The following is a 215,459-nucleotide window of genomic DNA, read 5'->3' as shown; positions in this document are numbered from 1 at the left end:
TTTGTAGATGTTTCAATGATTATGTCCTCGTTAATTACTTTTTGACTTTGCCCCCTTTTTGTATGATTGAGCTGTTGTGTTTGTTGCATGTTTGGCACATGTATGTCGCTGCACTCGTTGTACTATTTTTGTCTTTTTGTTGGTGTGTTCCTTACTATTTTTGTCTGACGGTTAGTTTAACCTTGCTTGGGTAAGGTCTATCCAGCAAAGGGTTTCTCACCAGAGTAGAAACCCACTACCATTGGCTGGGGGCTTGTCGTGCCGTAGTGGCTTTCCACCAACGCCAGCCACATAAATTATGAAGGTATTTTAATCCTGTTTCTATTTTTCAGAAGCTTCAGTAAAGTCAACAAGTTTTGTTTATTTTGTGTATATAAATCGTATTGTTGCAAATAAATTATCAAAGAACTTACTTTCTGCTTTATTGCTTAGTGTTATGACGTCAATATCTTGATACGTCACGCTATGACGTCAAGCAATGACGTCATAGCGTCGTTGTGTATTTAATTATAGTTATAAAGTTTATCATCCGCTATAGTTCATCTACAAAGTTAAAAATACCAGAATTTATTTCGCTCATCGCTCATAGAAATTAAAAGACCTACAACAATTTTTTTTTGTGTTATAATGACTGTCCTTTTCCTGCCACGCGAGGATAAAGTAAGTTTTATTCGTTCATATATAAGTATATTAGGGTGGGGGAAGATTGGATGTCCTGATCGTGTTTTAAACAATTAACAACGGTCTATGGGAGCCGTGAGGATAAACATAAAAAATCGTTGAATGTTTGTTTACTACCAAATTGGAGGAGAAAATAGAATAAAAAGGTGTCCCATCTTCTCCCACCCTACTATATCTAAATTTCCCTTTGTAATAAAGTTGTAGTACACGTGGCCTATTATTAAAGCTATGCTTTCTTGTTAATTTGATATTCCCTACTGCATTCGAAGACTAAAGTTTTATCTTATTTAAAGGTATTTATTTTTCATGGTTTTGAGTACAATACCCTGTTACGTTTGTAAATTTAAATTTCAACCCTTATTGGACTCCCCTATTTAAAAAAAAGTAGATTTGTTTTATACGGTTTCTATTCGGCGGTTTAAACTTAAAATGGATACCAGGAGAAATATTCATAAATAACAAAATTTTATCAATATTTATCGGAGTTTCCTTTTTCTTATTTATTTTTGCGAAATGCTAATAATAAAATAATCTAAGCGAATCTAAAATTTAGAAAAAGTGCTTATTCATAGCACGCATTCCTAAATATTTAAAATAGCAATAGACTGTTAATATCTACTTGTTAAAACATCTAAATAGGTCGTTATAAATTATTTAAATTTATGTAATTACCAAGCAACTAAAAATTTACGTGAACAAAGTTTGACATTTCTGAGGAGCAAGAAACTTTGTTGCTGAATCATGGACAACGTTTGTTGATGACGTCACATGTCGCGGCGCGCGCCACGAGATTCACTCAACGTTTCGTTTGTTTGGTAATAATGACAAACGTTTTGTGAGAGTTTACGCGTTTTACGTAGCTATGTTGAATTGATAGTAGTAGTAGTATAGATGTTTAGACAGCATGCAGTTTGATATTGAACAATTTAAATGAAAAACAGAATTGTTACATTAGAAACGATGCATAATTATGCTGCAAATTTATGTATATGGTTATGCAGCTTGTTGTACGTTAATTTTGTTTTCGTGGATTTTAGAGTTGCCTAATTATATGATTTCCCTTGTTGGTTAATTGTGTTTTAAGTAAATATAGTTTTCATGCAGTTTGGTTTCATGATTACATTTTCTTACATAGTGTGGTGCAATGCTTAAAAACGTTATCTGATGGGGTTTGAACAAAAAGTGGGTGCTAGTGAAGAATCTCCCCCCCCCACCATATTTGCTAACCACGAACCCCTTACCCCTATAACCACTAACTACTAACCCCTATAACCACTAACCCCCTAACCTAGGGGTTAGCAAATAAGGTGGGGGGAAGATTCTTCACTAGCCTCCAAAAGTGATGTTTAATATGGATTCTATAAGTGTATGTATTTTGACATTTTGTAAAGCTTTAGTTTTATACTGAGTAAATGGTGGTGTAAAGATGTTTTATTTTTTTAATAGCCACACTAAAGTTTGCTGAAATCCATTAATGATCTATTTACCTCCCAATATAAATAATATGAACAATTGGCAATTTTTAGCAATTAATATGAATGGCAATGGTTTTGAATTTGTCTGCTGCTACATTGAGGAAAAGTCCTACAATGTGGCACGCAATTGGACTGCAGATTTAGACCACACTATTCTATATGGGTGATGTCCTATAGTGAGGCATGCCATGGGCCCTAGGATTTAGGCCAGAGTTGGCCCATTACCCCAACATTGTATATGCACATTCTATTCTATATGGGTGAGGTCCTACAGTGAGGCACGCCATGGGACCTGGGATTTAGACCAGAGTTGGCCCATTACTCCAACATTGTATATGCACATTCTATTCTATATGGGTGAGGTCCTATAGTGAGGCACGCCATGGAAGCATGTTCCAATGAAGTTAATTGATTTGATATTTCCTGGTAACTTCCCTGGTTCCATTCTCTAACTTCAATTAATATGCGCGCCATAACTTCCCTGCTTTGCTGTGGTTTGTCTGCCTGTTTGTTGGAAAGCAAAAGTTAATTTGTTCAAAGTAACTGCCCCAAATTATGTAATGTACTCATGCGATTTTGTTAGAAAATGTCTACATATTGATAAAAGTTCAACCATTGTATGGTAGTAGTTTTTATAAACTATGATGACAAGCCTACCCTGGTGTTTTCTGCACTACATTAATCAGTTAACTATTAAACCAATAAACCAAATTTGTTTTATAGTACTTCACGTCTAGCTATGCCTTCCCTTTTGCAAAGTTTGCACAATTGTCAATTCGTACAATTGCTGTCACTTAAACCATATCCCATTAAATAGAACTCAACTTTATACTTTAAACAAGGCATACAGTGGTAAGGCCAGCTAACCAATTTCAATACTTTACTGATTTTCAGATGTATTAAGCATTAATATTATTAGATAGAGATAGGGCCTTGAGTTTCGTCTATTATTGCAGAAGAAAGTCTATTGTTTCCAAGTTCTGCTTGAGTGATTACGGATGTCATTTGCTTCGGAACATCAAACAAACATTTTACCTACTATGGACAATGATGATTATGATGCATTACCTGTTGAATGGCCCGTGGCCACTCATATGTTAGCTGGGGCAGCAGCAGGGGTGATGGAACATGCTGCTATGTATCCCATCGATTGCGTGAAGGTGCTCACTTATTTGGAGTATTTATATATGGATTCTATTCTATATGGGTGAAGCTATACAGTGAGCCACAACAGGGGCTTTGGATATAGGCCTATTTACTACAATATTGTACATGGATTCTATTCTTTATGTGTGAAGGGGCTTGGGATGTAAGCCGGAGTTGGTATATTCCCCAACATTGTTTGCACATCTTTATTGGTAAAGGCTTATAGCATAATTAGCCATGGTACCCAGGATTTAGACCAGAGTTGGCCCATTACCCCAACATTGTATGCGCATCTATAAGGGTAAAGGTTTACAGTGTGACACCCCATGTTTCTGGGATGTAGGCCAGTCTGTATGGATTATACTTGGCCAGTGTTTCTCAAGAGTAAAGTAAACTGAATAGGCCTCTACTGAGCAGTGGGTATGGGTACTATGTGATAAACTAATGGGTTTTACAGCTATGTAAATGCAGGTTAATGATAAATAGTAGGGTGGGGGTAGTTGGGACACCTTTTATTCTATTTTCTCGTACAATTTGGAAGCTAACAAAGAACTTTCAGAGAATTATAAAACCGTATCCTCACAACTTCTATAGACCGTTGTTAATCGTTAAAACACGATTGGGATATTTGGATATTATGTGCTGAAGGTGTCCCGTCTACCCCCACTCTACCATTGGAGCAAAACTTAGGCAATGCCTGATTTGTTATTGCTATAATATAATACTTTGCTTTCCCCTTATTATATCTGGTCAGGCTAAACATATTGAACAGAACCAACCTTGAAACTTGTGGTGAACTCACAAACTATAAATAAAACAATAAAACCGCGGTTTCTAAAAGCATTCCTAACTAATAGATAAGACTAATTATAAATAAACAGTTAGTTACTTCTCATCCCAATAAATGCGAACGTGTTTTAGAGTTTGATAAATGTTGTTGTTGTTGTACCAACTAAACAACATTCCATGGTTTGTGGTTTTAACAAAAAGTCCCTCGCTTATTTTTAGCATGACACCTAAATACAGTTATCTACAAATACCACGGGCAAAACTTTTATTTCTCTCTTTGAGTACAATAGCAAAGATCAGATTAATTAAAAAATGAAGGAAATTTTTAGTTTGCAACAAAACGACAGTAAAAAAAAAGCGCTACAGAAAAAACTGCTAAAGAAAAAATATTCTGCTGTAACAGAGCTCTAATTAGTAATTACATAAAATAACAAAAGGAAATTAGCAGCAAAATAAAGGTCATTAAAACACAAACAAGGAAAAAAATGCTAAAAGAAAACTGTCAATTAAAGAGCAAGGCTGCTAAACTCAAGAAATACAAATCGTTCACAAATCATTTCAATCTTCCATCATTCATGACTCGCCACACATAAGTTGTTTGTTTAGAGTTCCATTAATTATTTACAAATGATGCGTTTAAATGGGCCATGTTTAGTAGAAGGGTAATATATTTAAAGTTAGTTACTACAAAGCATTGGTCATGATGTAGATTATAATTTTAAACGGTATTACGTATAAAGTAGTAATAGATAGAAATAATACATATAAAGTATCATGTGTACTAAACATAATTCTGAATAAATGTTCGATGTCGTGATAAGCATAAAATGTTGGTATTGCTGTAACTTCTGTAATGTATCAGGAATTCCAAATGACCCAATTTTTATTGCAAGTTTACAACATAATAACTAGTTGTATGGTCTAAATCAGACCTTTTTAAACCGGGGTTTGTCTTCAATAATTTAACACCAATTTTACACAAACTGCATATGTTATAGTAGTTATACTATTAACTTTAAAAGGGGTTGTGTCAAAAAAGTGAGTAAAAAGTTTGGGGAGCTCTGGCAATGGTGGCAAGTTTCTTAAGGTAGAGGGGAAGCAAGGATAGTCAGACACACAATTCTACGTTATTGGTTGTAATGTTCACTGTTTCAATGCAACACAAATGTTCTAGGGTATTTTTGCCTACCTTGCCACCCCAGGTTTGGTGCCTATGAGTCCTGGTCTCAGTATATTAAGGGATCATGTGATTTAGTTGTAAAACTGATTCCACTTGTGCAAGTCATTGTTAGTTAGGTAAACTCAAGTGACTTCATTCATTCATTGTCAATGACTCATTCCCTTGCCTACAAATATAGAACTTTTTATGCTATTTTGCTAAAGGTATATCATGGTCTTTTAATTGTTATAAATTAGGAGTTAGAGCATTATTTAGAAAATTCTGTACCAAATCTCAAAGGATAAAAGTACGCCAAGTACCATAATGAATTTGTATTATACAGCCAACCGGGATTTTCATTTTATAAATTTTTGCTGCCAGGCATATTATACTTGTTTTGTAAAACAGTGCTCTCGCAATAATTTGCATACTGACGTTTAAACGTCCTATACAGTATCGACAATATGGAAACTACCTACGTTTATCTATAAGAATAAATTAATAAATAAATTTGTGGCAAAAATAGAAAATAAAAGAGTGCCAATGTTGGACCGTAATGTTTTAGTCTGTAGGCTACAACATGTAAGAGGAATTAGTTATCTGTATTCTGTATTGCCATTAAGTTTTTATGGAAAACCAATATACTTTTAACACAAGCATGATGGCCCATAAGCCCCATATGTATGATACAATTGTCTTTATGAAGCGGTTTAGTTTAATCTGTGTCATATGCATCTGAAAACAAATTGTGTTTTTTTTCTAGCAGTTACAACTTGTATTTTTAAAAAATAATCATCATAAAAAAACTTTAAAATGTTTTATCCAATAAAATACAATTTATTACAAAACTTTACTTTTATTCCAATATCTTCACAGACGCAGATGCAGAGCATACAGACCGTTCATTACAGCGGGCTACGGGACGCGTTTTTGACGATAACAAAGAAAGAAGGGGCTCATCGATTGCTACGTGGCATGAGTGCCATGGTAGTAGGCGCAGGGCCCGCACACGCAATGTACTTTGCTTGCTATGAGAAAGTCAAACACTCGCTTACCTTAAAAATTAACGGGAAAAAGTTTAAGAATTCAAGTATTGCAAATGGTAAGAATAGGAAGGAATGGTTATAGGTGGCAAACTTAAGCTAGAAACAGAATCCTATGAAACAAATCTAACTTATTGGTTGTTTTGTTCACTGATTAATGTAATGCAGAAAATTCTAGGGTAGGCCTACCCACCCTGCCACCCCAGGTTTGGCGCCTATGTATCATTTAAAGTATGGAGAAGTTTTGGTAAATGCGACAGTTAATCTTAAGCCACGTAACCTGTGTAAATAGTACAGCTTTATGGAATTACAGACTTTATAAAGTAGCTCTATACTATATATAAAAGAACTATAAATGATTCTATTTTATGTGGGTGAGGTCCCGCAGCATGGAATGCCATGTGTCCCAGGATTGAACCATTACCCCAACACCCAGGGTGCTACTACATGACTATAAACGTAGTATGAATGAAGCTACAATTGGTTACTTTTATTTATGGGTGAGGTCCGATGGCAAGGCACACTAGGGGGCATTTAGGCCAGAATTGGCCCATTACACCAATACATTACGTTTACTATTGTAATCATTAATATATAAACTAATTAGCAAAGTTTTAAACTGAACTTCAATAGTTACTAATGCACTTATTGTTATATAAACTATTTAAACCAAGTTTTTGGCTACATTTCAAGATACGATCTCACATTTAATATTCCCCCTACAGGAACAGCAGCAGCAGTGTCCACTCTGTTCCACGACATTGTAATGAACCCTGCGGATGGTAATAATTAAATAATTAATACTATATAATTACAGTATAAATAACAGACTTTATTCTGAAATTGTTTAATTGCACGAATAAGCTATAATTATTCAAAGTCCTTAATGGTGTATATGGTTATTACAATTAGTTAACTACCTTTATCTATTATAGCCTTGTCAGTTAGTTAAAATTGTTATGGTTAGGCAAAAAGGTTACAGCCCGCTTACCATTTACTACTTATACAACTTTGTGGGTGTTTGTTTTTGTATGGCTTACAATTTAAATTATAACACGGCTATTCATTTTTGAAATTAATACAAAAAATTCCGCTTACAATTATTACACCGGTCGGTATTCAACATATGACATTAATATATTATATGTTTCTCTTTTCCGCAGTTATAAAGCAACGAATGCAGATGTACGGTTCAACCTACCCCACCTGCCGAAGCTGTATGATAAACACTTACAAAACTGAAGGACTAAAAGCATTTTACCGCAGTTTCCCCACCCAGTTCATAATGAACGTTCCGTTCCAAATGGTTCATTTCATCGTATACGAACTTAGCCAAGAACATATTAACCAAGAGAGGGTGTATAACCCTTTGAGCCATATTTTAAGCGGTGGGGTGGCAGGCGGCGCGGCTGCGTTTGTTACGAATCCGCTTGACGTGTGTCGGACATTATTAAACACGCAGCAGCATAACAGCCAGGGCACCGTGCACGGACTGCGACAAGCTGTAGCAATGGTGTATAGAACTGACGGGTTACGAACATTTTTCCGCGGCGTTACAGCTAGAATGTTGTACCAGATGCCGTCCACTGCCATCTCCTGGAGCGTTTACGAATTTTTCAAGTATATTCTTTACGGGCAAAACTTAACGAAACAAAAACAGAATGACAAGAACTATAAATATAAGTCAAGCACCTGGGTAAACCCATCTTGCCCAGGAACTATTATCACTTCTCCTGCAAATGCTGAATCTCGTTAATTTTTCACAATAGCTTTTATTTTGCAATACTAACATACAAAACAAAGAGGTGTCATAATGGAGTAAGGATTATGATGTCATAATACTCTTTTAGTTCAAAAACTCATTAAAACTTGAGGCAAAAATTGCAAACTTATTATATAAAATATTGCACAAAACAACACAACAATGGCTGCAACGATTTATTGTACAATGAACTTTTGTTTTGTCAGAATTTAACAATTCTATTATTGTGTCATAATGGTCTTTATCAGCCGCATGAACAAAAAATTAACGCAAATATTTTGATAAATATGCAAGTAATGCAAAAGTTGCAAATTCTAATACCAACCTATTTAAAATTAATGTGATTGGCATAACGATAATGTTTTTTTGAAGAATTTTTTTTAAAGTTCATTTTGTAAAATATTTGAATTTCTGTTGTTTTTGTTTAAAAGTGATTATTCATTTCTTCATTAATAATGTGGTAGCAATTTCGAAAACCTTAGTTTTATGGAGTAGAAATAAGAACAATATTAGTTTTGACATCATAATTACAAATGTTTGTACGAATGTGACAATAATTTGAACTGTTACTTCTGTATAAGTAAGTGCAAAAATGTTTTGACACAAATTGATTTAATTAAATACTACGTAAGCTGATTAAATGCGTAAATGGTGGTTAGATGGCATAAAGGCGCCAAAGCTGGGGTGGCAGGGTGGGTAGGCCTACCCTAGAATTTTTCACACTGCAATAATCAAAACACATTGGGACCAAACTTGTTTCATTGTAATGAATGTTGAATGGGCGTCTAACTATCCCTGCCTCCCCTATATTTTGAAAGTTTGGCAACTATAAGTGGGCATGTTATAACTAACTCGTATAAAATATAAAAATGCCACAATTACTTAAAAGTTGTTGGTGTGTTGAAATTTTAGAATTTACAATAGATCAGAAAACTTTAAACAGTTTGTTTATATTCTATATGGGTGAGGTCCTATAGTGAGGCACACCTGGGATTTAGACCAGAGTTTTCTCAGTACCCTAGATTTTATAGACAATATAATACATTTTTGTAAAACCAGTAGTTTTATTCTATGTGGGTGAGGTTCTACAATGAGACCTGAGATTTAGCCAGAGTTTTCTCGTTACCCTAGCACCCAAATCAATAGATTTTTAAAGGCAAGTGTTGTATTGGCAGCTTTTGTCTAAATTGCATAGTATTTACTGAAGTTGGTGTGTTGCAGGGTTAGTATTAGGGTTTGCATTTGAAGTATGTGTGCGTTTAAATACTATATTCTGCGTGTACAAAGGTTTGGGTATTCGATAGGCCGGATAAGGTAACAGCAAAGCGTGCAGGTAATTCACGCACGAGTTCTTTTAGAATCGCGTACTGTCAAGTACCATAGTACTCCCATGCGCTATATGTATTACTCGGAATAAAGTTTGTGTAAGGCTATAAGCACTCATTGGTGTCTTTCGCTTTGGTACGACTCTAACACAGACTTACCGGTAGCTTTTATTTGAACAAGGTTAATTTTCAACTAGCATTTGTTTGCACGGTAAACCATTAAATGAAACGGCAAATCTAACTTAACCGCTTTGAACTATCTTATTTACTACTGGGTATAAAATGCTATTAATTTATACCATTTTTTATTAACGTGCGGCAAAATAATTTCGGAATTGTGTATGTATTATAATATTTCCAGATTTTGGTTTAAAACAGTACAATTTGTCGTGTAATGTATGGTAGTCGAAAACGAAACCTGAAACAACTGCAAATTAAGCGGTAACGTTGAACTCATAGTTTGTTAAAGACTTTAAAAGTATGTGCTGGTTAAATCATACAATCTATTATTCATTGAAGACATTACAAAGTTAAAGTGATTGACGTTTTTAATTTGCGCGAGACAACAATCTGCAATTCAATTAACTCTAGCGACATCTACTGATTTATATTTCAAGATAAAACCGCGCACTTGGTGGGGACATTTCCGCGTTACGTAAGTTTAAACTGATGGTTCTTGTTTAAAATAGTTTTAAAAGTGATAAGATTTTTTTAAATAACGGAGTTTAAAAAAATAAAAAAAAAACGTTTTGCGACATTTCATTAATTTATGTTAAAAACAAGAGAATTTGAGACAGGCATGAGAAAACAGACTGAAACTACTGTATTTGGGTGTAGGTAACATCGCCCGAACACGTTTAAATTGTTTAAACATTAGCCCGTACCCGATACTATACCCTGCGAAACCATAGGTATGTAGGTAGTGCCACAAAAAAATGCTCTGGCTATGCTGCAAAGCCTGCAAAATCTGATTCTGTATTACAATGTTCTCTGCGTGCCTGTATAAACAATCTACCTCAATCCGCACGTGCTACACGAAATATGCTTTTGTTTTGTTCTGCTAAATATGCATTTCGAACCACGTCGGCGGTAAGTTACCAAATGGAAAAAAGAAGAAAAGTACGCCATTCAACCAGTACCGAGGTCACGTAGACAAAATGCTAAGCAAGTATATCGCAAAATAACTTGTCGCTAGATGGCGCAAGAGATCCAATGTGTTCATGAGTTTTCATATACAAACATAGCATGAGGTATTTTTACCAATATAATGTGAAGTAGCTGCTTTCTGTAGGCATTCGAATTAGGTATTTAGATGTTGCTCTGATAAGTTTTAGTTAAAATTTCTATTTAATAAACAGCCAATATGCAAACGGTTGTTTTTGTAATTGATAACTCGGCGTCTATGAACCAGACATGTTATCTTGGGAAAAGCCTTTTGGACGTCGCTAAAGGGGCCGTTGAGACGTTTATTAAGCAACGAGCCAACCGTGGGGATAAATACATGTTAGTAACATTTGATGAGGCGCCCAATGGTATACGTGCCGGCTGGAGAGAATGCCAGAACCACGGTATGGTGTTAAACAGGCTGAAAAACCTCACTGCTGACGGTTTAACAACACTTGGGTATTCTTTGCGTCTTTCGTTTGACCTGCTCGGCGTTAACCGCCATTTAACCAACATAGACACTTACGGGATGGGTAGAAGTCCATTTTATCTTGACCCATCCATGATCATAGCTATCACTGATGGAGCCAAGTTAAGCAGCTCCTCAGCTGTGTATGATGAGCTGCATCTTCCTATGACGAACCCCCTACCTGGTAGCGAACTCACCAAAGAGCCTTTCAGGTGGGACCAGAGGTTGTTTTCTCTGGTTCTCAGACTCCCAGCTAACCCAACACAAGAGCCCGAACAACTTGGGAGCGTTCCAAGTGATTCGTCACCGATTAGTTTGATGTGTGAAGTGACCGGAGGTCGGTCCTACTGCATTAAAACTCAGAAAACATTAATGCAATGTCTTGACTCTCTGGTGCAGAAAAGCCAGAGTGGTGTTGTGATCCACTTTGAAAGATTCGATACTGATACCGCGGACAAACGTAACGGGAAACCAGAAGCAACAAACGGAATAAATAATGAAACCCCATCGTGGCATTCGCTCCACAGAATGATCTACGTACGTCCCAGCCCTAAGAGTGGTCTACCAGTTGGTCACTGGCCACTACCTGAAGCTTATTGTCCTGACCAAAAAGCACCCACTTTACCCCCAAGGACGGCTCACCCAATTTTGCGATTTATTTGCCAAAATGTTGAGCCAATACTTCTAACGAATTTTCCGTATGATAAATATGAGCTTGAGCCCTCTCCTCTTACTCAAGTTCTCCTGGAGAAAAAGAACCCGAACACTTGTTGGAAAGTGTTTGTTGATAATAGTGGCAAGCAAAGTGGTGTACGTCACCCTTGTGGCTACCTCAAATGTAGCAGCAATTTACAAGCTGTCAATTTATTTGTGATGCCGTACAATTACCCAGTTATTCTTCCCCTTATTGATCAACTTATCAAACAGAAGATGAAACCTTCGAATGACTGGAGACGCCAGTTTGATGATTATTTGAAAATGGTTCCACCATATTACATGAATTCGCTACGCAAGGCGTTAAAACAAGTTGCTGCCCCAAATAACTTGATATCAGACTCATACGGACCTGGTCTCAGTTACCCTGTGACTGTTTACTTCAAAAAATTAAAAGAACAAACCAAAGTTGCCGCTGATAGATTCTTTGCACCTCTTGCCAATGATGTTTCTAACAGAGGAGTCAGCATCACTCCTCGATCTGGTGCGCTATCCGTCACCCAGCAACCAAATTTCCATAGATTACTGGCCTCGGTTTCAGGAGAGGGCACGCCTTTCGCCCAAGTTGAGTTGATGCAATTTCCTGAGTTTCGGATCAGCCAGAAGCCATCCGGGCACCGACCTCACCCTAGGAAGTTCCATAACCCGTTCGATATTCCTCGGAATCAGTTATTGACGCAACTTCGAGAAATGAGAGTCAATTTTAATCATGTCGTGCGTTCTTCTATCGCAGAAGCTGTCGGCTCCACTGGCCAAATTGCTCAAAATAAGATGCGTGTTCGTTTACAAGACCGTGTTGAAATACACAACCAGCCAATGTCACAGATGGGAAACTATCAGGACTATATTAAAGGGCTTCCAGCTCCTTTAAGAGAAGCAAACCCAGATACTCCTAAACGCCTTCACACTTTTGGCAACCCTTTTAAACTGGCAAAGGAAAAAGGCATGATGATTGACGAGACAGAAGATTATGATGGACCTTCTGCAGCGGCAAGCCCGAAGAGGAAGTCCGGGCAAGAGCAAGGGGGTCCTCCACACAAAAGGAAGAGATTAGGATCATTCTCCAAGAAGTTCAACTTCAAATCCCCAGCTCATGAAGCTCAGAAGGACCAGAATGTAATTCAGAAGATTGAAGGGAACAAGTTGGGTCCATCAAATAAGCAGCAGAATGAAGGTGAAGAAATAAAGAAGAACTTACAAGATGGAGTTGAAATTCAAGACTCTGGTGTTGAGTCTTCATCTGACTCTTTAACAGCTGATGATGTAAAGTCGGAAGAAATGGACAAACCGGTCAATACTGGCCATACAAAGAAGCACAAGAGTGTAAAAACTGATAAAAAGAAACTGACATCGCCGCTATTGAATTCAAACAACACTGTAAAAGCTGAGGTCATAAAATTAATCCGAAAACCAGGTTTACATACAGTTAAAGTGGTTGAGGTGCTGAAGGACATTGTTGGTACATCTGATGTTAAGAACATTCTGCTTGAAGGTTTAATTACAGAGGCTGGAAGGTTTAAACGACATAAACTGATCCATGTCATGAAAGCAGCACAAAAATCACTACAAGATGATAATGCGTAATTCAAAAAAAAATTGAAAAAAAACTTGTTTCAAAATCTGCATATTGATTTCGTATTTCTATAAAAGTGTCATATTTGTTTTGTTCCCTTTTCACTTTCTTGTGTTGTGTTTGTGTATGTGTATGTCCCTAATTGTGCATTTCTCATTTAAAACTTAAAATCCTTTCATTTCTCATCATCAGTTTCAAATATTATACTTACAACTTTGGATAATTACGTTTTTGTGCATTAAATTTATTTATATATATAAATAACATTAAAACAAAAATGAGAATTGTGAAATAAATATGTCATGTTTTTAGCAATTTTCGTGAAAAAGATAAATTTCATTTAACTCAACTTAAAAAAATAACCCAAGGGGATTAGTTGGTTAATGGTTCAGCTACATCATCTCATTTGATTTTTAATAACACCGCTATTTTTTTCATCCTAGATAATTAAGAATGGCTTCTAAAGCAGATACTGAAACTGAGAATCCGCTCCAAAAGTTTCAGACCTCGGACCCTCAAACTCGACGCTCCGTTTTATTCGGTTGGTTGGACTTTGCCAAGACACCAATTGGAGTTTCCAGGTTAAAAGAAATTTTGCACCAAGTTTTAAAAGTTGATCATGAGAAGCCTTTTCTAACCATGATGTGGGCAGCTATGGCTGATGCCGGCTGTGCTGTGGATGTGGAGAAGCATATAACCTTCCAACCATGCAATCCTGAGCTGAATATGGCTGGCTTGTTTGACCCTACTATAAACAAGATAATTCTCTGCCAGAACGTGTTCCAGTCTATGTCCTCAGATGACATGAGAGCTTCACATATGAAACATGTGTTGACTCATGAACTTATTCACGCTTATGATACTTGCAGAGCTGATGTGGACTTTATGAATAACCATAAGCATAAGATGTGTGGGGAAGTCAGAGCTGCCGCGTTAAGCGGGGAATGCATGTTTAAATATCGCTCTGTGTCCTCAACACTAGCTGGATTCAAATCAGCGCACCAAAAATGCGTCCGCAGCCACGCTCTCGGATCTTTTATGGCAGAGCACCCAAGCATGAATAAAAGCGAGGCCAATAAAATAGCAGATGAAGTGTTCACTTCGTGTTATAACGACCATGAACCATTTGATCGACTTCCTTTATCAGATAAACACGCCCAGCTTTCATTCAAAGCCTATTTAACCAGGCATAGATATTCAATGGAATAAACACAAATGGGTTGTTTTTTTCATCAGTTTTTTTTGCTGTGCATTGCCCACAACTTAACTCTTTTCTTTTTGGCAAACATTAGTTAAGAGCAAATTGCTCTTTTCTTGTTGTTTTTTTAGGTTCAAATGTTAAAAATGAATTTTTATATCATTTTCTGTGTAAATTTACATAAATCTCTTCAGAATATTCAATAATTTAACGATATTTTCTGTTTAGGTATTTGTTTTTTATAAGTGATAAACATAGGAAGTATCAAGATGGGAAAAAGACAACACCAAGGTGACAAGATGTATATTACTAGTAAAGAATGGGCTGCGTTTTATGGCGGGCATAAGAAGACCGTTCAGAATTCTGACTTTCGGCGACTGCCTTTCTTTTGCTGCAGTATATCTTTACAGCCAGTCGAGAACCCGATGTGTACAAAGGAAGGGCACGTGTTTGATCTACTTAATATTGTGCCTTGGCTGCGAAAATATGGGACCAATCCAATTACTGGGGAAAAAATGGAAGCAAAGTCTTTGATAAAACTTACTTTTCATAAAAATGCTGACGGGAAGTATCACTGCCCCGTTGTGTTTAAAGTCTTTAACAAAAACACACACATTGTGGCAATTGCTACAACTGGTAACGTGTTTTCTTACGATGCAATTGACCAACTAAACATTAAACCTAAGAATTGGAAGGAACTTTTAACAGATGACAAATTCACCCGTGAGGATATTATCACCATACAAGATCCAACAAAACTTGACAAATTTAATCTTCAAACTTTTTATCATTTGAAACATAACCAGAAGCTGCCAGATGATGATTTAAAAGCAAGAGCAGATCCCAAGTATTACATGAAAACTACAAACGCTGAGACATCTCAAACTTTGCAACAGCTTTATAGTGAATATAAAGGGGATGAAATACTCAGAGAAAAAGCGACAGCTCCGAAAGCAAAGATCGATAAGTTTAACATGTCGAATCGCTCAACGGGACATGTGTCTGCTTCGTTCACTTCAACAGCAAGAGCCCCAGAGGTGGAGCACGTGACGGTTGCAAGAGATGAAGATGAGGTGAGGTATGAGTTTGTGAAGAAGAAGGGATACGTACGACTTACTACTAATATTGGTGAAATTAATCTCGAGCTACATTGTGACATTACACCCAAGACATGCGAGAACTTTATCAAGTTGTGCAAGAAGGGGTATTATGATGGAACTGTATTCCATCGTTTGATCAGGAATTTCATGATACAGGGCGGGGATCCAAGTGGGAATGGACGTGGCGGGGAATCTGCGTGGGGGGAGCCGTTTAAGGATGAGTTTCGATTTAATTTATCGCATTCTGAGCGTGGAATACTCAGCATGGCTAACTCTGGTCCAGATACGAATAAGTCGCAGTTTTTTATAACTTTCCGATCATGCAAACATTTGGATCGTAAACATACAGTGTTTGGGCGTGTGGTTGGGGGGTTGTCTACTCTTGTGAGGATGGAAGAGATCAAGACAGAGAAGAAGACCGATGTTCCTTTGGAGAGGATAGAGCTGCAAAAAGCGACGGTTTTTGTGGATCCGTATGAAGAGGCAGATGAGACGCTTGCTGAGCTGAGGAGGAAAGAGGAAGAGCAAAGAGAGAGAAAGGAAGAGAAAGAAGAGAGTGAGAAAAGAGCGAAAATAAAACCGAAAGTTTACAAAAGTGGGGTGGGGAAATATATTAACTTTAAATCCGCACAGAAGGTGGGGATAGAGGGTGAAAGTTCAACGAAAAAACGAAAAGTTAAAACTTTGATGAATGATTTTAGCTCATGGTGATCCATTTCTTGTTTTGTTAAAATTATTTTAAATTTTGACCACTGACAGCAAAGCAGTGGCGTTTATATTAAATTTGTGGCGTATTTTATAATGAAAATGAAGGTATGGTTATGTGTCTTTTTGAATGAATATTTTTTTCAATTTGCATCGTTGATTCATTGTAAATGGCGAATGCTGTTTCGATATATTTTCCATATACTTGTTATTGTAAGTTGTAATATCAGTTTATTGTATGCTTACAATAAGTTGTGTGAAGCGTAGTTTTTGGGAATTAGGCCACCAAAAGTTTAATAATTTGTGTTAAATATTTGGGGTTCTGCAAAAGGTTAGAAAGCTATATGTTAACTTTATGTCCCTTGCTTCCGCCACTTCTACTGTTAATATAAAACTTAACTTTTCTATCACTCAAACACAGGTGTTCGTAGCAAAATGTTTTAGTTTGTTTTTCAAAATAGAAATAACATGGAAGGGAAACATTATCTCGAGTTAGGGAAAAACCCTGTGAGGTTTGATCCTGTTGGCGTGGTAACCAATGTTTTCTTTGATGAATCAAATAAAATGGTTTGTAGTTTTATAAATTTTATTTTTTAACTGAGCAATTACAGACTACCGTGAATAAGCACAGGCGCCAAACCTGGGGTAGCAGGGTGGGCAGGCCAACCATGGATTTAATCTGTAAACATTACAACCAATAAGTTATATTTGTGTCATAGAAATGTGCGTCTAACTATTCCTGCCCTCTACATTCTTCCCATGCTATACTATGGAAAAAGCATTTTAATTTTACGGTTTTCTCCAAAAAAGCGTTTTAGGGTTTTCCTATAATATGTTATGCAGTATGGTGAATGGTGAAATCAATCAAGCAAATATTTTATATTTCCCACTGTTCAGGTATTTGTTGTTCGTTCTGGTGGTGAAACAGGGGTGATAGTAAAAGGTCCAACCGATAAAAAAAGTTTCACTTTTCGACTAAAGGACAAAGGAGCTCTCATTGCCATCAAGTTTTCATTGGAACAAAAAGTTCTTTCAATGCAGCGGAGCGAGAAATGTGTGGTGGGTAGTAATGTATGGAAAAAGGACAAGTTTGATGTTACAGAAGTTTGCCCATCTTGCCCCACCCTACTATATATAGGCTATTGTTTAAAATTTGTAAAAAATTACCTACATTGTTACATGCTGTTATAACAACGGTCCTTGCCCGCCATGTAAGGATATAAAAATTATATACATGGTAACTCGTAAGCTGGCATAGAATGTATCTAACAGAACACCCGTGTTATAACTACTGTCATTGCGCCGACAAGCAAGTATAAAAAAGTTACATAAGCGGTAACTTGTACGCAGGTAAGAGGTGTATGAAACAGAACACCCGTGTTATAACGACTGACGTTGCCCCGCCAAGCAAGTATGAATAAGTTACATTCATTTCTTAATGGTATGTTTTTGGTTCACGATTTATTCACTAAGTCTTTACAGGAGTTCGCAAACTTCAAGAATGGGGAACCCGATCGAATTGAATATTCACAAACTTGTAAAGTCGGTTTTATATTCGTCAATTGTTTAGTAAAGTAATCTGTATTTTATATATGGTGATGTCGTGTAGTGTGACACGCCATAGGACTTAATTTTATTGTTATGGGTACTGAGATTTACCCCAACATTGTAAATGCATACTCAGTGGCGCAGCCGGAAAAAAAAATAAGAGGGGGGGGTTTTAATCAAGAATTGAGGCACGTCATGGGACGTCAGATTTAGGCCAGAGTTGCCCATTACCCCAACACCCTGATGCTACAACCCATTAGTGACCACTGGGTTGAAGCAATGTCTGTTAAATGTCTTGCCCAAGGACACATACGTCTATCAGTATCGAGCATTGAACCCGGTATACCTTCAAGCTTGCGTCAACATAGGACCTCACCCATATATATTAAAAGACATATGATGTTTAAATACCTAAACCTATATTTTTAAAATAAATACATTCCTTACGATCCTCCAGGGTAAAAACAACAAAATCCTCACATTTCATTGGCTGTCACCAAATGAAGTTGTGTTTGTCACAATCATGGGTGTTGAGTTTTACCAGGTATTGTGATGTCATCATTACATCATAAACACAATGATAACCCCTATACACCATAGGTTAACATGGAGAAGAGATTGTTGAAACTGATCAAGGGACATTATCTGACTATTATATGGGCAACATATTCTGTAAGTTATCTATTATCTTAACAGTTACATTAATCTTCGGATAAAAGGATAAAACTATATCGCCAGACTGGGGCAGGGTGTATTTAGGGGTCTTGCGCCTTGGGCTACTTTTTAATGAAAAAATAAACATGAAATAATCATGGTTTGTTGCGTCACAAATCTGGTTTTCATGCATCAGGTAAAGTAAAATTAAGTTGCCCCCACTTTGTAAATCCTTGGACACAGCACTGGTTAGTGGTGACATGTCTCTTAACTTTTGGTTACGTAACATAGGTGTAGAAGTTCCCAGTGTAGGCCTTTCTATGCATATAAATGTGGTTGAATAAATATAATCTGTTTATCCTCGCATAGCGGGGCAACGACAGTCGTTATAACACAGGCGTTCTGTTTCCTACACCTCGTGCCCGCTTACAAGTTACTACATATGTCACTTATTTATCCTCGCGTGGCGGGACAACGACAGTTGTTATAACACAAGTGCTCTGTTTCATACACCTCGTACCCGCTTACAAGTTACCCTAATGTTTCTTCCTTCCAGCCTGAAACCTCAGTCTTACTTGTATCTTCCACGTCTAATCTACTCGTTCCATTTTACTTCAATGTAAGTTGTATTTTCTCTTTAACTACGTGTCAGAGTAATAGGCCAACTATAAAAAACAATAGGACCTCACCCATATAGAATAGAATGTGCGTATACAATGTTGAGGTAATGGACCAACTCTGGCCTAAATCCCAGGTCCCGTGGCATGCCTCACTGTAGGACCTCACCCATATAGAATAGAATGTGCATATACAATGTTGGGGTAATGGACCAACTCTGGCCTAAATCCCAGGTCTCATAGCATGCCTCACTGCACTGTAGAACCTCACCCATATAGAATAGAATGTGCGTATATAATGTTGAGGTAATGGACCAACTCTGTCCTAATTCCCAGGTCCCGTGGCATGCCTCACTGTAGAACCTCACCCATATAGAATAGAATGTGCATATACAATGTTGGGGTAATGGGCCAACTCTGGTCTAAATCCCAGGTCCCATGGCGTGCCTCACTGTAGGACCTCACCCATATAGAATAGAATGTGCATATACAATGTTGGGGTAATGGGCCAACTCTGGTCTAAACCCCAGGTCCCATGGCGTGCCTCACTGTAGGACCTCACCCATATAGAATAGAATGTACATATACAATGTTGGGGTAATGGACCAACTCTGGTCTAAATACCAGCTTCCATGGCATGCCTCACTGTAGGACCTCACCCATATAGAATAGAATGTACATATACAATGTTGAGGTAATGGACCAACTCTGGTCTAAATCCCAGCTTCCATGGCATGCCTCACTGTAGGACCTCACCCATATAGAATAGAATGTGCGTATATAATGTTGAGGTAATGGACCAACTCTGTCCTAATTCCCAGGTCCCGTGGCATGCCTCACTGTAGGACCTCACCCATATAGAATAGAATGTGCATATACAATGTTGGGGTAATGGGCCAACTCTGGTCTAAACCCCAGGTCCCATGGCGTGCCTCACTGTAGGACCTCACCCATATAGAATAGAATGTACATATACAATGTTGAGGTAATGGACCAACTCTGGTCTAAATCCCAGCTTCCATGGCATGCCTCACTGTAGGACCTCACCCATATAGAATAGAATGTGCATGTACAATGTTGGGGTAATGGGCCAACTCTGGTCAAAATCCCAGGTCCCATGGCATGCCTCACTGTAGGACCTCACCCATATAGAATAAAACTGAAATATAGTAGAATGGGGGAAGATGGGACACCTTTTCGTTCAGTTTTCCCTTTCCATATGGTAGTAAACAAAGAACATTCGAAGATTTATAAAACCGTATCCTCACGACTTCCATAGACCGTTGTTAATTGTTTAAAACACGATTAGTTTATGTATTAAAGGTGTCCTATCTTCCCCCACCCTACTATAATAACACAAGGTAGCTTCACCACAGCTTTACTTGAATAATTGTCAACCATTCCCACAGAACGGACAAGTAACTCGACTGCAGAAGTTTCAAGTTGAATTATCAAGGAGTGGTCAACCTAAATTAGAGTTGATGGAAAGAGATGTCACACTGCTCAACCTGTATGTTAAGTTATAAATGTTAGAATAGGGTCTATAAACTGGTAGCACCCTGGGTTTAGGGGTAATATAACTACATCCCAGGTCTCAGGTGTGCCTCACTGAAGACCTCACCCATATATAACACATATATAACCATCTTTACCAAACCCCTCAGATACAACACATTATATGTTGGTGTATTGAAGCGTCCCACCTCACCCACAACTCCTAACATGAACTGTACGCTTGATTTATTCCAACTAAGCAGGTAATGTTGTTTATCCCATATTCTAGTTATTTAAGCTTTTGAAATAGTGATTCTAAAGTTTGCATGGTTTTACCAAATTTTTGTTTCTTCCTAGCGATAACTATTCCCAAGTTAACCTTTTTTGATTCCCTATTTTTTGACGTATTTGTACAAATTTTTGCGCAACCAGCGGGTATAATGCAGCTTGTATTGCAGTTGTGTTTTAACATTTTTATCTTTACAAATTCTAAACAGTTCCTACAACACTAAAGAATTATAAAACAAATTTAAAAAAGGCAAATTTAAATGTTCACTTAAAATAATAAGACAAAAAAAGATCTTAAAAGATCTATTGGTGAGTTTCTTAGGTGTAAACATCTTCTTCTACAAGTAATGATGTTACATCGCAGGGAATCCCTATAGAGTTCATAGGGCCTTCTGTAGCCATGGGATTCATAGGGCTATTTGTGAAGACTTGAACAATATTCTTCTACAAGCAACCTTTTAATCCTACAGGGATTCCCATGTTAGGAAACCATATATCTTACAACTCGGGCTTAGTGGCCGGTTTGCGTTCAATGTTGTCGACAACCTTATTGTTGCTCATCATCAAGTTTCTAAGGTGAGTGGATTGATTTAAAGTGTTTCATATTATCTCCTATTCTGTATGGGTGAAGTCCTGTCGAGGGTTCGGAATTTAGACTATTTACTCTTTACCCCAATATATACACATTCTATTCTATATGGGTGAGGTATACCATAGGACCTGGGATTTAGGCCAGAGTTGGCCCATTACCCCACCATTGTATATGCACATTCTATTCTATATGAGTGAGGTCCTACAGTGAGGTACACCATGGGACCTGGGATTTAGGCCAGAGTTGGCCCATTACTCCAACATTGTACATGTACATTCTATTCTATATGGGTGAGGTCCTACAGTGAAACATGTCATGGGACTTGGGATTTAGACCAGAATTGGCCCATTACCCCAACATTGTATATGCGCATTCTATTCTATATGGGTGAGGTCCTACAGTGAGGCACGCCATGGGACCTGGGATTTAGGCCAGAGTTGGCCCATTACCCCAACATTGTATATGCACATTCTTTTCTATATGGGTGAGGTCCTACAGTGAGACACGCCATGGGACCTGGGATTTAGGCCACAGTTGGCCCATTACCCCAACATTGTATATGCACATTCTATTCTATATGGGTAAGGTCCTACAGTGAGACACGCCATGGGACCTGGGATTTAGGCCAGAGTTGGCCCATTACCCCAGCATTGTATATGCACATTCTATTCTATATGGGTAAGGTCCTACAGTGAGACACGCCATGGGACCTGGGATTTAGACCAGAGTTGGCCCATTACCCCAACATTGTATATGCACATTCTATTCTATATGGGTGAGGTCCCACAGTGAGGCATGCCATGGGACCTGGGATTTACCATATCACCTATGGTGTAATAAACCCAAAGTAACCTCATTCTTTGCAGACCTCTGTTGTGTTTGATATCAAGTTACCTGGTTTATCAAAATCTAATGTGTTATATCTTGAACCACTTATCGCACCTTTGCCAATTAAATCGTTCAAAATTGAGAAGGAAGGTAAGATGGCTTATCATATGATGTTTAGGCGTAAAGTTAGGGGTGTCTGGGGTGTCATGTCCCTCCGACTGAGGCAGAGGTGACATTGTATGTTTTAGCACCCCAATTTTAAGAGTAAACCAGATTTTACCCTTTCACTAGGTGTCTATACAAACAAGCAGTGCCAAAGTATATTGCATTCACCACATTAATCAATGAGGTTCCCTATGTTTGACAACTATGAGTGTAACTGTATTTTAACAATGTCACTCCAGATTTTACCCTGCTGTTAGGTGTCTATACAAACAAGCAGAACCAAAGTATATTGCATTCACCACATTAATCAATGAGGTTCCCTATGTTTGACAACTATGAGTGTAACTGTATTTTAACAATGTCACTTCAGTTTTGTTAAAAAGTTAAAAAACATGACACCTATGTTAAAATGGAGCCTTTAATGTGATGGTTAATGTCAATGTTGTTGTTTTAAACAGAGTTTGATCCTCAAATGAGAAGACTAAGTTTCACAGAAGTGGAATGTCAGATGTGTAAGTGTCGTGTGTGTTGTGTAAGACACTCATGTTATAACTTGACAGTGAGTATAAGGTGTATGAATACACCATGTGCGTCTGGTGTATAAGAAGACATCCATGTTATAACTTGACAGTGAGCATGAGGTGTATGAATACACCATGTGTGTCTGGTGTATAAGAAGACACCCATGTTATAACTTGACAGTGAGCACGAGGTGTATGAATACACCATGTGTGTCTGGTGTATAAGAAGACACTCATGTTATAACTCGACAGTAAGCATGAGGTGTATGAATACACCATGTGTGTCTGGTGTATAAGAAGACACTCATGTTATAACCCGACAGCGAGCATGAGGTGTATGAATACACCATGTATGCCTGGTGTATAAGAAGACACCCATGTTATAACTCAACAGCGAGCATGAGATGTATAACAATGACATCACAATCATATTATGATCATAACAATACCCATTATTACACACAGACCCTCCGACATGGATTGTTTTCCAACCAAACATAATCATCGATGCCTGCCTCGGTTGCATGTGGTATCTCAAAATAAACCTCAGCACAATTGTGGATATGTTTCCCGACAGGGTATGTTTGCTGTAGTGATGTAGTATCTGTTCAAACTGATTCGATGAAATAAGTTACATACATGGTAACTCTTAAGCTGGCACGAGGTCATTTTTCGGCCACACGAGGGTAAAGCAAATTACGTTCATTCATTCATTCATTCATATAAATTGATTATATGGGTAAAAATCCAAAACTACAGCTTCACCTCAGTCCCACTGGGAGTTTGGCTTGTTTTAAACTTAATCCGCAAATGCAACTTCACTGGCATGTTTTTAAATAACATTAACGTATTATGACATCAAACCAACCATTATGACATCACAGTGTCTTCTGTTGGACTTCCTTATCCTTCGCAAACAAAGCAAACCAACCATACTACATGTTTGTAAACAAGGTAAAAAATTTTGTTTACAAATTTTGAGTTTATATGAAACATGCAGTAACGACAGTTGACTTTTGTTTTTAAAGGTCATGCCTTTAAAGTGTAGAAAGATACCTTGTATAGCGTGCAACACCCATATTATAACTGGCTAAGTTGCCCCACCACATAATAATAAACAATATCCGCCCTCAGCCCTCACCCCACTACACCAACTGCCTCTACAACAAATATCAAGTTTACTTTCAAAGTTAAATCAAGTCGCGAGAGATTACATTGACATGGAGCTTTCTTATCTTCAGGTAATGTCTATATTTTGTTAAGGTGATGTCTATAATTTCTTAACTCTATAATGTCTATATTTAGGTAATTGAATTTTGTTTGTTTTGTATTTCGTAGCATTGGATGCTGACTGTTGTTATATTATGACATTTGTCCAACTTCACGAATACTAGTTCTTTTATTATTATTATAGATTTACTGAATTTATTAGTTATTTATAGTTTTTTAATATATTTATTAAATTTTTGGGCTTCTTAAGTATAAAAATAGTTTTATACAGTTTTTTACCAACAGACAGTGTTTTATTTTCTAAAATTTATTTTCTCCCCAGAAATTGGAAGCCCAACCTGACAACCCTGTTTTGCCGAGTCATCGTGACTGCGTCGTCATCGACCAGAATGATATGCTGACTCATGTTCTTACTCCGTTTGTTGGTGATTGTGATGTCATACATACGTTTAAAATAGCGGTTATGATGGAGTATTTAAAATCTCTCGAATTATTTCGAATTAAAACGAAGGTGAAAAATTGGTTTCCTATTTTTTTGTTCTAGATATTCAAATCATCGAAAAGTTTTTTTAAATATATTAAGTGTCTCAGCTGGGTCTGGATGGTAGCACCCTGGGTGTTGGGGTAATATACTTACATCCCAGGTCTCAGGTGTGCCTCACTGAAAACCTCACCCTTATAGAATAGAATCTCTATTATTGAGTGTCTATAAACTGCCTCAGTGGGGTCTAGATGGTAGCACCCTGGGTGCTGGGGTAATAGACCTACATCCCAGGTCTCAAGTGTACCTCACTGAAGACCTCACCCTTATAGAATAGAATCTCTATTATTGGGTGTCTATAAACTGCCTCAGTGGGGTCTAGATGGTAGCACCATGGGTGTTGGGGTAATAGACCTACATCCCAGGTCTCATGTGTGCCTCACTGAAGACCTCACCCTTATAGAATAGAATCTCTATTATTTAGTGTCTATAAACTGCTTCAGTGGGGTCTAGATGCTAGATGGTAGCACCCTGGGTGTTGGGTTAATAGACCTACATCCCAGGTCTCAGGTGTGCCTCACTGAAGACCTCACCCTTATAGAATAGAACCTCTATTATTGAGTGTCTATAAACTGCCTCAGTGGGGTCTAGATGGTAGCACCCTGGGTGTTGGGGTAATAGACCTACATCCCAGGTCTCAGGTGTGCCTCACTGAAGACCTCACCCTCATAGAATAGAATCTCTATTATTGAGTGTCTATAAACTGCCTCAGTGGGGTCTAGATGGTAGCACCCTGGGTGTTGGGGTAATATACCCTGGGTGTTGGGGTAATAGGTCTCAGGTGTGTCTCACTGAGGACCTCACCCTTATAGAACAAAAACCACTAAAATTTTCTTTTATTTTCACAGCCATTGGTGCATGAGCTTCTTATTGACACACTGGTTCAAGGTGGGGAGTTTCTTCAGCTCCAACAGCTGATACGCCATCGTGTGTTGGAAGATTCGAAGCGAGCTGCATGTAAACTTCTGTCACTAGAGAGCGCACACGCTCCATGCTCACAACTAGCGCTGGATATGCTTAAGGTATTTTAAAATATCGATTTTTATTCTATTAAACATTATGTGTATATAATATACTATTCTTAATTATTTGTTTTTATTTTGTATATATAATGTTGTATTCCAATTTATCTATTTTCTATTCTATATGGGTTGGGTTCTACAGTGAGGCATGCCATTGAACCTGGGATTTAAGCCAGAATTGGCACATTACCCCAACATTGTATATGCACATTCTATTCTATATGGGTGAGGGCCTACAGTGAGGCATGCCATGGGACCTGGGATTTAAGCCAGAGTTGTCCCATTACTCCAACATTGTATATGCACATTCTATTCTATGTGGGTGAGGTCCTACAGTGAGGCATGCCATTGAACCTGGGATTTAAGCCAGAATTGGCACATTACCCCAACATTGTATATGCACATTCTATTCTATATGGGTGAGGTCCTACATTGTAGTATGGGACCTGGAATTTAGACCAGAGTTGTCCCGACACCCAGGATGATACAACCCATTTGTGACCACGTGGTTTCAGCAATGTCCGTTAAGTGTCCTGCCCAAGGCCACATACTTGTATCAGTATCGAGCATTGAACCTGGTATCCTTTAGTTACAATGCAAGCACCTAGCTACTAAGCCATGTCACCCAATGTAAACATCCAATGCCTCCTGTAATGTTATTACTTAAGTTGTAAATCTTAAGACAAATGAATGTTACTTGTGATTTATTTTCACAGCGTTTGGCAACTTCAGATGATGAAGTTATTGAAGTTTTGCTTTCAAAGCAACAGGTATGTGTAAGAATAAGCTGCATTGGAATGCATTGAAAACTGGGTAGTCCATACTTTGTCCAAAATAAAGCAAAACGGTGACTTTCGCAAAATAACATATGTTTTCTACAATTTTGGACTTTTGAAATTATTTATAAAATTACTAAATAATATACATTTTCCTTATGCCATGTAATTGAGACAAACCATTAGTGACCACTGGGTTGGAACAATTGTTGTCAAGCGTTTTGCTCAAGGGCACACACATATAATATGTGTCCCAACACAGGTATTGCCAGCACTAAGGTTCATTCGTTCGGTGGGAATGCATGACTTGGTTCCCGCTCGTAAGTTTCTGGAAGCGTCCATGCACGACGACATGACGTTTTACTCCGTTTATAAATTCTTCGAAGCCAGAAACATCAGAATAAATAAAAGACCTGGATTTACCGACGGTTTGTTGAAATTTAGGGCAAATATTTAAACTCGTATATTTCTTCTTTATTTTCACGTAGCAGGCAACGACAGTCGTTATAACACGGGTGTTCTGTTTCATACACCTCGCGCCTGCTTACCAGTTACCACGTATGTAACTTATTTATTCTCGCATGGCAGGGCAACGACAGTCGTTATAACACGGGTGTTCTGTTTCATACACCTCGCGCCTGCTTACCAGTTACCACGTATGTAACTTATTTATTCTCGCATGGCAGGGCAACGACAGTCGTTATAACACGGGTGTTCTGTTTCATACACCTCGTGCCCGCTTACGAGTTACCATGTATGTAACATATTTATCCTCGCACGGCGGGCCAACGACAGTCGTTATAACACGGGTGTTCTGTTTCATACACCTCGTGCCTGCTTACGAGTTACCATGTATGTAACTTATTTATCCTCGCACGGCGGGCCAACGACAGTCGTTATAACACGGGTGTTCTGTTTCATACACCTCGTGCCTGCTTACGAGTTACCATGTATGTAACTTATTTATCCTCGCATGGTGGGCCAACGACAGTCGTTATAACACGGGTGTTCTGTTTTATACACCTCGTGCCAGCTTACAAGTTACCACGCATGTTACTTTGTGGGTGATTTTTTTAGTTCTTTATTTTGTTTTGTTTCATACACCTCGTGCCAGCTTACAAGTTATCGCGTATATTTAATTTATTTATCCCCGCATGGCAGGGCAACGGCAGTAGTTATAACACGGTGTTCTGTTGCATACACCTCGTGCCAGCTTACAAGTTATCGCGTATATTTAATTTATTTATCCCCGCATGGCAGGGCAACGACAGTCGTTATAACACGGGTGTTCTGTTTTATACACCTCGTGCCAGCTTACAAGTTATCGCGTATATTTAATTTATTTATCCCCGCATGGCAGGGCAACGACAGTCGTTATAACACGGGTGTTCTGTTTTATACACCTCGTGCCAGCTTACAAGTTATCGCGTATATTTAATTTATTTATCCCCGCATGGCAGGGCAACGGCAGTAGTTATAACACGGTGTTCTGTTGCATACACCTCGTGCCTACTAAGTTTTTCTATTTGTTTTATTTTTAGTGGGCAACATACCCAAATCAATGTAATAAATACCGTCTCTTTCATCATTATGAACGTATATGTGTCCTTGGGCAAGACACTTAACGGCAATTGTTCCAACCCAGTGGTCACTAATTGGTTGTCTAAATTCTAAATTGTCAGGTGCACATAAAAAATAAATAAAAATGATAATACTCACAAAGTAACATACTTGGTAACTCGTAAGCGAGCATGAGGTGTATGAAACAGAACACCCATGTTATAACGACTGTCGTTGGCCCGCCATGCGAGGGTAAATAAGTTACATATGTGGTAACTTGTAAGCGGACACGAGGTGTATGAAACAGAACACCCATGTTATAACGACTGTCATTGCCCCGCCATGCGAGGGTAAATAAGTTACATACGTGGTAACTTGTAAGCGAGCATGAGGTGTATGAAACAGAACACCCATGTTTAGTAACAAATGTTTTCTGGCCGCGCGAGGATAAAGTAAGTTACATTCATTCATTCATTCATCTTACCCACAGTTGAGAAGTGCCAACCATTCATGCTGCATTACCAAGCCAAGTTCACTAAAAGAGAGAAAAGAACTCGCGTATGACATCATAGTGATGTCGTATATGATCAGTGTGATGTCATAGTACTCCAAGACATATCTGTGCAATAAGTTAAATATATAAAATCCATTTTACGAATAAATTGCAGTAACTTATACTTGTAAGTGAGTTTTCTTAAATTGAGTCTTTTTTTTATTTTATATATTTATTTGTTTAATGTTATAACCCGACAGTGAGCATGAGGTGTATGAATACACCATGTGTGTCTGGTGTATAAGAAGACACCCATGTTATAACTCGACAGCGAGCATAAGATGTATGAATACACCATGTGTGTCTGGTGTATAAGAAGACACCCATGTTATAACTCGACAGTGAGCATGAGGTGTATATGAATACACCATGTGTGTCTGGTGTATAAGAAGACACCCATGTTATAACTCGACAGTGAGCATGAGGTGTATGAATACACTATGTGTGTCTAGTGTATAAGAAGACACCCATATTATAACTGGACAGTGAGCATGAGGTGTATGAATACACTATGTGTGTCTAGTGTATAAGAAGACACCCATGTTATAACTCGACAGTGAGCATGAGGTGTATATGAATACACCATGTGTGTCTGGTGTATAAGAAGACACCCATGTTATAACTCGACAGTGAGCATGAGGTGTATGAATACACTATGTGTGTCTAGTGTATAAGAAGACACCCATATTATAACTGGACAGTGAGCATGAGGTGTATGAATACACTATGTGTGTCTAGTGTATAAGAAGACACCCATGTTATAACTCGACAGTGAGCATGAGGTGTATGAATACACCATGTGTGTCTGGTGTATAAGAAGACACCCATGTTATAACTCGACAGCGAGCATAAGATGTATGAATACACCATGTGTGTCTGGTGTATAAGAAGACACCCATGTTATAACTGGACAGTGAGCATGAGGTGTATGGATACACCATGTGTGTCTGGTGTATAAGAAGACACCCATGTTATAACTCGACAGCGAGCATGAGATGTATGAATACACCATGTGTGTTAGGTGTATAAGAAGACACCCATGTTATAACTCGACAGTGAGCATGAGGTGTATGAATACACCATGTGTGTCTGGTGTATAAGAAGACACCCATGTTATAACTCGACAGCGAGCATGAGATGTATGAATACACCATGTGTGTTTGGTGTATAAGAAGACACCCATGTTATAACTCGAGAGTGAGCATGGGGTGTATGAATAAACCCATATGTTCCTTTACTTCTACAATACGTTACACATGTAGCCTTGATACAGTGTGTACACAACACAACAGTTTTAAGTATCGCCCCCACATTGTAACATTATATTGTTCGAATCAGACCTTTTGTGCTTGTTGTCCATCGTGTACCTTGTGTGAGAAACCAGATCTTTTTCACTCGTGGTTTGCCGTGGGATAATTCAGGCCAAAATAAGCCTCTCGTGTGTTTAGTGTGTAAGCGTCGTTTTTGGGGTATATAGTAAGGTGGGGGAAGATAGGACACCTTTAGTGCGTAATAGCGGAATATCCTGATTGTGTTTTAAACAATTAACAACGGTCTATGAGAATCGTGAGGATAGGGTTTTATAATTATTTGATCTTATTTGTTTACTACCAAATGGAAAAGACAAAGAGAATGGAAAGATGTCCCATCTTCCCCCACCTTACTACATATAGTGCGAGAAAAAGCTACAAATACAATAGCATAGAAAAATTAAGTAAAAGAACAAAGAGCAGGAAATTAGCATTAAAACGACAGTCGTTAAACACGCTAGGGGTAAAATTTAGATGGTAGAGTGGGGTAAGAATTAAGGGCACCGTGAACACATAATGTCCAATATTTCATATTCGTGTTTTAACAACACTAAATAAAACGATAAACGAGAATGAAAACATAAACCATCTCACCCTAGCCTATAGTATTAAATGAGGTCGTTAAAGACATTTGTAGGACGTTAAATTAAATAAAAAGCAAGAAAACATATGCGACTTCAGCGAAATAAAAACAAAACAAACTGGGCAGGTATAGACATGTATTGAGGTAATGTATTGAGTACACCATGGTATTGATTGGACTTCTTGACTTGGAATAAAATAAAGTGATCAAGTTACGGAATAAACAGCCACACTTTAAATCGAGTGTTTCACCTTTTATCCATAGTGTGTTTTAACGAAGGCCGTTTGTTGTTGATTCCCTTCTCTTCGTTGTTTAAAATATGATTTTCGTTTTCGAGAGATTAATAAAATATTAAATTACTTTATTTTGAGGTTTCTTCAATGCAAGTAGTTATGACGACACCGCAGCAATCGTCGTTTACTTTTAAAGAAGAATTTCGAAGCCGACTCGTTGCCTTTTCGTCTTGTTCGTGCGAGTCGTTCTACAAATTACAAGTAATTTAAAATACCTCATGCTCACCGTCAAGTTATAACATGGGTGTCTTCTTATACACCAGACGCACATGCTGTATCCATACACCTCATGCTTACTGTAAAGTTATAACTTGGGTGTCTTCTTATACACCAGACACACATGGTGTATTCATGCACCTCATGTTCTGAATTTTAACTTATAAGCGGGCACGAGGTGTATGAAACAGAACACCCGTGTTATAAAGACTGTCGTTGCCCCGCCAATACGCAAGGGTAAACAAGTTACATTCATTCATGCTTTATCCACAGTGGTTACAAGATGTTCGATACTTTTTCTTCTACCGAACGTTCACCATTCTTTACACATGGGCATGGTTGGTGGTCGACATTGTGCACAACACGGATCCACACTACTTGTCTTATCTTACCAACTGGTCACAGATAAATATGGTCGCCTATTTCAGTGAGTTTGTATTTTAATATTTGAAACAATTTTAGTAGGTTGGGGCTTGGCCTACTAGCGAAGAATCCTTTTCCTCCTTATTTGCTAACCACTAAACCCTAACTAATAACCCCTATAACCACTAACTACTATAACCACTAACCCCCTAACTATCAACCCCTAACCACCAACCTCTAACACTTTCCACCAGCCTATTCTGCTATGTACCCGAGGATCCTTTACTAGTACCTAAGATAGATATAGAACAGGATCCCATGTTTTCTAATCGTGTTTTAAACAATTAACAACGCTATTTTAAAGTAGCGAGGATACGGTTTTATAATTTTGTTATTTGGTGCAAAAAAAACAAAACGCTTACAACACCCGGTATTCCCAGGCGGTCACCCATCCAAGTACTAACCGGGCCCGACGTTGCTTAACTTCCCAGATCGGACGAGATGGGGTGTTCTCAACGTGGTATGGTCGTAGGCGACAGTTCGTCGCGAAACAGCGGTTATAACCGCGCGATGCGCTGTGACGTCATAGTTAATGTGTAGAACGAGGGTTTTAGCTTTATATATAGGGTTTAATTGTTAAAAAACAGATATGTAGGCTAATGCTTAGTGTGGTGGTAGAAGATGGGACACTTTTAAATTCTATTTTCCCGTTTTGGTAGTAAACAAAGAACATTCAAAGAATCATAAAACCGTATCCTTACGAATTACATAGACCGTTGTTAATTGTTTAAAACACGATAAGGATATTTGGATATTATATGCTAAAGGTGTCCCATCTTCCCCCACCCTACTACATAAAGTTCAAAGGTGTAAAACGTAAATATTTTTGATGTTTCTATTCTACTGCAGCATCGTCGTTTGTATTGCTGGTCGCTCACGTGACACGGAAGAAAACTACGTCACCCCAGAATGATTTAGAACAGAATCAAGTCGATACGGCTACTGTGGGCGGTGTAGAGGCCTCTACCAACTTTGATGGCAGCCCAAGTAAGAATTTAAGGTCCATTTAAAAAATAAATGAATAACTTCAATATTTATACTGTAACGAAATCCAAATACTGAAATTTAAATGAAGGACATATGACCGGAAAATACCAGTTGTTAAACCACGGGTGCTTTGTTTTATACACCTAGTGCCCGCTTACGAGTTACCACGTATATTACTTGTGGGTGATTGTAGTATGGCTGTATACCACGTTTGTATTCGTGGGGTTGCTACATATACAATAAAACATTTTTAAATAAACTTTTTGATAGATCATCGTCTTCGGTTTTATCACGTCATAGTGTGGGTTCTTCTTAATACTTACGTCACAATCGCTTTCGGGGTGACGCTTATATACTGGGTTGGTGCGTCTCAGAATTTAGTCGGTGGCACAACATCTATTATCAGCGTCAATCTGCACGTGCATGCAATAAATAGTGTCCTGGCGTGCATGGAACTCTTATCAACATGTCTACCTATTCGTATAATGCATTTTTACCAACCCGTGCTTTTCGGTGTCGCCTACACTATAACGAATTTGTCTCTCCATTGGTCTGACACTATCTCGGACGTGTATAGTATTCTAGACTGGGAAAATAACTCAGCAAACGCAATAGCGTTTACTATTGGTATTTTAGTAGTTGCTATACCATTGCTACACTTTATTTCGTATTGTTTTTACCGCATTCGACTCGTGTTATTTTTGTATTTTGTAAAACGTAAACCCAGTTTAGGAATACCATCTAACGCGGTTTAGTTTCTGCAAGAAACGTGATATACTTGCGTGGAGAAGACGGGACACCTTTGGCACATAATATTTAAATACTCTAATGGTGTTTTTAACAGTTAACAGCGATCTAAATAAGTAATGAGGAAACTGTTTTATAATTCTTTTAATGTTCTTTGTTTTAGTATAATAACTATACCAGATGGGACGAGAAAATATAATGAAAATGTGTCCCATCTTCCCCACCCTACTATTGCTAACATTCAAGTCGTCAATATGTTTGTATTTGATAAAGTTTCATTTTACCGAGCTGGTTCAAAAATAAAAAATAATGCTGTGAACGTAAAAAGCAAAACGCCTACAACACCCGGTATTCCCAGGCGGTCACCCATCCAAGTACTAACCGGGCCCGACGTTGCTTAACTTCCCAGATCGGACGAGATAGGGTGTTCTCAACGTGGTATGGTCGTAGGCGATAGTCAGTCGCGAAACAGCGCTTTTAGAAGCGATACGCTGTGACGTCATAGTAAATACAATGTTAGGCACATTATAAAGTTATAAACGCGGAAAATGCGCTTTACGGGCATGTATACAGTCTACCTATCAACATATAAGTATTGCAACAAAATTGTACACACACAGAATAACCAAAACACATAAATCCAAGATAAATCCATTTTTAGAAAACAAGCAAACAAGTTACTTCTGCAAAGTTGAACTGAATTAACCCCAGATTCCCCTGTGACGTCATAACCACAGGGGCAGCTAAGCAAAAGTAAACAAAATGTTAAGATTTTGAGACCAGAGCTGTGTATTCGTTGCATTTCAAGCCTGCTTACTGGTTAAACAAATATTTTGCGCCGCTGATTGCTAAGTGGTCTCGCCGGCTTAATTATTAAGGCGTTTGGGAGGCGTGTCGGGGGGAAAAAGGCGACTGTTGCGTTTTTGTATTAAAACGGCCAATTTTTTATTTTGTGGCAGTCGGTATTGAGGTATAGTTAGGATTGAAAGCGTTTTAAGCAAAATGTATGAATAAGAAGAGCAAGGATAACGCTACTGATAAACTATAAGTTATAATGGTAATGCAGCTACAGTATAAGAAAGATATTTAATTCACCCCCAAAATAAGCGAAATTTCCGAAAGCTTGAATGAATGTAACTTATTTATCCTCACATGGCGAGGCAACGTTATAACACGGAGGCTCGGTTTCATACACCCTGTACCCGCTTACGATTAACGTATATGTTTTATTGTAATGCATGGCTGGTAATTTGGTCATCCCCAAATTCCCCCAAAACGTTTTCTTAACGAATACGCGTCAGTATCATCTTACACGTACGCAGGCCACAGGTAATGGGCGTGTTAGGGGCATGGCGAGGGCATGTCAACGCTGAATCTTGTTGTACAAACCGAATCTAGCACTCTAGGGACGTTAAACAGCTGTCATGTAGCGGTAACTCATATAGGTACAAAGGTTGTACGTTTAATAACTTGGTATACAACATTTTAAGCTTTAAATACGAACTTTCAAGTAAATATGACGTGCTAACAATGTCAAAGACGTTGGGACGAGATATTACATATTTGCAAAGTAAACAGGCGTCTACATATGCCAGCCAATAAGTCTAGTATTACAGTCAGGCTTGAAAAACCATTGAGAAAAAAGGGACATCCGTTTGGTATGTATGCGTCGGCGTGGTAGACGCATGATAGCGGGTAACGGTCGTTGACTGACTATAGGACGTAAGAAGGAGAGTTACGCAATCTGATTTATACCGCATTTTCCAGAGTAGAACTTAGTTTGATACACTGCTAGAGTTTACTGCCGAGTTGCTTAGCTGTTCTTGCGCAATAATAAAGCTTGTTAAGTCACAATGGAGTCAACATTTATGCCAACAACGTCGTTTCAAGGTATTTATTTATTCAGTACTATCTAGGTTTAACTAACTAGTTCTAGGTCAAAAAAATGGCGAGAAAATGTCATTTTAAATCCCATACATTCTAGTTCGGTAATTTACCTACAGTATCTGTTACGTTTCAGTCACGACGGAGGCAGCATGGTCCAATGAATCGTTGTTGTGGATACTTATTACTGGATTCATAATAGCATTTGTTCTTGCGTTTGCCGTTGGCGCTAACGACGTTGCTAACAGCTTTGGGACAGCAGTAGGAGCCAAAGTACTCACCCTAAAACAGGTCAGAACTTAATATTAAAACCTAGCTGTCATGGGATTGAATATATTGGCGGGAGAATCATAATTTCGCGCCAATTTTTAAAGCCTTTGTTCGCTGTAAATGGCGATTGTGACGTTTCTTTTCACTTCCTTTCACGCGAAGCGTAGTAAAGCTTACTCTACCGCGACGGAATGTCTTTAGCTGACTTAAAATTTTTACTACGGCCCTGAAATACCTCTTATCTGTTACTATATCACAACTTAAACACAGCTGCATGCAAGCTTGTTTACTACGTTAACCGCCCAGTAGTTAATTATTGCCAAATCTAATAATACGGGCATGGCTACTATGTGTTGTTATGGATTAACTGCATTCAACCCACTAAAACAAACATTGACATGAGTTATGTAAACAGTTGGCAGAAAAACTTCCGCAACGCAACTGTGGGCATGGGAGTGGCAACCATAGATATGTCACTCAAGTTCCCACCCACAAAGATATAAATGACCAAACCAACCAAAAGTCATGCCTGCTTATCCACACACTGCAATAGCTTCAGCAACTCGACTGTGGGCATGGGAGTGGCAACCATGGATAAGTCACTCAAGTTCCCACCCACAGTTACCAAACCAACTAAATGTATATATTTAACCGATAACACCGTTTGTTGTGGCTGTTAACAACCATATACAATGAAAATATCCCACTGTTTAACTTTAAGCAATATGTTAATTTATTGCCCTACCAAGCCTTTATTGTGCTAGTTTATTGTATAGGGCCATAAAACACATAAGTTTGAAGTACAATACCCGGTCAAAGTCCAAAGTTTGCTTTCCATACAGGCATGCGTTCTTGCGACGATCTTTGAGACTGCTGGGGCTGTTTTGCTTGGGGCCAAAGTCGGCGAAACGATCCGGAAAGGCATCATTGACGTCACAGTATACGATGACGTCACTAATGGCGTCACAATCCTAATGTTGGGAGAACTGAGCGCAATGTTTGGTGAGTCATGGAAAACTTTGGGTAAATTTTTCGTAAAATAACAGCAACCGATTTCGACACAGGTTGTAAACAAATTGACAAAAAATCGATAAGTTGACGCAGCGTGGTGCAACGGCAGCTGAGTAGATATAATAATTGTGTAATGTTTGTGTGTCTATTCTGGTATATATGGGTGAGATCTCTACCTACAAACATAAGATCATAAAATGGTATTTATTAATCTCTTTGAAAACGAGAGCGATGATCATAATATTTGAAGAACAGAAATAAGGAAATCAACAGCAAAACGACAGTCGTTAAAATCACGTTGGTTAAAACCACGCTATAGACAAAAAGTGTGAAAAAAGTCATTTGAAACGCGTCGCTGTTGCACCCAACTAAATAAATAAGCGATCTGTCTAGAAAAGCAAACCAACCATTTAAAAATCAATTTCCCTTTGAAGGCTCCATGATAATTATTGATTTTTTTCAACAATTGATAAACTTTGAAAATTTCATTTTCTCGAAAGATCGTTACTTTCCAATTAATCCAAGGGCTGTTGCCTGTGTTTAGAAGCCCCATCCGCGCATACAAACTCAAAACCCATAAAAACTATTCATAAAAACGTTGTTTTTTTTCAATTTAAATGTAGTATAAGGTGGGGGAGGATCGAAAACATTTTCATTCTTTCTCTTCCCACTTAGTAGTAAACAAAAAAAAAACATTTAAAGAATTATGAAACCGTATCCTTACGACTACCATAGACCGTTGGTAACTGTTTAATAAAACACGATCAGGATATTTGAATAATATATGTGCTAACGGCGTCCATATTTCCCCACCCTACAATATGTTATTGTTATAATTTATGCAACGATTTCTATTTCAGGATCCGCAGTTTGGCAGTTGGTCGCTACCCGGTTCAGACTTCCCGTTTCCGGCACGCACAGCATTGTGGGATCGTGTATTGGATTCTCATTGGTCGCCGTGGGGTCAACCGGCGTCAACTGGCCGAAACTCGGTTTAATTGGTCAGTTTAAATGATTTTGAAAAATACATTTGCAGTATGAACTGATGAAACCTATTTATACGCACATGGCGGAGCAGCGACAGTCCTTTTAACTTTTAACACGGGTGTTCAGTTTCATACACCTCGTGCTCGCATAAGTTTTCATGTATTATAACTGTGAAAGTAATTATTTTGAGCGAAATTTTCTTTATTTATATGTTTGGCTATAATAAACGTTAGTATTTTTCTACTGGTTTAATGTATTCCATGTAAGCTGTACGTGACATTCAATCAATACAGTTTCCTAAAGTCAAATTAAAAATTCATTTTGCGGCTTTATTACCGTTTAAAGTTACATTTAATTGAGTAACTAATTAAGTAAATTGATATTTCGACACAGTGGCCAGTTGGTTCATATCCCCTGTGTTGTCGGGAGGTCTTACTGTTCTATTATTCCTCTTTGTTAACTACACGATACTAGCGAAGGTGGGTGTTTGTGGTTAATTGGTGTAGAATTACTAAGAGTGGTGTAATGGACAACAACAACTGGCTTAAATAAAAAACATGTCATAAGTTGTCACTGTAAAAATAGAAAAGGCTGCTATCGGTTGTTCTGTTCGGTTAAGTTACATTGGGTGCGACGATGGCCAACTCTGGCCTTAATAACAAGTTCCAAGCGTAGGATCTCACCCATATAGAATAGGGGTCACTATGTGTTATGCTGTTCAGTGAAAGGTTACCATCGGTCACTTAAAGTTTAGAGTTACAATTGTGTTGTAGTTTCATCGTAAACCTATTGTTTCTTTCAGGAGAACCCGCTTAAAAATGGCCTTCTTCTTCTGCCTTTCTTTTACGCCATCACAATCGGCATCAACACGTTTTCCATCGTGTACTCTGGCGCACCATGTGAGTAAAAATACTTTAAAACATGCGCGGTTGGGGTAAAATGATCCATGCTTTCATTCTATTTGATTGTCCCATTTGGTAGTAAACAATAAATGTTTACATTTATAGATTTATAAAACCAGATCTTCACGCCTCTAAAGTTGTTTGTTAAAAGTTGAAAAAAATGCCAAAGATGTCCCATCTCACCCAACAGTACTAAACCACCGACGGTTTCAACTTTGCCCTACTCATACCCTTGCTTTACTTTGCCCTACATTAAACCCTGTTATATAAATCGCAGTATTAGGATTGGATCACCTTCCAGTCTGGGCATCCGTGCTAATTTCCCTCGGCTTCGCTTTGCTAACGGGTGTGTTGGTTGTACTGCTGGCAGTTCCAAGAATTAGAAGTCGCGCCAAAACAGCGCTAACAGGTTTGTATTCCAAACAAGATTACTTCCATATTAAGACAGTGACGTAATCTATGTTCCATGACGTCATACATGTTCTAAGGCGTCATATATATAACATGACACTACACATGTTTAACTACTTGGGGTTTGCATACACACACGTCCACAACTATTTCTAACAATGTTTATTGAAATTCCACGTGCTAGGAATTTTTCCCGCCCTTTTTTTGATAGCGAATGTTACGTCACAAACATGACTCATGGCAGGGATTGCGTGACAAACATTCCTATCACGCATATGAATGTATACCTTCAACATGTTTTACAACATGAGGTTCTATGTTCTCGTTTTACTAACGAGTAAGAACAGGGTTTGGCAATCTTTTATACTTTGCTTCAAAGAGTTTTTACACATAGCGTATTTTAACGACCGCTGTTTTGCCGCTTACTGCTTTCTCTTCTTTGGTTTTATTTTAGTTGTATCTTTGCTATTGTATTTAAAGAGAAAAATAAAAACGTATTTTGTGTAGGTTTGTACAAAATATATTTTTATGTTATACAGAATACGAGAAGTCGGAAGACAGCGTTCGGTTAAACGAGAAATTAGACAACAGATTTGATGACTCCGGATACCAAACACCGAACGATAAGAACCAAAATGTAAGTTACAACAACTATATATACGCGTGGGCGGGGTCCCGCTGCGTGGCTGGTCATGGGATGTGAGATTTTAGCCAGAGTTGCCCATTACCCCAGCATAGTATATATACATTCTATTATATATGGGTGAAATCATACAGGGAGGCACGTCGTGGACCATATGGAACCTATAAGATTAAAACTAGGGATGCACATTACAGAATTTCGAATCCGTGATTACGGGATTCGGTATTCTGTTTAATGACGTCATTACAGGTCATCTCATATACTATATTAACAATTTTTGAAACTTATTAATTTTGAAAAAAAATATTTTTGTGTTTGTGGGACTTTCGAGAGTAAACGTTTCGTAACGTCTTTTCATAGCCTGCTATACGTTTCATGACGCAAAAACTACTCAATAGTACAATTTTTGATCATTTTACAACTCAAGATCCAACAAGGCTGTTATGAAAGGGTCAATAAACTGACTTTTGTGGGTAAAATTTTTTTTTCCTATAAATATAAAAAGATTCGAAATTCTAGATTCGGAATTCTAGATTCGAATTAAAGTATTCTAGGATATCCTAGAATACCTAATTATTCTGTAATGTGCATCCCTAATTAAAACCAAAGATTGCTCATTGATCGCTAACTGCCTTGCTTAAGAACACGTTTGCCTATCAGTAATCGATCATTAAACCTAATTATGATGCATAAATGGCCAGAAAAACAATGCCCAATTGTTATAAACGAATTTTTAACATATTTGAGGCCAGAGTAAAGGGCTTTGTGAGCCGAATTTACCCAAGCCTGATTTAGACCTTGCGTTGTAACAGTCGGAAAGTTTGTATTAATGTCAAGCTTAAGTTCCTGTTGAATCATTTACTGGGCAAATATTTTCCGTTTTCTGAATGTGGACTTTAAACGTGGGGAGTTTTTGTTTGGCAGGTAGGCTATAATTTAGTTTGCAAATAGCTTATACTAGGACGTTCAAATGACACTGTTCATCGAATATTTAATTAATAGGGTAATGGCCAGTTTACGAGTTACCACGTATGTAACTTTGTGGGTGAAAAAATCAATATAATATTCAGCAAAATCAACAAAAAATAATAATTAAAATGTTAAATCCAGAATAATCAACAAAATGTTAATCCATGTTGCAGAAACCTCAAAATAACCAATGAAATGTTAATTTCAGACCCCAGAGTCCAGTAGCCTGATAGAGAAAGTGTGTACCCTGCCTGAAGAAACGGAGTTCAGGCTTCAACTGGATAGTAATGGTTCTATGTTTTCACGAGGTAAGTATGTATGTAAAACACAGGCTAGGTCATTCTTAAAGGGCATGCCAATGAGAAATCAAAACGTGTGTTTTGATAAAAATGCTCAATACACAACGGTACAACCAATGTTTCACCAACGGGGCAGCTAATATAGAACATATATAACACAGGCCAATGTTATTCTGGTACGTGCCATAATAGGTTTATTTATTTTTGAAAACGATGGCGAAGATAAAATTTTAAAACAACGAAATGGAAGACAATTAGCAACTAAACGACAGTATAGTTAAAACACGGCATGTGTAAAAACTGCTGGAGAAAGGCGTCGTTGGAAGGTTGGCTGCTAAACTTATGCCGTAAAAATTTAAACCAAGAAACAACTTCTAGAAATATCTTCGCTAGGTCATATACGGTTATAATAGCACGTTTTTATGCATCTTTTTGAAAATAATAGTTAAGGTATAATTTTAAATTATTTGAAATAACGAAAGGAAGAGAAATAGAAGCAAAAGTACAGTGGTTTAAAGACTTAACGAATGTCCAAGTAGTGAACAAAATAAGCGTAAAACTTATTCGGAATAATGTGTAATCGTTACACCATGTAGAAACGGTATAAATATGAAGTCGGATTCGTAAGGCCAAGTGTTACATCGTTGGAAAACTCGTTGGGTTTCTGTCGAATGTAGGTTTATATCACATATCTCTTATAGTAGTACTGTGGTAACGAAAACCATTTTACCCAACAGTATTAAACTTCAAGATTAACTTGTAGCCAAAGCTTCCACGAAACACTTATCGATCAATACTGATTAAATAAACCGGCATTGGTTTATACAAAGGTACAACTCCAACCTTATCAACACTGTGGTATACACATATATGCAGAGTGGGCGTTTCCAACTTATATCGTTTTAGAGTTCGGATAAACTCAAGTTTAGTTGTTGACACATAACTTGCAAGCCAAACCCACCGTGGTGGTCGGTTTTGCAAATATTTAAAGCGACGGGTAAACAATTCTAAATGTACAAACGAGACTGTAGCGGTTTTTATCAAGTAAACAAACTTATTCTCTAAAACAGCTCTTTTGAGACTTGTTTGCTCGCCGACGTTTCGACGCTCGTCTTCATCAGGATATATGGAATGACAACATCGCAAATTACTTAAAAAGCTTCTATAATACGCCGGGCTGCAACAGTTTATATGAACCAGAGTTTATATACGGTCTTAGTTTATATAAACAAAAGAATGTTTTGCGTTTTTCTGCGAACAGTTCAATGCGGTCAGTGACGTCATCGTGAAACAACGTGATCGTGACGTCACGGTTTAAACTGAGAGGATTTCCGCAAGTTCTCTGTTTTTCTTTTTCAATAACCAGCTGATGTTACAGGCTCCCAACCTGGTATGAGTGGCACAGAATGCACAAAACGCCCCAATGGACCTGAGGCTGGAAATGTGCCAAATACGGTGAGATGCGACATCACGCGGCCGCTTTTCTCGCCAAATTGCACCACCAGTGGGCGGTATCGGTCGCCTCATCCACCCATCGCATATTTAATCATAAAAATAAACTAAAATTATCCACATTTGGATAAAAAGCGCATTTTAACCGCCATTTCTATTTTTAGGAGATTTGGACAAACTCTGAAGCGAACAACAACACCAACAAAGACGTTGAAATTGAAAGTACAGAAGTAAGAGCATAACCTGAATTATATTTACCCATTCGAATCCTTACATAACAAAGATCAAATTAGTAAAAACAACGAAGAAAAGCAAGTAGCAACAAAACGAAAGGGGGGTTAAACGCCCCATGAGTAAAAAAATCTATAAGAAATATTATAACAAGATCAGCTTCGGTGGGATTCGATTCCAGTACCTTAAATGTTTCAATATTCCCGCAGGAGAACGAAGTTGACGACGGCCCTGCGGTTCGTGAGTTGTTTTCGTCACTTCAAGTTCTCACCGCTTGCTTTGCTAGCTTTGCTCACGGTGGTAACGACGTCAGGTGAATGAAAGAAACTTATTTATTCTCGCGTAGCATGCAACGACAGTCGTTATAACACGGGTATTCTGTTTCATACATCTTGTGCCCGCTTACAAGTTACCACGTATGTAACTTATTTATTCTCGCATGGTGGGGCAACGTCAGTCGTTATAACACTGGTGTTCTGTTTCATACATCTTGTGCCCGCTTATAAGTTACCACGTGTTTTATCACGTATACTACTCAAATCATTTTACTTCCTGACACCACTTGAATTGTTTTATGTTTTAAACCAAAACGTTTAAAGAAAAATCGTATCTCACATATGAACTGCCATGTTTGTATAAAAACTGACCACAATAACTTTTCTATAAAATTAATTTCCCAACCCTTTTCCAGCAACGCTATCGGACCCCTTATAGCTTTATGGATTGTGTTTTGGTCTGGTGAGGTCGTCCAAAAAGCGTTCACACCATGGTACCTTCTTATGTATGGGGGATTCGGTATCTGTATCGGCTTATGGTTGTTGGGGCGTCGTGTTATCGAAACTATTGGTAGCAATCTTACTAAAGTTACTCCTTCAAGGTAATAATTATGCTTATGACGTCATAGACGCGATTATTTTGCATAACCTCTACAATACTATCCTTTTTTTGTTATAGTATCGTTGTTGATTTTTGAATTTCGTATTTATATTAACTTGAATGTATTTATTGCAAATTTAGAGGGTTCTGCATTGAACTGATGACCGCATTGACAGTGCTGGTCGCATCCAACGTCGGTCTGCCTGTTTCCACCACGCATTGTAAGGTAAGGTAATACACATTGTAATCGGGGGGGGGGGGGGGTGACAACCGTGGATAAGCAATAAATAACCTTTTCTTTAACCTATTATATATTTTAACTTTTTAAACTCCAAACATGACCAAACCAAAATTCAAGTTAACGTTAGCAACATTTAAAGGTCGGATCCGTCGTTTCTATTGGCTGGTTCAGATCTCGTTCGGCCGTTGATTGGTCATTAGTTGGCAACATAGCTGTCGCGTGGTTTGTAACTGTTCCTGTATCTGGATTGCTGAGTGCTGGTGTAATGTGGGTGCTAATGCAAGTTGCGTTGTAGACAACAATTTAACTTCAACTGTCTTAATAGGGATTTATAATATGTTGGGGTAAGATGGTTTTCATTCTCTTTTTTTCGTCCCATTTGGTACTGGACGAAGAATATTTACAGAACTATATAACCGTATCTTCAAGACTCTATAAGCCCGGTGTTATGTGTTACAAACATGATTATGAAATATAGGATATTACGTGGTAACGGTATCCATCTTACCCCACAGTACCACGCTTAGTATGTACTATTACACACAGTACTATGTTTACTACCTTACTGTGCTGCTCGTTTAAAATTTAAACACAGTATATCAGAGTAATAATTTGTCGCATTACAGATTAAGCTCGTTTTAAACAGAGAACTAACTATTTTTAAGAGGGTAATAGTAAACGATAGGTATTTTGTTTTATTTTTACATAAACTCAACTCTTTTGTTTCATTTGTAAAAAAAACGACGACGACGCTGTTACGAAAGTTATTGTGTCAAAAAAACATTTATTTTTAACTGCATTGTGTTATTCGCACTATTATTATACTGTCACGTTAAAAATACAAAAAATAATGAAATTGAAATTACGAAGAATGAACTTTAAAGAAATCCTTCAATTGTAGATGTTGTTTAATCGTCCGATATATGGTAGGGTGGCGAAGGTAGGGCACCTTTTTATTCTGTTTTCGCGTTCCATTTGGTAGTAACAAAACACGATTAAAGAATTAGAAAAACGTATCGTTACGACTCCAAAGACCGTTTTAAGTGTTTTAAACAAGACAAAATGTTAATGTGCTGACTGAATTATCCTACAAAAAAAGCCTGAAGAAAGTTGTCGGCAAAACTCCCAGGAAAAGGGTGCGAGAAAAAAGTTTTCGGAAAAATAACCGTCATGAAAACGGTCGTCAAAAAAAGTAATACCCGTGGCCTATTATTAGAGCTGTGCTCTCTTATCTGCTCCATACACAAACGCTGTTGTCGCGTAATAACATCGACGATTCTTTTGTATTTTGGCGGGAAGAGGCACCGCTAATCCCCGCCAACTTTACAAATCGGAAAGCCCCAATAGGAATCAAATGGTACAAATCCTACAAATAAGAATAGTATTACAACCACCAATGTAAGGACTATCTATGAATCAGTTATATTTTGATGTATGTTTGCCAATGGTAAGTTTCCTGTACGTAATTGACGAATGTTTCTTCTTGTGTAACCGTGTACGCATGTTTTGTCAACAAAGCAATTTGCAACAGCCAACATGTAAGCCGGTTTGCATAAAACTGAATACGCAGAAAACAATGTGCATTTTACGCAATGTTCATAAAATATAATAGATAAGTGTGTATAAAATTAAAGCCAGGGTGATTTATTTTAGGATACCATATTAGAAGATTATTGTCCTTGGTTTAACTTAACATAGTCATGGACCCCTTTAAGAAATCAGGAATGTATTGCATATCAGGAATGTATTGCATAGACCCCCTTTAAGAAATCAGGAATGTATTGCTTTATCCGGTAAAAAGTAGTGAAACTGTTTAAATGTTATAGTTAGCAGCACTAGTGAAGAATCCTCCGGTACATAGCAGAATAGGCTGGTGAAAAGTGTTAGAGGTTGGTAGTTAGGGGTTGATGGTTAGGGGTTATTAGTAGTTAGGGGTTATCAGTTAGCAACTAATTTTTCATTAGCACCGTCAAGAGAGACAATATACAATATTGTTTATTACCAAGTTGTGTTTGTTTATTGTAAATATAATTTGTAGACAAGACATTAGTAAGTTTTAAATGTTATGTTTGTTGCAGAAATGGAGTCAACGAAAAGAAATGAAGATATAAGTTTAGCCGAGTCATGCAGTGACTCTGATGTCATAAACCACAATGAGAAGCATAAATCAGCAAAACCGAAGCCGCCATTTATGGGTTTTGGAATGCTTTGCTGTATTTTAACAAGCGTTGCGTTTGCTGTCAGTTCTCTAATGGTGAAGATGGTCAAATCTATCGGTCCAATTGAGGTTTTAGGTGCAAGATGTTGGGTTCAATTCTTTATGTTGCTTCCATTTATTACCTACAACTAGATGCACAATAAAGTTGATTCCCTTGGGCCAAGAAACGCTCTAAAGTTTCTCTGTCTTCGTAGTCTCACAGGCTCAACTGCATCCATTTTATATTATCAGAGTTTACAGCGGTTACCACTTGGTGATGCTGTAACAATCTTATTCTTAAGTCTCGTTTTTACTATGTTGTTCGCGGCAGTTTTTCTCAACGAACGTCCAACTGTACTTGACATTATCTTCAGCATTGTAATAATAGCAGGAGTTGTTCTTATTGCCCAACCACCCTTCTTATTCGACTCTTCACTAACTTATGACACAGAGAGACTTTACGGCACGATATTTGGAATATTTGCCTCCGCAATGCAAGGTGTTACTTTTGTAATTGTCCGAAAGTTGGGCATTGCCACCAATGCAACATTGAATGTTTTTTATTATTCCCTTGTTGGTTCCATTACTTCATTGATCTTTACGCCTTCAATTGAAACATTCAAGCTGCCATGTTTATCTGAAGTAGGGTATCTGTTCCTTGTTGGTGTAACTGGATTTGGAGGCCAAATCTTTATGTCTTTTGCCCTTCAATATGAGCGGACTGGAACCTTTTCAATGCTCAAGTCCTTACAGATTATTCTCAGTTTTGGTTTTCAGGTGATTTTGAAATTTGTAAACTGTTGCAATGTCTGTATGTTATATGCGTTACACTATTTCATGGGTATTACTTTTCTTTATCATTATCGGGTCTAAAACTTTGATTTGTCATGAATTAATGTATGTAACTTATTTATCCTCACATGGTGGGTAACGACGGTCATTATAACACGGGTGTTCTGTTTCATACACCTCGAGCCCACTTACGAGTTACCACGTATGTAACTTATTTACCCTCACATGGCAGGGCAACGACAGTCGTTGTAACACGGGTGCTCTGTTTCATACACCTCGTGCTCGCTTTCGAATCATATGTAACTCTGTGGTTGATTGGTTATTTAAATTTTTTATTATTTTCTATTCTAACTTTCAGGTTATAATTCTACAAGACATCCCATCAAGTTTAAGCTTAGGAGGTGCTGCCCTAGTGTTCGTCAGCATATTTGGAATCGCCGTTAGAAAAATCTACAACGAGTATTTCAAAGGACAAAAACTTGTCAGTAAAAAATAGATTTATGACTATATTATTTTATTTTTATATTCAGTGCTGTTTCATCTTTAGAAATCTTTATATTAGCGCTTCATTACGTAATGGTGTTGTTTATTTAATATTATGTAATTCAATTATCTCTATGGTTCGCAACCTTTTCTTTTTTTTATAATGTTTTTGTTGATGAGCTCAGAGCTTAGTTTAAAACGTTTTATAAAGTTCATTTTCCGTTAAGTTAAGCTTTTTGCCGAAATGGCATAGATATCTGTTATTCTATATAAAATAGAATATTCCTTTATAACAGTTCAAAACTATTCTGTGGATATTGCAATATTCTATATTCTATGCTAAAACTTTAAGTTCCTACTACTACCTATATAACCAAATCTACCATGGCAGTCCATTAGGTAAAAGTTTATTTTATTTCTTATGCAAATACTTATACACAGTTTTTGACTATCTTTTTAGAATTGTTTTAACTTGTGTATTAAAACTGTTTAAACTTATGTATTAAAACTGTTTTAACTTATGTATTAAAAAGTCTATAGATTTAAACTTTGTATTGATTTTTTTAAAGAATGAATGAATGAATGTAACTTACTTTATCCTCGCGTGGCCGGAAAATGACAGTCGTTATCACACGGGTTTAACACCTCGTGCCAGCTTACAAGTTACCATGTATGTTACTTTGTGGGTGATACTTTTTTTGGATTTTTTCATTTTTTTATGTATGGCTGATAATTTGGACAACCCATTAGTAACCACTGGGTTGGAGCAATTGCCGTTAAGTGTCTTGCCCAAGGACACATACGCCCACAATGGTAGCAGCGACGAGCCTTGAACCCAAGAAAGAGTGATAACAGACGTCTCTAGACCAGAGTGTATGGGCTCAAAGCTCAACGATCCTACTAATATAAACAAATGTGACTTATTTATCCTCGTATGCATTTAGCAACGAAACTCGTCGTTCCATACACCTCGTGCCCGCTTACAAGCTACCACGTATATCGAACTTGTTCATTCTCACATGGTGGGGCAACGACAGTCGTTATAACACGGGTGTTCTGTTTTATACACCTCATGCCCGTTTATAGGAGTTACCACGTATCTAACTTTGGGGGTGCGGTCAAGTCTTACCCAAGACCACATAATATATCAGTATCGAGCACCCAACCTTTGACCCTTTACTAACAATATCAATGCTTAAGTACTAAACAACGTCGCCGCACAAGAAGCGTGCTTTGAGCAATCAATGCTACTGATCGCAATTATGTAACTGAATGAATGTAACTTATCAACGGCAGTCGTTATCACACTGGTTTAACACCCCGTGTCAGCTTACGAGTTACCATGTATGTTACTTTGTGGGAGATTAATTTTTTTTTTTATATGGTTGATAATTTGAACAACCCGTTAGTGACCACTGGGCTGGAGCAATTGCCGTTAAGTGTCTTGCTTAAGGATACATACGCCCACAATGGTAGCAGCGTCGACCCTTGAACCCATTACCCTCTGTCTCGTTTAGCGGAAGTCACACGCAGCTGTATGACAGGAGAGTGGGCTCGTCTATAAAGTATGGGCTGGAGACTAAAATTCCTGTTTATTTTGTAGTATTCCTGAGCCTTTATATAGTTGGGTGGGGGAAGATGGGACACCTTTCACACATAACAACCAAATATCCTGATCGTGTTTTAAACAATTAACAATGATCTGTGGGAGCCGTGAAGATGAAGTTTTATAAAAAAGTCGTTGAATGTTTGTTTACTACCAAATTGGAGGATAAAATAGATTGAAAAGGTGTCCCATCTTCTCCCACCCTATAGCTATCAGAATGCGAAGGTATTTTGTAACATGTTGGTTTATTGGCAATAAACGCATACGTTACGTTTGCATATCCTGTTTGATCAAGCGCTACTTACAACGCAGCAAACAAAAGTCCAACTTATGTTGTACCCAAGGTATATTGAACGAATACCCGTCATACGGCAGTAGTTGGACTTGGTTCTGTTTGCTGATTGTTTAGTAGTACTTGGTGTATTTTGTTATAAAGCAGCGGAAATCGCCCAACAGTATAAGTATATGGTTGTGAAGTATAGGGTTGTGAATGCATGTAGTCAATATAAGACGCTGAGTGGATATATTGGTCGATGGTCATAACTTTGACGCTGCAGTGTATGTTTTAATGTTTACGATACATTCGTCGGTGTAACACAAAAGGTAAGGTAATGTTTTTAAAGTATGGTGGGGGGAGATGGGACACCTTTTCATTCTGTTTTCTCATCCCATTTTGTAGTAAACAAAGAACATTATAAAACTATATTTTCACAACTTGTATAGAACGTTGTAATTGTTTAAAACACATCCGAATATTTCTATATTATGTTCTAAAGGCTTCCTATAATCGGGTTTCTAACAAATAACAACATGGTTATTTTAAAGGCGTGATTATAATTCTGTAAATATCCTTTATTTGCTAACAAATGGGACGATAAAAGTGAGTAAAACATGTCCCAACTTACCCCGCCTAAATTTATTAACGGAAACATCGAGTAAGACACATAAGTTATTAAGATGTTTTACCCGCCCACAAAGATACCTACGTAATAGCATACCTCTTACCCGTTGCGTTGTTTTTGAAATATGACACCTGTGTTATTTATAACTCTTTAAGTTCGTCCCCGCCACAGGGGGATAAATAAGTTACATTCATTCATTTACCGATTCCCTATTTTTAACATTTTGATATTTCGGTCCAAAACCATGAAAAACTTTTACTTTTTCTTGTAAGTGACTTGTTTATTACATAAGTTAAATTCTTTTTAAACTGAAAGAGTTTGTACAATTATTGAGTGGAATTAAAAAATGTTTATCAAAAGAATGACCCCCACAGCATTGACACAGAAACCAAAACATACAAAATATGTTTAAAAATGCACTTTCAGGTGGAAATTCAATGATAATTTGACACAGTACATAAATAATAGAAACCTTATTTAAAATTGGCTAATTATAATTATAAAATAGAAGAAATATTGCAATAATATTAAAGCTGTAAGAATTTCACATTGGTAAGTGCTTTATGCTGTTTGCTAATAGCTGAGTTTGAAGAAGAAGGAACTCTATAGGATTTATTAACTTCTCAAAGTTTAACCATGTAATTCATTACGAAAATATGAAACACCGAAAAAGATATATTTACAAAGTAGCACAGAAAAGTTACAGCACTGGGTAAAAGATTCATTTTTTGCACCCAAGTTTTGGCCCTTTAAAATATTCGTTGTAGATTTTTCGAACAGCAATTCCAAATATACTGGCGAACACAAGAGCAGCACCTCCTAAGCTTAAACTTGATGGGATGTCTTGTAGAATTATAACCTGAAGGATAGAATAGGAAAAATATGAGTTAATGAAATAATTAGGTTAATGGAAATAATCCAACTAATTGGGTTATTGGAAATAATCTATGTTTTTTCTAAGGTTGACACTTTAGATTAGTTGACACTTTAGATTAGTGACCACTGGATTACAGAAATTGCTGTTAAGTCTTGCCCAAGGATACACAAGCACACAATAATAGCAGCATTGTTGTTTAAACCCAGTATACAAGCACACTAACCACTGAGCAATTGCTTTGGTTAAAAGTTTAAAAAAAAAAAAGTTTAAATTCATTACAGATATCAAAGTTGTTAAATATTTTTCTGTCTCACCTGAAATGCAAAACTGAGAATGATCTGAAAAGACTTGAGCATTGAAAATGTTCCAGCACGCTCATATTGAAGGGCCAGTGCCATGAAGATTTGAGCACCACATCCAGCTATGCCAGCAAAAATAATATATTGGATTTCAGAAGAGCAAGGAAACTTGAATGTTTCAATTGTAGTCGTAAAGATCAATGAAGTAATGGAACCAGCAAAGGAATAATAAAAGACATTTAATGTTGCATGGGTGGCAATGCCTAATTTTCGGACGATTACAAAAGTAACACCGGCCATGGCAGAGCACAATATTCCAAATATTGTCCCGTAAAGTCTCTCTGTGTCATAAGTTACCGAAGAGTCGAATAAGAAGGGTGGTTGGGCAACAAGAACAACTCCTGCTATTATTACAATGCTGAAGACTATGTCAAGTACAGTTGGACGTTCGTTGAGAAAAACTGCGGCGAACAACATAGTAAAAACGAGACTCAAGAATGAGATTGTTACAGCATCACCAAGTGGTAATCGGGCCAAACTTTGATACAGAAACATAGCGGCAGTTGAACCTGTAAGACTACGAAGGCAGAGCAATTTAAAAGTGTTTCTTGGCCCAAGGAAATCAACTTTATTGTGCATCCAGTTGTAGGTAATAAATGGAAGCAACATGAAGAATTGAACCCAACATCTTGCACCTAAAACTTCAATTGGGCCGATAGATTTGACCATCTTCACCATTAGAGCATTGACAGCAAACAGAACGCTTGTTAAAATACAGCAAAGCATTCCAAAACCCATAAATGGCGGCTTCGGTTTTGCTGATTTATGCTTCTCATTGTGGTTTATGACATCAGAGTCACTGCATGACTCGGCTAAACTTATATCTTCACTTCTTTTCGTTGACTCCATTTCTGCAACAAACATAACATTTAAAACTTACTAATATCTTGTCTACAAATGATATTTACAATAAACAAACACAACTTGGTAATAAACAAAATTGTATAATTGTCTCTTGACATTTAAAAAGCTGTTAATTGGTAAAAACACAATCAGGAAATATGGGATATCATTTGCTAACAGTATCCATCTTACCCCACAGTACAATACGCTTAAACACTATAATAATAAATTACTTACTTTAGATATAATATTTGGTGTTTTATTCTTCTTTATAAGCGAAATACTTCTTATATTCATGTTTCTTACAGCTTCCCGTATGTTAACAATGATTCTAGATCGCATAAAAATGACTGATTATCTTTTTCCTTTGTTGTCTGTTTCGTAATAGAACGTTCATTCCAGATTAGAAAAACGAAATGCGGTCAGAATTTTCCACCTCTTGCTTTGACCATGTGTTAGTGTAGGTTAATGACGTATTAGTTGCGAAATAAAAAGGAATGACACGATTACGTCATTTGTAATGATGTCATAGTTGCGTTGTTATTGCATCATACATGTCATGGGAATAGATTGCACCTAGCTAAGTTATTGTTTACACAAAGCGCCCTTTAAACGTTATGTAAACGTATTAATTATTACTACATAGCAAAACCGCTAGTAAACTAACGAAGCTTATATGTTCAAATAAATTGTTATTTACCCACACCCACATTATTGAACTTCGTTATGAGGGAAATACCCCGTGGGAAACTTGACAGAAAGTTTACATAAAAATGCGATACAAAGTAAAACTTGCTAAATTCGGTCTAAATAAAATGTAAATTTCGCAGGTTTTACATTTCTTGTAACTGCTAACATTATAAGTTTAGTTTTAATAAAATCGCCTAATATTCTGTAACAAAAATCCTTTATCCGTGAATTTGCTAACACACAAATAGACATACAACACCGCATACATTTATCTTCCGTATATTTGCGGGTTTCTTGCACCACAAGTCGCGTAATTACTTCCCTTTTCTGGTTAATTATTTCTAAGATTTCCGGAATGTTTAACATTGTGACGTCATAACAAAACTGCCGCGTCATGTCTTACTTAAGCAGGGAAATACCCACCGTAAAGTTGTGCTTAGTTTAAGAAATCGCACGCAATTTCCATTTCCGAGAACAATAGTTAATGTTATGCCAGTATTCGATCACGTATGTTTTATCAAATCATACATACCGTACCAAATTGCATATCTCAACAAAATTACATATATGTATAAAATACATCTTTATAAAGCTACATATCCATAAAATTCAGGAACTGCTGGTATACCCGCCGCCAATCAAAACAAAGCTAAATAAAAAAGTTCTTTATTACGAAAAGGTTTGCAAATACACATTTAGCGCAACAATACTGGGTTATGGGCTGGATGTTGCTACTATTATGGGCAAGATACCCTACCACCATTGCTCCAACTCATAAGTCACTAATGGGTTGTATGAAGTGTCAAAAAAACAATCTCCCGCAAAAACATTAACTTAAAAGCGTGCACGAGGGCTGTGAAACTGAACACCCATGTTACAACGACTGTTCCCACCATTCTGTGAATAAATGGTTAACAGTCATTCATGTAATCTTTTATTGTTAGTCTTTCTATTTAAATTATTCTTAGTCTTTCTATTTGTATATTCATTAAATAATTTCTTGACAGCAATCCCAATAATACTGATAAACACAAGGCAGGACCCTGCTATGCTTAACGTTGATGGAAAGTCTGCAAGGATGGTCACCTGAGAAACAATGTAAGTTCAGTATTTCTTTTATTCTATATGGGTGAAGTGGAAATCTTTACAAGAGAACAAAGTAACAAACATGGTAACTCTTAAGCTGGCACAAGGTGTTAAGTCCGTGTGATAACGACTGTCATTTTCCAGCAACACGAGGATTAAGCAAGCTACATTCATTCATTTATTTATTCAAGAGAATGTTTGGTTATAAGACACTGTGTCAGAAATGTTAAATTTGCATATCTTATCTTTTATAGTGTTCAATAAAAAATGACAAGTATAAAATGGTGGTCTTTTATAGTTAATTTAATGGAAATTTCTTTAACAAAACAGCAATACAACTACCATTTAATCTCTAACTTATTAGGCAATATGCTATTGTTATTAATTTCTATGAAGGACACAGTGATGGCAGCAAGCCATGAACCCATAATCCTCTAGTTACGAGGTGGGCGCTTTAACCCCTAAGCCACCAATTAGCGGAAGATGTTTTTTTTACACATCATGATCAAACTATGAAGTAGTCAGCATTATAAACTAAAGTATATATTAATATTAGTTAGCTCACCTGAAATATGAATCCCAAAACAATCTGGACCGATTTGATCATCATAATAGTTCCAGTCTTTTCATACTTAAGTGCATTAGATACTAAAATCTGTCCTGACATAGCCAAAAGTCCAACAAACAAAAGGTAGATGACATCATGCATGCATGGTAACTTAAAGTTGCCAAGAAGTGGAGTCAATATTAATGATCCAATCGTACCGGCAAAAGAGAAATAGAAAACATTCATAGTAGGGTGGGTTCTGTTTCCAAGTTTTCTAATGAATACGTAAACCAAGCCCAAAGCACAGGCACCTAGCACTCCAAAGAGAGTCCCGTAAAGTCTCTCTGTGTCATAAGTTAGTGAAGAGTCGAATAAGAAGGGTGGTTGGGCAATAAGAACAACTCCTGCTATTATTACAATGCTGAAGACTATGTCAAGTACAGTTGGACGCTCTTTTAGAATTATAAAGGCAAAGAAATAGGAAAATATAATTGAGGAAAACAACATAGTCACAGCATCTCCTAATGGCAATCGTTCAACGCTTAAATAAAACATAACAGACGCAATAATGCCTAAGAATCCTCGAGCCCAAAGCAACAAAAATGTTTTCTTACAGTGCATAATATCTACACCATGGCGAAACCAGTTGTAAGTAATGTAAGGTAAAAGAAATACAAACTGCACCAAACACCTTGCGCCACTTAGTTCAATTGCTCCAACTGATGTGACCATCTTAGCCAATAAATGAGAAGAAGTAAACATAATAGTGGAAGTGAAGGAGCAGATCAAGCCAAAGCCAAAAAAAGGCTGGTTTGGTTTTGTCTTTTCTTCAACATTTTCGCTTCTTGAGTGCGATTGAATTGGTTCTTGCGTTGAAGCAAAAACAATGTTCTCTTCTGGTGAGTTCATCTAATAACTTATTTCCATTCTATATTTGCCTGTTTGCAGTATGTACTGCAACCAAATTTGTATAAGTTCTATTAAGTAAAATGGTTCTTACGTTCTTAACCCTTTAAACATACTGATTATGCAAGCAGAATATACGTCATTGAGCTATCTGCATACAGTATAACTGAAACAATTATTTCTCTGCCCCTCGAAGAAAACATATTTATTTACACAACATTGCTTCAGACTTCCTCTTAAGTCTTGCATGCAGCTTACTAATTGTTTGTATACGTAAACTAACATCTAAACTAAACAGGAAACGCATGTTGTGATGAAGTAACAGCCTGTTAATGCAACATCATGATCACTTAAAATCTTAAACTAAAACGTACACCTTCATTTAAGCTGCCTATTAATCCCAGTGGGCATTTCTTTATGCAACATTCAACTCTATTTTAAGTTGTATTTAGCTCTAGGCAGATTAAACCCAAATCCTTAACCAATAGATAAAACAGCAAACCCTTTAAAAGCGTTTTAATTTTATTTACGAAATGATAGAAAAGAAAATGTGAAAATAACATTAAACATCTTGCGAGATCGCTTCTTGCTGAGCTGTTTCCACTTCTTTTGAAACCAAACCTTCAACTGTTTGTATTCGAACCAGGCCAGAGTTGGTAGCTGTAGCAATGCTAGTGTACGAGGTAATGTTCGGATTCCATCTCATTTTTAAGATGGCTGGATAATTGGGCTTGAAATTGTCATCCTTGAAGCAATCATATGTCCTGAAGATATCATGCAATGTATATGTTGTTAAGTGTTAACACATAGTATATATATAAGTAAGATCTTTTCGCAAATAAGGTCCCTTTATCTATTTTTTATTGAATTTTAGACTCTAAGATTTAAGCCAGAAGACACTCCCAGCTACTAGTTTGGAACAATTTCCAAGTATTAGGCCAAGGACACAATACCTATTATAGCACCTGCGTGGCTTTTTTAATTTTCCACTACCTATCCGTATAGAGCGTTGAACCCAGTATGAATGAATGAATGTAACTTACTTTATCCTCGCATGGCCGGAAAACAACAGTCGTTATAATGCAGGTTTAACACCTCGTGCCAGCTTACGAGTTACCTATGGCCGTTAATTGTCTTTTCCAAGGACACATGCACCCACAATGGTAGCAGCGTTGAGTCCTGAACCCATTACCTCTGGGTTACAGGCAGGCACGCTAACTGACTAACAAAGTACCCTACAATTACTATGCAAGCACCTAACCACTACAATGACCAAAAGTCCCACCCAATAATCTCTACACACCTCAATCTCTTGTACGATTCAAGCTTGTTAGCTTTGCTAAGGTCAGTGTTTGTGTCTGCATCGCGGAAAACAAGTTTGTAATCTTCACCATCCTTGCTTTCATTATCTGTGGCCTGGATGATAGTGATAGATAAGGAGTCTATTATACAATGAAGGATATATCAATTATGCATAAAGTGTATGACGGCACAACCATACAATAAAACAATCACCCTAAAGTTACGTACATGGTAACTTGTAAGCGACATGAGGTGTATGAAACAGAACACCCATGTTATAACGACTAATGTTGCACTGTCATTTAAGGATAAATAAGCTACTTTTAAAGTTCCCACCTACGAGGATATAAATGACCAAACCAACTAAAAGCCATGCCTGCTTATCCACACACTACAATAGCTTTAGCAACTCGACTGTGGGCATGGGAGTGGCAACCATAGATAAATCATTCAAGTTCCCACCCACAAGGATATAAATGACCAAACCAACCAAAAGTCATGTCTGCTTATCCACACACTGCAATAGCTTCAGCAACTCGACTGTGGGCATGGGAGTGGCAACCATGGATAAGTCACTCAAGTTTCCACCCACAAGGATATAAATGACCAAATCAACCAAAAGTCATGTCTGCTTATCAACACACTGTAATAGCTTCAACAACTCGACTGTGGGCATGGGAGTGGCAACCATGAATAAGTCACTCAAGTTCCCACCCACGAGGATATAAATGACCAAACCAACCAAAAGTCATGTCTGCTTATCCACACACTGCAATAGCTTCAGCAACTCGACTGTGGGCATGGGAGTGGTAACATTATTACAACACAACCCCCTTTATGATCTCACCTCCTGTGATGTCACTTCATCATCTATGACATCACATTGGAACAACAACATCCTTGAAACCTTCTTAACATATATGTTACCGCGGTTCCAGTTATTACTGATATGAATCATGGCCAACCCCGTCACGTCCCCTCCCCCAACACAGTTTAACCAGTCACTAGATGTCACTGTCCACGAGGTGGCCTAAAAAAGTTCAAAGTATTGTAATTTTCTAAAAGTTTTAGGTACTTTGGTAACACAGCAAAAGTGGAAAACAGTTTTATTTAAAAGTTGCTGTTTTTATGAATGTAACTTATTTATTCTTGCATGGCAGGACGGCTTCAGTCGTTATAACTCAGGTGTTCTGTTTTAAACACCTCATGCCCAGATATGTAAAAGTTACTACATATGTAAATTGGTGAGTGATACCTTTAAATTTTAAAAACCCTGTATCGAGTTTTATCCGATGTGTTTTTATTGCTCAGTAAACCAACCTTATTTGGGAACACATTGTTGATTGGGGGCAGAGCATCTGACTGAACGTTCAACTTAACATACAAACAACTGTGGAAATGAGGAATAGAGAATGCATTGTTGGTAGCAGTGTAGATACCATTGTAATTTATTGGCCATTCCATTTCAGACGTGAAACTGCATTTAGTTACATTGTTTTCCTGCAAGAAATATAATTATTTTAGGTTTATATATACATACCTAAAACAGTATAGTAGGGTGGGGGAAGATGGGACACCTTTTCAATCTATTTTCTTCTCCAATTTGGTAGTAAGCAAACATTCAACGATTTTTTATAAAACTTTATCCTCACGACTCCCATAGATCGTTGTTAATTGTTTAAAATACAATCAGGATATTTGGTTGTTATGTGTGAAAGGTGTCCCATCTTCCCCCACCCTACTATATAATAGTCAGGCATATTATTATGTTTTAAACAATTAAAAAGATTCTATTAAAACAAAATGTATAGGTTGTAGCACCCTAAGTGTTGGGGTAATGGACCAATCCTAACCTAAATCTCAGGTCACATGGCGTGCCTCACTGTAGGACCTTACCCATGTAGAATAGAATATGCATATACAATGTTGGGGTAATGGGCAAACTCTGGCCTAAATCCCAGGTCCCATGGCATGCCTCACTGTAGGACCTCACCAAAATAGAACAGAATGTACATGTACAATGTTGGGGTAATGGGCCGATTCTGGCCTAAATCTCAGGTCACATGGCGTGCCTCACTGTAGGACCTCACCCATATAGAATAGAATATGCATATACAATGTTGGGTAATGAGCCAACTCTGGCCTAAATCCCAGGTCCCATGGCATGCCTCACTGTAGGACCTCACCAAAATAGAACAGAATGTACATGTACAATGTTGGGGTAATGGGCCGATTCTGGCCTAAATCTCAGGTCACATGGCGTGCCTTACAGTAAAACCTCACCCATACAGAATAGAATGTACATATACAATGTTGGGGTAATGGGCCGATTCTGGCCTAATTCTTAGGTTTTCTGTCACGCCTCATTGTAGGACCTCACCCATGTAGAATAGAATATGCATATACAATGTTTGGGTAATGGGCCAACTCTGGCCTACATTTCAGGTCCCATGGAGTGCCTCACAGTACAACTTCACCCATATAGAATAACAAAATATACAAACATGCAAAGGAGCATCCGTTCTTCTTCTATCCCACAACTTCAACATCCGATCGTTTCCCCCGGTAACAAGGATATTGGAATCGAATGGACACCACACAATGCCTCGAAGTGGTTTGTTGTGCGCGCGGAACGAGTGACATGCGTATAACACCTTTGTATCTGTAAGGTTTTAAAAAATAAAATAATCACATTTCAAGTAACGTACTTGGTAACTTTTAAGGCGGCACAAGGTGTATGAAACAGAAAACCTGTTTTATAACGTCTACCCTACGTCGAGTCAGATTTTACCCAAAACAAAACAAACACACACCTTCAAGATTTTGTTATAAGCTAAAACGTAGTGCCTTGACCTATATTCAACCAACTTACATTCATCCACCTCAAGAGTTTATCAAAAGATCAAAAACCAGCCAAGCCACCTACATTTTAGTTAGCCCACATTAACAACACTAACTTACATTCATCCACCTCCCCCAGCAGAAGAGATGAAGCCGACTTTAAATCCCACACGGCTACGTGTCCCGATGCAAACCCAGCAGCAACGAATCCACACCCATCGTTAGTCGACCACGTGAGGGAAAATGTTTGTCCGAACGGCCGAGATTCGCCTCGTACCGGACATAACTTGATAACAGGTCGTGTTCTGTAGGTTTTAAACACAGGAGGTGATTAAGCAATATGTGGAAAGCTGTAATGAACTAATGGATGCCCAATATCTAAAATACAAGCTGGTTCCCAGCAGATAACATATTGTGGTAGATAGAACATTAAATACTGGCTACCTCTACTCACTGTTTCCTGGCCAGCTAACCTAACAGGTTTATTTAATGTTTAAAATTGGAGATGACTTTGTACATGTCTGTATTTTTAATTTTACATATTTTACAACTAACTTATAAAATATATATATGCAGAAATACTCTTAAAGTTTAACAAAAAGAAACAAGATATACTGTTTTCCACTAGACGTATTGCTTAGTTACAAACATCTTATAAGGTGTGTAAATTACCTATACTAAGTGTATGTAGCGTGTAGGTAGGTTATGTGTTGATTAATTTATCCATGAAGGGAACAGGAAACACTAAACCCACTTAAATATTGGATGCTTTCCAGTGTTCCCATTCACAGTGTTGCCGTTCAATATTTGATCTCGTCCTTGCAGGTGAGGGATAGAAATAATATAAACATCTCCAGAAGCGCACGCCACTGCTAATAAACCCAATCTACCACCTGTTAGAGTAGATGACACGTGGCCACCATAAGGACACCATTTCATGTCCCATATTGGCCCCACATCCAGTGTCAATCCAAGGGAAAAACATGGCTAAAATAATTGGAAAAAATGATTAAGAATGTAGGTTTTTAAGTTAAACAATACATCTAGAATTAAACGTTCAGATTAAAACTAATCCTAAACAAGTGCTCATGTTTTAAAAACATTTAATTGTAAGATGTCTCTAATTAGGTGTTCCTCAACCTTTTATGGTTCATGGTCCCTTCCAGAGACACCCAACACCAGTGGCCCCCTGCTCCATTAATAAAATAACCTACATTTGTTTTAACATATTTACATCTGTTATTTTATTCACCACTTTGTAGCAATCAGCCTCCATAATACACCAGACATGCTTATGGTCATAATACTATGTGGCACCTAAGGGGGTTGACTGACTGTGGTAAAGAAACCCCTTTATCTAAATCCTCCAATAAAATCAAGAATATGAGCAGAGTACTGGGGGTCTTTTGGGCAACTGGCTATATATTGGGAAAGCCTGGTTTAGATTACTCACATGTGTCATGGAAGTCTTCTTTTTCAATTTCAATGGCATTTCTCCACAGTCCCAAATCTGAATCATAGCTCTATCTTTGTATGTGAACTTTGGGTCCATATAATGTTCACCAATGTTTGTGCTCAAGGCAAGGTACTGATGGGATGTGACATCACATGGGAAAGGACACCAAGCCATGCTCCATACTGGACCACCAGTGAACATTGTGGCACTTTGTATTCCGTCATTCACCACAGACGCAAAACAGTTTAGTTTTTTAAATTCTAAACTTGAATCGTTAGAATTTTTTGGAGCGGAAATTTTGTTTAAAGTATTTCGGTCGATTGCAAATGCAGGTGAAGTCTTACGCAACCCAAAGTTGCTTATATCTTCAGTCGTGTCCAAATCCCCCAAAGTAAATTGTGCTGTCCAGTTGGGAAACACATGTGGGAACTTTTTTTCAAGCATCCGTCGTTTTGAATACGTCCAACCGAACGCGTTACTCAAAGGTTTACCAAGCGTTGTGTACGTCAATCTGCTAATCTTTGGCGTGACTTTTCTCCTTGATTTCCTTGGAGTTCTTGTGGACTTTGTTGCTGTCTAATGGAAGAATGGATTTTAAGTTGGTTATTGGGTTTATAGTTTGATGCTGCCAACAATGTGTGCATATGCGTTCTTGGGCAAGACACATAACAGTAATTATTCCAACCCAGTTGTCACTAATAGGTTGTCTAAATTGTCAACCATACAGAAGAAAATCCCCTCCAAAGTAACTTACTCAAGTTCTTACAAAGTTACATATTTAAGTCCTGGTATCAAAGGTTGAATTCAACATCATCTATGACGCTGCTACCATTGTGGGCGTATGTGTCCTTAGGCAACACGTTTAACGGCAATTACTCCAACCCAGCGGTCACTAAGTCAGCCATACAGAAAAAACTGTGTTATATTGACAATCGCTTGCCATGTCACACAAGGAATAAGTTACACTCATTCTTTCATTTATTTAGTTCATTTAAATCATTTATCTGTGGATTTTCATTAAGTTAATTATTAGCATTTACAAACAGGTTCCCTTTATTCAAATATATTACTTCCACCACCAATACCTTGACCTTGATATTACTCAAGATCCCGTCTTCCTCTTCCCCCTCAAATTCCTCTACTGTCTCCTCTTCCACAGTCTCCTCCTCTTCGTACTCAGATCCCGCCTCCTTATCGATGACGTCAGCTGCCGAGCTGCTCTCCTCGTACAGGAGGACCTTCATCCGACCAAGTTTTGAAGCTCGACGCTGATATTTCTCGTCGTTTTTTGGTGGAAGGTATTTTTCAACATGATGTTCTGTAAACATTACAAGTTAGGTCTTATGCAGTAACTCTGAGTATGTGTTGTATCAATAAAAATAAATTTAGTAATAAATGTTGTTAATACAAGTTATTTATGAAAATAAATAATGATTTTTTATGTGACAATGTCCAATGTAATTTTTAGATAGATTAGAGATTGACATACAATATAATATGGTTATATTGGGGATTAAACTGCAAGCCTTTACATAAATCCTCTATTTAATCCAAAAAAACGAAAAAAATGGAATAAGCAGCAAAACAACAGTCTTTAAATGCATAGCATGAGTAAAACCACTTGAGTAAAAGTGTCAAATAAAAGCATGGCAGCTAAATACTGCAGTATAGATTAAGTTAACCCATATTGAATTTAATTTGACTAAATCAAAACAGGTTGCAAACTGTTTCTCCATCTCTTACCTTGTATATGATATTCAATATTCCTTTCTTCCTGATGTTGAAAGGTGCATAACAAACAAGTATAAGCTCTCCTTGGTACTTGGTCACAACTTTGCTGCACGTGGTACCTTAAACCACTTAAAGTTTTATACTTCTTATTATTACAAGCTTTGCAATGGTATATCTCAATGCCTTCCTCTTTTGAGGTCTTTTTAGCATCCTGCAGCTGCTCCATGAAAAACTTGGGCAAAGATGGGGCAGAGTAAAACTCGGTAAGCGGGTGCTCTGTTATGTATTGTGCAAGAAGGGCGGGGTCAGTCGGCCACGCCTCTTCAATTTCCTCATCTTGTAATGCTGGCAATCTTTGAGGAGCGGTATTCTTCCTTCTAGATGGCATCTGTATTATAATTAATTTGGTTAAGTTTGGTTTTATTATGTGGTAAGATTGACATGTTAAAACCAACATGTAAAAATTGTTGTTTAAAAAAATGTAATGTTAGAATTGTTATGTTAAAACTCTTATGAAATAAGTTGTAATGTTTTGTTATAACTTAGTTAAAGTTGTCATAATAAAGTGTATGTTCTTGTACATGTTTGTTTGAATCGTTACTAAAGATTGCAATAAAATAAAAAGGAAACCTGGTATTAGTTTGGAATATTGCAGTCTCTAAGAAATGCAGAAAGAAATGTGCATTTATTAAATAGAATATAGACAGTATATAACTTGAAATAGTTGCATAAATATAATATGATCTTGCATAAATCGAAACATAAAGCCATAAAGGCGCATCTATATAGACAAACAGACTGGTGTGTATAACGCTATAATACAATGCCTACCCTATTAAATGCATACAAATTGTACAATATATAGCCAGAACAAATAAATTGCATGCAAAAATTACAAAACTAAACAACTACGTTTACCTTGAACTTAACAAAATGCTAAAAATCACAGATAAAAATATCGGTACAGGTTCGGGTCCCGCCGCGTGTGATACTTCAACCGTTGACCTACGGTTCACAAAAACAAGATGGCTGACATTTTGGGCGGTTTCGCGGTCAAACCCTCAAGACCTAAATGCAATAGAATCTTAGCAAAGCAAAAGAACCAATATTTTCTTGTATCGAGTTTATAAGAAATTAGGGATTTTCCGTAGCCATAAAATTCCCTTTGGGTGGATTACCGGTTTAATCCTGCTATAAGTTCCCGCCATTTTCTATTGCCGAAAGGACCGCTTAATCTAAGCTTAGGCGAAGCTTAAAAATTCCGAAATGACTGAATCCAACTTTAAGCATAGGTTTAAGATTGGCGCTTAAAATTGAGTTTCCTATAGCAAAATGGACATATTTAATAAACCATATGAATTGGAAAACCAATTTCTTTTACGTTTACCAGTGGTGAGTTTTGTTTTTATATTTTGCAAATATAAAACGTCGCAAACCGTTCATTTAGCAAAACTGTTTTAAAGCTCATTCAATTTAACGTAACTTTACGTATAATGATTTTTGTTGTTGTTTTTATCACCCACAATATACAACCTTGCAGTTTATAGTCGTGTCTATTTTGATGAAAGAAAATATAACTTTACTTTATTCAGGAGCACGCTGAGAAGCTAAAAGAAATATTGTTGGCGGGAAATCTAAAGGATAGATTGGCCATTCAAGTACAAGGTAAAAAAATCATTAAAACATAAATATAAACCTTAGTGTAAAATATAACGCTGTCCTCTTTGCAATGTTTATTATGATGTCATATGTTTATTATGATGTCATTAACAGATGACAATCGCCATGGCACAGTGAAGCTCGATGGAGAAGTTTTAACTTCAAAGATTTTCGACCTTCCATGTGTTATTGAAAGCCTTAAAACCCTTGATATGAAAACCTTCTATAAAACTGCCGATCTTTCACAGGTTTATGTTATTTTCATGTTTCATTTCTTCTATCATCTATTACAGCTTATGAATCCATATCTGTAATGTAACACATGCAGTGTATCAATATTCATTCTACCAGTTTATTCAGTGTTGAAAATATAATATGAAAAAAGACATATTTATAACAGATTGCATATGTCGCCCAACGCACCCAGTAAACCACAAATAGTTTATGTACTTTACTAATTAATGTATAGAATGTTTTTCACCCCTTAAGTGTATCATCTATAAATTATATGTATATATATATATATAGGGTTAGGGTACTTTACTGCTTAATGTTTTCTATTTGAAGTTTAACTTAATTAAAATAAATAGCTTGTTTGTCCGCTAGGTGTAGCGACCACGCTTACTTTTTTCCAACTAAATGTAAATATGTTTTTAACTGTAAACGTGTTTTACCAACTGTTGTTTTGTTGCTATATCCTGTCTTTTCGTTTAAAATATTTCTAAATCATCGCTACCGTATGTCCGTATTCCAAGAGACAAATAAAAGTTATTATATATATGCAATATTATTATAATGTATAAATTGTTTTTTACCTTTAAAGTGACCTAAATATTAACTAAGCCTACAGATCATATATAAATACTTTATCAATTGGTGATATAAAATGGTTTCACATCCCCCACAATATAGTACTTATGTTTCTAATTAATTCCCTGTTGCCCAGATAATGATATGCACACCTCCTGAGGAAAATACTGAACAACAAGCGCTGGATAAATATGGTGGACCTAAAGATAAGAAGTTTCTGTGGGCCCATGGGAGTAAGTGCTTGTTTCTGCTTTATATAATTTCACATTTCCACTTTGTACAGTAGCATCCTGAGTGTTGGGCTTTTTATTTTCTTTTCCACTTTATATTAGTTTTTTAAAATAGTTAATGCATATTTTTGCTTTATATAATTTAATTGTAATGCGCATTAACTTTTATATGCACTTTTGTGTAGTGTTTTAAGGCTTGCCAAATTTTGTGGTAATAAACCTATTAACCTAATGAAGAGTTGCTGAGATTATCCCAATTTTACAAAAAGTATTTCATATGTTATATACTATTACCCTTAAAGGTCGCGGAAAATTTTAAGAGACTAAGATGGTTGTGAGAAAAAGATTGGGAAACACTGATCCAATAATTCTATTTTCTTATCTAATAATAACGCACTTTTATAAATTGAACTAATCTAATAATATATATATATAACAGTAACACCTCCATTGAAAAATGTTCGCAAAAGAAGATTCAGGAAAACTGCAAGAAAGAAGGTAAATAACCATAAAGTCAAGGAGGAGGCAATTTTTTAGATGTACAATTCTGCTAAATGTATTTCTCCTTGTTGTTAATAATGTTAAAGATTGCAGTGTAGACAAATTTGGGGACTGTTCCCCGCACAAAAAAACTGTGATTCAGCATCGAAAGGTTAACAAACAGCACTCGTCAACTAATATTTATGTCCAGTGTTCCCCATAAGTTTTCTACTCCACCAAAAAGTATCTGGCTTTTTCTACTTTATCGAAAAATGTCATGCAACACTGGTCTACCATTAAACCCTTCTTTCTTCAGTATATAGATTCCCCTGATATTGAGAAGGAAGTTAAAAGGTTGTTAAAAGCCGACATGGAAGCTGTCAGTGTTCGTATCCTTATTTGCTTGTGGTGAATTTGGTTTCCATTTATATACTTAACCATGTTTAAAGGGCCAAACTTAAATGCAGAGCAGGTAGGGATAGTTAAACTCACAAGCCTATGAAATAAGTCTGAAGCTAACATAGTGAAACTCTTCCAGTTACTCTGGATCATTTACACCTACTAGTAATTCACATTACCCTATGATTATAGGCCAAACTTAAATGTAGCGGAGGCAGGGATACATAAACTCATATTCCTATGGAATAAGTCGGACTTAATGGTTGTAATGTTTACTCATCAATGTAATGCAGAAATCCCAGGGTCGGTCTGCCAACCCTGCATCCCCAGGCTTAGTGCCTATGTCTTTGTTAGTGTTATGTATCTATAAACTGCCTTGGTGGGCTGTATATGTTAGCAAGTAGTAGGTTTATTTTCCTGAATAAGCAACTTAGATTACGAGGTAATAAACGAAGAAGAAAAACCATCTGGGAAAACCAAAACCGAAGTTCCACAATCATCTAAAGATATTGATGTCACAGGTGTGTATGATGTCATATTCTACTTTATATATTATGTTCTGGAATAATTTTCAACACATTGAAACGTAAGCAAACCCCTGTAAATTGTGTCTTGTTAAATTGCACTAAATGTTTGAATAAAATTAAAGTTTTTATACCGGATGAGCTAAAAAATAAAATGCGACTTTACATTGTGCCTGGTAGCAGAAGCAACAAACATCCTTAAAGGGTTAAAACTTATTTAAAAACAAATTGAACATAAAACTGAAAAACAACCTTAACATTACCCACCATGCATACCATGAAGAGCCCAAAATCTAAAAGTTTACAAAAACACAAACAAATGCAACCCACCCACCTACCCTACCCTGAAGATAAACTGTTGCACAAATTCAATACATCCTAACTTACTTTCATGCAGACCAAGAGGAGCTCCATCGAATCTTCCAGGATATTTCGAGTTCCGACAGCGACGAGGATAAAGATGATGTAAACGTGGAAGATGTTGATGATAAGGTGCAGGTTTAAGTGCTTTATTATGGGGATGCAGGTTTAAGTGCTTTGTTTGGGGGTGCGGGTTTAAGTGCTTTGTTTGGGGGTGCGGGTTTAAGTGCTTTATTTGGGGGTGCTGGTTTAAGTGCTTTATTTGGGGGTGCGGGTTTAAGTGCTTTGTTTGGGGGTGCGGGGTCAAAGGGGCATACCAACGAAAAATGAAATATTGTGTATGGATAGAGATGCTCAAATGTAACCTAAAAGTACCTACCAAAGTTTTCCAAAATAATACGACTTCTAAAAATATCACGTGACAAAAACCCGCTGTAGTAAAATAGGTTTCCTTGGGCAAGACACATAACGGATATTACTCTAATCCAGTGGTCACTAATGAGTTGTGGCATTCTGGGTTTTGGGATAATGGCCAATAGAGCAACTTTGGCCTAAATTTTTGGTCCCATGAGTCGCTGTAGGACCTCACCCATATATAATACTTTAGCCCACACTTACCAATACATACAACCTTATCAATCCAGGAGATCGATCCAAGCGAAATACCAAAGGGAATCACAGTTATCACTGACAAGCAAGAACGGGGTTAGAGTTTTAATATTACTTTTAGTTTAAAAAAAAGATTATACCGCCAGAATCTGATGTATCATCTCTTTGACATAACTTATTCATCGGTTGTATATATGTACAGAATAGAGTCCCATATACCGTCTTGAAACTGTGTCTCCTCATGTTAACAGCGCGCTTAGAAACTCGGTTGGAGCAACTATCATCCGAGTTGAGTGAATTAAGGAAGAGACGACAACGTAAAGAACATTTGATCAAAGGGGAAAATATTAAAAATGAAATGCTGAAGGTAGAGTTAGATTATGTTTGTGGGTAATACAACTTTGTGCTTAAAGTGTGTGGCTCGGTGCCATGGCTTAGTGGTCTGGTGCCGTGGCTTAATGATTAGGTGCCGTAATTCCATGTCTTGTGCCACGAAGTGGTTAAGTGCTAACACCATAACCAAAGATTACACCCCACAAATACTAATTGGCCTAATTTTCAGGTCTGAACTTTTTTATAAATACTGTTCTTTGTTTATATTATGATGTCATATTTTTATTATGATGTCACAGATGAGGTTCCAAGGTGAATTGGAAGAACTAACGGTTCGAATCGGGGAAACAAGACAAGAGTATTTACTTACGCTGGCTATGCTGGGGAGGGTGAAGTGATGTCATAATCAACATGATGATGTCATAATTAACATGATGATGTCATAAAGCAACAAGTGTTTGTTAAAAGGAGAGAAATTATTTCACAATACGACCAAAAACTTTGTTATTTTTATTTGATATTGCTGCCATAAATATCATATAATACTGTCCTGCATTATTTACGACGCAAATATATGATATCTATGTTTAAAATGTGATTTCTATTGACTATATTGTTTATTATTGTGCGTGAATAATGTTTATTCTTTGTTTAGGTTGTGAGGTGATAGTAGGTATTGTGATGTAATAATGGTGGCACAGGATAACAATGATACAAGTGGATTGTTGCATTTATTAAAGGTTTGTTTCATATTATATGTTCATGTTTTCTATATGAGTGAAGTCCTATGGCATGCATGTCATCGGACCTGAGATTTAGACCAGAGTTGGCCCATTACCCCAACATTGTATATGCACATTCTATTCTATATGAGTGAGGTCCTACAGCGTGGCACGCCAAGGGACCTGGGGGCAAGAGTTGCATCTTTACGCAAAGCCATGTTTTATATTGTCCAACTTTTTATTGTTAGCTAAATAACTGTTTTATAAAATAACTGCAAAACATGATTAAATCTAAATGAACAGCCAGGAGCAATTTAACTAAATAATGAAATGTGATACAGTTGTAAACATTGTTAAAATTTTTAAACTGTATTAATTTTTATATAAATATATTGTTTCTATGTAGGCCTTGTCAAAGCAGTCCGTAGCTCAATGCTGCCACCATGTGTTGGGTTTAATTGAAGGTTCAAACACACGTTCGGCAACGATTGATACAATTTGTAAGGAAGTTAACATTGGTGTAGAGGAGGGTAGGGAGTTGTGTGGGGCGTTGGAAGCGTTGGTAGGGAAAGTGGTTTATAAAGGTGAGGTGGTTAGTTCTATGTAGGTTGCTCAAAGTGGTGGTTTTACTGGTTTGTGGACTTTTCAGTTGTGGTGTCTATGACGTCACATTCATCTGCAGAAAAATAACAATAAAGATACATCTTATATTAGGCACACAATCACAGAGCTTTTAACTTACCAAGGTGGGAATTGGGATTGTTTGTAAGTTATAGGTGTAATGCTATGGTGATGTGATATTATGTGGTTATGTATCCTATATGGGTGAGGTCTCAAACTGGCACGCTAGGAGACCTGAAATTTGGATGAAGCATTTTAAATTTAAATTATTCATCCTAGTTCTTGCGTACACAGTAGGTTAGTGGGGTAGTAGACCAACATCCCAGGTCTCAGCTTCATCATTTATGATCAAACACCATCTTCATCTCACAGGAACTGCATCGTGCATAAAGGATCTTCTTCCTGACGACTTTCATCCCAACCTCCGTGATCTTCTAACTAAAGTCATCTCTTCCAACTTGGATGAATGGAAGACGAGGATGCTGCAATATCAAGGTGGGAGCTTAAGTGATTTATCCATTGTTGATACTTTCAGTATATTGTATATGGGTGAGGTACTGCAGTAAGGCACGCCATGAGAATTGGGATTTAAGCCAGAGTTGGCCCATTACCCCAACATTGTATATGCACATTCTATTCTATATAGGTGAGGTCCTACATGAAGACACGCCATGGACCTGAGATTATTATTACCCCAATACACAGGGTGCTACAACCCCTTAGTGACCACTGGGTTGGAGAAATGACTGTTTACTGTTGCCCAAGGACACATACGTCTATCAGTAGCAGTATTGAGCATTGAACCCGGTATCTTTTGGTTACAATGCAACTCATTTATGCAAGTGCTTGAGGTGAACTACTGAGCTGTCTTGTGTCAAAATGTTCGACGATAAAGGATCTATATGGTCACTACGTGCCCAATTATATCATATATAAATGCAAAATGCTATAATGTTTGTATTAAATTTTTAGTGAGTTTTCCAAAGTTGCTCAACTTTGATTGGAGACTTGAAAAAGACAATCCCTCAAGAGCCCCATCGTGTGTCGTTAACTTTGAAGTGAGTTTTCATTTATATGATATTTATGGTATTGTAATGCCTTCACAAAAAGTAATAAAAAAAGTTAAAATCCTTTTGGTTTTTAAACCCTATTTAAATGTTTTTTTTTAAATTATAAATAGTTAAAATATATATTTTTTTGGTTTTTGAGTTTATAAATTTCTGCAACATTTTTGTTTATGTTATTTTCATGTTTTACCATAGACATCAGATAAAACAATGGAAGTGGATATGAGTCGGGAAACATTGGACACAATGTTGGGTTCACTATCTAAAATAAGGGACCAGATTTCGTCTATTGCTAAATAACCTGAGATTTAAGCCAGAATTTACCAAAGTTTAGTAGTTTTCTTAATTAACTGTTTCTGGCTTGAAAAATGTAATTATCTAAAAGCATTCTTGATTCTTCTATCAAATTGATATGAGTATAAATTTTGACGTTTTTTAGTAAAAACTTTTCATTTGTTCTTTTAATTTTCATTTGTGCAATAAATACTTTTGTTGATGTAATATTTGCTTTTCATGAAACCACAGCTGCAGAGAACACAAATTTATTGAAAAGTTTTGAACGCAACTGCAAAATATTTTTAAGTTGACAGTGATTAATACTTGTGTTCATCTTATTTCACATGATTTAAAAAGCTGACATTCTTTTAGAAATTCTGCTACTGTTGTTATCAGGCATAATGTAGTGAAGATTGCTTTTCTGGTTAATATGTTACTTTATTACACCAACGTTTTGTTCAAAAAACATCATCAGGGTATGACAATTTGGACAACACATTACTTAACGTTGATGCAATTAAGTTTCATACCAGAAAATAAATTTTTAAACATTCTATTTTGAATAAATGAAAGTTACTTGTTTATCCTCCCATGGGCGAAAAAAGACGGTCGTTATAACACGTATGTTCTGTTTCATGCACTTCGTGCCAGCTTACGAGTTACCAAGTATGTTACTTTGTGGGTGATTTTTAAAGTAATTTAGTTGCAGAAAGCCTTTATAAACACAGTACAGACAAATACACTTTTGTCAAAACACTGTCTATGTTTTAGCTTATCAATTTAAAATGCAATACTTTTCCTATAGTACCTTCAACTTAGAACCTGGTTTAAAACCATTCATATGATAAACAATGACCTGGGGGATATAAGTATTATTATAAAGTCAGATTTAGTTGCTCCATCATATATGTATTATCATAACTATACTCTATAGCACATGCATCATACAAAAAATAATTCCCTATTATGACATCATTAATATTGTTCTGACATCATAAGCACCACAAGTGCAGACCACCCAGTGAATGGATGAGTTCCTTGTCCTTTTCCTGTCATGTCGTTATAACTCTCCCATACATAACCAGACCTTGCGTACTCATTGTAAATATTATTCACTAAATTCGAGCGTAGTTCTTGGTACAGTTTCGCCGCTTTTTTAGAATTCCTGCTTCCAGGTTGGGAATATCGTTTGAGAGCTCGCACAGCAAGGTAATTCATGTTTATCCAAACGGCTCCTCTCCAATATGGCGGGTCGTGCTCCGTGTTCCTCTTCATATACAGTGGGTCACGCTTGGATAACGATCGTAGTCCGTACTCTGTCCACAAGAGGTCTCTAGCGCTTAGGTCTTCGAGGATTTGTGTTAGTTGTTGAGAATCGGGTTTCAGAATCTGAGAATATTTAGAACTTATAGAATAGAGTCATGTAGAATACAGTTATATGGGAAATGAAGGGATCCTAGAAAACATTTAAACTAAAACTATTTATTATAAGATTATAAGGGTTAGTCAAGCCATGTAGAATAGAGTTATGTGATTTATGCCAGAGTTGTTCCATTATCCCAACAAACAGGGTGCTACAACCCATTAGTGACTGTTGGGTTGGAACAATTTCTGTTAAGTGTCTTGCCCGTGGACGTATGTGTCCTTGGGCAAGACACTTAACGGCAATTTCTCCAACCCAGTGGTCACTAATGGGTTGTCCAAATTATCAGTCATACATAAAAAAATCCCCCAAAAAGTAACATACTTAGACACCTGTATCATATAATACAGATATTTTAAATTCTATCTTTTAACTATTATGTTACACCAAAGGGTTTCACCCGCAGCAGAAGGAAATGAATCTCACAGATTCAATATTCTGTATTGTGCAACTCTAAAATGTTTGGGGTAATGAGCCAATCCTGGCCTAAATCCTAGGGCCCATAGCGAGCCACGCTGCGGGACCTCACCCACATATAATAGAAACATCTCTAAAAAACCTGAATTTTGTTGAAATTGTGACGCTTATGGTTAAAGCCATTTATATTCCCTCTTGTATTCAAACATTACACCAGTAACACCGTTATTTAAACTAGAACTTTTTCATTTAATATTTTACACCAAAGCTATTCACCTGTAGTAGGAATGGAAACAGACTGACGTATCCGAATGTGTCCGTGAACCTCAGCTTTGGTTTTTGCTTCTCAATTCTCACCATTTTAGTATAAGGTCGTTGGTTTGGTTGCGCCGGTTGGAATGTTTTCCTCGTTAAATAAACACGGTCGCTATGGTTACCGTAGTCTGAGAACAGCCCCATCTCCACTGACCAATGAAGTTCGTTCATAATTCGATGGTTGGTAAGTAGTTTGTGGGTGGCTTCGTATTTTGGTGCGCTGTCTGTTGGTGGGTTGTGTGTTTATAATTACACGGAACCTCATTGATTAATGTGGTGAATGAAACATACTAATATACAAATATCCTGATCAGGTTTTAAACAATAACCAACGATTTATGGGAGTCGCGAGGATACGGTTATAAAATTCTTTGAATGTTCTTTGTTTATTTTTAAATGGGACGAGAAAAAAAATGAAACGTTGTCTCATATTCCCCCACCCTACTATATAACCATCCATAAAATATTAACAAAATAACAAGGGGGATGTGACTGCATTTTAAGTCAACTAGAAACACCCTTTACCTGGATCAACAACTTTCGCTATCTTCGCCATTGTTCCGGAAGCGACGGCCATCCAACACCTCAGGTCAATATGCCTCTCATCCTCCGATGGATGGGAGGAACGAGGGTAATCATCTAATCCTGATGTAAGTGTCTTTGGGTTCAATTCATCGTCTGTTCCTTCCTTTCTTCCACGCCAACGATAACTGAACGGGGCCGTCCCAACTTGTGTGGTGTTGAACCACTTGTACCAAACCTGTTGTTGAGATAACAAACATAATTGTAACTTTCTGTATCCTCGTGTGGCCAGAACACGACAGTGGACGTGCAAGTTATGACGTATGCAACTTTGTGGGTGATATATCGCAACCATGCACGAGGTGTATAAAACAGAACACCCGTGTTATAACGACTGTCGCTGCCCCACCATGCGAGGATAAATAACTTACATACGTGGTAACTCGTAAGCGGGCACGGGTGTATGAACATCCATGTTATAACGAATGTCGTTATCACATCTCAGTGAGGATCGTTATTCAAAGAACAAAGAAAAGGGAATTACAGCATATATAACAATGTAACACACCTGTTGTGTGGGTTTTGGTGCTTATTTGTTTCACGACCTAATAGAAATACGACCGGATAGTTCAATTTTAAATGTAAAATGTGAATTATCAAGTTATATCTATTGTGGGTTGGTTTATTTGTAGAAATTCGTTTGTTATGAATGCTATAGAATGTCTGTACTCAAAATACAGATAAATTCCTAATTTATAGCAGTTTATTTGGAATTTAAACACGACTTGCAACCCAGTGGTTACTAATGGGTTGTTCAAATTATCAGCCAAACAGAAAAACAGATAATTGGCTTGTTGCCACCATTGTGAGCGTATGTATATTTTATGTATATTTTTTTTTACTTCAACGCAGCTGTCACTAATCACTTATCCACAAAATACTAAGCATATTTACCTCTAATCTAGGGAAGATTTTCCTCAAGAACCTCGTGTCATGCTCGTTTATCTCGTCTTTGTTGAATCCTTTCAATATTGATTCGATGGCAAGGAACAAAGTGGGAGGGTTCGCGTTCTTGTTTTGTTGGACCACAAACTCAGCAGGGACCTGTTAATATAATGTTATAACTTAATAGAGCTGTATGCTGCATGCAACTTAAACATTTGCTTTCTTGCTTGAATGTAACTTATTATCCGCGCATGGCGGGGCAACGGCAGTCGTTATAACACGGGTGTTCTGTTACATTCACCTTGTGCCCTCTTACAAGGTACCAACTTACCACGTATGTAACTTATTTATTCTCGCATGACGGGCAACGACAGTCGTTATAACACAGGTGTTCTGTTTCAAACACCTCTACCCACTTACAAGTTACTACGTATATAACTTTGCGTGGGATAATTTTTCTACATGGCAGCAGTCACTGGTAAATGGAAACATACGCCAGGGTAGGTAGCAGCATTAAACCTTGAACCTATAACCTCTGGTATGAAATATACATACATACCCACACATACATTCCACATTCCACCCACCTTACTCCTAGCTTCCTCCCCAAGTATTTGCTCCCTTGGTATCCAACCATCTTTATTCAACAGATTCAACCAATGTTCGATAATTTCCTCACTAATCGTGCGATCCCATTTGCTTATCAAAAGTTGATGGAAACCTGGATATTAGGGAACTAAAGCTACGGCCAAGGGGAATAAGGAGCCAACTATACTCCATGGACAGTCAAGGGGTCTAACAGGAATACTATGCTCCATGAATGTCACTATAGGATCTCACTTATATAGAGCAGAGGGTTCACATATTATTGTTTTACAACCAAGGGGTCAGTTTTAACTCCCTATATTCAAGTCCAGGGAATATTTTATACGATTTCTATGTCAGCTAAATCTACCAAACTTAATACTGTATTGTAGAGATCAAAGCTCAACACCACTGACATTGTATGTGTGTATACTAGGCAAGACATTTACCAGCAATTGTTGCAACCCAGCGGTCACTACTAGGTTTTAGCACCCTGAGTGTTGGGGTAATGAGCCAACTCTGGTCTAAATCCCCAAGTCCAACGACGTGCCTCACTGTAGGACCTCACCCATATAGAATAGAATGTGCATATACAATGTTGGGGTAATGGCTAAACTCTGGCCTAAATCCCAAGTCCAACGACGTTCCTCGCTGTAAGACCTTACCCATATAGAATAGAAATATTATATCACCTTCATCCCATAGAAATCCTCTAGGAAAGAACGACCTTGATGGTACAGCAGTCAACAACCCTGCGTCCCAATATTTGACCGGGGTTTTCTGGTTTTCAGATTGAACGAGGGAATGACCATAGAAATAACCTATCCCTCCCACCATATTACTCAGTGTCGCTTTTGCAAAGGCGATTTTCGCTGAATCATACCCCTTGTCTTTAAGCGGGAACCTGTAATGGGTAGATTAGATATATTACTGGGGGTAAAACACGGGCCATCTTACCCCAACCTATTATAAAACAAAAGAATGAAGTTTTGAGGGGTTAGATGGATACTGTTAGCACATAATATCCCATATAGATATGGTAGATGTAGAATAATATTTATTAAAAAGTATAGTACTGTGTATAAAATGAAACCTTTTTATGTAAATCTTTGATGTTTTACAGGCCATCAAATAGTGTTTACCTAAATACTAATTATAAAACATACTTTGGGTTGTATGGTTCAATTTTATACAACCTATTTGTTGGTTTGATTGTCACAAATATTTGTCAAAAAAAACATAATATTCGTAAAAAAAAACAATTTTTCAAAACCTTTCTTCAAAGTTTTGGTCAAACTTTTCTTTCCAATGCGCGAGTTCTTGGGTGAAAGTTTCACCAGAAAGCTGAGATTTACGAGAAGAAGTTTCGCTTTCAAAGATTATGTCGATCTCAAACGGGAGTTTAAGTGTCACCTGTTGGGGAAAATTCAATTTGTTTTTAATCCTGGTAGTATGGTTATACTTATGCATAAAGACAAATCAGTGGTCACTAATGGGTTGTTTAAATTGGTAGCCTACAGACCATCAATCACCTACAAAGTTACATTTATCTATGAATCCTATGATGTTTAGTCCTGGTATATGCAAATGCTGCATCATCTAAGGTGTTGAACTTTCCCTTTATTTGACGGCAACCTTTTACTTCAAAACATAGAAAACATATAAAGTCATTACCTGGTGAAAAACGACATCGGATTTAGCTCCAGGTGGATTTCTATGGCTCGCGGAATCCCCGAGAAAATAAAGAACTTTGTCTTTATTGTTTCCTGACTTTTCGATTGTAGCTTGCATTTTACGGAGCGCGGCTTCTTTCAGTTTGTGCAAACCTTCAGCTTTGGTAGACACCGTGTGGTAACGAGTGTCTACTCCAGTGTTCTCGGCCGGAAAGATTATTTTAAACTTCCCGAGCTCTTCTGTTTCACCTGGAAGGTTTTGTTTTAAATAACTTTGTTTATGATCAGCAAAAACTAAACCACTGTTTTTGAAAATACCAATTTTAGATTTGAATGTAACTCTAAAACAGTTGCAACAGCCAACAGTGATTAATTGTTGTACCACAATTTTTTTACATGATTTACAAAGTCGATATACTTTTAAAGATTCTGCTACTGTTGCTACTAGGCATAATGTTAAGAAAATTTCTCATCTGGTAAAAATGTGATTTTATTACAACAACGTTTCATCTGTCATCCAGCAAGCTATCAGGATATCCATTGGCAGATAAAAAGTCAACGTAAAGTAATCTGCCACTGTTGGTACCGGCATAATAAAATAAAAATATTGAAGTTCCGACACTCGAAGATACAAACAACTAACCATTAATCTGCGTAAGGTATCGCCCATTCTTTGTATCTTTAACAACCGAGATCAACTTTCCTTGGCCGTCAGTTGCAGCATAGAAGAATAAAGATATTGTAACAGGTGATGCTCCCGTCTAAAAACAAAACATTTCGGTTACAAGTCGCACTTATTTTAATACTTTGCTAAATGATCAAAATAATGAACTTTGTTACAAGTTTTTAATGAAAAATTCACATGAAAAACACTGTTTTAAGGCTAAGCGGTAAATCCTAAAAGGTAAAACTTTTCATTATAAAGTAACGTCACTTTTATCTCTGCCTCAACAAAATATTTTATTACAACTTAAACCTCTAAAGTACATTGACACCATCCAAACTTTAACACCACCCTTTGCCCCCCACAAACTTTACACACCCACCTGGGTACCAGTGACCCTCCACGTCCATTCCCCCCCATGTCTACCACCAGGAACTTTCACAAAGGAAGTCTGAAGGGAATATCCTTGCTCCACAACATCCTGGATGCCAAAGTTGACTCCATCGTGAGCCAGCCATCCATATTTCAGTAACTTATCTCCTGTTTGTAGTATTATGTTAAGAGGTGTTTGAATTAATGTGATTTATTTATCCTCGAATGGTGGGGCAACGACAGTCGTTATAACACGGGTGTTCTGTTTTAAACACCTCGTGCCAGCTTACAAGTTACCACATAAAACTTATTAATCCTCAGGTAGCTAAAACGACATCCGTTATAACACGGGTGTTCTGTTTCATACACTTTGTGCCCGCTTAGGGGTTACCACTTATGTAACTTTGTGGGTGATTGTTTTATTTAATGTTTAAACAACCCATTTGTGAGTAGTGCCACTGGGCAAAAGCTTTATTAACCTTTCTTGTATATTTTTATCTATGGCATGAAAACAAACAGTTAAAAACCTCACCACAAAATCTTGCAGTAATTTAAAGTTAGCACTAAAGTAAATATTAACAATACCATGTTCACATGTGTGCCGTAGTGGTAATTCACTTTGATACCTCTCATGTTGTCTTAGCCACATCAAACCAGTGACCAAGGATTGCGGGGATTTCGTTTTCATTCCCATGTAAACCTGTGTGTTTAAATATTGTAATACTTCGTATTAACATGATTTATCATAAATGTAAACACCATTTATCGCCAATGTTTAAATGATTATTGATGCTGTGATAAAATATTATATACGATAAAGTCCTACATTGAGGCACAACAGGGCCCTGGGACTTAGTCTAGAGTTGTCACAGTAGACTCCCCCCTTTTAAAATGGGGGGTCGACAACTTTTTAAAGGCAAAAGTGGGGTTTTAATTAAATGAGATTGAGAACCCCACGCCTCCAGAGTTCTATTCTATATGGGTGATGTCCACACAACACTCAAAATCATAGATATGAAAGGTTTAAAGAACGAAACTTCAATGTTAAATTCTATTCAATAGAGGTGGACCTAACTGCAAGGCATTCCTTGGGACCAGAAAGTTAGACCAGCACTCACACCCTAACACATATAAAATATATAGTTTTAACATTTAAGTTTTTCTCTTGGATGTTTACCTGGGGTCTGTACGTTCCCCAAAACTTTGCATCGTCTTGTTCGATGTTGTCAACCACTGAGTAAGGAGTGAAGAGTCGTCGCGATCTTAACCACCAATCCACAGTCGATGCCACCAATAACCCACTGACTGTGAGGTCACAAGGTTAAGTAAGGGTAGGAGGGGACCAATGGGAAAGGTGTAAATGACATAAATGGAATTAATTCATTTATTCTGGTGTAGCAACGACAGTCGTTACACGAGTGTTACCATGTATGTATGTAACTTTGTGGGTGATAATTTTCCCATTTTTGCAACTACTATACATGTAGGGAGATTGTAAATTAAAACAGGTGGTTTTCTAAACCAAATATATATAGATTGACTTAAATGAAGTTATTTATTTTTGCAGCAACAGTTGTTATAACATAGATGTACTATTTTACTTCTGAGTTACCATGTATGTTATATGGCAGGGAATTTTTGTTAAGTAGACTGCGGCTGACAATTTAGACAACTCATCAGTTACCATTTACAGCATAGAAACACAGTAAAATCTAGCACTGAAACACACATAAAAATAAGTTTGACTTACTTATACCAATACACAAATATATAAACAACTGTCTTGTAAAAACTGATTTCTTTTTTGGTCCTTTTTTAGTTGAAGAAGGTGGCATTGAGCTTTGCTCTCTTGCTGCATTCCTTTTTCTTACACCAGCCATTTTAACAAACACAGTGGCACACAATAAACTATGATACCCAAATTCTATTATGTCCACATTCCAGTCTGGGTTTGTACAAAATTATTAAATGAAATAACCTTTAAATTTCCAAGGTTGGTAAAAGTATTAATGACTTGACAAAAAAAGAGTGGATTTTTTCTATATTTTTGTCTGCATACACTACAATGGTTACTTGAAGTAGCCTGTACAATTTTAAGTTAATACGCACCTTTATTTTATAAGCAAATTAATACCAAAGATTGTAGGCCTACATATTTATAAAACTAAAAAAACACCAATCCAAACGTAACCAAACTAGTATGTATCAAATAAAACTTCACAAAAACTTGTCTTTATTTATAAAAGGTACTCAAAGCTGGGAAAAACTGCATTGATAAACTATTTCACTGCTACCACGTCAGTGTTAAGTTTCTCTGCAACACTTGTACATAATACTGATACACTTCGACGAGTCATTTTATTGCTTCTCGTACAACGTCGTACTGCTAAGTAAATATAAGTAACCTATATAAGCCGTTTGTGTTATAAATTGAAGATCTAAATTTGTCCAAGTACAAACGTTTGTAAAGCTGTGGTTCTTCAGTTTTATTATAATTTGCTTGTTACGTACATTTCTGTGTGTATAAACTACATCGTACAATTTGTTGCTATTTCTTTTTCGTTTTGGCAATTGAACCAGCAACGTTAAATTTAAAGTTTGCATTGCATTTTAGAAAAGATTTACCAATATGCAGCTCCTATGGAAACTAATATCGCTTATTTATCTACAAAAGCGAGCACATTACGTCTAAACTGTTAAGTTGTGTACATGTTTATGTTATGTTCGCGCTTAACAATGTAAATTCACGTGGCGATTTCGCGCTCTGTTGCGATCACGTGTACAAATAAAGGAATCTCATTGGCTAAGATTGTTGGTGTTTGTTTTAATATTTCTAAGGTAAATTCCCAAAGGAAAAACCCCTGTTTGGCGCTAAAACTTACCAAAAAAATTAAAATTAGAAAAATGTCACATAAGTTAAAACACAAAGAGGTTTATTTATCTCATGAGCTAATGGCCGTGCAGTCTTGCGGTACTAAAGCGAAGAAAGTGTTTTGTTAAAAATTAGAACAAGATATGGAAGAATTAAAGTAGCTAAAAATTGTTAACCGTTTTATAAAGTTATAGATTAAACTTACAACAAAAATCAAAATTTTTTTGATTTTTTTAATATATTTAAAATTTGTCCCTAAACAAAAACCAAAAAACTTTTTTTGGGGAAAATATTAAAATTCCAACACTGAGTGCGGTAGTGAGCAATCGGGAGATCATACGTCATATTTCGCGGTCGTCGCGACTCGAACGATGGAATGTCGAGAAGTTATTGGTGCGTGCGGGTCGACACGGCGCTATGTTAGTACTACAGTGGGTTTATTTGATCGCTTATGGTGGTATAATGTGCATACAAATATATTGATTACTTAATATTTGTCGTTTTATGAAGCCGCAAATTCAAACACGATAAATCAAGCGCTCCTGGTCGCGCTATTTACGTTTTGTTTCTGAACATGAACGAAGAAGAGACAGCTGCGAGACAGACAACCGTAATTATGGCGAACTTCGAGTGCTCGCAGAACAGGATGTGTTACTTCGAGAGTGCTAAATGCAGCGGACCCATCGGAATGTTATGGCCCAGTTCGCTTTATTGAAAGTCGCGCAATAGTTTCATCAATATTTTTCAGCTATGTTTGTAAATACTACAGCCGACTATCATAACAAAGTTTGGGTAACTTTATTATAACAGCCTTTTTGTATGTGTAAGGGACATAGTGCATATTTTTAATGTATAAAAGCTGTAAGGAGGTATTAGTTAGTCTAAAGTTATTGGATTTTCTGTAGTTACAACTACTAATAAGGGGAATGGAAAGGCCTTTTTTGCTCATCTTTGTCACTATATTTTTACAACTATAATATATTTTTAGTGTGTTGAAAAAAAATATACATATCGAACATTATTTTACAAATAAAAGATAACAATTAGGTAACATTCCTACCCTACTGCATTTTTTATATGGTTTAGTTTAAACAAAAAGCCAGATATCAAGCAAATTTAATATTTATATTAAACTGCATCTAATATTTTATGTTTCTCGTTACAGTTAGCTTTGTTAAGTATTAATATAGAAGCCAAACTTATGCCAACTGTACATTTGATTCCAACCAAGCTTGAAGTAGACATGAGGTGGGCCAACCTAACATTGGGAATATGAATCAAAACAATGACGTTGATTTGAACGGAACTTTCAAACATTCGCTGTCCGTGCCAGCAGCTGTGCGACGGAAAAACAACAAAACTATGCTCACTTGCACCCCTGGTGGTGGGAATGTGGTGAACGGAAACGCTCGACTGAATCGAATTTGCGACCGCCATGTTGTTTCAGGGAAAAAGGTTAGAAATGGAATATAGTAGCATAATATCCAAATATTCTGGTCGTGTTTCAAACAATTAACGTCGGTTTATAGGAGTATTACGATCTTAAAATTCGTTTAATGTCCTTTGTTTACGTCCGAATATTATTGCTGGTCCTATTAAGTAGTGAAGTTATGGTTAAGAAACATTGGCGTCCATTTTTGGACACCAATACAAAATCACTGTTTTTTTCCTGTTACTGTATGAAGCCATATCGTTTAGTTGGGTATCATAAACCATACGTACCATGACTAGCCTTGTTGTAGGATCTTACCCATGTATAATAAAAAAGAATGATAATTAATCTCAATTATATTGTCACAGCGAGACATTCGAGTTAGCCGGTTCGATCCCGCCGGCATTGATCTTCCTTTTGAACTTCTAAAGAAGATAAACGATGCGGGAAGTCATTCTGAGGTGGGGAAGAGTAACATCCGGAACGGATCTGCTCACGATCCCTTGAAACCGATGACCTCCAATGATAAAGTGGAGCGAAGGAAAGAGACGAGGATCGTACGGAAGTTGATAAGTGTCCGGAGGATGGCGAGCTTCACAAACCGCAGTCCCAAAAACTGTTGCATTAAAACTGTCGAGATCAAGAAAGAGCAAAGCGAAACACTCGGTATTTTTATTAAAAAACGGAAAATTTCAAGAGGGACAGATTTGTCTGTGCTTCCTGATGGTACTCGATGCAAAGAGGGAATATTTATCAGTAGATTGGAACCCAAATGTAAAGCTGCAGTGCTGGGTCTAGTTAACCCTGGTGATCAACTGTTGGCTATTAACACAGTTGAAGTCAGCCATCTAAGTGTGCAGATGGTTGCTGCAATAATGGCCATTGTTCAGCACATGTCACTCACAATTAGAACGCCGCATTCGAACGAAAACGGTCGCACCAGCTCTAACCATGTTGCTGTTACGCCTGTCGAGAATTCTGTTAAAAGTACAAACAAACCAAGGATGGATGTTTTACCTGAGGACATAGTGGTGGAAAGCAACGGCATTAAAATCGATCGCAATAGTAATTTGAGTCGCGTTAAGGTAAATAACTCAGCGGTAAAAAGTGTTTATGACAACACAGTGCAAAATACAACTATGAACGAAACACATACAGAAGCGCCGAAAATTCCACCAAAAGAATCAAAAAGAACAGCTTCCCCAAAAGTTAACAGCGAGTCGAAATTGAATGAAAAATTCGACGAATCCTTTCAGATTTTACTTGAGGCAATAGCTTGCCTTGATAAACCAAATAATACAAACAACAACAGCAGCTTAAAGACACCGCCCCTACCACCAAAGTTGAATCCTAAAACTAAACCACAAGAAACAACGAATGAAAACGGGCAGCGTAGTTTACTGGAAGAAATATTATCGACAGTTAAGAGCAATAGTGAGGAGGGAAAACAATGGACTTCCTATGTTTCCTCTCAAAATGAGGAAGACCACGCTCTTGATTTGGTGATGGCAGATACAGTTTCGTTGCACGAACCAGATTATGACGAAGTAGCAGATTCTGATGATGAGTCATCTTTATCCTCCAGTGGTGTGGAAGAAGAAGTTAGCGTGGATGCTTATTCCCAACCTCTACGGGATGCATCGGGCTCTTCGTCATCTTCCGTGAACTCATCCCTAAATGCCGAGTCAGCAGAAATATTGCTGAATCATCAAAACACAGCTCGACGATCGCATTCGATCGACGGCGCAAATCTCTCTGAGTTGAATCATAGAAATAATATTAACCACCAAGACCCAGCCTCAGGGAAATATAACATCCCACCTTTCCCCACTCCTAACTTTGATAGAACCAGCGACACTCAACCAAAGAACACACCCAGTGTTACTGTGGATAAGAGAAGGGAATGGCTGAATAGAGGAACCAAAGTCTCGCAAGAATTACAAAGCAGGTTAGACGGAACATCCCAACCAACTAACAATTTAACGAAGAGAAAAAACAGTTTGGATTTAAACTTGGAAAACCAAAAGCCATCAAATCAGGTTTGGATTTGAACATTTATTTTATAGAAAATTGATATCCTTAAAAAATGGTGTCATTTTACTTAAAACCGAACAAATTCCTCTATTTTTTGGATATTTTGACTCGAAGATTGCTTTTCATCTGTTACTGATATATTATGTCCATTAACATTACAAATATATTCATTAAAAGCTACCTTTCTAATTTCTATATAATATGCTACATATTGGGCGACTTGGAATAACAGTACACATATATTATATACATGATTTAACATTTATACAAATTACAAATTGACTAGTTTTATATATATATATTTTAACAATACTTTTTATTTTATATATAGTATGTTACATATATTGTATTGGCAACTTTATATAACTATTATTATCATGCTTTCATGTTACTTTCAAGTATGCTTCAGTTAATAGCTCAGAAAGTTTTATAAAAGGCTAGCCTTTGATGTTGGTTACGCCATCTTGAAACATCAAATAACTTTGGCAAACTTTCTTCCGTAGTTGCGCGAGTATGTTTAAGTGCACTAGAGAAATTAAAATGACCATTTTAACTCTTTAAAATACCTTGAAATATCATTACAATTTGCCTTTAAGAATATTACCTGTTATAGGTTTATAGCCTATATATAATAATGTATAGGAGTTTTTAATGTTTTTTTTGTATTTTTCTTAGTCTTAAAACTTTTTTTTACTATTTTATAACAATTTGTTTAAACTCTTGATTTTCAGGCGAACTTCTTCACTTAAGATCATGTAGTTTTTTCAGTTTTTTTTTCATGTATGGACTTACGAAACTATAATTTTTTTCAGAAATGGTTTCCCCGAAGCACGAGCAAGCGAACGACCTCCGAATCCTCGAGTGGAAGCAATAGTAATGCATCAAACTCGCCCAACACAAATAGAACGGACCGTAAAAACTCTCTTAAAGGAATTTTAAAAGGGAGCTCGGAAAAGAACGAAAGTTTAACAAAGATGCAAAAAAGTCCAAGTGAAAAATCTGCAAAACGACTTCTGTCAGTTAATTCACCATCTAGCCCACTTCATAGCAAAACCAAGTTTTTTCCAACTCCTGAGCAAAGTTCTGACGTGAAAGAGAGTAAGGATATGAAGGAATTATCGACTGATACCACAAGCAAGGAATTAAGCCCTGAATGGAAGGATAAAAAAGGCAAGTTTAAATTAATAGCCAATATTTGTGTTTGGATATTTTATTGAATTTAAACCAAAATAATAAGACTTTAAATTATAAAAAAGGTATATAATTTAATATTGTATGACAAGTACCAAACTTTTAAAAATACAGGCATTTTTGTAAAACTAATTTAACTTATTGGTTGTTATGTTTACTAATTAATGCAGTGCGGAAAATTCCCCCTTAGAATGTTTTATTCTTACGTTATTAAAACATATTTTAAACCACCCCAAATAAATTAATTGAAAGTTTGAAATAGTTAGTTTTGTCACAGTATTGTCCATGAATAGTCGGTCAAACAATTCCATTGTCCGCATCACAATGTACTTAAAATAGAAAGTGAAATGTCAGCTTTATACATCACGCATGGCACACCGTGCGTTATACAATCATTGGATAAAAATGTAATTTAGGGTGAAATGAAATGTAAAGAATGTGTATAGTAGGGTGGGGAAGATGGAACACCTTTTCATTTTATTTTTTCGTACTATTTGGTAGTGAACAAAGAATATTCAAAGAATTATAAAACCTTATCCTCACGACTCTAATAGACCGTTGTTAATGTTCAAAACACGATTGGGATGTTTGGTTATTATGTGCTAAAAGTGTCCTGTCTTCCCCCACCTTACTATTATGTTAATGTTGTATATCTGTTACAATATATAGGTTGTTAAACTGGATTTTGTGTCTGTTAAATATTTCGTAGCACCAGAGCATCGCACTAAACCTGTCTGTTAAATTAAGCAAGATAAAATGATTAAATTGATTTTTTAGCTTTAAATATAGTGGGGTGGGAGAAGATGGAACACCTTTAGCACAAAATATATAAATATCCTGGTCGTGTTTCAAACAATTAACAACGGTCTATGAAAGTTGCGAGGACAAGGTTTTATAATTCTTTGAATTTTTTTTTGTTTACTAAAGGTACGAGAAAATAGAATAAAAAGGTGTCCCATCTTCCCCCATCCTACTATATCTTTTATGTCATATACATGGACTTTTATATCTACAACATAACAATTTCCAAAGGTAGAGACTAGAGATGCTTATAGTTAATGCCGTATACACAGTACATAGAAAACAGACTGCTTTTATCCCCTACTTGTTTAATCTGTTAGAATACACTGTTCAAATAAATGGATAATGTGCGTCATCATACAGGAATGTATGGTATTCCACATCTTACACAATATTTAATATTCATTACATTACCTACACATGTGCACACTTCCAATACATACAAGGATACAACCACATATGGTGTAGGTGTCTACTTATTATTATACCCCCTAGATCTATTATACCACTTAAAGTTAACTCTTTGAAGTTACCCTCACACTTATTTAAACAATCCAACCAAATGATTAAACCAAATGGCACCAGTGTATTCCTCATAAAGCAAGCATTTGCAATTTCTTGAATTTGTATATTTTTTTTTTAAAATTTGTCTCTTAAAATTTGTTATTAAAATTTCAACCATTTGCAAACAATATTTTCCCGTAACTTCTATTGTATTGCTGCTAATTTCGTTTTCTTTATTATGTTTTAATTAATCCAACTTTCGTTATTATATTCAAAGAGATTAATATATAACTATAAGATCAATAACATCCCAAAAAATATACCAATTCATAAATACACCAATATTTGAATTGTTTTGCCACTAATTACAGTATATTATATGCTAGATTCCTTTTTTGTTATTATGCATCAATTTTGATTGATGGTCATCAATATACCATTATCAAAAAGACAAATACAAGTTGTTTTGTCTCTTATAACTTAACCTATATGGTGATTTTCTATCAAAATAACAACCACAAAATTACACCTCATGAATTCAGTCCAATACAATTTAATTTCAATGGAAATCCCCGATAAATATCCTTTGTTGCCCCCATTATACCTGCAGTATAGTATACTCACCAACAATAACTCTGTTGTTATCTTTACCCCATAAGCAATAGGAATGTGTTGATACAGCTGATTCTTTACCCTCAGCCATTACCCATAATGTATTGATTAGATTGGTTTTATATTATTTGATCTTTGTTAGTACCTGTACTTTAGTTTGAGTTGACATTTATATTTTGTTTGTTTTTTAAGGAAAAGTAACACTTTGTTTGGAATGAAGAAAAAATTTAAAATTTAATAATATATTTATATAACTAAGCACCAGAAATCAACATTATTTTTATGCCCTATTATATTTATAAGATAGTTTTACTTCAGTAAATCATTCCTTTTTTGTTTAATTTTTAAAAAAAGGAACATGAATTTTAAATGTTATAAGTTTTAACCTTAAGTTTCATTCTTTTAAGTGAAAGCAAACAATTATATTAAACGATAATGACATTTAATAGGCCTGATGAATAAAATGAAGTATATACATACACAAGTCACATGAGTTAACATATTAAAGCACACATTTTGTTTTTAAAAACCGTTTTTAAATTTGTTCCCTATAACCCAAAACTACCCGAGTAGAAACTTCTGTATTGTTTTGTATTGATGACATCATAATGAAATTCCAGAGTCGGTAAATCATAACAAAAACGAGGCGAGTGGAAGTAAAGTGACGTCGCCCGGCCGGATGAGGAAGATCAACTGGGGGATGAAGATAATGAAGCAGTTAAAGATGATTCGAAGGTTCGTTCATGCATATGCAGCACATTTTTTAATTTTCGACAAAATTTGGGGTTGTGTATAGCTATATAGGGTTTAGTTTATCTATTATCCTTTTTAGGTTTTTTAAATCGCTATTTTGGGTTTTAAAACATATATCAACCCAACTAAAAAATGCAGTTCCCCTAAGTTATTATATTTGATACATATGTTTGTTAGATTATCTTCTGGATCCATTAGTATTTGCAATCCTGGAGCGCAGCTAACCCAGTGGTTGGTTTAAGTTGTTATCGGGTAATGGATTGTAATGTGACTATGTGTTGTTTTTTGTGGTAGGAAGCTAATTAAGTTAACTATGCAGTAATTCAACAGTTATTTTAAACACATACACACGCTGCTATGTAGTACTCTAAAGATTAAACCATGGACCAATGTTGTATTTTATAAGTACTGTTAGTTCAGCTCCCATTTTACACTGATGATGTAAGAGACACATGCAGATGTTCAGTGTAAAGAGAGCTGGGTAGTCCACACTTACAACTTTATAAGTACTGCCAGTTCAGCTCTCATTTTACACTGATGATATAAAGAGACACAGTATCCTTAGATTACTTTATTACTTAAGATCTAACTGGTTATGTTTATGACATGGGGTTAAATTACAGAGTATTATGACATCACAATTGATATTCGTGAATGATGCTTGTTTAACATTGTTTATGTAACATTACCCCATATTCATAAAGCGAGTGATTTAAAAAATACTCCAGTAAGGAGTTACCTTATATATAAAAATAGAATAACCATGTCATCACTTGTCTTCTGTTTATTCGTATCAATTTCTGTTTTAAAATGACTGTGTTCCGTTTTGTCGAATATCAAACAATTCAATTTTTTTTTAATGTTAATTTTTTTATACTCAAGTTCCCCAACAAAAATAATAAAAACGTAGCCTTGACAAAGCATGGGTTACTTTTTTATACTTTTCTTTTTAACTTCTGCAAACATGATTCATTTTTCTAGCTTTAAAAAAGGTATATGGCTATATTATAATATATATTACATGCATGGGCGCCAAACTTTATATATTCCAGGGGAGGCAGTAATCCTTGTGCCCCATGACCTGTAAAACATATTGTATTATAAGTTGTTTACTGAATAATATAGATAATTTCAGGGGTGACCTGCCTACCCTGCCACCCCAGGTTTGGCGCCTATGATTACATTTACATAGATATATTGTATCTGGTTCAAGTTCAATTACTGATATGATTATTATGTAGAAACATGCTTGCATAGCAACCTCAGTAATACATTGGTAAACAAAGCTGATATGAATCTTGGTTAGTTGAAGGCCATACCTCAAGTAGCTTATCTGTGGTATGTGACATCACAGTGATACTTATGTCAAAACAACTCTGATGTATTATAATGTTAATGTATACTATGATGTCATTGCGGGTTGTTGTGGGGAAAGTTAAAATGCGGCAATGAAACTAATTTGCTATTTTATTTGATTTGTTTTTATATATATATTTTTTATTTTTATTTTATACCAAAATTTGCGGTACCCCATAGTTCTGGACACACAAAGTAAAAGACCCAAATCTGGGCAATGCAAGTCATGACTAAAAATGCATTTGTTTAGTTTGTACCTAAACTGTTAAACTAGATTTATTATAATTTCATTTCTGTAAATATTTTTCAGGGATTTTTGTTTGGTTTATTTATTTAGTAAATTGAATTTTCCTGTTTCCCACATTGTAAGGTTGGGGTTAAGGAAGAAATATTGTATAATATAAATAGTGATGTCATAATTATAATTAGAATTTCCATTGTATTTTTTTTATATCAACATAGTAGTTTACAGGACGCTGTTGTTTTGGTTCATCTTATAAAAGTTGTCGTATTTGTAATTATAGACTAATAAGTCGAATCCCAGGTCCCCTGGGCCTGCCATAGGACCTCACCCTTATAGTATAAAATAGAATTATACATGTTATGCTATTCATGTTCCATTGGCTCTATATTAATATATATATTTAGTTATTTAAAATAAATAGTTAAAATGTATTGATATAGATGCAATGGAAATTATAAAAATCGGAAAAAATTATTAAATCTATCGTTCAAAATAACAGAGTTTTAAATACTGTCTATTTTGTGCTGTATCAAAAGTTAAGAAACTGGGATTAAGTTGATAATTCTCTGCCCACAAGTTAAGCTTCAAACGTCCCATATTTCCCAACCTTATTTGCCGAGGCTTCTCATGTTTGTTTGCATCATCTTTGTGTAAAACACGACCAAGCAAACATAACCGACAGCGGTCTCTTATCTCAAGACATTTGTAGGAACATGCCACGCTCGCTCCACTTATAAGATTTAACTCTGGTGTCTCTTGGTCATGTTTTTAAGTTGGGAGCATGTTTTTCCTTCTTAAACTGTGTTGTGTGCTTTTATTAATGTAGAAACTTCTACATGTAGTTGACCCTATTACACCCTTCATTTTTTCTTTCATATATATATAATATGTATGGGGCTTGGTTTACTTATAAGAGTTAACACTTGTGTTTTGGACCAATTATTCAGTAAACAGTACAGCCAATAAGCTGGATTTGTTTTAAATGATTGTGTCTAACTTTCCCTCCACCCTCCCAACTCAGAAAGTTTGGGCAGCGCATACATCATTATGGCTGAGTTACTGAGTACAGTTATAAGCATTTATATAATGGTTTAAATAGTTACTTTTAGAATTTGTTGATAGCTATAAGTCTGGCACCTCTGTGCAGCACATACTTCATTATGGTGGAGACCGTGGAGTTACTGCGTACAGTTGTTGGCATTTGTACAATAGTTCACATAGTTTTCAAATCCCCACATATACTGCCCCACCCATAAAGCAAATCTTTCCTGTGTAAAAAGGGGGTGTTCAAACCCTTGGGATTAGTCACCCCATATATAACTGGCATGTTGTAAATAAGAGGTTTGTTTTTTATTCAAATCTTGTCCTTGCGTTTAAATCTTGTACAGCTATGGATTATATTTAAGTGGCGAGGTTTATTCACATTACTCTTAAACCCTTGTTATAACTTGTTTTGAAATGAATTGCGTATTAGGCATTACTACTAGCTATAATTATGTATGAAATATTTGAGATATAATCTTATCATAAATATGGGGCTATGGGCAGTATTAAAACAAACTTTATCTTGGCTTTTTAAACACAATTTTCCGGTCAATTTTAATACAAACATGGCAGTTCATATATACAATACGATTTTTTCTAATGAAGTTTATTCTCACAGTTTTTTAAACACAAGTTTTTCCTGTCAATTTTAGAACAATCACAGCAGCCCATATATATGATACTATTTCCCAACCATTTAATTCTCACAGCAGTTCAGACAACGCGAGTGAATACCGTTGTTGGGTTGGTGACGAACAATTTGACGAACAGTTTGGTCGTGGAGTAAACCCACTCACCCGTAACATGACTCAGCATAATATACATAAGAATATTGACAGCAATGACTCAGCGATTCTTAACAGATATCATCTCGACATAAGCATAGTAGGTGTTAGTGTGTGTTGTGATGTGTTTGTTTTCCGAGTGTTTCATTTTCTGTACATAATGTTATACTACTTGTACACTATTCCATTCTATATGGGTGAGGTCCTACAGCAAATTATGGGACCTCAGGTTTAGGCCACAGTTGGCTCATTTCCCCGACACCCAGGGTGCTACAACAACCAATTAGTGACCACTTGGTTAAAGCAATGTTAAGTGTCTTGCCCACATCGAGCATTGAACCCGGTATCCTTCAGTTACAATTTAAACTATACAATACACCACTACTATAGTTTAATGTATTTGCTCTACCACACCATAGTAACATGGGTGCTTCCCCTAAACAGGCACAACAGCGCCGCTTAAGTCGGCAACTCCTACTCGACAACACCAACACAGACCCGTCAATCAAACCTCTAAATTTATCGCAGTTCCAAAAATACAAACCACTGCCCATGGTTAACACTCAGTTATCTACTGCAGTTGACGGTATGTGTATGTTAACCTAAGCTTATAGTATATACTAAACTTATCTATACTAAACTTGCTCCAAAAACTGTTTGTGTATGTTAACTTATAATAAACTTAACTTATACAAAAAAATATGTTGTGTTAGTGTGTGGTAACTTACAATAAACTTAGCCAAATAAACTGTTGTGTAATTTAACTTAATTTTCCTATTAATAGCATTTACCCCACTGTAGTTTGTGGTGTTTATTGGCGCCAATCTGTCTAAACACAGGGGGAGGCAATAATAATTTTTGTTGCAGTGGTTGTAATGTTTACTGATTAATCCAAATTTCAATGGGTATTCTGCCTACCCTGCTACCCAGGTTTGTTCTTATGTACCAAAGTTTTTATTCCATATAGCATGGATATCAAAAATTATTAAATTTCAAAAAGTATTTTTGCTGCAGCGATTGTAAATTGTAATGTTAACTGATTAATCCAAAATGCAATGGTTAGCCACCCCAGGTTTTGCTTCTGTTAATTTTATATTTAATTTCCCATAATTTTTATTCCATATAACATGACTTATAAAAATTAATATATTTAGGTTAATATTTCCCACTTTCAGGTTGTCTAGTATTAACATTGTACGGTGTGCGGGAGTTAAAGAAGACATTATGTGAAGCTTACTGTTTGGTGCAAGTAGATGATGCAAAGACTAAACGGATCGGAACAACCATGCAAACTTGCAGGGGGGCTGTGGCGTGGAATCAATGTTTTGAGGTTTGTGGGGCTTTCACACCTTATGCTTGAGTTGTAACATGAGTTTATTATGTATCACTGTTGGGCTATAATATGGGTGTCTTCTTATACACCAGACACACATGGTGTATTCATACACCTCATGCTCACTGTCAAGTTATAACATGGGTGTCTTCTTATACACCAGACACACATGGTGTATTCATACACCTCATGCTCACTGCAGAACCAAATCTTGTTCAACTTCTTGTGTATAGACCTTGAAAAACTATTTTATCCTTCTATAAAGTTCATTGTTAAGCAACAATCAAGTTATTATTGACACACAACCACTATACACACTTAGTTGTGTGTGAGACTCATTGTTGATTAATTACATCACAATGCTTTCATTCATGACTAGCAATGCTATTTGTTAAAGCATACTTAGTGTTAAAGGTCATACAGGCTGCTAGGTATTACAAATTTTTTTTGCCATAATTGTTAGGTGTAAGACTGGTGTATATAGATGTAAATATTGGCAAAATAGACAAGTACTTCAGAGGTTGGGGATGCTGGAAGCTCTTTCAGTGTGTGGGGTGAACCTGCATTTGTGGGTTAACTTTAAAACAAGCCAAATTTACTTTTTCGTTCTTATATCAATTCAACCACACCTCAATATAATATTTCAGTTATATATCTTGTAAAAGTTATAACAAAACACACTGTCAGCACTCACGTAATATAAAATGTCGTTGACATATGCATTTGTATGGGATTACATTTGTCATAATGTATTAGCCTTTGTGTTGAGTGATATACTTTACATTAAGTGCTTTACAATGTAAGTTGTCAGCACTTATGATGTCATCATCATGTATTTTGATGTCATACAACTTGTATTATGACAGGGTGTCAAACAATATCACCACCTTTGTAACTTAAACCCAAAAGAATGGAACTCTATCAGAATTTAGTTCAGTTTTAGCACTTATTATTCAAAACTGATCACTTTGTTTTTTAGCACAAAGCTGCAATAAAATAGCTCTTTAGAATTTTGTTTTGACTAGTGTCCAGTGCGGTAAATGCCAATAATTTGTAGTTTTTAAGGCTAACAATGTACTTTGTTTTTGTCCTATGTGAATAAAGTAATTTAAAGTTTTTATTAAATTTAACAATTTCCTTTGGGTCCTGTTCACTCTTCGCCGTTCTAAGTGTTTATTAACCTCCCTGGAGATTTACGAGGGTTTGAAAGTTAACTTTACAGGCTGTGACATCATAAAGACTTATTACTTTTGTAGATTTATGACATCACAATGGTTAATTGTTACAAGGAATGCGGGTCACAATGAATGACCTGGTTCTAGTTTACTTGCTAAAATTCACACTTAACTTAAACGTGTTAAGTTATTTGGATGTGACTGCTTAGCCAGTGGTGACCACATTATTTTGTCAAAATGATGCCAGTGTTGACCATCTAGTTTTCCCAGTGTTGACAGCATTATTTATCAAATTATGTTGTAATTTTTACTTAGTCCTTACCAAATAAAAAAACTACTTACAAAATACAACAATTAATATAATGTTTACCATTTTTTAAATTTTGGAAAAAATCTGGCAACACTTTAAAAGCAATTTAATTCTCATTTGTGATTGGCCGGTTTAAACTCAACTGCAAGGTTAGAAATGTTTTCTTCAAAAACACGCAAAGATAAACTTAACATTCCATTAGCGCGATGTAACCTCGGGCTATCCATGTTATGTGCCATGTATAGCGTTATTACAACGCCTGTGTAAAGACCTTCTAATTACTCTGTAGTTAAACTAACTTGTTTAAAGTTAAGCCCTATTTAAGTTAAACACTATTTAAAGTTAAGCCCTATTTAAGTTTAAGCAGTTTAAGCAATACAGTTAACCCTATTTAAATTAAACACCATTTAAAGTTAGGTCCTATTTAAGTTTTGGCAATATTTAAGTTAGGTGTTTAAATCTTCAAAGCCAAATATAATGCATCTTAATTCTAAGTAACTTTGGTCAAATACAAGTAAAACAACATTAAATATTAAAGCGCGCCCGTAGTTGCTGATTAACCAAGAATATATCTCATGTTTTATTTAATCTAATGGACCCTGCAAAGAAACAATTGCCGCAAACAGCGTTTATTGCAATTTACTTAATTTGATCATTAATTTTAAATATAAATAACATATGTTGCTATACATTTGTGTACAAAGCATTTTTACCCTTAAAAACAAGTATTTTGTCTTATTTAAAATAATATTAAATTTTGTATAAAAGAATGCTTTAGAGAAATTGTATAGACACATGTTAGAAATCACTGCAACAAATTGAGTTTCAAGTTTCACACCTATTCAGTCACATTTGTATAAATTCTAATGCTTTTACACCAATCAGTGTGAGCTTTATAAACCCCTATCATTGAAAGGTTGTTTTGCATCCAAACAACCACATTCATTCATTTCCTGTGTAATAATATCTATTATGACATCACAGACTCCCAATAGTAGGGGTGCATTGACACATAACAGAACGCTTTGTTACATCACATTCAACCAAGTGTAGACGTTAAGTTTTTAGATATTAAGCAAAATCTGGGGTGACAATGTCAAAACTCAGTTACATTCATCAAAAATAGGGAACCTTATTGATTAATGTGGTGAATGCAATATACTTTGACTCTGCTTGTTTGTATAGACACCTAACTGCAGGGTTGAAGCTGTTTTAGGATTAAAACTAAGGTGATAAAGCATCTTATGTTCTGTTTCAAATATTCTTGAAACCCAACATTTTTCTAATTTTGTATTTTCCAAATTAGAAATAGTATTTTATTTTTAGATTTTTATATAGATCTTATATTGCACATTATCTTGTGTTACTTTTATAAGGTTTTCTTCGAATTATTTCTTTCTCCTTTTTATATAAATCTTATATTCCAGATGACGGTGAACCAAGCTCGTGAGCTCCACCTAGTGTTATACACATGGGAGATGAGAGGAGGCAAACAGAAGGTGTGTTCACACGCCACGTTGAACCTGGCACACCTCATGCACGGCAAGCGACCGAGAGACATGTTCTCCGAGAGGCTCGCAGTGAGGCTGGAGCCGAGGGGAACGCTTTATATTAAGGTGGGCAATCGCTTATTTCAGTCCATATGAGATACTTTTTACAAACTTTTTTATACAAAGGGTGAGGTCTTCAGTGAGGCACACCTTAGACCTGGGATGTAGGTTTATTACCCCAACACCCAGGGTGCTACCATCTAGACCCCACTAAGGCAGTTTGTAAACACTCAATAACAGAGATTCTATTATATTATTAATTAATTAACTAACATTTTATTTTTTTCCGTTTTATAAATTAATCAATTAATTACCGTCATTAGATTGGGTTGGAACACAACTCATCTAGCACTGGCCCTCTAGTGTTCGGAGCCGATCTCCAAAGCATCGTTGATCGAGAAAATAAAAGTCTTGGAATTCCTTCGTTGGTGAACTCGTGTATTCATGAGGTGGAAGAACGTGGGATGCAGGTAGTTATGATGTCATAGTGGTTGTGATGTCATAGTGGTTGTGATGTCATAGAAACATATTATATTAAAACATAACTTACTTAATCAAAAGTTCTAAATATTGTATGGACGGATAATTACGGGCATGGTGGCCCCAAACTGGGTTATTCAGCACGCATACCGACAAAAAATTGTATTTATTAGTTGTAATGTTTACTGATTAAGGTAGTGCAAATACCCGTGACATTATTTAGCACTTGGTGTATTTTGTTATAATGCAACGAGAATCTTCCAACGAAAGGAGTGCTAGATCAGGGCCAGGTTCAAGTAAAATATCACCGTTATATAATATGTGGTTATTATTATAATTTGTTTGGAATGTTTGAAACTTGGACAGACAAACGTCTTTGTGATGTCATAATGATATTGGGTGGCATCATAATGGGCAGTGTGACACGGGTAGAAAATAGTTTTTTTGGGGGAAATTTAAACTATTTGTAAGGGAGTGATAATTCTATGTCGGAACAGCCAATTGCTGTTCCTTAAATTTTTTCACTCCCTTATCTATAATTCGATCACACACGATGATAATGAAATGTTGAAATATTTATGCGGAGCACGGTTATACAATGTAGTATTACACTACTACCAGTATACTGCTTGGGTGTTTTCTTTTATTTAATATTTATGTGAAACTTATTATTTCTTGATCGAAAACCAAAAGTGCATTCTGTAAATGCACGGTTGGTTGGTTTGTGTAACATGTCTGTCGTTGTAGCAAATAAAAGCTAAAGCACATTTTCAAATCTTCCCTAAACAGTTAACCAACTAAAAAGTTTAAATTACTGCTAAAATTATAATATTTAACATTCATTATACAGAAATGCTACTTTTTCCGTTAAATTTAATTAATTTTATTGAATTTATGGCAAAACAAACAAGTTTGATTCACATTCCTAACAAGCTTAGTCATTCAGAGACATCTAATGCCACATATTTACAATGGTATGCACAGTGTACGGCTATCAATGGTGTTAGAAATTTATAATATAATAGGGGTTATAACATTTCAAACTAACCCCACTTGTCATGCGCCACTGGTTTAACATTGTCTCATAATACAGTTGCAATTCAGTGGTTGGTTAGCACACGATATCCCACTCGAGTAAAATACTTGGTTTGTAACCGCAGTATAGGTTCGTTGTTTGTGGGGTAAACAAACCCCATATCTCGTCTATTTACCCTCCCTTCTTCGCCACAAAGTAAATAACATGTTTGCCCACCAATAGTTTGGTTGAATTGAATATAGGTCGTAGGTATTAATCAAAATGCGGCATTCCGTTTCTTGCATTTAAATTTTAATCAAAAAAACTTGAGTTTTCATGCTTGGTTGACTTTGTCACGCATGATTAACGATGCGCGACATTCCTGTGGTTAAGGTTGAGCAAGCCTCAAGCTATTTGCTTCACATTATGACAGAACAATGTTGTCTGTGACATCATACTCCATCTTACATTGTTAGGAAACAAATGTCATTCACCTCATATATGACATGATATATCACCCATACATTAGAAACCCCCCCATGTATAAAAACGCTTCGTAAATATTGTGTAAACCTTTACAATGGTTACGACATTAATTTAAATATTTATTATTGAAATATGCAAATTAAATCAAACTTCCTTATTTAAAAATTAATAAAATTTTAAATAATAAAGAATATGAATTAAAACTTTTTAAAAATGATAAAAATATAAAATTTAAAAAAAATCGTACATGGACCAGAAAAACTATGTTTAAAATTTTTGTATATGGACCACAAAATGTATACTTGCATACACCCTGGTTATTTCTAATATAATTAATATAATTCACAGGTGGTTGGTGTATACAGACTGTGTGGATCAGCCATTGTGAAGAAGAATCTACGAAGCGAACTCGAGGCCTCCAAGAATGAAGTGAAACTCACTGCTGAACAATATCCTGATGTTAACGTTATAACTGGTAAGTTGTGAACAAGGGTAAGGTCTTCAATAAGGAACATAATTCGTCGGGGTAAAACCAAAGTAGCTTATGTCACATTTCTTTGAGTTTTGCTCAAACATTGCCAAAATGTGTCTTTTGTCCAACAGAATGCAAAGTTGTAGAAAAGACACTTATAAAAAAATTTGACATGAGCTACTTTGGTTTAACCTCGATGATATAAGACCTGGGATGTAGGTGCGTAGGTGCCAAACCTGAGATAACAAGATAGACAGGCTACCCTGAAATTTTCTGCACTGCTTTAATTAGTAAACAGTGAAATCAAATTGTTGTATAGGGTTGCAGGTGTAACTAATTTTGCCAACCCTGCATTAAAAAAGTTAGGCACCTATGTGTAGGTTTATTACCCCAACACCCATGGTGCTACCATTTAAAACCACTGGGACAGTTTATAGACACTCAATTATAGAGATTCTGGTCTATAAGGGTGAGGTCTTCAGTAAGGCACACCTGAGACCTGGGATGTAGGTATATTACCCCAACACCCAGGGTGCTACCATCTAGACCCCACTGAGGCAGTTTATAGACACTCAATAATAGAGATTCTATTCAATAAGGGTGAGGTCTTCAGTGAGGCACACCTGAGACCTGGAATGAAGGTCTATTACCCCAACACCCAGGGTGCTACCATCTAGACCCCACTGAGGCAGTTTATAGACACTCAATAATAGAGATTCTATTCTATAAGGGTGAGGTCTTCAGTGAGACACACCTGAGACCTGGGATGTAGGTCTATTACCCCAACACCCAGGGTGCTACCATCTAGACCCCACTGAGGCAGTTTATAGACACTCAATAATAGAGATTCTATTCAATAAGGGTGAGGTCTTCAGTGCGGCACACCTGAGACCTGGAATGAAGGTCTATTACCCCAACACCCAGGGTGCTGCCATTTAGACCCCACCGAGGCAGTTTATAAACACTCACTAATAGAGATTCTATTCAATAAGGTTTTTTTACGATATAGCAGTATTCACCTAGTATGTTATACAATGTAAAAATTGTAACAAATGCATTATACAAAAATTACAAAATTATAGTCTATATAAAAAGCATGTATGATATTTAATTGACATACGCATCAAAAAGGTTAAACCTTTCTCTAAAATCACATGTCAAGTTCGTGAAATAATCGCTGATATAATCCACTTATGTGCATGTTAATATGTAAACAATCTATAAATGGTATTGTGATGAGACAATCAGTTGATAAGCTGTCTGGCAAGTAACACATGACCTTATATAGCAATGTACATGGGGCTTAAATAATTTTAGAATTTAAAAAAGTTTTAAAAATTAGAATTTATAAAAAAGTGAAAATAATTATAAAATGTTTTATGCCAACTTCCAAGGTTTAGGAATTATTTTTTTTGCTAAAAACACACAATTTTAAGGTTAAACAGTTTTTTTATTCTGGATTTCTTACACTTTGTGTTTTCATTCATTAAACCTGGATTTCATTAACAAGTTTGAGAACTGCTTGTATATTTCATATATAGCGGATGAGTTGGTTGTGTAGTATAGTAGGGTGGGGTAAGACGGGACACCTTTATCACATAATATCTAAATATCCTGGTCATGTTTTAAATAATTAACAACGGTCTATGGGAGCTGTGAGGACGCAGAATTATAATTCATTGAGTGTTGTTTGTTTACTACCAAATGGAACAAGAAAATAAAGGGAAAAGGTGTCCCATTTTGCCTCACCCTACTATACCTTAGTGTATAGCATACAATAAATATACATTCAGTAATAGAATGTTGTATAAACAGTAAAAGTTTTTTGTGGTGATTTCAGTTTATAGTTTTACTAGGAAACCAGTTCAAATTACCCTGCTGTTAAAGTTGTTGGCAGGTCAAGTTATTTATGACGTGTTTACTGCAAATAGTTAAAATTGTGATGTCATAAAGTAGATAGAGGTCATTAAGTTAAGTGTAAGTTTGTTAAAATAACATTAAATGACAAGTTTAAATTACTTCTCTGAAAAGTTGTATCAAATATATGGGTGCCCACTGTCATGTTTGAAACAAACATTGGAAAACTAAAAATTTATTTTAAAAAAAATGAGAATATTAAATAGGCTTTTAGTTTTTTAACGGAAACGTTTGAAATAAAATTGTATCTTGGTATCTTAAATATGTGCTGTTATGTTTGTATTAAACTGACCCAAAAACTGTGTTTAAATATTTCGGTTTAAAAATGAAACCATCTTTAGTGATGTTGGAAGTTTTTAAACCAAAAAAATTCAGATAAATATTTGAAAATATGAACATACATTGGAAAAATAAAATAATATTACACATTGGTTGTAATTAGTCTAAAGATGGTTTTAGTTTTTTACCCGAAACTTTTGAAATTGAAATTAAAAAATCCTATTATTCATATGAGTTAAAAGTGACAATTGCCGCAGGTATATTAAAGGACTTCTTGCGCGAATTGCCACAACCCCTTTTCCCACCTGAGTTACTGGAAGCGGTGACAACAGCCATGGAGAATAATCCAGGTGTGTGTTTTATTTTCTTGTTTTTACTTTGTTTTGTTACTTTATTTTGTTATTAAAAAGCTAAGTAATAAAACTGTTAGGTTGTGTGTATTATAACCTATAGTCTAGACTGTGACAATTTTATAAACCAGTTCATGAACTGTATATACCTTTAAAACTTATGTGTATTTTAACATATTCGCATATATGTTTTTAATCCATAATTGCTTCATACTTTCATTGACCGTACATCCATAACCCCCAGGTCCAACTCCTGTATAAATATATATATGTGTAAATCTAAACTGCCTCATAATTTCATAGATCGTCTACATGTGTTTTTCCCAATTATACATAAATATCTAACCTGTCCCTTTACTCCCAGGTCCCACACCCGTCCCAGCAGTCAAGGAACCGTTCGCCCCGAACCCTTCGTTAATTTCGGGTGTAGAGCTCCCTCTCATGGTAGAAGAAGCGAGCGAGGAACAAAAGCTTCGGACAGACGCGCTACTCAAACATATACATGGTCTCTCTACTGCCCCCGCTGAGCAAGCGACGTTATACGCGCTGTTGAATCACCTCAAACGAGTTTCAATGCACGCGCACCAGAATAAAATGACGTGTCAGAACCTCGCCGTTTGTTTTGGCCCTGTGTTGCTTGGCCCCGTCAATGTGGGACCTACTAAAGGGTAAGTTTGGATAATGTGGGTTGTTGGTGTAGTAATACAGTGGTTACTAATGTAATCGTGTAAAATATTATGTAATCATGCATAGGCATCCATTTTTTGATGTTTTAGTAAAATTATGTTAGAATACAGTATGATTATGGGTGTAACTGCGTTTTAATGATGTCACCTACATTGCAGTTTAACAATAAATTTCCTTATGTTTCAGGACCATATGTGTAACTTCTGCTTGTCTGTATAGACATCTAACAGCGTGGTAAAATTTGGGATGACATTGTTAAAATACAGTTACACTTATAATCATTTTAACTAATGAGGTTTTTTATGTTAGACAACTATGAGTGTAACTGTATTTTACCAATGTCATCCCAGATTTTACCCTGCAGTTAGGTGTCTATACAAACAAGCAGAGCCAAAGTATATTGCATTCACCGCATTAATCAATGAGGTTCCCTATGTTTGACAACTATGAGTGTAACTTTATTTTAACAAAGTTCTTTTGGTAAAAAAACATTTGGTATAAATTCCCAAAACCATTACCTCCATACATAGAAACATAATATCTTACACGATTATATCATTAACCACTGTATCCTAACATCTAGGTGTAACTTCTACTTGTGTGTTTTAACGATGTCATCTACGTTGCATATTAACGATAAGCTTCCTTATGTTTGATGACCGTAGGTGTAACTTCAACTCATAAAAACACCTATCTAACCCCAGATACCTCAACAGTATTGACTTATCAGCAGCCATTGGTTTCAAACGTCACATACAAGTGTTGAACTATATGCTGTCTAACTGGCCTGACACCCCTGTACTGCCACCAAGTGATATTAATGCAGGTAATTTATTTTTTGGATCTTTTTTATATTTCTATTGTGTGTTTGAAGTGTTTTAATGATTTTTACAAAAATTTAACTTAAAATATTTGTACGAGTTTTATTTGAGCGATATTTCATTATTTTTAACAGGTAGTTTTACAAAATGTCAAAAAAAACCTTTAACTGGTTTTACCAAGTTTTTTCTATCATTTAATGCTAAGTTGTTTTTCAAATACATATATGCCCCCTCTCATGGCAGTTTCGTAACTTAGTTTCGGACATACTTTGCGTGAAAACAAAATACCTTTAGTTCTAAACCTGGTTTCCCTTGATAATAGTTGTATGTGTGCGGCCACATTACCTGACACTTCATCTTAATTAAATTAACTTGTTGAACATCAGCTGTTTCTACTCTATGTGTGGTTATTCACATTGATTCTAATGACATTTTGCGAATAAATGACATTCAGTTATCCTCGTGTGGCGTGTGAACGACAGTTGTTATAACACGGGTGTTCCATTTTATACATCTTATGCCCACTTACGAGTTACCAAGTATGTAACTTATTTATCCTTGCACGGCGGGCCAACAGTCATTACAACACAGGTGTTCTGTTTCATACACCTCGTACCCACTTATGAGTTACCACGTGGTAACTAAAAATTGTGTCCCCGAATAATTTTCTACAATAAATAAACAAAAAATTAATTTCACATTATATTACACCACATTACCCTTTATGACATCACAGGTGACAACAAGCGTGCATCCCAGCGCATGAGTTGCGTTAGTTTAACTCGTAGATTGAGTAGGGTCTCGGTGATGGAGGAAGATGGGGGGGAAGATGAGACGATCAGAGCGTCAAATGATCGAGCTACACTCGTTAGTTTAGGAAGAAGTGAATCTTTGGTGAGTTGGGAGAATTATAATGATGTTAACTTATTTATCCATGCATGGCGGGCAACGACAGTCGTTATAACACGGGTGTTCTGTTTCCTACATCTCATGCCCTCTTACAAGTTACCACATATGTTACTTTGTTGGTGACTGTTTTCTTAGGTGGGTAAGGTTGTGCCAAGACCAAGGATTGGTCCCCATGGTGTATTACTCCAATACCTAGGCTTTATTTTTTTATAGAGGTAAATATGAGTAAATTTAAACGTTTATTTTTGCATGGCAAGGCAATTCAGCTATTCAGATTATGTATATATATATATACCTTTATTATTCTTATTATATTACAGAACAGCATACTTGAGACTGAGGACAACTTTACTGATCCAAACATGGATTATGCAAGTAATGCAAGTAATGGCTTTGCAGGTGAGCGTGTTTCTTGTGTATATTAAGTTGTATTATTGTGGGGTCTAGATGGTAGCACCCTGGGTGTTGGGGTAATATACCTACATCCCAGGTCTCAGGTGTGTCTCACTGAAGACCTCACCCTTATAGAATCTCTATTATTGAGTGTCTATAAACTGCCTCAGTGGGGTCTAGATGGTAGCACCCTGGGTGTTGGGGTAATAGACCTACATCCCAGGTCTCAGGTGTGTCTCACTGAAGACCTCACCCTTATAGAATAGAATCTATATTATTGAGTGTTTATAAACGGCCTCAGTGGGGTCTACATGGTAGTATTTTCCAAAATGTTGTGCCTATTGTTTTTAAACAATCACTATTCTTATCTAACAAAGAATTTTATTTTCCAGATTTTGCGGCAAGTTTGGTGTGAACTTCTATCTTTGTACAGATTACAGAACAACTTCACTTATTTCAAGTTATTTAGAAAATAGAGGCCTGGCGCTTCACGCAGCCCATAATTTATGTAGAACATCTTTTATTTTATTTGTTCCAGAAGTTTTCTTCATTAGATTTATTTGTTTTCTATGGTACATGGCACTTTGGCGCCCCCAATTGTACAATATCAGCATAGTGCCTAAGTCTGTTTTATTTGATTTCTATGGTGCTTTAATTTGAAATGTGTGCCGTTATCCCATCCCACCTTTTTATTATACACTGCATGCTCATCACTTTTACATTTTATCTTTTCATTATTTTTGGTGCAAACTTTATTCTTTTTCACTTTTCTGCCAATACGTTATTTTGCCAAGGTGTTTGGCGACATCAAGTTAATCACAATAAGGTTTCTATGTTTTCGGTACAGGATGAAATTGCAGAAACCTACTTTGCAAAAACCTTAGATCCCATCCTTCCAAGGTCACCTCAAAGCTGTTTATCTTGCCATTAAAGTAAGCAAGTGTCCCTGGTTGTATTGGATCTTACCTCAAAAAATAATCAAGAAATATTTTTCAATTTTTCAAAAATCAAACCAATTTTTGAATCACAGCAATTTTCGATTTTTGTAAAAATTTTGAAAAATTCTCGTAAATTCTACCTCATGTAAATAGAAGACCAAGACACAGTCATTATTACACAACAATACATATTGTGTTTGGTCGTAAACTGCCTGCTCAATAAATGCACGTTGTGATCACAGAATTGCTTTGTTGTTTTTTGCACTTTTTGAGTCAGTGACCTTGAGTTGGTTGCACCACTTTTCACAGATGTTTATGTAAATTAAGTTGATTTGACCGACACTTTAGTATTTTTGACACCTAGTTTTACAAAGTGTCAACAAAACAATAACCTTTAAATTGGTTGCACCACTTTTCACAGGTGATTATATAAGTTAAGTTGTATTTGACCGACACTTCAGTATTTTTGAAAGCTAGTTTTACAAAGTGTCAACAAAACAATAACTTTTAAATTGGTGAAGTTGTATTTGACCGACACTTTGGAATTTTTACAAGTTACAATATGGTAGTTATACAAGACTATGTAAGGCTCCAAGTAAAAGCTGAATATCTGTCTTCAGGTAGTATGACAAGCATATTGAAACATATGGTCCCCACGATATGTGTCTGTGGGTATAAAAATATTTGGTAATTTTCATAGAATGTTCTATGCTATCCAGTAAATATAGGGGTGTGGGGTAAGACGGTCCATGTTTCATTTACTTTTATCGTTTCATTTGGTAGTAACAAAAATATTTTGAAGAAATATAAAACCGTATCCTATAACTGCTTTACTAGATAATTGTAAAAGTTGTAAAACAACAATGGGTATTGGGAAGTTAAGACTATTTATTATAAGCAGGGTTTCAAACATATTTACATTCAATGCAGACTGTAGAGTGTGGGTGCTGGATCCTTCAGGTTGGTTAGGTTTACTCTATAAGCAATTTTAAAAAAGGGTGCGAGAATTGGTGGATGATTTGACCAGGGTGCAGCAAGGGAAAAGTTAAGACTTTTTGTTGTAGAAAAGCGATGAGCTTCATGAGTGAAGTTGCATTATCAGGTTGGTGTTTGTTCATTTAATATTTCGGTTTACGGAATTAAATTTGGTTTATTCACCACAAAGTTACATATGCGGAAATTCATAAGCAGACATGAGGTGTATAAAACAAAACATTCGTGTTATAACTACTGTCATTGCCCCACCACGCGATGAGTATGCTACATACGTGGTAACTCATAAGCAGACACGAGGTGTATGAAACAACACTGTTAAGTCATAACAACTGTCATACAAATTATATTCGTTTTTATTCCTTGGTACGTAAATATTGCTAGACAAAACATCACATAACATTGTTGCTGTATTCTACTTAATGGTTATTTTTATCAACCAATAGCAGAATTATTTTGTTGCTCACAAATTGATCAAAGGACAATAACTTAAATGCCACATTTCGTCCTTTTTAAATTCGGCAACTAAGGGTATTTAGTTACACAGTAAAAAATTTGAATTGTTAAATTGGAAATGGGCCAACTCTGGCACAAATCCCACCTCCCACTGTAGGTCCTCACCCATATGGAATATAATGTGCATATACAATGTTGGGGTAATGGGCCAACTGTGGCTTTAATCCCAGGTTCCATGGTGTGCTTACCCTAAGACTTCAACCATTCATAATTTTGTTAAATTGAGGTGCGACAAAACAGCTTTGAATAATTAACATATGATTCAGCGGTTAATAAGATATAAGAACCATAGGTGGTGCATGATAACCATATAAAACAATCAATATAAAACACTTATTGCCTGCTACATATAACTACAATCATAACACACATAGGCGCCAAACTTGGGGTGGTATTTTCTGCACTGCATTTACAAGAAACATTACAACCAATAAGTTAGATTTGTTTCACAGGATTGTGTGTCTAACTATCCCTGCCCCCCCACTTGCGTTTATGGTTGTATCAATACATTTGCCTAAGAATATAATGTTATTTAAAGTTTACTACAATTTTAAAACAGACATGGTGCATATGTGGCTGCAGCCTGCATGTTTTTTTTTTGATAACACAACACAATGCAATGCATTAATCAGCGAACCTTACAAGTTACAACCAATGAAAAGAAATCTAATAAAAGATTATGTTTCCAACTATCCCTTGCCTTCCTTGTGTTTAAGTTTGGTGTTCATGGTTATGGGGTGATATAGTTTACCAATGGGTGGAAATCCAACCACCCCTGCCTCCCCTGTGTTTATAATAGTTTGTCGCCTATGACACAACACTGCAATAACATCTATAATTTACGTCGCTACTGATTGAATTATTCCGTTTAAAGTCGTAGCAAACTTCTCGAATGCGAAGTTGTCTTTCACCCTTTGATGTCCCGCTGCTCCCATTTCTTTGGATAAGTCAGGCGATTTGATGAAACGAAGCCTTTGGTGGAAAAACAAACAATTAATACAAATTCAGTATCATAACCAAAACTAAAAGTCTAAAAAAAGAAATCAAATTTTTGTTTGTGGCCAACTGGTAAAGTGATTAAACTGGTCCGTAATGATTTTTTTTTCTAATAAGTGATATTAGAGAACGTTATGAATAAAAGGTTTCATTAAAACATGTTTTCAAAAGTTACAGAAGTTAAAATGTCCTTACATGGCGTCTGCGAAGTTTTCAGCCGAGCCCTCACATAGAAATCCTGTAACTCCATCGAGGATTGTTTCTTTGGGACCACCACTGTTCACCCCAATCACAGGTTTCTATGGAGGAAGGTTTGTAAAAATGTGTTGTTTTCTGGACATTAGGCATTTGAAATTGAACACTTAAAAGTTTGGACGATTAATCTTTTGTTTTTACAATGTTTGATTTTTGTTAAGACTGCTTTTATTCAAATGTTTTGTGAAATAGTACAACATCCTTTAATTGTACAAAGCAATAAATAACAATGAACCTACATCCTGGGTCCGACAAAATACTCCAAAACATATCATATTCAAACAACAACCACCTTCATATACATTGTCTCCACAGGAACGATACCAAAGTGTTCGTTACTTGGTGTGTACAACACTGCAGTGCATGAGCTCAACAGCGCCATCTTCTGATCAGTTTGAACTGAACGAAGCAATTTGATTTTGTTCTCCAGCTTCAACGAATCTGAGGTGAAAGAATTGGATTTTTATTTGCTAGTTTTGACCGACAGAACTCAATTATTAAGAGGGAGAACTAAACATATTGCTACTTGCAGAGTTTAATATTTTGCGCCGTTTTTTTACAAAGTTATAAATGAGAAACTGGTAAAGGGGCACGAGGTGTATGAAACGGAACGTTATAACCTCAAGCAAGGGTGAATAAGTAATCATCAATTTGTTAAACATAAAAACAAACAGGTTAAATTAAACTGGGGGCGCAGGTGTATGGAACAAAACACCCATATTTGTCCCATCATATGAGAAATTATGTTACAAAAACAAATCATGTTACACGTTTTACAAGCTGTATGAAACATCCATGTTATAACGACTTTTGCTGCCCCACCATGCGAGGATGAATAAATTTTGTTACACGTATTATGTGGAACAACCATATTGTATGTTATAACGACTTTTGCTGCCCCACCATGCAAAGATAAACAAATTTTGTTATACAAGCTATATGAAACAGCCGTGTTATAACAATGCCCCCAATATGATGATAAACTGCCCCACCAACCAACCCACCTATAAGACGAACCAACTCTTTATGATGTTGAACATTTTCTTGCACCCTCTCATCGTAACCACCGGCCATTAATAAGTGAACCTTCCCCCAATCTTCATGAGATACACGATCCCTTAACGCATCTGTAATATATGGTTATTTCACTGAGATGATATAGGGACATGTAAACCATATGCAACTTTACACGAAAATAAAAACACTATAATATATACCAATTACCAAGACACAACAATATAAACACTATACACCAACATAGAAACACTATACATTAAAACACAGTTCATCTGTAGACAGTATATGGTTATTTAACATGGCAACACTGGGAAGTTTATTGTCTGGAAACACTGTTTTTGATGAGGTATATTACATTAGAAGAGAAACAGGTGTAAATTCATTTTGAACACAAATAACAACGTGGTTTTAATCTTAAGCATTTCCCTAAGGTTCTGTAGCAATATAGAAACACTATATACCAACATAGAAACACTATATACCAACATAGAAACACTATATACCAACATAGAAACACTATATACCAACATAGAAACACTATATACCAAGAGCATCAATAGCAAGCCTCAAATTCTTTTTTCTCTCGTAACGATTGATTGAGAGGAAGACATGTTTAGCACTAGATGGCAGTATAGCATTGTTGAGTCGACGTGGATTGTTCATCGCTTTGTCGAACGCAGCGGAGTTTAACGTGGGGTGAACTACGTGGGTCTCTAGCTCCTTTAGTGACGGGAATGCGTTTCGGAACATACGAGCTGCATGAAGATTATGACATCACAATAAAGGTGATTGTTTCTATTCAGAATAGGCTCCGTGTTATAATGGGGACATTGTTTTGGACTAAGATAGCTATTATGTCATTTAATGCAGCATTCTTAATACAACAATACATGATAATGTGGTTTTATTCTATATGGGTGACTTGGCAAACTACATTTTACACATTACAAGATTTTTAATTGTAATAATCAATATGAAATCTTTTCCTTCGTTACAATCTTAAAACTCATTAAACACTATACACTTTTCGTAACATAGAAATAATTTCCCTATTAATGTCTTGCCTAATGGCAGACGAAAATCGGAAATACACCATGTTTTTATACCAGATAAGCTGCTAAAAGATTATTTACATTATGCCTGGTAGCAGAAGTAACAGAATAGAAATAATATATTACCCGTAAAATGGCTGTTAACGAGGACAAAATGAGCCAACCCTGTTGTACGTTCTTCTAACCAGTCTATCGGTTTACGATACAAAGATTTTAAAAAAGTTTCGCGTTTTGTCAATAATTTGTCAGGGAAATGGCAATAAAATACGACTTTTGCCCTGCTGAACAATCTGTGGGGAGTAAAAACATATATAATTGTAAAAATCATGGTTAAAGTTACAATTGTGAGTATTTTAAAATTACTTTGCTATTATTTTATTATTTTAAAGCTGATAAAACAAATTATCTTATCTGTTTGATATGGGTGGGGTCCTACATGGGGCCACTTTGGGACCTGGGATTTAGGCCAAAGTTGGCCCATTACCCTAACATTGTATATACACATTATATTCTATATGGGCAAAGTCTACAATGCAGTCAGGGGACAAAAAACTAAAATAACCAAACTTAAATTAGTTTTGACTTATATAAGCCTGATCTTTATTCATTTTTTATCATGTTTTCCTTACAATACTAGACAAAAACCCACACATTACAAGTTTCATATTTATGAATCACCTTAATACTGGAATGCACACAGATATCTGGTCACAGAATACAACGTCTGGTTTGAAACTTGAAGCAAATATGAGATAAAACGCGATATATATCATCCTAATATAAGCGCACAGTGCATAGAAGCCGCCCATGATCTTTCTTGGTAGCCAGTCACCCGCCACATTGACTGAGAAAGTTCCGTCTTTGGTTTCTGTCAAATAGAAAGTTTAGTTCCATGATTTATTAATGCCAAGAATATAAATGGACGAATGTTGTAGGTTGAAAATCAGAACAATTAAGAATGAATGTAATATGGAACTTCTTTATTATTGCGTGGCCGGGCACTGACAGTAGTTATAACATGAGTGTTCTGTTTCTTACACCTCGTGCCTCCTTTTTTAATCACATACGGTACGTTACTTGGTGGGTGATTGTTTCTCTGTATGGCCCACAATTTGGACAATTTGGATATTCCGACTGTTCATTGAGTGACAATGTTTTGGGATTTTTGTGTAAAATATTTTGTTATTTTTTGTTATGCACATTTTATGCATTTAACTGGTTATAGGGGTTAGTGGTTAGCAAATAAGGTGGGGGGGAAGAGTCTTTACTAGCACCGAAATATTTAATTTTTGTGCATTTCTTACCATCGAAACAGTGGTTTCTATCATGGTGGGCTGTGATGAAGCTGACACGGTGTCCTTTTGATTTTAATGCTAATGCTGCATCTACAACTAATCTTTCTGCCCCTCCAATGCCAAGGTCAGGGTGTAAGAAAACAACTTGCATGATTGGGACCGTGGGATCACGCTTTGGTGTCCTTACTGTACCACTATACACTTTGGATGATGGTGTTCGGTTTTTAGTGAAATCTTTATTGCAAGACATACAGAAACTTTTTAAACACTAAAAAAACAACATAAAAATAAATAAAAACTGCATAAAACTTATAAATAACACACTTATTATTACTCTTGAAAACGAAAACGACACACCAACCAAGCTAGTCCTAATAAATGCTCCCATTCTGGCTAAAAACACCCGAACATGTTTTAAAAACAACCCATTTTTAGCTTGCTTTTTAATTTCAACGAAACAGGTAATTTTCTGCTACAGTTCCTAGAATTTACGTGGCAAAATTCCCAACCATTGTTTACATTCTGTTCTGCAACGCTTAAATTGTTACGTCACAGGTGACGTCGTCAAGGCGAAATATTTTTCAGTGTTGACCGATTTTTTAATTTCTTAAGCTTAAGTTTAGGGGACTATTACTAAGCGATATATAATTGAATGAATGTTGTGTGCTAAAGGTCCATCTTACCCCACAGTACTATTTATATAGGCTCAAACTCTTGTAAAGGTATTTTTTTTATTTGAGACGCTATTATTGACCGAATGGCTGGGTTTTATAACGTATCCGCTATTGAGAAATTCTCTATCGTTTTTCACCCACAAAACAAACGCGTTAAATTTCACTTCGAAATAGCTTGCAAAGTAACTTTCTCCCACACGCATGACCAATTATATTTATATAGGTGTATCAAAGGGATTTTATCATAGCGCATACATTCTATGATTTTTAAATACTGTACACACCAACACACGTATAACAACAGATTTTAAACGTTAGAGAGTTATATGTTCTATTTTGAAATTTAAATATGAATAGGCCTAATCATGAAATTCGCAGCCACATATATAGTCACGTGAAATTGGCAGCTACAAGACTTTAAAAACTCGCTTCGTTTATCAAACTTGTTCCTGCCTCGGCCATTTTTATTATAAAAAATATATTACAGTAGGGTGGGGAAAGATGGGACACTTTTTAGCTCTATTTTCTCGTCCCATTTAGTAGTAAACGAATAACATTCAAAGAATTATAAAACTATATATCCTCACGACTCCCATAGACCAACGTTGGTTGTTTTAAACACAATCAGGATACTTAGATACTATGTGCTAAAGGTGTCCCATCTTCCCCTATCCTACTATATAAAAGGGAGGAGAAGGTACATATTTTCACTTCAAGTTCTGGTACCATTTGGGAGTAAGCTAAGTACATTTAGAGAATTATAAAACCATATCCTAACAACTTCCATAAGCCGTTGTTAAATGTTTAAAACACGCTCAGGATATTTGAACAATATTTGCTAAAGGTGTCCCGTTTTCCCCTACCCTACTATATAACTGTTAAAAGTACTTGCTATAAGATGGATACTCTGTATACATTACAAAACCATTTATTTCAGCCATATAAAATATTTTAAGCCAAAAACAAACTCATTTCACAAAATAAACACTACCGATAATAGAAACAGTATTTAAAGTTATTGGGTGAGTATCATAGGCGGGAGTTTCCCACCAGAAGGTGGGCGATGGGTCAACTGCTCCTCCAAATCCATTATCTGGAAAATAAAAATTCTAAAATTTTTCAGGGTCCAAAAATGGTACGAAATATGTAACAGACAAAATTATGTCCAGCGAATGGTGTATTAAAACGATATATTTTCGTCTAAAACGGTATTATCAGTCTTTTATTCAAGATAATCTTGTAAATTAATTTTATAACAGTTGCCACAGGTGTGACGTCACAGCGCATCGCGTGTAAAACCGCTGTTTCGCGACGTACTATCGCCTACGACCATACCACGTTGAGAACACCCCATCTCGTCCGATCTGGGAAGTTAAGCAACGTCGGGCCCGGTTAGTACTTGGATGGGTGACCGCCTGGGAATACCGGGTGTTGTAGGCGTTTTCCTATTTTACCGTCTGTGGACTTTTTATTGATAATAGTTTTTTGTATCGTGTTACGTCATTCCGACAGTGACGAAACGATGACGTCATCTATTAAACCCAATCGCAAAATTACTTTTTGTTATAAATAAGCATCCACGAAATATGTCAACTTGTCAAGTTATTAAAAAATAACAACATAACCAATCAACGTTTATAATGACGTCATCAATCAACGTTTATAACGACGTCATCAATCATTTAGTTACGTCACACACCTGATTACGTAACTTCCGGATCTCTCCCTTCTGCATTTCAATGATCCTTGGGCCTTCTTCTTCGATATTTTGACGCAGCACGCTTCTACCGCCGCTGGTATCCGAACCTGGGGTGTTCGGGTTGAGTAAAGTTATTCTTGTCAGTAGCGCTTAATGTTACCCTTAATATTAGGATAGGGTAAGATTGTTCATGCTTTTTTTTGTCTTTTACTGCCCCATTTAACAAAACACACGCAGTAGTCAGAATCCGGTGCTACGAAATATATGTACCGTAACAGACAAAATTAAAGCTAATAAGTTGTATAATATAAAGTTTTGTAGGGTGGGGTAAGTTGGGACACTTTTACTACATGATATCCAAATACCCTGATCGTATTTTTAAACAACTAACAACGGTCTATGGGAGTTGGGAAACGGTTTTATAGTTCTTTATGGATGTTGTTTACTACCAAATGGGATCAGAACATAGAATGAAAATGTGTCTTATCTTTCCCCACCCTATTACATATTACGCCTTAATGGCATCGTCAGTCTCTTATTCAAATGTGAAATAGTAAAACATACAATCAGATAACAATACGAACCAGTAGCCGCTGTTTCGATTCTCTTCCCGCCTTTCCCAGCTTTAGATCTGTTCAAACCAAGCGAGGTTTCCAATTCATGGTACTGACTTCGTGTCATTTTAAGCTCCCGACGCAAGTCGTTTATCTCTTTGATCAAAGCTACGTTCTCCTAAAATAATAATGAACGTCAGAATTCGTTTTGGTTGGAATATAAAAAGGTTGGTAGAAAATTGACCATACAATTGTTATTTACTATCCCGTAACGTTTGTATGCTGAGGGCAATGGGTTAATCTTGGCCCAAATACTATTTCTTACATGTAAATGGTCAAATATGGCTTAAACTGAATCTCCCCATGAGTTACCCATATATAGAATATACAAGTTATACCGCCATAACCACCTGCATTATTCGAACGTTATCGGCTCGATGAATCTCAGTGTCTTTGGTCAACTTTTTCCTCAGCGAGGCAACGGAGCGTTCCAGATGTTCACGCTGCCTCGAATATTCCTTTTGTATATCCGTGTCCACACTTGTAGATTCAGCCTGTGAATAAGTCATTACGTCATTCGTGACGTCACACATATAAAGTATGTAACTTATTTATCCTCGCATGACGGGGAAACGGTATAGTCATTAAAACACGGGTGTTCTGATTCATACACCTCATGCCAGCTTACAAGTTACCTCGTATGTTACTTTGTTACCACATAAAAAAATTTATATGACGTCACACCTATTACGTCACTTACCACGTCATCGTGAACATGAGTCTCGTAAACGGACTTGACAGATTCTTTCAGTTTCTTTGGATCTTGAAGGAACCCAACGCAATTGTGGAGATCTGTCTTCATTCGTTTGCTCACGGCTTCCGCGTCCCGAACCTGTAGTGTAAAATAATGGTTATTGTGACGTCATAACTGCACGTTTGCATTTATAACCTACACATTAACTATGACGTCACAGCGCATCGCGCGGTTATACGCGCTGTTTCGCGACGAACTGTCGCCTACGACCATACCACGTTGAGAACACCCCATCTCGTCCGATCTGGGAAGTTAAGCAACGTCGGGCCCGGTTAGTACTTGGATGGGTGACCGCCTGGGAATACCGGGTGTTGTAGGCGTTTTGCTTTCTCCCCTTTCACTCTTGCATTCCAATAAAACAAATCTCACCCTTTGTCGTTCATAATGCAATTCCTTGTCCGTTGCTCTCAGCTTTTGTTTCAACTCTGCGATATTTAACTCCAATTGTGTGTTTTGTTTGTGGAAGCGCTCCAATTCACTTTCCATTTCCTAAAACAAAGGTTAGCAATAATAAGGCGCGTATTACCAAATAATGCAATATTTAGGCATTAATTGATTATTAAAAAATGTCAGATTCTAGAGTTAATTCTGCTATTATGGTGAGTGTGCAACACAAAAAGGACGTATGAAACAGAACATCCAGTTACAACTACTGCCGTTACCCGGCCCCAGAGAAAAAATAAATTACATTCATTCATTCATCCACAAAGTTACGCTTGTAAACGAGCACGAGGTGTATGAAACAAAAAACCTGTGACATAACGACTGTCGTTGCTCTACCACGCAAGGATGAATAAGTTACATACATGTAGTATTCACCTGTATTTGTTCTTTCATTGCTTTAATATCATTCTCTCTCGGTTCAATCTGTTTCTTTAATTCTTTTATTTTATAATCCAAAACAAACTTGAACTTTTCAAGTTCTTGGTTCTTTTTCTTCAAATCGTAAATTCTCTTTTCCTGTAAACAAAAAAAATGCATTTTACTAAAAATATTGAGAATAAGTGCTGATTGCTGACACTAAGTCATATATGGTAAATCGTAGCAAGTATAAGTATAAAACAGAACAAGCCTATTCAAATTATTATTTATTAGGTAAATTAAAATGCACAATGTACGAATAAACTAACAAATTTCACTTTTATGACATCATAATCACACACTATGACATCACAACACACCTTATCTTGTATTGTTTCATCACGTTCTTGAATTTCCTTCTTCAAACCATGAATATCTTTCTCCAGTGACTTAATGACATTTTCGAGTTTAAGTTTTTCTTGCTGCATCGATTTAATTTCTTCGTTCTTGCTGTCAATCTCCTTGTTCAAGCTGTTGAACTGTAAAGGGTTTGAGAATTTGAGTTATCAAGCTTCCTTACTTTGAGTTGTTCACATACAATATATGTATATGGTCTCTGTAATATTAACCTAAGGGTTTGAAACTTTTTATTGGTGCTGTATGAATCTATAGTCACTTTGCATAACATACAGTAGGGTGGGGAAAGACAGGACACCTTAATCACATATTATCTAAATGTCCTGATCGTGTTTTAAACAATTAACAATTGTTTTATTTTTTTCGATAAAAAAAATAATAAAAGGCTTTAATTTTTTATTGAAAAACCATATATACTGTTACTACCAGCCATATTGTAAAATCTTCTGGCAATACGCCATTTAGATTCACTAAAACTTAACACCCAGAGCCACAATAAATTTACCTTTTTCCTCATGATCCCGCTCTCTCCTTTCAATCTCATATTTGTCTCAATTTCATCTCGTAATCGTCTTTCATATTTATTCTTGATGTCCAAGATCTCACGGTCCGCATCTTCTTCGATTTGTCGCTTCGTTTCCTCGTACTCTCGTTGCTGCTGCCGAGCTTCGTCATTCGCCTGTGAGGAATGAATGACTGTATTTACCTATCCATAGTTGCCACTCCCATGCCCACAGTCGAGCTGCTGAAGCTATTGCAGTGTGTGGATAAGCAGACATGACTTTTGGTTGGTTTGGTCATTTACATACATTCTCGTTTATGTGAAAAATGAGGCATTAAATAACCATATTATTGCCCACTGTTGTAAATTCAACAATCCACCATACACAGCACCCCACCCTACCTGTTCAAGCTGTGACCCTCTCTCTTGTAGTTTAGTTTCATAATACTCAGTGAGCTCCTCCAAGGATTGCTCCTTCCCTTCATCAGCATCCTGAAGTTGCCTCTCATAATCTTCCTGCATCCGCTGGGACTTTGCTTGGAGCTCCTGGTACTTCTCGTATTCCAACATCAACTTCTGGTTGTTGGTGGATTCTGTGGGAACAAAGAGACAATCAGCATATGTTGAGGGAAAATGGGACACACTTTGATTTTATTTTCCCGCTCCATTTGGTAGTAAACAAAGAATATTTAAAGTATTATAAAACCCCATTTTCACGATTTGTTAATTGTTTAAAACACCATCAAGATATTTAGATATTATGTGTTAAAGGTGTCCCGTCTTCCCCCACCCTACTATTTGCTTGCTTTATGTGCGTAACTTGCTTTATGTGCATATACGATGTTGGGGTAATGGACCAACTAAAGCTCAAATCCTAGGTCCCATGGGGGGCCCCTACATTGGACCTCACTTATGTAGAATATACATGGCAGAGTGCTTCACACTAGAAATCACCCACCTAGGTCCTGCATGTCCTTGGAATGCTTGTCCACAACCTCAGCCAATTCCTCTTCATGTTTTGCAACCTCTTTTTCTTTCTCTGTTTTCAAAACTTGGTTCTTTGTTTTTAAACTTTCCATTTCCTAATATAAGTGATCAGTTTATTTCATTTACATCTATTATTGCCCACAGTATCAAATTGAAAGCGTTCCACACTGTGGGATCTACCCACATAGAATATAATGTGCATATACAATGTTGGGATAATGGGAAACTCTTGCCCAAATCTTGTGGCATGTCTTGTTTAATAGAAATTCATTGCTTTGGTTTAATCACCTGAATAAATTTTTCGGTCAGTTCTTTTATCTTCTCATTATAATTCATATCTTTAAGCCTGAGTTGATATTCATTTTCCATCTTTAGTTCTTCTACTCTTGTTTTTAGCTCAGACATGCTTTGGTTCTGTAGAAGGTACAGACAGTTAAATCGTGAAAATAACTTTTTTATCCTCTCGTGGCGGGGCAACAATAGTCGTTATAACACGGGTGTTCTGTTTTATACACCTCGTGCCCGCTTACAAGTTACCACGTATGTAACTTATTTATCCTCGCATGGCGTGGCAATGACAGTCGTTATAACATGGATGTTCTGTTTTATACACCTCGTGTCCGCTTACAAGTTACCACTTATGTAACTTATTTATCCTCGCATGGCGTGGCAACGACAGTCGTTATAACACGAGTGTTTTGTTTTATACACCTCGTTCCCGCAAAAAATTGTAAGTTTCTTTATTATATTAATATCAGTTTTTATGTCAATTTTGGCGACATACGTGGTAACTCAAAAGCGGGCACGAGGTGTATAAAACAATGAAACAGTAAGTTACATTTACTCATATACAATGTTAATATTCTACCTTTTCTTCCAAGTCTGACTTAGTGATTAGAATCTCCTCAGCGTACGGGACTTCCCGATCATGTTTGACTCCTCGTCCTTCTTTATCCGAGACTCTCCAGATCATGAGACAAGCATCCTCCGATACAGTGATGAGGAATTGATCATCGTATGTGATTTTCATCTATTTAGGGGGTTGTGTTAGTTTCAGGTTATTGAGGGCATGTGTGCTAGATTGAAGGTATTACTTTAAAAACTAACCAGAAGAGCCATAACATTGTATGTGATTTTCATCTGTTTGGGGGGTTGTGTTAATTTTTGGGTGAAAGAGATGACATGTGTGCTATATTTAACTATTTAAAAATTTAAATAGGTTTGTGTTTGTTTTCGGTTACAGGAAAAGAAGTTAACTCATAGTCAAATATGCTGACTCATAGCAAAGTGTGCTGACTTATTTTGAAATATTGTTAAATATACTGATAGTGGGGACTAGGGGTGTTAGGCCAACTGTTGTCTAAATTTCACGTCTTATGCAGTGTCTCACTGTAGGGCCTCACCCATATAGAATAGAACGTGCATATACAATGTTGGGGGTAATGTGCCAACTCTAGCCCAAATTTCAGGTGTAATGCAGTGCCCACTGTAGGATCCCACCCATATGGAATAGAACACCTATACTGAAATATTGTTGAAACATGGTAACCCATGTAATATGCACACCAATATAGAATAGAACCCACCTCAAACACACACAACCTTACCTTAGTGATCTGCGATGCGTGCGCTTGATGTTCAGCCCATTCCCCTGAATCGGTGAGCGGGAATTTGATCGAGCGTAACGCACCACCGGAGGTGCCACAGAACAACATACGACCGCTGTGTGACATCACAATCTGAGTCAAAGTTGCGCCACCAGAATCCACGGTTCGTAGAATCTGTTTTAAAGTATCTTTAGATTTTATTACATAGGTTTGGATTTGTCTCTTTACTAAAGTTTAATAAAACATAATGGGGATGTATAGGGGTGAGATTGTAGTTTTGACCAGAGTCCGTAACATGAGTTATTTCATGTCGCCCATAGAAATCACATAGCACACAGCAAATGGGGCTAAATTGATCATAAACATAATATAAGATTAAGTCATAACAAAATCAACCAGCTTACTGTTATCCAAATTCCTTCAGGTAAATCAATTTATTTTCCAATACAACAAAATGTGACGTAAAATCAATTGCTTGACAAAGGATTTCTAGTGCTTTGGGATAAAAACATAACTTTAGGTAAATTTATTCTTTACCTGAGATTCGGTGATTTCTTTGATTGATTTATCGGAGCCAACAGCGTAGGTATGTTTGCCACTAGGTGACACTGTAACACCAGAATAAGCGCAAGATTTTAGAACGACTTCATTCACTCGTTTAGCTGCGGCTGCTGACCATTCATAAACAGCACCATCCATACCAGAGGAGATGAGCTTACTATCATCAGCGCTCCATGCTATGGCTCGCACCTGTGTTGTATGATGGTGGTTATAACTTGGTTGCTTTTTAAAGTGGGGCAACGGCAGATGTTATAACACGGGTGTCTGTTTCATACACCTCATGCTCGCTTACGAGTTACCAAGTATGTAACTTATTTATCCTTGCATGGCAGGGCAACGACAGTTGTTATATAACACGGGTGTTCTGTTTCATACACCTCGTGCCCACTTACAAGTTACCACGTGTGCAACTTATTTATCCTCACAAGGGGTTTATACAACTTGCACCAGCAATTGCCGTTAGGTGTCTCACCGAAAGACACATACACCCACAATGGTATCGGTGACAAGCCTTGAACCCACTACCTCTGGGTTAGAGGCAGGAGTGCTAACCACTTTGCCAAAACGCCGGACAGTGACTTTTTGCAGTTTAATTTTAATTAGATCCTACAACAGAACCAACCACATCAGTACACAAGTTTCACCTTTCCATTATGTCCTTTCAAGTTGGAGACATTCTCAAACGTAGTTGAAGAATATATTTGTATCACGTTGCCGTGTACAGCAGCAAATAAGTGACCACCATTACTGAAGGAACACTGTGTGTGGAAGATATACAAGTTAACTGTGTGTGGGAAAGGACAAGTCTAATAGAGATTAATAAAGTACATGTGTGGAATAAATTTATGTGCTAAATGGAGATGAATATGTTTTATCATCATTCCATTTTTAAAATGATTATGCTTATTCCTTCAAGCACAGAAATAAAGAATTTATAGATTATTTACAACTCTGTTACCAATACATGGTCCCCTATATCGGATATGAATATATTAGATCGAAATACTTTTCTATTCTATATGCTAGTAACAAGCTTTATTCAGACTGTTCAAAATTCCATTTTGCATCCCTGTTATATTTTACTTTCTTAATATTTTTAGTTTTAACAATTATTGTTTTACTCCCCAAATATGTTACCTCTTTACACCCCCTAATGGTGAGCTCTTTAAAGATGCGAATATCATCAATAAGAATATTCATCAAACGAAGCTTGTCGCTGAAGCCAACCAAGATGTAAAGTCCAGACGGATGAAGAGCGATGCTGTAAGCTTCTTCTTGGAACACTTTGTACAACTCCAAAGTGCTGTGGGGTGAAAGTTTGAATAAATCGATGCAACATGAAAGTTTGATATGCAGGGTTCAGGGCCCACTGCTGTGGGGGGAGGGGCAAGTTTGGATATACATGAATGTAAGTTTTTAACCCTGCCCGGTTTCAGAGCCCTTGTTTTATATGTTTGACCATGGTGCTGAAAGGTGCCAGTTTGATAAATGGTTGAATGAATGTAACTTATTTTATCTTACAGTCTGTTTCATACACCTTGTGCCCCTTACAAGTTACCACATATGTAACTTGCTTATCCTCGCATGGCGGAGCAACGACAGTCGTTATAACACAGGTGTTCTGTTTCATACACCAGGAACCCGCTTATCAGTTACCACGTATGTAACTTTGTAGGTATTTATTTTTCATTCTAAGAGTAACTAATTAACAACACTTTACAACTGTTCACTGGTTACAATTTTATACATTTGATGCACATAGAAGCTCACCCATATATATATGTATAAGACCTCACCCACATAGATTAAACAGAGGCTAAACTTAAAATTGAACATACTTTGTCTCATAGTTCCATATCCTTACAGATTGATCCACAGAGCAAGTAGCAATGAGAGGTTTCCTGATACAAACGTCTAAACCAGTGATGCCTCGACTGTGGAATGAATGAGTGAGTTGCTCAAACGACGCTTGCTCTCCTGGAATAGAAATAGTATTACAATTATGATAAAAGTATTATAAAAACTTTTGGGTGCAACAACCATACTTTTTATTTAACATTCTTTCCAATACTTTTTATCCATAGCGTGTTATAACAAGTGTTGTTTTGCTGTTGATTTTTCTTTGTCCGTTCTTTTGGACATAAAAAAACAATTACCCACAAAATTATATAGGTGGTTGCTTGTAAGCGGGCATGAGGTGTATAACAGAACACCCGTTTTATAACAACTGTCGTTGCCTCGCCATGCAAGGATAAAATAAGGTATATTCATATTTATTTAGTTAATTAAAAAAACTGACTTTTGCAACCCCAACAAGTTCACTCAATACTCACCAATATCAGCAGATGAAAGTGCAATACAGTATAGTTGACTGTGGTCGGTTGCCGCCACCAATGTTTCTTCACTTGGACTCACAGTTAATGAGAGAATGGATTGGTTTTCTGCTTGGGTGGGGTCGGTACTGTGGGGGTCAGGGGGAATCTATGGGAGGTAAAAGGGAGTTAGTGGTTAGAATAAAGTATGTAAGTTTAGTGGCACATTCTTATTCTTTATGGGTGAGGTTCTACAGCAAGGCACAGGACCTGGGATTTAGGCCAGAGTTGGGACATTGACCCAACATTGTATATGCACATTATATTGTTTATGGGTAAGGTCTTACAGTAAGGCACGGCATGGGACCAGGAATTCAGGCCAAAGTAGGTCCATTGCCAACAGTTGAGTATTTATCAACTTAATTATCATTTATAGTCCAGCCATCAATAACATGATATATTGAAACCTTCACAATCCTTGTCTTTCTATAGAAATCTTTTTCATCAGTTTTCTCGAACAGATGAACCGTCCCTGCTCCACCAGCGCATGCAAACCCCTTCGAATGTGCGACCACTGATGTGATCTGACACGCACCAAGGCCACTACCTGAAGAGCTCATCGTGTCCTCCGGGATCATGCTCACACTTGCTCTAGAAGGAGATAACAAGGTTTCAATACGTAACTTCATATGAGTGAGGTCCTACAGTGAGGCATGTCATGGGACCTGGGATTTATGCCAAAGTTGGCCCATTACCCCAACATATATGCACATTCTATTCTATATGGGTGAGGTCCTACAGTGAGGCATACCATGGGATTTAGGCCAGTTGGCCCATTATGCCAATTGAATACTTATAAAAATACTTCTTCTTGTTAAAAACAATAAATGTATGTGCTATATAAACAATAGCGTATCATGTAATTTTTTAGGTAACACTAACTTTTAAATAATGACTTTAATTTGTCTCTTAGGCCAATGGTAAGAAAGAGCGAAAAAAATATACAAAAGTCTAAAGGCTGGAAGTTTTAATCAAACACAAAATAACTAAATGCATTTAGCTTACCTCACACTGTTGGTATCAGCAATAGAACCAGCAGGTAGAGCTGCGTGGAACTCTGACTTAAGTTCCCCGTTTTCAAACAACAACAATCGCCCCGTATCCGTGCCAACCACTACGCGCTCATCCGAGACCTAAGTATGTTATTTCCATGTTAATAAATAAAAAAGTGACTATGTATGTCTTGTGCACAAGAATTAAACTGTATCCATTATTTTGGGTGTATGTGTCACGGGCAAGACACTTAACATCCACAAAGTTATATTTGTTGTAACTCGTAAGCGAGCACGAGGTGTATGATACAAAACACTTGTGTTATAACGACTGCTGTTGCCCACCACAGGGGAATAAATAAGTTACATTTAATCATTCTCACCCATGCATGAGAAAGATAGTTTTGCAAATCCATTTTCTGGAACCCGAATTGTTTCAGATTTCCTTCAGCATATCGAAAAAGTTTAAAGATGTGATTCCCGATGACGCAGATCTGGGTGTTGTCTTGAGGATTGAAACTAACCTGTTTGGAGAAGCAATTCATGGTTAATGATAAGGCATTACCAGTAACATATTAAGTATAAAGGTACTGGTATTAGTTTTTGATTTTATCTGTACATGATGGCTGTTATGATATCACAGTGCTGCATATTTTCGTCCTATTTTTTTGGAAACAATATTATCCTTATTTTTATCATCGAAACAAGATAGGAATTAAGTGTTGTACCATGGGTATGGTTAAATCTAGACGAGTTAACTTCCACCTGGTACACTGGTTGGCCGGACTGGTTAGTTGTCTTCATAGTCGCCATAATCTTCGACTTCTCCCAAGCCCAATACACCAACATCCATTCAGGACGACTTCCTTGTGCGATCAGATATTTAGAGTCGGGCGAGAAAGCTAAACTAACAAACTCATTCGTTTGAAGATCTGGCGCAGTGAGTGTCTGTGTGGGAATTGAATGTAAGTGAATACGAATAACATACATTACAGCCTGTATGTTAGTTTTATCATACTACCTTCTTGTTGCAAGTGATTAATATACATTACTGGGGCATTGATTGTCTTTTGTGCTGTGTATGTGGATTGAACGTTAAGTTTTATTAAATTACCTTTCTTATTGCAACTACATAATCTAAATTGAATTTTCAGGTAGGTAATCGGAGCACTAGATATCTTGCACAAGTAATAAATATAAATAACAACAGCACTAATCAAATATTACATTAGGCCTGGTAGGAAGAGCACTACAAAAGCCTTATAGGAAATGCGATCTTTTAAAATTATACGCAACTAAATTATAAAGGATTTGAAAACTTTGAAAATAAAACTCTGTGGAAAACAGTAGTGAAAATATATTTCAGTAATTACAAACCTTTCGTTTTTTAGACTGGTCATGTAGCATGTCATAGATGGTAACCGTTGGCTTGTCACCTTTTTCAGCCACAGCAACGTATCTTCTATTGGGACTCAATGCGATTGCTGTCATGCCTGGAAATAATATGTGTAGATTAGTTTATTTGAGCAATATGGTGTATTATGAGTAACTCTTCACACCCATAATACATTGGTCATTTGTGTTGGTTCTAACCACAAAATACTATGAATCCTAACGGTAACGTTTTTAAATTGGGTGAGATCCTTATCTTAAAACACCATGTTTCTTCTTTTTTACACATTACCTCAACTCAGAACACTTTAAAACCAGGTTTTTATTCAAACTTGCATCACTTTAGCTAAACTATAAAAACAATCTTCCACTAATTTCTTTTTACACTGAAGACTTTACCTTTTTATTCGCTGTATAAACACCTCTGCGCAATAGTAACTTTAATCACATAAAACACCAAATTCTCACCAACCTTGTGACTTGTCTGAACCAGGAATAAACCTTTGTTGCTTCTGGTCAATATTGAAACGAACCACTTGGTTCCCAGATGGGAAAACTATGGTTTGTTCTTCCAAGTATCCAATGTTTCCACTAATGTGAGGTCTGAGACCAAACAAGTGGTGCGACTGTGCCACAGCAATTGCCATGTTGGTTGGTTGCTTCACTTTAAACCCCTGTTATTAATGTATCTGCTTCTAAGAGTACCTGTAATGTAAAAAAATAGCTGCATGCATAAAAGAGGCATATAGCCAAACTGATGTTGATTTAGTAAAGAGTAAATAATTAAGCTTTGACGGCGATAACTCGGTATCTATACTTAGTTATAGACAATACTAATATACCACAATTAACTTCTACGCAGTACTTAAACGTGAGCCCAACTTGATATAAAAACATCCTAACTACTCAAAACTCAATCTTCAAATTTTAATTTGGAAATCTAAGCTTACCTACTGTTGCTATGGTGACAAACAGCGCCGCCGTACGACAAGTTTCTTAACACGTCAAAAATCAAGCATAATTTAAAATACAGACAAACAGGTTTATACAAATTTTAGAATTGATTTTTAATGGAATGAGTAGTGTAACTATAATAAGCACATCAGTTTGTTGAAAATGTAGTCCCCGTGCTTAATTCCATTTAATCTTTTGTTGTGAGGGCGCTCGAGTTCGTTGCTAGCACGCTATAAATATGGAAGCAATTTGTTTTACATGTTGGTTTTAGGTTTTTAGTTCGTTTCGTTTCTTTTTATTCTGTTTGTCCAAAATGCCGACAACATTTCAGAAGAAACTTTATTCCACTTCAGAGCCTCGGCTGTGGGATTCTACCATTGGACGTGGTAAGAACATTTATAGTAGAGTGGGGGAAGATGGGACACCTTTGACACATAATATCCAAATATCCTGATTGCGTTTTAAACAATTAACAACGATCTATGGAAGTTGTGAACATACGGTTTTATAATTCTCTGAATGTTCTTTGGTTACTACTAAATGGGACGAAGAAAATAGAATGAAAATTTCCCATGCTACTAGTACTATATAAGGTGTTCTTCAACATTACCTATAAATTATAAAATTACATTTTTTATATCTTAAAAATCCTGTTTTACTGATTTGTGCTTTTTACTTTGATTCCAGTTGACAGTGGTCAAATGGATGAAAGGTTTTCAGTGTTTCCCATCACAGAAGAAGAAGAAACACAGGAACGAACTTCAAGGCAAGATTCTGGGAGGAAGAAAAAGAAGAAAAAAACGTGCATCACTGCTAATGTGACTAACTGCAAATATGATTTGGGTAAAAACTATCTTAAATATGAAGAAAATATTACAATATATATATACATATATATGACTATTTTATATTTTTATCTATTCTCTGGCCTAAATCCAAGATCTCTTGACATGGCTCATTGTAGGATCTCATTCATATAGAATAGAATAACTGTCACCTAAAATACTTGGATCTGTGAAAAGCTATGTACGGCATGTTGTGTCTGAGATGAAAGCCAGAGTTAGAATTTAAATATATAAAAATATAAATTTTAAATTATATTATGTGTTGCTGTAATACTTAATTGAGATTCATGATACTACAGTTCGAAGCAGTCTCGAAGCGGTCAACATTTTCATTTTAAAAGAAGAGTCAATTTCGCTACAAGCTGCATATTTATTCTGGTTTGATTCCGTTGTGCCGATGGAGAAGTTTCAAGAGATGAAGGCTTACCAAAGAATCAACCATTTCCCAAGCATGGGGGAAATTTGTAGGAAGGATTATTTGGCAAGGAATATGGCAAAGTAAGATTAACAACTGCATTGTGTTTTTATATATGGTTTATATTGAACGCTAAATTTATTGATTACGACAATAAGTTGTGTTGATGTTGCTACCAGGCTGATGCAATACTTGTAATTGTTTGGCTAAAATAACAGTAACTTAATTCTGGTTTTGTTTTGCCATTTTACAAAACATCAAAGTATTTTTATTTTAGCCATCCAAAAAAGTCACCCATAATGTTACATACATGGTAACTAGTAAGTGAGAACCAGGTGTATGAAACAGAACACCCGTGGTATAATGAATGCGATGATAAACAAATACATTCATTCATGCATGGTGACTTGTAAGCAGACTTGAGGTGTATGAAACAAAACCCCTGTGTTATAACGAATGTTGTTTTTCGTGAGGATAAATAAGATGTGTAGATAAATAAGTTGCATTCTTATATTATCAATACCTTGCTTTATACATTTTGTCATTCATCCAGAATGCATCGAGCTCGTCCCACTGAGTTTAACTTCGTTCCACGTTCATGGATTCTTCCATCAGAATATAACTTGTTACAAGTATATGCTCAAGACTGTAGAAAGAAAAAGAGAAAGTTTCCAACTTTCATTCAAAAACCTGCGAATGGAGCAATGGGGAATGGGTGGGTGGTTGTGTGCTGTAGATGTGATTACTGGTTATATGTTTATTGGTATGGCTGCAGTTGCTTCAATGTGGACATGGGAGTGGCAACCATAGATATGTCATTCAAGTTTCCACCCACAAGGATATAAATGACCAAACCAACCAAAAGTTATGTCTACTTATCCACACACTGCAATAGCTTCAGCAACTCGACTGTCGACATGGGAGTGGCAACCATGGATAAGTCACTCAAGTCCCCCCCAGAGGGTATAAATGACCAAACCAACCAAAAGTCATGTCGGCTTATCCACACGCTGTAGTAGCTTCAGCAACTCGACTGTGGACATGGGAGTGGCAACAATGGATAAGTCATTCAAGTTTCCACCCATGAGGATATATATGACCAAACCAACCAAAAGTCATGTCTGCTTATCCACACACTGCAATAGCTTCAGCAACACGACTGTGGGCATGGGAGTGGCAACCATGGATAAGTCACTCAATTTCCCACCCACAAGGATATAAATGACCAAACCAACCAAAAGTCATGCCTGCTTATCCACACACTGCAATAGCTTCAGCAACACGACTGTGGGCATGGGAGTGGCAACCATGGATAAGTCACTCAAGATCCCATCCCCAAAGATATAAATGACCAAACGAACCAAAAGTCATGTCTACTTATCCACACACTGTAATAGCTTCAACAGATCAACCACAAGGATATAAATTAATAGGATATATATATTTTTTCAGAATACAGTTATTTCGAAATGCTGAAAAAATCCAGCCATGTGAACAGACCATCGTACAGGAATACTTGGACAAGCCATTGTTACTAGATGGGTATAAGATTGACTTGAGATTGTATTGCCTTGTAACCCACTGTGACCCACTGCGTGCTTTCTTATATAAGGACGGGTTGGTGAGATTAAGTACGGAGAAGTACGTCAACCCAACTGAACAAAATATGGTAAGTAGGTTTTTTTTTAAAGGGCGAGGTCATACAGTGTGGCACACCATGGGAACTGAGATTTAGGCCAGAGTTGCCCATTGCCCCAACATTGTATATGCACATTCTATTCTATATTGGTGAGGTCCTACAGTGTGGCATGTCATGGGAACTGAGATTTAGGCCAGAGTTGCCCATTACCCCAACATTGTATATGCACATTATATTCTATATGGGTGAGGTCCTACAGTATGGCATGTCATAGGACCTGGGATTTAGGCCGGGGTTTGCGCATTACCCTGACACCCAGGGTGCAACAACCCACTAGGGCAAAGCATGTTAGGGAACCTAGGATTTAAATCTGAACTGACCCATAACCCCAATGCATATAAATTTTGTCAGTTTAAACATGGATTTGTAGATGTCTTTTTATAAAGGTTAAATAAGTTTATGTGTGTACTGTGTGGTAAAGGTCTTTCTTTCAAGATTTTACTCCAGACAAAACAACATGTTTGTCACTTCATTGTGACATCATAATACTTGATACACATCATTAGAATAACTATTGTTTATAATTACCTTGGATGTAATATTATCTCTATGAATGAAGTGAAACAATAGAAAGTATTCCAACGCACCAGAACAGGTGGTTAAGCTTTGTCGACCTTTTAATATAAATTACAACGTGTACTGAATATAAAACTTATTATTTATGTTTATTCAGTGTTTTTATTTTGTATAATTTCATCAAACTTGTCTTCTTTGAAAAGGGGAAGCACTTTAGATAGCAATTAGTTGAAATTTTACCCTAGCACCTATTTTTACAGATAACATATAAACCATTATCTATTTTTCACAGGACCAAATGTTCATGCATCTCACTAATTACTCAGTGAACAAACAAAACGAGAAATTTGAACGTCATTCAGATTATGATCGTGGTAGCAAAAGAAGCATCAAGTCTTTGCTGATTTATCTCAAAAACTCCGGCTATGATACTGCCACCTTGTGGAGGAACATTTGTGTAAGTTGAAACTTTCATTATGATGTCACTAACCTCATTGTCAAGTTGAATGGGCTATTGAAATGTAACAATGACATGACAGAGGTCAAGTTGTCTGAAGGAGCGTTTTAAAACAATGAAAGTAGTTTTAGTTCATTCAATGTTATTCTGTTGCTATTTTGATATTTTTTGTCTTTTTGTTTTTTGGATTTGGTGGTTATAACACATGCCTTGACAATGGACACACATAGTGTATTTATTTTATGCTCACTCTCAAGTTATAACATTGATGTCTTACACACCAAACACACAAATAATGCCAACAAAACCTATTAGTAATTGTTGCTTGATTAATAATCTGTACAACCCATCAGTGACCACTGGGTTGGTCAATCACGTTCAAGTATGCTGGATCCTTTTACTGAATATTATAGTTGATTTATTGACTTTATTTATATTTATTACTTGTGGTGCAGTCGGCTACTTCTGGTCAAAATCATATATATACTGACATGGCCTGATCGAAACTAATATGCAGAAAGTTAGCAATACCGAGTATCTGTCCTTGGGTAAGACACTTAACAGTAAGTGCTTCAATCCAGTGGTCACTAATGGGTTTTCCAAATTTGCGGCCATACAGAAAAACAATCACTCACAAAGTTACATACGTGGTAACTTGTAAGTGGGCCAAGGTGTATGAAACAGAACACTCCTGTTGAAAAAAAATTGCTTCAACTCAATGGTCACTAATAGGTTGTCCAAAGTGCAGTTAATTTTGTGTTTTATATACCTACCCCTTACCACACAGGACTTGGTGGTGAAGACACTTATAGTGGTGAGTCCACATATTCTTCATTCATATCGAATGTGTAGACCTGGACAAGCACCCCATTCCGACAGTGTGTGTTTTGAAAGTAAGTTACCTAGGGAGATTTTGAACCAAGAGCCTACTTAATGTATATGAATCAGTAGAAAAATAAATATAACTATGTATTCATTTTGATGACAATTACAAAGTAATTCGATGCAAAACTTCCATAAAAAAAGAAAGTGGTTTATTAAAGCTATTTAGTTCTTACTATTTTTCTTGTCAATTATGAGGAACTAAAACTTTTAATGAACATTAAAAGTGAGCTTTGGTAAGATGGTCATTGTATTTATTGTCCCATTTTTAACAGAGAAATTTTACAGACTTAGATAACTGTGTCCTGACTCTAAAATAGCGTTATTTGTTTAAAAACACGATTAGAAAACATGGTATATTATGGGTTTTACTGGTATCCGTCTAACCCCACAGTATTATAAACTGATTATTTTACATTTTCATGTTATAATATGCAACAAATTTCCTTCAGTTCTTGGTTTTGACATTTTCTTGGATCGAAAACTAAAGCCTTGGTTGTTGGAAGTGAACAGGTAATTAATATACATAAGGTAAATAAAAATACTATTTATCTCTTTATCTTCAAAACAAAGAATCAAATATTTTAAAAATATAAAAAGTTTGCTTATTGCTTATAACCTGTACAACTAAAATTGCAGATTAATTTTTCTAGTCTTACAGATTAGCTTATATCAACTGTAGAGAGGTTTAAATTATCGAAACTTTATTTATTCCCAGAGCCCCAAGTTTTGGGGGAGATGAAAAGATTGACCGCGATATAAAAGGGGGCGTGATCAGGGACGCGCTACGATTGGTCAATATCAGGTAGTGTCACAATTAGCATTGTTTAGTCATGTATAGGATTATTTTTATAAAATCCTAATTTTATAGGTTTAGCAGCCACAATTTTATTCAGTATTTTTTACTTGCAGTGTTTTAATGTCTGTCTTTTGCTGCTGATTTTATTATTTGATCTTTGCTATCGTATTTGAAGGAATAATAACATTTATGTTTCACATATGTATTGATAATATATAAGAGGCAAATTAACCATTTGTGTGGGGCAATAATGGGTACATACATTATTTCATTTATAACCTTTATCGGGTTTTTCTAATTCTACAAACTTTTCTGTTTCAATAAACCTTTCGCTATTGTATTCAAAGTGATAAATAGTTGTGGTTATATTTTCTATAATTTTTGCTGCGATTTTGATTTTTTTGTTTCAAACAAAATCATGTTTTGTTTCATTTCTTTCAGGGCTAGCGATAAAAAGAGAAATCTGGCCAATCAGAAAGCAGAAGCCCAGCGACGCCTCCTTCGTCCCAGCCAATCACGGTTAAGCACGGGTAACCTGTCAACATCCGCACAGCGCCGATTCATCATTAATCGGCGAAAAGAAGAGCTGGTAAATATGCTGATTCATTTTAAATATACTAAGTCCAACCAATTGTATAATAAAATAAAAAGATATCGACTTTCCCTAAATGGCATCGCCAGTTTCTTATTTAAATAAAATTTGAGCCTAGAATTTGATTTAAAAATCTACATACTTGGTAACTCGTTAGCGGGAACACGTTGTATGAAACAGAACACAGAACTTGTTATAACAATCGTCGCTGCCCGCCATGCGAGGATAAATAAGTTATTTAACTTGTAAGCGGGCACGAGGTGTATAAAACAGAACACTGGTGTTATAACGACTGTCGCTGCCCGCCATGCGAGGATAAATAAGTTACCTAATTTGTAAGCGGGCACGAGGTGTATAAAACAGAACACGTGTGTAATAACGACTGTCGTTGTCTCGCAACGTGACGATATATTAAACTTATGTTTTATTCCACAGAAGGAGAAGTTAGGTTGGGTTCGTAAAGAAGCAGCGCGTGAAGAATATGAAGATGCGAATCTTGGAGGTTACGCGAGGATATTCCCGTGTCATGATCGGACACAACGTGAAAGGTGACTCAGCGTATTATTATTGGCCAAAATAAGGTATACTGAGGATGTATTGTTGTATATATGAGTGAGGCCTTTCGTGAGACCTCAGATATAGGGGTATTACTTGGTCAAGACATTGCTTCAACCCAGTGGTCACTAATGGGTTGTAACACCCTGGGTGTTGGAGTAATAGCCAACTCTGCCTAAATCTCAGGTTGCATGGCGTGCTTGCTGTTTGACCTCACTCATATACAATATAATGTGAGTATACAATGTTGTGGTATTGGGTTAACTCTAATTTAAATTTAAACCTGACAAGCTGCACTCACTCGCGTAAAATAGACCTGTGTCTGGAACATAGACTAACATTTATTTTAAGATACATAAAAGTTAGGGAACCATTACTAACAAAGTTTAAACACCCCCAGATACACCAGCCTACTAAGCGATGCTTTTCAACTATTTCTTCAATCCAAATCAGCTCCATTCCAGAAGAACATAATCGACCATTATCGAGCTCATAATGTACGCATTATTGCATCATAATAATTGTTGTATTTAAATGCAAATATTATGTTTTAAATAATATATGACAATACATAGGTTCAATGCTTGGTTTCTAGCATTGTGGTTTCATAAATAGAGAAACTTGCGATGTAACCAAAGGGTACTGAGTTCGGATCTCAATACTGCTACCGTTGTGGGTGTATGTGTCTTTTCGAAAGAAGGACAATTGCTTCAACCCAGTGGCCATAAACCTGTTGTCCAAATTGTCAGCCATGCAGAAAAACAATCACCCATAAAGTTACACGAGTGTTAACTAGTAAGCGGGCACAAGTTGTATGAAACAAATTATAAAATTATACCTTGTGACATCACACATTATGACATCACACAATATAACATCACACAATATAAATTCACCATAATGACATCACAGGAAGACGAAATACTTGACTTGATTGAGCAATGTGAGGCAGAGGAAGGAATCCCGCCAACCAAGTCCAAACCTTTATCTAGCATGCCCCTACTAACACCCCCTCCTAGATCATCTTCAAGGAGGTATTCCGATCAATCTTCCTCTTCTTCCTCTTCATCGGATGTGAGTTGTTATATATGGTTGTATTGTATATGACGACTGTCGATACATAAGTTACATACGTGGTAACTCATAAGGTGTATGAAACAGAACACCCGTGTTATAACGACTGTCTATCCCCGTCATGCGAGGATAAATAAATTACATTTATTCAACTATTATAGCTACCTATTAACCATAGAAACCATATTAACCACAGAGTGAGGAAGCCACTTACATCTCACCGAGGTTTAAACTTTCTCCTGAAGCTGAAAGAGCTGCTTACTTGGTAAGTTTGTATATCTATGTGTGTTGTTGAATATAATTGTGTCTTTGTGATGTTACTTTGTATTGATTGTATTTATCCTCGCGTGGCGGGGCAACGGCAGTGGTTATAACACGGGTGTTCTGTTTCATACACCTCGTGCCTGCTTACAAGTTACCACGTATGTAACTTATTTATCCTTGCATGGCGGGCAACGACAGTCGTTATACCATGGGTGTTCTGTTTCATACACCTTCTGCATAGTTGCGATATATCACCCACAAAGTTGCATACGTCATAACTTGTAAGCTGGCACGAGGTGTATGAACACCCGTGTTATAACGACTGTTATTTTCCGGCCACGCGAGGATAAAGCACATTCATTTATTCATTCATTCTTCCCAGGCAAGGTACGGTAGTGGTAAAGCACGTACCCCCCCACGAACTACCCCCACACCCCCACGTACGTCATCAAGGAACAAACAACCTAAACCCGGAACCAAAATCGCGTCCAAACTTTTCAAGTTTCCGGAACAACCGGAATTGACGCGTCCGCGTCGACCAACTGATCGTGACGTCATAATAAGAGCTCCTTCGACTTATACGTAAGTTTTTTAGTTATGTTAATGGCTATTAAACATATTTACATTTAATTGGAGAAACGGAAACGTTGGTGATACACCAAGCAGAGCAACTACGTGTGATTAGTGCGTCCAGAGTTACGGGTTCGAGGCCCGGCGTTGCTACTATTGTGTGCGACGACCGTAATCGCCACTTGAAAAAAAATGCGACCCGTATATTTATCCATTTCAGTCATACGCGGCCGATTTCTGGTGACGGTTCATTTCTCATCCACACACGTCATAGAAGGCACAATGACGTACGGTTAGACGATGACCAGGCGATGGCGCTAGTGATTCGTGGACGGGACGAGGAAAACACACAACGTACACTAGCGGCATTAGAGCGCACACGGATAAAATATCCTGGAAAAAACGACGACGAAGCACAAGATATATTAGACCACGTAAGCGGATGTTTATACTTCTTTGTAAAATGATCAAACCATGTATGTTAATAAACCGTTAATACATAACTGGTAATGTAGTTTTAAAACAAACTTTCGAATTTTAAATATTTTAAAGCGGAAACAACAAAAATATCGGCAAATATTATCCTTGTCGGGTCAACGACAATCTTTATAAAAACCTATTAAAATGTGTTTATGCATCCTGGAGCTATAAGGCAGTCGCTAAGACCAACACGAGTGTAGTTTGGCCATCGTTATTCATAACAGTATAGTTATAGCAATGTATCTGTTATAGCACCGACACTCGATTTTTTTCCCAATTTGAAATTCGTGTTCGTGAAACACCATTGGTGGCGATGTGTTCATGCGTTTTAAACTATGTTGGCGTAGAGTGTTGCATGCATTAGATTTGGCCAAAATCTTCTTTCACGCTTTTGGTCAGTTTTTAAATAACTTTCTGCTAAAATCAGTGGGCATTGTTCATTATTTTCGCATCTATTGTTTTTCTATAATGCTGAACAATGGTTTGTTTCGCTGCATTATGACGTTCATAATGACAAAGTTAATTAGCATTAATCTGCCCATCGTACGCCCCGTCATGACAGAGCCTTTTGTTACGTATCTAATGACGTCTTATTTAATTGTGGCATTTACCCCCGGCACAGGACCCGGACATTAATTTGTAAAATCGCAAATCAAATTTTCCGCGTTTGGAAGTCACAGGGTTCAAGTCCCACTGCGGTAAGACTTCGATTTCCCCAGCAATACTTCTGAACCTTTTTAGCACGAACCAATGATAGGCATCGATTAATCGCGATATCTTTGGCGTACGAATTTCCGGATCTACATGTCACTCAACCTTTTGTATGCATACAATATAAAATATATTTAAAAAAAAAACAGTTTTAAGGTAATGGGCAAACTCTGGCATGAATCTTATGTTCCATTGCGTACCACGATGCAGCTGTGGAACCCACGTAAATAGCACTTATACCTATGTTTGATAGAAAAGTCAGAGTCTTGTGAACCACTGTAGTAGGCGACCTAACCAAATCAAATGGTGACCCAGGGGTTGACAAACTTAGTTAAATTAATAAAGGAAATTTCTCCCCACAGATTTTAATCTAAAAGTAACTTTCGAATTATTTTTACGCAAGAATAGCAACACAATAAGCTTTGTGACGTGGGATGACGTAGGTGTTGAGAAAATGACATCTGATACATGTGTGGAACATTTTTGGCTTTAAAAGAGTATTTAACTCGTCTTAAATAACCCGGATTTTTATCAAGTTTTGTAATAATAATGTGTGTTACGTCACAGAAGAGAGTATGACGTTTAGCGTTATGTTTGTTTTGTTACAATAGTCACAAATATCATTGTGGGCGTATGTGATGGGAAAGACACTTATCGGTAATTGCTCCAACCCAGTGGTCACTAATGGGTCCACATTTTTAGCTATAGAAAATATAATCACCCACAAAGTTACATATGTTGTACCGTCTTTCTCCACCCTAGTGACCCTACTATATCTTAAATTCGGCTTTAATTGAAGAGTTAAAACAGATGGAATCAAGATCATCAAACTTGTATTTCGGGAATATTAGACTTTCAAATTTATTTCATTCATGACGTAATAATCGATATAAGTGAAATAGCTATCTGCAGATTTGTCAAAATTTAAATATGACGAAACAATGATCCTTTATTATCATTTCCGGCTTATGACGTAATATAGTAGGTCGGGGCAAGAATGTTTGTTTTCGCTCACTTTTACCGTATCAAACACAGAATATTTACAGAATTATAAAACCGTATCCCCGCGACTCTTTAAATAGCGTTTTTAATTGTTAAAAACATAATTAGGAAATATGGGATATTATGTTCTAATGGTGTCCATCTTACCCCTCAGTAATATAAAACCATCGTACCCCACAGTGAAATAATTTTATTTGCAGATAATAAAGAATTGGAAAACCCACAAACCGAAGATCGCATCTTATTGGTTGGTGAAACTGGACTCAGTGAAGCGGAAAAAGGTTTGAATTTTACTTATGACGTCATAATATATGTTGTGACCATGAGGCTTACTGTATCTGTTTAATAACTGTTAACGTTTTATGAAAGAGAAGGGAATTTTATTTATTTTTACAGCCCGTGCGTCCTTAGGCAAGACATTTAATGGCAATTGCTCCAACCCAGTGGTTACTAATGACTTTTCTAAATTATCGGCAGTAAAAATATCTCTAAAATAATTACCCACAAAGTAACATACATGGTAACTTGTAAGCGAGCACGAGGTGTATGAAACAGAACACCCGTGTTATAACGACTGTCGTTGTCCCGCCATGCGAGGATAAAACGTTTAAATCATTCAGTGTAAAACTACACAGTCCGATTACAAGTTTCACTTTGCTAATTAAAGCATCACATTTCTGAATCGAAATCAATAAAATTATTTTTATAAATAATTTATTTCTATCTGGAGATAAAATATTTGATTGCGCGATGCCAGCCGACCCTGCTCGGTATATCTTGACACCTAAATGTTATAACCCCGGGTTTTTAATCTCGTTTGATGGAATTCACGGAATCGGTGTCAAAAACAGCATTAAAATAATTCAGTTACACCAATTTGTAATTGTAATATTACATTCTACAATCCCAAAGGTATATACGTGTGCGTTTAACCCTTAACCGACCCAAGAAGGTCGCATGCGCACTGCCAAATTCATTTCCAACCAGACCTGATGTACAACGTTTGAATATGATTAACTTTGACGTCATAATATCAATTATGATAAAACACGCCAATGTTGATTTATGTTCCAGATATTTTTAAAATTTGGAACCCATCCAAATATTAAAATATCTAAATGTTCATTAAATATATATATTTATTTGTAGTCTACAAACATACACGCCTTTTAAAGGCTTTTTATAAATATAGCATTTAAAATGTGGGGAACGCAAGGTATTTTAAATCACCATAATGGCCGTCAACTAAAAAAGGTTGGGAACCACTGCCCTGTGAAATAGCTTTATAACAATTGTAAATCTATAATATGGTGGTGAAGATGGGACACATTTTCGTTCTATTTTCTCGTCCCATTTAGTAGTAAACAAAGAACATTCAGAGAAATATAAAACCGTATCCTCACGACTCCCATAGACTGTTGTTAATTGTTTAAAACACGATCAGGATATTTAAATATCATCTTCCCCACCCTAATATACGAATGCCTATAGAAGTCCCAGCACCCGTTGAACAAAACCTAAATGTTATTTATAGATTTGAATACGATAGCGTATTTTAAATTAATGTCAGGGACTCAGGGTAATGGGCCAACTCTGGTATAAATCTTGTGTCCTATTACGTGCCCTACTCTGCATACTGGACTTCAATCACAATTAAATAAATTTCTAAGAAGAAAAGTCCAAATACTTAAAAACACCATGTAGCCCCTTAAGGATTACATTCTAAGAAACACCAATCCATTTCTATAAAACATAGAATTTATCACGTCACACAATCGTATTTATTACGTCAGGTGATTGACATCGTCCGTGGGAACGTAGAAGCTATAGTAGCTCGCGTATGGAGGTGTAGAAGCGTCGAACATCTAAGATTAACCAGGTTATTCAACCGTGTGTTCAACCGAATGCACAACGGTAGGGGACAAGGATTGTGGAACTGTTTCACCACTTCTACGTAAGCTATTGTGACGTATATAACCTGTGTGTTTGTGACGTAGTAGATTTGATGTTTGCGGAGTAGCTATACGGGTGTTTATGACGTACTGGCCGTTTTTTTGTGACGTAGTGGGCCGAGTGTTTTTGACATAGAGGGCGTTTTTTGTGACGTACAGTAGACTGGGTGTTTGTGACGTATAAGCCTTTTCTGTCACGGGTCTAGTGTTTGTGACGTAGTTGACTGTGAACTTGTTTCACTTCGACGATTGACGCAACATCTTCACATTAAGTCACACCGATGTCTTATGAGTTGCTGAGATATTAAAATTATCGATTTCGAGTCTGCTTCAATCGATGTGATTTTAAGCTCCCTTATTTCCACAACGATTCAAACTCGTTGACGTTTATTCCGCAGCAATAAATAAAACTATTTAATCGCAAATTTAAGAAAACGATCATTGTATTTCTAAATGCCGCCAAAAAATGTCGTTTGTCAAATAATTCACGTTTAATTCTTAGTTTTACATTTTTTGAGGCTGCAGTTTATTATTTTTTCTGATCTTGTTAAATATTTTTAGAATTAGATTGTTTTAATATTTCCAACGTTTGTTTTAGATTATTTTATGTTATTTCCCTTTTTTCTACCTTAATTTTGTTTTGTTTTATTTATACTTTTTTTTGATAATTTGTTTTTCATTATGTTTGCCTATTATTTTTTTTATTTTCCTAAGAGAATTTTTCAACAGCGATTCTTGGGAAACGATTTTCAGTAAAAGTACCGACGCAGTGAGCGATGCAGAACTACAATGCTGTCGTCGCATCGTCAGGTTAAGCAAAGATTGTCTTCTTATAGTTTTCCACTTCGCAAATGAAGCGAAAAGCTTTGCGGAAGATCGGGAAAGATCGGAAAACATCGCGACTTTTCGGGCTAGTGTCGGATCCCGAGGTTATTCAATGACGTCACAACATGAATTGCCCAAACGGTAAATTAAAACAAGAAGTTTTTCTTTCCAGTTCTTATTTATCATAGAATGTATATCCACTGTTGAGAAAATGTCTACTGGTTGAGACTCCAACCCGGTAACAAACATTTCCAAATTGATTGACTCGCATAAATAATAGCGTTGAATTATACATTGAAATAACTTGCAAAGTAACTTTCTCCCTCACGCTTAGCAATATACATATATAGTGGGGGGGAGGTGGGTCACCTTTAGCGCGTAATATCCAAATATCCTGATCAGCAGCGGTCTATGGGAGTCGTGAGCATACGTTTTGGATTTTTTTAATGTTTTTTGTTTACTACTAAATGGGACCAGAAAATAGAATAAAAAGGTTTCTCATCTTCCCCAACCCTAATATATTACAATGTGCCAGGTATTGTAGGAACAACATACAAGGGTCATAAGGGACAACTCAGTAGCGTAACAGTCCGGTGTAAGAAGCCAATTACCCAACGCAACTCCTTAAGACACGTCTATACCATTAACCTCATACATTCAAGCTAAACCTTTCGTTTCTATTCGTTTTCAATCAAATGAAAATCATCTTAACTTTAAATCGATACTCCATGATAGCCCTATCGATCCAGCCACTTAAAATCCGCTCACAATTGAATTAAAATCTTTCTGAAACTTCTAATTGCCCTCACATCGTTAATACCGTATTCTAGATTTTGGGTCCAGCAACAACCCTATTTTAATTGGTATTATTTCTTAAAGTAGTTTTTTACCCGTTGCATGTTTTACACGACTGTCGTTTTGTTGCTAATTCTATTATCTACATTGTTTAAAATATTCCTCTCCATCGTGTTCGACGAGACGTAGTACTGTGGGGTAAGATGGATACCGTTAGCACATAATATCCCATATATTAGTGTGGGGTAAGATGGATACCGTTGGCACATAATATCTGTTATATATTAGTGTGGGGTAAGATGGATACCGTTAGCACATAATATCCCATATATTAGTGGGGGTAAGATGAATACCGTTGGCACATAATATCTGTTATATATTAGTGTGGGGTAAGATGGATACCGTTAGCACATAATATCCCATATTTATTCTTTGATGTTTAACAATTAACAACGCTACTTTAGAGTCGTTGGAATACGGTTATATAACTCTAAAAATAATAAAACAAAAAATTGAGTGTTTAATAGTACTTGGGTGCAAAAAAGGTTCCGATTTTAAACTTTGTCATTTTTTTGGCCTACACCACAGTACTTGTGCCAAAATATTTCCTCCGCACAGTTTTACTCGACCGCGAAGTGCTGCTTCCATTCCCCGGCCAACTTGGGACCAAAGATGGCGGACCGAAGCATTAACAAGCCAACAGTAAATTCAAGTTTTCTGTTTTTTAAATTTTCCCATCGCGGTAACCCGTTTTTGATTTTTGCATTCTAAATCATGAAATAATGGCTACTGTGACGTCATAACACAGAACAATGGTTTGCCTGCGTCATCGTGACAAATCACTCACGTGAGACAAATATCAACTTCTTGTTATGACGTCACAACCACAAGATTAATTGTTATTGTAGTTAATTGTGACGTCACATTGAATCGCGGTCAAACGATTTTATATCACGGGAAATTCGGAAATTTAAGGTTTCTGACGTCACAAACCTTTGTATACCGAGCAACTTATATTTGTTTAAAATAAAGCTTTTAGTTTTCAAGTTAAAATCGAGAAAAACACAAAACAAGCCCTGTTTGTTTTAAATCCTTTCTTCGGGTTGTTCTCCCGAGTTGACGCAGGTTGGAATTTATTGTTAAATTTTAATCTTGAATCTTTTTTGACCAACTTTTGTTATTTTCCGATAATTTTAAATCTATTTATTTTGTTGGTCTGGTAAAAGTAAAAAGAGCGTCACTTCCTGTTGTTATTTACGTCATAATAACTTATCGTCCGATTACGTTTTGACTGTATCTCTATGACGTCACTAGCGTAACGAAATTAACGTTGCGTTACAATCACGTATGACGTCACAGAAGCCACGTAGCCTGGAGATTTCTCCGTTCTCCGTGACGTCATAATAGCATCATTATCTCGTCACAATATCGATTATTAATCCATTATTTGGTAACATGAGACGCGGAAAGTTCCAGGGGACACTTAACACACAAATAATGTTTCTATGTTTGCTACCAATTCATCCAAATTATTTATAACTTTCATGACCTGACAAAGTACATTATGTCGTCACAATTTTATAGAATCGTTTTTTTCTAAACTTCCGTACCAGTTTCCGCGACGGACGCGTAAGTCTTTGGTGTTTCATTGTTACGTCACTTAGTTCATTGTGCCGTAACAACCCATGCATTCCGCTGTTTACGCGGAATCGTTCGGTCGTAAAATTCTACGTCACGCTTTATTGCTGCCCGTTACGTTACAATACTTTATTCTTAATTTTTATTGCTAATTATGACGTCACAGTGCATGGCCGCGAAACGCGCGCTGGTAATCCCCACAATTAAACTAATTAACCTCCTAAACTTTTAATTAAATAATACTTTGACAATTATTTTTCTTTTGTAGCAATCGGTCTATTATTTTTTTGTTGTTTTAATTTGTGTTTCTGTTTTTAAACAAACGAACCGTTTACTTTGTTTTTTTTTTGTTTTCGTTCCTTATTTTTATGTTATTTTTGTATTCTTGTTTTATTGTTGAAAAGTTTATTTTTGTTGTTTTTAGTTTAAAAATCCAAACGTTAAAACATAAAACGTTTTTATCAAAAAGTAAGTGTTTTGAATCTGTATTAGACAATAAATTTTATATTTAATATCAAACCAACGCACATAGAAAATCTTCGACGTCATGTAGTCAGTAGTGGGTTTGCATTTGTATTTCTGCTTTTAACAATTTTCGAAAATGCAAGATTTGTATCACGTTTAAATATAAATCACGACACAATTTGTTTTATGAATGGACAGCGCGCATGGTGGAACTGCCATGACGTCATTTATATTAACAGATTTGTTTTCCGTTTATTTTTTTTCTTTGTCGTTTTTACCTCAAAATAATCGCGTTTGACGCTGATGATGTTTCATTCATACGTCATAATTAAGTCGCGAATCTTCCCGCTTCTAATTATCGATTCTGACAGAAAATGTTCTTTTTTTGATGTTCATTATTTTACAATTCCCATAATGCCCTTGTGACGTCACTGCGGCTTAACAATGCAACTTCGATTGTTCTAAATGCAGACTTGTGTATGTTACGTCACAGTAGCAATGTTTTTGAAAACTTATGAATCAGAATCTTGTACGTGACAAAAAATTTTGCTTTTTTACGTCATCGTAATGTGACGTCATAATAGTCACCATAATTCGATAATTTTTGAGAAAACCCTTCGAAACGGGCGCGTGCGACTTCCATATAAGGAGCGGCGAACTTATAACCTCAGTTACGAAGCTGGGATGATTTTCGTCATAAATTACGTTCTATATTTGAAGCTGTAAACTCGAGTTCGACAGCGGGCATGGGGCGCGGGTAATACCCCACATAGCGTAGGGCAATCTGTCAAGTCGAAATAGATCGAAATGTGGCCATGTTTAAATCCAACTGCTGTAATCGATCATGTTAGCCGAACTATAATGTTAAAACATCGGCTTCGCTTTGGAAACGACAAGGCGTCTTATAACACGGGTAGTGGCCTACTACGATTGCCAAACTTTTTGTCAAGGCGATTTTTACAAGAGAGCAAATCAACATATATGTGAATAAAGACTATTAGCCTTCTTACAATACGCCTGGTAGGATATCAGTGCATTCAGTATGTTGTTCCTACAATACCTGGCACATTGTAATATATTAGGGTTGGGGAAGATGAGACACCTTTTTATTCTATTTTCTGGTCACATTTGGTAGCAAAGAAAGATCATTCAGAGAATTATAAAACCGTATTCTCACGACTTTCGTAGGCCATTGTTAATTGTTTGAAACACGATCATGATATTTAGATATTATGTGCTTAAGGTGTCCCATATTTATACCCACGCTACTATATAGACTTTTTCGTCTTCTCTGTTATTGAAACGTTAATTTTATTCAAATGTTTCATCTGCCATTCGGGATGATAAAACGTTGAAGTAAATGTATTAAACTCACCGTAAACGGGACAAAAATAGTCAAGCAATTTCGTTTTAAACCACGAACGAGAGTATTTCCAGCCCGCTTTGCTAGTTAAATAGCTAATTAAAACATGTAGTTGAAAATAGCAACTAAATTCTGTTTGCAATTGTTGTTTCTTTTCCTTCTTTTAATGCTGGTTATAAATTCATCCTAAATGTCAATAACACCTGCTTGCTGTCTGTTGTCTTGCTGTCAATCCGCTTTTAATTGGGGTCTTCATTGATTTATTTTAGACGAATGTTTTGAACAATCGTGTTTAAACACAACATGCCAATGTTTTGCGAACAAATATATTTTAAAATGGCGACAGACATTGGCATATATATATATATGTTTTCGTATTTTTAGTTTGAAAACTGGTATGTTTAATACAACATTCGGTTCCCAGCACTCCAAAGCGGGCACGAGGTGTGTGAAACAGAACACCCGTGTTATAACGACTGTCCTTGCCTCGCCATGTAAAATAAATAGGTTACAGTAAGGTCGGGTAAGATGGGACACCTTTAGCACATAATATCTAAATATCCTGATCGTGTTTTAAATAAATATAACAACGGTCTATATGAGAGTCGTGAGGATACGGTTTTATAAGTTTTTGAATGTTCCCTGTTCTCTTCCAAATAGGACAAGGAAATTGAAAAAGTGTTTCATCTTTCCCCGTCCTACTATACGTAGATGTTGTGACGATTATTAATGAGGCGTTCGTGCTGGCTTATCTATTGGAGATATGACAGATATGTTTTTTGCAATGCGTGTATTGGGCACAGTAAGCACACAGTAGGAACAATACAAATAAGAATGGTGCAAATTCTACGTCACAAACACGTTTATGAGTGCGAATACGTCATAAACGATTCTGGAACTGAAGATTCTTCTTGTTTTCGTTGCTGCCACAGGAAGAAAATGACAAGAAAAAACAAGAAAGACATTTCTTGGCGCTTGATTTTTAGTATTCCAGGATCCGTTGCTAAAAACAAAAACGTTTTTTAAAAAAAATTAAAAACATTTTTTTGGATTTTTATTTTAGTTTTTTACAATTTGAAAATTTTGTAATTGTTACGTCATTTATTTAATTGTGTCGTTACACTTACCAAGAGTTGTTCGTCCTTTTCATGTTGTCGAATCATCGCGAGTTTCTGTAAAAATATTTTATGTTTAAAACAATAGTTTTTTTAATTGTCCCGTTTTATAGTACTCACATATGCTTTGAATTATAATTTCGTTCCTACTTTAATAATCGAATCGTTTTGTGATGTTTTTGTTCGGGTAAAACTGCCTTTTTATGCCGAAACGGGTTACAAATAAGTGATAAACATCGATTCCAAATGTTTCGCTTCATGTTTAGAAATTTACCACACCATTTTTCTGTTATGTTTTTTCAAAGCACTTTTAATTTTCAGAAATTGTTTTTTTTACTACTTTAACCCCATCCTCCTGAGCAGGACTCGAACCCACAACCCCCTACCTTTAGCAAATCGTCCATTGTAATTGCCGTTTCGTCCCTGCTGTTATCGCCATGTTCGAATGCTTCATCAGCAGAATCCTCAGCGACGTCATGGTCACGTGGCGTCGTTCGATAATTTTGTCGAATCTCCATCTTCCCCTTCCATAAAGGTCTATCAAGAATTTATCAAAATTAACAAAAGTTACGAAAATTTATACAACGTTGGGGTTTTACGACTCCACAACCTGCGACAATTTTCTACTATATATGTGAAAAGTTTTCCTGCGCCTTATATTTTGGTTTGGAAACTTTTCAGGTAAAGATTGTTTTTCTTTTTCATTGCTATTTTAAAAGTTTCTCGTAAGTCGGTATTCGATTGCTTTTACATGGGCGCCTTTTTCGGTGTGGGTATTTAAAAAAATTGTTACTTATTAAAAAAAGGTACAGAATTCTATGTTTAAACAGCCTACTCTTAAATAACCAAAACAACAATATTTTAGGTGATTTATTTTCATGAAAGTTTGGAAATTTGACTCCTTTGCCAAGAATCGAAGTTAGGACCCCACCTTTTCCCACCATTATATCCGGGAGCGCCAGGAATCCACCAATTACTCCAATGTTGAGCTTCAATGCTTTGTATACTGGCTAGAACGACAAGTAACACACATACAGAAATTTTATGCATTTTTGTTTTTTATAGATTGTCTTATTTCTTTAAACTAAAAAAAACAGGGTAAAATTAAATTGTTAGTGTACGGAACTAAATTATTGTAAAGAAATAGAGATACGGTTATGCAACATTTTACCATTACGAAAATTTAACAAAACATAATTTTAAAATCTTCATCCCCCATTAGTCTAGCTAACTAAAGACTTGCAATAAGTCCCTAGGAATAGAAGTGGAGTTTAAACGGCTGTTTAGACTCTGCATAATTCTGGTGGGTGCAGCCGTTTATATCTGCCCCAACAGAACGTCTAGAAAAAGGCAAAATTTTGATGGGCGACCGTGTCGTATTTTTGAATTGCGTAAACAGTTTAAAGAGTTGAAAGTTTTTTTAAGCGGTTTTCAGTGTTTTCAAACTTCGCTTAAACTTTGAGAAGAATAATTTCCTTTCTAATTTAATTTCTATAGATTTAAGATTGATTTTTTGGTTAAGTTGGTTTCATTGTGACGAAACACTCCGATATTGATTACGAAATAATCGAACACAGATGCGTTTGTTGTCATGAAACTTGTCATTGTAATGCATAGTGACATCACAATAATTGGTAACAGTTGTTTTGATTTAAATTTAGAGGAAGCAATAACATAGGTGTTATTGCATCTGACGGCACAGCAGCTCGACTGTGGGCATGGGAGTGGCAACCATGGATAAGTCACTCAAGTTCCCACCCACGAGGATATGAAAGACCAAAATAACAGATGTCGTAACGGCGCAGTCGCAGAGCGTTAAAAAGTGTTATTTTTTGGGGGGGAAGTAATTGTTTTTTCAACCCAGTAGTAACTAACTAGTTGTCCATATTGTTAAATTACGTCCACAGTTACATAAATAATAACTGACAAACATGAGGTGCATGAAATTAGACACCCGTGTAATGGGTACAATTTGACCACCACGCGAAGTAGACGTAAATGAATGGACTCAGATTTTTTTGACAACCGTCGCTTCATCGCCACCGTGTGGAACAAAAATAAATGGTACCTGGCCGCAGCGTGATGCTGTCTAAATTGCAGTTTGCAACGTGGAGATTTAATATGCATATAATTTAAAGAAAATAAAAACGCGTTTGGTTTTTTAAGCAGTGAAAATATTTTCTATTTCTAATATTAACCATGACACACGTTATAACTCGACAGTGAGCGTGGGGTGTATGAATACACCATGTGTGTCTGGTGTATAAGAAGACACCCATGTTATAACTCGACAGTGAGCGTGGGGTGTATGAATACACCATGTGTGTCTGGTGTATAGGAAGACACCCATGTTATAACTCGACAGTGAGCGTGGGGTGTATGAATACACCATGTGTGTCTGGTGTATAGGAAGACACCCATGTTATAACTGGACAGTGAGCTGGAGTACAAATACACCTTGTATGTACTTTAACAAACTATTTACATCGCATCACCCACCCATGTTAAACTACCTACAGCCCCAACATGGCAATAGGATTGTACTTATTTATAAACAATCACTATCGAAAACCGACATTGTTGCATATTCGAGTATTAACAATCACTTTGTTACGTCACATACATCCAGTTCAGCAAAACTGTGACATCAGCTTTTGTGATGTTCATTGTTGAATGCTTGAAAATACATCATCCACAAACCCAATGGTTAAGTATTGTTGGAGCGGCATGCCGCATAACACGGCAAAATGGTCCCTGGTTTCACTTAATTATAAAATAAAAGACTTTTACCCGAGACGGGAGTGCCCACATTAAGTTGCAAAGTGAAATTTGTGACGTATTCTTGAGTTATATAACTTCCTACAGCGCCAGTCAAGAAACGGCACGATAGTTTGTACAGTTGCAGTTAGAATGAAGAATTGGCTGCTTTTCGTTGTTTCTTTCTGTTTGGTTGTGATATGCAAAGGCCAAGTTACCTGGCATCAACTTGGTATGAACGAGTATTATATATACACTGGTGTTAGGGTTAACCACTCAGCTGCAGTTAGTGCGTGTCATTCAATGGGCGCTACACTTGCTCGCATTAAAACTGAACAAGTTCAAGATTTTCTGATGGGGAAGTTAAAATTGTTGAATCCAGGTATTCATTATTATATAGTCAAGTATACAAAGTTACAAGTGTTTGTTACTTGCAGAAGTCACATGGGCAGTTTTCTACATTGGGTTGAAACGATTCAATTCAAGTTCAACAGGATTCCAGTGGAATGATGGGACGATGGTGACGTCAGGTTATACGAAATGGGCTCCTAATGAACCAAGTAACAGAAATGAAAATGAAAGTTGCGTCGAGCTTGTTTATAAGATCGGTGATTCATACCACGGCAAATGGAACGATCTAACTTGTTCATGGAATAGGCAATACATATGTGAACGTACAGTACGTGAGTAATGTCAGTGTTAACTTATGGCGCGTAACAACATAAACTTATTTATCCATCGATTACGATAACCAAGATTATATTGATTAAAACAACAGTCGTTTTAAAACAGGCTATGGGTGAATATATGCAAAAGCGTGGCTGTTTATTCTGCTGTAGAACAACGTAAATATAAACAAGAACCATTACTTCGCCAAGCGTTTATAAAATAAAAGCAACCACATGACGTCATTGCACCCAGAAAAAGACACAACGACCCAACAACAAACAACAACAGACACACAGATGGCCTTCACAACAACAACAAACAATGACCCACTAGAACAGATGAAGACAACGGGTGAATTCTCAACAATCCATGTCGTCATGTCCTCATTAGGAAGTATTGTTGGAACGAGTGTCGTATTTATTATTGGAATCTGGATTTACTGTAAGAAACGAATGTAAGTTGCTAGAATTGAGTTTTAAGGTATCGCGACGAACAATTAATTAAACTTTTGTTTTAGAAACAATTACGTCACTGTACCCCCTCCCCCAAAACAAGAGCTGCATCTTGAACCAACACGTCAATACAATGACATCACAAACGAACGGAATCAAGCGCAGCATGACGTAACTACACCCCCTCCCCCACAACAAGGGGAGTATCTTGAACCGATACGGTACGACATCAACGATGGTTACGTCACATTTGAATCGAACCAATAGGCGATTGTGACGTGTCGAAACACGTGATACCAACGAATAACGTCACGTATCTAACTCAGCGATATTTTTTTTTAAAAAGTTAAACTATTTTTCTATGGTTAAACTGGGAATTTCTTTACTCTTTAGACCGCATGTTACCGATGTCATTTTTCCTTTCTGATATCGCTTTCTCTTTTCTCAAACCACCCCGTCTTCAACTCTCTGTCCTTTTCTTTCGCACTTAACGAGTCTTTGGTATATATGACCTATGTTACATTGGTTAAGTGATTAACTTTATATTTCACCGTTTATTTTGCTTGTACAGTTCCGCGTTATACGAAATCCCCGGCGCAGTAAAACAAGCTACAGTTTGCGACTTAAAAGTGATGCCTTACTATCATAAGAATTGTTAAACTCATACGCCGGGAATATTTGTTCATAAAACAACCAATGATCGCAGTGTTTGTCAATTTCATTCATTTAGTTAAAGCAATGATTATGTACTTTTGTACTTTTACTATGTGCACTATAATTCTTTACTTTTATATAATTAAAACGTGATTAAAATATTTTCGGTATAACATTTCTCTATCTCAGTATATCCTGTGCATGGAGACCGGTGTGCCCGCCTGTTATAAAGTATACGGTAAAGATTTCCAAATGGTCTCAATTCAATGGCTGTTTGCAATATGGCAACAACGATATGTTAATTAGTTTAGCCTGACGAGTAGTTATCATAGAGTTTTAATAAATAAATGAATGTAACATATTTATCCTCGTGTGACGGAGCAACGACAGTCGAATACATGCTTGATCACGTCCGCGTATTTTTGCCGAAGGAACGACGTGGGAGGCGTGTGTCGTTGATTACACGATTCTTGCCGAGGTTGTGGCTTGCGTGGTGTATTTCATGCAAGGCAGACATTACAAGGGCTGCAGTTGTGAAGGGAGGGTTAGCACATTATGTTTGTTTAGGTGAGTAGAGAACGGCTGAGTATATTTGGTGAAACTAAGCCACATGCGTTGCTGTAGGGAGTTGTGTATAATGTTTGTATTCTACGGGAAATGTACAAGTTGTTGTTTTGGTGTCTATAGTGTATTCATACACATCATGCTCACTGTCAAGCATAGCTTATAATATGTGACCAACTATATAACATTTGAATGGAATGTGTGGTTTCCCAACATGCGGAATACTGCCACCATGCGGGACTGACTTACGCTGTGCGGAGCCAAGAATCAACTGACTTGAACATTGGTAAGATTGTTGATTTAATTATATAGTTACTTAACATAAGCAATCATGCATTAAAGTTAAATCGGTAAATCAATGCAACAGAATAATCCGAGTTTCATTTATAGTAGCAAACGAAAAACATTCAAAGAATTATAAAACCGTATCCTTACGACTCCCATAGACCGTTGTTAATTGTTTAAAATACAATCGAAACATTGGGATATTGTGTGCTAAATGTGTACCATCTTCCCCCACACATAAGATTTTGCACTGGATAAGAACCTTAGGCAAAACCGTTAAAACTGACTAATTGTGACGGTACAGATGAATAGAAATATCAAAGTGTCAAACATAATTACGTCATAACACTCACTCTCCACACACGGCACGTTCGACGCGGTTGATTATGACATCACAAGTAAAGTAGTTTGTTATTGTAGAGAGTAAGGTTTATAATGTGTGGTTGGTTATCATGAGGTGTATATGTTGATATATCCAGGGTGATACCATTTAGACCAGCGCTTCCCAAACAAGGGGTCTCGTAACGAACTTCTGGGGTCGCTAAAGTTTACCAACTTTACACAAGGTACTTTATGTACTATACCGATAACTGGGAAAAGGTTGCGAGATTAGAAAGGGTTGTGATGAAAAGATCCCACTAGTCTAACGCTGAGACAGTTTATAGACAGAAAACCTGGGACCTGGGGTGTGGGTTTATTACCCTAATACCCAGAGTGCTACCATCTAGACCCCACGGAAGTAGTTTATTTATAGACACTCCATAATAGAGATCCAAGAGTTCCACATTAGTGGTAACTCTGTGGTCACTAATAGTTTTAATTTGTCAGCACTACAGAAATATAACTTAAAGGCATACTTTCAGCTGTTTTGAATTCACCAATACATAAGTCCTTGGGTGTTTTAATAAATAGTGCCCACATTAAGTTGCAAAGTGAAATTGGTGACGTATGATTCTTGAGTTTTTCTACAGTTACAGAGAATATACGATACCTTAATTTGTACAGTTGTGGTTGGAATGAAGAATTTGATGCTTTTCGTTGTTTCTTTCTGTTTGGTTGTGATATGCAAAGGACAAGTTACCTGGAATCAACTTGGTTCGAACGAGTATTATATATACACTGGTGTGGGGGTTAACTACTCAGCTGCAGTTAGTGCGTGTCATTCAATGGGCGCTACACTTGCTCGAATTAAAACTAAACAAGTTCAAGATTTTGTGATGGAGAAGATAACATTGAGTCCAAGTACTTGTTACGATATAGTCAACTATACAAAGTTACAAGTGTTTGTTGCATGCAGGTGTCACGTTGATGGATTTCTACATTGGGTTGAACCGAATCAATTCAAGTTCAACAGGATTCCAGTGGAATGATGGGACGATGGTGACGTCAGGTTATACGAAATGGGCTATTGATGAACCAAATAATATGGGTGGAAATGAAAATTGCGTCCAGCTGTATTATTCATGGAATGGCGTATGGAACGATGTACCTTGTTCATGGAATAGGCGATACATATGTGAACGTAGATTAGGTGAGTAATGTCAGTGTTAACTTTTGGCGCATAATAACATAAACCTATTTATCCATCGATTACGATAACCAAGATTATATTGATTAAAACAACAGTCGTTTTAAAACAGGCTATGGGTGAATATATGGAAAAGCGTGGCTGTTTATTCCACTGCAGTTCTAAAAACGTAAATATAAACAATTACCTAAACAACGCCAAGCGTTTGTAACTTAAAAGAAACTAAATGACGTCATTATACCAAGAAAAAGACACAACGACTCAACAACAAATAACAACAGACACACAGACTACAGACAAAACAACAACAGACACACAGATGGCCTTCACAACAACAACAAACAACGATCCACTAGAACAGATGAAGACATGTGAATTCTCAATAATCCATGTCGTCATGTCCTCATTAGGAAGTATTGTTGGAACGAGTGTCGTATTTATTATTGGAATCTGGATTTACTGTAAGAAACGAATGTAAGTTGCTAGAATTGAGTTTTAAGGTATCGCGACGAACAATTAATTAAATTTCTGTTTTAGAAACAATTACGTCACTGTACCCCCTCCCCCAAAACAAGAGCTGCATCTTGAACCAACACGTCAATACTATGACATCACAAACGAACGGAATCAAGCGCAGCATGACGTAACTACACCCCCTCCCCCACAACAAGGGGAGTATCTTGAACCGATACGTCACGACTCCAACGATGGTTACGTCACATTTGAATCGAACCGATAGACGAGTGACGTGTCGAAACACGTGATATTTATGAATAACTCCACGTATCTAACTCATCAATATTTGTTTATTTTATAAAAGTTAAACCTTCTAACTTTATCTTTCACCGTTTATTTTGCTTGTACAGTTCCGCGTTATACAAAGTGTTTTTTTTTAACCCCGGGCGCAGTAAAAACAACCTACACTGTGTGACTTAAAGGAAAGGATACGGTAAAGATTTCCAAATGGTCTCAATTCAATTGCTGTTTACAATATGGCAACAACGATATGTTAATTAGTTTAGCCTGACGGGTGGTTATCATAGAGTTTTAATAAATGAATGAAACATATTCATCCTCGTGTGACGGAGCAACGACAGTCGAATACATGCTTGATCACGTCGGCGTGTTTTTGCCCAAGGAGCGACGTGGGAGGCGTGTGTCGTTGATTACACAATTCTTGCCGAGGTTGTGGCTTGCGTGGTGTATTTCATGCAAGGCAGACATTACAAGGGCTACAGTTGTGAAGGGAGGGTTAGGACATTATGTTTGTTTAGATGAGTAGAGAACGGCTGAGTATATTTGGTGAAACTAAGCCACATGCGTTGCTGTAGGGAGTTTTGTATAATGTTTGTATTCTACAGGAAATGTAAAAGTTGTAGTTTTGGTGCCTATAGTGTATTCATACACATCATGCTCACTGTCAAGCAACAGGCATAGCTTATAATATGTGACCAACTATATAACATTTGAATGAAATGTGCGGTTTCACACCATGCGGTCTACTGCCACCATGCGGGACTGACTTACGCTGTGCGGAGCCAAGAATCAACTGACTTGAACATTGGTAAGATTGTTGATTTAATTATATAGTTACTTAACATAAGCAATCATGCATTAAAGTTAAATCGGCAAATCAATGCAACAGATAGTCCGAGTTTCATTTAGTAGCAAACGAAGAACATTCAAAGAATTCTAAAACCGTATCCTTACGACTCCCATAGACCGTTGTTAACTGTTTAGAAACACGATCAGAATATATGGGCACCATGTGTTAAAGGTGTCCCTTCTTCCCCGACAGTACTGTATAGGGTTTTGCATTGAGTATGAACTGCTTTAGGTAAAAATAGAAAAAAAATGTCAATCATAATGACGTCATAACACTCGCTCTCCACACACGGCACGTTCGACGTGGTTGATTATGACATCACAAGTAAAGTAGTTTGTTATTGTAGAGAGTAAGGTTTATAATGTGTGGTTGGTTATCATGAGGTGTATATGTTGATATATCCAGGGTGATACCATTTAGACCAGCGCTTCCCAAACAAGGGGTCTCGTAACGAACTTCAGGGGTCGCTGAGAGTTCACCAACTTTACACAAAGTACTTTATGTACTATACCGATAACTGGGAAAAGTTTGCGAGAATAGAAAGGGTTGTGATGAAAAGATCCCACTAGTCTAACGCTGAGATAGTTTATGGACAGAAAACCTGGGACCTGGGGTGTAGGTTTATTACCCTAATACCCAGAGTGCTACCATCTAGACCCCACGGAGGTAGTTTATTTATAGACACTCCATAATAGAGATTCAAGAGTTCCACATTAGTGGTAACTCTGTGGTCACTAATAGTTTTAATTTGTCAGCACTATAGAAATATAATTTAAAGGCATACTTTCAGCTGTTTTGAATTCACCAATACATAAGTCCTTGGGTGTTTTAATAAATAGTGCCCACATTAAGTTGCAAAGTGAAATTGGTGACGTATGATTCTTGAGTTTTCCTACAGTTACAGAAAATGTACAATACTTAATTTGTACAGTTGCAGTTATAATGAAGAATTTAATGCTTTTCGTTGTTTCTTTCTGTTTGGTTGTGATATGCAAAGGACAAGTTACCTGGTATAAACCTTGTACGAACGAGTATTATATATATACTGGTGTGGAGGTTAACTACCAAGCTGCAGTTAGTGCGTGTACTTCAATGAACGCTACACTTGCTCGCATTAAAACTAAACAAGTTCAAGATTTTGTGATGGAGAAGATAAAATTGTTGTATCCAGGTATTCTGTAATCTATGTTATATAGTCTTAACTATACAAAGTTACAAGTGTTTGTTGCATGCAGGTGTCACGTGGAAACATTTCTTCATTGGGATGAACCGAATCAATTCAAGTTCAACAGGATTCCAGTGGAATGACGGAACGATGGTGACGTCAGGTTATACGAATTGGTATCCTGGTGAACCAAATAATGATAGTAAGAATGGAAATTGCGTCGAGCTTGTTTATAAGATCGGTCATTCATGGCACGGCAAATGGAACGATTTACCTTGTTCATGGAATAGGCGATACATATGTGAACGTAGATTAGGTGAGTAATGTCAGTGTTAACTTTTGGCGCGTAATAACATAAACCTATTTATCCATCGATTGCGATAACCAAGATTATATTGATTAAAACAACAGTCGTTTTAAAACAGGCTATGAGTGAATATATAGAAAAGCGTGGCAGTTTATTCCACTGTAGTTCTAACAACGTAAATATAAACAATTACCTAAACAAAAGATCAAAGATCTAATGAGTGAGCACGTTATAAACTAATTACCATAGCATTAATTAATCCTTTTACTACAACGGTCGACTGAGCTCGATCAAAAACAAACCAGAAGTAACCAACAAAACGGGTTTCAGTCGACATTGGTGACTGTGGAGCAGTAGGCAGAATGTATTTATACATGTATTATAACTAATGAAACTTATGATGTATGAGGATTGAAGGATTGGTAAAGAATATGTGTAAATACGCTTTGTACAACTCCTGTACCATGTGTTGACTTGTAAACTAACACTAGTTAACTTTGTCGTCGCTTAAAATGTTTGTTTTTGTGAATTTGTAAAAAAACGTAATCACGCAGCAGTGATTATAGGTAATGTTAGAAGTTAATATTATTCATATTCTAAAGGTTGTGTTTATACGGAAGATAACGATAGAAACATGGCACTCGTGTACGCTTCGGCGCACACACACGTGACGGACGGCCACACGCTAATTATGCGGTTTTAAATGTGAAAATTCAGTCTAAAAATTATAAACATATATTATGATTTGATTTCAATCAAGAGATCAAAGAATAAATGCTAGAATTAAGAATTGAGACAAGTGCGAAAAAAGGCGGACAAAAAACAACAACAAGAACAACTGTTTGACGAAAAAAGATCTATATGACCTCTACCGTGCTCAATGAATGCTCTGCAACCGGTGTGCCGCGGGATAACCTGCGCGTTGAGTATAAGGTCTTTGGAAATATGCAGCGCATACGTATTTATTTTGGCGGGAATTCTTGGCGCTGTTTTCCGTTTATAATTTAAAAAAAATAATAACTAAATGACGTCGTTGTACTCAGAAAAAGACACAACGACCCAACTACAAACAACAACAAACTTACAGAGTACCAACAAAACAACAACAGACACACAAAGGGCCTTTACAACAACAACAAACAATGACCCACTAGAACAGATGAAGACATCGGGTGAATTCTCAACAATCCATGTCGTCATGTCTTCATTAGGAAGTATTGTTGGAACGAGTGTCGTATTTATTATTGGAATTTGGATTTACTGTAAGAAACGAATGTAAGTTGCTAGAATTGAGTTTAAGGTATCGCGACCAACAATTAATTAAACTTTTGTTTTAGAAACAATTACGTCACTGTACCCCCTCCCCTACAAAAAGAGCTGCATCTTGAACCAACACGTCAATACAATGACATCACAAACGAACGGAATCAAGCGCAGCATGACGTCACCGCACCCCCTCCCCCACAACAAGGGGAGTATCTTGAACCGATACGGTACGACATCAACGATGGTTACGTCACATTTGAATCGAACCAATAGGCGATTGTGTCGTGTCGAAACACGTGATACCAACGAATAACGTCACGTATCTAACTCAGCGATATTTTTTTTAAAAAAGTTAAACTATTTTTCTATGGTTAAACTGGGAATTTCTTTACCTTTTAGGCCGCATGTTACCGATGTGATTTTCCCTTTCTGATATCGCTTTCTCTTTTCTCAAACCACCCCGTCTTCTCAACTCTCTGCCCTTTTCTTTCGCACTTAAAGCACAAAGTCTTTAGTTTATATGACCCATGTTATATTTGTTAAGTGATTAACTTTATATTTCACCGTTAATTTTACTTGTACAGTTCCGTGTACTATAATTCTTTACTTTTATATAATTAAAACGTGATTAAAATATTTTCGGTATAACATTTCTCTATCACAGTATATCCTGTGCATGGAGACCGGTGTGTCCGCCTGTTATAAAGTATACGGTAAAGATTTCCAAATGGTCTCAATTCAATGGCTGTTTACAATATGGCAACAACGATTTGTTAATTAGTTTAGCCTGACGAGTAATTATCATAGAGTTTTAATAAATAAATGAATGTAACATATTTATTCTCGTGTGGCGGAGCAACGACAGTCGAATACATGCTTGATCACGTCGGCGTGTTTTTGCCTGAGGAGCGACGTGAGAGGCGTGTGTCGTTGATTACACGATTCTTGCCGAGGTTGTGGCTTGCGTGGTGTATTTCATGCAAGGCAGACATTACAAGGGCTGCAGTTGTGAAGGGAGGGTTAGGACATTATGTTTGTTTAGGTGAGTAGAGAACGGCTGAGTATATTTGGTGAAACTAAGCCACATGCGTTGCTGTAGGGAGTTGTGTATAATGTTTGTATTCTACGGGAAATGTACAAGTTGTTGTTTTGGTGCCTATAGTGTATTCATACACATCATGCTCACTGTCAAGCATAGCTTATAATATGTGACCAACTATATAACATTGGAATGAAATGTGCGGTTTCACACCATGCGGTCTACTGCCACCATGCGGGACTGACTTACGCTGTGCGGAGCCAAGAATCAACTGACTTGAATATTGGTAAGATTGTTGATCTAATTATATAGTTACTTAACATAAGCAATCATGCATTAAAGTTAAATCAGTAAATCAATGCAACAGATAGTCCGAGTTTCATTTATAGTAGCAAACGAAGAACATTTAAAGAATTCTAAAACCGTATCCTTACGACTCCCATAGACCGTTGTTAATTGTTTAAAATACAATCGAAACATTGGGATATTGTGCGCTAAATGTGTCCCATCTTCCCCCACACATAAGATTTTGCACTGGATAAGAACCTTAGGCAAAACCGTTAAAACTGTCTAATTGTGACGGTACAGATGAATAGAAATATCAAAGTGTCAAACATAATTACGTCATAACACTCACTCTCCACACACGGCACGTTCGACGCGCTTGATTATGACATCACAAGTAAAGTAGTTTGTTATTGTAGAGAGTGAGGTTTATGATGTGTGGTTGGTTATCATGTATATATGAGGTGTATATGTTGATATATCCAGGGTGATACCATTTAGACCAGCGCTTCCCAAACAAGGGGTCTCGTAACAAACTTCTGGGGTCGCTAAAGTTTACCAACTTTACACAAAGTACTTTATGTACTATACCGATAACTGGGAAGGGTCGCGGAAAAGTTTAGGAGATCCAAAGGGGTTGCGAGGGAAAAGTTTGGAATCTTTGTGGTCTAGACCCCAGCACCGGTCTGACGCTGAGATAGTTTATATACAGAAAGTCTGAGACCTGGGATGTAGGTCTATTACCCCAACTTCCAGGGTGATATCATCTAGACCCCACTGAGGCAGTTTATAGACACTCAATAATAGAGATTCTATAAGGGTGGGGTCTTCAGTGAGGCACACATGAGGCTTGGGATGTAGATCTATTACCCCAACACCCAGGGTGCTACCATCTATACCCCAGCACTGGTTTGACGCTGAGATAGTTTATATACAGAAAGTCTGAGACCTGGGATGTAGGTCTATTACCCCAACACCCAGGGTGCTACCATCTATACCCCAGCACTGGTTTGACGCTGAGATAGTTTATATACAGAAAGTCTGAGACCTGGGATGTAGGTCTATTACCCCAACACCCAGGGTGCTACCATCTATACCCCAGCACTGGTTTGACGCTGAGATAGTTTATATACAGAAAGTCTGAGACCTGGGATGTAGGTCTATTACCCCAACACCCAGAATGTGACCATCTAGACCCCACTAAGGCAGTTTAAACACATTCAATAATTAAGATCCAAATAAGCAAACTAGTAGTAAACCCCTGACCTGTGGTTAAAATGAAGAATTGGCTGCTTTTCGTTGTTTCTTTCTGTTTGGTTGTGATATGCAAAGGACAAGTTACCTGGTATAAACCTTGTACGAACGAGTATTATATATATACTGGTGTGGAGGGTAACTATTCAACTGCAGTTAGTGCGTGTAATTCAATGAACGCTACACTTGCTCGCATTAAAACTGAACAAGTTCAAGATTTTGTGATGGGGAAGATAAAATTGTTGTATCCAGGTATTCTATAATCTATGTTATATAGTTAAGTATACAAAGTTGCAAGTGTTTGTTACATGCAGAAGTAACGTTGATGGCTTTCTACATTGGGATGAACCGAATCAATTCAAGTTCAACAGGATTCCAGTGGAATGACGGAACGATGGTGACGTCAGGTTATACGAATTGGCGTTCTGGTGAACCGAATAATGCGGGTGGGAACGAAAATTGCGTCGTGCTGCGTTATAAGATCGGTCATTCATGGCACGGCAAATGGAACGATTTACCTTGTTCATGGAATAGGCGATACATATGTGAACGTAGATTAGGTGAGTAATGTCAGTGTTAACTTTGGTGCATAATAACATAAACCTATTTATCCATCGATTGCGATAACCAAGATTATATTGATTAAAACAACAGTCGTTTTAAAACAGGCTATGAGTGAATATATGGAAAAGCGTGGCTGTTTATTCCACTGTAGTTCTAACAACGTAAATATAAACAATTACCTAAACAAAAGATCAAAGATCTAATGAGTGAGCACGTTATAAACTAATTACCATAGCATTAATTAATCCTTTTACTACAACGGTCGACTGAGCTCGATCAAAAACAAACCAGAAGTAACCAACAAAACGGGTTTCAGTCGACATTGGTGACTGTGGAGCAGTAGGCAGAATGTATTTATACATGTATTATAACTCATTAAACTTATGATGTATGAGGATTGAAGGATTGGTAAAGAATATGTGTAAATACGCTTTGTACAACTCCTGTACCATGTGTTGACTTGTAAACTAACACTAGTTAACTTTGTCGTCGCTTAAAATGTTTGTTTTTGTGAATTTGTAAAAAAACGTAATCACGCAGCAGTGATTATAGGTAATGTTAGAAGTTAATATTATTCATATTCTAAAGGTTGTGTTTATACGGAAGATAACGATAGAAACATGGCACTCGTGTACGCTTCGGCGCACACACACGTGACGGACGGCCACACGCTAATTATGCGGTTTTAAATGTGAAAATTTAGTCTAAAAATTATAAACATATATTATGATTTGATTTCAATCAAGAGATTAAAGAATAAATGCTAGAAGTAAGAATTGAGACAAGTGCGGAAAAAAGTCGCACAAAAAACAACAACAAGAACACCTGTTTGACGAAAAAAGATCTATATGACCTCTACCGTGCTCAATCAGTGCTCTGCAACCGGTGTGCCGCGGGATAACCTGCGCGTTGAATATAAGGTCTTTGGAAATATGCAGCGCATACGTATTTCTTTTCGCGGGAATTCTTGGCGCTGTTTTCCGTTTATAATTTAAAAAAAATAATAACTAAATGACGTCGTTGTACTCAGAAAAAGACACAACGACCCAACTACAAACAACAACAAACTTACAGAGTACCGACAAAACAACAACAGACACACAGAGTACCGGCAAACCAGCAACGTATGACAAAACACCAACAGACACACAAAGGGCCTTTACAACAACAACAAACAATGACCAACTAGAACAGATGAAGACATTGGGTGAATTCTCAACAATCCATGTCGTCATGTCTTCATTAGGAAGTATTGTTGGAACGAGTGTCGTATTTATTATTGGAATCTTGATTTACTGTAAGAAACGAATGTAAGTTGCTAGAATTAAGTTTTAAGGTATCGCGACGAACAATTAATTAAACTTCTGTTTTAGAAACAATAACGTCACTGTACCCCCTCCCCTACAAAAAGAGCTGCATCTTGAACCAACACGTCAATACTATGACATCACAAACGAACGGAATCAAGCGCAGCATGACGTAACTACACCCCCTCCCCCACAACAAGGGGAGTATCTTGAACCGATACGGTACGACATCAACGATGGTTACGTCACATTTGAATCGAACCAATAGGCGATTGTGACGTGTCGAAACACGTGATACCAACGAATAACGTCACGTATCTAACTCAGCGATATTTTTTATAAAAAAGCTAAACTATTTTTCTATGGTTAAACTGGGAATTTCTTTACCTTTTAGGCCGCATGTTACCGATGTGATTTTCCCTTTCTGATATCGCTTTCTCTTTTCTCACATCACCCCGTCTTCTCAACTCTCTGCCCTTTTCTTCCGCACTTAATGCACAAAGTCTTCAGTATATATGACCCATGTTATATTGGTTAAGTGATTAACTTTATATTTGACCGTTAATTTTGCTTGTACAGTTCCATGTACTATAATTCTTTACTTTTATATAATTAAAACGTGAATAAAATATTTTCGGTATAACATTTCTCTATCACAGTATATCCTGTGCATGGAGACCGGTGTGCCCGCCTGTTATAAAGTATACGGTAAAGATTTCCAAATGGTCTCAATTCAATGGCTGTTTACAATATGGCAACAACGATTTGTTAATTAGTTTAGCCTGACGAGTAATTATCATAGAGTTTTAATAAATAAATGAATGTAACATATTTATTCTCGTGTGGCGGAGCAACGACAGTCGAATACATGCTTGATCACGTCGGCGTGTTTTTGCCTGAGGAGCGACGTGGGAGGCGTGTGTCGTTGATTACACGATTCTTGCCGAGGTTGTGGCTTGCGTGGTGTATTTCATGCAAGGCAGACATTACAAGGGCTGCAGTTGTGAAGGGAGGGTTAGGACATTATGCTTGTTTAGGTGAGTAGAGAACGGCTGAGTATATTTGGTGAAACTAAGCCACATGCGTTGCTGTAGGGAGTTGTGTATAATGTTTGTATTCTACGGGAAATGTACAAGTTGTTGTTTTGGTGTCTATAGTGTATTCATACACATCATGCTCACTGTCAAGCATAGCTTATAATATGTGACCAACTATATAACATTTATTTGGAATGTGCGGTTTCCCATCATGCGGTCTACTGCCACCATGCGGGACTGACTTATGCTGTGCGGAGCCAAGAATCAACTGATTTGAACATTGGTAAGATTGTTGATTTAATTATACAGTTATTTAACATAAGCAACCATGCATTAAAGTTAACTCGGTAAATCAATGCAACAGATAGTCCGAGTTTCATTTATAGTAGCAAACAAAGAACATTTAAAGAATTCTAAAACCGTATCCTCACGACTCCCATAGACCGTTGTTAGCTGTTTCGAAACACGATCAGAATATATGGGTATTATGTGTTGAAGTTAAAAAAGTAAATCAATGCAACAAAATAGTCCTAGTTTAATTTAGTAGCAAACAAAAGACAACTCGAAGATTTATAAAACCGTAACATCCATGAACGAAGTAAACGAAAAACATTTAAAGAATGCTAAAACCGTATCCTCACGACTCCCATACACCGTTAACAGTTTAGAAACACGATCAGAATATATGGGCACCATGTGTTAAAGGTGTCCCTTCTTCCCCGACAGTACTGTATAGGATTTTGCATTGAGTATGAACTGCTTTAGGTAAAAATAGAAAAAAAAAACAAAATGTCAATCATAAGGACGTCATAACACTCACTCTCCACACAAGGCACGTTCGTCGCGCTTGATTATGACATCACAGGTAAAGTAGTTTGTTATTGTAGAGAGTAAGGTTTATAATGTGTGGTTGGTTATCATGAGGTGTAGCCTATATGTTGATATATCCAGGGTGATACCATTTAGACCAGCGCTTCCCAAACAAGGGGTCTCGTAACGAACTTCAGGGGTCGCTGAGAGTTCACCAACTTTACACAAAGTACTTTATGTACTATACCGATAACTGGGAAGGGTCGCGGAAAAGTTTGCGAGATTAGAAAGGGTTGTGATGAAAAGATCCCACTAGTCTAACGCTGAGATAGTTTATGGACAGAAAACCTGGGACCTGGGGTGTAGGTTTATTACCCTAATACCCAGAGTGCTACCATCTAGACCCCACGGAGGTAGTTTATAGACACTCCATAATAGAGATTCAAGAGTTCCACATTAGTGGTAACTCTGTGGTCACTTATAGTTTTAATTTGTCAGCACTATAGAAATATAATTTAAAGGCATACTTTCAGCTGTTTTGAATTCACCAATACATAAGTCCTTGGGTGTTTTAATAAATAGTGCCCACATTAAGTTGCAAAGTGAAATTGGTGACGTATGATTCTTGAGTTTTCCTACAGTTACAGAAAATGTACAATACTTAATTTGTACAGTTGTGGTTGGAATGAAGAATTTGATGCTTTTCGTTGTTTCTTTCTGTTTGGTTGTGATATGCAAAGGACAAGTTACCTGGCATCAACTTGGTTCGAACGAGTATTATATATACACTGGTGTGAGGGTTAACCACTCAGCTGCAGTTAGTGCGTGTCATTCAATGAACGCTACACTTGCTCGCATTAAAACTAAACAAGTTCAAGATTTTGTGATGGAGAAGATAACATTGAGTCCAAGTACTTGTTACGATATAGTCAACTATACAAAGTTACAAGTGTTTGTTGCATGCAGGTGTCACGTTGATGGATTTCTACATTGGGATGAATCGAATCAATTCAAGTTCAACAGGATTCCAGTGGAATGATGGGACGATGGTGACGTCAGGTTATACGAAATGGGCTATTGATGAACCAAATAATATGGGTGGAAATGAAAATTGCGTCCAGCTGTATTATTCATGGAATGGCGTATGGAACGATGTACCTTGTTCATGGAGTAGGCGATACATATGTGAACGTAGATTAGGTGAGTAATGTCAGTGTTAACTTATGGCGCGTAACAACATAAACCTATTTATCCATCGATTGCGATAACCAAGATTATATTGATTAAAACAACAGTCGTTTTAAAACAGGCTATGGGTGAATATATGGAAAAGCGTGGCTGTTTATTCCACTGTAGTTCTAACAACGTAAATATAAACAATTACCTAAACAAAAGATCAAAGATCTAATGAGTGAGCACGTGTTAAACTAATTACCATAAACGCCAAGCGTTTGTAACTTAAAAGAAACTAAATGACGTCATTATACCAAGAAAAAGACACAACGACTCAACAACAAATAACAACAGACACACAGACTACAGACAAAACAACAACAGACACACAGATGGCCTTCACAACAACAACAAACAACGATCCACTAGAACAGATGAAGACATGTGAATTCTCAATAATCCATGTCGTCATGTCCTCATTAGGAAGTATTGTTGGAACGAGTGTCGTATTTATTATTGGAATCTGGATTTACTGTAAGAAACGAAGGTAAGTTGCTAGAATTAAGTTTTAAGATATCGCGACGAACAATTAATTAAACAATTGTTTTAGAAACAAAGACGTCATTGCACACCCTTCCCCAAAACAAGAGCTGTATCTTGAACCGATACGTCACGACATCAACGATGGTTACGTCACATTTGGACCGAACCAATAGGTGATTGTGACGTGTCGAAACACGTGATGCCAACGAATAACGTCACGTATCTGACTCGGCGATATTTTGTTTACTTTATAAAAGATAAACCATATCTATGGTTAAACGAGGAACTTCTCTCCTTTTTAGACCGCATGCTACCGATGTCATTTTCCTTTTTCTTATATCGCTCACTTTTTCTCACACCACCCCGTCTTCTTAACTCTCTGTCCTTTTCTTCCGCACTTAATGCACAAAGTCTTCAGTTTATATGACCCATGTTATATTTGTTGAATAAATAACTTTATATTTCACCGTTAAATAACTTTATATTTATTTTGCTTGTACAGTTCCGCGTTATACATTTTTTTAAATCCCCGGCGCAGTAGAACAAGCTACAGTGTGCGACTTAAAAGTGAAGCCTTACTATCATAAGAATTGTTAAACTCATACGCCGGGAATATTTGTTCATAAAACAACCAATGATCGCAATGTTTGTCAATTTGTCTCATTTATAGTTAAACCATTTTCTTATAATGGCGAGGCTTCATTTTTAAGTCGCAAACTGCAGCTGATTTTATTGCGACAGGGACTTAAAAATAATTATTTATAACATATTTATGTTATCTTTTTTCCGCGATATAGTTCAGTAAGGGAAGATGGGACACCTTTGACACATAATATCCAAATATCCTGTGTTTTAAACAATTTACAACGGTCTATGGAAGTCGTGAAATCACGGTTTTATAATTCATTGAATGTTCTTTGTTTACAACCAAATGGAAAGAGAAAACTAAACGAAAAAGTGTCCCATCTTCTCCCACCCTACTATATTATAAATTTAGGGAAATACCCCGAACAATTCAAAATAAATGTAACGTGTTTATTAAATGTTTTTTAAATTTATTCGTTATTATTCAGAACTATCGTGTTCGTTGTTGAAATAGAAAAGTCTAAAACGAGAAATTAAGTTTATACAGACTTGTATTGTCTTGGTAGGCGGTCTACAGTTTTATTGTTGCAAACGTATATATATTGTTTATATATTGTAACAACTAACAAGTAAATATGGTATGTGTGATGTTGTAATATATACGCCGGCACCTTTTTTATGTATGACTGATAATTTGGACAATCCATTAGTGACCACTGGGTTGAAGCAATTGCCGTTAAGTGTCTTGCCCAAGAACACATACGCCCACAATGATAGTAGCGTCGACCTTGAACTCTTTACCTCTTTCTGGGTTCCGGGCAGGCGCGCTAACCACTTTGCCATGAGGCGGACTGTTATTGGAATATTAAAGTGGGCACGAAGTGTATGAAACAGAACATCCGTGTTATAACGACTGTCGTTGCCCCGCCATGCGAGGATAAATAAGTTACAAACGTGGTAACTCCTAAGCTGGCACGAGGTGTATGAAACATAACACCCGTGTTATAACAACTGTCGTTGCCCCCGGCTTGCGAGGATAATTAAGTTACATTTGTGGTAACTCTAAGCGGACACGAGGTGTATTTAAAACAATTCGTATAACGCCGAACTATACAAGCAAAATAAACGGTGAAATATAAAGTTAATCACTCAACAAATATAACATAGGTCATATATACTGAAGACTTTGTGCTTTAAGTGGGAAAAAAGGGAAAGAGTTAAGAAGACGGGGTGATGTGAGAAAAGAGAAAGCGATATCAGAAAAAGGAAAATGACATCGGTAGCATGTGGTCTAAAAAGGAGAGAAGTTCCTCGTTTAACCATAGATATGGTTTAACTTTTATAAAGTAAACAAAATATCGCCGAGTCACATACGTGACGTTATTCGTTGGTATCACGTGTTTCGACACGTCACAATCACCTATTGGTTCGGTTCAAATGTGACGTAACCATTGGCATTATCGTGACGTTTCGTTTCAAGATTCAGCTCTTGTTGTGGGGGAGGGAGTGCGATGACGTCATTGTTTCTAAAACATAAATGTACCAATTGTTCGTCGCGATATCTTAAAACTTAATTCTAGCAACTTACCTTCGTGTCTTACAGTAAATCCAGATTCCAATAATAAATACGACACTCGTTCCAACAATACTTCCTAATGAAGACATGACGACATGGATTGTTGAGAATTCACATGTCTTCATCTGTTCTAGTGGATCGTTGTTTGTTGTTGTTGTGAGGGCCCTCTGTGTGTCTGTTGTTGTTTTGCCGGTACTCTGTGTGTCTGTTGGTGTTTTGTCGGTACTCCGTGTGTCTGTTGGTGTTTTGTCGGTACTCTGTGTGTCTGTTGTTATTTGTTGTTGAGTCGTTGTGTCTTTTTCTTGGTATAATGACGTCATTTAATTTCTTTTAAGTTACAAACGCTTGGCGTATAGTTTAGGTAATGGTTTACATTTACGTTTTTAGAACTACAGTGGAATAAACAGCCACGCTTTTCCATATATTCACCCATAGCCTGTTTTAAAACGACTGTTGTTTTAATCAATATAATCTTGGTTATCGTAATCGATGGATAAATAGGTTTATGTTGTTATGCACCAAAAGTTAACACTGACATTACTCACCTAATCTACGTTCACATATGTATTGCCTATTCCATGAACAAGGTATATCGTTCCATTTGCCATTCCATGAATAATACAGCTGGACGCAATTTTCATTTCCACCCATATTATTTGGTTCACCAATAGCCCATTTCGTATAACCTGACGTCACCATCGTCCCATCATTCCACTGAAATCCTGTTGAACTTGAATTGATTCGTTTCAACCCAATGTAGAAATCTATCCACGTGACACCTGCATGCAACAAACACTTGTAACTTTGTATAGTTGACTATATCGTAACAAGTACTTGGAATCAATGTCATCTTCTCCATCACAAAATCTTGAACTTGTTTAGTTTTAATTCGAGCAAGTGTAGCGCCCATTGAATTACACGCACTAACTGCAGCTGAGTGGTTAACCCCTACACCAGTGTCTATATAATACTCGTTCGAACCAAGTTGATGCCAGGTAACTTGTCCTTTGCATATCACAACCAAACAGAAAGAAACAACGAAAAGCAGCCAAGTCTTCATACTAACTGCAACTGTACAAACTATCGTGCCGAATATTTTCTGGCGCTGTAGGAAGTTGAAACTCAAGAATTACCTAAAAAATTTCACTTTGCAACTTACATACACCTCGTGCGCGCTTACAAGTTACCACTTTCATAAGTTTAGGAATTTTAAAATGGCCCGTTGGGTAGGATCAAGTGCAGTTAAGTGTCTTGTCCAAGGTCCCATACAACCACAGTGATTGCATCTTCAATTCGAGACTCGAATCTGTAACTTCTGGGTGAGTGCGCTACCCGTGTTACAACTTTTGAAGTTTTCTTGCCACACTAATAACATAACAAGCTACATTTATTCATTTATTTCAGTTTTAAGACGTAAGAATGCTTTACTAATATGCGCGAACTACAATATTTAAACAGAAGTGTTCTTATTCTTTGAGTATTCCTAACACATGAGTTACAGTGTCTTTTGTCTTATGGGTATACCAAATACCAAATCTACAAAGATATAGCAAGATCCTTGCCTAACGACGAGTTATTTATAAAACAGCTATAAATATGGTGGAAATAACATCACTGAGTTGATATGTATATCTGTCCTACATTATGTACCGAGTCAGTATAAAGTAGGATCTTAAGAACAAGACAATCTACCCACATCCTAAAATACACAACAACACACATATATATAGCACATATATGACACATAAATGGTTATATACCCGAGTACGTAGGATTATACATACTGTATGAAGCAGGAATTTAAGAACAAGACAATCCGCCTATATCCTAAACTCCACATCTTCAAGACATGTAACACACCTGTACGCTTGCTTACTCATGCCTTAGTCAGATTTAGTTTTTAATGTATAGTATTGTGGGGGTAAATGGGACACCTTTAGCACATAATATCCAAATATCCTGACCGTGTTTTAAACGATTAACAACGGTCTATAGGAGTCGTTGGATACGATTTTATAATTCTTTGAATGTCCTTTGTACACTACTAAATGGGACGAGAAAATAGAATAAAAAAGTGTGCCATCTTCCCCACCCTACTGTATTACTCTGAGTTACGGCTTTGTCACGCGAGGATGTAACGTTTACGTTTTATAGGTTGTTTTATGAACAAATATTGTCGGCGTATGAAATTAGCAATTTTGAATGAATTGGCATACAGCAGCGTAAAAATACAAAAAGTACATGATCATTGCTTTAACTATAAATAAATCAATATGACAAACACTGCAATTATTGGTTGTAAGGCATCACTTTTAAGTCGCAGACTGTAGCTTGTTCTACTGCGACGGGGACTTAAAAGCAATTTTTATAACATATTGATGTTAGGCTTTTATTCGGGACTATTATAAATATAGGGGAATACCCGAATAATCCAAAATAATTGTAACGTGTTTATTAAGAGTGTTTTTTATTTAATTTATATTTTTGTATTCAGAATTATTTTGCCGGTTTTTTCAATAGAATAATCTTTAAGTTTATGCAGATTTGTTTAGGCTGGGTATGCAGGCTACAGTTTTAATTCACAAACTTGTCAGAGCAAATTAAATATTTCTCAATAAGCGTGTCAGCGTGTGTGTTGTTGGAGCATCTTACTTGCTGTAATTTTTTTAAGTGGGCTTGTCATAGTTTTATTGTTGCAAACGTTTATAAATATTGTAACAAGTGAATATAATAAGGGTGTTACTGTGTAATATATAAGCAGATAAGGAAATACGAGGTGTATGAAACAGAACACCTGTGTTATAACGACTGTCGTTGCCCCGCCATGCGAGGATAAATAAGTTACATACGTGGTAACGCGTAAGCTGGCAGGAGGTGTATAAAACAGAACAGTAAATATTGGCATTTTATTATTATAAATTCACAGATCATTTTTTGAAGGACTGTAAATTAGAATACAGGTGTTATAGTTTAATTGTTGCCGACACTTATACCAATGAACCCACCCCCCGACCCCAACCATCCAAATAATCAATGGCCCCAACCACGGAACATGTCACCCATGGGTACCCCCCCAATTTCACCCCAGTATTCATACCCACCCATGTGGTACGGGTATTCCCCTCATCCCCCATATTACCCCTACCCCCCACCAGGAGGGCAGTATGGGTCACCTTACCCCCCTCAAAACCCATATGGACCCCCGCTACCCACTTACCCCCCAATGCCGCCACCCCCACCCCAAAATAGGGTTCCTCGTTACCCCGAAAACATTGATAGGGGGCGCCCCCCAATGCGAGACAAAAGAAGTGACAATATACCTCGTTCCCATGACGACAGAAGAGGAACTCCCGAATATGATTCAAGGTGATGTAGATTTATATTCAATGTCGGTGAATTTCTTGTGGATAACATGAGATTTAAACCAGAGTTGGCTCATTATCCCAACATTGTATATGTACATTCTATTCTGTATTGATGACGTCCTACTGTGAGGCATGCCATTGGACCTGGGATTTAGACCAGAGTTGGTCCCATTACCCCAACATTGTATATGTACATTCTATTCTGTATTGGTGAGGTTCTACATTGAGGCACGCCATGGGACCTGAGATTTAGGCCAGAGCTGGTCCCTTACTCCAACATTGTATATGTACATTCTATTCTGTATTGATGACGTCCTACAGTGAGGCACGTCATGGGACCTTTGATTTAGACCAGAGTTGTCTCATTACCCCAATACTCAGGCTGTTTATATATATCGTTGACCAGTATAACTGTCCTGGTCTTTTCCTGAAGTATTTTAAATTTTTAGCGTATTTTTAAGGACTGTCTTTTTGTTGCTCATTCTCTTTTCTTTTGTTGTTTGTCGAAGGAAGAAATGAAAACCGATATTACGCATATTATATTTCTGTTATATCACATATGTGATTGTAATAATATTAATAGCCTACCAATTATGACATCACAATTAAGGTATTCTGATCGTCGTGGAAACCGCAACAATGAGCGACGCTCGTCATCGAGCACGAGGTCATCTCAATCAAAACATAGACATCGGTCAAGAGAACGGTTTGTTATTATATGATTTCTATGTAACTTGTTTATCCTCGCATGGTGGGCAATGCAAGTCGTTATAACACGGGTGTTCTGTTTCATAAACCACGAACTTAATTTATCTTTTATAAATTTAAATGAAGCTTATTTTATCTTTCAGCAGTGGCTCAAGAAGAGAACCAAACCGCAGAGGTGGGTTTGTTTATTGTGTTTGTTTCAATAAATCTGCAAAAAAATACCCAATTCTACTCAAACAGCATTTCATTCATAAATTCTTTCTTTCATCCCAAAAGTTGTTACATTAACACATTGTCGAAGTCAAATATGTGGTATTTTAACAGCGGGCATAAGGTGTATGAAACAGAACACCTGTGTTATAACAACTGTTGTTGCCATTCATTCATTCATTCATTAATCATGTATGTTAAACTGCTACTAGCTGAAAGTCCTAGCATTCCTGGTTTTTAAGATAAGTCACAATATTGATTGTGATGTCATAAGTATTTTTAGATTATCAAAGAAATGAACACCCAGACCTGAAAAAAAGAAAAAGGCAAGTATTCAACATTTTTACAACTTTTTTTGGTTTGCTATGTTATAGCTTTAATCCTAAATATTATTTCATTATGAAAATGGTCCAACTTCATGAACACTAGATCAGATTTACAAATTTATTTTCTACAGTACTTATTTAAGCGAGACTGATGACATCACAGAGGGTCATTGTGACATGGAGGAAGAAATCAAGAATTTAAAATCAAGTTATGTTCAAAGCACGCAGCATGGGAACCTTTATAAAAAGTAACTTCTTGTTATTTTGGTTATTTATTTTTTTTATCAATTGTTAACAACGTTAATTTTTGCTGATTTTCTTTTCATTGTTTAATTGATTAAATTTTTAATATGATGTTTTTTTATTTATTTTAAAGTTTTGAGATGAAACAATGATCTGAAAGTTTTTATTTATATTTAAATATGATATCTATGTAATGCATTGTTACAGAATAATTGACCCGACATCTACAGTGGAAGGAATGGAAAGTTTGGTCAACATTTATGAAAGGTTTGTTGTGATGTCATAATGATGTCACTTAACAGTCTTGGTGTGATGCTATGTCTATTATATGACACCGGTGTTTTAATTCCTACACCTTTTGTGCGTTGGGACAGTTGTTTTTATTGTTGAGGTTACACACCATTATATTGTGCAGCATGCCATGGGACCTGAGATTTAGGCCAGAGTTGGCTCATAACCCAACATTGTATATGCACATTCTATTCTATATGTGTGAGGTCCTATAGTAAGGCACACCATGGATGTAGACCAGAATTGTCCCATTACCCCAACATTGTATATGAACATTCTATTCTATATGTGTGAGGTCCTATAGTGAGGCACACCATGGATGTAGACCAGAGTTGGCTCATAACCCAACATTGTATATGAACATTCTATTCTATATGGGTGAGGACTAGGAATTAGACCAGAGTTGGCCTATTACCTCATAATTGTGCATGACAGTGTATGATACAAATACAATCTTTGGTTACAGATTTATTTATTGTTTTCAGGTTTGAAAAGCAATTAGCCAATCGCCATAGAGATTTATGGGAAAGAAGACCCGAACCAGGTTAGAGAGAAAATATCTGCATTATTTTAATATAGTTGGTAAACATATTCACTCATCAAGTTACAAATGTATAAAAGGGACATGAGGTGTATGAAACAGAACACCCTTGTTATGACAACTGCCATTGCCCACCATGTAAGGACAAATAAGTTACATACGTGGTAACTCGTAAGCTGGCACAAGGTGTATGAAACAGAACACTTGAGTTATAACGCCTGTCGTTGCCCACCATGTAAGGATAAATAAGTTACATACGTGGTAACTGGTAAGCGGGCACTAGGTGTATGAAACCAAACACCTGTGTTATAAAAACTGTCGTTGCCCCGCCATGCAAGGGTAAATAAGTTACATACGTGGTAACTTGTAAGCTGGCATGAGGTGTATGAAACAGAACACTTGTCGTTTTCCCGCCACGTGAGGCTAAACAAATTGCAAACATTTAATTCCTAAATCTTTGGATGTTTTTGTCATTTATTTCACAATGTTTCTACAGATCAATCTACCAAAGCAACGTTAGATGAAGAATTAAACTTGGTTTGTATTTAACATAACAAAGTTTGTTTTTATATTATTTAGGTCCTATACTATATTTCTATACTATATATGCTACTGTTTTCAGTGTTTTGTATATTATATTTCCCAAGCTGTAAAATTATTTCAAGCCTTATATTTTGCTCTTATAGTGTTTAGGCCTACGAATTTTGTTTATGCCAAACTGTTTTATATATTCTACTTTAAAAGTTTGCTCATGTTTATTCTCATTACACAAAAGACTTTGCAAACCGTACTTTGTCCCTTGCAACAATACTATTGTCCTTAGCAACAATTGTTTTCTATTCTAGAATCAAAGCACCCAAATAACAATAGAAAAGGTAAAGAAGTGGAAAAGTGACATTACACGTGAGAGAATTTGTTTTCATAGTTTAATTTGTTGTTTGCTAACGTTGCTTGCTGATGGTATATCACCTGCATTATAACGGCATCTGTATTTTATTGTTTTAACATTTTATGCTAATGTATTGTTTCCAACAAAAAACTGTATATATATATATATATATATTATACGATATCTATTAGTAAAATAACATATATATGATATCTATTAGTAAAAAAATATATATGATATCTATTAGTGACACGCCATCAGCAAGTTAAATCGTCGACGATCGTGAAGAAACTTTTGGAATCTTCAAAGAACTTGAATCTCACTTTAGAGGAATATATTGACCAAACAGAACCAAGTATTCCAAAGTATACAAATGATTAGTTAAGACACTAGTCACCACACAGAATATTTTATTTAATTCTTTGTTCAGTTTTGCGCTTGGGAAACTAAAGAGGGCGATAGAGAGCGGAGTGGACCTCGACACAGAGCATGAGGGTAATGAAGTTGACCACGCGGGGGAGCTAATGAGCTCCATCAGGAAATTGAAAGCCCACAAAGACAGGTTGCACGAAGAATTATGGTGCGTTGCTCTCTTGTTTATTATTAGTTATTACCTAATACAGTATCTGTTATTGTTGAAAGGGAAGATTATTACTATTAAGTTTTTGCCACCTAAATACCTGTGTTATAATGATGGTTGTTGCCTCGTGAGGATAAATAAGTTAAATTTATTCATTCAATATTTACTCATGTGGTAACTCGTCAGTGACAAAAATATGTATGAAACAGAACACCCTTGGTATAACGACTGTCGTTGCCCTGTCTTGATTCTCTATTACTGAGTGTCTATAGACTGCTTCAGTTGGGTCTAAAACTCATATAAAATCACTTATATAAAACAAAATCTTCTTTAGACCTTAGTGGTTCTAAAATTAGGTCTTTTTCTCAGGTACAACGAACCAGGTCAAGCTAACGATGGACCTCTATGTCGATGTAGCTCAGGATCAAGAGACAAAGGGATTCGACACAATATCTATCCTGGGGAAGTCCCTACAGCACCTTATGATCCTATGAAGAATAATATTGGTGAGCCAACATAGAATTGGTATAATATAAGCTCATAGAAATCATAGGGCATGATATTAATTCTAACTAGACAGTTTGAGAGGCAATAGAGTATGGAATAAGGAAGTTTGGTGTTTTAAGAAAACTTTTCTGTTTTCTTTCAATGTCCAAGGCAATTTTAGATGAAGAAATAAATTTGTTTCGTTTTAATCACACTTTGTTTTTATACTACTTAGACCCAACATGTTTGTGTGCTCCGACGTTTACATGAGTGCCTTTTTCTCACGTTTATCTTCCGTATAAATACCGCGTCTCGTGTTCATTCGCCCTCTTAGTTTACCTGTCGCAATACAACATCCTGCAACCGCTACAATATTATATTTCCATACTATAGATGTTTGTGTAATAAATTTTTCAAGCTATAAGTTTGTTGAAAATATAAAACATTTTCGCGGAAATTGTCACTTTAGGTCGATTATTCTGGGGAAAACAAGTAAAAAATTAAATTTGAGCTAATAATGATATTTTTTTACACATTAAGTATGTTTCAGTCAATAATTTCAATTATTCTTAATAAATTACAACTAAAAGCACTAGTAATTAGAAAGTGACCAAACCAACTTCATCAATGCAGGCAAAATGCATCATTATCGCATCACAGTGGGTCCTGCTGTCAACTATATGATCTCACAACCGACCACAATTGAATACAGCGGCCATGATTATATGTTTGAAGGATTCTCTATTTTCTCTGATGAACCACTTGATAAAGTGAGAGTTTTGGATATTTTATTTGTACTAGGCTGTAGGTGTAGCAACTTTCTATGTAAGTGAGATCCTGTGGTGTGGCCTGATTGTAACTGAGATTTTTAAGCCAGAGTTGTTCCTTCACCCCAACATTGTATACGCACATTCTATTCTATATGGGTGAGGTCCTACAGTGAAGCATACCATGGAAGCTGGGATTTAGGCCAGAGTTGGTCCATTACCCTGACACCCAGAGTAAATTATACCAACACATATATTAATAGTATATTATAATACCATGTAACCTGCATTATGACATAACAATCCCTTTTCAGATTCCATTATGTGACATAATCAGGTTCCACATCCGATACACAATCTACCTCATCGAGGAAACTCCTCCCGAGAGTTTCTGTATCAGAGGATTGGATTTGTTTGATGAATATTTGTTCAGGTATTCATGATGTTAACCTTTGTTATTTTTTATTCTTTGTGGTTGAGGTCCTTATCAATGACCTGGGATTTTGGCCAGACAACCTTGTTACTTGGTATTAGAACCAGTTGTAATGTCCTAAGGATCTGGTGCTAGGAAAATGCAACAGACAAAAATCAAGTCCAACCAATTGTTGTATTAAAGATATATATTCTAATTGAACAAAAGACTGCCAATGCGATTTATACATAACACATCTGTAATTCAGATCCTTATTATATTTCACTAAACAAGAATCGTTTAACTACATGAGCACCAGATCAGATTCGCGGAATTTATTACTAGTTGTGATTAAGTAATAGGCTGACTCTGCTTAATCCTAGACCCATATTGTATTCATTCAAGAATATTTGTTCAGGTATAAACGATAGGAACCAGTTTAATGTAGTGGTAATGGGACAACTATTTTTGTTGCGATAAAACCAAAACTTTTACTGGATTCGCTAAGCGTTTTTAGGGAATTGAGACCAACATATTTTTTATCAGCGTTTTTTTAAACAAAGTTGTATCTTTTGGTACAACAACCAACACAACGTGCAATGTTTTTGAAACATTTATCCTTGCAAAAGTTGGAAAAATTATACTTCTAGAGAAGTAGGGAGTGAGGTCTCTTTATCTGTATTTATAAGATTTCTATTCCAGAGAGGTCCTTGAATTATACGACTGGCAAGGTGATACTCCTCCTTCCGAGGCTCTCGCTAAAAACAAAAGAAAATTCAGATTTTTTCCTCGGTTCGTCCGTTCTTTGCCAGACAACGGGAAAGAAATATTATCTTTATGTAAAGTACTGGAATATTTGTTGGAGAGCGACAAACCCCTCGTGGATGAGAAGGACCTTGATTGGTTGATGAAGTGTTCACATGACGAGTGGCTGGACCATACAGACGCGGTTCGTGTTTGGAATATTTGTATTTTCCCTTCTTTCTTTTTTAAACATTTGCATTTTTCTTTTTTTAATGTTATTTTCTTTTGACATATTCGATTATATTTATTAAACGATTATTCTTTTTTCGCACTATGTTTGTTTTTAGGGTAGTTTAAAATGTGTTTTTAATACCCAAGGCCTAAGCAGTTTACAAAGAATTTAGAATTTATATAGAAATTTAAATTGGCCTCTAGTAACCCCAGACTAACATTGACCTGCAGTAACCCTAGGTTAAATTCACCTTTATTAACCTAACTTTAATTGACCTTTATTAACCCCCAGATCAGGGGTTCAATCGTCACCCACCCCGGTAAACGCCCAAGCTCCTTAAGAGTCGACCAACTCGATCGTTACGACCGAAAACCCGTTGAATCAACTACACAACACTGCCCACAAGTGGATGAACGTTACCCGATGATCATTCACTTTGGGATCCGACCCGCTAACCTCAGTTACGCTGGTGACCCAACGTAAGATATATCCGAACAAAAATATTAGGAACAATTTATTCGCCCACAATTTTAAATATGTGGTCACTCATAAGCGAGCATGAGCACGGTTTATCTTTAAGAAAAATGCTTGATTTAATTCTCTCAGCTGGAGACCCACCATAAGGGTATATATGTTACATATAAGGTCCCACACGGTGGCTCACTTCCCCCATATCGAATAAATGGATATATGTACCTTATTAATGTCCAGGAGACACAATGTACTATGTATGGTAAAAAATAAGGGGCATATAAGGCAACATCCGTGTTATAACGATTGTTTTATTCTCGATCCAGCTACCAAAGAATTTGGCGAGCTTATTTGAAACAGCGACATCTAATGGCCAACTCACCGAAAGTAAAACAAAGCGACAAAAAGAAGTTGAGGGAACGAGAGAATGCTCTGCAGAAGATAAAAAGGTTAAAATATGTTTAAATTTAGTAATGTCAAGTAAAGCGTGTCAATTCAAAGCTGAACAGACTGACTAGGTTTTCGTTGTGGAATAATAGGTCAAATCTGGTTCGAGTTTTAACTCAAGGACATCGCCTAAATGGATTAGAAATAAAACTGTAGAAATGAAATATAAATGAATGAATAAATGTAACTTTCTAACTTGCTTTATCAATGCGTGGCCGAAAAATGACAGTCGTTATAACACGAGGTTGTTATAACAATAATTGGCAATACTTCTGTAACAATGCCCATTATTACATCACAGGGCAAAAGATATGCAGAGAGAGGTCACAGTTGAGTTAAGCAGCCATGGTTTTCGACGAACTGGTTTGCGATCCGATGTTTGCCAACATGCTATGTTGCTTCCAGTGCTGAGTCATCATTTAAGGTTTGCTTAGTCATTCTTTGATTCTTAAACTATAAAGAATTAACCTTACTCAGCATTAATTTACCCTAACTGCTTATTTTATACTGAACAAAAATTCTGCTAGGAGAAAAATCTGCCGTATACTGAATTTCCAATAAAACAAACCTTCTAAAAACCAACGTTTAATCTTCTCTGCTCAAACTTTATTAAAAAATAAACCTTATGTTTAATTCATTCACATTGTGAAAATATTATGAAGTTTCAAATTCAGTGTTTATTTATTGTAACATATTGACTTTATGATGTCATAGGTATCACCTTTGTTTGAGAACTCTAGAAAAAAAGATCGGGTACGAGTTTAAAGAAAGGAAGTGGCTAAGTGTAAGTGAAATGTAAAAGATAAAATTACTGTAACTGTGGATTAAAAGCTAATTGTTATTAATTCACAAGAAACCGAAGTAATAAACCTCCTTAAAAGACTCGTTAAAGTTGTGTCTTAATCATTTTCAATTCATTGTAAGACAAAGATAAGGTTACTCTAAAATGTCTTCAATTCCTGCCTAACGTTTGTTTGCTATTATTGAAATAGTATTTCCACACACCATGGAAAAACAGTTACAGATTGAAATAAAAAGGATATAAAAATAATAAGTATGATATAACCGAAATAAAAGCCTCCCAAATTATCAAGTGGTAACCCTCCCTAATGAAATGCTATTGTTCTAATATTTTTTTACATATTTTCTTACTGTCCTGTTCCGATTTGTTCATGATTACTATTATTGTGTTTGAGTCTTCAGGATTTGCAAAAAAAGCCAAAATATAAATAATACCTTTTTACTGTTACAACCCAATGTTATAATTGTGGTTGTACAAATAATTTGCAATGTGTTAAAGTGATAACCCTCCCTAGAGAAAGATAATTTTTCCTCTCTATTTTCCATTACCGACCTATTTTAACTTTATTGGTCATATTTGTTATTGTGTTCTATAAAGGTCAACTTACACAACTATATAAACATTACAGCACGCCATGAATCATCCAAGTTGTCAAATGAACTTTGGTTTGAACCCAGATCATGTTAGGAACACACTTTCCAACTGTGGATTGAGATTACCTAGATATGGGGACAGTTCAATACATTATAAGTAACTATGAAGTTTATTTGGTTTATTTAATTAATATAGTTTTGTATTAGGTTCATATGTTATTACTTATTTAAAATCTAAATGTTCTTAAAGTTAAAGCTGTTACAGGCTGTCCAAAGAAAAGTTAAAGCTTCTTTGAAGTAAAACACAAAAATAATGTAGTCGAACACATTGTATTGTAGTTACTTATGGTATTGTTGCTTGCTCAATGCATTTGGCAGGCACAAAAAATATTTATAAAAATGTAAAGTTGTTGACTTGGTAACAGGCATTACACCTATAAGGATCGTTGACACCCTTCACACCAAAAAGTTACAAAGTTTTTCAAAACTTTAAAAACAAACTACAAAAATTAGTAATAGGTATTTGAATCAATTACCTTCTACCAGATACACAAGAAAACGCGGAATCACAACCTTAATTCGAATTATGGCACGCCTTGGGCAACAGAGGCCGGTTTTATCCCCAATCGAACACAACGAACGTTTGGAGTTTCTTGGAGATGCCGTTGTTGGATATTTCACGAGCGTTCATCTTTTCCTTCTCTTCCCCGATCTATCAGAAGGAGCACTCACAACTTTTCGGACCGTGCTTGTGAACAATCAACATCTGGCGCTATTGGCGGAGGTTGTAACGATTTGTATCGAGTTGATGTTGGCACTGTGATGTGACATGAGCCATGTCCATGTTAAGATAACTTTGGTATAAACACAATTTCTTCAATGGGACCTGGAATTTATATCTATTGTCCCATTATTCCAACAAAACCTATAACTGCATACACCCAGGGTGCTGCTTTCTAGACCCCACTGAGGCAGTTAAATACAATCAACAATGTAAATTCTTTGGTATATAAGATGTATGAATAACGTTGTTTAAGCCTGCATAGTGTTTACAATGTCCTCATGTAAACAAGTGTCCAAACAATCCACAGAGGCTACAATTAGATGAGTTCATGTTGTATGCTCATGGACCCGACCTTTGTAGAAAAGCTGATCTACGCCATGCTATGGCTAATTGTTTTGAAGCTCTTATGGGTAAGTTAGAGTTTAAAATATGCTTTTCATCATGTGTAAAGTAGCTTATGAGCATTCGCTGCAGCATATCTTGATTTAGGCTCTTTGAGCTACCATGAATGTAACTTCGTTGGTGATTGTTCTTTATGTATAACTGACAGTTTGGTCAACCCATTAGCAGCCACTTGGTTAAAACAATTATGTTATGGTTAAGTGTCTTGTCCTAAAACACATATAAATATGTAATACAGAAAAACAACAGTCATGATAACACGATAAAGGTAAAATAAATGACTCAGTATTGGTACCATTAGGTAAAATTCGTTGCTTGTAATTCGTATATTTTAAGTCATTTACATTCATTTTCCTTGCCGAAACTTTTTTATTTACCTTGGCCAAAAAATGCTTTATTATTGGTTATTTATTCAACAGCATAGTAATGTTAAATGTTCAAAACAGGTGCAATATACATGGAAGCTGGGTTGGAACGAGCTCAAACGTTGTTTGGGGAGTTTTTATGGGAAACCGAAGCTTTGCAAAGAGTTTGGAGAAGTTTACCGTTACATCAGCTGCAGGTTCATAAAAATTTAATGAAATCGTGTAAAATAGAAATCTTATAACTGGAATGTTTTTTAATTTAAATATCTGATCTATTGCCCCCAAAAAATAATTTTAATAAATACTTGCTTTTCAAAATGTTTTACACTGTTTTTTCTTCGAAATAAAAAAAAGTATTATTTTAGTCTGCCATGCAACGAGACTTTTCTACGTTGGCCTTTTACAGTGTGCCCAATTTATTGACATTACTGGTGCACTATATCGCCTTCTAGTGTTAGCTTTACCAGGAAGAAGAGCCCGTTAGTGACCGACGCTGCATCAAGGACGTCCCGATCCTCCAGAAGTTAACGAAGTTTGAAGATTCGATCGGAGTGAAGTTTAATCATATCAGGTTGGGTTGTATGTTTTTAACTTATCGCTCTTTTAAACGTTTTGATATTGTTAATTTATCGCTCTTGTAAACTTTTTCGTTCTTTCTGACTAAACAGACTGAATAAATATCATTTCTTCAGGTTACTTGCGAAAGCTTTCACTTGGAGAAACGTACATGAGAACATACTCACACAGTGAGTTATAACTGTGGTTTCTATGAATTTTTATGTTTTTAAATACATTATTTATTGTTGAATATGGTGATAAAAATAGAATTTAATTAAAACAACAAAGAAAAGGAAATAAGCTGCAAAACAACAGTTGTTAAATCAGGTAGTGAGTAATTCGTGCACTTTAAATGATCAAACACTATGAAATATGTAACTAGCCAAAGTCGATTTAATTGTATTTTTGAAGCTAAGTTATTATTTATTTTGTTTTCCAGTGGCCACAATCAAAGATTGGAGTTTCTTGGTGATTCAGTTTGTAACCTCGTGGCATCAGCTTATTTGTTCAAACTTTACCCAACTCATCATGAAGGTAGGGTCTATATTACGTTTGGCAACACTAAAAATAAATTTGGCAACACTGAAAAATAAATTTGGCCACATTAAAAATAAATTTAGCAACACTAAAAATTAAATTTAGCAACACTAAAAATTAAATTTGGCAACACTAAAAAACAAACTTGGCAACACTAATAATAGATATCTTACAACAATTAAAGTTATTCTAAACTTTTCTTATAAAAGCATTAGAAATTTTTTATCCTTAATAGTTGAGGTGGTACGAAAAATAAGGATTTTGACCAGAGTTGGCTTATTACCCTCAAAATAAATTGCTGTATGTATATTTAAACTTTATATTACAGCTGTTTTATGCTATATGTTTCCTATATATTTAGTTAAAACGCTCCAGACTGTACATTTTCAGATTCAATCATGTCGCGCAGTTTTTTCTATATATTTATCGCATTTATATCTTATATATATATTTAACAGTAATACACCACAGGTCATCTTACACTGTTGCGAGCGACTGTTGTTAACGGCCGAACACAATCACTTGTAGCAACAGAACTAGGGATGCCGGAATATGTGATTTGTACGTTGGATAACGACAGTACAGGTTTGTGTAAGGCGTTTATTTATTTGTTTCTTGAGTAAGAGTTCTTGAGTTTGTTTGCCTAATTTTTGTCAGTGTGGGATGAGTAAGATTCAAGGGAGGGCCTGTTGTGGGATAAGAATTTCTGTGTTAAACGATGTCCCATCTTAATGACGGTGAAGGTGATGTATATGAGTATGTAATCAATTATGTGAATTTAACCTATCACCCACAAAGTTATGTAGTAAATAACTCACAAGCAGGCACAGTGTGCATGAAACAGAACACCTGTGTTATAACGACTGTCTTGCCCCACTACGAGAGGACCATTAACTTACATATGTGGTAACTCGTAAACAGGCAAAATGTGCATGAAAACACTGCTTTGTGTGGAATGAAACAGCCATGCAATAACTCTTGAGCCTTCCTACCATGCAATGGGTTGCTTATAAACATGTACCTTGTTTTTAACAGAGAGAGTTCCTGAGTGGCGAGAAAAGAATCTCGCCGATCTTTTAGAAGCGTTCGTTGCTGCGTTGTTTATCGATAAAGGGTTAAAATACGTCAAAACATTTATGAAAATTTGTTTCTTTCCAAGACTAAAGGTTTGAAATTGAAATGAAAATTGCATACAATATTGCGGTTCGAATTGCCCCCTCTTATCCATGCTAAAAATACTCAGTTTTCCACAATTCGTACAAGCCTGTTCCACGAGTTACTAACGCTGGGTATATCTTGCTCATCAGGCTTCAAAGCGGGATTTCCCAAAAAATTTCAAAAAGTTGTTTAATATCTCTTTCCAAGGAAATATTACCCAATCTTTTATTTTAATTGTTACTAACTACCGACACCTGTGTTTGTAGGAATTCATCTTAACCCAGGAATGGAACGATCCAAAATCATGTTTGCAACAATGTTGTCTTACTTTACGACAAGAAGGAAAAGAACCTCAGTTGCCGACTTATGAAATATCTCATCAAACTGGTAATACCTCATGCTCGCTGTCGAGTATTTAAACCCCTCATGCTCACTGTCAAGTTATAACATGGGTGTCTTCCTATACACCAGGCACACATGGTGTATTCACTATTCATACACCTCATGCTCGCTGTCGAGTTTTGTAAATCTCATTCTCACTGTTAAAACAAGTCTCATACTTTGTTCTTATTATAAAAACCTAATCCAGCAGTGCCTTAGTCTAATGTTATATACATCCACAAAAATAAGCACACAAGCATTAGTAGAATAACTCCCACCCACCTTCCAGGTCCCTCTCATTCGAGGAAATATGTGGTGACCGTTCATTTTAAAGGGGAGGAAATAGGGAAGGGAACGGGGGAAAGGTCGGTACATTATCTTTGTGTTATCATAATGTTATTTGTTAAATATACTTTATTTGTTTTATCTTATGTGTAAGCGATGCAAGGTTCAGATTTTTATTGATTTTTATAGTTTAGTTATTTGTTTTATTACAACTTTTTGTTTGGTCAAATTTCATTGTTTGATCACAAGTTTCTTTGATTGTTAATTTATTATTTTTGTTTCATCACAATGCAGCGTTTCTTACCTTATAAACAGATTGTTTTTTTCCCCTAAACATGTATCATGGCCATGGGCACTAAAATGTATATGCGTAGTATTCCCTGAAATAGGTTATAATTCACTTGGTCAGTATAATAGGTAAACATAGGTAAAAAAGATGGGACACTTTTAACACATAATATTCAAATATTCCGATCGTGTTTTAAACAATTAACAACAGTCTATGGGAGTATAATTCTTTGATTGTTCTTTGTTTACTACTAAATCGTACAAGAAAATTGAATGAAAAGGTGTCCCATCTTCCCCCACCCTACCATATCTATCTAAACATTAGTGGTTAAACTTTTGACTAAAAATAGAAATTAATACATTTTTTCTTTTCAGCATTCAGCGTGCAGAAAGAAATGCAGCAAGAACGGCACTCAACCAATGTGAGGATAATGCTTTTAATTTCAATATATCTGTTATGTTTATTTATTTTAAAATAAATACTAATTATTAGGATTTTTTCCATTTTATTTAAACTTTTTTTTTTAAATTTTCCGAAAGTTTGATATTATGCTGTATACGCTTATGACATCAGTCCTTTTTTATTTGTTTTATTCTGAAGTTTATCCTGCATGTGGTGGACAGGTGAACAGGTCTAACAAGGGCACATCATGGATGGTGTCTTTATAGAAGCAATTCTTAAACTTTTCTAAAAATTTTGCATGGTGAACCCTTTGAAATTATTTTAATATTTCACTGCCCTATATAAAAATGAATGAATGCTACAGGGAAAATGTAAAATTATTATCGAATCACAATCATTGCTTCATTGCGGTCCCTCTGAAACTGATGTACGAACCCCAGTTTGGAGACTACTGTTTTATATACTACACCTTAAACTTGAGAGTTGAATAGTGTAAACTTTCTGTTCTATTCCATGTGTGTGAGGTCCTTGTAGAGGACTTTGAATTTCGCCCAGATTTGAACCTAACACCCAGAAAGCCATTTAATTCTTTCATGTGAATATTGTTGTATTAACTTTATGGTCGTTGTTTTTCCCAGACAACTTCCCACAATTAGAATGGCAGCGTCGATATGTAGCAGAGAAACATGACCTCCCATATGAACCGAGGACAAATCTCAAGAAAATTGATGGGAAAACTGGTTTGTATTCAGTATTGTGACATAACAATGAACTTTTGATAAAACAATGGACATTTACAGATAACAATGGAGATGAACCGGATCATAAAAAAATAAAGACGGATGAACCATCAGAAGAAGAAAAATAACATTTATTTTTAAATCATATTCTTAAATGTTGAACTGAAAACACACTGCCTTGTTTCTAAGCTTCTATATCATGGAAACATAAGTTCATACTTTACACATTCCTTCTGAGGTCTTTATCACTTGACGTGTGAATGAAATGACTAAACTGTGAAATATGACTTACAATACATTTCACACACATATATTGTATTGGTATAATATATTTAACATGGGTGTCTTCTTATACAGCACACACACATGGTGTATTCATACACCCCATGCTCACTGTCAAATCCTAATTTAACCCAATACAATAATTTTGTCATATTCCATACATTACTTCAACACAACATAGCTAGCTGCATTAAATTTGCTTTAAAATGTCAGGAAGTGAAATAATAAATCAAGTGCCTGGGGCAAAGAAGCTGAAAAGTTGATGAATGACAGGAAATTGCTGTTAGGAAGTACTGCATAATATTTCTAAAGTTTTGTGGACTATCCTAACTTAGAGGTTCAGTTCCGAGGTGATTGTTTTGTAGAAATTTAATGGTTGTTAGGATACTGGGCTAAACTTGTTAAGTTTTTTTGCAGGAATTGTGTAACTAGTGGCTTAATTTAATTTGAAAATAAAGACAATAATTTATGTGCTGTAATGTTTGTATTGAAACTGAAAATTTTTGCTAATGAACTTTATTTGAACAATGGACATTTATCTATCAAGATTTAGATCACAATCGAGGTTCAACCAATTATTTTTTTCAGTTTTGCAGAGTTTTTTAATCCTTTGTTTAATAGATTGCATTTAATGTGTTCAGGTTTTTGCAACAGCAAGCTTAATAAGTTGCTGGAGTTGTTTTAGATGAAGCATGTACCAAGATGAAGTGACATCTTTACTGCCTGCTGAAGAAAAGTAAGTTTTTCGTTTTATATTTTTGTATATATTGATTTAGGCCTAGGCTTACCTGTTGTTTTTAAACATTTTTTTACTCGGTCACTTACATTTTTTATTCACATTCATAGTTTTATTTCAACCAACAATGTGGTAGTTAAAGCCCTTCAAACCAGAAGATACCAGGTTCTATTAGTGATCTATTATAAATCTATGAGTCTTATTCCAAGGCACTTTTGGTATAATTACTTTAACCCAGTGGTCACTGTTGGGTTGCTCAAACTGTCATTCATACAGAAATGTGGTTCCCCCATTATAGACTTCTATGTCTTTGGGCAAAACACTTGGTGGGATAATTACTCTAACCTAGTAGTCACTATATAATTTATCATCCACACAGAAATTCCTTTCTTTATTTAAAGGTATTCTCCCAGAAAGAATGGCAGCAACGTTCGATTATATTTCTCGTGTTCTATTGTTCTTCTTGGAGCTTTTACTTGTGGAACAATGATAGGTATGACATCATCAATGATTCCTGGCATCCAAAACAACACAGCACCTCCCCTCATTGAGATGAATAAACAACAAGCTTCGTGGCTTGCGGTGAGTTGTGACATCATAATGAATAAACATAGCTGGCATTCTTATAACAACGGTTGTTGTAACACCTATTTACCCCCTTGTGTTGGAAAACGACACTCGATATAACACGAGTGTTCTGTTTCATACAAATCGTGCCCGCTTACAAGTTACCACGTAGGTAACTTATTTATCCTTGCATGGCGGGAAAACAACAGTCATTATAACAGGGATTTTTGTTTTATACACCTCATCCCACTTTTGAGTTACACGTAGGTAACTTATTTACCCGCATGGCGGGGCAACGAAAGTCATTTATACACAAGTTTTTGTTTCATACACCTCATGTTTACTTACAAGTTACCACATATTATTTGATCGAGAAACACCGTTTCATTCTTGAATTAACTTTCAATTTATTGCAGGCCATACTTACTCTCTCTGGTTTGGTAGGAGGTGTTTTATCGGGGTATATTACTCAATATGTGGGAAGGAAATATACTTCAGTTGTATCCAGTCTACCATTCATTGCAGGCTTGCTGGTGAGTATAATTTATAACATGCGTGCTGCTTTTATGTGTAGTATAGGTGCTGGCCATAAGTATGGTGTTATAGCAAAATGTATGCTTGTTTATGATATATAGCATAGATGATGTGTGATTATAACATGGGCGCTTGCCTTATTATATTTGCTGCTATATTAAAAGAGGTGACATGGGGTGTATGAGGTGTATAAAGCCAACATATTTATAACATAGGGGCTAGCCTTATGCATGCTGCTATATTAGGGGTAGACATGACTAACTTGACACTGAGCATAAGGTACATTCATTTATTCATATGGAGCATAATATAAAGGTGTGCAACATGGTAGGCCATCCCTTGCCCAAAACGCCTCACATTGCATGGCACTAAAAAGACTGCAGCCGTATATAATAGAATGGTGGATGATATGATGTATTAATGTTTCTAATCTGTACCAACATAAGTACTTAATTATTGAAACTGATAATATATTTTTTAACCCCAACAGCATAAAGGTGTACGGAGCCACAATATATGATGTGGAGTACCAGTTTACTTTTCTGTACCAACTAACAACCAAATTATTGATTTAGATAATGTATTTTTCCAACTACCTTTGGATGTTATTTGTTGGGAGAATATTAACTGGGTTTGGACTTGGAGTTATTTCATTTGTGGTTCCAGTAAGTTGCTTTTGGGTTTAGCAACCAAGGTTTTATCCAAAAACTTTGCTCCAGTAGTATTTCCCCATATCGGGTTTTAACTGCTGTCTTCTTGTGATAATTTGGGGTTATTAATTATATTTTCACAAGTTAAGTTTGTTTACTTACATTTGTAGTTTAATTGCTTTCATTCTGCTGTTAATTTCTGTATTTTTATGGATGAACTTATTTTTTTAAATATATTTCTCCAATACAAGAATTGTTTTATTTCACAAGCAATGGATCAGGGCCAAGGCCACGGCATGCTTTACAATAATATGTTTATGTTGTTAGATTTACATCGGGGAAGTATCTACCTCCAAGTTGAGGGGAATGCTGGGGTCAGGAAACCAACTTTGCATTGTGACCGGTATCTTGTACATATATGGCATGGGTAAGATACTTGTACATATATGGCTTGGGTAAGATACTTGTACATATATGGCTTGGGTAAGATACTTGTACATATAAGGCTTGGGTAAGATACTTGTACATATATGGCTTGGGTAAGATACTTGTACATATATGGCTTGGGTAAGATACTTGTACATATATGGCTTGGGTAAGATTAGAGATAAAAACACATTTGTACTAAATGTAAATGGAAGTATTGCTTGTTAAGTGTGCCTATTATGTTTTAAAATAAATGTTAATAATTTGCTTTAACTATCAAGGGAAATAACTATTGTATGGGGAAATAGGCAGTTAAAATTATGTTTTTGTTTTAAATGATATTTGTATTTGAAATTGTGTTTCTGTTTTAGCTATTAAAAAAAAAAATAATAGAAAAAGCACATTGTGTACAGATGTAAACAGAATTACTGCTTGTTAGATGTGCGTATTCTACTTTTCAATGGTAATAAGTTGCATTAATTCTCACAATACAACATAATTTTCCTCGAATAATTATCATTTCTTCCAATTGTTTAATCCAAATAATTCCTTATTATTTCCAGGTTCATTTCTAAATTGGAGGATGCTCACTCTTTCCGCTCTTCCTGCTCCCACTCTTCTCTTTCTTTTCTCTTTCATTATCCCGGAGACTCCTCGTTTTCTCATGATGAAAAAGAGGAATATAGAAGCAAAGGAAGTTCTTCAGTGGCTTAGGGGAGATGTAAGGGAATAAAGTATAGTTGGTCATTTATTTGCATACTTACGTTTCACCGTCAAAAAGCCATAAGTTACAAAACCAGTGTAATATGCCTGGTAACTACAGTTTAAATAAATTTGTTTATTGTTTCTATATACTAAGTTACTAATGACAAAATGTACCAAACACACATGGTGTAGTCATATACCTTTTTCTCACTACTGAATTATAAAACAGGTATCTTCCAGAGGTATATAAATACACTATGTAAAAGTCCTACTAGACTAGACACCTTTGTAGTGGTCCAACTCTGCTTTTCACCCCAGGTACCATGGGGTGCCCCTCCACAGGACCCCTATATAGAATAGAAATAACAACATTTCTCTCTATCTCCCCCAGGTGGATATCAAAGAAGAATATTTTGAACTTGAAAAAAGCTTGAGTTGTGATGTTGAATTTGCATCTTGGCAGGAAGTAATAACAGATCGAACTTTGCGAACACCCATGTTGTTATCGTTAGCTGCCATGTACTTTCAACAGATGAGTGGAATCAACTGTGTTATGTTCTACGCAAAATCTATATTCCATGTGAGCGGTGTAGTTTTACATTGGCTTTAATTACCTCAATGGCTAGAGTGCTAAATTAGAGATCAGAGGTTACGGGGTTCGAAGCTCAATGCTACTACCATTGGTAAATGTGTGGTAGGCACTTGCTGGTAATTGGTCCAACCCATTTACTAATGGAATTACTGAATTGTCAGCTATAGAGAAAAATAATCACCCGCAAAGTTACGTAAGTGGTAACTCGTAATCAAGCTAAGGTGGGAAGATTTACCTTCTAAAGTTAAACACCCAACCTGTGACGAACCGATTTATTAACATTGTGCAGTATGAACACCCGTGGTACAATAACTGTCATTTTCAGCCATGCAAGGATAGGCAAGTAGCATTTATTCGTTTATTATTTCCAGAGTGCAGGGTTTGTTACTTCATCCCAACTTACAATGGCGTTACTAGTGGTGGCCTCTGTTCAAGTCATCTTCACTTTCGTATCGTGTTTGATTGTAGATTGCATTGGTGAGACATACATTGAATAGGCCCATATTGACTTTGCATAAACTACTTATAAATAGTTTTAGTGTATCAACATTACTGTATGGCTGACACCGAAACTTGTTTGTGGCCACTGGGTTGGGGCATTCGTAAGGGTTTTCCAAAACACTTACAGCAATGGTGGTTGCATTGAAATTTGAACTTGGTATCTTCTATTTACAAGCATGATAATCACTGTACTACATCGCTGGTATTATGTCTCAAATTATCGTACACGGCAAGCCTAAGAAATATTTTATAGTATCAATACAAAGTTTATATGTGAGCTCTTTTCTATTTCAAGCTGGTTGTTGAAAGCCAACAAAACTTATGTTTGAAATTTTTTATTTTACTGTTTTTAAACTTTATTCTTTGTATTCTATTGCAACAGGACGGAAACTGTCAATCATTGTGGCTGCTGCTCTTATGTCCATAAGCCTCATTGCATTTGGATTGTATTACCAAATCACATCTAATTATCAAGTGCATAATGTTGCTAAGACAGGTAACTACTTTCATTGGCATTTCATAACTAAAGCTGAAATGGGGTATTTTAAAGATTTATTTCATTCAAGTACCATATTGTAGGCTACTGAATAATTGACAAATATTAGACTCAAGTGTAAATTTAACATTATTTATTCTCACGTGGCGGGCAACAGCGGTCTAATACAGTCTTCTATTGCATACACTACGTGCCCGCTTATGAGTCAACAGATTGTAATTGTTTGGGTGATAACTTTAAGCTAATTCACGTGCCGATGGCAACTTCACTTAATAACCTCACTTCTATAAAAAACATTTTAACTCTCGTTAGAGCCATTTCCTATAAACCTACATTGTACAACAAATCTTATAAGGTTTTCTGCATAAAAAAGAAGAAAGTACTAGATGGTCCTGACCCACAAAGCCTGCTTCTTATTTACAACTTCTGTTAAAGCTATTCCTATAAATTCACATTAAACATTCCAGGCACCATTACCCCGAATCTGAACTGGCTGGCTTTAACTAGCATGACAATATTCATAGCATCTTATTCTGTTGGTATTGGTCCTATAGCCTGGTTATTGGTGGGTGAGATTATACCAGTACGAGCACGAGAACGAGCTGCGGCTTTGTCAACTGGCTTTAACTTCTTTTTAGTCTTCATTCTGACGTTGGAGTTTTCAAATATGATCGTAAGATGTTTGTAATTATAGTATTGGCTCCTATATCTCTGGGAAAAAAAAAACAACACTCAGCTATATATATAGTAAAGTGGGGCAAGATAGGACACCTTTACCACATAACATTAAAATATTCTGATCGTGTTTTAAATAATTAACAAAGGTCTATGGGAGTCGTGAGGATTCGGATTTGTAATTCTTTGAATGTTCTTTGTTTACTGAGAGAAGATAGAATGAAAAAGGTGTCCCATCTTCCTCCACACTACTGTATAAAAGTTTTTTAAAATTGTGTTCGTCATACAGAGTGCTATGACATCACAAGGAACATTCTGGTTCTTCGGCGCTAACTGTATTCTGTCAATCGTATTCACTGTTGTATGGCTGCCGGAGACAAACGGAAGATCTTTAGAGGAAATTGAAGATTACTTCCGCCGGAAATGACATTTTAACCATAATTCGCGCGATATTTATCGAATTTTCAGATTTAACATTTTCTAAAATAAATGATAAGATTATATATTGTTAGATGTCATATCATAATTTATATTTATCTCTTCGAAAACAACGGCAGAATCGTATACTGAAACAACGAAGAGAAGGGAATTAACAGCAAGTCACAGTTTTTTTATCCACGTGGAAAATTTGAATATTTGAATCAGTTTTGCATTTATTTCCAAACAAAACCCTTTTTGTTTCGTACCAGCGGTGTCTGTGTTGCATCATAATCGGACTGTGATCAAACGATCGCTTTTGTTACGTCATTAGCTATACACGTCCAAGGTAAAATGAGATAAAATCTAACATAACAGAACCCAGACATCTGACCTGTGTAAATAATCTATTGCGAATAGCTGACCGAAATTGATTATTTTTACAAATTAATTTGAAACTCTACTTAAAGTGATCTATTTTATTGCCTGCAGGCAAAGGGTCGGTTAATCTTCTGCGGGGACATATCTTATACAGCAGTGATATTACTACTATTCTACTGTTTTAGGTGTTTGGGAATTGCAGCGGTTTATGCATATTGCGAGACTGGTGCTTAGCTCTCGGCATTTTTAATGACGAAATAAGCGTGTGTAAAGCGTCAATCAGCGCTGGAATTTACGTGTTTTAGTTATTTGCGTTGGGAGATTTGCAAGTAACTCAACAAGTTGTGTAATAGCTAGTAGATGTGACCGGACAATGTTACTGTATAAGTGTTATGAAGATCGTCTTAAATAGAAAGGAATGCAAATAGGCAAGTTAAGAGAAAGTGTATATTTATATGTGTTTATAATGCTCAAAGGTATATAGCGTATGTTTTTGCAAGTTGTGCAACCGCTTATTATTTGGCTGTGTGCGGATAGAAAAACAGTGCTAAACACAGGCCAGTAAAGATGGTTTTAAGTGAGTTATGCATATATATAAGAATGAGGCGCTAAGCTGACTAATATGGCAATGGGTCGTAACCCTATAGTTCAAACTGACTTGGCATCCGAAACGCATTTTTAAAGTTTTTTGAATACTTACCGTGTTCGATTACCGAGTTTAGAAAGATTTAAAAACCATATCGATTTGAAAAGAACTTTACTTTACCTACCCCTACGGTACTAACTTATTTGATAAAACCGGTTTTTGATTTCAAAGTTTTTAAATACTTGCGGTGTTGGATTACCAAGTTTAGAAGGGCTTGGAAGCTGTTGATCAAAATGACAGAAACGTTATATATGTGTCGCTATAACTACCAGACATTATATTTTATCCAAAAAAAACGATCTTCAGCAATCTGGTATGAAAATGAACGTTTGAATGCCCGGGCTGCAATTGGTTGCGAGATTTAATCTGTTGGCAGAAGATTTCGTCATTTTTGGCGAGAAAGGGCTGTTTCTGAGCTTCCTGTGGTTGAAAAACAGGTTAATGTCTCGCTATATGTGGCAACCTAGGTGTCTTGACCTCAGCCACATAGCTGGCAACCTCTGGCTTGTATAGATTAGTATCAGGATAAACGGAAGTTAGAAATAACCATAAAGACTGCGTTTTATTTTGCTCTGTGGTTAACTTTTAAGATATTTATTCAAAACAATTTATCCGAAAAAGAATGCGAAATTTATAATCGGTTTAATTTTTAAGCAAAAGGTTCTTCCTATTATGACAAGTTTCAAAGAAAAGTGACCGCAGAGTTTTGACAATCGCCTTCTTAATATCGTGCACGTTATAAACTATCCCGTTAATTAATACCGCAGTAACCCGACTTAACCGCCTCGTGTTTATTTTGTATCTGAACTAGTTAGGCCGTACATGGTGTATATGTTTACATGCTCAGAAGTACGGCTTGGCATTCACTTTAGGTAAGTAGGTTGTGGTGAATAATACGCCGTGTCATTGGTAAAAATTTTAACATAACTGAATGCGCTCTTTAAAATGCTTATAGTTTTGTAGATAGCTGGTGATTATTTTAATAAAGCTATTTGTTTCATACGACGTCGGTGATTTATTAAGTAGTTTTTTATGTAAATACTAAAATAATATTTCGAGGTTCCACAGCGTGGTACGCCATATAGGACTTTAGATCCTGGACAAAACTTGGGAGTTGCCGAATTAGTACGAACGTGTGGCGGCATATTTGGCGTAGGACTCCTATTGGGGGCATTTATAACATTTAATAAATAAGCAAACGTTTTAATAGTTTTCACAGACATTATTTTAGAAGTTAAATGTCTATAAATACAGGGAGATTTAAAGTTTTACCGTTAGACTTGATCGCACGTTTACTTGGTATGGCAAAATGTGTTGACGTTAACGAAGAAAGTAAAGTATAAATCGTGATGTAGATGCCACTGATAACTTGAAGTTCGTGCTCCTGTAGTGTTTGTATGATATCGCAACGGTCCATTAACAAAACATGAAGATTTTAGATTTTTTGATTTAGTAAATAGTTTCTGTTTGAAATGGTTTTGTTACAACGATTGGAGCTTCTGATTACGTTGCTGGTGATCGGGAAAAACAATTGTTTTGGTAAGAACGGTTAGATGGTGACGTAATGCAAATATAAGTGACGTCATTGTTTTTATAAAACGAAATGTTTTGTTAGCTCTTATGTGATAATAATGTCCAGCGCCGTGGTAAAATGGTTAGCGGACTTGCCTCTTGCCCAAAGGTTTCTGGTTTGAGACCAACGCAATCTACGATTGTTGGCATATGTGTGCTTGGGCTACAACCTAGTGGTCACTAATGAGTTGTCTAAGTTATAATTCATAGAGATAAAAATCACCTACGTTACATACTTGGTAACTCGTAAGCGGGCATGGGTGTATGAAACAGAACACCCCTGTTTTAACGAATGTCGTTTCCCCGCCACACAAGAATAAATAAGTTACAATCATCTGTGAAAAAAAACTACAGATTTTTTAATTTAATGTTTCGTCACAGTATCGTCGCTAAAGTGCTTTGTGACGTCATGTAAGGAAGGAATCGAAGCGGAATGCACGATCTCGGATCCAAGCGCGGATTATTTGAAGACCTGCCACCATTCCAATGCATATTGTTACATCAAGTCGACCACGTTTTTCATCGACTACGCTTACGCTTACAACATATACGACAATCAATCGGGTATAGTTAGGGTTTGTATATTGGGGCCGTGACTTAGTGGTTAGCGCGCCCTTTCTGTAACCCAGAGGCGAAAGGTTCGAGGCTCACCGCAACTATGTCCATGTGTAGGACCCATTCATTGTAATTGCTGTGATTCTATGCGGGTTTTCCATATCGTCAGCCATTTTATCATAAGTTGCATTTATTTATTAATACTGGATGCATAGTTTGATGTTGACACTACTGTGACACGTTGAAAGAGTTATATTTTTGTAAGGCTAAACTTCGGTCAAGAACAAAAATAAACAGAAGTTTGATTAAGTCATTTTAAAACGGGGAGGAAATAAATAAATAAAATATGACGTAGCATGCTTTTGCGCAACCACGTGTGTGGATCTTTTCGATTAAAGTTTGGCGCCAATTTTGTTTGTTTCGATAATATACAAGGTAAAGTGTGGCGCAATAATAAGCATTGTTTTGTAAACATAAGCGATCTCACTATCAGACCATGAGTGAACAAACTAATACTGTGATAACGTCCTCACGATTTTAATTCAATATACCCTGATTGCCTAATACACATATTCAATCGCGGTCATACACGCACAATAAGTATTTAAATAACCTCGTTTAAAACGACAAACTTTTATTTCAAAAGCGCAACATAAACTGTAATGTTAACTATGTATATAATCTAAAACAATACTTTTTACCTAATTTGATTATGTTTTTTACTTACATTTATTTTGTTTACCAGCATATGCAGCACTAACTGACTATACAGTAAATGACAACAGTGAACTTGTAACCTATGAGCGCGGTTGTACAAAAAGTAATGTTTATGGATGCCTAAGAACTAACGATCTGTTGGAATGTGTGTCAACATGCAATTCAGGTAACAAATAAGTTTTTTGTTAAGATCAGAGTCTGTGTATAAACATATATGTACACTGGTCAAGATAACATATGATGTTGCTAGTTTAAATAAAAAATACACGATTGTAAAATGTGGTATGATATGTGGTAATGAATTTTGGGAAATATTTTACCGGTAGCAGTTATTTAGAAAGTCACTTGAACATTGCTCCAATTTAGTGATAGTCACTAATGAGCAACTCGTTGCCCCGCTGCACGAATATATAAGTTACATTAATTCAATCACACAAAGTTACATACTTGGTAATTCGTAAGCGGGTATGAATTGTATAAAAAGGACAACCATGTCATAATGTTTAAGTTCTAGAAGCAATCCGAGGATAAGTCACATTGTAGTTTTTAATTGATGTATTTATCCCAGATAACTGCAATCGTTTTGAGGCAAGTGGAACATCTAGTTTTGGTCAAGGTAATAAATAATCACTCATAATACCTTAAACAAATAAGAGACTGCTGATGACAGAGACTGACGATGCTGAATAAGAGACTGACGATGCCATTTAGGAGAAATATATATCTTTTATTATGCAGTTGGTTGGACTTGATTTTTGTCTGTTACGTTTTCATAGCTTTAGATTTTTAAAGTTAACTTAATTTTTTTCATCACAGAACCTTCGTTACAATGTTATGATTGCCGCACAAGTATAGACAACCCTAACTTATCATGTAGTGGACCGAACATATCAAAGGAATACTTAAAGACGTGTTTGCATGGTCAACTATGCATGGTGTCTTATACAGTGGATGAAGGTAATATAGAAATACGTTTATCTACTTTGGGTATGCTGAAAATTTATCCAAACACTAGAGATGCATTGAATACTTTGTAATGCTTAGGAACTTGTGATTAACGTGAAAATTGTTAAGGTGTAAAAATTGTTTATTTTTCAATTTTTTTTTTGTATATTAATATCTTATAGTACGTTGTAGACAATGCAAAATTATTCAATTATTCATGGTTAATTTATTATTATATAATGACCAGAACTTTGTTATAAGCATGAATAGGTGTTTGAATACTAATATGAACATTATAAAATATTTTATTAAAATAGAATGTGTTTTGTGTTTAGGAATTTTATTATAAAATAACTTAAACAGACTTTTTTAAATTGTCAACAAGATTTCTTTGAACAATAGTTAAAAAAAATAACTATGACAACTTTACATTAGAGAGTGGAACTCAACGGATTGAGAGAGGATGCCAAACTGGTGGCGGGAGTGGATGTCTTTCTACTAATGGTAGCTCCCTTGTTCAATGCACACAAGTTTGTAATACAGGTTGGTTGTAAAGTTAAGCAATATAAGCATACATTTATTTATTAACGATCGTCAATTTGCTGCTTATTCTTTTTTCTTTGTTGTCTTAATTCGATCTTCGTTAGTGTATTCAACGAGATAAATAAAAGTTATGTTTTTTGGGGATACGGTTTTATAATTCTGTAAATATTCTTTGTTTACTACCAGATGGGATGGCAAAAGAAAATGTAACCATGGACCATCTTACCCTAACTTACTAAATATATAAAACTGTACCCATTTAATCATTGTTTTATTAAAGATGAATGCAATAATCTTCCAGCTTGGAAAGAAAGTTCTTACATTGAAGATTCAGCATCAAGTAAGAATTTTACTTGTTATTACAAACTCTAGCAGTTCTATCTTATATAATTTTTTATAGCTTATTTTCCTCCAATTAGATGTGAATATGTTTTTACCTCTAATGGAACAACTGTTGTTTTGTCGGTAATCGGTATATGACGTATGTCCTGTCTTTTCGTTAAAAATATTTCTAAATCTTTGCTACCGTAATCGAAGAGACAAATAAAGTTATTATTATATTATTTTTGTACAACTCATTAACTCAATAATTTCCTCAATTGAATATTAGATTATAAATCTTTTTTTGACATTTTGTTATAAGTTTAATGTGTTTGTTGATAACTCAGCGTCAATTGATTTTGTTGTATAAACGTTTTTGATTATATAGTTATTAGAGCAACTTTAAAGGTTAATAATATTTATTGTAGGCTTACAATGCTACAACTGCTATGAAGATTCTCAATACAGCCAATGTTCTGATTATCGAATAAGAACTTGCCCTTCAGGACATAATTATTGCATCACAATCACAAATCGAACAGGTAGCAAATTAAAATTTTTCACAAATATTCCAAATGTTTAAAAAATATGTCGTTTTGTACATTTTTTGAAATTTTATGTTTACTCTTTTAAAATATATGTTTGCTTCTTTTATATAAACACTGCTGTCTAAAGGCACCCGTATGTGCAACAAATATAAATGTAAACTATTTTTTTGGGCAACGACAGTCATTATTATAGGGGTGTTCTGGTTTATTCGCTTCAGGCCCACTTACGAGTTACCACCTATGTAACTTTATGGTTACCTATTTGTTAGGATTACTATTTCTATAACACTTTATAAATTCCAGGTGATTTTTATCAAACAACAAAATCATGTTCTGTTTACAATATCACTGGTTGTCGTAGTTACGATGGAACTCAACAATGCATATCATCATGTAATACAGGTAATTATGACATCATAACTTCATTTAATTTTTTAAAAAAATAAGTATTCAATAATGAAAAAAGCCTTATTTATCCACTCATGTCAGCAAATGACACTCGTTATAACACGGGTGTTCTGTTTTATACTTGCCGCATATATGTGCCATGGCACCTGATATGCATGTAATGTAATAATTCATATTTACTTTTATACAGATAGTTGCAATGGTGGGACTTTCACCATCCAGCCAACACAAGTACAAGGTTAGTTTAAAATCTGGTTTCTACAAACGTGGTATTTATATATATATATATATTTATATTAATAATTTAATATATATCTTTGTTGCAAGTTTTATTTATTGTCCCTTTGAACTACTTATTTTTGTAAATAATTTTTTCCTTCATATTTTACCAAAACAATACAAAAGTAATGATTAATCTTAGGCCAGAAGACAAAAAAGGATTTAGATATGCTACTCTATGTAATCTACATTGCTAAAATTTTGTAAATAAAATAGTAAAAATTTTGTAAATTTTTTTTTGTAAAAAAATTTTGTAAATAAAAAAAATAAATAATATTAGCCCACATTTTTGTAAAATTTGTAAATAAATAAAAAGTAAAAATGTGCACTTTGTTTTACAGAAAAAGGAATCAGCTGTTATTCGTGTTTCTACTTATCATCCGACATCAGGGATAATTCAAACTGTCAATCACCTGCAAACATAACAAACACAGAAGAATGCTTGGTTGGTGAGATCTGTCAAGCTGTCATAACCAACACAACATTAGGTAAGCACTTGATACTGATCTCAGTTCTCACATACAGAATTAATACTCTTTTTCTCTGTAGTGTTTTACCATTAAAGTCTTTCCTAAACCATTTAATTGGAAAAAATACTTTTATTTTGATTTATTTTAATTAGAAAAAAACTTTTAATTTAATTTATTTTAATTAGAAAAAAAATACTTTATTTTTACTATATATATAATATATACCAAGTACCATTTTTGCATGATAACAATATTAATACCAATTCTAAAACAATACATTCTAAATAATGTTACTTTAAATTTACCAAATCTCTACTTTTATATCTTCACAACAAATGTTTTCACATCAAATGTATCTATGATTTTACTACAGGCACAGGAGAAAGTTTAATCTCAGTATCAAGATCTTGTTCATGGCAGCCCCTTAATGGATGTTTATACAAGGAGAAGACGAAGACTTGTTATGTCTCTTGTGATGAAGGTGGGTTGGGTTTAATGATTGGAATTTAACTAACTAAATAATTTAACTTAACATACCACATAAGTAAAATAACTCCCCCGAAACATAAACAAACAAAAAAATGAACATTAAAGAAACAAATAAAAAATGAAATAAACAGGTAGGTATCAACGTATTGTGGATACACAATCTTATAAAACAAATTTTACCTCATTGGTGATGGTCAGGGGTGAAAACCTAGGGGGGAATTGGTCAGACTGATCTTGGATTTTTCTGTATTGCATTGATCAGTGAACTTGCAATCAAAAAGTTAGATTTGTTTTATGGAAATACAGAAATATGCATCTAACTATTCCCACCTCCTCTGCATTTAACGAAGTTTGGCTGGTAGGGGTATACAATTTGCAAACATGTATTTATCATTCATTTATTTCAGATTTTTGCAACAAGATAAATATTTCAAGTGAAAGTGGAAACTCCATAGCCCCATTTAGTGGTGAGTGTGTTGTGCATGCTGGGTTAAAATGTAGGTAGGGTGGATAGATTGCATGAGGTTTAGCTTTGCAAGAAAATAAATGTGCATGAGCTAATACATAACCTTTAGTGCTGCATTATAAATGCCAGGCTAATATTGCGCAATAGCTTTGCCAGATAGCGTTTATGCTTAAGCTTGCTCAAACCTTTGATGTTATCATATTGTTTACTTACTTACAATCTCTGACTGTTATTTAACAAGATTTCATTTATGTTAATGTATATCTTGAGTCTCGACCCAGTAGTGTATATTATACTGTGTATGTCTACTGCAGGAAAGACAGGTATAATGCGCTGTTGATAAACTAAGTTATTAGAGCTCTCAGTATTTAGTTTTGTACAGAAAGTTGTCTTAGTAAGCATGATATTCTCATCTATTTTAGAATGATTGGCTTGCACATATTGACAAATATACTAATACTCGAATAACTAGTGATACTTGGTTAGATAGAAGTTCTATAGCCCACACAGTATAAAAGTAACAAGTTTTGTGCTTCTATAGTATGTAGCATGGCTATATAATGTAATTAATCTGCATGATCAAGTAATTTATATTTTAAAATATGAATTGGCTTAGAGTTTGTTGCTTGTTGGTAACTACTGTAGGGTGTTTAGCTGTTGTAGCTGAAAGCTTTAACTTAATAGCATTTATTATGTTGCTTTGTTGTTTTTTATTTAATTTGTGCTAGAATGCAGGTGTCTTGTCGGTATTTTAAATGTGCATGTCTTAAGAGTTGTACAGAACGTATTTTCTTTTGTTCTTTAATTGGAAGTGGAAGTTGTTCTTTTATCTTTCTAACTGCATGAGTAGCTGTCTTGACTTTCAACATTTTTTTAAATATTTGTTTTACATTTTTTTATACTGTTACTAGAAAGGACATTTCTTTTTTATACTGTTACTAGAAAGGGCATTCTCTACAACTTTAGAACAAACTACAGTATCTGCAAATCTAACTGCATCTTACACAGCAACAATGACAACAACAACAACAACAACACAAGTAGTAACAACACCAGAGACAATTTTTCTGACAGCTGACCAGCTTACAACTGGATCTACAAATCTAACTTCTACAAATTCTGAACCAACAACAAAAGCTACACACCTAACTAGATCCAATGCAACAACAGCAGCATCTACAAACTATGAACCAACAACAGAATCTCCATTAGGTGCAACCTATGAGATAACAACACAATCTTCAAATCTTCCTCAACCAAATACTACAGGAACAACAACAGTATCAAGCATTAAATCTACAACAGAATCTACAAATTTATCTGAATCAATTCAAACAACAACAATGACTGTGTCTCCTTCTAGCTATCAGCCAACAAATAATATTATAAGTCCAGCTGAATCATTTCCGGCAACAACATCATCTACAAGCTATCAATCAGTGCCAGCAACAACCAATATTTCAACAGTAACATTCTCTTCCACTGTCCCGAATCATATTCTTAATAATACAGTTAGTTCTTCGTCTGCCTTTTCAATACCTGTCATTTTAACTGTATTAACAACAAAAGAAAGTCCACTTCAAGATTCAACAACTGCAATGATAATAAATGGTCAATATGAGAATGAGGCGGCTACAAGTGAAAACGTTCCATCAACTGCAGTCAACAGAAACATGAATACATCAACAATTGATTCAACAGCTTTCAACAGCTTGCTAGGATCAGCTTCAATCAGAACCAGCAACATTGAAACAACAACTCAATCAACCAATATGTTTCCAACAACATCTCAAGCGACATCATCCCAGCCTATCCAGACGATGGTATCTTCCAAACATCTTCAAGAGATCCCTGATGTGTCCACTTCAAGAGATGATCAACTTGGTGCAACCCATCCAGAGACTTCCATACCTCCAAACAATATCTTTACAGAAACTGCAACATCACCAATGCAAACAGAAACATCTGATTCTTATACAACTGATCAAGAAATTCAAGACATCTCAAATCCAACTACTACTGCACTAAACACATTCATCTTGACATCTGAAGATGGCTTTTCACCATCTTTAACTACAGTAGTTGGCAATGAAGAAGCTACATCAACCTATGAACGTTTAAGTGCATTACCAGAAGTTACTACATTGACACAATCAACAATTGACCAATCCACTGCAGTAACATCTTTACTAAATACAGAACAAACAACTTTCATCACATCACGATCAAATGACAAAGAAACTTCAACAATGGAATCACAATTTACGAATGAAACCTCCACTATTTCTGCTGGCGAAGAAACTACTACGGAATCTGTTTCCAATACTAATTCAATTACACATGAAACCTTTGATGGGTCAACAGAACAACTTGTTATTTCTTCTGTATCACCCACTACAGGTGAAACATTAACCACTACACCTGATACAACAATGAGTAATGCTGTACTTACTAACTCTGAAGCTTTTCAAAGCCAACAGACAACAGGTGATTTAACCTCAGAAACGAGTATTACATCAACAACTGTTTCAAATATCTCATCTACCTCGAATGAAAATATTAATTCAACCGCACAAAACACTGAAGATTACTCTGAGGTCCCAGAAGGCTTGCAGATGCCTACTACTTCTGTTCAAGTTAAAAATAACAGCCTATTTACAGAATCAACTCAAACTATTGCAACTAATGCTGAAGGGTCAGCAGATTTTCAATCACAACCTGAAACAACAACCAGCCAATTTCCAGCTAGCAGTGATGCACAGGAGGTGACTACAAACAATGTTCTCCAAACATCATCACTTGGTTGGAATTCACCAGAAGGATCTGGCAACACTGAAGAATCTACATCACAATCAACTTCACTTTATACAAAGCTGTTTAACTCTACTGAATCTGTCACCCATTATGATATCACAGATAAGAATACAATGAGAACTGTTCCGTCACACATGCTGCGAAATATGTATCAAACTACTGATAGCAGTTCTGACAAAATTAGATCAAACTTTGTTTTTATTTTTGCCATATCTTTATTTTCGCTTATCATTCTGTAGCACCACCTTGTGGCTTTAATTGCAATAATATTAGCCCACAAGAGGATGCATTTGAGCTGTTATGCTATCTGTTTCAAAAGAATTCGAGTGAATTTTATTTCCCTTTGTACTCACCTATATAAGCTCAAGCCTAATGTTGTGGTCACTGATGCCATAGTAATGTTAAACTAATAAGTTATGAATTGTTTGCTAGCGCATTACCTCATATTTTGTTGTTACATTGTAAACAGTTTACTTTTACCTGAACAACTACTAATAATACGAAGAGTGTTTAAAATACCAACACCAGTCTTGTATAAAATTCTGTGAAATACCAACAAACTTCTTGTATAGTAAAACAAAGTATTTATTGTGACTAAGGCGAAAACGTGAAACAACAACTTTAGCCGTTTGAGTGTTTATCAAACAGCTTGCATAAAAAGGCGGTACAATAGCGTAGTAAAAGCGTGAAACCTAAAAATAGTTTGATTCGTTTCATGTATTATGGCACATTTTTCCTGATTGTTTATAACAATGTACACAGTGATGATTGTTTCATGTATTGTGACGTACATAATCAACATTGTACCATAACGTATTCGGCCAATTGCTGTGCCAAAAGGTCCGTGCTTTCTTCGTTCATTGCCACTGTTATTTCATCCACTCTTCCAGTTCTAAACGGGTCGAGTACTAGAACGTGGGTGTAAAAAGGTGAAAATCCTTCGACTTTGTCATGGTAGGGGGTTCGTGCGATTGGGTGAAATCCGTTTGCCTCGTGGAAGCGCGCGGCTCTGTCACTGTGACTGACGGCGACCACTAGGGGCGCTGAAGGGTTGCCAACAATGTCTCTGGCGCGGATGGCATCGTTAGGTTTGGTTTGGTCTTCGGTGGGTTTGGTTGCGACTGTAGACGAATGTTGCTGCTGTATCGACCTCGGCTTCTGCATGAACGCTGCTTGTGGTAACGCTCTGTGACTGAGGAGAGCATAGCGGTGGATTTCTTTCAGAGAAAAACTTCTCAATAGTTTTCCTACAACTCCCTTGTTTTCTTTTGCTGGTTCAAGCAATTGCGAATCGTTTCTGACCAACCGCTCACTCTGAGGTCTCGTTCTAGAAAGCTGAGCTCGCGATTCTTTCTGTTGCTTCACCCAGTATTGAGCCATGATTCGAATCGCTTCTTTATAAACAGCGCTCCCGAGTCCTTTGGACGAGTACTCGGGTGAGATTGCGCAGAAGAGTCCGTTCCACATCGGGATTCGACTCCCGGATAACTTCCGGCAAATGTTTTCATTTTCCCACGCCTCGTATCTGGAGAAAAATAATGAACGTCAATAAAAAATAATTTACAACATAAAACGCATCGTTTACAATATTTCCGTATTTTAAGTTGATAATTTTTAACTCTTCTTACCTTTTGACTCTCTCGAATCCTTCTGCGCTGATTTTAGCGAGTCCATGTTTCTCGTAAGCTTCCCAGTAAGGCTCGTCGTCTGTAATCGCCCAACCGTGACCGTCACGTGACGGAGGAACGAACACGACTCCTCCAATGATTGTTGTTCCGATGTTCTTGTTTGTTGTGTTATTGTTACTTGTAGCATCGTTGTTGCTGCAGTTTATAGAGCATTCGCTTTCGTTGCATTTAAGTGGGTTACTGTTGTTGTTATTGTTGTTGTTTAAATCCGTTTGTGAAAGTTTGACAGCCAATAGAATGCCTTGGCCAGTGGCGACTGTGACGTCATAGTTAGCGTCGAGATAAGCGCGAAGGAAGGCGTCCCTCTTATTATCATCGGGAATCATGTACTTATACAGCGGGTATCGATGAAAAGATTGAACGTAGCATTCTCGAACTACTTTCCAATCCTCTTGTGACGTAGACAATTCAATTCGAACGTTTCTATACAAAATGAATATTGTTATAAAATATAAGTAACAAGAAATATTATTACGTAACAGTCAAAGCACAAACCTGTTCATCGTGACGTGTTAGAAGTCTTGTGAGGTAATAATTCAAATTTCAGTTTAAATAATTTAAAAATATTTTTAAAATTCTTGAAATTTCTGCAAAATAATAAAACATTAAAATTCGTTATTCAGATTTAAAAACATTCTGATTTATATTCTTATTTTTCTGTAGTTTTTAACTTCTGTTTGCGGTCAAATGAATGAAGTTGTGTCGCTCGTTTATCCTTTATATACAATTGCCCCGCGGAGCGACCACAAAAAAGGCAGTTTAATTATATATAATGAGACCGCAAAGCAGTTTTGTTACGTCACAATGCAGCACGCTTTTACGCTGCTACTGTGCTTGTTTAGGTCAATCGAAGACGCAGTGTGACGTCACATAGGATCGCGCATAGGATAATACGTGCCCCGCTTCATTCAATGTGACCTGTGAGGTGGGATCGAGCGTATGCACCAACTTCCCCTTGCATTAAAAATAATTTCAACTTTCCGTATTAAAATTATCTACCATACTTGGTAAGAAATATTTTGGCTTTAACACCTTAAACAGACACGATAGACACGACTACTATGCGTGGATACATGCTGGCACATCATGTACAATTGATCTCACATGATATTAGTATTCGTTCCTAGAATATATTGACGTATTTGCACTTCCCAGCAAATGTTTAACATATTTCCATATACACGCATGGAAGTTAGACGCAATATAGGTTACACCAGAGGTATTCAACATAGTATGTTATAAATGTGAAACTTTATACGTTCTTTATCTAGGGCATTATGATTTAAAAAAAAAAATTATAAAAACCAGACATAATAACATTTTCCAAATTAAATTTAGTAGAGAAGTTGTTTTTTTCCGTAACGTTTTCAAAATTTTGTAGAAGTAGTGCGAATGACAAAACCCACGATTATCTATAACAATGCTGATTCATGTTGTTTATTACGTCATATCCGAGGTAAAAAAAGGTTGAATGAATTCTGATAAAGGTCAAAAAGTCGATTCAAACTAAGTTTATTTTTGGGTAAAAATACCCAGAAATATTTTACCTTTCTGTACGAAAATGGGTGAAAACGATACCGTGTGTTGCTTGTGCTTAATATTTAAGCTATAACTATTCCTTCCGAATTCTAAGAAAATTGGTTAAAATGGTAACTTAACGTGATATCAACATAAACATATGTGCTTAGGAGAGCTGTAGCTAAAATATTATGGAACACACGATGCAACTATGATTTTATCATTATAGATGGTTACGCTGATTCTCTGGCACATATGTTTCTAATAAACCTATATTTCTAACGATTGTATCATTTTACGAACAATTTTCTGATATTTTTCGAGATAAATTTCATATCCGCCTCATAAATATCCTCTCATCTCCATCCCCAAGTACAAACTTATACCTAAAGCTAAACCCATCGACGATATCATGCAATATTATGCACAGCAAAACTCTGCTACCAGTTATACAACCGGTTGGACCGACCGGTCAGACAAATACAATCAATTTTCAAGGCACGCACAACTTAAAGACGTTACGGCCTGTTGGCCTTGACTTTCCTTTGAGCAATAAGCTTCAAAACTCGCCCGGCAGCTTTTGTTAATTGCTCAGAAAGTTACGCAACCACGACAACTTATTGCAATTTCATGCAAACTAACAAATATGCTACGCACGCCCACGAAAGTTAAGATTTTGTTTGTTTTCTTAAACCTAGCAATAAGCAAACTTAAAGATCGGTAACTCAGCATCACTAATTGATCAAAATACCAAAACAAACCAATTTATCCATTTTTACTTTTTCAGTCTAGAATATTTGGGTTACCGAATACACTTTCGTGCTTATTACGTCATAAACAAACTACTGTCTGTATATTCGAGAATTAAGAACAATAGCAATTGTCACGTAACGGAAACATGCCATGTAATTCCAGATTTCATGCATTGTCAGTATATCCGACAAATATGCGAATCTGAACACTTTGTCTTTTAGCATTGCATTAGTAAGCATAGTAAGCACACTTGGTGTACTGAAATAAAAAAATAAAAAAACGAAAATGGGACCAAAACAAAAAATAGCTAGTTTTGTAATTGTTTGGTTCCTGACATTTACAATGTTTGTATTATTGCTTCAATGTCGTTAAGGGGTAGCTTAGTATTTGATTGACGTATTAACACTTTAATTAGGCCTTATATATGCCAGCATAATTTGCCTAGCATAAACCCGTATGCTCTATAATGCGTTTATGGGCTTTATTAAATTAACCTATTGGCACATTACCTCCTTAATATTAAATAGGCCTTACGCTAAGTTTTAAAATGATGAAACATTCTTCTTCATCAGGCTATACCCTTGTTCACATATTCTGACCACTGACAATTTAGTTCTGTTTTCTAAATTACCTAATTTTCTATAAGTTAAATTCCACGTCTTGTCTTCAGTAATTTTGTTTTAACTTAATCTTAAACGGCTTTCAAGGCTCTCAAAGTCAGGTTCAAAGCGAGAAGTCAAGTCTGCAAGCTATTTACAAGTTAACTACTCCAAATTTGAACGTAAACGTCAAAAACCGGGCATTTCTAATCAGTAATGTAAGCCTCCTAATCCCTCGAACGACCAACACCACTCTGTAGGTCTCTATAATGTTTACAACCTTATACTTACAGCACACGTGTTCGTTCTTGACCGATGACCACACTATAGTCAGTTTTGGGCCCTCCCCATCTTTATAGTTGCGTCGTGTATAAATTATACGCCCAACTTTATTAATCTTGGAAGTAAAGATATATAACGATCTATCGTTTGTACGCTCTCCATTGGTTTTGTATAAACATACCTTATGATAAAGGGCCAACTATGACCTCTAGTTGCGTCATGTTATAAAATTAAACGCCCAGGTGTAGTAATCTTGAAGGTAAAGATATAGTAGAGTGGGTTTATCACATAATATCCAAATATCCCGATCGTGTTTTAAACAATTAACAATAGCGGTCTATGGAAGTCGTGAGGATATGATTTTATAATTCTTTAAATGTTCTTTGTTTACTACTAAACGGGCAGAGAAAATAGAATGAAAATCTCCACCCCCCCCACTGTACTATATAATAAGAGTTTGGAGAACATTAACCCATAGTAATGGGATAATTTCCCTAAATCCCAAGGCCTTACGCTGCTTACAATTTGAAGTCTCTAAACTTCCAGTTAAAATAGTGCGAAAATGGAGCACCTATTCGTAATCAGCCCTTTGTCATGAAATTCATAACCGTTTTGTTTTTTTTTCATTCATTAAATTCAGCTCATTAATTCTCAGTTAATGAAGAATCTACTAGAAATGCGTATACGATGATCTAAATTTTATACTTAAAAAACAAAAGATAATTTTTGTAATTTGTGAATTTCAATTAATCATCGAAAACTCGTTGTGTAGGTTTAAAAAAATACTTAAAAAGATTTAGCAGGATTTGTTAAGATGGATTGTTCACGGTTGACTTTAATAGCTTGTTACATAACTAAGCCACGTGTGTTGCCATTGTTTTACGTTCTTTACACAAACGTTTTAGAACAGCAACAAAGGGTAATTATTACGCACATTCCATTGTGCTTATAAAACATTATGGGAACATTAAACAGTAATTGTCAAACTATTTGTTACATAAGCAATACGGCACAGTTACGTAACATAGAGCACTATGACGTCACATGGGAACTTTACGGTCAAGTGTGGTCACTATACGCTTGTTTTGTTTATAATTAGTGGGTTCGTTCGGGTTAAAATTTTCTTAATGTTATAATTATTTTATCGCTTCTGTTACGTAACCATAAGCGTTATGATGTGTGGAAGTTCCTCCAAAGTAGATTTTGTAAACGTCCCATTTAACAGGTGAAAAGTAAACGTTAAATGCGGGTTGTGTATTTTTGTTAAATGCAAATTCTATTTAATGAACTGGTCACGCTGGTCGCTTAGACGTAAAAGCGGCCTTTGTTTTCAGTTAATGGGCAAAATCTGGCCTAAATCCTAGGCCCTCGACAATAACGTCTCCCGTATATGGAATATATAATGGATTCAAACGTTTGCGATTTAAATGAAGTACCTCATTCAAAGTTACTGGCAAAAGCAAGTGATTTTGTTTACCTAAAAAAACGGTGGCCTGTTACGTCATAATCACGTAACAATTAACCGCGGTGAAGTTATGTAACCGCGTCATAAAACTAGAACGAGTTCTCTTTAACCTGTTGCCAAGTGCTCGCTTGTTTATGGCCCATCACTATGTATGCCCATGGTCGGTAATCCCTGGTTTCTACACAAGTGCTTTATAACCCCGTGTTTGGTACAGTAATCCCCATACGCACTTCTTCTGTTTAAAACGAGCAGTTTTGGAAACATACGCGCGACCCAAACGCTGCAAATCGCGGTATTACGTCACGTTTAGAGGTGGACAACCCAAAGTTAGTATAGACCAAGTTAGGAAACGGATTGTAAAACAACGAGTCTTGTTATCCATTGTCGCGCGTCTATGACGTCATAGACGCCACCATTACGGAGCCCACGGCATAGCATTTTATCACTGCTAGGTGCTGTTTTTCGTTTAAATATTGCGATTTTTTAAAAACCAAGCACTTTTGCGCGTGAAAATGGCTTTCTACTAATGTTATATCTTATCACAATAATAAACCTCACAAAAATAATCAACTTTTATTGAACACTTAATCGATTACAGAGTAAAAAAACAGAAAATATCAAGTTTACTAACCAAAAACATAAAAGAACATGTTTAAAATATAAAAATACAAACAAAAACGCATAACATTACCATAAACTGGTGTTTCTAGCTGCGGTTTTGCATTTAAATTGCCGTGATTTTACTTTTTGGCTCACAAACTTAACACGTATACCCGGCAACGAAACTTAGGGTATATGTGTAAAATTTGCCTAATATCGCAGTGACATTGAGGAAAACAATACTGAGTTACTATTTTTGGTCCTCCGCTTGAGTTAGTAAGCTACCTTTTCTGCGTTACGGGTCTTTATGAAATCGGAAAACGCGAACAGCTTATCTGCTAGTACTTAAGCAGTTTGGAGCTGCATGTCCACTCATGTTGGATTATAAATGTAGTAAAGAATGGCTCTGTAGATTCGTAGGTACGATCATATACTATTATGTAAACTAAGCTGATTGCTGCTAGTCTTAATCGCCAACGTAAAGTACCCTGTTAAACCAGACTGTACGCCGAAACCAGTCAAAATATTAATTTACTTCACATTAATTCCTAGATTTAATATTATATAACAAGATTTATATTAGAAATTATATTTTAAATGTTAAAACAACCGCTATACGTGTTTTCTAGCTTTGTATCGCTTACAAGAACTAAATGAACACATGCCGACCATGCATTTGTATAGGCGATTCACGCTCTGTGGGCTCCGTAATGGCGGACACGAGCGCCGTTTCCTAACTTGGTCTATACTAACTTTGGGACAACCAAAACAATCATCCTTCTAGAATTCCATTGTTCTAACATCGCGCGATTGTGCGTCATTTTTACGTACAAATCATTCTCTTATATAGAAATAAAACTTGTGTTTGGACCTAACCCAAGCAAATTTGCTGAAAGTGACGCTCGGGCTTAAAGGTAACGCAACCCACGTTACTATTAATACACACTTATCGCGTATGATTTATCATAAAAACATGCGGTGACTGTTCGTAACTTTCGTAGCACTACAGCTGACACGTTTGACATTTCGCTGCATATTCCGGAGGTGTTGATTGTCTAAATTTGTAACTTTTTCACCAAGTTCTCTCCGTACTTCGTCTTTGTTTGCAACTATAGTCGTTTGTTTCGTCACAGCACCACGCTGCTCGCTAATAATAATCATTGTGACGTATATAATGCTCGAACATGGATGAATTCATGTTAACATTTATGATTATGCATTCCGAACATATATAGGATACATTCTAAAAGTTAATGCGGTATCTTTTGCTTCGTCACCGGCGGTAAAAAAATAAATTATTTTGCACATGTTGTATGGATAAGACGGTTACCTATATTCTATATAGGTTGGGGTAAGATGGTCCAAGTGTTCATTTTTATTAGGTTGGGGTAAGATGGTCCATGTTTACGTTCTGTTTTACCATTCCATTTGGTTATATAAAAAATATTTACTTGAAATAATAGTTTATTGGAAAATACAAAATTATTAGGAAATAAAAAAATATTATGATAACGGTATCAAGAAAATATATTAAGTTAGCCATTAGCAGCAAGTATAAGTATTTAATTACTCGTAGTCGGCAATTCTCCTTATAAAACATGGTGTCTTTATTGTATATTACACCGGCGGAAATAACACGGTTTGAACTGCGTTTCTGGTTTGTGTTTAAATACATGGTTTTCAAACCATTCTGGTTAAGTTTGTGACGAAACAATTGCATATTTTGTGTGCCATAATAATCGGCCGTGTCGTAATAGCTAGCTAAAGTTTTTAATATAATGTTTGAATAAGTTGTGTCGTTTGAATATAAAATATTCGTTATGGTTCATTTCCCTAATTTCAACTTCACGAAATGTCCTTATTAATTGAATTCAAATTTCGTATTTCCCTAACAATTTCGTTTAAGTTGATTTCACAATTCATGTTTTCGAAATATTTATGTTGTTGCCATTGTCACGCTTCTGTGACATCACAGATTAATTGTCACGTATCCCGGCACATAAAACGTGCGCTGCTAAATATTATGCGGCAAACATAGGTAGTGAATCTATTTATGGCCGTATGCAGCTAAATATTGTCACAGCCTGCTATTTATATTGTGGTGAAACCAAAATAAGTTAGTTGGTTAAATATAAACTTGTTAAATAGTTGACCTATCTGCTTTGGCTCTAGAATCGTGCCTTTGTGACGTCAGTTACCCCTAAATTGGGGTTGTTTTCGACACAATTTAATAACGCGCCTTCTTTTAGCTTATCCGTTCCTCTTTGGGGTACATTTGATATTATTACATAGGTTACCGATTTATTTCAAAGTGAAACTAATAAGAAAACGTTTAAACATATTTGGTTTAAACATGAACAGACCAATTTAAATAATTTGTTTAAAATTAGTAAACGATCGTATTTGAAATAGATCAGTTTGATGTCGGATCTCGGCTAAAGGTAATACTCTTATTTATTAAAAAAGAATTCAATTTAAGAGCCGCTGTTATAGGCGCCGTTACGCAACGTACTGTCGCCTACGACCATACCACGTTGAGAACACCCCATCTCGTCCGATCTGGGAAGTTAAGCAACGTCGGGCCCGGTTAGTACTTGGATGGGTGACCGCCTGGGAATACCGGGTGTTGTAGGCGTTTTGCTTTTGTCCAAAACGTTTTAAATGTTTGTTATTAAGGTATCATATTCAACAAAATGGATCAATATCGCTTTCTATATTAACTAAATGCTTCGTCCAACGAACTTCCGTTAAAAGCGCTGTTCCATCGCAAGATTTTAAAATGTTTTAATGATCATACTAACTGATAACTGATACATTTTAATGGTAATGCAGTTTTAAGCAGTATCGTGTATCTTAGTTGGCTATAATTATGACGTCACAGTGCATCGCGATTATAACCGCTGTTTCGCGACGTACTATCGCCTACGACCATACCACGTTGAGAACACCCCATCTCGTCCGATCTGGGAAGTTAAGCAACGTCGGGCCCAGTTAGTACTTGGATGGGTGACCGCCTGGGAATACCGGGTGTTGTAGGCGTTTTGTCATAATTAAACACTACAAATTTTGACATTTTGAAGATTTCTCCACGTTATAATGGCAAACACAATTGTACAAAAGTCTACGACGTTAGATCGACGTATTTTAAACGTTTCAAACCCTTTGAAATTTCTGAACTCCTGACAGTAACATTATCTAGTATCTTGGCAATTCAATTGTCGCCGCACAATTGTGACTGTCGCGTCACAAAGGAGTTGGTTTTCAAATTTTCTTTAACGCAAACAGGCGGGAAGACCAGACTGACTGTCTGTACACTAAACAAAAACAAACGCAGAGAGACATAACTAACTTAATTTGGCTAATCCCTTATCTCTTTCACCCTAAAATGACCCAAACGCTTTGATTTTACCAATTTAGCGGTAAGTGGTCGCTTTAACGGATAGGGTCTTGTTAAAAATGATAAATTATTTGACAACTTATACTGATTGGTGGTGCCTAAGTGTTTGTAGGTAGACAGCGGACAATTTACAAGTAGTTATTGGCCATAACTACCCGATATCGGAAATTGTTTCGATCTTTTTATCCTCATTTGTCTAAATCTATTAAAATTTTAGCAAAAATTGAAATCCTGAGTAAATATTGCATGTCATGAGCAAAAAACTACGCCGAATTTATAAAGGAACAACTTATGTGGTTGCAGAGAATTAATTAGTTGTACTTTTGTATGTTTTGGAATTTGCATAACCTACATGTTTTTAAGAACCATATAGGTGTCGGGCCGGTTGTCACACTTCCGCATTGGGGCAGGTGTATTATATAGTAATGAGTCATTAAATATTAAGTGGAGAAAAAAAAAACGCTTGTACTTAATGCTACTAATGCCTCCCACGTATTTTTACGGTAGCTTTAGTTTAATTTGTAGCTTTCATGCTAAAAGTTATCGCAAAAAGTTGCCATATTAAAAGAAGGCCTTTAGTGTATACTTCATAATATATTCATAGATATAAAGAATATTGCTAAATTACTAATGTGACTATACTTATCCAAATGTTGACTCCTAAACCAAACAAAAGTCCGAACTTGGTATTGAAACCCCACAAAGGAAAGAATATAAAAATAAACAGTTTTATCAAAACAAACTGAAATCTACAAATATTTACAAACTTAAGATTTCCTCATATGGTTGATTGTATAACAAAACACATAGCGTGCAAGGGAGATGGGATCGCATATTTAACCTCGAAAGGGTGAATGGTAAAAGAGGGAAAATCCCATAGCGAGAAACTAGCTCGGGGTAAAACTTTGTGCGTATTTGTTGATATGGTTGACCGGAATATCACCGCCGTGGGTAAATAACTCAAGTAACTCGTTTTTCTACTTGAATCTATTTTAAGTCTTGCTTTGCGTGAGATAGGCATTATGTGGTTTCCAGTAAATCTAACTTTCTGTGAATTTAGTGGCAAAACTGAAGTGTTTCGTCTCATATTCATTAGTGCAATAACCGGTTCGACAACTAATGTCCTTAAAGGCATGTCGACAGGCTTTGCAAATTCCAAAATTTTTAAAAGTACAACTAAAAAGCTTTTCGTGACCTCGTAAACTGTTCCTTTAAATTTTTTCCGTTCATATTTTCGCTCATGATATGTCATATTGAGTCTTAGTTTTAAATTCTCCTAAAATTTAACTGTACCGCCATTGTTCTTCATAAGTTAATCGTAAGATTATACACCGTACAATTAAAACTCACCAAGTTGTACTATAACTGACGTTATATATATCTTGGTGACAATTATACCACAAAATTCACCTTAATTCAATTTATTCATGAAGTTGAATAGCCTCCTAGTGCATTTGATACCATTCTCTGGTTTGTTTTGTCATGGGTGACTTGGACTTGCGTGCACTTTCAAAAGCTTAGTTAACAGGCAGTAAGGGGAGAAATTTTAAACCGATGATTCAGAATTAACAGTAAATAGCTTTTCAAAATGGGTGGCAACAGGCATAAGAACGTTTTCTACTTAAAATAAATAACACATCAAAATCGACTTTTCACAATGAATTTGTTCGTCGCAATTCTTATCGTGGCGTAGTTGATTTTAAAAGTGTGACTCGGAAAAAAATGATCATAACTTAACAATCTTTACCTTTATACTGTACCATCTATAGCCGTCGTAGTAATTTAGTTGTAAATCTTGATTATCAAAGTAAAACGTTCTGCGACCTTATATACGATACAATCACCCTCGTAGGCTCGTATATACATATTATAAAGGCCCTTTGAAGTGTTTGTAACAATATTGCTAATATACAATATTCAAATAAGTTTTCCCGAGTAAAGTATTGATTCATAAAATATATAATAGCTTTATTTGATAATGTAATCGTTGTCTTTGAAAAGTTCTTGATCGTCGCTACTGAATAAGTTCCCTGTGCTTACTTAACGATAAGTAAACCTCTCCATCAATTATGATTTTAACCGTTAACTTTAAATGAGAAAATTTTCCAAGGTTGATATACTTAGGAAGCTTTCCCGCCGATCATTAAGTCAAAGTTTTGAATGACAGATCTAAAGTTCGACAACGGTTTCTGACGACGCTGCTTCGCTGGTGTGTCACAATAGAACTCGTATTCCCGAATCAAAACGCCACTTGCATTTCGAATGTTTTGTAAAACTATATTACAACATCTTTCGGTGTACACCTCCTATTGACCTGATTTTTTTTATTATGCATCGGTAAGGTTTAACAGCGAAGTCATTCATTACAGGGTTTATGCCCAAGCTGGCGCATGATCTAATGTATTAAAAGACCCATGTTAAAAAAATGATTTTAATAGTTATTATAGAAGGGCCTTATAGAAGGAATTTTCATTACAATGTAGACCCATCCATCTTATTTAAATTGTTGTTTTCGTTCTTCCGGAATATTACGCAATAGCAAAGTTACTCAAAATTCCAGATTCTCTTCTTGAGAAACGTTGCGTGCAGACAGCGCCTACGGACCATATTTGTTTGTCCCCTTGTGGGCTCCAGTATAACCCCCAACGGCGCGACCCTTTGTTATGATAAGAAGCTTATTTAAATATTGGTGTGGCTAGTGTGTTTACATCTAACTTGCCCAAACGATTATGTTGACACCGGGCTTGGTCATGTCCAGTAAACGATAAACCTGAGAACTGCCCCGTTTGCTGTTCTATATCAATATGGTCTGTATTTTATGTTTTATAGTATATATAAGATTATAGGGTAAAATGATTCAAGTTTTTAAAATCTTTTATCGTCGCATTTGGTAGTAAATAAAGAATATTTACAGAATTGTATGACCGTATCCCCACTACCCAAAAAGAGCGTTGTTTACTGTTAGAAACACGATCAGGACACCTGGGATATTTTGTGATGATGTTGTCCATCTTACCCCACAGTAATATATTTTCAGATTGTAAACACGCTAAAGTAAATGTATAGAAAAGTGCGATTTAACATGTAGCAACCATATTAGCCCATTTCTTGCTTTATAACCGTTAAACCAAAGCGACACAACACACAATTGCCTTGCTGTGTGATCAGCATTTAAACGACCCGTAAGATGAGGCCTCAACCTCGCTTCTAAGATGGCATGGTTTTAACGAAGTACTTTGGAACTATAGCGCGAATGTTTTGACACCACATAAGCGCTCTTCAGTTGCATACCAAGAATTTAACCTTGAATACCCAGCTCTGACATTTACTTTAATACCCCATGCACGTTTTAAACTTGTTTCAAATAAGTTCCGGATATTTTATAAGTCTTCTTACGAACACCTGTTACATTAGCGAACCATAGGAACAGTGGTTTGCTTTGTACGTGGCCGTGACTGTGCGGAAACTAAGCGGAGTATATTATTTTGTGCGTTTGTTTTCTTTTTGAAAAGCCAACTCTGTTCTGCTCGTGCTAAATCGTTTCTAACATGGCAGAACAACGTTTGGTGGCAATAATGACAAACAGATGTTTTTATTAAGCTTTAATTTATTTCTACGCGACTCTACAACTGTAAAAATGTAACATACACAACTAAATACTCTTATCCGTACTAAAAGTAAAAATGTTTTGGTTAAGTACAATTGTGACGTAAAAGTGCAATATGTACAATCACAATAGAGCAGTGTGAGGTAATAAAGATAAGTTTTGGTTTAAACTAAGAGACTGCTTTGCAGTTTAAAAACTGGTTTGCTGGAATTGGGTTTGGAATTTTCGCTGGTTTTGATGTAGCTAGGGCTTCTTTGCAAATGTTCACTTTCCCAGTTCTGAAAGGGTCCAATACAAGAACGTGGGTGTAGAATGGGGGAGTTTCTTCTACAGGGTCGAAGTATGGGAGTCTTGTAATGGGGTGGAAACCGTTGGCTTCATGAAAGTGGGCAGCTTTTTCGCTGTGGCTGATCGCTATTACGACTGGGGCTGTCGGGTTACCCATCATTTCTTTCATGCTTTTATGTAATGTTGATTTATTTTGTGGACCTTTTGTGCACCTCTCCGGCTCAGCTGACTTTATGCTCACCGCTTGGGCAGTTGGTAGTTTTCTATGATTAAGCAGTGTGAAATAGTGCAAATAATTAGAACCGTTCCCACTAAATAACCTTGAAAAAAATCCATTGCCGGTGTCTTGCGTTTCTTTCTTTTGTTGAATCGACTTTTTCAGCCAGTACTCGGCCATAATTTTAATCGCTTCCTTATATAGGCTGCTTCCTAGACCTCTGGATGTATGTTCAGGTAGCATCGCGCAGAAGAGTCCGTTCCACATTGGGATTCGACTTCCGGATAACTTCCGGCAAATGTTGTTATTTTCCCATGCTTCGTATCTGGAAAAAATAGTTAATTTTAAATTTTGTTAAAAATATACGATTCAATGTAAAACTATACAATCTATTTCTTATAGGAAAACCCGCATTTTGAAATATTTTCTTAAGTTAGAAAATTTACACGTCAAGATTCATCCACGAGTGATTGCGTTTATAATTGATATCCTTTGATATTTGATCTTCTTTGTCTAAATATCGATGAAGTAAATCTGTATTGGTTGTATTGAGGCGTAACTTTTTCACCCTTCCAAAGATTATGTATAAAGGGACCTCATGCTTTTATCTAAAAATAA

At 36.3% G+C, this 215,459-nt stretch overlaps 31 protein-coding genes, 3 long non-coding RNA genes and 6 other non-coding genes across 65 annotated transcripts in view; 26 read left to right on the top strand and 14 right to left on the bottom strand.

Annotated features, from left to right (window-relative positions):
• The first annotated feature begins 3,028 nt into the window (after positions 1–3,028).
• On the top strand, positions 3,029–8,696 carry LOC149736099 (mitoferrin-1-like). Its single transcript, XM_089878629.1, has 4 exons — positions 3,029–3,316; positions 6,127–6,352; positions 7,019–7,075; positions 7,457–8,696. The coding sequence occupies exons 1-4, from the start codon at positions 3,155–3,157 to the stop codon at positions 8,047–8,049; spliced, it is 1,038 nt and encodes a 345-aa protein (XP_089734755.1). The 5' UTR covers positions 3,029–3,154; the 3' UTR covers positions 8,050–8,696.
• On the bottom strand, positions 5,218–7,972 carry LOC149736100 (uncharacterized). Its single transcript, XR_016385077.1, has 4 exons — positions 7,833–7,972; positions 6,999–7,066; positions 6,105–6,305; positions 5,218–5,437 (listed from the first exon to the last, which is right to left on the bottom strand). It is a non-coding gene; the product is annotated as an uncharacterized LOC149736100 (long non-coding RNA).
• A 1,905-nt stretch (positions 8,697–10,601) lies between the features above and the next one.
• LOC149736098 (integrator complex subunit 6-like) lies at positions 10,602–13,744 on the top strand. Its single transcript, XM_089878612.1, has one exon. The coding sequence runs from the start codon at positions 10,744–10,746 to the stop codon at positions 13,309–13,311; it is 2,568 nt and encodes an 855-aa protein (XP_089734738.1). The 5' UTR covers positions 10,602–10,743; the 3' UTR covers positions 13,312–13,744.
• LOC149736097 (mitochondrial inner membrane protease ATP23 homolog) lies at positions 13,698–14,726 on the top strand. Its single transcript, XM_089878634.1, has one exon. The coding sequence runs from the start codon at positions 13,754–13,756 to the stop codon at positions 14,507–14,509; it is 756 nt and encodes a 251-aa protein (XP_089734760.1). The 5' UTR covers positions 13,698–13,753; the 3' UTR covers positions 14,510–14,726.
• LOC149736096 (RING-type E3 ubiquitin-protein ligase PPIL2-like) lies at positions 14,708–16,724 on the top strand. The gene has a single exon (XM_089878623.1). It carries the CDS (start codon positions 14,768–14,770, stop codon positions 16,307–16,309), a length of 1,542 nt encoding a protein of 513 aa, XP_089734749.1. The 5' UTR covers positions 14,708–14,767; the 3' UTR covers positions 16,310–16,724.
• On the top strand, positions 16,643–28,816 carry LOC149736095 (regulator of MON1-CCZ1 complex-like). Of its 4 annotated transcripts, XM_089878617.1 has the most exons (19): positions 16,645–16,870; positions 17,201–17,362; positions 17,786–17,845; positions 18,309–18,395; positions 18,452–18,523; positions 19,062–19,124; positions 20,532–20,632; positions 20,787–20,879; positions 21,375–21,480; positions 22,363–22,474; positions 22,948–23,001; positions 23,476–23,588; positions 23,895–23,964; positions 24,145–24,251; positions 24,563–24,751; positions 25,630–25,803; positions 26,520–26,573; positions 26,842–27,007; positions 28,630–28,816. In XM_089878617.1, the coding sequence occupies exons 1-19, from the start codon at positions 16,772–16,774 to the stop codon at positions 28,701–28,703; spliced, it is 1,956 nt and encodes a 651-aa protein (XP_089734743.1). In that variant the 5' UTR covers positions 16,645–16,771; the 3' UTR covers positions 28,704–28,816. The 4 variants fall into 4 exon arrangements, with proteins under 4 accessions (XP_089734746.1, XP_089734745.1, XP_089734744.1 ...); XM_089878619.1 differs by lacking the exon at positions 18,309–18,395 and having other exon boundaries at positions 16,644–16,870; XM_089878618.1 differs by lacking the exon at positions 19,062–19,124 and having other exon boundaries at positions 16,644–16,870.
• A 1,781-nt stretch (positions 28,817–30,597) lies between these two features.
• LOC149736093 (uncharacterized) lies at positions 30,598–33,391 on the top strand. 2 transcript variants are annotated; one of them, XM_089878631.1, is made up of 5 exons: positions 30,598–30,711; positions 30,957–31,079; positions 31,368–31,521; positions 32,367–32,504; positions 32,775–33,391. In XM_089878631.1, exons 2-5 carry the CDS (start codon positions 30,966–30,968, stop codon positions 33,257–33,259), a joined length of 891 nt encoding a protein of 296 aa, XP_089734757.1. In that variant the 5' UTR covers positions 30,598–30,711; positions 30,957–30,965; the 3' UTR covers positions 33,260–33,391. The 2 variants fall into 2 exon arrangements, with proteins under 2 accessions (XP_089734757.1, XP_089734758.1); XM_089878632.1 differs by having other exon boundaries at positions 30,600–30,729.
• Positions 31,873–31,991, bottom strand: LOC149736094 (5S ribosomal RNA). Its single transcript, XR_016385126.1, has one exon. It is a non-coding gene; the product is annotated as a 5S ribosomal RNA (ribosomal RNA).
• Positions 33,392–33,584: 193 nt separating the features above from the next.
• On the bottom strand, positions 33,585–33,703 carry LOC149736092 (5S ribosomal RNA). The gene has a single exon (XR_016385124.1). It is a non-coding gene; the product is annotated as a 5S ribosomal RNA (ribosomal RNA).
• Positions 33,704–34,966: 1,263 nt separating this feature from the next.
• Positions 34,967–44,289, top strand: LOC149736091 (sodium-dependent phosphate transporter 1-B-like). The gene is made up of 15 exons (XM_089878621.1): positions 34,967–35,141; positions 35,272–35,426; positions 36,248–36,407; positions 37,277–37,417; positions 37,797–37,882; positions 38,206–38,302; positions 38,583–38,714; positions 39,256–39,353; positions 40,537–40,636; positions 42,006–42,082; positions 42,244–42,309; positions 42,520–42,623; positions 43,002–43,187; positions 43,328–43,412; positions 43,567–44,289. Exons 1-15 carry the CDS (start codon positions 35,105–35,107, stop codon positions 43,720–43,722), a joined length of 1,680 nt encoding a protein of 559 aa, XP_089734747.1. The 5' UTR covers positions 34,967–35,104; the 3' UTR covers positions 43,723–44,289.
• A 422-nt stretch (positions 44,290–44,711) lies between these two features.
• LOC149736090 (uncharacterized) lies at positions 44,712–45,777 on the top strand. The gene is made up of 2 exons (XR_016385076.1): positions 44,712–44,874; positions 45,506–45,777. It is a non-coding gene; the product is annotated as an uncharacterized LOC149736090 (long non-coding RNA).
• On the top strand, positions 45,778–47,040 carry LOC149736089 (solute carrier family 35 member G1-like). Its single transcript, XM_089878633.1, has 2 exons — positions 45,778–46,401; positions 46,775–47,040. The coding sequence occupies exons 1-2, from the start codon at positions 45,778–45,780 to the stop codon at positions 46,910–46,912; spliced, it is 762 nt and encodes a 253-aa protein (XP_089734759.1). The 3' UTR covers positions 46,913–47,040.
• Positions 47,041–49,660: 2,620 nt separating this feature from the next.
• Positions 49,661–52,019, bottom strand: LOC149736088 (solute carrier family 35 member G1-like). 2 transcript variants are annotated; one of them, XM_089878628.1, is made up of 3 exons: positions 51,724–52,019; positions 50,599–51,494; positions 49,661–50,266 (listed from the first exon to the last, which is right to left on the bottom strand). In XM_089878628.1, exons 2-3 carry the CDS (start codon positions 51,490–51,492, stop codon positions 50,129–50,131), a joined length of 1,032 nt encoding a protein of 343 aa, XP_089734754.1. In that variant the 5' UTR covers positions 51,493–51,494; positions 51,724–52,019; the 3' UTR covers positions 49,661–50,128. The 2 variants fall into 2 exon arrangements, with proteins under 2 accessions (XP_089734754.1, XP_089734752.1); XM_089878626.1 differs by lacking the exon at positions 51,724–52,019 and having other exon boundaries at positions 50,599–51,509.
• A 694-nt stretch (positions 52,020–52,713) lies between these two features.
• On the top strand, positions 52,714–53,544 carry LOC149736087 (uncharacterized). The gene is made up of 3 exons (XR_016385078.1): positions 52,714–52,855; positions 53,184–53,274; positions 53,407–53,544. It is a non-coding gene; the product is annotated as an uncharacterized LOC149736087 (long non-coding RNA).
• On the bottom strand, positions 52,827–54,857 carry LOC149736086 (solute carrier family 35 member G1-like). 2 transcript variants are annotated; one of them, XM_089878625.1, is made up of 2 exons: positions 53,828–54,857; positions 52,827–53,073 (listed from the first exon to the last, which is right to left on the bottom strand). In XM_089878625.1, the coding sequence occupies exons 1-2, from the start codon at positions 54,716–54,718 to the stop codon at positions 53,011–53,013; spliced, it is 954 nt and encodes a 317-aa protein (XP_089734751.1). In that variant the 5' UTR covers positions 54,719–54,857; the 3' UTR covers positions 52,827–53,010. The 2 variants fall into 2 exon arrangements, with proteins under 2 accessions (XP_089734751.1, XP_089734750.1); XM_089878624.1 differs by having other exon boundaries at positions 52,947–53,262.
• A 362-nt stretch (positions 54,858–55,219) lies between these two features.
• On the bottom strand, positions 55,220–63,164 carry LOC149736085 (general transcription factor 3C polypeptide 2-like). 2 transcript variants are annotated; one of them, XM_089878615.1, is made up of 11 exons: positions 62,964–63,164; positions 62,058–62,433; positions 61,400–61,632; positions 60,312–60,890; positions 59,613–59,845; positions 58,979–59,163; positions 58,522–58,679; positions 57,338–57,517; positions 56,865–57,047; positions 56,019–56,131; positions 55,220–55,479 (listed from the first exon to the last, which is right to left on the bottom strand). In XM_089878615.1, the coding sequence occupies exons 2-11, from the start codon at positions 62,431–62,433 to the stop codon at positions 55,278–55,280; spliced, it is 2,442 nt and encodes an 813-aa protein (XP_089734741.1). In that variant the 5' UTR covers positions 62,964–63,164; the 3' UTR covers positions 55,220–55,277. The 2 variants fall into 2 exon arrangements, with proteins under 2 accessions (XP_089734741.1, XP_089734742.1); XM_089878616.1 differs by having other exon boundaries at positions 61,406–61,632.
• Positions 63,165–63,276: 112 nt separating this feature from the next.
• LOC149736084 (transcription initiation factor TFIID subunit 7-like) lies at positions 63,277–68,104 on the top strand. The gene is made up of 11 exons (XM_089878630.1): positions 63,277–63,437; positions 63,638–63,710; positions 63,819–63,952; positions 64,651–64,747; positions 65,184–65,242; positions 65,541–65,613; positions 66,058–66,144; positions 66,545–66,639; positions 67,152–67,212; positions 67,368–67,483; positions 67,749–68,104. The coding sequence occupies exons 1-11, from the start codon at positions 63,378–63,380 to the stop codon at positions 67,845–67,847; spliced, it is 954 nt and encodes a 317-aa protein (XP_089734756.1). The 5' UTR covers positions 63,277–63,377; the 3' UTR covers positions 67,848–68,104.
• Positions 68,050–70,360, top strand: LOC149736083 (COMM domain-containing protein 9-like). Its single transcript, XM_089878636.1, has 5 exons — positions 68,050–68,189; positions 68,578–68,755; positions 69,165–69,287; positions 69,765–69,850; positions 70,055–70,360. Exons 1-5 carry the CDS (start codon positions 68,139–68,141, stop codon positions 70,157–70,159), a joined length of 543 nt encoding a protein of 180 aa, XP_089734762.1. The 5' UTR covers positions 68,050–68,138; the 3' UTR covers positions 70,160–70,360.
• A 663-nt stretch (positions 70,361–71,023) lies between these two features.
• On the bottom strand, positions 71,024–79,035 carry LOC149736082 (mannosyl-oligosaccharide glucosidase-like). The gene is made up of 13 exons (XM_089878614.1): positions 78,802–79,035; positions 78,229–78,356; positions 77,637–77,751; positions 77,062–77,219; positions 76,659–76,776; positions 76,017–76,264; positions 75,616–75,755; positions 75,035–75,246; positions 74,345–74,478; positions 73,767–73,916; positions 72,816–73,050; positions 72,252–72,514; positions 71,024–71,524 (listed from the first exon to the last, which is right to left on the bottom strand). Exons 1-13 carry the CDS (start codon positions 78,929–78,931, stop codon positions 71,111–71,113), a joined length of 2,445 nt encoding a protein of 814 aa, XP_089734740.1. The 5' UTR covers positions 78,932–79,035; the 3' UTR covers positions 71,024–71,110.
• A 2,032-nt stretch (positions 79,036–81,067) lies between these two features.
• LOC149736081 (uncharacterized) lies at positions 81,068–104,038 on the top strand. 3 transcript variants are annotated; one of them, XM_089878730.1, is made up of 16 exons: positions 81,068–81,378; positions 81,724–83,394; positions 84,202–84,559; positions 87,118–87,232; positions 90,608–90,779; positions 91,124–91,265; positions 91,855–92,009; positions 94,925–95,113; positions 95,371–95,517; positions 97,377–97,503; positions 99,954–100,046; positions 100,411–100,714; positions 101,438–101,559; positions 102,291–102,448; positions 102,784–102,862; positions 103,249–104,038. In XM_089878730.1, exons 1-16 carry the CDS (start codon positions 81,196–81,198, stop codon positions 103,269–103,271), a joined length of 4,038 nt encoding a protein of 1,345 aa, XP_089734856.1. In that variant the 5' UTR covers positions 81,068–81,195; the 3' UTR covers positions 103,272–104,038. The 3 variants fall into 3 exon arrangements, with proteins under 3 accessions (XP_089734856.1, XP_089734857.1, XP_089734854.1); XM_089878731.1 differs by having other exon boundaries at positions 90,605–90,779; positions 101,450–101,559; XM_089878728.1 differs by having other exon boundaries at positions 90,605–90,779.
• A 1,087-nt stretch (positions 104,039–105,125) lies between these two features.
• Positions 105,126–110,428, bottom strand: LOC149736080 (alpha-1,3/1,6-mannosyltransferase ALG2-like). Its single transcript, XM_089878736.1, has 8 exons — positions 109,928–110,428; positions 109,302–109,491; positions 108,750–108,913; positions 108,117–108,326; positions 107,559–107,681; positions 106,847–106,995; positions 106,495–106,598; positions 105,126–106,275 (listed from the first exon to the last, which is right to left on the bottom strand). Exons 1-8 carry the CDS (start codon positions 110,166–110,168, stop codon positions 106,143–106,145), a joined length of 1,314 nt encoding a protein of 437 aa, XP_089734862.1. The 5' UTR covers positions 110,169–110,428; the 3' UTR covers positions 105,126–106,142.
• A 1,076-nt stretch (positions 110,429–111,504) lies between these two features.
• On the bottom strand, positions 111,505–124,123 carry LOC149736077 (cilia- and flagella-associated protein 57-like). The gene is made up of 25 exons (XM_089878732.1): positions 123,763–124,123; positions 123,276–123,391; positions 122,664–122,846; positions 122,282–122,422; positions 121,912–122,039; positions 121,314–121,497; positions 120,868–121,015; positions 120,373–120,511; positions 119,672–119,837; positions 119,179–119,292; positions 118,511–118,723; positions 117,974–118,147; positions 117,235–117,396; positions 116,655–116,780; positions 116,338–116,461; positions 115,782–115,972; positions 115,383–115,556; positions 114,841–114,999; positions 114,479–114,619; positions 114,029–114,148; positions 113,606–113,737; positions 113,256–113,399; positions 112,876–113,023; positions 112,292–112,398; positions 111,505–111,685 (listed from the first exon to the last, which is right to left on the bottom strand). The coding sequence occupies exons 1-25, from the start codon at positions 123,935–123,937 to the stop codon at positions 111,608–111,610; spliced, it is 3,687 nt and encodes a 1,228-aa protein (XP_089734858.1). The 5' UTR covers positions 123,938–124,123; the 3' UTR covers positions 111,505–111,607.
• Positions 111,914–112,032, top strand: LOC149736079 (5S ribosomal RNA). The gene has a single exon (XR_016385122.1). It is a non-coding gene; the product is annotated as a 5S ribosomal RNA (ribosomal RNA).
• On the top strand, positions 113,861–113,979 carry LOC149736078 (5S ribosomal RNA). Its single transcript, XR_016385121.1, has one exon. It is a non-coding gene; the product is annotated as a 5S ribosomal RNA (ribosomal RNA).
• A 204-nt stretch (positions 124,124–124,327) lies between the features above and the next one.
• Positions 124,328–142,924, top strand: LOC149736076 (tubulin polyglutamylase TTLL7-like). 5 transcript variants are annotated; one of them, XM_089878733.1, is made up of 20 exons: positions 124,328–124,630; positions 124,932–125,087; positions 125,389–125,587; positions 126,058–126,219; positions 126,957–127,173; positions 128,012–128,176; positions 128,964–129,069; positions 129,511–129,571; positions 129,777–129,863; positions 130,299–130,446; positions 130,885–130,997; positions 131,405–131,501; positions 131,917–132,078; positions 132,275–132,343; positions 132,725–132,924; positions 133,133–133,346; positions 135,306–135,386; positions 136,899–137,059; positions 137,787–138,023; positions 139,266–140,210. In XM_089878733.1, the coding sequence occupies exons 1-20, from the start codon at positions 124,558–124,560 to the stop codon at positions 139,381–139,383; spliced, it is 2,826 nt and encodes a 941-aa protein (XP_089734859.1). In that variant the 5' UTR covers positions 124,328–124,557; the 3' UTR covers positions 139,384–140,210. The 5 variants fall into 5 exon arrangements, 3 of the variants coding, with proteins under 3 accessions (XP_089734859.1, XP_089734861.1, XP_089734860.1); XM_089878735.1 differs by lacking the exon at positions 139,266–140,210 and adding an exon at positions 142,804–142,924 and having other exon boundaries at positions 124,329–124,630; XR_016385086.1 differs by having other exon boundaries at positions 124,332–124,630; positions 137,894–138,023.
• On the bottom strand, positions 142,381–144,334 carry LOC149736075 (uncharacterized). The gene is made up of 4 exons (XM_089878749.1): positions 144,190–144,334; positions 143,645–143,795; positions 143,271–143,315; positions 142,381–143,146 (listed from the first exon to the last, which is right to left on the bottom strand). The coding sequence occupies exons 1-4, from the start codon at positions 144,306–144,308 to the stop codon at positions 143,126–143,128; spliced, it is 336 nt and encodes a 111-aa protein (XP_089734875.1). The 5' UTR covers positions 144,309–144,334; the 3' UTR covers positions 142,381–143,125.
• A 1,834-nt stretch (positions 144,335–146,168) lies between these two features.
• LOC149736074 (uncharacterized) lies at positions 146,169–148,043 on the top strand. The gene is made up of 4 exons (XM_089878746.1): positions 146,169–146,397; positions 146,453–146,698; positions 146,937–147,138; positions 147,202–148,043. Exons 1-4 carry the CDS (start codon positions 146,169–146,171, stop codon positions 147,401–147,403), a joined length of 879 nt encoding a protein of 292 aa, XP_089734872.1. The 3' UTR covers positions 147,404–148,043.
• A 129-nt stretch (positions 148,044–148,172) lies between these two features.
• On the top strand, positions 148,173–151,235 carry LOC149736073 (uncharacterized). 3 transcript variants are annotated; one of them, XM_089878742.1, is made up of 5 exons: positions 148,173–148,640; positions 149,645–149,881; positions 149,937–150,170; positions 150,449–150,641; positions 150,705–151,235. In XM_089878742.1, the coding sequence occupies exons 1-5, from the start codon at positions 148,547–148,549 to the stop codon at positions 150,904–150,906; spliced, it is 960 nt and encodes a 319-aa protein (XP_089734868.1). In that variant the 5' UTR covers positions 148,173–148,546; the 3' UTR covers positions 150,907–151,235. The 3 variants fall into 3 exon arrangements, with proteins under 3 accessions (XP_089734868.1, XP_089734867.1, XP_089734869.1); XM_089878741.1 differs by having other exon boundaries at positions 150,413–150,641; XM_089878743.1 differs by lacking the exon at positions 149,645–149,881 and having other exon boundaries at positions 150,413–150,641.
• A 222-nt stretch (positions 151,236–151,457) lies between these two features.
• Positions 151,458–155,347, top strand: LOC149736072 (uncharacterized). Of its 3 annotated transcripts, none has more exons than XM_089878739.1 (5): positions 151,458–151,731; positions 152,711–152,944; positions 153,009–153,254; positions 154,289–154,520; positions 154,583–155,347. In XM_089878739.1, the coding sequence occupies exons 1-5, from the start codon at positions 151,638–151,640 to the stop codon at positions 154,782–154,784; spliced, it is 1,008 nt and encodes a 335-aa protein (XP_089734865.1). In that variant the 5' UTR covers positions 151,458–151,637; the 3' UTR covers positions 154,785–155,347. The 3 variants fall into 3 exon arrangements, with proteins under 3 accessions (XP_089734865.1, XP_089734864.1, XP_089734866.1); XM_089878738.1 differs by having other exon boundaries at positions 152,705–152,944; XM_089878740.1 differs by lacking the exon at positions 152,711–152,944.
• Positions 155,348–155,462: 115 nt separating this feature from the next.
• On the top strand, positions 155,463–159,791 carry LOC149736071 (uncharacterized). 2 transcript variants are annotated; one of them, XM_089878745.1, is made up of 4 exons: positions 155,463–155,836; positions 157,404–157,649; positions 158,684–158,963; positions 159,027–159,791. In XM_089878745.1, exons 1-4 carry the CDS (start codon positions 155,743–155,745, stop codon positions 159,226–159,228), a joined length of 822 nt encoding a protein of 273 aa, XP_089734871.1. In that variant the 5' UTR covers positions 155,463–155,742; the 3' UTR covers positions 159,229–159,791. The 2 variants fall into 2 exon arrangements, with proteins under 2 accessions (XP_089734871.1, XP_089734870.1); XM_089878744.1 differs by lacking the exon at positions 155,463–155,836 and adding an exon at positions 155,850–157,341.
• Positions 159,792–162,059: 2,268 nt separating this feature from the next.
• Positions 162,060–163,031, top strand: LOC149736070 (uncharacterized). Its single transcript, XM_089878748.1, has 2 exons — positions 162,060–162,527; positions 162,591–163,031. Exons 1-2 carry the CDS (start codon positions 162,280–162,282, stop codon positions 162,694–162,696), a joined length of 354 nt encoding a protein of 117 aa, XP_089734874.1. The 5' UTR covers positions 162,060–162,279; the 3' UTR covers positions 162,697–163,031.
• A 1,351-nt stretch (positions 163,032–164,382) lies between these two features.
• LOC149736069 (uncharacterized) lies at positions 164,383–165,004 on the bottom strand. Its single transcript, XM_089878747.1, has 2 exons — positions 164,697–165,004; positions 164,383–164,634 (listed from the first exon to the last, which is right to left on the bottom strand). Exons 1-2 carry the CDS (start codon positions 165,002–165,004, stop codon positions 164,529–164,531), a joined length of 414 nt encoding a protein of 137 aa, XP_089734873.1. The 3' UTR covers positions 164,383–164,528.
• A 60-nt stretch (positions 165,005–165,064) lies between these two features.
• Positions 165,065–165,771, bottom strand: LOC149736068 (salivary C-type lectin 1-like). The gene is made up of 2 exons (XM_089878751.1): positions 165,519–165,771; positions 165,065–165,463 (listed from the first exon to the last, which is right to left on the bottom strand). Exons 1-2 carry the CDS (start codon positions 165,742–165,744, stop codon positions 165,222–165,224), a joined length of 468 nt encoding a protein of 155 aa, XP_089734877.1. The 5' UTR covers positions 165,745–165,771; the 3' UTR covers positions 165,065–165,221.
• A 1,762-nt stretch (positions 165,772–167,533) lies between these two features.
• On the top strand, positions 167,534–183,005 carry LOC149736067 (ribonuclease 3-like). Of its 2 annotated transcripts, none has more exons than XM_089878780.1 (33): positions 167,534–168,050; positions 168,660–168,755; positions 168,904–168,932; positions 169,251–169,293; positions 169,425–169,541; positions 169,744–169,803; positions 170,313–170,371; positions 170,865–170,905; positions 171,214–171,271; positions 171,505–171,622; positions 171,688–171,837; positions 172,207–172,343; positions 172,957–173,093; positions 173,405–173,523; positions 174,205–174,451; positions 174,770–174,957; positions 175,276–175,398; positions 175,698–175,820; positions 176,111–176,180; positions 176,827–176,948; positions 177,338–177,575; positions 177,883–177,985; positions 178,424–178,539; positions 178,810–178,913; positions 179,035–179,088; positions 179,340–179,434; positions 179,909–180,022; positions 180,473–180,603; positions 180,862–180,982; positions 181,266–181,341; positions 181,925–181,971; positions 182,591–182,692; positions 182,753–183,005. In XM_089878780.1, the coding sequence occupies exons 1-33, from the start codon at positions 167,680–167,682 to the stop codon at positions 182,818–182,820; spliced, it is 3,777 nt and encodes a 1,258-aa protein (XP_089734906.1). In that variant the 5' UTR covers positions 167,534–167,679; the 3' UTR covers positions 182,821–183,005. The 2 variants fall into 2 exon arrangements, with proteins under 2 accessions (XP_089734906.1, XP_089734905.1); XM_089878779.1 differs by having other exon boundaries at positions 168,901–168,932.
• Positions 183,006–183,127: 122 nt separating this feature from the next.
• On the top strand, positions 183,128–189,359 carry LOC149736066 (solute carrier family 2, facilitated glucose transporter member 8-like). Of its 5 annotated transcripts, none has more exons than XM_089878787.1 (12): positions 183,128–183,264; positions 183,616–183,710; positions 184,112–184,292; positions 184,694–184,810; positions 185,387–185,476; positions 185,789–185,888; positions 186,451–186,608; positions 186,984–187,172; positions 187,556–187,661; positions 188,068–188,181; positions 188,649–188,854; positions 189,146–189,359. In XM_089878787.1, the coding sequence occupies exons 2-12, from the start codon at positions 183,667–183,669 to the stop codon at positions 189,281–189,283; spliced, it is 1,443 nt and encodes a 480-aa protein (XP_089734913.1). In that variant the 5' UTR covers positions 183,128–183,264; positions 183,616–183,666; the 3' UTR covers positions 189,284–189,359. The 5 variants fall into 5 exon arrangements, with proteins under 5 accessions (XP_089734913.1, XP_089734915.1, XP_089734912.1 ...); XM_089878789.1 differs by having other exon boundaries at positions 183,189–183,324; positions 184,124–184,292; XM_089878786.1 differs by having other exon boundaries at positions 183,189–183,324.
• A 2,352-nt stretch (positions 189,360–191,711) lies between these two features.
• Positions 191,712–201,051, top strand: LOC149736065 (uncharacterized). Of its 2 annotated transcripts, XM_089878783.1 has the most exons (14): positions 191,712–191,839; positions 192,254–192,436; positions 193,173–193,310; positions 193,713–193,760; positions 193,961–194,101; positions 194,525–194,632; positions 194,913–194,972; positions 195,382–195,495; positions 195,805–195,903; positions 196,100–196,147; positions 196,530–196,676; positions 197,032–197,139; positions 197,555–197,614; positions 198,622–201,051. In XM_089878783.1, exons 1-14 carry the CDS (start codon positions 191,773–191,775, stop codon positions 200,664–200,666), a joined length of 3,366 nt encoding a protein of 1,121 aa, XP_089734909.1. In that variant the 5' UTR covers positions 191,712–191,772; the 3' UTR covers positions 200,667–201,051. The 2 variants fall into 2 exon arrangements, with proteins under 2 accessions (XP_089734909.1, XP_089734910.1); XM_089878784.1 differs by lacking the exons at positions 191,712–191,839; positions 192,254–192,436 and adding an exon at positions 192,454–192,862.
• Positions 200,989–202,767, bottom strand: LOC149736064 (uncharacterized). Its single transcript, XM_089878790.1, has 3 exons — positions 202,611–202,767; positions 202,056–202,538; positions 200,989–201,952 (listed from the first exon to the last, which is right to left on the bottom strand). Exons 1-3 carry the CDS (start codon positions 202,616–202,618, stop codon positions 201,223–201,225), a joined length of 1,221 nt encoding a protein of 406 aa, XP_089734916.1. The 5' UTR covers positions 202,619–202,767; the 3' UTR covers positions 200,989–201,222.
• Positions 202,768–209,848: 7,081 nt separating this feature from the next.
• Positions 209,849–209,967, top strand: LOC149736063 (5S ribosomal RNA). Its single transcript, XR_016385120.1, has one exon. It is a non-coding gene; the product is annotated as a 5S ribosomal RNA (ribosomal RNA).
• Positions 209,968–210,252: 285 nt separating this feature from the next.
• Positions 210,253–210,371, top strand: LOC149736062 (5S ribosomal RNA). The gene has a single exon (XR_016385128.1). It is a non-coding gene; the product is annotated as a 5S ribosomal RNA (ribosomal RNA).
• A 3,945-nt stretch (positions 210,372–214,316) lies between these two features.
• The window catches only part of LOC149736061 (uncharacterized), a 4,735-nt gene continuing 3,592 nt past the window's right edge, over positions 214,317–215,459 (bottom strand). Inside the window, exons 3-4 of one of the 2 annotated variants that reach the window (XM_089878792.1) lie at positions 214,945–215,166; positions 214,317–214,887 (exon numbers count right to left, since the gene is read on the bottom strand). In XM_089878792.1, the coding sequence (XP_089734918.1) occupies positions 214,506–214,887; positions 214,945–215,166 (604 nt within the window). In that variant the 3' untranslated portion in view covers positions 214,317–214,505. Of the gene's footprint in view, positions 215,167–215,459 lie in introns of both variants that reach the window. The other variant, XM_089878791.1, reaches the window with a different exon arrangement.

This window comes from Ciona robusta, chromosome 5, assembly GCF_009617815.1.
Source record: "Ciona robusta chromosome 5, ASM961781v2".
NCBI classification, from domain to species: Eukaryota; Metazoa; Chordata; class Ascidiacea; order Phlebobranchia; family Cionidae; genus Ciona; species Ciona robusta.
This window is presented reverse-complemented; position numbering and strand designations above follow the sequence as displayed.

Excerpts from the sequence above, each read along its gene's own strand:
- LOC149736099 (XM_089878629.1), top strand. The coding sequence starts at position 3,155 with ATGTCATTTGCTTCGGAACATCAAACAAACATTTTACCTACTATGGAC. Across the intron at positions 3,317-6,126 it reads ATCCCATCGATTGCGTGAAG|ACGCAGATGCAGAGCATACA; the intron begins GTGCTCACTTAT and ends ATATCTTCACAG. Across the intron at positions 6,353-7,018 it reads GAATTCAAGTATTGCAAATG|GAACAGCAGCAGCAGTGTCC; the intron begins GTAAGAATAGGA and ends TTCCCCCTACAG.
- LOC149736098 (XM_089878612.1), top strand. The coding sequence starts at position 10,744 with ATGCAAACGGTTGTTTTTGTAATTGATAACTCGGCGTCTATGAACCAG.
- LOC149736097 (XM_089878634.1), top strand. The coding sequence starts at position 13,754 with ATGGCTTCTAAAGCAGATACTGAAACTGAGAATCCGCTCCAAAAGTTT.
- LOC149736096 (XM_089878623.1), top strand. The coding sequence starts at position 14,768 with ATGGGAAAAAGACAACACCAAGGTGACAAGATGTATATTACTAGTAAA.
- LOC149736095 (XM_089878617.1), top strand. The coding sequence starts at position 16,772 with ATGGAAGGGAAACATTATCTCGAGTTAGGGAAAAACCCTGTGAGGTTT. Across the intron at positions 23,965-24,144 it reads ACTACATGTTTGTAAACAAG|CCCTCACCCCACTACACCAA; the intron begins GTAAAAAATTTT and ends ATCCGCCCTCAG. Across the intron at positions 27,008-28,629 it reads AAGACCTGGATTTACCGACG|TTGAGAAGTGCCAACCATTC; the intron begins GTTTGTTGAAAT and ends TCTTACCCACAG.
- LOC149736093 (XM_089878631.1), top strand. The coding sequence starts at position 30,966 with ATGCAAGTAGTTATGACGACACCGCAGCAATCGTCGTTTACTTTTAAA. Across the intron at positions 31,080-31,367 it reads AGTCGTTCTACAAATTACAA|TGGTTACAAGATGTTCGATA; the intron begins GTAATTTAAAAT and ends CTTTATCCACAG. Across the intron at positions 32,505-32,774 it reads CAACTTTGATGGCAGCCCAA|ATCATCGTCTTCGGTTTTAT; the intron begins GTAAGAATTTAA and ends ACTTTTTGATAG.
- LOC149736091 (XM_089878621.1), top strand. The coding sequence starts at position 35,105 with ATGGAGTCAACATTTATGCCAACAACGTCGTTTCAAG. Across the intron at positions 38,715-39,255 it reads CGCCAAAACAGCGCTAACAG|AATACGAGAAGTCGGAAGAC; the intron begins GTTTGTATTCCA and ends TATGTTATACAG. Across the intron at positions 39,354-40,536 it reads CGAACGATAAGAACCAAAAT|ACCCCAGAGTCCAGTAGCCT; the intron begins GTAAGTTACAAC and ends TGTTAATTTCAG.
- LOC149736089 (XM_089878633.1), top strand. The coding sequence starts at position 45,778 with ATGCACAATAAAGTTGATTCCCTTGGGCCAAGAAACGCTCTAAAGTTT. Across the intron at positions 46,402-46,774 it reads TTCTCAGTTTTGGTTTTCAG|GTTATAATTCTACAAGACAT; the intron begins GTGATTTTGAAA and ends TCTAACTTTCAG.
- LOC149736088 (XM_089878626.1), bottom strand. The coding sequence starts at position 51,507 with ATGTTTGTTGCAGAAATGGAGTCAACGAAAAGAAGTGAAGATATAAGT. Across the intron at positions 50,267-50,598 it reads TTCTCAGTTTTGCATTTCAG|GTTATAATTCTACAAGACAT; the intron begins GTGAGACAGAAA and ends TCTATCCTTCAG.
- LOC149736086 (XM_089878624.1), bottom strand. The coding sequence starts at position 54,718 with ATGAACTCACCAGAAGAGAACATTGTTTTTGCTTCAACGCAAGAACCA. Across the intron at positions 53,263-53,827 it reads TTTTGGGATTCATATTTCAG|GTGACCATCCTTGCAGACTT; the intron begins GTGAGCTAACTA and ends ATTGTTTCTCAG.
- LOC149736085 (XM_089878615.1), bottom strand. The coding sequence starts at position 62,433 with ATGCCATCTAGAAGGAAGAATACCGCTCCTCAAAGATTGCCAGCATTA. Across the intron at positions 57,048-57,337 it reads ACAATGTGTTCCCAAATAAG|GCCACCTCGTGGACAGTGAC; the intron begins GTTGGTTTACTG and ends GAACTTTTTTAG. Across the intron at positions 55,480-56,018 it reads GAATCGTACAAGAGATTGAG|GACATATGATTGCTTCAAGG; the intron begins GTGTGTAGAGAT and ends TGATATCTTCAG.
- LOC149736084 (XM_089878630.1), top strand. The coding sequence starts at position 63,378 with ATGGACATATTTAATAAACCATATGAATTGGAAAACCAATTTCTTTTA. Across the intron at positions 63,711-63,818 it reads ATTGGCCATTCAAGTACAAG|ATGACAATCGCCATGGCACA; the intron begins GTAAAAAAATCA and ends TGTCATTAACAG. Across the intron at positions 65,614-66,057 it reads CATGGAAGCTGTCAGTGTTC|ATTACGAGGTAATAAACGAA; the intron begins GTATCCTTATTT and ends TAAGCAACTTAG.
- LOC149736083 (XM_089878636.1), top strand. The coding sequence starts at position 68,139 with ATGGTGGCACAGGATAACAATGATACAAGTGGATTGTTGCATTTATTA. Across the intron at positions 68,190-68,577 it reads GATTGTTGCATTTATTAAAG|GCCTTGTCAAAGCAGTCCGT; the intron begins GTTTGTTTCATA and ends GTTTCTATGTAG. Across the intron at positions 69,851-70,054 it reads CGTGTGTCGTTAACTTTGAA|ACATCAGATAAAACAATGGA; the intron begins GTGAGTTTTCAT and ends GTTTTACCATAG.
- LOC149736082 (XM_089878614.1), bottom strand. The coding sequence starts at position 78,931 with ATGGCTGGTGTAAGAAAAAGGAATGCAGCAAGAGAGCAAAGCTCAATG. Across the intron at positions 77,752-78,228 it reads GGGGAACGTACAGACCCCAG|GTTTACATGGGAATGAAAAC; the intron begins GTAAACATCCAA and ends TTAAACACACAG. Across the intron at positions 72,515-72,815 it reads AGCGAAAGTTGTTGATCCAG|ACAGCGCACCAAAATACGAA; the intron begins GTAAAGGGTGTT and ends ACCCACCAACAG.
- LOC149736081 (XM_089878728.1), top strand. The coding sequence starts at position 81,196 with ATGAATCAAAACAATGACGTTGATTTGAACGGAACTTTCAAACATTCG. Across the intron at positions 84,560-87,117 it reads TGAATGGAAGGATAAAAAAG|AGTCGGTAAATCATAACAAA; the intron begins GCAAGTTTAAAT and ends ATGAAATTCCAG. Across the intron at positions 90,780-91,123 it reads ATCATCTCGACATAAGCATA|GCACAACAGCGCCGCTTAAG; the intron begins GTAGGTGTTAGT and ends TCCCCTAAACAG.
- LOC149736080 (XM_089878736.1), bottom strand. The coding sequence starts at position 110,168 with ATGTCTTGCAATAAAGATTTCACTAAAAACCGAACACCATCATCCAAA. Across the intron at positions 109,492-109,927 it reads TAGAAACCACTGTTTCGATG|AAACCAAAGACGGAACTTTC; the intron begins GTAAGAAATGCA and ends TCTATTTGACAG. Across the intron at positions 106,599-106,846 it reads TGGAGACAATGTATATGAAG|AAACCTGTGATTGGGGTGAA; the intron begins GTGGTTGTTGTT and ends CTTCCTCCATAG.
- LOC149736077 (XM_089878732.1), bottom strand. The coding sequence starts at position 123,937 with ATGGCAATTGCTGTGGCACAGTCGCACCACTTGTTTGGTCTCAGACCT. Across the intron at positions 123,392-123,762 it reads TGGTTCAGACAAGTCACAAG|GCATGACAGCAATCGCATTG; the intron begins GTTGGTGAGAAT and ends TATTATTTCCAG. Across the intron at positions 122,847-123,275 it reads ACCAGTCTAAAAAACGAAAG|ACACTCACTGCGCCAGATCT; the intron begins GTTTGTAATTAC and ends ATTCCCACACAG.
- LOC149736076 (XM_089878733.1), top strand. The coding sequence starts at position 124,558 with ATGCCGACAACATTTCAGAAGAAACTTTATTCCACTTCAGAGCCTCGG. Across the intron at positions 129,572-129,776 it reads TGGTTGTTGGAAGTGAACAG|AGCCCCAAGTTTTGGGGGAG; the intron begins GTAATTAATATA and ends ATTTATTCCCAG. Across the intron at positions 131,502-131,916 it reads ACCATTATCGAGCTCATAAT|GAAGACGAAATACTTGACTT; the intron begins GTACGCATTATT and ends ATGACATCACAG.
- LOC149736075 (XM_089878749.1), bottom strand. The coding sequence starts at position 144,308 with ATGCATAAAATTTCTGTATGTGTGTTACTTGTCGTTCTAGCCAGTATA. Across the intron at positions 143,316-143,644 it reads CAATGGACGATTTGCTAAAG|AAACTCGCGATGATTCGACA; the intron begins GTAGGGGGTTGT and ends ATATTTTTACAG. Across the intron at positions 143,147-143,270 it reads AAAAGGACGAACAACTCTTG|CAACGGATCCTGGAATACTA; the intron begins GTAAGTGTAACG and ends TTTTGTTTTTAG.
- LOC149736074 (XM_089878746.1), top strand. The coding sequence starts at position 146,169 with ATGAAGAATTGGCTGCTTTTCGTTGTTTCTTTCTGTTTGGTTGTGATA. Across the intron at positions 146,699-146,936 it reads CATATGTGAACGTACAGTAC|AAAAAGACACAACGACCCAA; the intron begins GTGAGTAATGTC and ends CATTGCACCCAG. Across the intron at positions 147,139-147,201 it reads ATTTACTGTAAGAAACGAAT|AAACAATTACGTCACTGTAC; the intron begins GTAAGTTGCTAG and ends CTTTTGTTTTAG.
- LOC149736073 (XM_089878741.1), top strand. The coding sequence starts at position 148,547 with ATGGAATGTGTGGTTTCCCAACATGCGGAATACTGCCACCATGCGGGA. Across the intron at positions 149,882-149,936 it reads GAAGATAACATTGAGTCCAA|GTGTCACGTTGATGGATTTC; the intron begins GTACTTGTTACG and ends TGTTGCATGCAG. Across the intron at positions 150,171-150,412 it reads CATATGTGAACGTAGATTAG|AAAAAGACACAACGACTCAA; the intron begins GTGAGTAATGTC and ends CATTATACCAAG.
- LOC149736072 (XM_089878738.1), top strand. The coding sequence starts at position 151,638 with ATGAAATGTGCGGTTTCACACCATGCGGTCTACTGCCACCATGCGGGA. Across the intron at positions 151,732-152,704 it reads ATCAACTGACTTGAACATTG|TTGCAGTTATAATGAAGAAT; the intron begins GTAAGATTGTTG and ends TAATTTGTACAG. Across the intron at positions 153,255-154,288 it reads CATATGTGAACGTAGATTAG|AAAAAGACACAACGACCCAA; the intron begins GTGAGTAATGTC and ends CGTTGTACTCAG.
- LOC149736071 (XM_089878744.1), top strand. The coding sequence starts at position 157,113 with ATGAAGAATTGGCTGCTTTTCGTTGTTTCTTTCTGTTTGGTTGTGATA. Across the intron at positions 157,650-158,683 it reads CATATGTGAACGTAGATTAG|AAAAAGACACAACGACCCAA; the intron begins GTGAGTAATGTC and ends CGTTGTACTCAG. Across the intron at positions 158,964-159,026 it reads ATTTACTGTAAGAAACGAAT|AAACAATAACGTCACTGTAC; the intron begins GTAAGTTGCTAG and ends CTTCTGTTTTAG.
- LOC149736070 (XM_089878748.1), top strand. The coding sequence starts at position 162,280 with ATGACGTCATTATACCAAGAAAAAGACACAACGACTCAACAACAAATA. Across the intron at positions 162,528-162,590 it reads ATTTACTGTAAGAAACGAAG|AAACAAAGACGTCATTGCAC; the intron begins GTAAGTTGCTAG and ends CAATTGTTTTAG.
- LOC149736069 (XM_089878747.1), bottom strand. The coding sequence starts at position 165,004 with ATGACGTCATTATACCAAGAAAAAGACACAACGACTCAACAACAAATA. Across the intron at positions 164,635-164,696 it reads ATTTACTGTAAGACACGAAG|AAACAATGACGTCATCGCAC; the intron begins GTAAGTTGCTAG and ends TTTATGTTTTAG.
- LOC149736068 (XM_089878751.1), bottom strand. The coding sequence starts at position 165,744 with ATGAAGACTTGGCTGCTTTTCGTTGTTTCTTTCTGTTTGGTTGTGATA. Across the intron at positions 165,464-165,518 it reads GAAGATGACATTGATTCCAA|GTGTCACGTGGATAGATTTC; the intron begins GTACTTGTTACG and ends TGTTGCATGCAG.
- LOC149736067 (XM_089878779.1), top strand. The coding sequence starts at position 167,680 with ATGAACCCACCCCCCGACCCCAACCATCCAAATAATCAATGGCCCCAA. Across the intron at positions 179,435-179,908 it reads TTACCCAACTCATCATGAAG|GTCATCTTACACTGTTGCGA; the intron begins GTAGGGTCTATA and ends AATACACCACAG. Across the intron at positions 180,604-180,861 it reads GTTTCTTTCCAAGACTAAAG|GAATTCATCTTAACCCAGGA; the intron begins GTTTGAAATTGA and ends CTGTGTTTGTAG.
- LOC149736066 (XM_089878787.1), top strand. The coding sequence starts at position 183,667 with ATGTACCAAGATGAAGTGACATCTTTACTGCCTGCTGAAGAAAA. Across the intron at positions 183,711-184,111 it reads TTACTGCCTGCTGAAGAAAA|GTATTCTCCCAGAAAGAATG; the intron begins GTAAGTTTTTCG and ends CTTTATTTAAAG. Across the intron at positions 186,609-186,983 it reads TTCAGTGGCTTAGGGGAGAT|GTGGATATCAAAGAAGAATA; the intron begins GTAAGGGAATAA and ends TATCTCCCCCAG.
- LOC149736065 (XM_089878783.1), top strand. The coding sequence starts at position 191,773 with ATGGTTTTGTTACAACGATTGGAGCTTCTGATTACGTTGCTGGTGATC. Across the intron at positions 194,102-194,524 it reads GTCTTATACAGTGGATGAAG|AGAGTGGAACTCAACGGATT; the intron begins GTAATATAGAAA and ends ACTTTACATTAG. Across the intron at positions 195,904-196,099 it reads CATATCATCATGTAATACAG|ATAGTTGCAATGGTGGGACT; the intron begins GTAATTATGACA and ends ACTTTTATACAG.
- LOC149736064 (XM_089878790.1), bottom strand. Across the intron at positions 201,953-202,055 it reads GGATTCGAGAGAGTCAAAAG|ATACGAGGCGTGGGAAAATG; the intron begins GTAAGAAGAGTT and ends ATTTTTCTCCAG.